Source organism: Podarcis raffonei, chromosome 7 (genome assembly GCF_027172205.1).
Source record: "Podarcis raffonei isolate rPodRaf1 chromosome 7, rPodRaf1.pri, whole genome shotgun sequence".
Taxonomy (NCBI): Eukaryota; Metazoa; Chordata; class Lepidosauria; order Squamata; family Lacertidae; genus Podarcis; species Podarcis raffonei.
In genome coordinates, this window is record NC_070608.1 from 49,501,434 (window position 1) to 49,789,791 (window position 288,358).

Consider the following 288,358-nt stretch of genomic DNA (forward strand, 5'->3'; position numbering starts at 1 on the left):
GTATTCCTTTTTTAAAATGAAATCATTCTCATGGCACTGCCAGCTGGTGAAGCTTTTGCATAAATTCACAGTTGGTCATTAAATTCTTGCACGATATCTAGATGACATTCATCCATGTTGGGGTGGGGGAATTGCAGTTTCCTAGCTTGCAAACTTTTAAATTTTCTTCTTGGGAGATAGATTATTCCTGTAGAATGGCATCTACTATAACTGACTTTCAAATGAAACAGATATTTCATTTAAGAATTAAAATGTTGTGGGCATCTATTGGCTGGTAACTGCAAAGTCACTGAAGCCAAAGGAGACAAACTCATTCCTTTCGTGTCCACTTACCATTCTTTTAAAAAAATACAACAAACATTGAAAATGGGCAAAGCTATCCCTATCTCAGTAATGTTTCAGTTAGCTCAGTTGCTAGAACATGAGAGTCTTAATCTCAAGATTGAGGGTTTGAGTCCCATGTTGGGCAGAAAGATTCCTGCATTGCAGGAGCTTGGACTAGAGGACCCTCATGGTCCCTTCCAACTCTACAATTCTAAGATTCTGCTGCCTTTTCTTTAGAGCTGTATATGCCCATTGAATCCCATCTTCCCAGCAGCAAAACTAGTCCGGGTTTGGGAGATAAAGGTCATTCTCTTTTTGTTTTTATAATAATTTTTATTAAGTTTTCCATTTTAACAATCTAATCAAATCACATTAAATATTCCAAATTATACAAATACACATCATAAAGTCCAAATATTTTGCCAAATTCGAAATTTTTGTTGGGGCTTCCCATGCTTCAAGTTCAGTGGGGTCCAATCATCTTATGTTTCTACTGCCTTGAGTTTCCAAAAGTTCCTTCTTTGAATCCTCCTGTTGTTACCCTTCTGGGAGATAAAGGTCATTCTCATTGTTACTGGCACTCAATTGGGGCTACCATCACTAAAACATACAGATCATAATCATTTCTTCCTGTACACTTGTAATGGTGTCAGCCATACATTCCATATCCCAGTGCTCATGTGGCTGTATTAGACAAAGTCATCCAGATGCATAGCAGGTAGTATAAATCTATCCTGGCTTTTCACCATTTCCTTACACTCCAGCATGTGTTTTGTAAGGAAGTGGTTCCTTCAGCTTTATGTTCACTATGGGCTCACTGTAACTGCACATGAGCTCATGTCTTGCTTGGGTGTTGAGCTGCCTTTTTGGAAAATGGACACTTAAGGAGTGATTTTCTCTCCTGATTCCTGCTGCTCCTTTCTTTAAATGTACCAATCCTTCTCATTGTCTTTCAGACTAGATGAGGCTGCAGTATCTATTCAGAAGGAAAAGAGTCTTTATAAAGATATTGAAAACTATCCAACTTGTTACAAGGTATAAAACCAGATGGTCTCTTTATCTATTTCTGAAAAAGTGCTCTCTTTTCTTTTGAATTACTCTAATTTGTAAGCTCACATCCAATTGAACAGCGTTAGATGTATTCCTCACTAGAAATCATACACGCACTAATCTCTTAAAACAGTTGGGAATGTTAAAATTGGTTCATGTTTTTGTTTTTTGTTTTAATGTACTTAAAAAAACAACGATCAAACCTGGAAGCTGTTTTTTAAAAAAATATTGGCCTGCTCCATATTTTATGCAGTGTTATAATTGTAAAATCTGACACAGCTTTGAAAATCCCGAATATCTAGGGATTGGGTGGAGTAAGTCTTATTTTACCCTGCATAACTTTAGTGCCATGCCTTGGTTATTTAATTCACTTGTTTGTGACTAGCAGAGTCTCTTGTTAGGTGCTATCAGGGTTTCAGGTTCAGCTTTCATGAGACCCTGTTTATTTTAAGCTACGAGCATCTTCCATGTACCGATGTGATCATTGTGTTCAATGCTTGCTGCTGAATGTATGAGGAGCATCTTCAAAAGATGAAGAAGAGGCAAAGTAGCCTAATGGCCAAAGTACATAATCTGTAATGATCCAAGTTCTCTTAAATAGCAAAAGGTGTATTTATTTTATGTCTTTTTATAATTGAAACAGTTATGGAGAGTTATTTAATGCTAAACTTGTAAATCTTGGCTCAGAAAATGGCAGGCCAAACATCTTTTGCCAAAGATCTGGTCATTTTTCTGAAAGAAAAAAAAAGCACCCTTAATTCTTTAAAGTACCTCTGTTTTTCTTTTATTGAGATGCTGACATTTATATTTTTTCTATTGAATCTGTTAAACTGAGAAATTAATACTGCTTTGTTATTAGAGAGTGAATCAGTCATTTTCCCCCCCTTTTAGAAAACTATTGCTCAGGTCTTAGTTCACCTTCACAGAAATGACTATGTTGCTGCAGAAAAATGTGTCAGGGAAAGTTGTAGGTAAGTCATCTGTTTGCCTGATTTGTTTTTATTTTTTAAAAGCATAGTTGTGTTCTTCATTATCTTATGCTCTGTATTTCTGTTACTGGCATAAGCGCTGAATGCAGGGTTCGTTGGCACACCATCTTTTTGAGAAACGCTCCTTGCTTATAAAAGAGTGACAATAAATTTGTTCCTCATCTTAATATCAAATTGTTACACCTATAAAACTCATTTGTTGGTTTAGAAAGTAAGTTGCTTATTCATTCATTCATTCATTCATTCATTCATTTGGTACTCTTAGGCATTTGGGTCCCAAACAATTTAAGACTTTATATGATAATACTAACACATTGAATTTGGCTGGTAGCTGCCTGGTAGCCAGAGCAGAGCTTTCAGAACCAGGTGACACAAGATTCCATTGGGCTTGCCCCACTTACTAAACTAGCAGCTTCATTCTGCATTAGCTGGACCACTTCAAGAGCATCCCTACATAGAACCCATTACGTTAGTCTAAGTGGGGCCAAGCTATTCTGTTCCAGGAACAGCCATCGCTGGCCTACACAAGGCCTAAGCACTCCTAGCCACAGGAACCACTTGAGATCAACTCCTGCCATTACAGGTGGAACACCTAGTTCTTAGATATGGGAACCTGCCCACCTACAGCATTTCCGTCTTACTAGAATTGAGCCTCAGTTTATTAGCCCCCATCCACGCCTTCTCTGCTTCAGTGTACCTCCATAGCCTCTCCTGATTCAGATGGGAATGGAGAGATAAAGCTGTGTGCACCATACAGATGACACTATACTCTAATTCCCAAGATCCCAGTGGTTTAATCATAATTAAAACTTGCGCAGAACGATCAGATAAAAGCAGTGTTAAAATCGGTCAATGCATGCTGGTATATCTGGGTCTACAAATGGTACAGTTGGCACTAAGCAAATCTCCTTAGGGAGAACATCTCCAAGATACGGTGCCACCACCTAAAAGGTTGTCTTCCTGGTCACTTCCCATCTAACTTCAGATGGTGCAGGAAACCAGGGTAGGGCTTCTGATTAAGAATGCAGAATCTAGGCAGGGTCATATTGTAGGAAGTGGTCGTTTAGGTACTTCTCAGGCCCTGATTCTCGCGTCTTCCATTTTCTTGTTTGTACCTTATATGGAAATTTAGTTTCTTTACTTTGAGTGGAGTAATTTAAATAATACTGCAATTGCTTCAGCATACCAGGCTTCAGTGAAAGTGAAGACTGTGCCGCATTGGAGCAGCTCCTAGAGGGGTATGATCAGCAAGACCAGGACCAAGTATCAGATGTTTGCAATTCACCACTGTTTAAATACATGGACAATGATGTAAGTTGGTGTCTCAGTTTATTTTCTTAAGCGGAATATATTAACTGATTATTTTGATCCACAGGGTGTTTTGTACTGAGAAATAGTAAGTTGCAATGCTATGCATGAATGTGGCATTTCCTGTGATACACGAGTATTCAAGTCACTTCCAAAGCTAAAGTCTGAATGGGCTGTGGGTAGTATCTTGTCACCTTGGTCGTACAACTTTTTTTTCAGAGGGCCTTTTCCTTCTAGAAAAAGATTGGCTGTAACATAGGTTTCTAAATACTGATTTCAGAATGCAGAGATGGGCCTTCCTATACATTGCTTGTGTTTTTAATGACTTAATGTCTTATGATTTTATTATTGCAATTGTTAATGGCTTTGTAGATTAAAAATTTGAGATAAAATAGTGAGAAATAATCACGCTGCCCTGGGACACAGTTGAATGTGTCCACTGCTTTGTATTCTGTTAATTTCCCTTAGAGTTGTATTAGTGGGGTGCTGGCATTTTCTAATTAACCATTCTGTTACTTTATGCAAATACTCATATTGATTGCAGCAGAGTAAGTTAAACAGGGCATGTGTGCTCAACATCTTGTTCTTGCCCTCTGCCAGTATGCCAAGCTTGGCCTCTCATTGGCTGTCCCAGGAGGAGGTGTGAAGAAGAAATCCCCAGTTACTCCACAGGGCAAAGTGGGTGAACCAGGTGAAGGAGGTTCCCGTGGAAATGAGGAAGATGATGATTATGCAAGTGGACTGCTGTAATTCCAGTACAACTCTACTCTTAAATATCAACCTAGCTGTTTCTGGCAATGAGCAATTCTGGAAGCTGCCGAATTACCATCACTTCATTGCAATCAGTAAATTGGAAATATAAATATTTGTCTGCTTCTGGGAAACTTGTACGGAAAGCATGGTTGTACATCTCAAAGTTTTCTTGAGTTACAGTCCTACATCTTTGCAGTGCATCTGCTTTAATAAAGAATTTTGAGTATTACAGTCTTCCCTTCAAAAGGGGAAGTGGGTTTGGATGATGGCATTTACCTTCCGATAATTCTTTCTAGATGTCTAGTTTCAGGGCCTATTGCTTCATGCTCCTGGGCAAGGTTGGAGTTCAGGCAAAGGAGTGTTAAGCAATTTTTTTGAACAATACTCACTAAACAGTGTGGAACACCTTAAACTATGTTGGCTATCCCTTTTCCCATATGACCATAATATTTTCTGAAACATAATATATGCATAATGTATATAGAAGATTTATGGGCCAGTGTCGGGAAGGCATAATCAGTTCTTTAGAAGCATAAATAGTGAAAACTAATTTTCTGAGTAACAAAACACCTCTATAGATAAACTGGAAAAGAAACCTTGTTTTCTTTTGAATATCACATACTTTAGCTATGGAATCTTCAGCATTTCTGGGCAAAAAAGGACCCCACACTCATTGGTATGCAAATGATATGCTTTTCATATTCAGAGAATATCTAACATTATGAACTTGCAGATTTTCCAGGGAGAAATAATATGCCACAGGAGAAGGATCTTGAAATGTGTTCAATAACATTCCTAGTAGCTTTCAGCTGTGTTGATTCAACACCATGAACACAATTCCCTGTTAATCGCATCCCTTGCCATAGGGTAATGTTTACTTTCATGGGTAATTCAATTTTTGTCAAGTATAGACTTGCACTATTATGTATTGTGCGAGGAAAGGAACATGACTGTAAAACACTGCTGTTTTTTGAGGTGTGTGTGTGGGGGAGAGAGAGTAAATTCTTAAATCACACATTCAGACGTTTATGGAGAGATGTTTGTAACCCAGTGAGTATAACAGTTTTGAACTAGGCCCACTTCCTATTTTCATGGTACATGGAAATCTTCAGGGATATAAAACTGAATTTGTGTGCAATGAAACAACATTTTTACAAAGGATTGCAATGACACTTTCAGAATTGAAATTTGTGAAGTTGAGTGTAACTTAAAATGCGTAATGTCTATATTTTTTGACCTAATGACCTTTATTTTAGCTGGCAAAAATGCAATGGAAACCCTAGCATCTTTATTAAATGTTAAACAGTAATCAGCACTTTCTGATAATATGTGTTTTAGTGTTTGTTTCCCAAAGCACTGTACACACTTCCTCTGACTAAGAGAAAAAATGCAGCAAGGAGGAAGGTTTTGAGGAATAATGCCAACTTTTCAAGAGCCAAAGCATGTGTTGGTTTGCATGAAGATGCTAAAATGTAGTCCAATACTATGAAAGTAAATAACTATAAATTATTGAATACTGCTCATTTGTACACCCGGATGTTGTGTAAACTGTGTTTTATGCAATGTGAAACCTGTACTTTAATTGTAATTCTGCCTGGCCTTTCTGTGGGATGCAGTAGAGTATTAAAAATGTTGTAATTCTCTACAAGATCCAGCCTCCCTGAGAAGAGGCTCTGTAATTCAGCTGTAAAAAAAATCTTAAAACAAGAAGTTTCTGTGTGTGCTTTTATGATGATTGCGATCAGTTTGATCCAATGGAACTGAAAATATCAAACCTCAGTAGTTGAGGTGAAAAACTAGTGTTACTCATTGAACAGAAGTTACTTACGCTGTTTACAGTATCTGTTAATCCTGTCACTAGAATTTCTCAAATGATTTTACGGTATAATCTTTAAATCTTCCAAGTGAGAAGTAATTTGAATATTGGCAGTCACTAGCTAGATCAGGCATTTCTCAACTGTTTCTCTTTTAAGGGGTCTTGTAAATAATGAGAAGTTTGTTGCTTCTGTATATGGAAGGTCACATACAAACTATAAAATGAATGACCTAGAATGAACACTTCGTAATAGGCTACACAAAATTGTGCTGGCTCTTGGGTATGACCAATTGACTTTAAGAATGCTTTGGTGTGCGTTTGTTTATTCTAATAACTGAGTTGACCTGTGGTGCTTTCAGAAGAAAATGTCCCATTTGGGGCTTCTGTTCGGCAGTTTATGGATTTAGATTTGCAGTATAGTATAATTATTGCCACAAGATGGTGCTGTGGTTTAGACAAAAGTGTGTTGTTTTTACTCTACCCTTCTCTGTGAATGCAGTGAACATGAAAAACTATCTTAAATCAAGATTTATACCTTGCCTTTGGATCAAAAGATCCTCAATATCTGCTTCTAACAGATTGCAGCAATGCAGAACTACCCTTTCACCTGCAACTTATCCTATATATGTTCATAGGTTACATGATGGCATGTATATAAACACATGTTGCCATGGAGATGTCCCACTGGGATGTTGCATTGCACTTCAATTAGCAGAAGATCAGTCTCCATTCAAACTCCAAATAAATGTGTGTATTATACAGCACCAACATCACATCAGAGAATAAAATAGCCATGCAGCTTGAATTGCCAAAATGGTTACAAAGAATGAAATGGTTAGTTGAGACAATCCCTAGGCATAGATCAAGTGTGTTTTTCCTGAGTTTCAAAGTGACCTGAGGCTGAGTCAGTATTGAGATTCTTGAAGTAGCTAGGTATGAGTTCCTCGATAAAAGTCATAGTCCACTTTCATAGAGTCATCTAAGTGCAACCCTCTACAGTGCAGGAATCTCGACTAAAGCATCCGTGACAGATGGCCATTCAACCTCTTCTTAAAAACCTCCAAGGAAGGAGAGTTCACTACCTTCCAAGGTTCTACTGTCAAAACAGTTCTTACCATCATAAAGTTCTTCCTGATGTTTAGTCAGAATCTCCTTGTATCTTGAAGCCATTGGTTCAGATCATACCCTCTGGAGCAGGAGAAAACAAGGACATTTGCAGCTTGGAGGCTCTTGAAAGTGGAGGTACATGAATTGCCTGTCAAAGTCTTCAAAGGAAAGCTCAGCATTGACGGTGGCGTCATCAGATGTGACATGAATAAGGTATTCAACACCTTGGCCAATGACTTGCACCTCACAGATTTGGGTATGTAGCATGAAGAAATATTGGGCACTGTGCACTACATGTTTTTTGAGAGACAAGGTTGACTTCTTTGCTCAGAGTTATGACAATTATGGGTGGCCAGAGGTAGGCACACTTTGAAATCGCCTTGAACCCCACACAGTATGAAACATGGAACAAAATAGTTATCCATGCGGATACTTTTAGTTTTTACTTTTGCTTGTGCAAACAGCTTAGGGGCAGCTTCAAACTGGGAAAATGTTGCAGGGGATCCTGGTCTTTCCTTATGGTGCCTGTTTAACTTTTCATTATTATTAAAGTGAAAGATCCCAATCACAGATCTTCCACATCACATGTATTTTAGCCATAAATGAAGTGGCAAAGCCATGAGTGCTTAAAACGTGCATTAAGCCTTAGGAGCCTGTATGAGAAAATTTGTCAGCTTAAAACACCTACTGAGCTTCACAGCTCATGGATATGCCAAGTGCCTTAACGGTTTACTGACTCACTCCAGTTTTTTCCCCTCTGGCCCTGGTCCTCTCCAAGCAACTGCTTCCAAATGGAACAGCTCCGAAGAAAGAATTATGGTGACTTGCTCTCTGTGCTGGAGCTCACGACACATTTTATTAGAGGTTGCGAGAGAGCGGTTAACCTCCACGTGCCCTTTGATTGTGAATTCCTCAAGCCTGTGTGCAAGAGCAGCACAGCATGTTTATAAGCTTTTGATAGTAAATATATTAACCCTCCCTGCTAGAGGGGGTTTCTCTGTGAAACCTTGGGAATGACCCCCTAGTCCAAATATCCTACTGTAATGTAAGTTCAAGTATGATTAACTGAAATAATTGCACATTCCACCCCTTCCTCCCTCTGCTTTCCCTGTCACATCTGTTTTGAAATTGCAAATTGGGTAGGAGCCCGTCTAACCTGTTCCTTGCAGAGCCCTGTGTGAGTGTTTGATGCCAAGCCTTTACCACAAGAACACTTACCTTCCTTCATTGAAAGAATCTCATCCTGCTGATTTGAAGTTTTTAAGTGGGACATTGAACACGCATGTCATCCTGTATTGGTATTACAAAGAGACTTGCACCATCACATAAAATATTAGTGGCTTGTCTATGTTTTGGCATAAGCAGATGGTGTTATAGCAAGGTATGTTCCCACCCTAAGTGCTAGGGGTGTGCATTTGAATGAGCCATATATAAGTCACAATCCTGTTTTGTTTCAGCATACATTTTGAAGTCTATCCTGCTACTGCTGCTGATTTGTTTTGCTTTATCTTTACTGTATTATTTTTATCATAGTCAGTTGCCTTCAGTATAGGCCAATATAGAAAGGAGAGGTATTAAATCAGAGACTAAATAAAAATAGATATGAAGAATTGTGTTGCCTCTGCTGGGGAGCAGAAGAGAAGCAGTAGTAACATGAACAATGTGTTTGTAGAGAACAGAGTGTAAGATGACTAATTGCATCCCCAAGCAATTTGTGATTGGGGATTGATGACTTCAGAATATGAAACTTGGAAACCTAAACTCTAATATGTAGCAAGATATATGTAGCCTGGTTTGTATTTCATGGTAAGCCCAAACTATGGCTTACCTAGAGAGGAATTCATGGCCATTTTGCCCCTCCCTTGTCTTTTTTATTGCCTCACTGCGCTGAGCTAAGCCAATCTTAGTGTGTCATCCTAACACAGGTTCATGCTTAAGCTCTCTCCATTCCTCACTAACCTTGGCCTGGCTTGGCTCTGCAGTAAAAAGGGCTGGTTAGGAGTCAAGCTGCTGTGAGAAATGTTGGCTTGTCAAAGACTAAAACATGAAAGTTTGATATCTGCAGCTATTAAAAGTTCTGCAATTTCAAACGGATAAGAAGGCCAAATTCAGTGCTTTCCAGTCTTGCAATTTGTGAGGGATTGGTTCATGAATTTATGGATAGCAGAGTCATGACCGCTTGTTAACTCTGCTCCTAGTAGTACTAGGTTGGCTCTTTGTAGGCTATTGTGGAAGCGAGACAGATAGATTAAATCTGGCCACGGCTCATCTGGAACTTGCTTCACCGTTGCAGATAAAACCTAGGCAAGAAGACTTTTGTATCCTGAGGAAATAGATACTGGTTTGAATGATTCTTCCTCCCTTATTGGTACCTTGGCAAGGTTTTTTGGTTTTATTTACTGTGTGGGCTCCAGGGATATGGAGCAGCAGGTTGGTGGAAGATTCATTTGTGGGCCAGCTGTAGGCTGAGTGCCTGTAGGCAGCAGTGCAGCTGCAGGACTACTAATTAATTATGCTGCCTCAGTAGATTGACCTAGCTTAGCAGGTGGGAGGGATTGACATAATAGGTCAGCCAGCAAGAGGCCAGCAGGGGGCTGGAGCGTATGCATCTCTCACATGGGGCCTGACCCCTGAGCTTCAGTGGGCGTCCTGACTGTACTGGCCAGCTGGAATCTTTCCGTTGATTCCCGACGCTCTCAAAAACAGAACGGGGAGGTACATTATCTTATTCTTACTATCTTCCTCATGCTGTGTGATTTTGCTTAAATGCTGTACAGTTTTCTATACTATTTAATAGAAGCACTAAACCTCCTTCCATTTGTGTTGTGATTGCCATTGAATCCAAAAAAAGCCCTTTTATTTGGTGAAACAACTGTCTCCCACGCTGGCTGACAAGTTTTAATGTATGTTGTTCAAGTGTTTTTTTATTGCTGAGATGTGTTTTTCCTAACACTCTTTTTATTGTGTTGTACACTGCTTTGGCTGCTGTCCTCATACTACAGAAAACATTTGTTTAACTTTAAAGTAAATAAAATTCATGGGGGTTTCCTGCAATACCATAGCTCCCCACCTTTGGGGAGTAGATAATTTGTTAGCAAACATTTGGGCTTTTAACTCTTATTGCCTTTCTGGCTTGGCCTTCAATACTGGAAAAGTGTGACTATGCTCCAGAAGGATGTATTTATATCCCTTTACTTTGTATCCCTTTATTTATATCCCTTTAGTTATATTGGATATTCATGGCCTGTGACCTCTAGGCACCCTTCTGACCTAAAGTCAATATTTTTTTGTCTTCTTTAATGAAAGACTCACAATACAGGTTTTGGTCAAGCAAAAAAAGTCTGGGCTAATCAAAATTAGTTTTAGTTTGGGATTTGCACCAAGTAAACAAGATTAGTTAGTGCCTGATTTATGCACAAGCTAGGTAAGCTTGCCCCCCCCGCCACCCCCCATGGTAGAATTTGTAGACGCTCTCTATGCCTCCAGGGGGAGGGAGTTCCATTGTATACTCCTCTCTTCCCTTACTTGTGCCCTGTGCATGATAAGTAGAAACTTATGATTCTGAGTTAGTGGCAAACCAAGATTACAAACTGTTATTTGAGCCTGGTTTGTGGACAAACTTTGGTTTGCACAAACTATAGTTTGTGGTTTTGGCTAGAAGGGTTTGCAGACTGTGGTTTGATGCTAAACCAGGATTAGGACTTGCTAATGGTATCTAAACCATGGTTTACCAGTTTGCCTGAATGGACGCACTTCATGGGATACACAATTACTACAAAATAGTTAGAAGATCTGAACCTGTGTTTGATTTTTGTGTCGCCTATTTATTGACTGTGCAGAAGGAAGCTTACCATTGGACTATACTTGTTTTTATGGTAGTCTGAGGCCTGTTCCTAAAAACTAGAAAGAGAGGGCTGTTGATAGAAAGCTACCTAGATCAAGAACAGTAGGAAAGCGGACACTTCCTTAGGGAGTTACAGGCATCATGGCAACACCCCTTTGTGGTTTGTATTGTGATTTTTATGAGAGACACATTGTGAATCTCTCTCCCAACTAAATATAGACAGTACATTTATCTTGAACTATTCAACTGACTTTAACATCTCCTGCAAAGAAGGATTGCTTTCTTTAAGCCAAGAGCTGAATTTACTGCCAGGCAATCTGGACAAACTTGCGTTCACTCACCTCCAATTCTGTAAGTACTCTAATCTCTGTTCAGGTTCACATGTAATGTACACACACAGAATCAGAGACAGATGCATTTTGAGCCAGAACAATACACCAAGTTTCATGTTGGATTCTCAGACTCATCAAATTGTATAGAGAAGTTTGTAAAAGCTGCCAAAACTTTAGTAAGATTTTGGCAAAAAAACCAAACAAACCAGGAGTAGATTACTAGATCCATTAGAACAAAGGTCTAGGAGTCAAAGCTCATGGGTTTAGCCTTTTGCTGGCTTTTGTTCTTTCACAAAGATTTTTAACTGCTCGGAATCGCTATTCATCCTTGGGTCAGGAGGAGCACCACAGTGGGTGTCTAACCATTTCCAATTTTTCTGTTTTGTTGCTATGCAATATACCTTAACTCATCAAGGTGCTGACTACTTATTCTCTATGGGCCTTCTAAATTTTGGCTGCTCAGGGATCGTAGATTCTTCCTCCTCCCCCCATGTACACATTCTTCTTTCTTGAAAATAAGACATAGTAGCTTTCCTATGCTGCTGTGCAGAGTGAAAAGATGTTGATTTTCATAGCAAGCAAATTTTAATTTTACCATTCAGCAATCCTGGCACTTGATATTTTCTCCAAGAGGCTATGTTAAGAACCAGTGGGAAAGGGCAGAATGGTATTGCAGAGTAAGAACCCAATCCTGTGAAGCTTTACTTGAAAGTAGGGCACACTGAATTCAAAGTAGCAGCCAATCCTATGCAAAATTAGTCTAAGTTAACCAATTTATTGTGGCATAAGCGTCCCGGGACTAGAGTTGGTTTCATTTATAGAACAAGTGAGCTCTTGTCCACAAAAGGTTAAGCTATAAACAAGTCTGTTAGTTGTTAAGGCCCCACAAGACACTCTTGTTGACAATAGTCTGGATGCTGTGATGCACAGTTAGTCACACTTCATTCTGTAAGGAATTAGGGGGCATGTGGGTATGATTGCTGATAAGATTATTGAAATCAGATATGAGGGAGACCCATAGCAGTGTACATTTAGGCATCAATGAGCCTAAAACTATTTCAGAACATTAAGAAATCATTGATCAGATTGGACCATAGTCACAAGCCCTGTTGCCATAATGTGTGAGGTTTTAACAATGGGAGAAGGCAAAGAGGAGGGGTTCCCCTATTTCAGGTGTGAAGTAGCTGTGGCTCTCCAGTTGTGGCTGGTCTACAAGTTCTCTCATCCCTGATGTCTGGTCATGCTGCCTGAGAGTTCAGTCAGCTGAGAGTTGGAAAGCTCTGAGAGTCACCAATTTGAGATATTTGGAGGGCCACAGAGTCACCATCCTTGCCTTAGACTCAGGATTAACTATTCCCTTAAATCAGGCCTAGGCAAACTCTGCCCCCCCCAGATGTTTGAGACTACGCTTCCCATCATCCCTAGCTAACAGGACCAGTGGTCAGGGATGATGGGAATTGTAGTCCCAAACATCTGGAGGGCTGGAGTTTATCTATGCCTGCCTTAAATGAAGTCCTCAATATAATGTAATCACAGTAGTATTTCTGGTTTTACATATGCTTTGTAATATAAAACTAGGGAAGTGACAATGTAACTTGAGATTCGCTGTTAAGCAGGGGCCTCCGTGGGGGCAGGAGTTGGGGCAGACAGACTGCTACGTGAATCAGGCTCTCCTGTCAACCCATCTTCCCTGGCATAGATTTATGGAACAGCAGCAGAAGATTAGTGACCTGCCATATGGTTGTTCCCATAATGCTCCAGTAAGTCATTGTAGGAATGTGAGAATGGCAGGTGGCTTGACTTAGATCATGGTGTTGCTGTTTACCACTGGTAGACTTGCAGGGGTGGTGCAGAGTATGCCAATGGTGGTTGCTTTGCCTGCCCCTCACTAGTCTGAAGCTGGTCCTGTTTCTGAGAGACATCTACTCCTTGAATCTGGTGTTGCCTTTTGACCAAGCACTGGTTACATTTTGCAACCGTATCTATGGTTATCTCACGCAGAACCACGCTTGCAACTCCTATATGATCTGGGAGCTATGGTTTGTTTATTTCCTCTAGAGTGATGATGGCAGTGGCAGCATCCTATCACAGATACAGTGGTACCTCGGGTTAAGTACTTAATTCGTTCCGGAGGTCCGTTCTTAACCTGAAACTGTTCTTAACCTGAAGCACCACTTTAGCTAATGGGGCCTCCTGCTGCTGCCGCGCCGCCAGAGCACGATTTCTGTTCTCATCCTGAAGCAAAGTTCTTAACCCGAGGTACTATTTCTGGGTTAGCGGAATCTGTAACCTGAAGCATATGTAACCTGAAGTGTATGTAACCCAAGGTACCACTGCATTTCCCTTTTCTGAAAGGAGACATGGTCCTGAAGACAGTGCAAGTCAAACGTGAGCTATGAACGTTGCGTTGAAAATATATAATGAAATAATTATGCATACCACACTCACTGATGAGTAAATTCATTTCATATGCCTAGCACCTGCAGTCTGTCTGGCTGCTGGCTACTTTACAATTGTGCCTCTAGCCAATTTATACTTAACATATGCTTTTCTATCTACTCCTTTTTATAGAGCAATGGAGATGGCAAATGCAGATGCTCAGAGTCATCTGCTGTTTTGGCTGATGTGTCTGCATACTGAAGCTCTGTTCTCAGAGCAGACATCATACTGTTGTTGGAGAACAAGTCCTGGCTGAAGTTTTTAAATAGCTCTGTAATCTCCAGAGGGCCCATTAATGCTGTCTGATATATTGATTTGGTTACGGTTATTAATAAGAGGCAATTAGGACCTGCAACAAAAAGTTTGTACTGTTCCAGCCAGCCATGGCCACCTCAGTGCTACTCCATCCAGTTTACCTCTCCTGACAAGTCATCCTGTGGTCACTGAGTGTGGTCATTGGGCTGATTTTTGGGGATCACTCATTCATTAGGGTGTTGTGTTGCTGTCTTTTGTATTTATGCAAGCATTGGGGTCCCAGAGTCTGGTGGCACGTCCCTCTTTTGCATGGCTATTGCTATTTTGGCTATATAAGCAAAGGGACGCGGGTGGCGCTGTGGGTTAAACCACAGAGCCTAGGGCTTGCTGATCAGAAGGTCAGCGGTTCGAATCCCCACGACGGGGTGAGCTCCCATTGCTTGGTCCTTGCTGCTGCCAACCTAGCAGTTCGAAACCACGTCAAAGTGCAAGCAGATAAACAGGTACCACTATGGCGGGAAGGTAAACAGCGTTTCCGTGCGCTGCTCTGGTTCCCCAGAAGCGGCTTAGTCATGCTGGCCACATGACCCAGAAGCTGTACGCTGGCTCCCTTGGCCAATAAAGCGAGATGAGCACCGCAACCCCAGAGTCAGCCACGACTGGACCTAATGGTCAGGGGTCCCTTTACCTTTAAGCAAAGGCTGAACATTAGAAAAGGAAGGGATGGTGAGAATCTCCCTTAAGGGACAAGATTTTTTCCTCATTTTCTTGTCCCCAACCTTTCAAGCATAAGTAGCTACTTTTTATTTAGGGAAAAATCAACAGCCCCTGCTTCACTCGGATCCACATCCACATATGCCAACAGCCATGTTAACGTTTCATCAGAGCAGTTAAGATTTCATGCAGTAAATGACAACAGTTGAGTAGTTTCCCATGATTTCAAATGTTGACAGAAGAAGGAAATACATCCACAACATTATAAATTGTCAGGAAGCAGGAGGAATTTGGGGTTCTGTTCTCACTTGAAGCAGTAAAGCTGGATTTTAACTGTAATGGACAAAATGTTAACAGCTTTCAGTCTTTCATTGGCGTCTGGAGGCTCACCAGATCCTTTGAGTGGTTTATAGCAGTGTCTAAATTAATTGAGCTGGGAGCAGAAAGCCCATTCTGGTCAGGACACAGGAAAACAGCACCCCAGGTGTTTCAATTCAATAGCTTTTCTATTTTAGCAGCAGCAAGCATTCCTAACATCACAGTTTGACACAGCCGACTTCTTAAAAATGCACGTTTTCCACTTGCCCTTGTTCTAAACTCCCAAAAAGTAAAGTACCATTGTTAATTATAACTAAGGTCACATTTGCACCAGACATTTAAAGCATTATTATACCATTTGTAGAATCATAGCTTTGATAAAAAACATTGGGAGCTGCTGTTTGTTAAGGATGCTGGGAGTTGTTAGGAGATCCCTATTCCCCTCCCAGACCTACAATTCCAGAGTGTGCTGGGGAAAGGGATTGACTGTTAAGTCACACTCAGGGAATTGTACCTTTGGGAAGGGAATCTCCTAACAACTCTCAACACCCTTAACAAACTACAGTTCCCAGGATTCTTTGGGGGAATAGGTCATTTTATCACATCTGGTGTGAATGTCACCAAGTAGAGAGGTTTTTCCCAGTGGCATAAAAGATATAGCAGGATGTGCTGCTCCTACAGCACAGATCATATTGCTTCAATTCCCATCCTGGTTTTCTGTGTAGTTATGTTACTTGCGTGCTTTGAGTGTAGGCGTTGGCTCAAGAGACCTTGATGAAGAAATGCAACGAAGAATAATAACATTTCTTATATTTCATTGCAGCAAAGTCCTGTGGGTGAATTAGGCAACTGATGGGGGATCTTAGTTCATATGAGCCAATTCTATAATCAGTGGCTAGCTTTTTATGGATAAACTAGGGCTGCTATCTCTGCTTGCTTTGCTTGCCAAACCCCCCTACCCCTGCCCAAAGTGGTTGCCACCAGCTAGAGCTCAGTTGGTTAGAGCATGGTGCTGAGAATGCCAAGGTTGCAGGTTTGATTCTCATGAGACAGCTGCATATTCTTGCATTCCAGGGGGTTGGATTAGATGATCTTCAGGGTCCCTTCCAACTCTACAATTCTATATTACCGGAGTTGCAACATGAGTTATTTAAAGGGTGAATAAAAAGGTCTTCATCTGGCACCAAAAAGATGGAGCCAGGCAAAGTTCTATGGGAAGTTTCCAGATGACCTCTCAGAAGCATTCCTTCATTATCTAATTCTGCAAGTGAGGTGGTAGATAACTTTCTCCTCTCCCTTTAACTATACACTAATGCTGCACAGTGCAGAAAGCAGCACTCATACCTCAGGGAGCCAGAAATTCAACAATCATTTGGCTGACGGGTGGGGCATTGACATAGTGTGTTCTCCAATAAATGAGAGCACGTGTTGCGGTGTGGGCCGCCGGGCCAGGCCTCTGGTTGCCAGGCAGGTTAATAGTTGTTGCCTGGCATTGCAATTGGATAACCGGGGTTGCTGGGGCAAATTGTATGTTGCAAATTGGGTGGGTGGGACCATAGTCTTTAAATATCAGTGCACTCTGGTTTCTCTTTCTCTTTGCAGAGTGCATCGGCGTTGACATAGCCCTTTTGCTGCCAACATGCCTCACATTTTAGTTTCTCATAAAAGGAAATCAAAAGCCCAACATTCCAGAAATATGTACTTTTCTTTATGAAAGAAAAGAAACCTGGGCTTCTCCAGTCTGAGGAATGAGCTGAATAGTACTCCCATAGTCTACAGTTCTTGCAACCATCACCAGTGGGCATACTGGCCATATTAGCATACAATGCATGTGGTATTCAATTCACTTCTAAGACACCCATAACCTGTGAATGTCTGACTTTTGCTGCATTGATTGCCTGCTGCCTTGAATATCTTACAGTGATCACTTTTACCCCAAAGAGCATATTCTTAATAGTCTGAAAGCCAATGAAGCAGGTCTTGCTTGTGTCCCACAATTGTGCACAGCAATGTCATCATTCTTTTCAGTCCATTAGGCCAACAGATAACTCCCTAGGTTTGGTTTAAGCGAGGTATGTCTAACTTTTTCTGCTGATAGGTTTGGCTTTCACTTCCTGAAATTTCCACAGATGCAGCACAGTAAACTGCTACTAGGGCATCTTTTTGGAACATCCTCCCCACTCCAGCAAGTATAATTTAGGCTTCCACATGTTTTGTGGGATAAATTAAACAAAAAAAATGAAAGGTCTGCATTTGTTGATAACCAAGCAGCAGTGACTGCAGGTGCTTCCACGCGAGCTACTTAAGTCACCGACAGCACATTCCTAACCATTTCTATGCTGCAACCATATACCCACTAACCTTGGAGTAAGCCCCATTGAACTCAGTGGAACTTACTTCTGAGTAGCCATGGTTTGATTGATCTGCTAGCCACTTTTGAATTGTCATTCTTTGTTCACTGTTTTTTTAAAAAAATGCAGAATAGGTGAATAGGCATGCTGCTTTCATATACTATGTATGAGAGCACCAAACCTATTCAAAGCTGCCTGGAGAGCAGCAAGCTGCTGCCCTGCCGCTGCTGATGTGTAAAGCAGCAGTGGGGCAATAGCTTCCTCTTCCACCTTGCCACCTCCTACTTCTTCCTTGGCCACCCATTCCCTCACTTGATCCCCACCTCCACTTGCCTATATGTTCTATAGTTGCAAAAGTGCTGTGAGCTTGGAAAATCTCTGGAGAGAGCAAGGACAAGGTGAATGAAGGTGGAGAGACAGGGACTACCTGGCTGAAAAGGAAGAAGGCAACAAATGAAGCATTATCCTGAATGGGGTAACTGTGCCCCTGAAGGACCAGGTGCGCAGCCTGGGAGTCATTTTGGACTCACAGCTGTCCATGGAGATACAGGTTAATTCTTTGGCCAGGGCAGCTGTTTACCAGCTCCATCTGGAACGCAGGCTGAGACCCTACCTGCCTGCAGACTGTCTTGCCAGAGTGGTGCATGCTCTAGTTAGCTCCCGCTTGGACTACTGCAATGCACTCTGCGTGGGGCTACCTTTGAAGGTGACTCAGAAACTGCAATTAATCCAGAATGTGGCAGCTAGACTGGTGACTGGGAGCAACCACCAAGACCATATAACACCGGTCCTGAAAGATCTTCATTGGCTCCCAGTACGTTTCCGAGCACAATTCAAAGTGTTGGTGCTGACCTTTAAAGCCCTGAACGGCTTCGGTCCTGTATACCTGGAGGAGCGTCTCCACCCCCATCATCCAGCCCTGACATTGAGGGCCAGCGCCGAGGGCCTTCTGGCAGTTTCCTCGCTGCGAGGTTACAGGGAACCAGGCAGAGGGCCTTCTCGGTAGTGGCGCCTGCCCTGTGGAACGCCCTCCCAGCAGATGTCAAGGCAATCAACAACTATTTTACTTTTTAAAGACAACTGTTTAGGGAAGTTTTTAATGTCTGATGCTGTATTGTTTTTAATATTCAGTGAAAGCAGCCCAGAGTGGCTGGGGAAACCCAGCCAGATGGGCGGGGTATAAATAATAAATTATGATGATGATGCCATACTTCACTTACCACAAAAAGTAAACCACTAGGAGGTTTGTTTCTTTTTTTACTACAGTTAAGCAATATATAAATTTAATGAAATAGATAAAAACTACAATCATTTGGGGAAGCGCACTTGTTGCCCAAGACCTCTAAATGATTTTTAATTGCATGTCCCGAATCTGCTAAGTATCTGATTGAATCCCACCCAAAACTATCAGCCATCCATAAGTGCCCTTAATGCATTGGGTATAAGTTCCTATTCCTTTTCTGAGCTTTTGAGGAGGGAAGGACCTCACTTAACACACCTATGTTGGAACTCAAGCTCAGCATAATTACAGAAGACACTGTCCCTTTCGCTCTGGACATAGTGGTGGGATCATGGAAAAAACTAATTTTGGTGCTCATAAATTTTGGTTGCTGCGCTGATGACATCAGTGATTGAAAAATGGCAACAGAGAAGTATTATTTTTAAAAGAAACTTTAATCAAGAAAAAGGCCTTTTCATATCATAATTACATTATACAAAGGGTATTAGTATTTTAACATTTTTTTTTTGCTAGTCACATTGCCACTGTTTTTTCACACTGCATTTCAGGCAACAAAATCAAACACTAAACCATAGCTTGATATAGTGCATTCATAGCTTTTTACATGTATTTACAGTTTTAGCTGCAAGAAAAAATGCTGAAAGTGGGATGGATCAATAACCACCAGAACTGAGACACCATGACATTCCTGCTTTCTTAAAAATCTATTCTGTGCAACATTCTCTTTTCCAATTAGGCTTATTGAGTGTGCCTACACAGCTCAAGTACAGGTACCACCTCACTTGCTTGTGTGCCATTTGCGTGCACCTTTTTCATCACCAAAAGGGGGTGGAACAGGGGAATCCCCACTTGTGCTCACCCTGTGTAAGTAGGGATTCCATTGTACATGATTTTTGTTTAAATGAGAGGCTGGGGCCTAGAGGTACATTAGATAGATAGCTATACTTCCACCCCAAGGTTCGTAGTATCAGATAGAAAGCACACTTCATCACTCTTGCTGACTGACTTGCAATGATCCCCACAGACATTCATGGTGTTTAACCTTGCCATGGAAATGAGCTTAAGCCATTCTTGGAGCCATCTTTCTAGAAGTTCTTGCTCTAACAGAAAAAAACACTTCCATTATTGGATAGTGCTTATCTTCAAGAAATAGTCACCAGGGCTCAGGCATACTTGGATGCCATGCCATTTGCCTGGTCATTAAAGTTTTAATCCTAATGTGATGGGAAAGACTGCAGTTGGTTACTCAGTGGCAAGAGAAAAGCACTCTGCACAAAGTTGGAGGTACTTTATTACTTCACATGTTCCAGGACATTGTCCTGGTACAAATCAAGGCCGATCCCTAGGTGTAATGTATCACAACGTTGTTCTAAAAAAACGAGAAGATACATATAATTAATTCTTTGAAAAAGTTATGCTTTATAAATAACATGCATGTACAGGAGAGATAATCAGACACACAGTTTTCATTCAGTAAGGATTTAAATGTGATTTAAGACTTTAATCTGCTTTGGTGGTTGTGTAGAGCTCAACCATGCTACTTAGAGCCCTATATAGCTTTGATCAGAAAAAGGCAGTAGAGTTTTGGAAGATTCAAATAATCTGCTGTTTCCTATGTCCAGTCCTGTACTGAAGTACACAGCACCTTGAGGACACAGGACATGTACAAAGGACTTTTATTTCCTAGCAGATAGCATTTGAGGACTGCACAAATCCTCATGTATTGTTACAATTTCAGTGGGAAGCATTTCCTTTAAAATGATGATTACTGGCCCAAAGTGACAAGTATGGCTTGAGAATGGAGGAGTAATAAATAACTAGCAGAGGTCAAGAAGGCAGAGACATATTAACAATTACAAAGTCAGCAGGAACTGCAGCACCTTCTGGGGCATTATACTTTAGAAAAAAGATGTCTAAAGTGGGAAAGTTTTGAGAGGCTTATAAAATCATGCATAGCGTGCAGAAAGTGGACAGAGAAGTTATCGTCTCTTTCCTAGTACTAGAACATAAAGCCGTTCAATGAAATTGAATGGAAATAGGATAGCCATACATAACACATAATTAGCTCATAGAATTTGCAGCCCCAATATGAGGTGATGGCCACTGATTCTGGATAACTTTAAAATGGAGTATTTAGACAAATTCTTGATAGCTAAACGCAACTACCCAATTCTGAAGCAAGGTGCTCCTGGATACTAGCTGCTGATGGGAAAACAACAGGGACAAACTCTTCCCTCCATGGCCTACTTGCGATATTCATGGAAACGTGAGGTAGGCTGCAATGGGGAAACGGGGTGCCTGACTTTTGCCTAAATCTAGCAGGGCCATTCTATACCAGTCAGCTTCTCTATTGGTTCTGTCTTACTAATTTGATTCAAATTCCATAGGGGAGCCATGTTAAATCTCTTGCAGTAAAACAGTAGCAGAGGAAAATGATATTTTTGTTAGCTTTCTGGCACAAGCTTTTGTGGACTGCAGCCGTTGTCAGATACATGAAGAGTTCTCCTTAAGAAGTAGGCGCATTTAGCTACATAGGTAAAGGGAGGAAAATGTGTAAAAAATGGGAACAAACGGCCCTGAAACATCTGATTTCTAAGTGAAGTCTAATGTATGCAAGTTTTCATCTTGTGTAAGTTTAGGGTCTGCATATACGGTATTTGTAAACACTTCATTTATGTCTTTAAAGGACGTTGTTTATGTTGCTTCTGTCAATGGTTTTTTTACAAGGAGAGCTAGACTAACTATGCTTTGTTAGAAAATTATAATAACATTTGAATATGTGTCGAGTCACCATGCGTTTTATTGGTGCAATATCCCAAAGTGGTTTATTTTGGTGTGCACTTCCTAGTGTCAATATGCTAATTTTCACAGTATTGAAATATACCAGCAATGTTTTGATGGAAACAGATCAACTGTGTGGGCATGTCATGTCACAATTTTCTTCTACCTAACATACACCCTAGACTAAAATGTGCAAGTAATTTTACAGTTTCCTGTTCAGTTCCCATCTACCTTCTAGTGACTTGTAACATTATCAAATACAATAAATAGTTATGATAGTTCAATGATTACTGACAATCTCACTACGTAGACACTTTCAGTTTATAAAAAAAATTCATTCAATGTAAACAAGCATATGAAAAAATACTTCTGAAATGACTTTGCAGCATGTGCTTTATTTGTCAGTATGGAGTGAAAACTGCACAGTAAAACCCCTTAACATACCTTATCCATTCAGTGATTTTTCTGTTGCTGAGAAATTGCATTTTCTAAACCATGTAATGCAAATTACATTGCAACACTTAAATGTTCATGCTACACTGTCCTCTGCTAAATAGCCGGTGTTCACCAATAGCAATAATTTAAGAAAAGCCCCTTTTTTTCAAGCTCATTATATATATGTTTTATCATAATTAGGAACTTTAAAAACACATCCTGGACATAAAAACGAGAATTTGCATATGTTAACATTTCTGTATACCTGAAACACTGGAAGGAAAATACTAGGTAGAAGTCAGATGGTTTACATTTAAACGTCCGTATAGGGTGATCGTTTTCTTTTGCTTCCTACAACATGCTTTCCCCTATTTTGTCTTTAAATGTTTCCAAGAAATCAAAGGCTGGGTTCAAATGAAATGCAAAACCATGATTAATGGTATTCACCGTTTAAAAAAAATCACACCATGGTTTTGACCTTTCCAATGTACAACAGTAATACAACAGTTTAAAGCTTCTTTTCCTTTCCCAGCTGCCCAAGACTCAAGCTTCTTAAATTCATTCTAATTTCCATGGTGCAGCAGCCTCTTAAAGCAGAGCAATGGCCCTAACTGTGGTTTGTCAATGGTCTGTGAATTCAGACATAACAGCAAACCACAGTCGGCGCGCACTGTGGTTTGTAAACCAGCTCTAAACTGTGGCTTCAGGTGCGAGTTCGTCAGCTCCCAGCCAATCATTGTTTTTGGAGAGGCTTGAGTTCAGATATTAAAACAAATGATAATTTGTTTTGCCAAACATACTATATTTGAACAAGCCAAAGGCATCATAAAGTTCAACTGGCTTATTTAAAAAAATACCTGGCTACTTGGGAGCAGTTGGCCCAGCAAAATATTACAACGCTTCACCATAATCATTATTCGCTAGTTAAACTTTTGACAGTTTTTATTTTCCTGAGTAAAGTCACTGATGTTTTCAATGCCTCCTGTTAATTGTTCAAATAAAATAAGGCAGTTAAAGATAATGTCAGTGAAGTTTTTTTCCTTCCAGAAGTACATCTGCAGATCTGGTTTTCTAGAAATGCACATAACAAAGTTGCCTTCAGCACCCTCTGTAATCCATTGTCTTGGATTTTCTAGAACAACTCCTCAGATCACTGCTGCCCCTTGAAAGTGATGCAAAACAGCATATTGCACACCACTCCAGAATAAGTGAGGATCTGATTAATTCAGCTGTGATATCCTTCTTTTTCCCTTGAGAATGAGAGCTGAAGCCCAAGTCAGACATGGATGCAGAATATTTTGTTCACTAAAATGAAAAGCAGATTTCTCTGATGTTAGAGGAGTTGTATTTGAAAACAAAGGCTAGCTTTCTTCATCTTTGATTTGAAAGGCAGCATATATTTCTAGGGAGCCAAATGGACTCCACAAACAGAAAATTCATTGCTACCTAATTATAAAAGGCTTCCCTCTTAAGAGAATGTTGTGCTTTGTTTTGTTTTTTAAAAAAACGACAACCAGTTGAAGTCATCTTGAATTACAATGCAAATCCCGAAAAGATCAATTTGTTTTTTCTCTAGTCCATTTGATCATAGTCTCTGGGGAGCGGTACAGGAATATTAATTTGGCATATAAATCTTCTTCCAATTCCAGTTCACCAGTCTCCCGCACTAAGAAGATGTCGGTGCACAATTTGAGGATGCGATCTACATTGGGCAGCTCTTCAAACATGATGGAGTGGGAAATCCCACTGAAGAACTCACGGACAAATTTTCCTATTACCAGGACGACTGAAGCATATAAGCCCATGATGCTGCAAAACAAGGGGGCGGGGAAAGGTAATAATATTTTAAAATGTGAAAAGATTTAAAATGTAATCACAGAATTATGAAATGTGGATACTGAGAAGAAAGGAAAACATAAAAATACAGCCAATTTATAATTCACTTTCATTTTAATAGATTAATTCATCCAAATTACTTTTCTTTCCTACCTCACCAAAAAGAAATGTCCCTGTCCTGAGGGAAGTATACAACATAAAGAAAGACTTAGGAAACAGATGGAAAGACAGAGGCACAAGTATCAGGGGAAGAATATGCAAGTACTATGACAGATGCTTGAATGTAGTTTCTGTAAAGGTAAGGATAGAAGACTTATGCCAATCTAGGATTGTGGTAGCCTGCCTATATCAACATGGTTTCATCAAATGAAGGCTTAGCAAGCTGAATGATTAGGAGTAGGGCTGGGCAATATTAGGATTTCAACATCACGATGTATCACCATCCAAACATTGCGGTTTGGCGATACACTGTGATGTTGAAACAAGTTGTTTTGGCCCCAGCTGGCAAGGCATGGGGTGAAACTGCCTCAGCTCTCACTGCAGGAGCTAAGGTGCTTTTACCCCAGTGCCTCGCAGGCCAGGGCCAAGGTGCCTGCTGCTCAGCTGGGAGGCAAAAAAGCTCCCACCCTCCAGCTGAGCAAGCCCCACTGTCTCCACTGAGGGACAGGCAGCTGCGTGCCCCTGAATGGAGAAGTTTAAAGGTGCCACCAGTTAACACAAGCCAGAGGCGAGGTGGGGGCTTCATTACATCTGAGGGAGTTGTCTTTGCTGCGTTGAGGCGGGCGAGCTACTTCTTTCTCCCAGGAAAGAGGCCGCTCGCCCTCCCCTCACTGTCCAAAGATGAAAGAGGCACTGCCGACTGAGCTGGACAGGCTCCATTTGCAGTGCTTTCTCTACCTTTGCCAGCGCAGGCAGTGGGCGAGAAAGAGGCAGCCTGCTTGCCCCCCACTCCATGAAGGTGGACCAGGTAGCTGCCTTTGCCTGTGTGGGTGCAGTGCCACTTTCCTTGTTCACCCCGGGAGGAAAGATGCAGCCCACCCTCCCAGGCAAAGGCACACAAGCGCATGGAGAGGCTGCCTCTTTCTCCAAGGAAAAGAGATGGCCTGACTCTGCTGGGAGAAGTCTAACAGAGGACCCACCCCCCATCTCCAGCTTGCACAAGCCAGAGGCAATGTTAGACTTCATCGGGGCAGTGTGAAGCCTCCTGCTCCCCAGCATACAAGCAGGGGAAGGATCAGGGCTCCCTCAGCTGGTGAGTGGGAGCACTTTAACAGAGCCCCCACCCTGCTGCTGGCTCAGGGGCTCCATAAAACTGCTTGGCTGAGGCAAGGACAGCCGCACGCTCCTCAGCCAGGCAGCTTAAAGAAGTGGAGGGAGGAACAAGCTGTACTGCAGTTTCACTCAGCTGCAGCTTGTTTTGTCCCTTGGTGTGCTGGAGGCAGAGGGACTCAGTGGCAGTTCCACCCACAATATACCGCCAAGTGAAGCCATCAGCATGGTCTGCCCCTCATTCTGGCAGATATATTGATACCCAGTGCTTTTTTTTCTCCACCAAAAAGTGCCGGAAAGCACCACCCTCAGAAGACCCACCCTAGAGCCCGTCTTTCGGCAGGAGGAGGGGGAGAGCTCCTCGCGAGGCAAGGGCAGCCCAAGACCCCTCTTCCTCCCAGGAGTTAGAGGTCACCATGTGCAAAGGTGGCTTCTTTAAACTGCTTCTCTGCAAAACCCCCTCACATGATATTTGTAGAAGATGGTTGCTTACCCATAGCCTGCCAAGAATCCCAGGCTCGGAGGGCTAACTTTGTCACTGAACACAATAAGTTCCAGGCTTGTATTTCCTGCTCCTAGAGTTTTTTTAGTCTGGTTTAGAACCCACCACTCAGTTTCATTATGCCTGGACAGTGAAACAGTGATGTCTTCATTTTTTCCATCTACAAAAACCAAACAAACCATTTTGTCAGTATCTCATGTGCAAATTATCTTAATTTCAGCTGTTATCTGAGGAATTTTGCTTCAGCTCCTGTACCCACCCTATACAGGCAGTAATGCAATCTAGACAATAAAGTGTCTGAATCAGGGTGCATTATGAAATAATATTCCTGTTAGAAATGAGCAGTGGATCACTCCATACCTGTCAAGAGCTGCTTTATGGGTTTTGCAACAGAATCACTAGGTGCCTTGATATAGCGTGGATACACTTCATGCAGTATTCTGCAAAAGAAAAATAAATTGAGGGAAATACCAATACAAGGTCATTTGAAATTTGCCTTGGATATAATTTTTACAACATGAAAGTCCTAAACAACGAGACCACAGTCAAACCTGGGAATTATTCTTCACGGCACTGGATTCTAATGCAGAGCTTTCCAAACTTTTCAAGTTGGTGTTTGTAGAAATGCATTATTTCACAACACAGTAATTCAGTTTTACTAGCAAACTGAAGGTTAAACTAACCCCTTTCCAGCCCCAGGAGAAGTGTTCACATGACACACCAACACACTAGTGTGTCGCAACACAGTTTGGAAAGCTTTGTTTTAATGGAATTTACAGTATTTTTCTGTCAGTAGCTACCCCTGCCTCCACTAAATATTCTCCACTTAGGGTAGAATGAAGGCCACATGAGAGCTTCAGGCTGCATCTTATTGTATGCATTTCTCAGCATCTCCCTTCCTACTTTTGCCTCTCTCCCCTTCAGCACCTCATCAGGTGCCTCTGGCCTGCAATAATTCAGCCTTTCTCCAATAGCTAATTGCCAAAGCTGACAACATCAACATCTTTGTTTGGTAGCGCATGTGCATGCACACAGCAGATGGTAGATAGGACTCCTCCCCACTTCATTATAAGAAAGTGCAGAAGGATAAATAAAAGTTAAATGAGGTTATCTTACTGAAAATCGAAATAACTACAAAATGCCACTTTGGAAATAAGGCAACAGTTTCAACACATTTTTACAGGAGTTGCAATATTGCAATTTTCTTTGCCCAAGTCAGTAATTTGTAGCTCTGCTTATAAGAAAAATCAACATATTAATAAGCATAGAAAATGACCTACACAGGTGCAGGTTGCATTTGGTTGTCCATCATTTTAGCAATAAGTTTTCTTGCTTGCTTTCGTAGGTTGTGACTCTGTTTATCAGATGCTATTTCTGCTTTTGCTCCAAGGGAGAGGTTTCTTTAAGAAAAGGTATGAACAAGAGTAAGGCGGTGCAACAGTTCATGAATGTACAATTGCTCTGACTTTGCTGTATTCAAAATGCCATTCTCACTGGGTGATAGACTATGTTATATTTCTTTGAGAACTAGGAATGAAGGCTAAGACCCAATTCTGGCAGACCCCCAGTTCTGCAACAGACAGGAATATGGAGGGCAGGATTCATTACTCCTAGGGAACTTTCTTTCTTTTCATTATAGGGAATTGCAGGAATTGCTGGCCAAATAGCCACAAGGCATCTGCACCTCCCTTTAAAAAACAAGGTAGACACAGAGGCAGTCTTAACACGTGAGATCTGTATGAGGTATGAATGGAGGATCTAGCAATGTGCAGATTCAAGAGCAGAATCAAATCCAATCCGTACATTGGTCAGGATAGTTCAGATTGGGTGAATCCGCATTAGATTTGCTTTTGGGCAAATTACCGCTCCATGACCATTGGCAACTCAATCCTATAATAATAATTTATTATTTATACTCCGCCCAGCTGGCTGGGTTTCCCTGTAACCTCACTTCTCATAGTGAGGGAACCGCCAGAAGGCCCTTGGCACTGGACCTCAGTGTCTGGGCTGGACAATGAGGGTAGAGATGCTCCTTCATGTACACTGGACCCGTAACTGCAATGGTTCAAAAATAATTGCCCTGCCCCCTGTTGAAGCAACATCTACATCCAAGTACTATCAGAAAACCCAACTGTCTTTTATTTGATGCTAATAATTTTGCTGCACCTAGAATGTCATGATGGGAGGCGTTTGTCCTTGCTTCTTTCCATTTTCTAAGAGATGACAAACAACTGATCCGGATTTACCACAATTGTACCAGAATGTATGTGTTCTGCAGGGAGCTCATGGATTTGGCAGGGGGGCTTTTAGCTGGCTCCTAGTGCCAGGGAACCTTAGACAAAGGGATCCCTAAACGATGATATGTAGGGATTGTGTCAGTCACTAGACAAACAACAATAACACTATATTCTAGCAATGAAGCCATACCTTTGAATACTCCATGAAATAACTACAGAAAATTCAGCATTCTCTGCATTGAGCTCATCAATCATTTTTTTCCTGCTGGGAGGGCTGATAGTCCATAAGGAATTTGAATTGCCTTCTAGCTGTGCAACTGTTATATCTTCATTACCATAGTTTTCTAGAAACTGTAGAGCAGCCTAAAAAAGAAAAGGAGGAAGATGAAGCTTTTATCCCTTTGCCTTCAGATTCTTTTTGGTACTTGTTGCTGGTATCATTCTTCAGTAGCCCACAAAAAGATGGAGATAGAGGCAGTTTGGAGAAAATATTATGTACTATGACTAGGGCAATAGCTGAATGCAAGGGGAAGTGCTGAATCAGCAAACTTCACCCAGGAAGAGCAAACAACTGCAACACATTTTTGTCAGTGCAGCATCCTAAAGCTTGACATGCTTTATGCCATGACAAAGATTCTGGTATTACAGGCAGATGGAAATAACTCTACAGTTAATGCCAGTGCTTTCCACCCAGTATTTTGCCATTACAAAGTATGAAAATTCTATTAATCATAAAATCAGTTGGAAATATGACATGGAGAATCTACCTCACAGAACGCTCATAAAGAATGTCTCAGTTCTTGTCGCTTTAAAACTACAACTACAGTTGCTGTGAACTACAGCCTTCACTGTGTTTATTTGTTTGTTTCAAAGCACTTCTAAATCACTTGATACCTTAAAAGTTCAGCAGGCACTTAAAAGAAATAAAATTACTTACTGTATTAGAGCGAAAACTCTTTAGGAAACTGCTATATTCCGCTGATGTCATATTTTTTAGTTGACTCTGCTGAGCACTCATAGTAAAAATAGGCTGGAGAGTAAGAACACAAAGTTTAATAACAGAATCAGGATTTTTTTAAAAAAAGAATCAAAATTCAAGGCATTTATCGAGGCAGCCAACCTTCTCTGAACCAGCTATGTCCTTAGGGCTGGTCCAGATTGTGGAGCTCACAGAACACTGATTTTACACACACTGCAGCAACTGGGAGAATTCCTCAGTGCCAGGAAAAATATACAAGGTGGGCATCCCACACTCACTCTTATTTCACAGAAATCACATATCTTGCCTTCTAGGAGGGCTAAGAGACTTGGGTGTTTGTTTTTTTAAATGAAAAAACCCAGGGGCAGCAGTAAGGGCCTTCACAGCCATGGGCACTGGGCTGGCAACTCCTGACATACATTTATATAAGGAACGTTTAGTATTTAAAGGAAACAGATGAAGGGAAAGATGACATTTTAGTTTCTTGTTCGTACCTGATAACCTCCTAAAGTTATTGTAATGGATACATCAAGAGGTTTATTTGTGACGCCTGCAACAGATTTAATTAGAGACATGAAGAGCAGAGGGAACCAAACGATGCAAATCAGCAAGACGATAATCATGCCACCCATTCCGTATTTCACAACCTTCTTCTTCTTCTGGCCCCTTGGCTGTGGATATCGCTGTAATTAGCAATATAAAACATTAGGAGACTATATTGCGCTTTTCTAGAATTTTTAAACATTATTTTACTTTTGGATTTTATGAGCAATCTTCTAAACTCAGAACCTTATTTCAGTATTTTTTAAATATATATATATGCTATATGTTACAAGCATCTCCCAAAATTTAGTGTATACTTATTTTAGCCATATATATACTTCATATTTCAAGGAGCCATAAGCCCCTGTCTTGCCATCCATAGTTAATCATTCAAATGTTATTAGAAGGCTGCAGCTTGCAGGATAGGTTGGTCACCCTTAAGAAAACCATTATCATCCAAGGATGGGGGTAGACAGTGAGCTGGAAACATCTTAAACCAAGTACCTAGTATAATAGCATAAGGCATCATAAACCACAACTTGTTTTGCATAGGATAGCAATGAGTTTGATGTAAAAAGCCCTTTGCAGTTCCTTGTCTTAATCTATCTGGGTAGATTTCTAGCCAGTTTTTTTGTGCTCTTCCTTCAGTGATTGCTTTGGCTCTTACTTTCAGAATCACTTCAGCATATGGCAGCCACAGGAAACAACCATTTGTGCATCCTGAATATATTCTGCCATGCAGTGAATTCAGCTTTTGGCATTCCACCCACATGTTGGAGTCTGCAGTGGCATACTAAAGTCTAAGGTAGTACAGGGCAATGGTAGTATATTTCTAGTTCAGCATGTACCAATATCTGCTAACATTCAACACAGGCTGTTTTTTGGGCATGAAGCCCAGAAGCAGTTGTGAGAAAAGGCCTTTAGACAGTCCCTGGGTCTATCAGTTGAGGAAGAGGAGTTATTAAATTAGACACCATAACTCATAAAAAGGTGATGGTGGGGTTACTGTAATCTTAAAAAAAAACACAGCGAAAAGGAAATAAACTGGACATACAGGAATTTACAGTATTGGCCTATACTGGCTCAAAAAAGCTAACAATGCATGCAAAATACTGATTGCATGCCAAAAATAATAAATTAGAGTTGCAAACTAATTCCTACTGAAGTCAGTGGCAACATTTCAAATGCTTTTAATGGATCTGGAGTGCACCCATAGTTGAAATGTTGCAGTGGTCCATTTAGAAGCTATTTCCTGCAGTTCACATGAATTTATGTTGAACAGTTCTGCTTTTGGTTAAGAGTTCCTGTTTCAGGTAAGTAAATAAGGAACTTTTTGGACCATTGCATTTGAGCCAGGTTCAGCTGTTATAACTTTTTATGCCCTGGTCCTAAATTCTTAGTTGTTTTTTTAAACTACTGTTAAATTTAAGACTTCTGAAAAGAAGAGCTGAAATAACGTTTTCTGGGACCCTTCAGTTTTAATTCTTGTCAGGCTTTTAAACCATCTCTGGAATATGTGTATACAATTCAAGGTTTACATTTGCAGACACAATTGTCTATTTATATGTGAAGGTACCTAAAAGAAAATTAGATGAGCACAAAACTACTTGAAACACCATCAGTGTAAGAACATAAGATCCCTATTGGATCGTACTGGTACGATCACGAGAAGAATGGCACCTTAAAATATTAGAATATATAGAATTTGTCAGCATGGCAAATAGATTGTATATAGATTATATGGAAAGATATTGCAATAAGAAAATAATCGTAACAGGCTGACAAAAAATACTCAGCAGTAGAGGTTACAACGTGAGATAGTGTAAGTAAGGTAATGAAAACAACTTAGTATACAGTGGTGCCCCGCAAGACGAACGCCTCGCAAGATGAAAAACCCGCTAGACGAAAGGGTTTTCCGTTTTGGAGGTGCTTCGCAAAACGAATTTCCCTATGGGCTTCCTTCGCAAGACGAAAGCCCATAGGGAAATCTCCGGGACAGCGGGGAAGCGCAGCGCGTCTTCCCCACTGTCCTCGGACCTCCTCCGAAGGCTGCTCCGAAGGCAGGCGGGGGGGCGGAGAGACCTCCTCCCGCCGCCAGCCTTCGGAAGGCTGCTCCGAAGGCTGCCGGTGGGGCGGAGAGACCTCCTCCCGCCGCCAGCCTTCGGAAGGCTGCTCCGAAGGCAGGCGGGGGGGCGGAGAGACCTCCTCCCGCCGCCAGCCTTCGGAAGGCTGCTCCGAAGGCTGGCGGCAGGGCGGAGAGACCTCCTCCCGCCTCCGGAACGCTGCTCCGAAGGCAGGCGGGGGGGCAGAGAGACCTCCTCCCGCCACCAGCCTTCGGAACGCTGCTCCGAAGGCAGGCGGGGGGCGGAGAGACCTCCTCCCGCCGCCAGCCTTCGGAAGGCTGCTCCGAAGGCTGGCGGCGGGAGGAGGTCTCTCCGCCCCACCGGCAGCCGTCGGATGGCTGCGATCTGAAAATGCTGGCGGGCGGCAGCGAACGCTGCGCTGCCGCCCGCCAGCATTTTAAAAGCCCCCGGGACAGCGGAGAAGTCTCCGCTGTCTTGGGGGCTTTTAAAATGCTGGCAGTCGGGAGGAAAGCCCTCCTGTCCCCGGAGCTTGCGGGGTGGGAGGTGGGGAGAAGGGCTTTTCTTCCCACCGCCAGCCTTCAGAACAGCCTTCTGAAGGCTGGCGGTGGGAAGAAAAGCCCTTGTCCTCCCCCCAGCCTTCAGAAGAGGTCGGGGGACAGACTGTCCCCGGACCTGGTCTGAAGGCGGTTTCCATAGGAACGCACTGATTGATTTTCAATGCATTCCTATGGGAAACCGTGCTTCGCAAGACGAAAAACTCGCAAGAAGAAAAAACTTGCGGAATGAATTAATTTTGTCTTGCGAGGCACCACTGTAGTAAGAAAACACAACTGAAACGATAGCAGATAGGAAACCAGGGGAAGAATGGGAGTAAAGGTTAAGGTTTATAACAGTGAAACAAATTGGAGAAATAAATTATGTTATCATTGATATTCATATATTATTTTTCTTTATTATCCTGTGTAATAAAGGACTGTAACACAGTATGCTTTGATATGATAAAACAAAAAAGCAAATAATTTTATTTTTCTTAAAGAAAATATCCCTATTGGATCAAACCCATCTAGTCCAACATCTAGTCCAACCCAAAATTTAGTTTCTTATTATAACTTTTCATAAGGGAGTTGCTCCAGTCCCGTAATCATTTTTGATTACCCTTTTCTGAATTTTTCCCACCTACACAATCTCTCTCATGAGATGTGGTGAATAGAACTGTGCAGAGCAATACTATCATAGATTTGCATAAAGGAATGATTTTCAGATATGAATTTTCTATCTTGTGCTTCTTCAAGATCTTACACTATGATCTATGCCCTCATAAAACATTTAATGAAAATAAATGATTGTTTTTTTAAAAAAAGTCTTACTTTTTCAGACTCTCGCCAGCACTTTAGGATGAATATATGAGCATAAATATCTTCAACACAGATCCAGCTAGAGAGACTTAATGTGGTATCTGTCCAAACCCAGTCCATTACTGCCCTCAGCTCAGTTAAGAATGGTACCAAGCGGAATCTAGACAAAGAGAAATAATCACAGGTGAAGGTTCTGTTTTAACTGAAGAATATTAAATCAAGTATGTTGTAGCATTTAAGATTTCAGGTGATTTGTGTGCTGATTTTTAATTGTTTTGGTTAACTTTTGGGAGTTCTAAAAGATTAGTTACATTTCTGATCATTCATGGGTTCTAACCCAACATGACTAGTTGCTTTGACTGCACAAAGGAGATTTAAATTTTCCTGTCATGCAGCAGCTCTGTGGTCACTGATGATGCACTGATGATTATCAAATCATACTGAATAACTCAAATATATATTAAAAGTTGTATGCCACTCCTGAAGATCCTATTTGGGGGTAAAGGCAGCTTATGAATGTCACTATAGCTAAATAAATGTGTGACTGAAAAGAAATATCCATACTCACCCCTGAAATAAGAAGAGGTTTACATAATTGTAACTTTTTGTGAGGAAATTGCCAAGTACACGAGTTGGGTAGCCACAACGTATCTGATATGCCGATAAGCCAAAATAAACACATTTCACAAAATACCAAAGTTGTGCAACAATATTTTGGCTAAATTTCCTGCAACATAAAATAGATGGGAGAAAATGAATATAGACACACATACTTTGATCACATTTTTAAGGCAGTAGACTAAATCATTGCTAAATTAAAAGCATAATATTTTTTTAGAAAAACAAAACAAAAACCTAAACACGTACCTTTCTGTTACTCCAGGCAAGATAAAGAACATCCAAAAGTGTATACCAAAAACAAGTATGACCTGGAAGATGACTTTTCCCATGACAGTCTTTCTTAGATACAGTGCCCGATCTACTACCATGGTTCCAAACTGAATTAGCACCATCACTAAGAATGCACTTGGCACTTGGTCCTCTGATAATGAAGAGGTGATATCTGCTGCTGCAGAGTGTTTCTGCAAAGAAAAACAGGAGCAATAAGGTACAGGGAGCATTTGTCATAAGAGATAGTCATTTATGACAAAAAAATTCCAAATACATCAAATTCTTTATAACATACCCCAAAAGCCCAGAATCCAAACACAATGATAATGAAGTCGACAGTATCAGCAAGGAACATCAGGACATAAACATCAGTCACAGCACTGTAATCTGGGTGGATAAGATTGTAGAAAAACTGTTTGATGGGCACATATACCTGAAGGGTCCTGAAATAACAGAAAATACAGTCTTACAAATAACTTTATGTAAAGAACTATGCAGTTTAATTTACTACTCCCAAGAACTTATACATTTGCTTAGAGATAACTACAAAATGCATGAAGTCAGACGTGGGGACCATGATGGCCCTTCGGTCCCATATGAGGGGGAAAACCAAGTGAGCCTGAAGGTCTGGCTTGCATTGCGCTCTTGCCCATTCCTAGGTGTAGAGAATGCAGATAATGACTCAGGCCTCTCACCGGTCCTTGGTAATCTCCCCCAGGCCACACCCCACAGCCATTGTACTTCACACCCTCATTGAGTGTTTTGGATTGACTTGGATATGTCCTTGAACTTTTATAATGCAGTTTGATTGTTCAGATGAAGAACAATGTGTATGTGTGTGTAGAAAGCCCATTGTTTTGCTCTGCTAAATATTGTTTCTGATCTTTCCCACCGCTGACATGTGGCCCTTGGAAGGTTGCTCAGAAGGGACTGTGGCCCTCAAGCTGAAAAAGGTTCCCCTCTCCTGCTCTAGAACATTTACGACAAGTGAAAAAGGACAAAGACACAATGTGGGAGAATATGAAGACAAACAAAGAGAGGTTCGGTGCACTGGTAAAACTGTTACTTGGAGCCTCAGGACTGAATAGTGCTTTGTTACTAAACCTTCAGATATTAGCCTTTTATGGAATTGCAATCTTCTAAAAATCCTACACAAAGCATTGCAGAATCAATTCCTGATTTCATTTAAACTGATACAAACTTTAATTGCTCACTTTTTAATGGTAAATGCCTTAGCTATGATAAGTTGTTCCCGCAGCTTGTCCATGAGAAGTTCTTTTCTTGATTTTTGTTTTATGCTCAGCACACTGCTTCCTTTTTGACTGCTGTTCCGTGTGCTGGTACTTCCTGAGAAAACAGTTGGAGGGAGAAATTACAAAGTGATACATCCATCTTAAACCTCCGTTTACCCTGAAAAGCAATTCACAGAGTTTTGGCATGATTCAGATGTAATCCATCTCCTCCTTTGTACCCGTAAGGAGGAGATCAAATTCTGATTTTAAATAAACCACAGTTCCTTGTGATGTCTTAACTTTGAAGACTGTGGCATGCTGAAACAATGGTGGGCAAGAACAAGCAGGATCTAAAAAGTTCCATTGATAGTTATCTGAAAGGTAGTTTCCCATTGCCTGTAGAAGTGATCAGGTTGGGTAACATCTCCATCTTAGCTCCCATAGTTCAGTTCACTCCATCCAAACAGTCACGTATTTCTTAAGCTCCCATTATTTCTCATCCTTGGTCCAGTTCATACATCTTTCCCTCCAATATTTGTGAGTTCTCTTTTCCTCTGTGAGTCTTCCAGCTGCCCCATTTTCCCCTCCCACTTGTGTAGCTTGGCAGTCCTTCCATTTTTCCTCCTGCACCTTCTGACCAACCTCCTCATCTCTCTCTGCTTGTCTCTTGCCTCAGTGTGCTTTTCCCCCACTTCAGCCTCTCTCACTTGTTCTAGCCTTTAATTTAAAGTATCCTTATTTGCCTTCTCTGCTTGCCTTGCCTTGCCCTGTCTCCTTCTCCCGTCTCCCCTGTGGCTGCTTCAGAGTAGAAGGTGTTTCCTGCCACTGGCAAGAAATCAATGACTAAGCAAGTACAACGTGTAATGCCACATTCTGTTTTAGAGTCTTGGTCGTGGACCAAATGCATACCTCTTTTTGAACGGTGTGAGGAGAAGCTGGATCTGTGAGAAAGCTGTGAGCCACTACTTGAACTTTTCCTACGGATGGCAGTCTGCTGCTCTGGGAAATGAACATGTATGGATTCAACAGATGCTGCCAAATTGACTGATGTCAAAGAGCCAGCAGAACCTCTCCTGTCCGACTCAACTGACTCATCATCAGAGTCGCCTTTACTGCTGCAGTTGTCTCCTCCATCATCTTCATCCCACAATCCATGACACTAAAAAAATAGATAAAGTTAAGCAATTATATTTAAAATTATATTTTAAAATTGGCTATTGTTGGGATTCCTTCTCTTTATAAAATACACATGCTAATGGAATACATTATCTTCAAGTCACCTAACCTCTTGTGCACCATATTTAAAGAATAAAGCTACTGAAATACATCATTTTAACTTTGTGTGCTGGTTCATTACTTAACTTCTAAAATGAGAGGAGCTTTAGTTCAAGCATTCTTCAATACCACAGCCCTCATCAAGATTTTTGGAGCTAGTTTTGGTTGAAAAGGCATGCAACAGCATTGTAAACAAGTTTTAGGGCCAAACCCTGGTTGACAAAGATCAGTTTTAAAGTCTTGGTTCTTTCAAGTTGGTTTAAGGGCACAAACAGATATTCCTATGGAGCTGTTTGCTCACAAAAGCTTATGAGCAATCCATGCTATAACTTTAAATCAGAAATTAAGACAGCTAACTAATCATATTCAGATCTGATTTTGCCATGAAAACATTTCATTTAGTATAATAAGTGTCTTCATGACTCTTAATATTTATAATTTGGAAACCACAATTCAGATATGATGGAAAGTCAGCATGCTGCCAGCCACATCATTCTATACAAAAATCTAAGGTTAAAAACAATAAAATACATTTTAAAATTCCAAAATACCTTTAAAATGGATCGATGAAAAAACAAAGCAAGTAGTTGAACGAGGTCATAGTGAACATAACCCTCTTTCTTCTCAACACCAATAATATTGGGAGGGTGGTAAGGCTTGTCCTTGTTTAGTTCTAGTTGCTTATTCCAAGGAAAGAAGCCAAACTGGAAAAAATATTTTATAACAATTGTTACCTGTGCAAAAAAGAAAGAAAAAAGAGAAAGATGAAAAATAGCTTCATGTTAATCACTGAAAATTTGGTAACATTCCATAAAAATGAGAAATAATCATTAGAATATTAACACACCTCAGTGTAGACTATAGCTGTCATCCAAAAACGTTTGCTAGGCCTCGGGACGGAAAGCATGGCCCAAAGGAATATAAGAATAGGAAGCACAAGGGTAATCATGGAGGCAGAGATCATGTGATTAAGAATGATTACAAAAAAACACACCATTTCTGAACGAGCCACAAGGGTATTATACAAAGCATAAATTAGCAGCAAAAAACGAGGCTGAGTAGAGTAGAATTTTTCTGACTCATCCAGTTCCTCATCTTGAAACATTCTGTGGGGACAAAGTTAGATCACATAACTTGATGTGCCAATATTTTAAATACTGCAGAATAATCTGTAAGTAACAACAAATAATATATTTCTACTTAACAAAGAACCATGCAAACAAGTTTCCAATACCCAGCTTTAGATGTGTTTCTTTACCAGCCACACTAGAGATGTGAGGAACCTCAGGGCTGGGAGGCTGAATGCAGCCCGCCAATGGAGCCCCTGTATTTGGCCCTCAGAAATCTCATAAGGCCAGACACCTCATGAGCCCTGCTTTGCACCTGAAGTGCAGGCTATCAAAAGTCAGGCATAGAGTTCCATTAACCACATATTTATTTCAAAAGAAGGTGTTCAAAGGAAACAAAATATCTCCTGGTACAGAAACCCATGGGCACATGTAAAGTAAGTTTCAGAATGTCACCCAAATATTTTGAGAGATCAGGTTCAGCATCCAGGCCTTTTCCAAAGTTAGAATATTTGCATATAAAGAGTTTCAAATCTGTTTTTTTTCTTTAAAATGCAATCTGTTTCTTGGGTCAGGTAAGTAGCCATGTTGGTCTGACGCAGTTGAAATAAATAGAAAATTGTCCAGTAGCACCTTAGAGACCAATTAAGTTTGTTCTGGGTATAAGCTTTCATGTGCATGCACACTTCTTCAGATATTATTTCGACTGTGTTTCTTGGGGTGTGTACTTGTCATAGAATGTCATAATTAGCCGCAGTTTCCCATCAGGTATACACCATGGTGAAATACATGTGTGGCTATCACTGTGCCTTTCATGTAACAATTTTACGATGTGCAAATGACCACCGCCCACTAAATAATTCTAATGAAGTTCTTGCTCAATGTTCATGGTATGCAAAATCATTGAACCCTGTTGCAAATCAGTCTAATTTTGTCTTACATTTGTGAAAAGTAAAGGAAATGTTATCAAAAGTTTCTTCATCTGAAAGCACATGACATAGTTCTATTTTTGAAGGTAAGCAGGTCTAGCCATGGCCAGTGCCCCGGTGAGAGACTACTGAATACCACATCCCTGCTACTGTAATCTCCTGAAAGGAAGGCCAGGGTACAAGTGCCATAAACTGAATTCATCACATGAAGCAGCAAAACTAATGTAATCAGAATGATCTGGTGATCAGTGAATTTACTACAATTCACTTAAATGACTTGAGCATCATTCAATATAATTTTTTGTAACATAATGAAGTCACATTATTTTACATGCCTGTGGGGAAATTATTTTATGATTCTTACTTGTTTAGAAGTAGTTCACTTGCAGTAAGCTCATGTGTCAAAGGAGGAAGTATAGAATCTTCTGGTTTGTCAGACTGATTTTCATCTGGGCTCACCATCATATGGTTTTTGACAGAGGAACCATCTTGGGAACTATCTAAGGGGAAAAGCTCCAAGCTCACAGCTTTGCTGTAGGAAGGAGGGGGTTCAGCAATGCCATCCAAACCAGAATAGGATGGTATGTCTGTATCAGAAGTATATGCAGCTCCTTCAGAATCTATGCAATAAACTTCCATGTCATGTTCCTGCCTCGATGCAGCATCTACCCCCTCTTCTTCTTCTTCTTCTCCTCCTCCTCCTTCTTCATGCTCCTCCCCTTCAACTTCTTCAATAGTTTCTGCTGTCCCCTGACGAGAATACAGCATGGTGATTTGGGTAGCCTCACTGTCAAGAACAGGGGGAACAATATTATTTCGTCAATTTCTTATTTCACAAATGAAACACTGATGTGTTCAAGGTATGTTCTATGCTAAATTTCAATGTTAAGCCAGTAAAGACAAACTCAACCACAGCTAAAAGACTGGGAACAGGCCATGGTGTTATGTGTCATATCCTCCCCATCTTTTCTCCTCTTAAGGATTAATTGCCTCTTTCTGCCTTACCTATGGTTTTTGACTTTTGTGTGTGTGGTATTTTTGGGCCAGCAATCATATTAGCTGCTGTGGCTGACGCTAACCAGGATTCTATCTGAACCAGGAGCTGAAGGCAGCATTCTAAGCTCTCAGCTAAAATGAATGGATCAATAAATAGATATCTAATTTAGAAGCTTGAGACCAAAAGTGTAAGGATCAAACGGGGGCTACTAAAAAGACAGACAGCCCCCCCATTAGAAATATTGGTATGAGCCTAAACAAGACAAATATGCTTCTATTAAGTACTCATGCACACCTACATACATACAAAACACACACAAAACACACCTGCGCTGGCAAAATCCACAGTGCCAAAATTTACAATGGTCAGGGTAAATGAATGAACAAAGCATGCATGGGTTAAGCACCTTGACACCATACTGCCACTGTCAGCAGAGGAGGAGGACATATCCATGCTGTACATTTTACGAAGCCTAGGACGCGCACGCTCACTTGTTTTAGGAATAGGGTCTGGTCCATCTAAATCATCAAGGGTTGACTGCCTTGACAACAACAGTGTGGTTGCTTCAGTGCAGCAGCTAGCAGTGCAAACAGTTACAAAAACAGTGTTATATACCAACAGCATCCTGAAGTGGTCCAATAGTAACCATGCAGGCTAGCCATGCAGTATACAGAGACACATAGACAAGGTTTTGAGTGGAGATTCTGAGCTACCAGTATGCACTGGTTTTTATTCAAAACAATGTTTTGATAGTCACACAGAATCAATAGTAGTTAAATGGGAAACCATGGTGTGAAGGCATAGGGCTTTCAGCCATTTTGTCACAGAGTTACAGGTTACAGCCTGCAAAATCACATAGTGTGGCTCAGGTTGCAATCCTAAGTTCATTTGCTAGGGAGTAACTCAGAGGAACAACTGAGTTTGAAACAGATTTATATCCAGAATTTTAGGGTCCCAACCCTACCAAGCTTTGCTGGAATTTCTTGCGTCTAACTGGCTTGTGTACTATTATTTTTAAAGAAGCTCGGCTAATTATATGAAAATTGGAATAAATATGTATATTATATGTATAATATGTATAATAGCCCAATGCAGTTCAGCATTTCTGCAACCTAATTGTATAAATATTTTTATGCAGTTATATGCATTGTTGTATATAACTGTTAATGTAATGGCCACTTCAGGAAACCTGGAGTATATATGCATATTATATGTTCCAGCACATATGAGGATTGTTCTTATCTTTAGCAGAACATGCTTCTTGTCAAGATTCAACGTGTGAGATGGGAATTAGAAAAAATCCATACGCATAAGCTCAATATCAATGTTTTCAGACAATCCGATCACTAACTCAAGAGAAATGTGCTCGTGAGTAAACTTGCTTAGGACTGCACTGTCAGACTCTCAAATGCTTCTTGGATACAACACGTATTGGGTGTTGTAACTTTAGGAAAGGTCTGCCTTTTGTCTGACAGACTAGACAGTTTCCATTTGGTTAAAGATGGCTGTTTTGGCACTGTTTTGTTAATATAACTAGGAGGCAAACTTCTTCCCACAAGATCTACAGTGGTGCCTCGCAAGACGAACGCCTCGCAAAACGAAAAACTCGCAAGACGAAAGAGTTTTCTGTTTTGGAGGTGCTTCGCAAAATGAATTTCCCTATGGGCTTGCTTCGCAAGAAGAAAGCCCATAGGGAAATCTCCGCCGGCCTTCAGAAGAGGTCCTGGACCTCTTCTGAAGGCCGGCGGGGGGCAAAAGTCTTTGCTCCCCCCCGCCTGCCTTCCCGGGATAGCGGAGAAGTGCAGCGCGTTTCTCCGCTATCCCGACGGCTTTTGAAGGCAGGCGGGGGGAGCAAAGACTTTGGCCCACCACCGGCCTTCAGAAGAGGTCCTGGACCTCTTCTGAAGACCGGCGGGGGGCAAAAGTCTTTGCTCCCCCCGCCTGCCTTCCCGGGACAGCGGAGACTTCTCCGCTGTCCCGGGGCGATCTGAAAATGCTTGCGGGCGGCAGCGAAGCCTTCGCTGCCGCCTGCCAGCATTTTCAGATCGCCCCGGGACAGCGGAGAAGTCTCCGCTGTCCTGGGGGCTTTTAAAATGCTGGCAGTCGGGAGGAAAGCCCTCCTGTCCCCGGAGCTTGTGGGGTGGGAGGTGGGGAGAAGGGCTTTTCTTCCCACCGCCAGCCTTCAGAACAGCCTTCTGAAGGCTGGCGGTGGGAAGAAAAGCCCTTGTCCCCCCCCAGCCTTCAGAAGAGGTCGGGGGACAGACTGTCCCCGGACCTGGTCTGAAGGCGGTTTCCATAGGAACGCATTGATTGATTTTCAATGCATTCCTATGGGAAACCGTGCTTCGCAAGACGAAAAACTCGCAAGAAGAAAAAACTTGCGGAACGAATTAATTTCGTCTTGCGAGGCACCACTGTACCTATTATTTATTAATCAATCAATCTGCTTTCAGAGATATCCAGACTGTATAGGTTAGTACACAAATGTTTATTTTATTCATTAAACAAAATGCAAGCCTTTTTACTTTTACTTAAAAGGTTTTCTTATTTTCAAAATATGTAAACCAATGTGCAGCTTCTTACTATATGTATGATATCTGGAAAACCCCTGGAGTGGCAGTCAACTATGTTTTACTCAGAGTAGACCCAGTGAAATTAATAAACATGACAAAGTTAGGTCCCTTAATTTCAATGGGTCTACTGTTAAAAAAATGTGGATGATGTGTAAGTTTTTCTGCTTTCATAAATCTTTAACATGAGGAAAACAAATAGCTCAAACAGAGGTGCTGCTTATACTACCCTTGTCACATATTATTACCCACAGAAGATAGTTACTTTGAGGCCACGACTTCTTTTAGAAAAACAGGACTTTTTCTTTCTCTCTTGTCTACCCACCAAGCCATCTCTGTGCACCTCCAAAATCTGGTCGGACCGTCTGGCGCAGACTTGGAAATGGGGTGGGAGGCACAGAAGAATAGGAAATCCATTGGCCCTCCATCTGAATAAGGTTGGATACCAACCTTTATGCATTGGTTGAATTACTGCTTATTTTAAACAAAATACCTGGATTCGCTGTCACGAGATACTGCCGATTCTAGACTTTCTGTCCTCTCAGCCTGTCCAGGTTCATAAATTTCATCCAATCCTGATTCCCTAGAAAGTTTCATTATATGGTTCTGATAATACATATGGATACTCTCTCGAGTTGGAACATTCCCCTAAAAAGGAAGGGATAGAATTTAGAAGTCTAAGTAGGGTCTGCCAACAATCTTTGAGATCTGGTGATGATCTGGTGCAAACTAGTGAGAATTGTGCAGCATATCAAAAATTGAGGAGTCTCAGAACTATACCATAGAAGTGTTTCATTCTTTCTCCCTTGCCAGGCTATTCATAAGGTTTCTTTCATCCTCAATTATAACAATAAGCTAAAATTAGCAGGTCTTTGTTAATATACATCATGCGTCCAAAACATTTAAAAATAAGGAAAAACCACGGTTGCTAAAATCTAAACCTGCTCCTACAAATATTGTCAAGGACTGGCTGGATGCAGAGGAATGGTGGGAGGCACCAGCTGGGGAACCCCCCAGGGAACCCCCAGGGGAAGGAGACTGAGCCAGGTGACTGGTGGTGGGATGATGATGAGAAGTGGTCAGAGGGAGAAGAGGGAGCAGACTAGGAGGAGGAGGTGTCAGAAGCTGAAGAGGCAACAGGGTTTAGGTGAGCAGGATGAGGCTGTGGCAGAGAGCAGTCCTGATTCAGAGGCTGGAGAACAGCGGGGCCAGGAGACAGATGAGGCAGGCTGCTGAAGAATCCAGGGAGTTTCCCTCTCCTTCTGCGACCTGCTCCCCTTCTTCTCCCCTCGCTCTCCCAGAACTCACAGAGAAATGAAAAGAGCAGAGGAGAGATGGGTTGTGTGCATATGTAGTATCTGATTGCTTGGAAAAAACATTGGAGAAGAGAGGACTTAGGCAGCTGTGGGGAGGTGGGAACCCTCAGTCCTCACCACTGCCTCATTGGGGCAAGACCTACTGGGAAGAGTGGCTGGGATCGCTAGTCCTGTGCTGTTTTGGTTTCTTGAATAAAGAGTTAACTTCACTGACACCAGTGGTTTTTTAATTGCTGATCTACACCTGACTCCGGCTCCTGACTAGTATCTAGAAACAATAGTTTTGGCCAAGGTGGGCCTGAATTCCAAGCCTTCCTAATGGCATCAACTACATGATATGAGCATGTCCTATTACCTTTTTGATTTCTCTAGTAAGCATGCACCTCTCGATTCTTAGCACAGTGGAAATATCAATGTGCTCTCTTGAAATCGAATTGAGCCAAGCTGTAAAACTGTCTATTGTTGCCAGAAACAGAACCCAGGTAAACTTCAAAATATTATATATTCTTTTGATAATGTTATCTGGGGGCAGGAAACAAGGAAAAAAAAAAGAGATTTAGTACATAAGCAACCATCACAGTAACAAATATTTTTGAATGAATGAAGAAAATCTAGCCCCTAAGGAATCATTGTTGCTCTCTGACTGCTACCTCTATTCAATTACCTGAAAGTTAGCTCCGTTGACCTTCCTACCACTTTCTTTTGAGTAGACTTATACAAGATAGCACTTTTCCTGGCATTTCTAGTTTAAGGAGCCAAATTACTGGCCAATCATTTGAACCAGAATTATTCTGTTTCATTACCAGTCAGTGTAATTGTTTGCTGACCTCTGAGTCTTTCCGACTTTAATAGTATCACTTGTGCTAGGAGAGTGGTGAATGTTGATATAGAATTGTAAAGAAATTATACAGCACACCAGACATAGGATTTGTTGGCTTGCCTTTATTTAGCACACTGTTGTACTGTCTAATCAGAAAATAAAAGAATACCTTTCTTGCATCTTTGCTTACCGGGTCCGTCTGAGGACTTCTTTTTGACAGGTTCCTCTCTTTCTTCACACTCCACATCTATACCAACTGACAAATCAATATTAAAGAAATGAGCTAAAGTTTTTCACAGATCTGAATTATTCAACCAAAAATGATGGAAATATATAGTGAGCTGCAGCTTAGTAACCTCAAATTATACAGTGCTCTTTAATAATTATATTCAAATTAACTGGAGATATAGCCCATGAGTGATTTTATTCTGCTTTAATTGAGACAATAATGTGGACTTCAGCACCTTAATATTGCTTGGCCAACTAGCATTTGGATTTATTCTTTACCACCTCTCTCCTTCCCAAATTAAAAATAACCCATTTTCCTGTCACCCTCCACTATATCTTTCCCTGCAACAGTAATTGTGTTTGAAGGAGAGAAAGTATTCAGTGATTTCTTTGTAACTGTCAAGGCTTGAAGCCTTGTCCTGTTACTATGTTACAAGCACATTTAGCAGTAGCTGTTTGGTGACTGTGAAGGAAAGAGACTGTAACTTCCAGAATTTATTAGGCGGGACCTGGATAAGGTTAATTCATCGTGATTTGAGTGGGACAGCAGACTCTGTGTGGAGATTCTTGTCATTGGGGAGTTAACTGTCAGGAAGAGAGTTGAAAATGGTCTGTTGTGAAGTTGAAGAGATAATGGGTGAAGTAAGTATGAGGACAAGACTGGGGGGAAATGAATGGAAAGCTGAGGTCTGAATATTAATACTTTGTTATTTGTGGGATAACCAAACTCATATAACCAACATGCTTAAGATTAATTAATGCATGAAGGGGTTGATGCCATAGAGTAAGCTTTCCTGCCAGGCGTAGCTATGTCACTCCCCCTTACTTTGGAAGAAAGGTAATTGTTGTACCTCAGTTTACCTAAGCTCAGTATGTGAAAAGGCTAAACTGGCTAAGCTAGTTGCTGCAGCTGAGCCCCATGTTTCTAACATGCTTTTCTTGTGTTCCTATATCAATAACTCAGGAACTTTCACCACTGTAACTAAGTCAAGTTTCACTGCCTGTGTTTTCTGATTGTTGTATGGAAAAGCATATGAATGTGACCTTTGGAGAGTTTGTAAGTAAACAATTGTTTGCTTACCAAATGTGTGGTCTTTTTCTATGCTAAGGGAAGATGGGAAGTTTGGAAGGCACCTAGAAAGGCATATTTTAAAGGTCTAACAGCCTATATTTCCATGCTTTACCTTGCTGAATATTTTGTGATTTTAAATATCTGCTGGGGCTCTCTCACAAAAGAGTACTTGCCCCAAATCTGGATATTGACATCCAGGGAATTTTCGTTTTATAGCCTTTATATGTCTGTGCCAAGTATGAATATACTTGCCTGGTGAAGAGCAGAGAAAGTAAGATGGTGATTGAGTTAGTAGGAGAGGCTGCCCTGTGTAACCAGAAGAAAGTTACACAAGCAAGTTTTTAAAGTTGACTAAACTGTCCAAGCAGCCAGAAGTGCAACCAGAGCAGCTTCGGAGTTCAGAGGGCAGATTGCCCATAGTAGCTGTTGTGGGAGTATTTGACTGGGGCTACCTAAGAGGCTGGCGTTAGCAACAGTCTCTGTGGTCTTTAGAAATGGTCATCAAGCATCTTTAAGACCCCATTGGTGCAGGGGGAGAAGCCCTTTCTGGATATGGGCACCCTCATGCAGGGCTTGCACTGAAGGGTCATGTGAGGTGCATCTCATTCCTAGTATCTCCAGTTTGATGTCCTGGTTTGTAGCAGTAACTCAAACAACAGATATTTCGTTTGGACTTCAGGTGAAATTATGGTTCAACAAATTAGGAGGTACTGAGTTAAGGGAAGAGAGAGTATGCAAGCAAACACCTTGTTCCTGGTCCAAGAAAGCATGGTTTGATGAACTGAAATGGTTGCGTCTGAATTGGACCAATGTTTTGCCTATTATATCTGCCTATAGTAGTAAGACAGCAAGGAGGAACTAGGTAAAAATAAATCTCTATCTCCTTTCTCCTGCCACACATAAAAGGGTAATTGTTGTGTTAATATGGCTACTCAGATAGAGGTCTTTTCCATTACCCACTATCTGTTTTTTTTGTGACTGCAGATGTTATGGAATTTACCTGGGACCTTCCCCATGCAAGGCATGTAGCTGAATCACTGAGCTGTGGTCCCTTCACCCAATGAACAGAGTAAAGATTTGTGTTTGCAAGAAATAACTGACAAAATTACAGACGCATACGTACCTTCCCCAGATCCTTTCCGTCTTTGTCTCCTTTCTTTCCCAAACTTTTTTTTCTCTTTGCGCCTCTGTCGGAGGGCAGTTTTAGGATCAGTAATCCAGGCCTGATAAACAAACTGGAGGGAAAAACCAATTTATTCCAAGCTCCTCGGTAAGTAAATAGGAATGCAATATATATTTGATGAAAAAATGTAGGTTTGTGAGTTTAAGCAAACATTCTTAATTGCTATCCAAACATTTCAATGAAAGTTTGAGATTTTTTGAGCTATTTTTTTTGCTAAACAAACTAAAACATTTGAACAGAACGATGGATTCATGTGAGTTTCATATGAATCCACAAAAGCTATGTTCTGAACTCTGGAAATGCCAATATGATTTACATATGAACTATTTCCTGCAACTAGCCTCAAATATTAATCAGTATTCCAATACAATAAGAACATTAGACTTTATCCATTGTTTGTAAAACGTTTCACTCTCTCTTAGCAAATTGGTTGATGGCATCTTTTAAAGTAGGAACACATGAGAATTCATAATGCTATAACGTCACATATTGTGCATTTTCCCCCAACACCCAAAGATATGGCTGAAAAGAACAAAAAAATGTACTGTATGATAGCAGTTTGAGACAAAAGATGTTGTGATTTTGTCTGTATGATTTTCATCACAAAATGAAAACCATGTTTTGCTGGCACTGCATCATTGATGCATTTCATTAATTAAAGAATAGCTACAGCCAAGGAACAAGCAAACATCCACATGCAAAGGGCAGGGGAGAGAGAAACAGATAGATTCAAAGCGTTACCACTACCAACACAAGCATGCACAGTCTCAGGGAAGCTGGAATGGGCCATTATTGGAAATAGTTTTATTTCATTCATTTCTCGCGTTTCTGATGTACAGAAATCACCTTGGTACTTTATTAAGATATTATCTGTAAAACATTAAGCCACCTGCTTTTTATCAGTGAATATGGGAGGTTACTAACAGATGCTGGGGAGAGTGCCTGTCTCCTTTCTGTTTGAGGCACTAACTTGGTTTATGGTAATAAGTAATGCATAATACAGCTGTTATTGCTGTACTAAAATATATTAATGCCTGGATCCAGAGATGTCTTTTGCAATCAGGAAAACCTGCTCATGTAAGTCAGATTCATGATGCAAGACGATTTCTTCCCCTATCTGCAGCCTTTGTGGCATCACCCACACCATTCCTGTCGGTTCCCTGATCTTCATAATTGACTTTTGGGGACTGGTAGGGGCTGTACTGAAGCAGATCAGGCAGGAAAACACCATTCAATGAACAGAAAGGGCTGCTTTGGTGCTCATGATTCTTTGGATCCAAACCAATAGCTAAAGTTTGAGATTCACGGAGTTCATGTGAGGGCAGAATAAAAAGCCAATAATAAATAAAATTCATAAATTTTGCCAAACATTGCTCTAGTGAAAACAAATATGGAGAAATATAATTCTGAATATCAATATTCATTGCATCTGGTGCAGTTCAGTTGCTACAGAAATCCCAAGCATTTCTTCAATTGATTCTGAGATTTTGTTACTGTAGATAGTTTTGAGGACTAGTTGCAACTAGTAATGAAAATGTTAAAAAAAATTATGCTACTTTTATCTTTCAACAGTTAAATTTAAACATTAAGGTACATTAACTTCTTCCTGCTCTGTATTTCAGCACTAAACCCTACAAGCAAGCTCATTGGATTTGAACTGTTATAGTGAATCCAAAATGTTTTAGTGCTTCTTGCACATAAGTGACATACTGTATACATTATGCATAGCATCACAAATACTACCAAAGGAAGTCCCAAGACAGGCTAATGGATTACTGATACCAGAATGATGATGCACATGGACAGGAAGTGTGAAGGGTAAGCATCCTCAGCTGTAATATTTTAAGGTTTTACCAGCTTTCTGAGAAAGATTACCATGCCAGAGGAAATCCTGCTCTTTTTTTTTACAATTCAGCAATTTAAACAGGGTCAGCATTTGACCCACTACCTATAAATGCATGCAACCCATGGAATCCTCTCAACACAGCTTAGGCAGAAATGCCAAGATTATGCCAAGATGTGTCTGCATTTTCTCTCTAGGATCACCGTTAAAATGAGTTATATTTCCTTGTATGATTTAGTTTTTTAAATCTTATACATACCACATGCTTGACTCTCATTAAGTCCTCACAAAGTTCATATAAAGAGGGAAAATGCAGAAAAGGGATACCCTATGCCATAATAGTATGGGGTGAGATCACATTCTACATGGTATGGAACATCAAATACCTTTGCAGCTCTGATTAAATACTGAAGAATAGTTTTGGGCAGTTTAATAATAGACTTTGGCAAGGCTAAAATGGCAGAAGCAAATTTCGCAATAGCTCTCTATAAAGAAGGACAAAGCAAGACAAATTAGTGAAAACATAACTGTTATTGTTATAAGAAATATATTGCATGACACTATTAGAAACATTAATTTACCATGGGCTCATGAATGTGAACTGTTAATAATCAACTTAATAGTGGACTAGTGATAAAATATTAGTATAACAGTTATTAACTATACATGTAAAAATACTAATTAGTTATGTTTATTAGAAGACACATTCTAAGTGAAAGTTAATTTTTAGTACATGACAGACAGTAGTAATTACAGATTCCCATCCCTACCCCTACTGCTGTTCTTATGAAAACATACTACATATGCCACCAAAAACATTTTTATAATAATTTTGCTGCTTGGATTATCAATTGATGTCGTTCACCACAAACGTATATGCTACAAAACACTGACGCAAGGACTAAAATCGACGATTCCCGAACAGAAGACATCAGGGAAGATCAACATAAATAGAAAATCTTGACACAATTTTTAGATTCCAAATACAGAACTTATTTGCAACAAATAAACCAGATTGACATCTATGGTAGAACAAAGAAGACACTGACCTTGTTCACAAATGACACTGGGCCAAACTAGGTCTCAGTGCAAACCTCTCGTGTCTTTTTAGTTTGGTGTAGCATGACAGCTAAGTTAAAAGTTTTTTTGGGCTACAGACCATGGTGAAGGAGAGAGCTTAAATACAATCCTGAGTTTGATGACACAGTAAGTCAAACATGAGCTAAAAGGACTGGGGAGGAGCAACGTGGGTGCCTCTCTGGGAGCCAGCATGTTCACATACGCCTGCTAAGCTACAGTTTGGCTTACCATGGCATATAAACCAGCCACTATCTAGTCTCTGAAGTTCATGTGGAAACCTATTTTTGCATCTAGATCTCGTGAATATAAACAAATGAATATGATTCAACATAAAACTTTGGTAAAACCTATACTTTCTGTATATGACAGCAATGCATGGGAGCTACTTGAGGTGGTATGCTTTTGAAAAGAATGTTTCTGCTTATTTATGCACAAGCCTCGTAAAGAATGAAGTTGCAATCTTGGATTGCGACACCATGCATGTAGACACCACATTGTATGGCAGAGTGATTCAGACAGCTTAATATACTATGTGAGTCTAGATGAAAAATCTGATATATAACTCATGGCTATTATTATTGATGGATAGTTGCATCATTGTGAAAGAACTTAATAATTGTGACATTGTTTTTCTACGTGTACATGTTTATAGCAGCACTCTGAAAAAAGGAAACCCACAAGAATATAACATTAAATCAGATTCACTTCTATTGTCTTAATCCAGAAGAACTAAAGGAACACCAAGATGCTTCACTCTGATTCAGGATATGCATGCATGAATCAAGTTGCCAGATGCTGGTGCAGCTAAATACTTACCTTTCTCTACCTATGATATAAATTTCTTTTGATTACCTCATGACCCCCCCATGTGACTATTACAATGAATAAAAAATTACTTGTTGGGACAACATCACTATATATAAAACACGGTTTTTATTACAATAAACAGATTGTTGATTTCCAAAACAGAAAAGCTTCTAAGCAATATCAAGCAATGCCTGTGGAAAGATGTTTTATTCACTTGTCTCCAATGCAACATCAGAAAAATAGAGTTCGATATGAAGCTTTATTTTTTTTAAAAAACATGCTACAGGTGCAAGTGAATGAAAATCCATCTCCAGTATCATTCTTACATTGCAGAAATGTGACAACAGTATAAGCAAGCAAGTTCAAGTTAGCATGTTATCATACCTTTGTAGGAGGCACAGCATACGCAAAAACACAGTACCTGGAATGCAGATCTTTTTGGAGCTTCTTCCTCCTCTTCTTTTTCTTCGTCTTCCTCTTCTTCACTGTCCGTCTCAAACAAATAATAATCTCCACTTCTGACCACTAAGCAAAATAAAATATTTGGGTTTTTTTTATTTCTTGCAGGAGGCTGGGAGATCCCTCATTAGCTCTATCCCGAGCCACCACAAAAATACATGGAAGCATTCTGTGATTGTGGGACTCAATGAAGGACAGGTAGAAGTGGAGAGAAAGAAAGAGATACAGAGAATTTGTGGCAGGAAAATCATTTGGTGTTTGCAGGCATGAAAAAAAAAGGAAAAAGTGTACATTTTCGCTGGGAAAATATAAAAAAAAAATCGTAAGAGGAAACTGGACAGATAGAATGCAAAAAGAGTTGGCAGGGTATTACTAAAAATGTGCAGTATTATTCTTAAAAAGAAAAAAAAAGTTTCCATTCTGCCACTTTGAGAAATCCTAATTCTATTGGGTATCCAGGGAGTAAGCTAAATTTAAAATTGTATCACTGGAGGAAAATCAAAATATAATGCTGTTAGAAGTGTTCAGGTATCCCATAGCATTTGCTTTTCTTTTACTACAGTATATTCTTCAAGTTTAAACAGAGAAAATAGAAACAGCACGGATGAATGATCATAACTACACATTGATTTTTCCCTGTGGATTTAAAACAGTTCAGAGGCCTCCATATGTTCAAGATGTGATGTGAATGAACTGGGCCTTATATCCTTGAACAGAAGCACAGTTTTTAAAAACTTCAAATAAGCTAACAGGCCTAACTTGATCAAACAAGAGAAACAAAGGACATGAAAAGAAAAATAATAAGCAAGATAAAATAAAAGCCAGCATTACATTTGCCAGAGAAGGCTATTAACATAATATCTGTAAATAAATTAAAAGCCCTTAGTATAGTTATAATACTAAACTTACCTAGCAATAGATAGAATTACATTCAGCAATTCATTTTACCCTCATTATATAACATTCTTGTTCAATCATACCTGACCCTCTGTTTTATCTCAATTATATACTGAAGCCATTTTCATATTAGCACTTTATCTTAAGGCAGGAGTAAAGTGAGAGTTACGAATTCTCCCCTATCTTACCTACACTGGAGAAAGTTACAGAATAGAAGGTCATATTACTTGCCACTATTTGAGATGAACCACAGGCACCAACTTTCCCCATTAGGGGAAAAGGTGGAGTATAAATAATGATGATAAAAAAATAAGTTTTAAAGCTAATAGTGACACTCTCCACTTGCTCTGGTATAAGCACTAATGGCAAAAAAACCATTAAAATACCTTCTTCGTAGTAGTAGTAGTAGTAGTAGTAGTAGTAGTAGTAGTAAACTGCCCTTCATCTGTAGATCTCAGGCCAGTTCACAACATACAAATTTATTATTTAATATAATCTCTCACAGAATAGTGTCTCCCAGGACAGAGTTACTTTATACTGGGGGAAAGCAATGCAGATCAATGCTTTTTCTTGGGTGTTTTCAAAACAGAAGGCCCTGGCATTACCACTAGTGAACCCTATATAACATTTAATTGCTGAGATATGAAGGGCATGAGGCATGATTAAACTGCAATAATGCACCCTTGCAGGTATGAATTAGAATGGTGGTGAAGTAATGAACCAATTGAAAATAGTAGCCGTTTTTTCAAGAGGATCAGACCTCTCCACCCACAGCCCACACTTCCTCCAGAAGAAAGTTAACAATTCTTCACATCAGTTTAATGGATTAATCAGAATGGTGGAAGCACAATGAGGAGGAAAGCACATTATTTTCTTCTCACCACACTGATTTTTGCTGTTATTTTAGAAACTATCAGGTAGAGACAACTGTGTGAGAAAGCATGTTTCTAGCCCCATGCCTTCCTTGGAAGAAGTGAAGCCCTGAGGTACAGAAGTAAAAGATAGAGATGCAGATAAAACACATTTTAGATGTCAATGTGACACTACAGGACACTTTGAATACTATATTACAACACTGAGCTATAAAAAGTACATGGCTCATTCAACTATACAAGCTACTGTCCTGAAACTGAACTATTGTTTTAGAAAGACAGAGCTGGTGGATAGCAATCATTTTCAGGGCTTGGCTGTATGGTGCTGTTCACAACACGTGTGTGCATTATTGCAATAGGTACTGTGCATCTATTTCCTAAAACATATAATGAGAGTAAAATGAAATACTGAATTAGAATTGGAATAATTTAACAAAAGTTGCATGGGTACAGGTCTGTCTCACACAGTGGATTATTACAGAAAACAGTGGAATTGTGCTATTCTCTGTTTTCTGCCTCAACCGATCCACTGCAAAAGATAACCTGGGTGCCTGCTAGTCTCCGAGTCATTCTCACCCCGTTAATTTCAACAATTATTCTGTAGCATCAAAACTAATTAGAATTAACAGAGACCATATCCAGGTCCATTCTGAACAGCTATACCCTCAAAACACATTATTTGCAATTTGTCTTCAGTAATAATTAATTTCCCTTCAGCAACTTTGAAAAAAGGATAGGTCTCTACATTTTCATCCTGCCCTTTGTAAACAGAAATATTTAACTGTATATCTATAGGCACAGTTTACTTGTGACTTGACAGAAATCAACATTCAAAATCTGGATAGCTGGATAGATACACATATGCATAGATACACAAATAGATACTACAGTTACACAGATGCATAGATATGGATGCATAGAAACTACATATATGGCTGGAAGGGCAAAATGTATTTTAAAGCTGGATTGAAAGACAGAAAACCATATATATGTTTTGGACATTTTAACTTTGCACTTCAACCAATTCCATTAAAATATATAGCATTTAGCGACACTTAAACTACTTATCTTGTGTGCCATTGCATTCATATAACTATCAAGTCACAATTTTAAAACCATGCATAAAACAAACAGGTCTTGGGAATGCCTTCATTCTGGTCAAGGATATAAGGGTTAAATTCATGTATTTTAAAAATTATTGAAAAACCTACTAGAAGCATGATCAACCCAAGGCCGCCACCACTGCTTTTTTTTGCCCTTGGCTTTCTCTTTGTCTGCTTCTCCTAAAATGAAATATGTCCAAAAATTAATTTTAGAAAGTGAGAAACACATTACTACTTATATTTTCTCTTTCTAGTAGCTCCACACTTTGTAAGAATTGATCCAATTCTAATAAACTCAAGAAAAACACCACCACAAATCAGGCATTTATTTATTGTTGTTAATTAGCTGATCAATAGCACATGGTCATTTTTATATGCTGTTAAACTAGAATTTTACTTCAAATTAGAAGAAATTCAGGGAATACTAACTCCCCCCCCCCGAGGCTTTTCCCATTTCCCATTCAGAAACATGGCTGCTTTTTTTGTTTTTAAAATAAGAGACACAGTACTTTGTTGTGAAGTAAACCCCCCTCTAAAAAAAATACTGATACAAGATACTTGAATAGATTTCACAGATTTAAGACTTTCGGCAGGGTGTGTGTGTGTGTGTATCCCATAAAGGCTTTGAGGAGACACTGTGCAGTATCACCATGTGAACTCTGGGCCAAGAGAAAAACACACACACTGGCAATGGATTATATCTAAGTAAGTTCTATTCAGAGTAGAGCTGTTTATAAATTAATGGACCTAAATTAGTCAGGCCCATTGATGTCATTGGTTGGACAATGAGTACAACTAAATTGGATGTAACCCAATTTATTGGAGGGAAATTGTGTCATCAGTGGGAGTGGGGAGAAAATATCGTTTTTTTAAAAAAACAATCAGTATTTGATAGCTACTTAACATGAAATATGAATTCAAATATAAATCTGCAATGAATTAAATTTTATTACATATAAACTGAAATATATGGGGGATTGAAAACAGTAGCAACCATTTTTTTCTGAATTCCAAAAATATAATTCATTCATTTTGAATTTGTTTGTATACTGTATTTTAGTACTCTAATCCAAAATCCTGGATTGCCTCGTATTTATTTCAGTGAAAGGGACAATCATGTGACTGCAGATCTCAGGTTGTTCTTCCACTAAAGTAAATGGGAAGGGTTAGTGAGCTGCATATGTGCCCTAAGACATCAATCCTATTTTTGGAATAAGTCCCATTGAACGCAGTGTGTACTTCTGCGTAAATATGCATAAGATCAGGCTGTGATCAGGCCCTTTCTTTGAATGGTTGGATTGCATATAATAGTTCCCTACACACATTCTTGTTGATATTGCCAAGGTCCAAGCAATTAATACCAACACTGGATATATTGAAGGAATAGTACCATCATCATCTTCTTCAGGAGCCTTTTCAATTGCTTGCCCATCTGAGGTTTCTTGGTTCATGCTCAACACCCTTTCTTTACCCTTTTTATATTTTTGTTGCCTGGCCTTGATACGATCCATTCTGAAAAAGCAAATTTTACATCGTCAGAGTCACAGAACAATCTTTGTGCATATGCTGTGCAAATGCTTTCAAAACCATCACAATGTATTATTACTGCATTATTGCCCACCCCAATCCTTGTCACAAAGGCTAGTTATATAGAGAGGCTATGTATCATTGTATACAATGGGGTTGTGTATGCCGGAACTGTTCTTTAAACCATGCCACCTCCCAGTTCTTTCTACTGATAATCTGCATATCAACACTAAATTTTATTATGAAAAGAAGAGTGGGGTTGGTCTCCCTAAAGTATAAGCAGAACAAAAATACTTTATGCTCATACGTTCCCTAGAGGCTGTATATTCATTGCAACAACACGCAATTAATTTTTCATTAACTAACTTGTTTGTTCTTGTTACTTATCTTAAACAATCCCCCTACACACTGTTTTCCTCTTCTGATCCATTTCTTTTTTCTTCTGTGCCATCCACATTTCCAGAGCAAGAGCAAAACCAAAACTAATCTTCCAAAACTCTTATCTTGTATAATTTTCTCAACTTGTGTAATTTACTCTGGACAGCAAAATGGATTTTTAATTGCAGCAAACACACATGTTTGCATCACATACGCAAAAGGCATAGTGCCTCTTGTTTATGCTCCTGAGAGATGGGTGATCTAGTTGCCCAGGCCCTTTGTCTTGTCATGGGGAACAAAGTGGAATCAATCCTGGAGAAGAGACCAATTCCATGGATCATGCAAGGCCTTCCCCTTCCACTCTTGCTGTCTCCCACCATGTACATCAGTTGGAAGGGGTGAAGTGTTGTGCATTAGTTGGGATAAGTAAACTAATGAGCACATAAAGACATCTTTAAGGCCTAAACTATAGCCATATTCAGGCTTTGGATACCAGCAAATGCTGAATCCAGTAAAGGGTTAGCAAGATGAAGTGGGTTAGTTATGCCCCCTAGACTTGGGTATGTGCACTGACCACACCCAACACAACTTCAACATCAGTCTATATGCAAGTATAGATGCAATTATGCAGGGCTCTCTCCACGAGGACTGGAATCATGACCAGGATTCTGCTACCACAGAGGGAACTCTATAAATATACATCTGTGCACCTATATGTGATGTAAAATCCAGTAGTTTCTTTCCTACAGTCAATAACAGTTTTAGGGGAAGGGGAAATCTTATCAGGACCAGGACATAAAGAACTACTGTGATCTGAATACTGATTGGGCTTCCCCCATTACTCCTACTTTTAAGAAAAAGAAAAGAGATGAAGTATGTTCTAAGCATGCATTTACACAACATAATTTGGCCCTAAAATGTTAAAGATACTGTCCCACGTCAGATGCAACATTCCCAGTTTCCAAATCATAGTTTAGCAAGCCAGGAATGAGCATTGAGCTTATCAACTTCCTTCCTTGCATTCTTCTTTTGTCTACCACCTAAATGTGCTTAGTTTCTTGTAATGGGGAGCTGTGAGTTAGTTTACCAACTAGCAGTTTAAACCACATTCTAAGGACATAAATGCCTACGGTGTAAATCTAAAGTACATTTTATAAGGTTAGTGAAGTGGTACTATAACCAACTAATCTAGTAGCAAATTCACTAGAGTTAATAGTTAATCCCTCATAAAAGCGAAATGGCATTGCAGGGGGTTGGACTAGATGACCCTTGGGTCCTTTCCAACTCTAAGATTCTAAGAAGAAAGAAAGGCGTACTGTCTCTTCAGCTGATCCATTGATTTTTTCTCTTCCTCAATTCTTGCCTTTACAGCTTTCACAATTGTGGCCTGGAAAAGTTCAGCACCTCTGTAAAAAAAAAAACAATCCATCAGTTCCCCAAATGTGGGTCAAAGCAATGCAACACAAAACATGTATATAGCAGCTGTGTTCACATGTCATAGTTCAGCATGTCGTGCATGAGCTGCAGGGAGCCTCACAGCCATCCCTTCCCCTATCCTCTTCCTTGCACGCAGCTGGGAGGAAGTGTTCAGAAGTTTTTTGCTTTTGGCTAACTTCAGTTTATCATGTGTCTGAAGTAGCAATCAGAGGTTAACCAACTACGGTATAGTTAACTTTTTTTTTTTAAAGCCAACTTCTTATATATAGCCAAATGAACTGTAGTTAATTCTGAAAAACCCGCGGTTTCTGAAAGTGTTTTTTTAATAAACAACAACAAAACTTATTCATAGTTATTGTTAACCACAATTCTGGATCCAGACAAGTTGACTTAAAATAGAAGCAAAAGCTTCTGAACTCCTTTTGGCTACAAGGGAGAAGAGCAAGAGGTAGTGAGGAGCACGCAAGTACAGCCGTACCTTGGAACTCAAACAGAATCCGTTCCAGAAGTCCATTAGACTTCCCAAACGTTCGAAAACCGAATCACGGCTTCTGGTTGGCTGCAGGAAGATCCTGCAGCCAACCAGAAGTCGTGGAAGCCCTCTTGGATGTTCGGGTTCCAAAAGAATGTTCGCAAACCGGAACAATCACTTCTGGGTTTGTGGCATTTGGGAGCCAAAACGTCCAAGTTCCAGTGATACATGCACAATGCTTTTCACTGCTTTCTAGTAAGATGCAGGCCAGACAGCTTGCCCTGGAATGTAGCTAGAGTTGCTATATTATATGGCTTTATATAAAGATTTAAACAAAATGCTTCAGTTTACCTGGATGCCAGAATCTGTGAAGCTTTAATATCTGCAACCACATGAAGGAAGTAGTAACTCATGAAGACTCTTCTTTGCAGCAAGAGAAAGGCAAAACAAATGCTATCCCAAATGATTCCTGCCTCCCCACTGGGTAGTTTGCAGTCTGGATTTTTATCTAAAGCTGATAAGAGTAAACAAAATTCCTGAATAGTAAGCAGTATTGTATTATATTCTGCAATATTTGTTCTTAAAAGGTTAAAGGGTGCAAAATGGTCAAAGAAAACTTGGGCTCGATTTCTTCCCTTCTCCAGGTTTCCCCAAGTGAGGTGGAGCAGATGGTTATTGGGTAAAAAGTCTTTGGGGCTATAGAGAGGCTAGCCTGGCACCCACTCAGTTTTCAGAACTAAGTAATCACTTTTTTAAAAAATGTCCCAAGCCTTTTAAACTCTTAGGGCTGCATCCAATGATAGTCCTAATCAGAGTAGACCCACTGAAGTTAATGAATATGACTAATTTAGCTTCATTAATTTCAGTGTATCTGGTACTCTGAGTAGAACATAGTTGGATATACAACGCTTAATATTTTCATTCTAAAATCTGTATAATTTATTTATTGGAGTCACTGAATAGCAGTTATAATGATGTTACCTGTATAATATTTTATTGTTTTATTAATATTGTAAACTACCTAGAAAACTATCATTTATTATGTGTTGCAAAATTTATATGCTACCCAATAAGTATATTACACAGAGGTGTGTAGGAAGAAGGGAATTTTATTATTAATGTGCTCCTACATTTTAAACGTGACCCGGAAGTGTCTGTGGACAGCGCTGGCTCCCGGCCTATAGAGTGAGATGAGCGCACAACCCTAGAGTCTGGCAAGACTGGCCCGAACGGGCAGGGGTACCTTTACCTTTACCTTTTACATTTTAAACCCTTTAGGTTTCAAGGCATTTGTGGCTAAAATACTTATTTTTCTGCTTTATTCCTCACCAGTTCATGTACACACTGATATTTATGAGACCAGCAGCCATGTATGGTGGCTGTAAGACTAGCAACTCTAGTTGTACTGAATTGATTGGTATTTTGTGAAAGGAACAACAACATGCAAAGCTAAAAGTGTTATGCAGCAATCAAAACAAGATGCAGAAAAAAAGAATGAAATGTAGGATGCCGCCTGAGATGCCACAGGAATAATGAGGAGTACAGACAGTTGGTAAAACAAGTAGGGAATCTAGCGATCTGACCCTAGCAAACATCACCACCACATATTGGCTTTGGTACAATCTTCTGCTTCATGAGTACTACTACCAAAAAATACAATGAACTATAGTCATCTTATTGTAAGTGGAGAAGATCACTGTTGTGATATATACTACCATTGTGCTATCTTTTAAGAAAAAAAGTCATTTCCCATCAAATGTTTCTCATTATACTTTTCAAAAAACTCTAATTCTATCCATTTTAATTTAAGAAGTTGAATTATATCTATGCTTAATTAATGTATTCAGATATTCATTTCCCAGCATCAAAGCAACAAAGGAAAAACAAAATAAATGGCAATTGCTTTTGAAATAATAGCTATTTAAAAGCTATTTAAATTTCAGTAAGTTTTTAAGATTATTGCAAAGGAATTTAGATGTCTATACTTACGAATTTTGTAACCCTTAACTGTACAGGCCAGGCTAAATGTCTGAATCACCCAACAACTGTTCTGAATTAATGACTCGATGTAGCCACATGCGCCTATCTGCAATACATAGATGGAAATATTAAATCTCAGGATGACAAAACAAAAACAATGTTGCAATTAAAGTGAAAGTCCATTAGTCTAGCCCCCTGCTAGATTGCTCAATGTAAAGCTAAAGAAAGCACCTCCCCCCCCCACCCCACCGAAAAGGAGATTGAATGATATTTCTCCAGGGATGGTCTTCCTTGGAAAGCAGCTCCTGTCCTCATAGCAGTTCAAAAGCACGTCAAGTGCAAGTAGATAAATAGGTACCACTCTGGTGGGAAGGTAAACGGCGTTTCTGTGCACTGCTCTGGTTTGCCAGAAGTGGCTTAGTCATGCCTGCCACATGACCCAGAAGCTGTCTATGGACAAATGCCAGCTCCCTCGGCCTATAGGGCGAGATGAGTGCGCAAGCCTAGTGTCAGCTGCAACTTGACCTAACGGTGAGGGGTGCCGGTACCTTTACCTATAACTGTTTTACTAGGGTTTTCCACTGCAATAGTTTACCACTTCTTTTTTCTCTGATATAAAAGTATGATAAAACAAGATTTTAAAAAAATTAATCAAACCTCACTCCATTCTACAAGCTTTCCCTTCTCTCTTTTGAATGAAATAGTGCCCATTGAAGGCACATACAATGCATAGCTGACCTCTACTATCTTGCATGGTAAGTATCTAGGAGCAAGTGGGATCCTTGCAACAAAATGCTGCAGTGCATCAACAGCCCCTAATAAGAGCTCTTCTGTTCTGGCTGTGGCAAATAAGAACAGTGTTTATAGCAGTATTTAAACAATATCTAAATACTGAATACATTTCTTTGATTTGATTTTTTAAATATATATTTCTTCTGCTGAAACCACAAAGGGCTAGAAAAACAGTGCCTCCAATCCAGAGGTAAATATTAATAGGCTTTGGACTTAATGAGACACTTACCGACAATATGTTTTTCATTGTAATCACAAAGACATTATATGCTATCAGCCAATCCCAATAGCGAAGAATGCTTCTGATAGGCTTGAGTAGCAAATCTCCTCCAAAGAGCAGGAAATAGAAACAAGCTACCAAGTAGCCCATGCAAAATATACTGATCCGAGTGGTTCCTGTTATGAAGATGATGGTTAGGACAAACCAGAAGAGGTAACTGAATGTTATCACTTTACCCATATCTAGGTAAGATCTGCAACAAGAGAATACAGGAGTGGAAAATGTTAAGCATCTATTTGTTCCATTCATAGGGTTTGTGTGTGTCTGAGTGTGCACGTGTGAGAGAGAGAGAGAGAGAGAGAGAGAGAGAGAGAGAGAGAGAGAGAGAACAAACGAGCTACTTGTTCTTGTCAGCTGTTTGACATGCCTTTCATTTTGCTGAAATGACTACCTGTGTGGGTAAAGAAATTCGGCCTCATACTATGGTGGCAAATCTTTACTGGTTTGGATCCTAACTGCCCATTGCCCAAAGTCTGCTCACAGGATGCTCCCACTGGAGGAAAGTGTGGGGGCGGGGAGAGTAATTTTTTGCCACTGCAGCCCCTGTCCTCCCTAAAAATCAGGAACAGCATGGGAGGTGGTGCTAAGCTGCAGAAGGAAGGGAAATCATTGAAAATTGCCTGCCTCACTTTCACCCGCTGAAGCCTCCCCTAGATCAGAGTCCTTTCTCCAAGCAAAAGGAGCCCTCCTATTTGTGGAAGGAAAACTAAGTATTTATTTCACAAGATCTATATACTGCTTGACTGCAATAAAACCTCAAAGCAGTGAAAAGTACTCAAGTCACTGTCTTCTTTACGGAAACACAGGAAGCTGCCTTATACTGAGTCAGATGAATTGCTTCACTTAACTCAGTATCGTCTACATTGACAGGCTGAAGCTCTCTAGGGTTGCAATTGGACGGTTTTCCCAGCCCTACTTAGAGATGCTTGGGAACAGAATCTGAGACCTTCTGCATACAAGGAAATACTGTACTATTGACTACAGCCCTTTTAAAACTTTCCATGGATAACACAACTCTTTTCCTTTTATCATAACTCATTAAAGCTTATTAGTAAAAAATGGTAAGTCTTTCCATGAGCATCATTATAATCAATGTGTTTCTGCACAGCTTTTGTTTTGGAGCCAAGTGGCAAAAGAACAGATGTTATACCTTATACGAGTTCCCAAATGGCACAGTATAATTTATCAATAAATTGATGATTCAGTGACACTAATGCAGGAACTCTGGCTCTTGTCATTTCCTCTGGTTTCTTCTTCTATGAAAATATCATGTGTACTATACACTATCTAGTTTTGTTTAGAAAGCAACAAAATCAAAATGCAACCAATCCCATACAATAGGCTTGTCATTCAGATGTAATGTGTTTGTGTGTGCTTCTCTCCAACGAGCTATAAACTGAATATATTCATTTCTCCTTCAAGATATAATGCAACACTGTGTGACCTGCTTCTATTCCTTGATTGCTTCAGCACCAGCTAATGTACAGTGCAAATTTTCCGCTATTCATGCTGATCTACATGGCTGTTGCAATGTACACCAACTTTTTATCTTGGGTAATAATGATATGAGAAAACATATTACGTGCCTGATTCCATCAGTATTGCTCTGCAATTTTGAACAGCATAATTCAGTAGCCATAAAAAGAAAAGAGCGCCTTTTTTCTGAATGTCTGGGAAGAGGACAAATGAACCAGATCTTTAGAAAGATGTATGACCTTTAGAAATATTCAAGATCCAGTTCTTACCGACAATGGATGAAATCAGGGACAGGGTTGTGTTGGCTAAACGATGCTGCCTCAAGGTTCATGCAAATCTCCACATTGTCTCCAGCCATGATACGTACAGCAGCCTTGTTCTCATCTTCAAATGTTTGCCTTTGTAAGGATGCACATAGCAGCAACATGAAATCATCTGGCAGGAATTAGACACTCAAATTAAAATGCAAGCCAATAACATTGGTTAGACATACCCTTATTAATTAAAAAACCTTAAAACTATGATAAGAAAGGTAAGGACTACAAACAACTAATTAAATAGGGCAGCAGCATACACATGCACATAAACACACACACACACAAGTAGGAAAACCATTAAAATACAAGCCATGTAGACCTATGTGGGGTGCATGCTCTCCAACTTTGACTACTGAATTCAGGTTTCACACAGGTGTTGTTAACTCAACTTATCCTCTTTAGCAGAGTTCCCAGGAAAGGGTTTATCCTAAGGGTTTAGGAAGTGGTGAGTGGTTGTGGGAGAGACCAGGCTATACTTGAGGGCCAATAAATATGCAGTGCCTGAATATTAGAGGTGGGTGAATACCTTAAGCCGTGGACTGATCTGGAAATGAGTAGGTGTGCTTCTCAAAGACTCAAAACTGGTTCAGATTTAAAGCCAATCTGAGAGACTTGGAAAATGCAGAGTGACCAAGTTTAGCAATAAGATACTGTTATCCATTTGTATGCACCAATGCGCTTCAGAACGTTAATTTCAACATGTGCTACAAAAAAATGAAACAAGAGGACAAGCTACTATTAGAATACTTACAGACAAGAAAGACTGGATTGGGTTCCTTAATAAAATCTGGAAAGTATAGCCATTTGATGATATTAGAGTTAAAGTTGGCATTAGGATGTCTCCATGGATAATCTATGAAGGTAGAAGGAAGAACAATTACAGGAAGTAATTCATATCACTCATTGCAGCTCTAATCTGAGCCATGGCTATTTTTCAGTGGTTACTGTGAAAATAAAAGATAATCGCAATCAGTGGAAAGCAAGAAGTCCCCTTACCTATACAAGGAGAAGGTGGGATGCCAATACAAATGAAGTACTGGAATGTAATGATGCATGATAGAAAACAGCAGTACTTTGGCCAGATCTCTGCAATGGCTTTTCTTCTGCGTCGGTATAACACAGCAATTAACGCAAAGGCATGAACCATAGCATAGAAATCCATTCGTTGACCAATTACATTTACTGACAAAAGGAAACAGCTCTGTGACAAGGAAAAGAAAATCAGAATTTACATCCTCTTGGATAGCCCATGACTAACAGATATATTGCTTCACTCTTAGAAAATTGAAATCTCTTACTTAGTGAACTTCTGCTCACTAGGGATCTTGGAGGGCAGTGCAGACTATTTGGTTGACACCTCCTACAGAAACAGTCAGAGCCCCATGAACATTCAACAGCAGGAGGAGCTGCTCCCTGACTCCCAGACCAGTTCAGTAGGAATATAAATCTGGATAAAAAAACAAGCCTCAACTCTGTGAGTCAGGGCACAGCTGCTCCTCCAGTTGAAAGTTCTAGGCTCTGCCTCAAGGTTTGTGTAAGAGGTGCCAACCCAGCTGTCTGCAACGTCCTCCATAGTTGAAAATCAATGTAACACTTTGCTTACTGGCATATAACAGGTTCTCTCTCAATCAATATTTCATACTTAGCTTACCAATAGTGAGTACTTCGGAGTAGCCAATGCGGTGCCGCTCAGATGTTGCTGGACTATAACTCATCATGCCTGACCATTGGCCAGGCTGGTTAGAACTAATGGGAGATGCAATCCAACAACATCAGAGAGCACCACGTTGGCCATCTCTGGATTACTTTGATAGCTCAGTTGGTTAGAGTGTGGTGCTGATGACGCCACAGTCGCAGTTTTGATCCCCGTAATGGACAGCTGCATATTCTTGCATTGAAGGGAGCTGGAGTAGATGATCCTCAGGGTCCCTTCTAACTCTATGATTCTAATACATAATTGGATAAAAGTTCCTCTTTTTGCAAAAAGAAGTACCGTATTTTTCGCTCTATAACACGCACCCGACCATAACACGCACATAGTTTTTAGAGGAGGAAAACAAGAAAAAAAAATTCTGAATGAAACAGTGGATGTATCATTTTTGTGCTTCATGCTGCGGCCACAGACATGTGATTTGACGGTGAGTTTGGGGTAGCCCAATGCAAAGATCCTGAGGATCCATGTGGATCCATGCTTTGTAACCACGTTTTTGCACCATTGCAGCCCCAGGCAACAGTGGGTGCGTGATTTTTTTGGTGCAGGCTGTAGCCATGGACATGCTATGTGATCTGATGGTGAATTTGGGGTGACCCAATGCAAAGATCCTGAGGATCCATGTGGATCCATGCTTTGTAACCACGTTTTTGTACCATTGCAGCCCCAGGCAACAGTGGGTGCGTGATTTTTTTGGTGCAGGCTGTAGCCATGGACATGCTATGTGATCTGATGGTGAATTTGGGGTGACCCAATGCAAAGATCCTGAGGATCCATGTGGATCCGTGCTTTGTAACCACGTTTTTGCACCATTGCAGCCCCAGGCAACAGTGGGTGCGTGATTTTTTTGGTGCAGGCTGTAGCCATGGACATGCTATGTGATCTGATGGTGAATTTGGGGTGACCCAATGCAAAGATCCTGAGGATCCATGTGGATCCGTGCTTTGTAACCATGTTTTTGCACCATTGCAGCCCCAGGCAACAGTGGGTGCGTGATTTTTTTGGTGCAGGCTGTAGCCATGGACATGCTATGTGATCTGATGGTGAATTTGGGGTGACCCAATGCAAAGATCCTGAGGATCCATGTGGATCCATGCTTTGTAACCACGTTTTTGTACCATTGCAGCCCCAGGCAACAGTGGGTGCGTGATTTTTTTGGTGCAGGCTGTAGCCATGGACATGCTATGTGATCTGATGGTGAATTTGGGGTGACCCAATGCAAAGATCCTGAGGATCCATGTGGATCCGTGCTTTGTAACCATGTTTTTGCACCATTGCAGCCCTGTTTTTGCATCAGATCATTGCTATGTGATCTGATGGTGAATTTGGGGTGACTCAATGCAAAGATCCTGAGGATCCATGTGGATCCGTGATTGGAACCACGTTTTAAGTAGGGAGGGAAGGAAAAACATAGAAGCGACAAGGAGAGGGGTGTGCAGAGAAGCAGCTGGCTAAGAATGCAGGAGAGGGGTTTTACCGGAGGGAGGAAAGGAAGGCAAAAGTCCCCCCCCCACAAGCCAGCCAGCTCTCTCTCTCTCTCTCCCCCCCCCCCAACCTGCATGTTGCCTTCGAGTCCCAGACGCACGGAGAGGAATTGGAAGGAAGCTCTGCTTGCCTGGAGGGGAGGGGTTTTCTCTGCTCTTTGTTCCGTTTGAGCAAACACAGTAAGGAAACAGAAGCGGGTGGGCAGTAAGACCCTGAGGCAGAATGCAGGAAAGCAGCAGCTTTCCTCCCTTCTCCGGACGATTTGATATTTGCCTGATTTTTGCCTTCACTCGCGCTTGTCAGCTCCAGGGACCACACATTCGCTCAATAACACGCACAGACATTTCCCCTTACTTTTTAGGAGAAAAAATCTGCGTGTAATAGAGGGAAAAATACGGTAATAGTGTCACTGATAAATGTTTGGAGTCTATGCTCTGTATCAGCCTTTCTCAGCCTTGGGTCCTCAGATGTTGTTGAACTACAGCTACCATCATTCCCAGCTACTAGGATCAGTGATCAAGGATAATGGGGGTTGTAGAATTGTATAGGCCTTTAATTGTTTAGACCTTTAAAATACAAAGATAATTATTTTGTAGAGTAGAGCATTAATACAGAAACAAGTAATCCTTAAATATATAATTCCCTAAAATAGATAAATAAGTAATAAATAATATCAAGCTGGAGTCACCATAGGAAATCTTGTTTTAAACATGCTGGCACTGAATTTACCTCTAAACCAAACTTATAGAAGAAGTAGTTGACAAAGTACTTAAGACAGCTAAGTACTCCATCATCTAAATGTAATCTGGTAACATCATGAAAAATTGTTTTTGTCTCAGGAGCTGTGAGATTGTTTCGACATCTGTAGTATTCCTGATGCCGGTAAATGGTTACTTCAAAGGCCAGAATTGCCAACATCAGCAGGTTATTCTGCAAGAGAAGGAAACCATATGAGCTACAAAGAATCAGCCAATATTCTTTTGAAAGCAAGCATACTGCAACTTGCAATATGCTCCCTAAAAACATTGACAACTCAGCGACTGTACTGTCTGAAAATAATTTATTGAGACTGAAAATAAATTCAACAGAGAACAAGTAATAATAATTACCCTCAGATATACAAGAAGTGGATAAGACTTTCTCAATCCAACCCACTCAGTTGGATCAATGGGCTTTCTGTAAAGTAGTGATTCATTTATGTCTTCTAGAGGCTTAGTTGTATTAGGCTAAAATGAAAAAAGAGAGATAAATTTTAGTTTGACTTCTTCAAGGAGGATGCTTTGATTGAACAGAGCCAGGGACAGATCTACTATGAAAATACCATGAAGCTTTAGCTTTAGGGCCCCTAATCCCAGAGGGGCTCCAGAAGCAACTTTAGCCCACATTGCTGAAAAAGTTCAGGTCTAGTAGACCCAACTTGAGTCACATGACACAAATCATTCTACGGTGCATCGTACATGTATATAACATTCCCATAATTTTCATCTCCCCCTCAATAACTTAAAAACTATAAGACATAGGAAATTTTTATTCAAACCAGTGATAATCCAGTGCAGCAATTTTATTCAAAATCTGAGATGTAGTAGTTAATTTATAAAAAATAAAAATGTAGTGATATGTCATGGAATGACTCCACTTAGGAAGGTAACGGTGGTTATCCAGACCTCTTTGCTGGTTGTGAAGGGCCCCCAAAATGTAAGTTTGCCACTGAACAGAGCTGAGCAACCCAGGCACCTGAAAAAGGTTTCATCATCGACTTTATAAAGCAACATTAAGGCACCTACCACTAGCAGCTGGGACTGAAAAGAAGCAGACAAGAAGTAGCTCCATCAGTGCTAGGAGAGGTTTAACTGGGGCCTCTCCATGCTACAGGAAGCATCAGTGTCATCAAATATACATACAGCGAACAAATTGAATACTTGGCAGGATGTGTGATTGATTCAGAAATTCACTGAGATATATCCTGATTTGGGGGGGAATAACTTGACTAACTTCTCACGTGAGAAAGAGCCTGTCTCCATTCTTGTTGATCCACACTATCCACAAATTGCTAAATTATTTATTTTTAACAACTCTATTTTACTTTTTAAATATTAGATAGCTACTACTTGCCATTGTACAGTTGACAGAAAACATTTCAGGGTTAATAGTTCCAAGCTGATACAACATTTTGCAGATGATAATTACACAGGTCCAAACAGTGCAGACACTGGATGCCAGTGGGCGGAACTGAGAATATGGCAAAGCAAAAGCCCAGGCAATCACAAACACATAGTTAAGGAGGGAAACCTGTAAGCACAAAATGAGAAAATATATTAATTACTTGACAACATTTTGAGAAGTTTTATTATGCTACCTTGTGCTAAAACATTCTGAAAAGGAATTCAAAGCATAAGGAAGCAGCAAAAGAGAGAGCATTGAAACGTTTAAGATAGCAGGAGAGTTGATCGGCTAAGGGTGGTAGTCTTGGAAGAATCAAGAATTATAGGCTGGGGTTTAATGTGAAACAGTAGCATAAAGATAAAGATGAGAAAGGTGTGGAGAGCTTTCCGAAGTAAGGACAAGCTACTCGTGCTGGATGTTGAAGGGAATGTTCTATGTGATCAGTGGCGTTTTGGGGGAAAAGCTCAACGTTGCTAAGATGCAAGAAAGGAAAGCAAGGGAAAAGGTGCAGTAGTCAAAGGGTGGCCATGGCAAGAGCACAAGACCAAGATTGGGCTAAGATTATTAGGGGAAGGGGTGGATTTTTGCAATAGTATATTATAGTAGTTAAGCAATTTGGGTAGCTTGGTTTACTGAATCGGATAGAGCTGGAACAAACTGAATTTCAATTTGCATGCAAAACTTCAAAATATCAAATATAGTTTTGAAGTTTACATTTTGAAGTTTGAATTATGTTTCATGTGCACTTTTTAAGGACAAGCCTAGTGTTTTACATCATTTAGTGGACAGGAGGAATACACATGTAATAAACCAACCAAACCAACATTTCAGAAATTCAAAAACATCATTGTTTTTGAATTCAGTTGATACTGAAAGAGAAACTGATGACACATCCATTATTTACTTGCCTCTTTGACTGTGACCCAGATAATATATGATGAGACAATTTTGATAATGTGCAGTTCCAAAAGCCACCACACAAAAACTTGCAGTTTATGAAAGCATTCGAGAAATTTCAAGAAAAGTACGGTGAGGCGATCAATCACCAAATGCCATTTGTTTCTTAAATCTGCAAAGACAAGTCAAACATAATGATGAAGCTTATTTTTGGCTTTGTGAACAGGGCTACTTTTATCTTCTCTTGGAAATATAAAGGGGGAGGCAATTTTTTCCTCTGAATATAACTTTTCTTCCTCAGAATAAAACACTATTAAAACCAGCTATAATTTTTAATTAAGGGAAAATGTGATTGAGATTCATTTGAAGTCATACATAGATCCCCAAAGTGTCAATTTTTCCTGCCAAATGTGTTTATTCCTAATTTTATGATGGAATGCAGTTGACATTCCTCAGAAACAGAATTCCAGAGCATAAGACAAGAAGTAGGTTTGAAGAGTTGCCATTCACTCCTGCAATGAAAAAGGCACTAGGAACCAAAGTATATTGAGCCAAGTTTCAACACAACTTAATCATGTTGGGATAACCTTTGAGTCCTTACAGGTCTCTAATGTTGTTTTGTCTCCCTCTCAAAGTTTTTTTTTAAAGACTTCTTGAGCACCTGCAAACGTCAGGGTGAACCCAAGTCTGCTTATTTTCCCCTCTCCCCATTTGTATAGTCTGTGAGCATCGGAACACTTAAATAAGAAATAGAGGGAATGAATTACATGTATCGCAGGTGAATCACCTTCAATCAAAAGTAAAAAAAAATAGACCAAGTTGAGACTCTCTCCACAGACTACCTGATATATCTTCTGTCTCCGATTCATCATCATCTTCTTCTTCTTCCTCCTCATCCACTTCCTCCTCTTCTTTTTCATGCCCTTCTTCCTTATCTCTTTTCTCCCTCCTTTCCATTATGCGTTGTTCTGGTTCTTGGAACATGTTTTCCTGCTCTTGGTACATTTTTTCTGGCCCTTGTAAAATGTTTTCTTGCTCTAAAACATTTTCCTGCTCATTTTTTTCCTGCTCTTGTAACACATTTTCCTGCTCTCGTAAAATGTTCTCCTGTTCCTTTCCAAAACTGGCATTTAAATTCATCATTGTGATATCAGGCAGGCTTCCATCTTGATGAACCAGCCTATTGGTAGATATGCAAGTAGGCATGTCAACAAACCAAGCAGTTGCAATACAAGAAACAATCTTCTGATTTCATACAGCAAAACAAACAAGGAGCACATGAATAAATGGGTCAAACACTGTTTAGGAAACTCCACATGGTATCAAACCATAGAAGCAATTATCTGTCACTTTGACGCTAATTATTTGCTTTAGTAATTAGTGATACTGCCACCTAAACTTGACATTTCCCCCGCAGAGGAAAAAATGGTCAAAGTTTAAGATGTAGAAGCATGAAATGACATGTTTTAACAGCAAGCATTTCATGACTTCACATGGGGACTTACTCATTTTGGCGGATTGGTAATTTTTTCTTGATGCTGCTCAAAGTAATTGAAACAGAAAGAAAAAAAGGAAATGAGAACAGAGGAGTTACAGAAGAAGGTCAGAGATAAAGACATCATGCCATATAACTCACTAGCATTCTCTTAATCCATCTGTGTCAGCCTTCAGATGCCAGGAGCATGCCATCCTGGCATTAAAAGAGTGCTTCTAACAAGATGGAAAGTGCTTACTACATTTTCAAAGAAACTTTTCATTCACCATTCTTACATTATGCAAGCAAATTCTTTCAAATAAGTTACACTAGTCCGACTCTGAATATATTTACATATTTGTAAAAAACAAAAGCTGATGTAAAAAACAAAAGATTCAAATGGCAAAATTTTCCATTTGCAAGTAAGCAAGTCTGTTTATTCAGTTTAAAATTCAGGTAGCATATAATATTGAACCAGCTCTTCACATCGTCTCAGCTACACTTTCAAGAATTCTATGGTTAAAAATCTATATAAAGAGTTGAAAACAGGAAACACCAATTGAAGGTGTTTCTACTGATGTAGAAAATGGAAATGTTACTAGTAAGCTATAAAGTATTTTGGAGGTACATTCTGGTAAACACTACTTATGATCAAATTTACCTTCTTCCCTAAGAAAATGGGATTGGCCTTCTAGTTTCAGCATTACATAAAGGTAAGGAAAACATTTTATTTTTATGTTAGTAATTATAGTAAACTTGCCATACAGATGACAGATGACCCTGACCCAACTTCAGTTTGAAGATATTTCAGTCAGGAAGGTGATGTTGTACTATTAGTTTCTGATTCTAAAAGAAAGCTTGGATGTCCTTTCAGCTCAACTACAGATTCCTTTAGAGTTAAAGATATCCCTTGATATTTTACTCTGCTGCCTACATACCTTATGAAAGACTCAGGACAACTCAATGCCATAAATAAGTAAATGGGCTAAGGCAGCCAGGATCAGACAAATCCTTGGATATGATATATATTGGGGCGTCCAACTTCCAAGAGTCTGCGATCTACTCACAATACTAAAAAAACTGTTAGTGATCTACCCATTGTCAGAGTTGTTGAGCTTTATTTAGGAAGCCAAAGTTGTCTTTCATTTTTGCAAAATTAGCATGTGTTGTATTTTTTTTACTTATTTCAAAAATACCTAATCATTTAACCATTATATTTAAATGCTAATACTAAAACATGAACAGTATATTTTAAATTTGCAACATATCTATAAATGAACACAAGATCCCTTTCAAATAATGAACTAGTGTAAGACTTGAAACAAGACATTAAATTTATCTCTATTTATGAACTTTATTCAGCCTGTCAAGGTACGTAAGATCATACAATGTATTCAGAATTTTAGTAATCATTCTCATAAAAGTAATTTTCTATGACAACTATTTTCAAGAGAGATAAAAAATACCTGCTAAATATTATTCAGTGTGCCCCAGAGACCTTGGGAAGGATTCCTAAGGGCTCCTAGCTCAAAGGATGGGTCAGAAAGGTACTGAAAACACCATTGCTCAGGTTTCCCATAAGCAAAACTGTGCATGAGTCTTAAGTTCTTAATGTTGAGCCATTTGTTGCTGCTGCCTGCCTTTCCTCCAACTGGACCTCCCTTCTCTGTAAGAATGGTAGGGCCAGTAACAAAAAGACTGTCTGAAGGCAGAGAATGGGGTGCCATAGAAAGCCTATTATGAGCTGGGCCAGAATGTCATGGGTACCTCATAATGGCTTGGTGACTTCTTTTCCCAATTCTCCTAATTCCAAAAGTTGGCACTGTCAATATTCTAAAGGACACACTTTGATGTTACACAAAAGCAATTGACTGATTTCTGTGCCACTTACTATCACATGTGCTCAGGATCCTAGAGAACAGCATGCTAACCACACTGCCTACTTAAGTAAATATTATGTAAATATCTTAATTTCAGAGCAACATGAACACGAACACACACACAAACAAACAAACAAACAAACAAACCAGAAAGGGTTGTAATTACTAAGCAAAAGCTGTTGCACTGATCTAGCAAGATGTAAAATACAAGTGCTAGTGACCTGGATTTATCGAGAGCACTGTTGTCCAGACTACCAACAGTGGCTTGGACACTGACCCAGGAGGATAAGGGGTCGGCTGAGTCAGTAGGACCACTCACAGAATCGCCAGATCTGGGCCACAACACTGAGCTAGAGCCCAGCAACCAAGGAGCAACAGAATCAGAGACACACCAAATCTCCTGAGCTAGGAACTTCAGAGATTGCAGCACACTGATGAAGCAACATCCTTGCCCCTAAAGACCTCATATGTCCCATCTACCACGACCACCGGCAGTTTGCTTTGTATGAAATGATTGAGAAACAACAGAGTGCTAGGCTCCAAGGCAAAATCTCCGTCACATTAACAGTATCCAACAAGGAGGTAGACCTAAGTAAATTTAGTGAAATACAAATAATTTAAGGGACTGTTTTATGTAGCTTGCTTACTGTCTAAAGTGTGGAATGCACTATTTTCTGTTTGAGCTAGTTAGGAGAGACTAGACTAATCTCCACCTTCTCAAAACCTTTCTTACCCTGTTTATTCTCAGAGTCCTTTAAAATGTCTTTATAATTTTGTTGGCTGTGGGATTGAGCTTACCTTATCCTTGTGAGGTATCCGAGAGTGGTGTGAGTAATTTCCTTTCCATTAAACACTTCTCCAGTGCTCTGGAGCATCCCTGGCTGCCTGCGTTTCCTGATCTGAAAAAGCACCATGGGAGGAGTTACCTTACAACGCCTTCCCCTGAGCTTTAATTAAAGTGCGGGAAGCCGGGAAGGCTGGCTACCAAGTGCCCCTGGATTGGTGCGCTCACTGCCTTTGTTTTTAAGAGATGTCGTTTTGACCATTAAAACAAAAACAAAAAACTACACCAAGCAAACACACATGCCATTTAAAAATCAACAATAAACAACTGTTAGGAGCACTGTCAACAGCCCGCTCAGCTTCCCACACTTACAGGAAAGCCCAGTTGAGGACATCATGGTGTTTTTAAAGGAAACACAGGCACTTGGAAAAGCTGCAACCTGCCAGGGAGATGCACTGTAGAAAGAAAGGACACTCACATAATCCATTGGCCATTTCAAAATTAAGGTAAGCAAAAACCCAGACCCAACCCGTGAGCATTTCACTGAACCTCTCTCCTCTCTTGCCGCAGCTACATAATTTCTGAATGCAACTTATTTTCTCATTAATTGATGATGGACAGTTTTAAAAAATAACAACACCTGGAAATTTTCAGCACTGCATCAGGTGAAGTCCACCTATCTCAATTCAAAACCAGGTCTTTCCAAACCTTTCTCAAGAATTCTCAATAAAATTCTGAATTTCCCCCTCCAAATCCCCCCAAAGACTGGAAAACCCAACCTGGGAGATCTCCCTCACTGTCACTCATTTACTAGTTTCCCTCCTACCACTTTTCCTAAAGTCAAAAGTTTTGTGGTGGTGTGGTGATGTGGCAGAGAAGAGACAGCAGCTGCGTTTCCAAAAACCAAACCAAAACATGGAATCTTCCCTCCTACAATAAATGATTCTGGAAATCCTTGACCCCTCCACTGTCGACAGGAGGTCTGTCAACTGCAGTTTCTTAATCACAAAAACTAAGCCAGGAGGCTTATAAAGTATTACATTCCCCAGAGTCAGCAAAGCAGACTCAAGCAATGCTTAGAAGTACTCACCATGCAGAGTGAGGAACTGCTTAGAAGATGCTACCTTTGGCTCAGTTTGTGTGTGCTTATATATGTGTGTGTGTGAACATACACTTCCAAGATCTGACATCTGCAGGAACGACTAACAGACAGCCTAAACCCTTACCATCATTTTTTCCTCAGCAACTTAGTGAGCATGTGAAAGTGTAGGAATGGGGGAGAGGAGAAACTGGCATATGAAAATGCTGGTACCAAGTACAAATTCAGAGGAAGTCAGGTTCAGTTCATAAGAGATTTTACACTTGATATTTCATTATAACTGTCCCCTTCCTGCCTTCCACAATTCTTCAATATTGCTAGGGTAAGCTTATCATAATGATGTTGCTTTGATGCACTCTTGTAGCCAAGATATAACATCATTTTCTCTTGAATGCAACACATAAAATATTTGATGGAGTAAAGATGGTTTAAGAAAGCAGATGTTTAAAGAACTCCTCTTGGAATGGTTTTCTATCCTTGCATTTGTAATTTTATATATATGAGTTGTAACAGAGTTCTGAAGTATTAATAATTCATAATTATATGAATAATTTCCCTTAGAAGTACAAGCTTCTCTTTCTTCTATCTCTGACCAATTATCATGATGAGAGATATTAAGAATACAGGCTGATATCCAAAGAGTAAAAAATGCCCCCAAAATGCTTCTCCTCTAAAGGGGAGGGGGTTTGCTAATTTTCCTTTTCAACAACAGTCTTTTCAGTCACGTTGAATTCCACTTTGGAGGGTCCCTAACATTCAGGACAGTGGGAGGGGGTCATGGGTTAGAGGTATTGCAATGGGAAGGAGGCATATAACTAAGCAAGGTAATTGGCAGACAAAGAAGTTTCAGCAAATCTGTACAATTACTATGCAAATTATAGAAGCGAAAAAGCCTCCATCTGTTCTATATATGAGCCAAAACCATTAGCAATAAAAATGCTGTCCTAAAGTAGCTGTCAACATATGTTCAACTATTTTCAAGTTTTTCAATTCATGTCCGATTATGACATGGATATTAAAAGTATTTTATTCAGCTATGAGCATCAGCCCATCATATTGTGCTCTATTGTTATACTGATATACATGCCAACATCAGAATCAATGTCACTTTTATTTAGAAGAGACTTGTGTCCATAACCAGCAGGTTTTTTTCAGGTTCCTGAGATGCCATTGTATAAAAAGGAACACCACTTCCTAATTCTCATACCCACACAGCCCTGCTGCGACAAATTTACAAGACACTTTGAAGATAGTCACTCGCTTTTGCTCCAATCTTTACACCTCAGTTGTCTGATGAGGTGTCTAGCACACCATCATGTCATATTGTTTGGGATCCATTATTATCATTGGGGCTTCGAGATGTGGACAAGGCACATGCAGGAGTGCAACCAACTATCTGTTTTCTAGAACCTTGCCTACTGTTGCTTCCAAACACTAGCTAGAGGGGGATGACTGGAGATTACAGCTAGTGCATAATACACCTGCTGGATCACTGGCCAATAGACATGGGCAGTCATACAACACCTCAAGGTCCATTTCCCAAATTACCCCAAACAGGAACCATTCAGCATTAAACAAATTCCTAGACGCCCATACCAAACCTGATACTTCTCATTGCTTCTTTGCATTGTATTAGGACAACTTAAAGCACTATGCTATTACTTTTAATAGTTATGGATTCCCCAAAGAATTCTAAGAGCTGTAGTTTGTTAAGGGTGCTGAGAGTTATTAGGCTGTCTCTATTCTTCTCCTAGAGGTACAATTTCCAGAGCTGTCTGGGAAGAAGGATTGTTAAACTACTCTGGAAATTGTAGTCTTTGATAAAAGAGGAGTGTCTCATTTAATGTCTTGCTATCATTTACTGCTGCTGTAGTTTTCAAATCTACTTGCCCACCTGTCTTGTGTGTGGACAAGTGGAGGTGAATGGTGGGTGGCAGTAGCACCTGCTGCAACAATGCTGGGGCTGGGGGATGCAGGGATAGAAACATGGGTAGCCAGGTTTACGTTGGCCAGGAGCCCATCAACAGCACTGTTCTAAGGGCTCACCTAAGTCTGGTGCCAACTGAGATGAGCAAAAGTGTGCACAGACATTACTGTGCGCTGATGAACTAGTTTACTCAGACAATTGTGTTTTACATGTCTAGATGCAAATAAAATTGAGCTTTTTTCAACTTGGATAACATTTAAAGTGAATCATTGTACTCACAGCTTTTAAAAACGGGAGAATTCTCAGAGTTAGAACTCCACTGTGTTGACCAATAAGCTCTTTGTTCATTGGAAAAATTGAGCACTAGGATTGTTTTATTTGAGGTTAATATATAGCCTGATAGTCCTCTCAGCCCCCGCCCTCGCTTCTGAGTGAAAATGTAAGCAAGCAAGTAAAAGAAACATTTTGTTAGGAAAGGAAAGATTGGAATACCCACCTATTTATTATTAGATAAACACGACCATTGACTTTGGCATGGCTTTGGTGGGAGAGATGAAAGCACAAGAATGCATGGGATGGCAGCAGGAAAATTAGTTAGAGAAAGAGAGAGAAAAGAATAGTGTTAAACAGGAATGAAGGAACATAGCTGTCTTACCAGAGGAAGAACATATTGTCAACAGTCCCAATGAAATAGTAAGATTATTGAAGGATTATTACAAAACATTCAGTATCAAACACTTGTCAGCATATAGGTTCCCATTGTACCACTAGACTTCCAGCTATGTGGATTAAAAGGGCCAACCTCCTTAACAATCCTGTTCGATGTCTCCCCACTCAATACCAAACGATAAAACATTATCTACGTAGCATAACCAAACAGAAAGGATCTAGAAAAAAGTATGTGAGTTGTGCCAACGGAAGTCTATAGAACACAAGATTTCTAAGCCGTCTATTACCCAATTTCTTGGTGACTGCAAGCCAGCTTAGATTTCAACAGAAGGTTCATGCTTAGACATCAGAGCTATATAACCATATGGTAGTTGGGGAAGTAGAAGCTGAGAACCTGGTGACACTGAAAGAAATAACATTTCTCTGCTTGCTTTACCTGTAAATGGCACTATCCTGTTTGCTGATTATGGCTTTCAAATCCGTGAGTTCAAGGAAACGGTCATGGAAATAATGTAGGTGTAAGATACACACTAACAAAAAGGAGGTTGGAATAAAGATGCGGGTAAACAACTCTGCTACAGAAAACTGCTTTAAGCCAAGATCTTCTAGTCTGAAATATAAAGCAGTACAAGATACAGCTAAGTTAATGGTCAGGATGAATTTGACAATGTTTAATATTTGGCAGAAAGCACATTCTTAGCTGGTTGTAAAACAGAGCAGCCATAAAGACTAGTTTTGGGAATCATACTAGTTCCACATACAACAGAAAACTAATAATATACATATCCACTGTATTGGTCTATGGCCAGAATAATTCATTCATTCGTTCATATCTATTATAGCGACAAGAGGCTTGCAAAAAGAACTTTTATAAGTAGTCTTTATGGTTCTTAAAATGCATTATGCCAGTGGTTTTCAACCAGTGTGCCGTGGCACCCTGGGGTGCCTTGAATGATGGCCAGGGTGCTGCAGGCAACACTGGCCTCTGTCCCTCTTTCCTTCCATCCCTCCTCTGATGCACTCTCGCATCTTTGCCTCCCCTTTAGAGGCTTGCATAGCTGTTTGTTGCAGCAGCCCTAGCTATGAACTCTGCAGTTGAATTATGCCTCTGGGGCTGGCCAGGAGGTGCTAGGTGCCAGGAGCTGAGGTGGCCTTGGAGTAAGCAGGCAAGCGCATGAGAGGGCCCAGCCAGTCAGCCCACCAGCCCTTGCTGTTTGGAATAGACAAGTGGTAGGCAGGGCAGGCAGGCAGGCACCACACTGGCCTTTCCTGTGCTTACTGTATGCAAGGCCTGCCTGAGAGCTGAGTGCCCGGCACTGAAGGGGAGCCTTTCCACCATGCAGTTCTGGCAGTGCCTGTTGCTGCCACCCAAGGTAAGATGGTGGCCTCATGTTCACCTTCAGCCAGCCTCCTTTGGGCCACTAACACTGGGGGCATCCTCTTCCCAGGCCCCTGTGGCGCAGTGTGAGGAGGCACCTCTCTTTGGACCAGAGGGGTAGACCAGGAGCAGTGGCGGTGGCTGCCCAGAGGACTCCCAAGGAGTGGGAAGAGGAGGCTGAGGAAACACTCCACAAGGGAGTATGTTCAAAAAGGGGTGAGGGGCTGCTGGCTCTGCAGGGAAGGGGTGACATAACTGGGCTCCTGCGCCCCACGGGGTACCGCAGAAAGAATGTCGTTGGTCAAGGGAGCCATGGACTCAAAAAGGTTGAAAACCTCTGCATTATGCAATCATGCATTCTAACTTTTTTTAAAAAAAAAAGAGAAAGTAAGTTGTAATTCTGGAACATCTAACTAATTTATCCAGACAACTATATGAATCTGCTAGAGCAGCCGATAAGTTTAAATAAATACTATTCATAGGTCAAACAACAAGAGAAGCCATCTGGGCAGCTTACAACATCAAACATGACATTTGGAATCACAGTGGCTACCTTTGAAGATCATGATAAGATTAAAACCATGGCTTACAGTGTCTGAGTGAAGTGCACCCACCCAGCCAGGATGTGAGGTTTGCTTAACCAAACCACAACTGGCAAGCTAATAACCTTGGCTTATCACTATCCCTATGTTAAGCCAGGGATCATGGTTTGTTTCCTCCCAGTGCTAGCAGATATTAAGTCTACTGTGAATGGTAAGCTATTGTTTGTGTGTTACCATCATGTGGAAAGAAAGCTTGTCTTGAAATGCAATACAGTGTAATGAATAAAATACAATCAGCCAGGAAGTTTAGCCCCACAACTGCAGCAATTTTAAAATGATCATCCATGAGCCACTCAAAATTAGGTAACAGTGAAACAGCATTGTTTTTATGATGCAGAAAAATGAACAAAACTGTAGCCAATGGATGGTGAGAAAAAGAAAGAAAAGGGAGATAAAGCTAAGGAAAAATTAAATAAATATGGCTGAGAGGAAAACAAGCAGCCAACTTCACAAAGGAAACACTGTTCTTCCCAACTTTGACTCACGTGCATAACATGGGACTTCCCCACTTTTGGGCAAGGAATAGAATGATAGCCATATTTTTGTTTTCACATTGTACATAGTGGACACTGCTTAAGAGATCTTTAAAATATTAAGCAGTTAAGAAATGTTTTAAATTGAAATAAAATATAAAACAAATATTGGTCTGCAGACATCTCATATGTGTGGTTGAACAGATAGCATGAATAAGAAAAATCTATCACCATCCAGTTTAACCCGCATTCATATCAGTGGGACTTCTGTGCAGGACTGGCAACACCCAAATCCATAATGTATTTGTTAATAGAAGGTGAGACTATGTTAACAGAAAATACTCACTGTTTCTCATTCATCCCTGTCATGTTTTTCCACAACCCAGGAAATGATTTAAACTGATATGTGTAGATAAAAACAAGTACTAGCATCGTGTAAACCACCACTGACATCCAAAAATATTTCAAAATTCGCCGCCACCATTCATAGTGCACCTGGGAACCAGAAATTCATGTTGTAAAACAAATTGTTAGCTTTTTATAAATATAATTGCTTATATTCAACTCAATTTAGACATGGCGATTTCAATGGATTGTGGTTGGATTTCTTGTTTACTGAGGAGGTCGATAATACTGTTTGAAGGGCTGTGGTCTGCCTCTTGTTTGCCAGGCATATGAAGGCCTGTTAAGGCAATTGTGAACTGCAGTGATAAATATGACACTAAACTAGGGATAGGGAATACACTACAATTCTCATCAGCCCTAGTCAACATGGCCAGTGCTCAAAGGTAATGGAAGCTGTAGCCCAAATTCTGAAGGGTCATAATTAACTTTTCCTGCACTAAATGAAAACTGCCAAGACTGTGAAACAAGTTGCAATTTGTCTGGTCTTTAAAGTGGCATAGTTAATGCTCCCTGCATGCAGTAACCCTCCTGAACTCCACTATGCACCATTTTAATTGCTGTATAGGTGAGTAGAAAGAGGGGGGGGGAGAGGAAGAGAAGAAAAACTTCTTGATTAGAGTTCCCTTTTGCTTGACATGAAATTGGTTAGCATTTGAAGAAGATTATTTCCATGGGAGCACTCAGAATTATATGCCCAGGAAGGCCCATCAAACCACTTCCTGTTCTTTCTAACCACCAGTGTAAGAGCTTCTTTTGGCTATGGTTGGTGTTGCAGTCATCAATTTTATTTTATATATATATTCACAGAATTTTAAATTTTTATCTTTTAAGTTACTCTGATCTATTACCTTCTTTTAGTAGATAAGGAACTAGCAAGTTTATTAATTTTTTATATCCAGAAAAAAGAGATCTGAAGAACCATGACTATTTTTCAGTTACAACACTATGAGGTAGTGAAAAACTACAGCAGTAATCTAAGAAATCTGTCTCTATCCCATTGAAGGCTAAGCCTATACTAGAATATGTGAATGAGTGCATAGCTACAGTCTGCCAAAAGTTCTTTATAAAGAGTTTGTTAACAAACTTCATTGACTTTGTCAATAGGCTAGTTCTTCAGACATCACCTTCAGTAGGTGATGTCCCCCAGTTTATGTTAACTGCCAAGGACACTGTAAAGTAGACCCGGTCTAGGCAATAAGGGGCATGGAGAACATAGTTCATAAAAGAGGAACTGGAGCTAAGCATTGCTAATAGGGGAGATTTGGCATAAGACAATGTCTGAGAGCTAAACAGATTGTATGCAAAGGGCATGTTGCTGAACCTTTATAAACCCCCTTGATTAGGACTCACATGTTTTTCTACTGAATTCTGTATTGTTTTGCTGACATTGCTACATAACCTCACTATTGCAGGAAAGCACAGAGAGTGGCATCACTCTGTAAAAACTGAATTTGATGTAAAATAATTAAGAGGGGCAGCTAATAAAGGGTCACATCTGTGTGTGGGGAGGGGGAGTATAAGAAGAAGTCTCTCATTGCCATCATGCCCAGGGAAATGTACAGGGGTCAGGAGAATGTATGAGGCAGCTTTCACCCTAATGGCCAGCAAACTGCAGAGCTGAAAGGCTCTTGGTGGTTAGGAAATGTGTGCTTGCCATTGTCTTGTGCCTTACTCTTAGAATCACAAAAACACTGAACAGATGGTTAAATCCACAATAAAGAGTAATCCACACTATAGGACTTAAATTATTTCTAATCCAACCCTATTGCTTAGGACAAACAGTTGCTGTTTTAAAAATATAGTAAGGGTAATTAAACATATACCCTGATTACATTAATTAAAAAGTAACAAGCTGAAAAAACCCTACATTTTGTTTAACTTACCTGATATAGGACTACACAGAACAAGAAGAGCATCATATAGATGATTTTGTACATGACAATTTTCCCTTCAAAGCTGACAAAAAAGAACATTCCTCCACAGACATAAATCCAGTATTTAATGAACATAGCCATCACCAGGTTTCCCAGGACCTTCATTACATCTTCTTCCTCCTCCTCTTCCTCCTCCACCTCCTCCTCCCCTCTTTCCTCCTCTCCCTCCAATTGCTCCACTTCATCCTTTTGGGATTCTTCTTCATCTTTTTGGGATTCCCCTTCTGTAAATACAAAATGTCATGAACTTTACTTTTGCTTAGTTCATATTACATGGTCTTGCATTGTTGGTAAAAACAAGACTACTGTGGGCAGAGTGCAACTACACTGGGCAGGACACAGAGCACAGGAAAAGCTAAAGCAGGTGAGGGAGCAGAGAGAAACTACTCATGTGAGGTGAGCTAATGCTAGGCCACTACCTGCCAGCCTCCTTCTCATCCCATGGTAAAGGAGAGGATGAGTAGCAGCTGGGAAGTTACCAGGGGTAGTTTAGGGGAGCGCAACTGGTTCACCCAGAATGAGCACTGCAGGGGGCTCCGCAACAATGATATAGAATGGAAGGCTTGCATTACTGGGATCTGATTCACATGATGTTTGAATTCCCTTTATTTGCATTTTATGCCATGGAACCATTCACCGACCTTGTCTTAGCTTCAGTGCTAATCAACTGAAATTGAGTCATTGTTTTCTAGATACTGATGACTTTTACTATAAGATGCATATAGAGATTTGACCTCTATAACTTGCCTCACTTGAATCATCTGATCTACATATGAGTTGGGTACTTCAATGAAAACACGAACCTGTGGACTCATTTTTAATTTTCATATACAGCTAATATGTTCTATATAATTTTAAATATCATTTGGTAAAATTTCATTATCTGGCAAAAGATCTTCAAAATAGCATTTTACACTTCAGAAAATAAACAGAAGCACAACATGCAAAATGACCCAGAATTTCCCTAATTCTCCCTGCTAAATTTCAGTTAAATTCCTCACTTAGTAAGGCAACGACCGTTTTATGCTTGTCCAATATGTGTGCAACCACACACGTGTGCATCACCACAACTTGGAAGTGGCCAGGAAAGGGGTGGGGGGAAGGGACATAACAGGGCAGAGCAGACTCATTTTCCACGTAGTCTAGTCCTTCCCCTGCCCACCCCCCAAATATTCTTAACAGGGTCTCTTCTCCAGTCTTCAGAGAGTAGCTGGAAGTGGGGAGCCAGAAAAAGCTCTTCCTTTCCTTCCACTCTGCAGTTTTAATCTGAAATCTTAGGCACAGTACTGCACCCAGAGCTTAGAAACTGTTCGTGCTAATGAAATTCCGTCACAAAATGCACCTAGAACAATGGGAGTTTCGAACACTAAATGTAAACCCCGCACAAAACAGTTGTTGCCTGTATGTCCCACCTCGTTACTTCACACTGTCTTTTCCTCATTTGCCCTGTTTCACTTTCCTATCAGCCGAACTCCCCACACAATGTCATTTCCATCAAAGTCACTTTCTTTGCCCTTTGCACCTTCTACTACCACTTCACTTTCCTCTTTGTCTCACTTTCCTCTTTGTCACACTTTCTCACGTTCGTCCCTTTTGGGCTCACAGATTGCGTTCAGAATGCACAGAATGCATTAAGCACTCATATATCTTTTAAATATAATCTGTATTTACCTTTTTCTTCACTCTCTTCTTCTTCAACTTTTACCTCTGATAAAACAGCTTCTTTTAATTGAAAAGCTTTCCGCTCCGTGAGATGTTGTCTGAGCAGTAGCCAAAATGTAACTGCAAAAAGAATCTGCAAGGAGAAATGGGGAGGAGGAGGACAGAGGGGGGAAGTTAGAACACCTAATATGTTGTTTAATATTCATTATCTAATAGAATTGCCTACGACATTGTACTTATGAGATGGACACACTCTGGTTGACATTGTAATTTAAGGATGGGGCAACAGTGCCTCTATAGATGTTTGATTACAGCTTCCATCATGCTATTCCATCATGTCTCTAGAGCCATCTTGATGCTAAGACTGTGCTTTTATTTGGGGATGAATGGTAAAATGAGACAACTATATACCTTTCTTTCCATTTTTCATCTGTCACAAATATAACTGTACACAAATTCCCTCCAAGAACTCTCCACCTGATTTGTGGGCAAAGAATTTGCGAGAACCATTAGCTTCTTTGTCATTTTATAAGGATTTGCTTTGTTGTTGTTTTGATGTTACAACAACTATGTTGGTGGCCTGGCCACCATTGCACTCAAAGCTCTAGATCTAGTTTCATTTTACAGAATATTCTCTAAGTATTCCCCACCATTTTTTGTGCGATGGTCACTAAATTTAGAGAAAATTCTGCAAAATTACCCTTTTTTCCATAAGAAATTTCAGCTCTACTCCAGTGACAAGACATGACCCATGGACACAAATGACTTTCAGTGAACAACTCCTTATTCAGTGCTGTTTGTGCCTTTTGGTTTCAGTTTGCCAGCCAACTGGGCATGGCTTCCTCTGGTGGAAGAAGAGAAACGTAGATGACTCTCCAGTCCTCTACTTTGCTTCGATTTTAGTTTCCTTTTCCTTATGAGAGGCAGAGAGACAGAGACAAAGAGGGCAGAATTGTGCTTGCTGATGGGTGCAAAACAGGTCCTCATCTTCTTCCAGTTATGTTGAGATACTTTTATATCCTTGATGTACTTCATATGATAACACAATCTTTATTTTCAGTGATTTGCAAGTTCTACTTATGGTTTTGATAACAGACTACTACTACTACTACTACTACTACTACTACTAATTTATTATTTATACCCCGCCCATCTGGCTGGACTTCCCCAGCCACTCTGGGCGGCTTCCAAAAATATATATATTAAAATACTGTAATACATCAAACATTAAAAGCTTCCCTAAACAAGGCTGCCTTCAGATGTCTTCTAAAAGTCTGTTAGTTGTTGTTCTCTTTGACATCTGTCCTGTGCCAGGATAGACACATCTATCCTGTGCCTGCACTCTCCCTCATGTTATGTTATATTGTGTCCTGTCCTTTGAGAATTGATTTGTAGTCAGTTTCTCTTAATACCCTGGATTGTTGAGCCAGCAGCACTCTCACCTACTTAGGGAAAAGGTAGTGTTTTTAAAATATTGTCATTCCCTGAGTGTTTTGTGCCTTGCATAGTCAGTGAGAACCATACCACCCATGCCAAATTTCTACCCAACTTTGTCATTAGAATGCATTATCTTAATTCTTCACTGATTGTCAAAGGATTTTTTAAAAACATGTAGGATTATGTACTTTTAAGGTGGTTACAACATTCAGAGATTAATGTAGTTAAGCAGTATATAAACGTTAATGAAATAAAATAAAATAAATAAAAGAAAAATAGAATAGAATAGAGCATTGTGCAACCTCATCTTCAGAGGCTTAGGTGGTGCCTTCATGTATAAACAATAAGTGAAACAGCACTTTATTCTCCCTTCCCAAAGACAGCGATAAGCACATTTACTCTGTGACTGACTAGGTTCTGTATCTCATGGTTCTTCCTTTTTCTCTTTTGCATTTTCTAACACGTACAAATGCCTACACAGAATATTCACTGTGCTTCCATTTTCAAAATCTCTCTGGAGAGCAGTCTCTTCTACAAAGCAACTCATTTTCTATTTAAGAGCACATACTTTAAAAAACGAAACGGAGAGCATTATGGTCTATTTATCTGTCATTTTCTATTGAAAGCAAAATTAAATTTATGTCTAAACCCACAGAGTGTCTTTTATTCAGTGAAATATATCTAGGGTTTGTCACTCACTTACTATGGTGTATACGTTTATCTTTTTTGCTGATACCATAATTTCATTTTTCTGATAGCCACTACTTTTAGATAAGACATTTTACAAAGCAGCCAATCAAAGTTTATGGCAAAGTTGCTGGCAACATATTAAAGCAGTTAAATCTCTTGAGAGAAATTTATAGCATCAATGAGAGAAAGTGTACAACAGATCCAACAGAACCTCTGGACCATTTAATCTGTTTTAAGAGCACTAATGCTGCCTTTGAGAGAAGATAATATAGTGTTTGCTCATTTTCACATTCATTATAAATTAAGGAGTAGCCAGCAGGGAATAAGTAGTAGAGAATTCACTTTGAGAGAGAATCTAGTGCATCATAATGAAGGTGCTTAGTGAGACAAAGGAATAATGAAATGCAATAGTGGGATTCATGAAACATTTTGTATCTACTTTGCTTCAGAAAAAAAGACTACTGTGATATTATATTTGAGCTTTCACACAACATAAAAGCCACTTCTTGAAATCTAGTATAACATAGTGAAAGTTTAGCATTCGTTCCCATGTTAATTAGTGGCAGAAATAATCTGTTTGCAACCCTGGTTAAGCCAAAAAATTGTAGGAGTAAAGTTATGAAACTTGGGCAGTATACTAGTATAAATTTATTTCCTGCTGTTTTCATAGATCAATAATGGGAGAACAGAAGCATGTATGTGTGGAAAGAGTGGAGCTATAGTGACATTGTCCAAGGATGGTGCCATTGTTCTGCTATTCCACTTCCATTAGTGTAAATGAAATTCAGTGTGACATGCCGTTATATTGGTCAAGAAGTCACAGTTCCTTAACGCAATGGGTACTATAATGTGAAAGGAATTTTAGAAGATGGGACAGAAACAGCAGCATTAAAATCAAGGAAACTAATGCAATATTCCCCACATCTGAATGCACCCCAGGTATACTCATACAGAGGTGCTTTAGGTATACACATACAGGACTTTTTAGATCCTGCTCATAGCTTGCACACATTGTATTTTTTCAACAACAATCCTTTCACTTCTTTTACTTCTAATGTAAAATCCTGTATGAACTGAGGATCTCATTGGCTTCAGATTGATTCCATTTTAAAACATTATTTACCTTTGATGCTAATTCTGTAGGAGCTTTCCGTTCTAGAAATCCTGAAACCGTTGGAAGTTCATTCTCATTCAGATCAATACTCCAAATGTACTGAAATGTTAATAACAAGTTTCCATATACCACCATAAAAGGTGAACTGATCATAGCGTATTTTCTTCGGTCACGCAGCATCCAAAGTATGCAGGACCATATCAGCATCACAAATGTCAACCAGCTATGGTAAGTAATACTCCAGGCCTTAAGAGAAAAGAAAAAGAAATGGAAGTATTATGTCCAATAAAAGGAAAACATGAAAGCATATGGTTTTCTTAACAGTGCTAAGTTTCTAAGTCAGAGGTGTATCCTATTCCCATTAGCTATTGAGAACTGGGAAGCTGCTGTTTGTAAAGCTGACATAAACTTTCACAACTGAGAAGTTTTTCTAGGAGAATTACAGTTAACACTGAGGCACTTTTCTCCTTTATTTTATGTCTTTATATTGCAACAGCAGAAACACTCCAGTCATCTGAAAATCCAGCAAAGATTAGCAATGCATATGTGTTTTCATATTAATATAGACAATGGCATAAATAGCTAATAACTGGAATTTAATATGGGGTTTTTTAAAACCACCATGATTTATTGTTAGCTTAAAATTGATTGATTGTTAAAAAAAGATGACCTAGTTTGAGTTCAGAGTTTTACATAATCGGGAAGCCTCAGGTTCGCGAGCTCCCCACCATCCTTCTTCCACATGGTCAGGAGAACTTCTGCATCATTTAGTTTCATTTTTATAAGAAGAGCCCTGTTTGATCAAAGGCCAGCATCCTGTTACTTCAGCATCTTATTCTTACAGAATCACAGCTTGCTGTGCCATACTATCTAGAGATCAAGGTTTAACAATTTCAAAATAAGCTAACTTAAAACCATGAATTATAAAGCTGGCTTAATCAGTGTTTGCTTCAAACCATGTTTCTTGGTTTGTACAAAGACATAATTGAGCACAAAGCTAAGCATGAATCAGGGTAACTTTTATTTGGATTGTTTAGGACTACAACATATTTAACAACAAATTTAAACTCCTGCTCTTTACTACCTCAGGACCAAACGGAAGTTGTAATGAAAGTAATATTTCTACATTACAGCAGATAAAGGATTCCAAGGGACAATACACAAATGGTTGAAGAATAAGAGCATTAACATGAGGGAAATATTTCATTAGATTAAGCATGTTTGTTTCTAATGCTGAGTGAAAAATTACAAATTTAAAAGGAGTAACAATTATAATGAACAGTTGTAGGACTTTGACCACAAAATAGTCTTGTTACCAAAATGGACATTTGTTATCAGAGCTATAACAAAGATGTTATATAACCTACCATCATGGCAATCAGAGCACAAACATAACTTTGCTTCATGATAAAATGGAAAACTGTGACCATTGCATGAACTTTGGGATTCACTTCTTCCTCAACATTTTCTTCCTCATCCTCTTCCTCATCCTCTTCTTCCTCTTTCTTTTCTGAGGGGACAAAAAGAACTGCATGAGTTGCAAAACTCAACATGAATTGTATTCAAAGGCTCCCTTTTGGGGATTGTCTCGTTCATGGAAGATTTCTATTTATGTTAGATTTCTGTTAACTGAACTTTTGGATCTATTCATGGTACGACCATGAGGCTCCAAATCCTCTTTTTCTCATAAGGATAATGGTAGAAGTGGCTATCATAGTATAGAATATTCAGATGCTTGGTAATTAAAATTGGATGTGTAAATTTGTAGTACTGTGTATATCTATATATCTATACCTATACCTATACCTATACCTATACCTATATCTATATCTGTGCACAATGGGAATCCCTCTCTTTAACAAGACTCAGGAAGTGGTGGGCTGGCCAATAAGGTGGCAGCTCAGCCAAAGTCACTAAATTGTTCAAAAACAGAAAAGCCTTGTCCTTTAGAAAGTTATTAGCTGCTGTCTCTCTGCAAAGGGTTCCTGACTAGTCTTGAAACAAAATAAAGAACATGGCTTGGAGTTAGGAAAGCACAGGGAGAGGTGAGAAAGGAAGTTCTACTAAAGGCTTAGCTGAGGAAAGAAAGACTCATGCTCTTATAGTCTGTATTTGGGGTGGTATGATTTGAGAAAGTGTGTTGTGTATCAGTCTCCTGGAAGCATCTCAAAAATCTCAACTTGTGGAGCAATCTTCTGTGCAGAGGACTGAACTACAGAGAAGTGTGGAGCACTCTGGGTGGGGAAGATTAAGCCAGAATACAACAAAATATATTTCTTCACAGGTTGAAGAAAGTGGGGGTGCCTTCTGCTCCAACTCATGGGAAAAACTTATCTTATTGTCTCACTCTAAATGTGAAAGAGGCTTTTTCACAAGGACATGAGGGACAATTCACAACAAAAGACATGGGTGGAGAGTTCCTAGGACATCCTGAGTTAATGAACTGTCATGTCACATGGTGAAGGAACAGCCATTGGGGTGTTTCTGCTTTCAGCAAGGCACTCTTGCCAATCCTAAAGTGAGTGAGCTTGGAAGTTATCAGGAAATGCCCAAAAGGAACATTCTTGATATTCTCTACATCAGTGTTTCCCAACCTTGTGTCTCCAGCTGTTTTTGGACTACAATTCCCATCATCCCTTGCCACTGGTCTTGCTAGTCAGGGATGATGGGAGTTGTAGTTCAAAAACAGCTGGAGGCACAAGGTTGGGAAACACTGCTCTACATAATCTATTAGCAATGTGTTCTTCCCCTTGCTGAAAAGGGGAGGGGCTTGGATTTCTCAGGAAATGCAGAAAGGGCACTTTAGTGTAAGTGGGGTATGCTTGCTGGTGGGTGCTCATTTATTCCCAGTAGATCCCAGAATTAATTCAAGCAGGTGCTAATTGGCATGTGTTTGGATCATCACTGAGTCACACAACAGGACTTTTTTCTGCCCACCACAATCATGTATTCATTGCTCATAGCCAAGCCAACCACACTTCTTATAACAATGTATTCCTATCAGGCATGTGGGACAGAACAAAATGGTCATAAAAAGAACAAGTGTTTATTCCCAAACAATTTTCACTACTACCTAAGTCATCAACTGTTGGGTCCCATTTGTAGTGCGGTCTTGAATACATATCTACCCTCGCAGGCCCATTCTCCATGGGACACAATGGGTGTATGCTCTGATAGTCTACAGGTGTACCATTCACTGTTACTAGAAGAACCTGTTTAATTAAAGTTAGAGAAAATGAATCCTTTTAAAATAAACACAATAAATTTTTATCACTTTTATTGTCAAAAATATCAATGATGCATAGTAATCTATCCACAGTTGCCATACACATTAAATATCGACTATTACATGATAAACAGGCAATCAGAAGTCCAAACAATTCTCACACATTACAAAATGCAACATCCAAATTGGTCTAACACTACTGTCCTAAAGGTAAAGGTAAACGACCCCCTCTTGTCCCCAGGCTCTACCTATATCTTTTCCAGAGGGTTGCAGTAACCCCCAGAATAAATTTAGGGGGTATACAGAAAGAGGCAGTTCCGTTGCATAGTCAAAAGCCTTTGCACTTGCAGAACTGTTTATTTGGATGCTGCCCATGATCTGTAAATAATAGAAAGAGTGGTTGTGGGCACCCAGCTATTTCAAAATATCTCAAAGTCTGGCAGGAAGTCACACATCTACTTCTGCTTCTAAGCTGTTTGCAGGCAGATAACTTGAAAGGCTAGGATCTTCTATTGAGCCAGATGGTGCTGTTGTGCGCCTGTTATTATTCATTATGGGCTGTATCCAACACTGCAGCTCTGCTAGTACAACATACTTCAATGCACACAATGAAACTTCCTGTTTCCTCTAACCCCTGTACTGTTGGGAGACCATTAGGACCAGATTTGGGGATGTGCAGGGGGAGGAAAGGAAACTGAACTTCTGTTGTGCTAGTGAAACTCTGCTGGAGCAGCATTGGATACAACCCAGAACTTGTAGGCTTCCCATTAACAAAACGTCTCAACAGCAAACCATGTTATTAAGCCTCATAAGCCAAATGGAAGATATTTTTTTCAGCAGGTGTTTAGAAGATGTGCTGGGGGGCTAAAAGGATATAAAGGTCTCCTTGCTTTAGATGTTGCTGCTCAACACATGAGGGCTGGGAGGAGCATAGCCTTGGGGATGGGGTGAACCACATGTCCCCACAGTCCCTTTGGACTGTACCTCTGTCCCTTTGTGTGAGTAATGTGTGAACAAGGCTTATCTCTCAACAATATAATAAAAATTCACAGTGCAAATTAACTCCAAAAATGAGACAATGGTACTAACATCAGATGGCTTGTGATCATCTTGAGTCATTGACAGAAGCTGCAAAAGCAAGGCAAGAATAGCTTATTAGTTAAGAATTATAGCTGAAGAGTAAATATTCTTAATAGCTTTAGGCTTTGGTTCCGAATGGACCATTTGCTTTGAGGAATGTGTTAATCACTGCATGCATATCTTCTACTACTATTCTGCCGCCACTGCCACTGCCACTTTATTATTATTATTATTATTATTAACATATATTTTCCAGGCTACAACATTGTTTCTAGTCAAAGGTTCAAATGAGCTGAAACACAATAACGATGCTAACTACTTTTGAGAAATCCTGCAAAGCTACATAGAAGGCTATTGTTAAAAGAAAAGCAGTCAAAATTCCCACTAGATGCACACAAGCCCACCTAAAACAACTCTTATGCAGCTTTTATGTCAAATGTTTGAAAACCAAAAGACTAGGTAAAATCAGGAGACGCTAAGTGGTACATTTATACTGCAATATTTGTATTTTTTAAGTGCTTGTAGCAACATTCGCTCCTATGTTGTGCTTAAAATTGTACAAACTGTATCATCATACAAAGTCAGAAACATGAAACATGGCACTCCTGATCATTAACTGGATAATTATAATCCAACTACTTTACATTTGACCTTACTTTTCTTTCATCAGTTGTGTAGCGGCTTGTATACCACAAACTGCGCCTTCTTTCTGCAGTCATTTGGACATGAGTGCAGTCTGTTTCCTCTTCCCTGTTACCAGATTTATCATCATCATCAGGTATATGCTAAAGAACAAATGGCTATGTTAACTCCAGAATAACCAGTTATTTAGCTGCTAAGTTTCGCTTTAAAAATGGGGGAGGGGGATTTTCTTGCCAAGATAAATAGGATTAAATTTATATACCACCTTTCATCCAAGGCAGGCTTCCTCAACCTTGGCCCGCCATATGTTTTTGGCCTACAATCCCTAGCTAGCAGGACCAGTGGTCAGGGATGATGGGAACTGTAGTCTCAAAACATCAGGAAGGCCAAGGTTGAGGAAGCCTGATCCAAGGATTACAGGGCAGCTTACAATCTAGGCAGTGTTTAGCTTAATATATTTCTTTCCTAGAAATACTTCAGACAAGTATGAAGACTAATCAATCTCAACACATTTTTGGGTAGACAGGTTTAAGCAACACTGCAAACATCAACAGGTAATGGTAACCTCATCTTGCCAACATTACTCATGGGCAGCATGGCAATTCTTCTTACTCTCCTGCCCCTTGCAGCTCCCCATCTCCTCCAAGGTTTCACCCCAACCCTCTAAAGCAGAATTTGGATGTTTGCAGGAGGCTGCAGGGAGAAGGGGAATCTGTTCCACCAATGGATATATATATACACAGTATCAGGGCCGGCAGTGGTGGACAATGAGTTCCTTGGAGTCTGGACCTGCCGCCCCTGTGGATCCTGCTGCCTGAGGCTGTTGTTTCACCTTGCCTCATGGGCAGACCAGCTCAGCACAATATACTACATGTTTACTTCCCCTTCACCCCTGGGCATGGAGAAGATATGGAGGTTACAAGGGTCAGGCAAATGACACATGAGTGTGTAAGAGTATTCATCCAGAGCACACATCACCACAATTAATAAGTAGAGCATGCACTCATAAAGGCCATGTTATGTCACACCACATATAAGGTATCTGATGAAGTGTGCATGCACACGAAAGCTTATACCCAGAACAAACTTAGTTGGTCTCTAAGGTGCTACTGGACAATTTTTTAATTTTTTCACATATAAGCTATTACTGAGCTAGTGAGCATCTGAACAAACCCTCCATTGTGCAAAGCACTCTCTCTAGCTTACTCTGTCTTCCCTGAAGCACCCATCCCTGGCATTTACATCATAAGGAAAGTACTGGGTTAATAATTTTTCTACTAACATGTAGTTCTGCCCTGAATTACATACAACAGGTCATCTCTTTTTAGTAATTCACAATGCACATTTGTTAAATTTTATGCACAAATATTGCTGCATCCTGAAATGATGTCTACACTCTTTTCCTGAAGATATTCTCATTACTATATAGGAAGAAGAGGGTTGTTTTACCTGTACAATAGGTTCATGGAGCCAAAGTCGAATGAGAGTTGCTAGGGTATAGTATAACAGCAGCACCAAGATGGGGCTAGTATGGTGATACCAAAACAACTTTTGGTTAGTTATAATTTTCCAAGTGCTTGAACAGTTGGTCTGAATAACTGAAGTGACACCAAATAATCTGTTGAAATGATAAAACAGGAGGCATTACATAAACAATACAGATTATCATTATCAAGACATTCTGACTGTCTGAATTCATGGCTTCTTATTCAGTCAGCACAAAGTCCCTACAATTGTATCAGGAATTTGGATTAGCAAATCATTCTGGCTATTGCCTTTGATAACTGAGACTTCATTCAGCTTCTACATTTTTGTGTGTGAATATAATTAAGCATGAAGATATTACCTGCTTTGTCTTCTTTTCTTGGGAAACATTTCTCTTTAGTTTCATTGTTTAAAACTTTGCTTTATTTGGTGTACTAAAGAAACTAGAGTTTGCCAACCTACAAAGAGATGCCTCTGAGTAATTTTACCAATTCTAGTCTCAATTAGATTTAAATCACTGGTGCCTATGTGCAAGCTGTTTTGATGGGTATGTAGTGATGCAAAGCTGTTGCATATAACAGCTCGTGCACACCTTTCATTTAAAGCACATCCAATCCAGATTTAAAACCCATGACTTCCTACAAAGAACCCTCTAAACCAGACTTCCTCAACCTTGGCCCTCCAGATGTTTTTGGCCTACAACTCCCGTGATCCCTAGCTAGCAGGGCCAGTGATCAGGGATGATGGGAATTGTAGTCTCAAAACATCTGGAGGGCTGAGGTTGAGGAAGCCTGCTCTAAACAGTAGTCTTGCCTCTCACAGAGCTATTCCCAGTACTATTAACAAGCTGTAATTGCCAGGATTCTTTGGAGAAGTCATGTGCTTTAAACGTGTGTTGGATATGCTTTAACTGTATGGTGAGCCTCTGCCCTCAGTCGTGGGCATAAGTTCTTACCAGCTGCACTCTGATCCAGTAGGTTCATGCCTATGAGAGATTCAATGACGATGCAAAGCCACCATATAACCAGCTGGCTTCTGCAGTCACTTCAGTGTTGGCGTGCCCTATGTATGTTCATGCAGCTGCATTAAACTTTTGAAAGAGTTTCTCAATAAGATGGCTGCTTGCAGGACCCAATTAAGGGAGCTGGCTGAGCAAAGACCTCCTGCTCTTCCCCAATTAGTTTGTGTGTGTGATTATCTCTGTAAGTTTGCAGAAAAGAAAAAGTTTTGTGTTTTCCAAGGGTAAATGAATATTCATAACCAATCTACAGAACAGCCATAACATGAGCAGTATTTCAGGTTATACAAGCCACGAATAACTTTATTACTGTTCTGAGGAACATTAAACAAACATCAAACTGGAAAATAGTAAAAAACACACCCAAAAAACAGGTGGCTGACACATTGTTGCTCTGTCAAATCATTTCCCCAGCAAAAGCTTACTGAATTAATGCAATGATGTCTCTGGTGTATATGTGCTGTGATCTGCTCTTCCTGACACATTCACAGCCTATGACCTTGATAAATGCAAGATACTGATTTAGCATTAAAGTGAATAATGATGTAAGAGTGGAAATATTGCTGTTCTCTAAAAAAACAGGAAAACGTTTTTCTTCTATTTCCACCTACATCAGAGTAGCCAACTGTGGATATAGCTATCATCACAAAGACCAGACTACTTTAAGATGGGTTCATCTGAAAATGGAGGCATGCACCCTACTTTTGCTAATATTCATGTCTCCTTGCAGGTTCCATCCCCCAAAAAGGCTTAAACTGGGGAGAGAAGAGGTGTTGGGGGGTAACAGGAAGAAAAGAAGGCTTACTCCCACACATGATATGCATTTGTGGGTCTCACCTTAGCTGTGGCTTATTGGCAGAGGGCCCTCTACAGGAATGTGGATTTCAGCAGGTGCCCACCTGTACCAACCCCACACACCAATTTTTATTTATTTATTTATTATTGCTGCTTCTGCTGTCTTATTCTTGTAGTGTATAATTACAGCCCAGAATTTTAATATTAATTAAAGGTTCACATAGAAATCTTATTTAAAAGCTACAGACAACAACTATCATTTGCAGATTGGGGGGAACCAGCTTTGGGATCACGTGTATCAATGCTAACCATACTTTCTATCTTAACCAAGAGGTTGAAGATTTGCAAATCCTGGTCAAGAATAATCTTGTTAGTACTGCCACATTTCTTCCCATATACGGTAACACCTGCTATGTATCCTCTATGTCAAATACTCAAATGCAATAATTATAAACAATTTAATAAGAAATGGTGACACTGAAGAAAGAAATTATTAACAGTTCTAATACATGAAAAGCAGCACAGCTTTACTTCAAGAAGATGCATTCAATTTTCAGTTTTCTAAATTTGTGCAAGCACTTCTGACACATGGACTGTATGCTTTCTAAATGACATCGTATGTTTCAGGTACTGTATATAAATATATCTGTAATGTAAGTATGCAAAAGATTTTACACACATACATAGGTTATTACGTCAATATGTACAGAGCAATCCTGTAAGGCAATGTCAGTATAATTCTCTTATTAACTACTGATACATTTCTTTCATCAGAATTTATCTTCACAAAACAGAATGACTGTCTCCATACGCAAACATCCATCACAAGTCACTTGAGTACGTTATTACTTAATGACTGAGGTCATCCAATGTTGTTAACCATTATACTCTGACAAGTATCACCACGTTCCACAAATAAAAAGCCACAAACTCTAAATCCCCATGACATTGTATGGATACAATGTTTATCTATGATAAAAAATGCGTTTTGTTATAAAACATATGCAACGTCATGACTGCATTTGTCCACAATGCTGGAATCCAGTTAACCATAATTAAACAGCAGCAATCTAGAAACCTCTATTGACTTTCTTCTACATTACATACTAAGAAACGCATACCCACAGGTTACAAAAACCCCTATGTTAGGGTCTGTATAAGGTTTTCTTCAATCACTTGTGAAATCACTGCCATAACTAAAGAGTTCTTGCTCGCTGTGACAGTGCTTGTACTTTAAAAATCAAAAGTGCTATCCCTCTTGTAACTATAGTGCAGGCATCCCCAAACTCGGCCCACCAGATGTTTTGGGGCTATAATTCCCATCATCCCTGACCACTGGTCCTGTTAGCTAGGGATGATGGGAGTTGTAGTACCAAATCTGGAGGGCCAAGTTTGGGGATGCCTGCTATAGTGTATATAGTAACACTATACAAATACACTGTTACAGTCAAGAAAATACTGCGCGCGCGTCCACACACAAACGTGCGCGCGCGCACACACACACACACACTGTTACTTTTGTTTTAATATCATGTTTTTTATTGCTCATTCCCAGATTTCTCTATACCTCTTTTCTACTGAGTCCTAGTTTCCATTGCTTTAACCGAATCAAAGCTTTGCTGGCAATGGTAAAACCAGCATTATTATAACATTCCTTCTGGCAACACTTTTTCTATTAAACAGAACTAATCTGAAATGCAGAGGGGCTGAACATAAAACTCTGAATAATTTTAAGCCAGTGGGTAAATGTCAATCGTGTAATCAGGGCGAATGCTATCATTAGGCCAACTAGGCAGCAGCCTAGGCTGCAGACCCCAGAGGGGCACAGTAGTAAGGGTAAAGGTAAAGGAGCCCTGTATGGTTAAGACCAGTCAAAGGCGATTATGGGGTGCAGCGCTCATCTTGCTTTCAGGCCGAGGGAGCTGGTGTTTGTCCACAGACAGCTTTCTGGGTCATGTGGCCAGCATGACTAAACTGCTACTGGCGTACAGAGGACCGTCACGAGTGCCAGACCGCATGGAAATATTGTTTACCTTCCCGCCACAGCCGTATCTACTTATCTACTCACACTGGCATGCTTTCAAACTGCTAAGTTGGCAGAAGCTGGGACAGAACAACGGGATATCAACTCGTCACGGGGATTCAAATCACCAACCTTCTGATCAGCAAGCCCAAGAGGGTTAAGTGGTTTAAACCACAGCGCCAACCATGCTCCTTGTACTAACCTTTGACAGGCACAGCTTTATTCATTTGTTTTTGAAAATTGAAAGCAGGGTTGGGGGGGCGTTGCAAGTAGTTAGTTATATAGTTGTGTCATGTTTTGAAGTGGAAAAAAATATGAACCATTATTTGAGAGGTAACTGCAAAAGAAAAGCTGTTACATCCTGAAAATGCTGCAAAACATAAACATTAACCAAACCAAGTGTTGCTCACTCACAAACTTATCTAGTGTTAATTATCAGTTTGTTTTCCTTGTGTGTTTTCTATAGAGGCTGGTGTTGCTTTAGGCATTTATTCATTGTTAACTTTTTATGACTCTTGTTTTAACAAACTTGGTGGCAGGCAACAATAACACACAAGACTTATTTATTTAACATGAACTAGAATCAACCATGGACTTTTATTTGCCGTCGAACCTGCTATGCTTACAGCAAGATTTCAATATTCAACTTTTAAAAAAGATAATAGATTGTTTTGGCTGTGTAGATCCAGGATATCAAGACAGCATATTTCTTGAATTAACTTTCTGGCTGTTGCATTTCATTCAAGCAGTATTAATCTGCCAACAACGAAAAATGTCCTCTTCTTAGATTCTGACACCTGCAAAAGACCTATACTGTCAAATAACCCTAAGTAGTTCTGTTGCGATGCAAGCACATTGCATACCCTATTTCCTTCCTGCTTAGCCAAACCAGGTTGTGTCACCACCTTCTTCTGACCCAGAAGCACAGCAAGTGATCTCCTGCAGCTATGCACACTGACCTCCAGTTCTGGCTCTGAGTAGACATTGTGATGGGAGGTGCTCCCTCTATTGCTATACCCTACAGGAAATATTAAGCACAAGGAACAATATTCCCTGCTATCATCTAGAGAGAAGACCACCCAGATTAAAACATGCAAGCACAGGGATCCATATAGATTGCAAAGGGCTATCTCAAGCCATTACTAGCATTTTATTGCTACCTAGATGTATAGGCACTAACAACACAAAATATATTTTATATCAAATCATGCAATTAGGGAAGTGCCATCTTATGTTCCCTGAGGCTCTTAAGTAAAGCTCTGAAGAGTGGTAATAAGAACCAATCCAGATTTTTTTATACTTTGAAAATTTGTTCTACAAAGCTATTTTAACTTAGTGAGGAAGTGATAAATAAAGTGATCTACAAGGGGCTACACCATTACAATGACTTGAGAGCACCTTCCAGATGTTCTATAAAAATAATAAAAATGGAAATCTGGCTATCAAGCTTCAACAGATTTTAGGATAATGGGTATATGTTTTCATCCACTTTCTTTTTGATCAAAAATGTGTTGATGATTTTTGTAGGCAGTGGGCTCCACATTTTTATTTTTTAAAAAGCCTACACAAAGAGAAAGAAAAAGAAAGAGAGTGCATCTTGCTAACAGAACTATGTCCAAGCTGGTCCTAATCTTTCAGCTTCTATAAATATACTCATCATAATGGGTTGGATGAGATATGATTTTTACAATTAAGAGGAAAGTCAGCAAGAGATGTCACCTGAGGAGGAGATGCGGCTTGGCCTCAGGTCTCAGGTGCCAGATAGAGAAAACTAGAAGGCTGTATTTAGTTTCTCACTCCTGGTTTAGAAGCACCCAACACACGTCAGAAAAAATCTTGCTTAACAAGACTTCAAGGGTACTGCTGCAGGAGACATGGTTTAATCATACAGTGGTAGCCCAATTTGCTTTTCCAAAGTAACTGACAGGCGGCAGTCTTAGGTGTCTTATACATGCCTCATGCCAGCCTAATTTATGCTATGTAAGTGTTGTATAGAGACATTGTGGTTGGGATGCCTTTTCCTTCCTCCTCCTCCCTGCTGTTGTCTCACTACTGCTACACCCCTTTGTCACCAGCACCAATGCAGTACCATTCTCACCCATCAATGTTGCATACTGAGGAAGGAAGGCAATGTGGCTCAGCTGGCTGTGTCTGCACCATTTTGTTGCAATTGTAGCAAACAAACAGTCCAGCAGGAGGTGAGACGAAAAGGCAGTGGAGGGGCAGAGGTGGCAACTGTGAGCTGCCTCAGTATAATGGCTGCTTCAATACCGCTTAACATTCACGTCAATCTTTTAAAAAACAGATTAGATCTAGTTCAGGTTCATGGAAAATATACCTCCCATCAGCAATTATGCCACAGCATTCTGTACTAACTGCAGTTCATGGATCAATTACAAGAAAAGCCCCAGATACAATGTACTGCCGTAATCCAGTCTTGAAGTGACCAATGCATGGACTATTGTGAGCAAGCTATCCCCACCTGGTAATGGCTGCTGTTGTACCAACAGAAGCTGATTAAAGGCACATATTATTTTAAGAGCCAAAAGGTTGCTACAAAAAAGTGGTGAGTTGAAAGAGCTTTTTTATCTTCTTTGAATTACTTCCAAGTATGACTCGATAAATTTCTAGAAACCTGTCTGAGACATCAGGTTGTGGGAAAATTAAAAAACGGTGCAAATTATGTGCCTTTAGGAAAAGTAGTTCAGAGCCTTACATGGTTAACTCAAAAAGCCCACCAAGCTGGTGTAAAATACTACTTTGAGATGTTTGAGAAGTGTCAAAGAGCATTATTTCTACTCTACAAAATGATGAACAGGCAGTTCCTACAATAAACCTCAAACACAGGAGACACTATGAGAAAGAACACAAATGAAGCGTGCAGGAAAGCTATATTAGGAGGTGTATTTTGGAATTAAGAGGTACATCCTGGAGTGTCCTAGCATAATGAATCAAAATCAACTGAAGAGCCTAGCAACTGTCATCCAAAAGAAACTGGAGGCATCAAATTTCAAGGCTGCATAGCAAATTAAACTCTTCAGCTACAGACATTAATCTCATTGGGTCAGTGTTCTTTGAACATTGCAAAATAATGCCCATGATCTATAGCCAATTTGTTTTAGAAGAAAAGGTACACCAGTACATGGCACATGGGAGGGTTTGTCTGCTTTGCTATTAATTGTACAAACACGTCAAATAGGTTGAAGCTTTGAAGCATCTGCAAATGTGAGTGGTATTTTTCCTTTATTAGGGCTGGTGGCTACATACCACAGAACATTTATCTAATTTCGATCTATTTCAGAGCAAAATATCCCTATTTCTGGTACATCTCAGGGAAGTGCCTTAAAACGTTTCTACAACGGTTAAGAGAAATATGTGTTTAGTTCAAATACTTTAGCATCACAAATTGAGGTTCAACTAGATAGGGTCAACTTTGGATCTTCATAATGTAGGACCAGTCTGAGACTGTGTGGGACTATTCCAGTTCTGAAATAGTCCTGGGAAACATGAGCAAGAGACTGGGGGTGAGGAAAGCCTTTCAGCCATTAGCTGGTATTACCCAATTTGGCTTTTACTGATTCCACACCTATTGCATCATTTACAATTAATTTCCAGTTTTTTTAATATAAGAATTCCCACTTGCTTTCTTTACTTTTGCTCACTGCCTTCAACAAGTGCCAGAGATAAACAACTGAACAGGGTTCTTTTTTTCTCATCTACAATGCTCAGTTTAAGTGTTGAGGATTTTGGGACTGGTCAGATGAGGATAGAGCCATCAAAAAGGTGAAGAAATTGAATAATTGCAGTTATTGAGCAGTTGCCAGGGAGCTGAGTGCTGACAATGTATTGAAGGCATCCTCAGTCTCTTTCCAAACCTGCAGTTTTCAGCTAACTCTGAAGTACTTTTCTAATGAAAAAACCTATAACAGCTAGACTGATCCTTTCTCCCCTGGCAGTAGCTACTGATCTGAGTAACTGTGGTGACTTTTGTTCCCCACCTTGTATTTTCAAAATTTTAATATAGTAATATATTTTTATATTATTCTAATTTAATGTTTATATTGCTGTTGGCAGATTTGAGAGGAACCTATCTGCAAAAGCAGCTTATTTTTTAATTTTTTTAAAAAACGTAAATAAAATTGTGGGTATGATTGTCAATAGCCAATGATATTCTGTTTCTGATCTGATTTCATTCTGATGTAAAATCATCTCTCCATATTTATTTCTTAATATTGAAGATGATGTAAAGAACCTCTGTACTTCACTCACAGGTTTTTTATTTTATCTTCATTTATTTGAACATCTTTCTGACCTTTTACATCTATATTCTCAAAAATCAAGAAACATCTTTTTTTAAAAAAAACAACAAAGTTAGTATAGGTGAACAAGATCATCTTACTCTTGCAATCGCATTTTTATAATGAAATTTCATTCAGTGCTTCAGCCAAAGAAGTGTTGGTCTTCATACAAGACATCTAGTTATACAAATAATTAAATGCATATTGTTTTCCTCTCTTTTCATTATAGTTTGACAAAATGAAGAGGATTGCTTTCCATCAGTCAAGTTTAAATGTTTCTGCATCAGTTCCAAATTTCCAACAACCTTTCTTTCCTTGCATACTTTCCACTAGCTTCTCATTAGGTTGGCAGTGCTGCTTCTGCTCTGTCAATAGTTAAACAAATATTCCATAACATCGAAAGCCAAATTCTGCAAGTTCATCAAATATAAAATAAATTATGCAAATATAATTTGGTCCAATAACTTAAGTAATTTGTATTAAACTCAGACACTAGTATTTAAAGTACAAGTCAGAACAGTAGAAAATCTTGCAGGCATAATGATGGAAACCTATTCTGCAGCTTGTGGAATATGTATTCAGAGCCAAGCAGTAAAATACTGTGTCTTCTCAGAAGTGTGCCAGTCATTTGCTGGATTTAATGGCAGTATATTTCATGTTTGCTGAACTAATCTGTAAGAATACTAGGATTTTGAAAATCTGCTTGAAACTCACTTATATCATTATATTAAAAAACGGTGACCAGCATTTCTAAATATATGTTAAGGGTGCCTGGGAGGTTTGTAGCAGCTAAATTTTTGGAAACTGGTTAGGACCAGTGGCGTAGCGTGGGGGGTGCAGGGGGGCCGGCTGCACCGGGCGCAACATCTGGGGGGGCGCTCGCATTTGCAGCTCTCTGCCCCTACCTGGCTCTCTCACTCTCTCTCACTGCAGTGCTGGCTGTGCGAATCCGATCCGAGCTGCCGGGTCGCCGCCCACTGTGGAGGGGGGGTACCAGGCATGCGGTGCGGTACGGAGAGAGAGCGAGGGTTAGGGAGCGCGAATTACTTGCCTTGCCCCAGGTGCTGACAACCCACGCTACGCCACTGGTTAGGACAGTGTAGTTGGAAATGTAAGTTTATCCCTTTGTTAACAAAAGAAAGCAATTATCCTCACTATTATGTTAATCTCTTGCCTTTACTTTTTGCCTTTATTTTCAAAAAAATATTCAATAGCCTCAGGCATGTGCTGTTCTGAAAGGTAGGATTCTTTCAAGATGTTTTGTTACAGGTTCTCAGTAGCTGAGCCAATTAAAAAGACAGCAGTCTTACTCTACACAGCAAACTAGGATTATTGTAAGTAGTTTCATACTCTGGAGTGCATTACTTTTAAAAAACTATTTTTTTCAGCAACTCCACAAAGCACAGGGATTGACAAATTTCTTCAGGTAAGCAAGGTAAACTAATTTCACTTTGTACAGATTCAAAGCTTTATTATTTATTCCAAACATAATTTCAAAAGTCATGTCCCAGATGGATTACACTATTTAAAAAGAGAGATGGAAAAGTCACCAACAACTTATTAGGGAATTACAGTATCTTGTTGACTTTAAGGGAGACTAAGCCATTTGCATCCACAAAGCAGAATCCTAATCCCATGGTTTTGGCATATTCAGATAGATTAAACCAGTGGTGAACTCACAAGCTACATAGATCTGGCCTGTGACACCACTTGGAGCAGCTGGCCTGCCCTCTGCCAAAATCAGGGACTTCTAATCTTCTTTGAGCCATCAGCTCACCTTGCAAAGGTGCCTCTTCTCCCTCTTGTGAGACACCATTGCTGGTGCCTTCATGCTTCCTGGATACTATGATCTTCTAGCAACACTGTTGCACAATTTTTCATCAAATGTTAAATGAAATACGTTTTGTTAAATAAAATATATAAATTTCAATAGTACTATCAGAACAAAAATGACTTCTATATTTTCATTATACTATAATGTAGTTATGACATTGGTTTGTGGATTGAAGTTGGCAAATTTCTTTGTCTTTACCTTGTTATTAAAGTAAAACTTAAGAAAATTATTTGGGGAAAACCTACCAAAGAAGACAGAAGGTATGTGTGGTGTTTATCCAATGTTGATCACCTTCCCTGGTTGAAATGCTTTATGAAATTGGGTCCCAATTTTAAACGTGTACTTTTGGATACAATGTTTGGGTATTACAAAATAGATATTATCCTTGGAGCATGGCTAGTTATAATTACCTTACTTTTTCCTAAAAAATACTAGCTAAAGCACACACATAGGCAGACTATCAGCATTACTGTTGCTTTAAATGACATTTATGCTAGATGTAGAAGATTATTGAAAAACTGCACCACGCATTCTTATATAAACAAATTAAGTACTTTTTTAAAACCTCATTGAAAGAGTAACAAAAATAATTTCTGGCCTGTAGATGGCAGAAAAGCACTTATATCATCACACACCTTCTTGAATTCACAGATGAAAACACTTTCTTGCTGCTGAGAAGGCCAACTTCCACAGTACAGAAACAGCAAATTTGACAGATAAGTGTCAACAAATGTAAAACATGAAAAATCAAAGAAACTAAGGAAGAATTTAACAGTAGCTGAACACAGAGAATCTGCTCAGGTGACACCATCCTTTCCTATGAGAGACATATTTTCTAATTCCTGTAAGAAATTTGCTTAGGCCCCACCTTGCTCCTCACTTTCAGGCAATTTCCCCCTCCCACTGCAGTCCTGTAAAGCACAGCCCACAATGCTTCATAGGCAGCCCTGACCCTCTGAAGATGCTTTTCAGGAGGGTCCAGGCAGCTGCAGGGAAAGAAGGGGAAGATGAGTTGCAGGAGCTGCCTCCCGTTCCCACAACCACTGGATACAACCAAGTATGTCTCTTTAACCCAGCATTTAACATATAAATTTCAAATACTTCACTGCATACTACTTCATTTATACATTTTGCATATCTCACACAACGTGACTCAATCTTTTTGCTGTTTTTTCTTGTCACAGTCCCATTTACTGAAAGATGCAAATGAAGAATAAGAATAAGAATATCCTACCTGGCATAAAAGTCATCGGGTGGAATAATTTCCTGGAAAAACTGTAACTGGTACAGGTAAAGTCCAATTAAGTGGCCTGCACTGAATATAGCCATTAACACACAGAGACAGCTGAATATCAGCGGATCAAACACTCGGCAACAGGACCACCATGTACACAAACCCAAGAATAAAAAGAAATACACAGCTGAAGTCAGCGATGGCAACATCATTCCTACATAAAAAAATGAATGGAGGACAATTATTCTCTTTTGTACTCATGATATGTCTACAATGTGAAAGCTAAACAAGATGACTAAAAATCATCTTCTTTGAAAATTTAGTTGTTTAAAAAAATCCCTAAGGTGACTTTAACTAAAATCAAATACATTTTTTCTACTTTTATTGAAGTTTATGGGAGACCTGCAAGTAGCTGGATAAAATTATTCATGGTAAGTACATTTCATTCCATCTCAAAATGTGAACTGATTATCTAATTAAAATACAGTGGTACCTCGGGTTAAGTACTTAATTCGTTCCAGAGATCCGTCCTTAACCTGAAACTGTTCTTAACTTGAAGCACCACTTTAGCTAATGGGGCCTCCCGCTGCCGCCGCCCTGCCAGAGCACAATTTCTGTTCTTATCCTGAAGCAAAGTTCTTAACCCGAGGTACTATTTCTGGGTTAGCGGAGTCTGTAACCTGAAGCGTCTGTAACCTGAAGCGTATGTAACCCGAGGTACCACTGTAGGTGAAAACATGATTGTGGACTGATATCAATAGGTTCCCTCCATCACCACAAAATCCCCAAGGCATTTATATGAATGATTTATATGTGTCAACTGAAAAGGCTACCAGAGATAATTTAAGTTAATCATACCTATATTGCATTTCGGGGGGGGGGAGGAGGTTTGAATATCTGAACATATGCGTTCAGTTCTGTCACTACCACTTGAGTTTAAATATTAAATATTCTATTGGGTATCATTCACTTTTAAAGACATACACTCTATGTGGTGAACACCAAGGTAAATTAAAAAACCACAGCATCTAATGACATTTCACTTCTTAAATAGACTTAATTTGTCTATAATTGGTTCTTTAAAAATTGCTAGAAGTAATGGCTCTACAACTGTATCTAATGTAACAAATTAAGCAACAAAAATTATTTTTTCATGTAAATAAAATCAGCAATATATTTACTTTAACTATGGAAGGGCTAAAATCCCTGTGGGATTTGAGGAATTGTTCAAAAGAGGAGAACCCACCTGTTGTACCAAGTAAAATCGTAACAACAACTTTTCCAGCTGTGGTTATAATATTGCCAATAATCTCCTTCACTTTTGAAGCTATTGAGGCAATTCTACGCAGCAGTTTTAATTTTGTGGTTTCTTCAGATTCTTCTTCCCCATGTTCTGCATCATCTAAGTCTTCATATATTAATGCATCATCTGCCTCTAGTCTCTCCCCTTCATTCTGAAAATAAGAGAAAATTACAAATGAGGAATGATTTTTTTTTGCTATACTTCCTGCTTTCAAATCTCGGCACTGGCTTGCAGCTTTAGTCCTTTCTATGTACTACCCAGACAGCTAAAGTCACCAACATGCCAGGAGCACTCCAGTGGTGCAAGGTAATTTTAGACCCTGGACTTAATGGTTTAATGCTACACACACACACACACACACACACACACACACACAGAGAGAGAGAGAGAGAGAGAGAGAGAGAGATCAGACAGATATATAGACGGAATATTATTATAAATAAAGTTGTTTTGTTTCCTTGTTCCCATCCTGTAACTCCCACATGATGTTTCATAAATGCTTCTACATTTGATATATTAGAGGAAAAGACAAACAAAATACAGTTTACCAACCCAGATTAAAAAATGAAAGCTCTGAGCATGTGCAAGATTGTATTTTAAAGTCACTTAAATCATAGCAAATTAAGACATTGCACTACTGCTGTCAGACTCCAAGGACTGAAGCTTCAGCAGGTTTGTATAAGGATTCAGTTCAAATTCAACTGAATCAAGGAGATATCCTCACTCCTAAAAATCCATTCTGTTTCATTTCATCATTCTGTCTCATTCTCCTAGTCTGCTGCTGGAGTTCCCGACTAGCCTCCCAAATTTCATGTCTGTCTACAACCCCAACTTTGTTGCAATTCCAACATCCAAGTATCATGACATCATCACTACTGGTACTTGCTAGTATGTTCTGCTGCTGAGATGTTCTGATAGTGTAGTTAGTTTTTTCCTTGAGGCGCCTCTGGAACACAACAGCCTTCCTCTGTCCATGCTTTGACCCCTGCAACACCTTATTAATCATTCTCCATATCACTCCTCAAAATTGTACAAAGACATGTAAATTGGAAATGTATACTCACAAAAACACAAAATATAAATGTGAAATTGATTCAATGTGCATGTATGCATATGTGTAACAGGCATCTATTTCCCACTTCTGTTTGGGGCACTTTCCAAAGCCATCTTACATGTCTGTCTCCTACCCAAATCCTTCCTCTCTTTGCCTCTCCTTTCACCTATTAGACGTCCCACACTTTCTCTTACAGTAGGAAGAGCCTCTTAATTCTGAGCCTAATATACTGAGCTGTTATCTAGTCCATGCCATACTACTACCTTAGGCCACATTATCTAGAGCGCATACAAATAAAAAAGAGGGGGGAAAGGCAAGTGCATCTGGCTGAGAACGCCCCAAGGAAGGATCTTTTTGGGTGACTCCAAATTCTATCGTGCAGCTAAGTCCCAAGCCTCCCATGAAGTAGATCAGAAACATTGTTTGATATTAACAAAACCCTTCCCTTGTTTTATAGAGTTATTAAGTGATATTATAACATGGATTCATTTCGCCTATATGTAGAAGTCTTGCTCTTTGAATTACAATGGCCAAAATATGTCTTTCTACACAGCACTGGGGTACAAGATGGCAAAAAGAACATTACATGTATTATTTGGTTCTTCAATCACTGGGGTAAGCCTGGAAACTCAACATTAAAAAAATAAAAAAAAACCCTGTCAAATGCAGATAAAGTACAGACAGGAAGCATCACTACTTCTATAGCAGCTGTGACTGCTACTACTGTGCTCAGAGCCAGAATGTCCATTAGTTATGTTTGAGGCTGCTTTATTAACATCCAGCTTTTAATGTTTCCTCTGATACTGTATAAACATTGATGTGCTGAGATAGCCTCTCAGATCTCATTGACACATGCACCAGCAAGCTGCCCTGGTGAGAATTAAAATCCATTCATGCAATCCATTCTTGTGTTGTACTGAGTGCTTTGAGTAGGGCATCCATAAACATACCATACAATAAAACTTGGATTGCCTGGAAGAAATAGAAATATGTTGTTATCATCATTAACATTTTAATGATTCAACAATGTTATTGTTGGAATCAGTTGAACCACTACAGTCTGCAATGAATCAATCAAACAAAAAAGTCTAGCATAGTATACTAATTGTTTTAACTCCATGAGCTTTCACAGCTGGACTGTTAAGCTTACACAACAGGCTCTTTCAGGGATACAGGTGCTTCCTTAAGATATCTGCTTTATTCATGTTAGACAAATTGCCTTCTTTGAAGATATTGCATTTCCTTCCAGATACAAGTTGAGCATTGAATCTTTGCAAATTATTCTCAACCCTTGATAATGGGTTTTAGGTTTCTGTTTTTCTGTTTATAAATTTTTAAAAAATAGCCACAAGACCAAAGAATAATTCAGGCACAGCTTGTACTTACTGTCCACCTATTTACAGTTTACACAGTGTTGACAGCTGAACTGGCAATTTTAAAATGCATTTAAGAATTATATGTAAAAATGCCTTTGAAACAAATTGCTTTAAACAAATCACCAGACTGATACACTGTTTTAATAGAAAGCAATGTTTTCTATTAAATTGTTATATAATAACAATGTTTTACAAAGCGGCAGATTTCAACAGAAAATTGTACGCATGGCGTAGAATTCTGCAGGACGGTGATGGCTGACATGGAAGTGTTTCAACAGAATGCCCGGTGCCTTGAACAGCAGACAGTTTAACAGCTCTGGGCATCAAGACGAATGGCTCACATTTTCAGAAAAGTCAGTAAATGAAAATGCTTTAAAAAGCAGTGTGCTATTGTCTTTGGTTAACCATCTATTTAAATAAAAAGAGATTAAGATTGCTCTTTATCCATCCACAGCAGTTTTTTTTTTAATTCTAAACTGTCAGAGTCAGACGAGCACTGCCCTTCGGGTGCAGGAGAATAATCAGCTCCCTCTTGAAAGAGGAAGAATATTTAAAGAATCTTTGGCTCTCTCCAAATAACTCCCAAAGAAGCTTGACACAAGTATGGCAGTGTTTCCCCCCACATCACTTTTTGACTGCACTGAAATAATAAGGAATGGAAGTGAATATGATATTTCTAAACCAGCATAAAGGCCCTTTTATACTAGCTCCATGTGCAGCTTTGTTTGCTGATTCCCGCCTCTCCTCCCAAATTTAGCAGCAATGTTGTAAATCACAAATGAAGGAGCAGTCTCCCAAACAGCATGCTGCATTAGGAGCCTCTAATGCATGTTCATTTCAGAACCCAAATCAATTAAGGGCAACCATAGGATGCTGGGCATACATCAATGCCAAACCTAAATGCAATATTTATCAGTTCCACATCCTTACTCAGTGGAACAGCTTCTGAAGGGCAAAGTGAAAACAAAAAACAAAACAAAAGCTACACTCTTTTGAAACTCATTAATATGTTGGGGGTGGTGGGAATAGAATTTCAATATTAAACCATTTCAGTATTTTACTTCTTTCCTTGCAGCAAAGCTTGATTGGTGCCTATCTACAATTTTTAAATCTTTGTTTTTTGAAGTATTATTGACTTAAATTATTGTGCGTGGTGAAGAGCATTCTATGAACTTCCTCACTGTCTTCTCTGCACAAGAGTATGTATAGCTGAGTTGAAACTTCTTGGAATATACTTTGGGGGGGGGGGGAATTTCTGAGATTTTTCAGTTAGTCAGCTTCCTGGGAGAAGGTAGCCACTTTGTAGAATCTTAACACATTTGTGTGTGTGTGTGAGGCCTTTGTTATTCCATTCCCAATCAGCCACCACGCTACAATTACACTACAGCCCAGGCATTGTGAAGGATGCAAAATGGCAGCTGGTCTGCCAGCACGGTTGCTGCTGTTGCCATTTGCAACAGGAGAAAAAACCTTAGGGGGGAAAAGAAACTGCTGGTGGTGAATTCCTTTCCCAACAAACCATTAAGAGAAATTCTTTTCCCTCTGATGAAATTCAGGACATGGCTCCACCATAAATAAGAGGGAGAAACTAGAGTCCATCAGTGCACAGCCCTAGACACACATATACTGGCAAAATGTAATGGATAATTCCCTGTGCATATTTTGGAATGTTACCTGCAATAAAATAGGAGTAATTTCAAAAAGCCTCATAACCTTATATGGTAATATGGAATCAACTTTCACACTTACTTGTGAACACAAACACATTTACTGGAGAACATGATGATTTGATCCAGACTACTTGGGTTAAACAGAAAGCAGTATGTGTTGCGTTGTTGTTGCTGCTGCTACTATTATAATTCATGTAATCATCAACTGTTGCCATTTTTATAGGAAAACTGGTCACAATACACTTCTATCATATGCTGATAAAAAACCCAAGAACCTTGAGATGGCTAATTCAGCATCTACAAACACTACCCAATCAATGGATTTGGAATATTGTATGTGACAATTATACCAAGATGTGAAACTGAGGTGACATCTGGACCTGTTCACAGACGGCTCTCTTTCTAAGAAGCAGTCTAGACATGATGAGAACACAACTGTGTCTTTCAGAATTGGGTAACTGCCCACTCTACTGCATTCAAGTTGTAATGGTATGTATGGAATTCAGTGGAGCTATATTGATGGTTTCAATACCAAAGAGGAGTACGTAGCCCTCTCCCAAATGAAATAAACAGTATACAAAACAAGAGAGAACCAGGAACCTGTGAGGCCACTACGCTAATTACAATGAGAACAGCAAGGATTCAGGAAGGCAGCCCAAATAAAAAAATTAAAAAATGCAGAATAAAAAAATCTAGGAGCATAAGGAAAGAACACACCTATATACATGACCTGCTATAGTCCGGGGTCACTTTACAGTTCATAGTAAGACCAGCTGAGATGGAAATAGTTTGGACTGCTTGATAGATTTGCTGCTGCTAGGGGACTGTTGAGGAAGAGTTGAAGATGTTTCTCTCAGCACAGCTAATGAATAAGTCTGCTCCCCTAGTCTCCCTTGACAAGAATGAAACTCTCAACAGAAAAAGAAGTAATTTTGGGATGAAGCATGCAAGAAAAGGAAAGATTCACTGCCTTCTCCCACCTATCTATGCTGTGCTTTAACTTTATAGGAAATATGCAACTCATATCCTGACAATGTGTTGTGCTGCCAAAATATCTACTCTGCCCTGAGCAGAACTTTTAAGGAATAAGCTTAAAAAGTAAGACTAAACAATAATGAACAAAACTGCAATACAAAACAAAGCACATATTACTGGTTAAGATCAACAGAAAGTTAAAGATATGAAATCTTATCCGATTAATTGTCTTCCTTTCAAGGTTCTTACTAATTTGGGCTATTTATCCATATGGCTGTAAAAGAAAGCTAATTTTGTTCCAAAAACCCCTTTAACAGTTAATACTACATCTGCACCAAATCAGTATCTTAATTCTTGCTTGCAGCTGTGAAGTTAAATGTTCTCTCTCTTGCTTTTTTCACCTTTTACACCTTTTGAATCGCATTGTACTTCACAGAGCCTGCAGTCTGGGCATTTCTCCAGCTGAATTCACCTGCTTTAAATTGTCTAAGCCCTAATAAAAAGGGCCTGCAGACAAGCTTGCTCTAAATGTGCAACCATTTAAGAGTGGTAATGAACTGGATAGCAGCCTAGGATCATGTAGAATTTTAAAACTTTATAATTCAATACTAATTAAAAACACACCCTTGGCTCATTGCAGGACTGCATTTCTCCTGTCCACTAATTTCCCCGCTCCCTCTAGTCTAGCTCATATGTGTTCTGGATAAATGTATGCTTTCCTTGTGGTTAAAATGAAGCACCAGGGATGAAAACCTACATATTCCCACTGAACATTCACCAGAGAGCTTGGGACTAGCACCATTATGTTATGAGATCTACTAAGGGGTTATTGATAGCTGTCTATAAGTGAAGGGCGTTTTCACCCAAAGCCTTGCCAAAACCCAAATCTCTTTCTTGAAGAATCCAATGAAGGACAACAGAGACGCAGTGCCTTCCTTTGGCACCACCCCTCACCCCTCTAACAACACACCTCTTTGTTTCCTTCCCGCCACTCCAGTCTCACTCTTTCCTCTTATCCATACTCTCCTCCCTCCTTAAAGCTAAAACAAATATTATAATGTGGGAATTGTAGTGATATTATATGTATACTGGACAGTTGCTTTAAAACAAAGTGTAAATGTGCCTAATTACTTCACTGATTATACTGTGTTTGTGTTGATAGTTTTATACCTTTCAAGCTGTGCTAAATCAGTCACGGGGGCTGCAATTACAAACATACACAAAAGTAAAAACGCTGGGATTTTTAAAATTAAATTTTTAATATAGCATACATAGGTTTTCATAAAATTGAATGAAAGGGCTTTGTTAAAGTAGGCTTGGTGGATACAAAGCACGAGGCCTACTTTAGCACTATGCTTCCTCTTCCTTCTTGACCTCCCTATTGTCTTTCCCCAGCTCTCCTTTCTGCTACCTGTGACAATCTTGTGGGCCCTTTCTTCCCTGTCCCCCTGTCCCCCTTCACCTATGATGATTCTCCTTCCTATGATACTCTCTTCTCACAGAGATATAAAGTGTTAAGCATACTACATTCCACCTTAAATTCAGCTTGTGGGGCAGGTGGATGTTGTGGAGAAAAACACAGACCTCTAGCAGAGCTAATTGGGCCATGGCTGGAAGGTTTTCTGTGCCTGCATTATAACTGCATATGTTTTAAGAGTCCAGCTGAGTTTCTGCCATGAGATAACAGGTTGTTGGACCAGGCATAAGGCAGCTAACCTGCATGCCACATGACCAGCTCATGCCATTTCCTCAACTGCGTAAGAGCTTCTCATAGCGAGCACAGCTGCAGCACACACAGAAGGGATGAGGCTAGCGACTGCCCCCTTAAGCTCCATTTTATGGGCTATTTGTTTGCACAGGAGCCAGGAAACATGCTTATGTAATCCCGTTTAAAAATACTTACAGTGAGGAGTTTTATGGAAGAATGTGAAGATCTTTTTATTTACACAACTGCTTTCCCCACATTCACTGAAATGCCACACTATAGTAGAACAGAGTTCCATAAATTGAAATATTGCCTAAATTACCTATTAAAAATGGATATGTGAAACTGAATTAAACTCCACTGTGACACAAAAAAGTATTTTAAAGGTAAACTTTATTCTAAGTCAAAATGCAATGATTCCATTAAACAATATCCTGCCATTTTAATAAATGCTTAAGGCATTTATATATGAACAATCTCATGTAAAACCACATGAATCCTGGTACAGCCAGCTGCACTGCAGATTGCTTTGAGCTACTTTAGAAATAAAAGATCCTACTTAAAACCACAATCTTTCCTATTTTAGGCAGTATTTTCCAATTAATTATACTTAACGCACATTGCCACACCACAACTTATGCTTCCTATAACGTAATTTTTGACCTTTCAAACTTTAAAGGCTCCCAATGATTAGGTTGCAAGCTGGTCTCATCATCCATCTCTCAAAAACCTTAGGGGTAAAATGTTATGTCCTCAACTAAGAGTGTCATTGACTACATAGCATACTCTCCTGCTCTTCATATGTTCCTTCTCCACCCTTGCACCAGGTGGAGAAGTATGAATGCCAGGCAATGTGGACCAATGGAATATGAGAAGCTGCCTGATACAGAGTCAGATCACGGGACTATCTAGCTGAGTAAGTCTAAATTGACCAAAGCAACTCTTTAGGTTAGATATTTCACATTATGGCAACCTGATCCTTTGGTGCTGCTAGGAAGTCATCTACCAATACACTATATACTTTGTTCCTTGGGTTTTCTTGGGGAATCAGTGTTTTGAAAAACTTTTCTTTTATTGTAATTTAATTGCACTCCAAGAAAAAGAGGTATTTTAAAATATAGGATAGAGAATATACAAACATACCATGTCTTCATTTTCAAACTGTGTGTTATACTGTCCTGCATCCTCTTGCGCTGCTTTTTGAACAATGTTTCTGCAGACAAGCCATATGGTAAGGCTGGCAATGAACATACCAATATCAGGAACAAAAATTCGGATCCCATTGCCAGCATCTGCCCCTTTGACACTGTATAGAATTAAAAGAGGGGGGAAATGCATGTTAGTTCTTATTCCATTACTCAAACCTAGCTTAACATTTCAATATAAGGAAAATCTTGATACGTTTTTGCATTATTCTTCATGATTTTGTACCTGAACTAGCAGGGCTTTGTTTCTTCCCTTGGAATATGTAGTGGAGAAGGCTGTGGTGCAGATACTACCTTGCTTACTCTCACAGGTACACCCCACCACTTCTGAGTTCACAGTAATGTAATCAAAGTGTAACACAAGTGATATTGGCTTGCAGCAATGTCTAACTTCAGAGATAATTTCCAGCCTCTGAAGTCCTACAAATGCTGTCACAATACCTATGGACACCTGTTTCACTAGTGCAGATGTCACATTTCATTTTTCCAAACTATAATTGAAACCACAGTTTGAAGAGAGTCTGAAAACCATGATTTGGCCATTAGTCCTAACCATGATTTCCCAATTTAGAAGTCACATAAAAAAGAAACCAGAAATGGTACCAAGAATCCCAAGAATCTAAAATGAGCCACCATTGTTTGCACTAATCTTCACTTAGAGATGAAATAAAATGTGTTCCAAACAAACTTGCAAACCATTGTCCACTCTCCTCACCCTTCCCCCTCCACGAATCCTGGATAATATTCCCAAACCACTTTGCCATGTTTTTATTTGATCAGGCACAGAACCAGTATCTGTAGGGCAAATATAAAGTTCCAAATACCTGAGACAGCCAACCATAGCTGACCCTGGTATTTCTTCAATTTATTTATTTTTAACGTGCCACATTGAAGGAAATAAGAGGAGTCACCATCATCTTAACTCCCCCAGAATGCCTCTGGGCTGGGCACTGACATGGCATTGTAGGGTGATTTTATGTCAGGGTCAGGCAGTATTGTTGGGAAATTTATATGGTGGCAACTCTGGTCACCTGGTTTACCCTCTCATTGCTGGGTAAAGCTGAGAAAAGAGCCAGGTGGTTGGAGCCAACACTATTTTCAGTGCCGCCACTGATGTCTGATGCTACCTGCCCTCACTACCTCATAAGGGGGCAGCAGAGTTCTTAACAATCACCAGGAACCTTTCTTTCAAAAAGTTTTTTTGCTGCTATGCAATGGCAGCAACGGCAGAAGCAGAACTTTCATTATACAGGCTTCCAACTGCCCACCTTGTTTTCCTCTCCACAGAGACTGGCACATTGTGAAGAAACCAGCATGGCAGCTGGAAACCAGTGGAATTAGAGGTGTGCTGCTGATGCTACAAGTAAGATTGGCCCATGGTTTCTTCACAATGGAGGTTATCCACCACTATGCTGCAAGAGCTGCAACAAAAAAACAAACAAAAGCCCCACACCTTCTAAAGAGAAGGAAAACCACCTAAAGGGAGATTAGAGCTCTGCCTGCACAACAGAAACATGTTGTGGAGGGAGTGGGGGGGGGACAGGCTGGGGAGAAAGGATGAACATGGAGATTTATGTAGGAAAGGGCCGTACTGTCAAGCACTGTGCGAATACCCTCTCCAACTTCCCTCTAAGTTGTTATTTGCCTTGCATTGGGAAATAGATACCACTGTTTGTCAGCTCAGATGTCACACCAAGCCATGGTTTACAGAAACCACAAGGGTGATGAAGAGCAAGTTAGCTACACTTTTGTCCCCACTGATTTAAATGGGATCAAGCGTGACTAGCTTAGTCTTCATATAACCTTAAGTGTGAAAACCAGTTTTATACCAAGGCTCCATGTTCTTATTTGCCAAACAATTAAAAATCATAGTGGGTCAATTCAGTACACGCTTCGTAAAATGGGGGTGGGGGGAGATAAATATGGGAAGGTACAATGTAAAGTTATGCGGTACATAAGATTTCACTTTCTTTACCTATTAAATTTCTCTTCAAAGAGAACATATGCATTTCAGATATGGCCTCAGAATGTTGTTTTAATCTTCAGAAGCATTTTATTTGGCCAGGCCACTGAACCTTCTGTGTATAACTTCTGTTGCAATGAATAGTTAAAAACTGACTAGGTGCAAATCTCATCCCAAACTACCTGGAGGGCTTAGGAAATTTATTGGAAGATACTGTGGTATTCTTTGCAATTCAGTACTTGAATTAAATGAGACTGTTATCTTTATGATCTTGGGTGATGCCTCACACGTACTTTAATAAGTAACAGAGCATAAATTTTGCTCTTGCAGCAGCTGACATACTGTATGTGGTTTGATTTACTGTCAATGACTACAGTTAGACAGAATAGAACCTTTAAGGTAAGGGTCAGTTCACACAATCTGTAAAAGGAAATTCTTTTTTAAAAAGTTTAAATTAAATCAGATTTATGCATGTGCATCTAAGTTCTCTTGTGTGTGTATGTGTCTGCGCGCGCACACACACACACACGCACACACACGCGCACGCGCACACACACACACTACATCTGTTCTATGGCCTTTTCCGATTAGCTCTTAGTTTCAAATCATTTATTACAAAGTGGATTTCAGAGCAAGGGTGGGGAATCTTTTCTGGATGGCAGGCTAGACCCTTATTTCCCCTCCCCCAGGAGCCTAATTTGTCAAGGGGATGTATGAAAACTGCACATAAGGGAGAAGTCCAGCATGCAGGCAGTGCTTTTGAAGGGCAGCTTTTCCATCCCATCCAATCCCTCCACCCCCCAATTGGAATGGGAGAAGGGGGAAAAAGTTGTATTTTGAAAACATTGCCTGCATGCAAGTAGCCAATATTTGCAATGGGCACCTTCTTGAAATGGCTTTCAAGCATCCCCCAATGCTCCTTTTTGATGCTCAAACAGAAGAGGTGGAATGTATGAAAGTTCCTTGAACCCTGTGCTTCTGTCCATTGGCTGATGTCATATGGGATATCAGCTGATTGACAAGTGGGCCTCATGGGACACCTGGAGGGGGAGATTGGCCCACAGGTTGTTTTAGCATGATTTAGGCAAAAATCCATACATCACACAGACACACCCCTGTCCCTTTGAGCTACAAATCAGAATCAGTTCATTTTCTATTGATACCTAATTTATCTTTGGAAATTTCTAAATTCTTTGCCTCAGAGTTCTCTTAAAGTTCCCTACGTCTTTTATACTTGTACTTTATCTCCCGCCCCCAACCACCAGTTTCTTTCATCTCTCTTCCATTTACATTCTCTTCTTCATCCTATACCTTTCCTCAGTGCTTTTTTCTAGGGGAAAATGGTGGCGAACTCAGTCGCCAACCCAGACACCAATGCCATCTTGAAACTAAAATCACATGACAAGTAATCTTCTATCTTATGTTCTCATTTCCTTCCAACATCTCCTTCCCCAAATGAGAGAGACCCACTTTCCTTCTCTCCCCCATTCATAAAGTATTCTGTCTCTCAGCCACCTTCACTCAGCATGCAAGGCGCTGCTGTTGCTGGTAACTGGTCTGACTAAAGTGCTGTGGCCTGGCTAGAGTAGAGAGGGGCAGGCAAGTAAGGAAGCACTGGGCAGGCTGTGACACTGAAAATGGTCCAAGGTCCACTAGCAGATCCCAATACAGTGGTACCTCGAGTTACATACGCTTCAGGTTACATACGCTTCAGGTTACAGACTCTGCTAACCCAGAAATAGTACCTTGGCTTAAGAACTTTGCTTCAGGATAAGAACAGAAATCATGGTCCGGTGGCGCGGCAGCAGCGGGAGGCCCCATTAGCTAAAGTGGTGCTTCAGGTTAAGAACAGTTTCAGGTTAAGAACAGACCTCCAGAACGAATTAGTACCACTGTACACTGTTTAAGAAACACTGCTCTAGGCAATGTGGATATTTTAATAATTGTATTAAGAACTGGATACTATAACTGTTCATCATACAGTATAAAGCTGTTTGTTCACTTGGGTTCAATTAACATCATTAACATATTCCTAAGATTGTTGAGCTAGACATATTCATATCTACAAAAGAGGAGATATAGAGAGAGAAAGACTCCTTTGTCTTCAGCTGTAATTACTCTTCTTCTAATTCATTTGCAATTCCAGTGCGTGCACACAGGGTAGAATTGTACATGTAGCTGGAGATGCGTCTGGACTTCATGTTACAGTCACTCACGCTGCTGAATTGGCAGGCTGCATTCCCCTCCAGCTATATGAATGGCTTCAGAAGAATCTTCAAAGATGCCTCAAGCTGCACTCAGGGTTCATGCACGTATCTTTCCAGAGGTACAGCCATTTGCAATCTTATGCTCAAGTTACATTCCCTGTGCCAATGAAGCACAGTGCTTCATCAGCAGAAAAAAAAATGTGTTGCCAGTGCGACGACACTCTGGCATCAGTGGATGCGATTGCAGAGTGATGTGCGGGGGAAGCAGAAGGTAGATGTAGGAGAACAGGAATCTTGGGTGCTATTCTGGTTGGGCTAGCACAAGGATTAACACCAACACAAAAGGATTTGGCCCATCCTCTCCCCATGCATACCCCACACCTTGTTGTTGTTGTGTTACATTCTGAACACAATTCATTGGGTGAAATAAGAAAGTAAGGATCCGCCACCTAACTACATTGTGCTCTGCATTTGTCTGCAAGACAGTCCCAAAACACGGGCACAAGAACAAACAAATGCTCCCCCCTCTCCCTTGCAAAAAAAGCCATACCACCACCACCACACAGAATATAGTACTGGGGCGGTGATGAAAACTTTTTAATGCATCATAACAATATATTTAAATTCCCCATATTTTAATGTAGAAAAAGTTTTGTTTTCTGAAGTAAAGTACAGGGAGAAATCAGAGAAGTATAAAATGCATAACATTAAAAAAAAAACTTGGCGCAGACTTTAGCAAGCATAAAACTTCCAAGTTTCTTGAAAAATATGCAAAGCCTTAATAATTACTCATATATTTTCAAACCAAATGCACATCTCACTCTCTCTAGACAGCTATATTGTGAAATGGGGGGGGGGTCTGTTTGGCAAAAGTGTTCACCCACATATCAACCAAACATTTGCCAAATGTTTGCTTTCCAAACATCATTATGCTATTTAACAACTTGAATGCACGTGCCAAGGTTGGCAGCCTCATTACTGACATAAAGCATGCAACATTTATAGGACTGTGCTGCATACAAAAAGCAGACTTGTGCCAAATGTAAATTCGGACACTCCCCTCCATGCTATTTCTTATGCCTCATCTGTTTTCCCATACAAGCCAAATTAGGTGTTCATTGCACTACCCAGATTATTTTTTTAATGGTAGACCTCATGCTGAGCATTGATTTCCTGACCATCACAATCCTGGATAATTCAATGCCAATCCTATATTCTGTGCAACACCTGAAGCTGTGCATTTGTTTCCATACCTATTTATTCTTCATGTACCAGCAGGGCACCTGGAGGGGTAAAAATGAAAAATTGCAAATAAAACCTGCCCAAAAAGTGGGGGGATCCACGACATACAAAGGAGAGGGTAGACAGAGAAACTGAAACTGGCAGAGTCCGATGAACACATTCATCATTACAGTAAAAGTTCCTGGGTAACCTTGGGGGCAAAGGAGCTATGGAAAAGAAGGAGGAATAGCTTTAACAATAAATTTGGAAACTTATATCGAGGAGGACTGCTGTAACCTGAAAAGCAGTTCCAAGATGAAGGAACAGAAAGGAGATAAAAATGACAAGCACTAACACTTGGTATGAACAAGCCACCATTGCCACCATCACCCTAAGAAGAGCCCAAGCCTCCAGTTGGAAAGGGCAAAGGGTATGGTCATGTCAGAGGAAAGAACATTCAAATCTTGGAGAGCACTAACAAATACGAGTGAGAAGAGCATTCCTACTGAGATTTATAGTCTACTGTATGCCAGTTTTTACAAATTTATGGCAGCAGCAAGCCAACATGGGAAGCTATTTATGACAGAAGCGGTTAAAGAGTTGGACTTGGTTGACAAGGAGATATTTGTTCAGATTCTACTAATGTGGAATCTAACTCTTTTATCTGCTGATAAGCATGCTTGGTCTTTGAGATATTGGCAGCACTTTTTAATTTGTGAATTCAAGGACCTAGGCTGGACCATGTGGTAGTTGCTGGTGGTTTCTGGGAAGTCCTGAGGCAAAGTCTACCACAAAAGTATCTCTTCACCGAAAGTGTACATTGCATGGAGTTGTATTCAACTAACTTTTACTCAGAGTAGACCCAGTGAAATTAATGGGGCAGATGAAGGCGTTTAGTTGTGCTGCTGCAGATGCACCATGACATTTCTTCTCTCTCTCTACACTCCTGCCAGCAGTCAGTCCTCCTCTGATCATTCTATGGATACACAACCTGACTGTCTCCAGGCACTGCAGTCATCTGTAGGAGACTGCCACATGGTGGGGTTGTTGTGCTAGGTTGAACAGTCATGGTCATAGAAATTTCATTCCAGCAACCAGTGCATTCAATCCACATATTAGGTCAACCTAACACTACTCAAACTATGGATGAATATTACTATTTTTCCCAACAGCCTATTGCATATCAGCATGTGATGTATGATAAAATCCTCCTTAACATTTGGATACAAAGGACGCTGATCTTGGGGTTTCATGGTACTCTATGTAGGGCTCTGAAGCTGCGCCACAAGCAGAAAGCAATAACTAAAAAAATACATGCAGAGGAAATAATTCAAGAACATGAGCCTAGTCATAGTCTGCAGATCACTACATGTAATCATGCCAATATATACACAGCACATCAAGGAATTTAAGCAAGAAAAGTCAGACTAGAAACCATTTATACAGTTTTACAGTTGTTTACAGATCTTGTTTTACATTGAAGCCAAGATATGACTAGTCTATGGCGATTCAGCAAAATCAAAACCATCACCATTAAGACAATTGAAACAAAAGATATGAGGTCAGTGACTACACAACAAGTAATTCTATGCTGAGTTTTGAACAAGTCCACCATATATGAATGAAACTGACATAGTTCTCTCAAATTTCCGACAAATATTCCTGGCTTCAGACTATATTTTTGTAGTCATTTTCTTTTGGAAGAAAACATGGAGAGATGTTTGAACCATCAACAAAAAATGCATTTCCACTGATCATCCAAAATTTTTATACCTGGCATTTTCCTCCATTTTCAATTGGTTCACTTTACTTTCCTCTCCTGTAATTAATAACGAATCCTTGGCTAATTAACCTACACACCACAAAATCAATATTTCATCAGCATTTCCATGCTTTGAATTTTTAGACCAGAAACTATTTAACCAGCAATAGTGAGATCACAAATGGCTTCTTTCTCCCATTTTACCAAGCAATTCAGCCACTGGTATTAATTTACATTCATTTATTATGCCAGCAAAGCTTCTGGATCACTCTGCTCTTATAACCAATAAACATAAATTTATGGTTATGCAAAAAGGTTGCATAAAAGGCTGCATAACAGACATTTTATAATATATTTTGATATCTGTCCCATGTTTGCTGAAAATACTGTATTTCACCACATAATGGTTGTATTTTTGTGCCCATTTTTTCCTTTCCAAAAAGGGGGAGTGCGACTATTACGCAGGTAAATATGAACGTGCAACCATTATGCAAGGGGGAAAAGTGGGGACAACAGCAGGTGGATCAGAGGAGCTGGGAGAGCGCAAGCCAGAGACAAGTAACTGTTGTTATTGGGACCATAGGGAGATAAAATGGAAAGACACTAGCATACCTTTCTGTAAAAATGAAGCCTCCCTTGTAAATATGTTCTCTTGTCCAACCTACTTACATGCAGTGGCGCCACTCATCTACCAGAATCTCTATGGTGAATGAAACCAATCTACAGTGGTACCTCTCGTTGCGAACGGGATCCGTTCCAGAGGCCCGTTCGCAACATGAGCAGAATGCAACCAGCGTCTGCGTGTGCACGGGTCGTGATTCGCCGCTTCTGCGCATATGCGTGACGTCATTTTGCGCGTTTGCGCATGCACAAGCAGTGAAACCTGGAAGTAACCCTTTCCGGTACTTCCGGGTCGCCGCGGGACGCAACCTGAACCAAACATAACAAGAGGTATGACTGTATACTTTGCATTGCAAGAGCAGAACAGCCATTCAAATTTGGATAGGAAGTTCCGGTAAGGAATGCCGTGGGAACAGCAAACGAGCGGCGACGGCAGCACCTGCAGCCAGGCCTGCCAATGCCTGCTGCATCTCCCTTTAGCCCACGTGGCCCAACCGTCCCTGGCATCAGTTCCCGCTGAAACAGTGATAAAAAAGCAGCAGCTGGAGGATGGGGAGAAACGTTCCCCCCCATTGTGCTCAGCCTAGGAGCTCATGGCCAAGATGGCGAGGAATGAGGGGAGCAGGGGCGGCAGGGGCTGGAGGAGGAAAGGAATGGGCCTGGGGCCTAGCGAAGCCTCAGAAGTTATCCTACGACTATCATACAGGGAATGCTCTAGGACCACGTTTGCGGTCTGAGAAAGGGGGGATGCAAGTATTGCGCACTGGTGACAGGATGCAGTGAAATACGGGTATGCATTTTAGTGCATTTTTTTGTTTTGTTTTAGCTGAGAACTCTATTGGAACATTCTGGAGCTGCAAAAGCTAGCTTGTAATTAAGTTATAATTTACACATTACTCTGGGAGATGCAGATGAGATAAGTTCATATAATAATAATTCATAAACATCAACTTCCTCAGGCATCACTGATCTATGTTGCTGGACCACTAATCTCTGACTGGGACCTCCAGCTGCTAGAGAAATTAACAGCAGGCATGGGTGTGCTAAAAGCAACTTTTCTGGGGAAGCAAGCATAGGAGTTTGGGAGACTGATGGGTTGCTGGAGAGGGCCAAGTGAGTTTATATTGTTGAGGCATAAATGAAATATGAATCATTTGCAATAATAACTTACACCACAGACGTATATAAATACATGGAGCAGTGTCATTTTTCAGAAACCCTGGACATATTATGTAACCACAGTATACCAATAGACATGATCATCCTTGCTCGTTTGTGCTCCAGTTTTTCTTTGAAGTCTCTTTATTATTTATTCATGAACAAAAGATAAAGAACAAAATTTAAAAGACAAATGCAAATTATTATAGCATGCAAGCTGTAGCTCTTTGGACAAACTGCAACGCCAAATTGCTCTCCAGATTCAAACAAAGACCAGTTCATATGCTGCTGCTGGTTAATCACTATACATTCCCTAGCTACTGGTGTCCGCAGGAGGTTAGGTGATGCCAAGAAAAACATTGGCAACAGTCAAACAATTCACTGCTCAAAACAACACCAGCAATAAAATAGCATGTATCAGATACTTGATTCTGTCCATGACCTGAATTAAACGGCAGAAAAAATATTCCTGAAATTAATTTAGCTGAAAGGAAAATAAGCACAAGGATCAGCAGGACCAGTATCACTTAAGAAATCATATGCAAATATTTGCCAAATGCTTTACAGGCAAATGAAGACGGGCAAATGTTTCGTAGTAATAATAAATAATAATAATAATAAATTTTATTTATATCCCGCCCTCCCCAGCCGAAGCTGGGCTCAGGGCGGCTAACAACAATAAAACAATACAAAAGTACAACACAAACAACACTCTAAAATCATTCATTATAAAATTAATTAAATTCAAGCCACTGGCCACTATTGGGCCAGAGCTCCGCGAAGATTGCCGAGGGAGGGAGTCAGGCTGTGCCCTGGCCAAAGGCCTGGCGGAACAGCTCTGTCTTGCAGGCCCTGCGGAAAGATGTCAAGTCCCGCAGGGCCCTAGTCTCTTGTGACAGAGTGTTCCACCAGGTCGGAGCCACAGCCGAAAAAGCCCTGGCTCTAGTTGAGGCCAGCCTAACTTCTCTGTGGCCTGGGACCTTCAAGATATTTTTATTTGAAGACCGTAAGTTTCTCTGTGGGGCATACCAGGAGAGGCGGTCCCGTAGGTACGAGGGTCCAAGGCCGTATAGGGCTTTAAAGGTTAAAACCAGCACCTTAAACCTGATCCTGTACTCCACCGGGAGCCAGTGCAGTTGATATAGCACCGGATGAATGTGATCTCGCAGCGAAGACCCCGTAAGGAGTCTCGCTGCAGCATTCTGCACCCGCTGGAGTTTCTGGGTCAGTCTTAAGGGCAGCCCCACGTAGAGCGAGTTACAATAATCCAGTCTGGAGGTGACCGTCGCGTGGATCACAGTGGCTAGGTCAGGGCGAGAAAGGTAAGGAGCCAACTGCTTAGCTTGGCGGAGATGGAAAAATGCCGCCTTTGTTATAGCTGCAATCTGCGCCTCCATGGAAAGGGAGGTGTCGAAGATTACACCCAAACTCTTAACGGACGGTGCTGGCACTAACTGCGCCCCCGCAAGAGATGGGAGTTGCCCCCCCAATCCCATATCGTCCCGTCCCAGCCACAGGACCTCTGTCTTCGAAGGATTTAGCTTCAACCGGCTCCCACGTAACCATCCAGCCACAGCTTCCAGACATCTGGTCAGTGTGTCTGGGGCCGAGTCAGGATGGCCATCCATCAACAGATAGAGTTGGGTGTCATCGGCATACTGATGGCAACCCAGCCCAAAACTCCGGACAAGCTGGGCGAGGGGGCGCATAAAGATGTTGAAAAGCATTGGGGAGAGTATCGCACCCTGAGGTACTCCACACACCAAGGAGTGTGTAGTGTGTAGTAGAACTTCTTTGTACCAAGGTATCTGGCAGAAACAATCATCTAATGGTTTTTAAGTTCCTTAGAAACTTCATAGTAAGGTTAGGAAATATGTAGGTCATGAAAGCATTTAACTTTTGTACTTAAAATGATTTTTGTTACTAGCAAAGCTTGCATAATTGACTTCTAAAATAATTTTGATTGAATATTTATGTTGTGAACCGCCCTGAGATCTATGAATGAAGCATGGCATATATACACCTCAGTGGATGACAAGCAAGAGCCTCAGATGATGTAGCATTTTTGTTGCTGCCATTTAGTGAAGGGCTGTGTTATACAGCTGTATCTCTCTGTGGTAAATTCTACACACACACACACACACACAGAGAGAGAGAGAGAGAGAGAGAGAGAGAGAGAGAGAGAGAAACTGTTTGTAAAGCATCAAACAACACTTCAGACACATTCACTCTGGATTCTGGTAGGATGAAGTCAATCATTAAAGCTGTATGTTTATTTATGTGACTAAGAAAACCTAAGACAACGAATTCTTACAACAAAATGTTTCAGCATCCACATTGTTTGGCTGCTTTGATGTGATATATATACACACAATCACACACACTGCTTAAAGTAGAAGTTTAGCATCAGAGAAAACGGTAAATGTTGGTAAATACGTAACTGAGAAGATGTTTCGCCAAAATCTCAGGACTGAAAAGTATCTCTAATAACCTTACTTTAATGGATTTGGACAGAGCCATGAGTGACCGAGATGGTGGCAGAAAAGGGCATTTTTTAAAAAGTGGTGGAGGTATAAATTAGCTTAAAAATAAATGTAGCTACAGCGGATGCAGAGTGTCAGCTGTAAACCTGTTAAGTTAGGTCAGCAATTAAAAAGCAATGTAAAAGCCTTCCCCACCAAATCCTATCATCTGCCACAATGCTTCTGAGGGGGGTGACTTGCCCTTACCAGAGCCAGCCCTGGTGCGAGAAGGCAGTAAGTGATAGACTTAGTAAAATAGCAAGACCATAATGTGACCAGCATTAGTGAAGCAAAAGTGAATCGGTATTTACACCACAGACATTTAGTGCATATATCATAAGATGCAGCTGACAGATTTAAGTAATTAAAGACAGTGTATTATTAACCCAGTTTAGCAAAAACCAATGGCAAACAAGTGAATGGTTTCCTCTGGGACACTGACTGTTATATTCAACTCCACTGCTGCGCCTCTACAAATATGAGCTTCATGCACAAACCATAGCAAGTCTAGCATGAGCTGTTACAGCTATATTTCAATAAAGGGTAAGCTCCCACTATTAAAGAGCTGAGTTTTTCCCCGTCAGTGGGTAAAAAATGGTCTTCATGGATCTGATCCCACAAAATAAAAGAGTATTGTAACAAGAGTTTGGCTGTCAGAGAAACAAGTTATGAGCTGTTTTGCAACATCTACAACCACAGTGACATGCACAACACAAGTGACACATGTTAAATGCCAAGAATTTTTTTTGGTATTAGACATGCTGCAGCTCTCTTGGCAAAAATGTTTCTTTATGTCATCTAAAATGATGCATCGTGAATCTGGGCTGTTAAATCAGTTTCTCAAGAGCTATTATTTATGTTTCACTTGGCAACTTATCAGTTGTGTTTAAACTGCTAATAACAAAAAAAATTACTTTAGTGGAAGAACACAGAAAATTCACTGAATTGTCCAGAATGATATTCTTATTGTGCAAATGTAAAATTTCCAGACGCGTCTTTTTGTTGCCTAGTTGCTTCTCTCCCCGCTCCCCTGGGCCACAGATATAACAAGCATGCCTTCACACATACACTACTGTTAAACTATTGGGTTTATGAGAATGAAATGCAGTATTGTGGTGTTTTTTTATATTTATTTATTTACTTATTTATTAAATGTATTTTTATTAAAGATTTCTTGGTTTACAAAAGTATATGCAATGTCTCTTTTTTCAAGTTACATTTTCTACAGATCAGTTTCATTTGTTGAGACATGAGTGTTACATTAGGAAGAAAAGTGGGAAAGAGGTGGGCGGGAATCATGAGTGGGGGTGGGGTCGGGTGACAATGTCTCTATTTTACTTAATGTATGTATGGGGTTTTCTGTCAGCGTCGCTTGTGCAGGTTCTCTTTGCTATTCACTTGTGTTCCTTTGGTGATGAGAGAGGTTGGGGTTGGCCAAGGGTATGGTTGCTTGTTTGTGATTTGCTGTGGTGAGCTTTGTTTTCATGTGTGAGTGGGGTGGGTGGATGTTTTGGATCAGGTTAACCATATTGATTTGTATGCTGTTGGTGGATTCTTGTCATTGTCTTGTTGGGCTGTGTATGTGATAAAGGGGAGCCATACTGGGGTGAAAGCGTCTTCTTCTATTTGTCCCCATGTCAGTTTCAGTTTATTGGTTAAATTTTCTAGTAAGGCTGTTTCCCATACTATTTGGTACCATTGGTCCATGCTTACTCCAGACAGGTCTCTCCAGTGTCTGGTTATGATGTTTCTGGTTGCTGAGAGCAGGTGGGTTATGAGTTCTTTGTGATGTGAGTGGGCATTATTGTCTTGGAATATGTTTAGTAGGGCCAGTTCTGAGGTGATTTCTAATACTTGCTTAGTTATTTTGCATATTTCTTTTATGGCTGTTATCCAGAATAGTTGGGTTTTGAGGCATTCCCACCACATGTGGAAGTATGTGCCTATGGAGGCGCACCCTCTCCAGCATTTTGGTGAGGTTCCTGGGCATATTAGTGCTAATTTCCTTGGTGTTATGTACCACCTGTAGGTGAGTTTTAAAGTGAGTTCTTTTCTTTTCGTTGATATGGATTTAAAGAGGGGTTTAGAACACATTCTGGTCCACTGAGTAGGGTTAATCTCATAGCCTATGTCATCCACCCATTGTTTTTTGATTACGTCTAGGGGGTTTGTGGGGTTTTGGAGTAGTATTTTGTATATTGCAGATACCATCCCTTTGCCGTGTCCCTTTGTTGTAGGAGGAGGTTTTTGAAGGCTGTCAGGGGCCTAGTTGCTGCTGGTTCTACTACTTAATTGTTTAAAAGAGCATGTAATTGGTGATGAGTTAACCAGGGCATTTGGGTGTCTTCTAGTTTGTCTTGTATTTCTTGTGTTGATAAGGGTTTGTTATTTTTATATAAATCTGTTAGGCGATATAGGCCTTTGGTTTGCCAGGTTTTTATCTGGATGTTTTGTGCTGAGTGGTGGCATAATGGGTGGTATGCCAGGGGAATTAGTGGGGATAGGGTTGGGGATACTTTGCCTATTTCTGCTTTCCATGCTTTAAACATGGTCTGTGTGTACCTGTTAAGTGTTGTGGGAATTTTCCTTAGTTTGTTTGGGAGGAATGGGTATGCTGTGGTGCAGGTATTTTCAATTGTGTCCCTCTCTAGGTGTATCCATTGTTTTGTCTCATCTTCTAGTATATATGGGATTATGTGGCATACTTGGTTGGCAATGTAATATGCTTCTATGTTGGGGATTCCCCATCCCCCCTCTGAGGAACGGAGGTGCAGGTATTTGGGGCTTATTCTTGGTTTTTTGTGTGAGAAGATATATATATAAGTGTAATTTTTTTCTGCCATTTATGGAGTTGGGTTGGGGGAATCAAGATTGGGAGGGTTTGGAATAGGTAGGTTAGTTTTGGGAGCGTGATCATTTTGATCATGGCTATTTTGTCTGAGAGAGTGAAGTTCATGTTGTTCCATCTCTTTAGGTCTTTGTTAATTTGTTGTCACAAGGGGTTGTAGTTTTGGAAGTATAATTTATTGAGGTTTCTGGTTAGTTGTACCCCTAGGTATCTGAACTTGGTGTGGCAAAGTTTTATCTTGGTGACATTTGTGCGTTCTTTTTGAGTGTGATTTATATTTATTTTTATTGAAAATATTTAAACAAAATAAAGTGAAAAAATAAAAAGGAAACAAAAAGTGCATAAAAACACAAAAGAAGAAAGAAAAAGCACTACAGCATATTTGTCTAATACAAAGGTATATAAGTGCAATATTCTAATCATATATATTTATTTATAAGCTGCTATATTTTTTATAAATGCATTCCAAATGCCATTATATTTGTCCATGCACAATATATGTCTATAAACTATCCATTCGCATGTTGCAAAAGTTGTAACATATTTTAGCCATAGTTATCAAATTCCACTTAGTAGGTACATAATTTGAAAGAATACTATCCCCTCCCCCCAGTTATCCTTTGTGAAAACACCTGACTATTGAAAAAAAATATTTTTTAAAAAAAACACCTGACTATTGAAGTGGGTGTGGGCACTATAGCTACCATGGGAATCATGTGGAAGGGAACACGCACTTGTAGTATCATGACAATGCATTACTTTTCAGAAGGAAAGATTAATTGCAGCCTGCTGAGACAGCCAAATGCACACACACACACAAAACAGAAATATATCCTCTCTGTGTGAATTTAATCTATTCCCCCAATGGGAGTGCCCTGTAAAAAAAAAGAGGGCAATTGTGGAAGCAGGTTTGCCCTCACAGTAAAAGTAATTGCTTGGAGGACTAATTCACAGCAAATTGCTTTCCTACCGTCAACAAGTGCATAGGAGTCTCAAAGAAGGAATGTGTGTACAAACAAGTTGCACCTTTACTTGCTGTCAGTGTGAACTAGTTCACAAATCACAGGTGTGCAAACCAACCCCTGTGCTTCACTCTGTCCTTGCACAGAAACAATATTGCAATATTTTGCAGCATTTTTGCGGGAGTGTAGAGAAAAGAGAGGCCTGTAGGCCGAGCAGCACATTCTGCAAAATCAAAGTTGGGGAAAGAGACTTTTCTAGATGAGAACTGTAGAGGACTTCTGATGACCTTCCTGTTTATATTCCTATAATCCCACTTGTTATAAACATTATATTGCATGCAGAAGTTGTTGATTGCCTCCAAATATATATATGTATATATTTGTCTGTATGAGTGCTTCACATGTCCCTTTTAATTATCCTATGATTATGCAGCATCTCTAACAGTGAGTAGTCTTATGACTCATCTGTGTATAAACTTGCCAGAACATCACTAAATCAGTTTAGAAACATCTTAATTTAAACAGGGGAAGCCAGTTGTACATGTCACCAGCTATGATCCTAAATAAACAAGTGTGAAGATGCACTGAGGTCTGTGTACTACTTTCAGCAACCCATACACTCTAAATATGTGATGTCCTGTGACGCTGTTGTGCTTTACTTGCTATACAAAAATAACCAGATCCACTATTTTATTATGCTAAAAGTCACAGGCGTTTTAGCTTGATTGTATATGTTTCATACAAAATATAGAGAAAATATGGTGAAATATAATACTATAAGCTTTCAAGTTCTCCAGAGCTCTTCATCAGACTAGATGCTAAATTTGGACTAGATGTAGCAATCCAGCATCAGTTAACATACATTACATAAATTTATTTGTATGCCGCCTTTCAACAGTTCAAGCCATGCTCAAGGCAGCTTACATAATGAAAAAATACATAACTACAAAATAACAAAAGTAGCCATCAGTAGTAAATACAAAATACAAAACCAAACTGAACAATTTCCACATAGATCACAGCAAAAGATACAAAAAAAGAGAAAAACTCCAGCAGCAACAAGAGCAACAACTCCCTCCCCAACACCACCTCAGCAGCCTCAGGCCCCACCACCCCATGATCAGGTGTAAAAAGGCCAGAACTTCATGGGATGCTCAATTCCCATTTCCAATAGAAGAGCCAGTCTGCCCAGGTTAAGCACCACCTTAAGTCAGGGCCAGCATCAAGGAACTGGGCTCACACCCATGCTATACATTGACCAGAGCCCCCAGACCTGCTATTCCTCTTTCACCATTACAACCTACTAGTTTGCTGCCTTTCATTCTGGTCCTGACAATGGTGAAGAAATAAACAAAAAGTATTGGCAGATGCCGCTTACTGCTTGTTCATTGGCTTGCTTCCTGGCAATCAAACAAAAGGTAGCACTGTGGTAAAGGGGCCCTCCAAAGCCTAGACTCGCACAAAATCTAGAAATGTTGTGCTTCCAGAGATGGGAGACAAGCAATTGATTATTCCACCTTCCCAATAGGTCTTGGGGCAACCAGAAACTTGCAGAGCATCTGGCAGAGTCTAATTTGAATACCTGCTAACTCCTCCCACATCCCATCTTCAAACTCTTCGCAGATACAGACCAACAGTCTGCGTGTCATTTTCACACATACATTTTTAATTTTAGGTCATACAGTGACATAAGTTTGGGTCTCTTAAAATTTATATCTGACTTCAGGAGCGGGAGAAAGAGAAGTCAAACATTTACAATTTTAGGTACATACTTGCATGCCATAAACTAGTCTGAAGCAATATTTGTGTTGAATTGGATTATCACTGCATTTCAGGAGTGCACTCAGGGCCAACGAGATGTAAATTTAAAAGAGTGATTAGCAAATTCTGTTTTTTATTTTAAAATTAAATGCCAGGCATAGGGGGCAGATGTGGGGAAGGGAAGTTTAAGCTCTACTGGCACCAAGAAAATTCATGTAAGAGATTCTGTTAAGAGTGATTACTATTACAGTACATTGTGTTACAGTCATCTTTTACTGTCTCATAAATCAATACATATACAACCTTTATTTAAATCTATGAAACCTAGGTACCTTCCATTTAACTGAAATGCTCTTTACCCAAGACATTTCCTGAATATTAAGCTACCGTATTTTTCGCTCTATAACACGCACCTGACCATAACACGCACATCGTTTTTAGAGGAGGAAAACAAGGGAAAAAACATTCTGAATGAAACAGTGGATGTATCATTTTTGTGCTTCATGCTGTGGCCACAGACATGTGATCTGATGGTGAATTTAGGGTGACCCAATGCAAAAATCCTGAGAATCCCTGTGGATCCATGTTTTGTAACCACGTTTTTGCACCATTGCAGCCCCAGGCAACAGTGGGTGTGTGATTTTTGGGGGGCAGGCTGTAGCCATGGACATGCTATGTGCTCTGATGGTGAATTTGGGCTGACCCAATGCAAAGATCCTGAGGATCCATGTGGATCCATGTTTTGTAACCACGTTTTTGCACCACTGCAGCCCCAGGCAACAGTGGGTGCGGGATTTTTGGGGGGCAGGCTGTAGCCATGGACATGCTATGTGATCTAATGGTGAATTTGGGCTGACCCAATGCAAAGATCCTGAGGATCCATGTGGATCCAGGCTTTTTAACCACATTTTAAGTGGGGAGGGAAGGAAAAACACAGAAGGGACAAGGAGCAGGAGAGGGGTGTGCAGAGAAGCAGCTGGTTAAGAATGCAGGAGAGGGGTATAACGGGAGGGAGGAAAGGAAGGCAAAAGTTTTCCCTCACCTACCCACCCAAGCCAGCCAGCTCTCTCTCTCTCTCTCTCTCTCTCTCTCTCTCTCTCTCCCTCCCTCCCTCCCTCCCTCCCTCCCTCCCTCCCTCCTGCATGTTTTCAGCAGCACCGGAGCACAGAGACGACACTCTGCTTTCCCCTCTGCTTGCCTGGAGGGGAGGGGCTTTCCCTGCTCTTTGTTCCGTTTGAGCAAACATAGCAAGGAAACAGAGGAGGGTGGGCAGTAAGACCCTGAGGCAGAATGCAGGAAAGCAGCCACTTCCTCTTTTCAGGTTTGCTTTTTGCCTGATTTTTTTTTGCCTCCCCTCGCGCCATTTGGCTCCAGGGACCACACATTCGCTCAATAACACGCACAGACATTTCCCCTTCCTTTTTAGGAGAAAAAATCTGCGTGTTATAGAGGGAAAAATACGGTACTTTGCTCAAGCTACAACATTTTGAAAGATTATCTCATGTGAAATAGAAAATCTAAATGGCCAGTGTTACTATTCTTCAAGGTTAGAAATAACAACAATAGTGTCCAAAATAAGAATGTATTATCTAATTACAAAATGTTAAGCCTCACAACAACTCTGTGATGTAGGTTAGGCTGAGATGCAGAGACTGGCCCAAGATCACCCAGTGAGCTCCATGGCTGAGCGGGGATTTATACCTTGGTTTACAAAGTCCAAGCCTGACATGCTAATCACTACACCACACTGGTTCCAAATGTGTGTGAATATAATGAAATATTCAAATATTACAAATAGTATCAAGAGTAAATCTCAGTTGCTGAACATGAGCATTTGCTAACTTTTCTGTTTATTCTCTCTCTCCATTTCAAAATTCGGTTTTGTATACAATAGAACATCAACACCCAATGCTTACCTTTCAAATCCAATTTGCCGGAGTGTTTTTTCCCAGGTCAAGCCTATAGAAAAACATAAAGGAAGGGGATTCATTAACATCCTTTTTCATTTTTCATTTAACACCCCTGGCTTCCACTTGTTTTCCTAATAGGAGCTCTCTTACATTCATACCAACTTACTAGTAACCTTTTACAGTGAAATTTTATGCAATGCAGGTTTACTGGGAAGTTAAATTCTACTGTGTTCAATAGGGATTATTTCCTAGTACAGGAGTGGCTAAGCCCCCGCCCCCCAAATTTGGAAGCCTGATCTAGCTAAGAAGAAGAAGAAGAAGAAGAAGAAGAAGAAGAAGAAGAAGAAGAAGAAGGAGAAGGAGAAGAAAAAATAAGGCAGACACGTAGCCCAGCACACTGATGGGGATGCAAATCACCCCTTCTCTAAATTATTGGACCAAACATTTAACAAGCCAGAAGTGGGTGATAACGTCTACTTCAGCAGATATGCACAGAGATGCTGCGGACAGGAATGTGGCTGTGTGCAAGAGCGTGGAATGGCCACACTCACCACTGGCTGGCAGGTTAGCTATACTCCTGCTCCATAAGGATTATAGCCTTATACACCCTTGGAGCTGGGTATATGGATAGATGTGGTTCATTTTGCTTTGGTAATATTATAACAAATGAGTTAAGTCCAATGTTAGGATAACTGTGGAACAAGTCCCGAGACAACAAAACTGAAAAAACCCATATGTTTTACAAGTAGTCTAATAAGAAAAGATATAACTTTCCTGCCCTCCATGTTTAATTTGAATATATATTTTAGGTTATAGGTTATTTTTCTGATTGGGAAAATAGAAATTTTACATTCACAGATTTTCCCACCCATGAAGAAATAAGAGCATGAGCAGATGACTGCTTCTCCTGCCTCTCACCCCCAGATTCAAAAGATTTCAGGTAAAACATTTTGTACTAACTACAACTGGAAATAACATCAAGTTAAAGAAACTTTGCATAGGAGTCTAAAAATAATAATAGGAAAATGAGCACTCTTTTAACGTTACACAAACTAAAATATAAGGGGGGATAAGGGTTTTTTAGGAATTACCATTTTACTGCATTTGGTCCATTACAATGTTCTCAATTGGTTATAGCATACAGGAAGTCCTTTACAAAATGATGTATCACAGGTATGTTACTCAAGCCAATTTTTTAAAAAAGCAAGATGTTTGTCAGAGATAGAATCAAGTTCTAGAATTGCTAAGCAGAATATTGCCGTTTCAGTGAGTATAAAATCCTGCTCAAAGTATGCTGGCTGTTGGGCCGTAATAATAAACATTCATTCAATCCTGCTCAAATTTACTGTTTCAAACTGTTGTTTATCAAGCAACTGGGGTTAACTTTAGAATGGTTCCTCTGACTGTCTTAATTAATTATGTGGAGGATAATTGCTGGCCTTCTACTTGACTGCAAAAGATTGCACATGCAAGACTTTGTAAATCTGCAGTCTTGCTTAAGGGATATCTAATTTAAATATTAGATACAGTCAACGGATAAGATCTATTGCAGCGACAAAATTAGATAGCTGACATCGATGGTTGAGAAATGGAATACAACATTGGAATAGAACCTATAATGCTATTATGACTAATAGACATATTTGTCTATATTAATGACATATTAATAAGAAAATATTTTAAATAATCAGTAATCAAAAGAGAGTGCAGCAAGGATAATCATATCACAAGCAGATAACCTGGTTTCAGTTAATGCTAGAAAATAAACATGCCTCATATATAATGAGAATGTTGGTGCTCGTAGTTTTCTGCAGTATGTGCAAATTGGTGTTCATAATATTCTACAGCATGCGCAATTATAAATGAAAAAATACGAACCCTCAAATGAAAATGATTAGACCCAACATAGTTTCTCTGAAGAGTAGGGTGCTTTAGTTTAAACATGTTCCCTCAATTTATCATTTTACAGTGGATCTTCAGGGTCTCATTTTTCTTCATTTTTACCCTGGTGCCCTCCATTCTTTCTTTTTCTCAATTACATTTAATCTAAAACTCTGCATGCATGCATCTGCCCAACTGATGACTAATCTGAGGTTGATCCAAAACAGTGGGTTGCATGAGGTGAAGGTTAAGATGCCATGCCCTCCACCCCGCCCCCAATTCCATATACTGGACTGTACTAGCAACTGAATCTTAATTTGATAGTGGGACAGCATCATCCACCACACCTGGGAGCAGCAGGCAAGCTTAAACGGCCACATAGCACAGGGCATGTGGCACCCATAGCTCTGTTGCCCAATACCTCCTTGCTGCTCACCACCATTTACTGCCTAATGCAGCTGCCCCACTCTGCTTAATGGCTAGGTCAGCCCTGACCAATGACGTTGGATGTGACAACAGCATCACCTATTGGGGGGGTGGACACATGGAGTCGATACCCCAGCCAGGCTGTCAATCAACCTGGGAAAAGTGTCAAGGTTTGTACCACTGCATTTGCACAACCTGATTTAGCAGGCATGCATTCAGGGGATTGATGCACATAACACTGCATGCGTATGTCCAATGCAGACATTGGTATCTGTTTGCAGAAATCTGCATCCACGTGTACCAATGGTCAGGGTTGATGGAAGCTGGAAGTCCAGCACCATCTGGATGGCCAAAAGTTCCCTACCCTCAAGGAGTATATCTCCCTCTGCTCCATTCCCAGCTCCAAATTAAAGGAATAACCTTGGGAGAATGTTGCTAACAAGCTGCAGAACATTGATTTTTAAAAATCCTGAAGAAAGCTAAACTTTAGTTAAACTTTCCTGTATACTTTTCAAATAACAAATCATTTTGGGCCTCCTCCAGTCAACATCTCTGCTTTAACTCTTGCCATTTTCTCTATAGACGTTTAGAGTCTGTATTTTGATGGTCATTGGTTTAACTTTTCACTTCAAGCTGCTCATATAGTAGCATGATATCATCAATTGTTAGGTTGCTGTACTTAAAATATAAGGTTCCTATGATTAAAATTTTGTTTCAGGAACTTGCTGCAGACTGTTTAGCTGCTAAATAATTCCCATCTGTTTTCCATGTTTCTGTTTTGCATTAAGTTGGGCACATATATTGAAATCACATAAGATTTCAGGAGTTACTAGATATACTAAGTATATACTATCTCAGTATATACTTAGTATATATAGCAACAATTGAGTAATAGCACTTGATATTATGCCTACTTTCCAAAATATATCCGGCGCAGCACTTTTTTGCTAATATGTATTTACCACATTGGCAGCCAAAACAGACCATATAACTCCAGACCACGCACATGACAGTCTTCCATTGTAGTAGCCACAGTGAAAATTTTAAAAACACCCAGAAAAAACAGTTGTTAATGATACCACAAAACCTTAAACAACAAAGACAGGAGCAGCTGATGATAAGTAAAATAGCAAGGGATCTGCGTATTTAAAGTATTTTAGCCAACAAGCTAAATGTCTGCCAGAACAAAAATGTCTTGATAAAATGATGAAATATTAAGATCAGAATGGATCATAACTTCTATTAGTATACAACAAACAACATTAACCACAGCCAAGCACATTAAACTGCCTAGGAATCTCATCCTGTATGCGCTTGTCAAGGGGGGAAAGTTTTATTGCTGTTATATCAGTAGAATATCTGGAGACTGCACAAGTGAATAGATAAATTAACAGACATATCTAAAATTATCTAGGAATTCCATCTTGCATGCACCTTAACAGCCAGGAAAAAAAATAATTTCGAGTGTCTTCCACATTTCATGAGTCTTGAAGAAGAAATTAAATGGCAAAAGCCAAACCTTTAAACAGATCCATCTCCTAACAATTACCCAACCTTCTAGCATGGTACTAATCCTTTCTGGGGATAAGGAACCTCTAACCTTTCAGATGTTGTTGGACTTCCAAATCCCATCAGCCACCGCCAGCAAAGCCAATAGTTCAGCAACATCTGGAAGATAACAGGTTCTCCACTCCTGATTTTGAAAAGATCACGTCTGCCTATGCATCTGGGAATGGTGAATACCTCAGTACATTTTGAAATGCTACACAGAACTCAACTGGTACAGAGGAAAAATACTGCTGGTGTGGGTAACAGATGAAATCCGGAAGTGCAATCCTGACATATTATTAGTGAATACATTTAAATTGAGCATTTCAATGGAAACACAGGAAATGCATCCAATCTCTTACACAGAGCCTGTTAAATCATCAGACTTCTGCATGAAAAGATGCAAGAAAGATAAAGATACCACTAGCTTGAAATAAAGAGGGGAGGTCTTGTATAAAAGCAAAGAAAGGGAAAAAAAGCATAGCCTTATTTGAACTAGTATAGGAACTAGATTGCCAGAAGAAGACATATAAGAAGTTTTAAAACTAACTTCTGGAACATAAGAAAACAGATACCAATAAGAATTGTAATACCAATGAGAAACTGTAAACACTTAAATTTGCACTATAGAAAGAAACTGAAATTAGTGGAGAGGCTAGCCAAAATGAAGAGGGAATGACACCATTTTCTGTAACTAAAATTAATTCCCTGTTCAGGGAAGTTTTTAATATGTGACATTTTAGTATATTTTTCATCTTTGTTGGAAGCCGCCCAGAGTGGCTGGGGAAACCCAGACAGATGGGTGGGGTACAAATAATAAATTATTATTATTATTATTATTATTATTATTATTATTTGCCAACTTAATAAAATGTCAGCTGATGTAGAACAAGTATAACTATTCCATTTTCAAAACAGTCAATGTAATACAGGGTTAATATACCATTGCCTACATGGCTGTGCGAAGGGACACAGGTGGCGCTGTGGGTTAAACCACAGAGCCTAGGACTTGCCGATCGGAAGGTCGGCGGTTAGAATCCCCGTGATGGGGTGAGCTCCCATTGCTCGGTCCCTGCTCCTGCCAACCTAGCAGTTCGAAAGCACGTCAAAGTGCGAGTAGATAAATAGGTACCACTCTGGCGGGAAGGTAAACAGTGTTTCTGTGTGCTGTTCTGGTTCGCCAGAAGCGGCTTAGTCATACGGCCACATGACCCTCGGCCAATAAAGCGAGATGAGCGCTACAACCCCATAGTCGGCCACGACTGGACCTAATGGTCAGGGGTCCCTTTACCTTTTACATGGCTGTGAATAACCATAGTGGGATGACTTCCTTTTCTTATAAACCTGTGGGTCATCAGGTTGGCTACTTTAAGAATAGGCAGCTCTCTTGACTACGAGCATGAAGATCATGAGGACTGTCATGGTAACAATTAGAACAATGAATAATGAATGCATTCAGTAGTGAAGAAAAGCATGGATAATGAATAGTTAACTACTGGTACATACTGTCAGGAGTTCAGCCTACACTCAAGTAGGACTCTGGCAGAGACACATGCCCGACTGGCATGTTCCCTCCCTCCTGGTCGATCATTCGGGAGTTTCATAAGCTTTCTTCAGCCCGAACATCACAGCAACCGATGCCAACCGATACCAGCACACTTAGGGATCCGCAGAGTTTGCGCAACTTGTGTGACAGACCTCAGCAACTCAGCATTTTGGCTAATCTACTTTATTTACATATAAACACACACGGAGCACTGCAACATGGCTCCCTCTCTCTCTAGCATCAGGCATCAAAGAGAAAAAGAACGAAGGACAATAGTCCCACATCACGAAACACAGTAACACAAACATCCTGTTTCCGTCACTTCCCATTCTGTGGTGTCAAAACACATACCGTCATGCGATAGACAAAAATCCCATGACTGCAATCATAGATCAGAAATTCTAACACATACATGATCCAAGTCCTGAAAGCATTTGTGGTTTATTTTAAATTAGAAACACTAAACAAAAGCAATTTACAAAAGGCAAGAGAAAGGAACCCCAAATTCTTTGGTTCCACAAGATTTGTGTGAAGAAAGTATGCAGAGCTTATGGGGAATGGTTTGGATATCAAATATTCTCTCTTCATATTAGGGTTTTGAACACTATTTCCATTGTACTCTCTGGTTAAAATTTGGCAACACCTCCTGAAATGAATACAACTTCTCAGGTTTTAGCTAATGCCAGCTACAACCCATTAAAATGTATTTCATATTGTTTAAAATATTGACTATATATCTCTAAATGATAGTGTTTCAGCATGCACTGGGAAAATCAGAGGCATAAACTTTTAAGAGTATATATTTTAAGCAAATCGGTCTCTATAAAACAATGGGTCATACAACCCTTTTCCTGCCTTATTTGCTGCACGACTAGTGTAGACATACACTAACAGGTAAAGCAGCAAGCTGACTCAGATAAGTGAAGCAGAACTGTCCTGTCTTAGTCACCCCTAAAACCTCATTGTAAAAGTATTTCCTGTTGCAATGGTATTCCACCTGAGTCCTGGCCTACACTGATGTGACAGTCTTTAATCAGCCTTAACTCCCACAAACCCCAGCCAGCACAGAGTCAATCCATTGGTCAGATGTAGCCCAATAATTTATCCATATTTAGTCATTCCCAGGTGGGTGCTCCCTTAAAGTTACTGGACTACAACTCCCATCATCACTGAAGATTTGCCATGCTGGCTGCTGCTGATGGGAGTTTTAGTCCAAAGCACCTGGGGGGCATCAGGTTAGGGGGTGGCTAGTGTGTACTGTCCATATGTTTGTGAAATATCCCTGAAATAACACAAACAACTCATGCACTGGATATACAATCCTATGCCCCTTTTCTAATTTAGGCAACACTTGCACATTTCTCCAAATGAACATTAGCAACAGAGAAACATTAACTTTTCTCTAAAGTCCCTCAAAACGTCTATAAAAACACTAACAAATGCCACCCACCCTCATGCTTCAAGTACACTGCCATTCTTCCCATTTAGCAAAGAGAATACATAGCAAGGCTCAAAACAGGAAGACTTAAAGGCAGCGTGACCTTTATAATCATCAAAACTTCAGTAAGCTGTGCATTGCCATGCCTCTTCACAAGCATTCAAGAGAAAGTGGCGGTACACTGCTTGAAATCATAAAGTTATTCTTCCATGGAAACTTGTCAGGAGGTTGTCAGTTTTTATTTATTAAGTTTATATCCTGCCCTTCCTCCCAAAAGAGCACACGGCAAAGATAAGACATCTGCCCATTTGACTACTCACCTCAGCCCCTCTACTCCCATTCTTACAAGATATAATAATAATAATAATAATAATAATAATAATAATAATAATATCTTTATTGTCATTGCCCCCTCTCGGGGACAACGAAATTACTTGACTGCTCCATAAAAACACTAATTAAAACAATACAGTATAGTACGGCAAGGAAGATTAGATGACTTTCAAAGTCCAGGCTTCCCATTCAGGGCCGAGATCGCTCTGGAGAAGAAGCTGTTCTTAAGACGGCTCGTTCTTGTCTTCATCGTCCTGTATCTCCGTCCCGACGGCAGAAGCTCGAAGAGACAGTGACCAGGATGCGATGGATCTTTTACTATGTCCAGTGCCTTCCTATGGCACCTTGTGGCATAAATCTGCTCTAAGGTGGAGAGTGGGCAGCCAACAATGCTCTCTGCTGCCTTAACAACTCTGCACAACCCCATCCTGTCCTGGGTAGTACAGCTTCCGTACCACACACATAAGCCATAAGTGAGCACGCTCTCAATGGCACAGTGATAGAAGGCAAGCAGCAGTTTCTGCGGAAGATGGATGTTAATGGCTGCATTGGGTCAAAGAGATACATAACTCTAGACCAAATTTTCTTTAAAAAATGACATACCTCTGTGACATTCCTCTCACTGGGGTCAGAAACAAACCAAATAAACTTTCCCACCCCCATGCGCTGGTGGCTGCTCAGGCATCACCCCAGATGACATTTATATAGCACAATTAATGTCACATCTAGTCAGACCCCATGGCTTGCAAATACTGAATTCGGATGCGCTGGCAAAGCCTGGAATACATGCGGATTAAACATTTATAATTCAGAAGTTACTAGGACCATGGTCATCATAAGGGAGAAGAAGAAAGCAAGGGAGGAGGCAGCTATCAGGGTAAAAGAAAAAGAGAACTTTCAAATTGCTGGACCATTTATTAAAACACTTGGGGAACTGCTGTTTTATAGGCTGAAGTGCTTTTGGCAGGTTTATTTCTTTACATATAGATGGATTTTGCATCAGGAGTTGGAAATTGCAAGAGCACCAATTCCCTTTTCATAATGCAAACTTTACAGCTCATAAACTATTGGTAGATTTATAACAGACGGGCTCTCTTTGGAATGTCTACTGCATCCTGTTCTCCTGGGATGATTTTAGTAATATTTTTAATGGAAAGAAAAAGTCCTATGAACCTACAGAAGCCAGTCTCATATGAAAGACAGTACATTTGAGACCCAATACAGACATTATCAATCGGGGATCAACAAAAAGCACAAGGGTGGCCCAGTTTTTCCAAGGAAATATTTAATATACGTGTGAAAAACACTCTTGTGGGAGCAGAAAATGAGTCACATTTCTGCTGCAGACCCTCTAGCATTTTGTAAGCTACTGCAGTCCAGTGAAAGAGAATCTTTACCACAGTGGCTGATTTTTGGATCATATAAGCAAGCTGAGTAATTGGGCAAATAATAACCAATGTTGAATACAGTCACTTCTGTATAAGCCATCACTGCAAAATGCAACAAAACCAATACAATACAGGAAACTACACTGAAGGATAAAAATAGTAATTTTTTCTCAGTTTCCATTGTTTTAGGTTATAACTACACTTAAATTGTGGTAATCTGCAAGCAGAACTACAGTTGTTTCATATCCCCTCTCTGTGATCCAGATAACAGATACTTGCAAATAACCTCCACTGAAATAATCAAGACTCACTTCCAAGAGTCTTCCACTGATGCTTTCACACAATGTCTCTCTTCCTGCTGTCTGATGACAGGTCCCTTTCCCCACAATCTTATTGAAAAATTCTAACTTCTCAGCTCAGCTGCCCAGTGGCTTTTGATGCTATTGTCGCTTGTGAGATGAGCACTGGGGCCAATGTTTTACAGTGATTCTGGTTCTGTCTCTAGGGGTGGTTTCAGAGATTCACACTGAGTGTTAATCAGTGTTAATCTCTTGGTCCTCTGGCAGTTGTGCTGTGGAGTGCCACAAAGACCATCTTGTCTCCAATGTTATTTAACATCTACATGAAGCTGCAAAATGCAGCAGCTTGACTGCTCACTGATGGCAGAAGGAAGAAAAGTGGGGGGCCCTATCCAACCCATGTACGAAGCATGCATCAGCCTGAATATTAAGTCACTGTTAAAAGAGTTTTACTGGCTGCCAATTAGCTACTGGGCTAAATTCAAGGTACTAGCACTGGTGTACAATCCCAATAGAGTTTGGGATTAGGATACCTTAAATATTATCTCATCCTTTATATAGTTGACCAATCCCTGCAATGTGCAGCAGAGGGCAGCCTACAGGAGGTCCATTCTGCATGGTATTGGAACCAGGTCTTTAGTGTGGTGGCATCTAGCCTTTGGAACCCCCGCCCATTAAATATTAGGTAAGTTCTATCCTTATTGTCTTTCCAGTGCCTGTTAAATAAATTTGTCTTTCAACAAGCCTTCTAAGTAGAGATTTTTATCCCAGTCAATATCTGAATGTGTTTGAAATTTGACGTGGTGCAGAATGCTGCAGCCAGATTGTCAAGAGGGGTATCTGGACACACACACACACACACACACACACACACACACACACCAGTTGTGATGATGGAACTGCGCTGACTGGAGATGAACTGCTGGGTCATGTTCAATTATCTTGTTACTAAGACAGTAACTCAGGACTAAGGTACTTGAAAGCCTGCTTTTCCCCGTATAGACCTGTAAGAATTAAGATCATTGGGGTAAATTTACTTGTGGTACCACACCCTACAGAATATCAGAGCAGTGATCCCCAAATCCCTACTTTGTTTTTGTGATATTGTTCTACTGGTTTTTATGTTGTATCTCTGTTTTTAAATTGATATTGGGCATTTTATGCTCTACTTTTGTATCCCACTTGCAACTATTTAAATAAATATGAACTTTAACTGCACTGTGCACCGTAGTTCCTTATATTTTATTGCTAATAGTGAAAAGATTATCATTATCTATGTAATAATAACTACAGAGGTAAATCAAGTCAGCTAGGAAGGAAGGTGGTTTTCTATTGGGTTCAAACGAATTTTTTCCAGGAAATGTATTGCGCACTTAAGAACTTGGCTTCCAATTGAGAAAAATAACCAAAAAGAAAAAAACCAAGTTTTTTTAGTTCCTGCCAGATGTTTAAAAGTCTAAATCAATACTAAAGCAGGATATGAGCTTTTTAACTTATGCTTGCCCCTTTAACATAAACAATGCAGCAAATTTCAATTTCAATATTAATACTCCAGAATGTAGCATCATGAACTTCAGGAAAAGAAGAAGAAACCGTACTGATATTTTTTAAAAAATGTTTTTATAAACAAGCTTTAGCATTTGTCTTTAAATACAGTATCTTTAGAAGCAAAGAGAAAAAGGCAGAGGCTCTAAAATCTGTCACACAAGCTATCTTTTCAGGGCTTGATTACACAGGGTATGTGGGTGTGGAAACACCCACTCTTAAGAGTTCATTTTTCTAGCTCAAATCTGCATCATAATGCTCTCACCATGTTATTCTCTGCAGTTCAGAGCACAGCTGATGACACAAGTTCATTAATATCTATACTGCACACATGGTATTTATATGTTCAGAGGGAATATACACTTATTATAGCAAACCAACAAACAGCACCAACCACCACTATTCGCACTGCTTGTGAATTTATCAGGTGCATTTATTGGAAACAATATGCTGCACTGGAAAAGTCTTTGACTAAAGCAGCAAAACAATTCTGAACTTTATATCCTAAGCATAAGTGGTAGATTCAAGGACATGCAATATCTGACTGTGTTTTCAAGTTAAAAGGACGTTTAGAACATTCAGGTCTGGACTATGAAAATGAAGCAATATAATCTTTGCAATTCCTCAGTAGAGTTCTCGAATGAGAATTTTATGACTTGCTGTTTGGGGCTGAAGCTTTAAGACAGGGGTAGCCAAGATAGTGCTTTCCTGAAGTTGCTGGACTACAATTCCCATCAGCCCCAGCCAGCATGACTAATGGTAAGGGATGGTGGTAGCTGGAGTCCAACAACACATGGGTGACACCACATTGGCTGCCTTTGCTATTAAGATATTGTGTCAACATAGCGGCTTCTATATCTTTAATCTGGCCTTTTGCACTAATATAATTATATGTTGTTGTTTTTAAATGCTTATTCAAAGGAACTGCAGTCATCTAAAACAAAACGAAGTTTTCAACACCACCAAATCAAATGCTGTTTTAAACAGGACTATACTGAAGTGTGTTTCATCAATTCAATACTCTGAAAACAAAAGAAATAAAATACCCTGCATGTTGAATGTGACCAGTGGCTGAACTTCATTTTCAGTTGCCAAAGGTTTCTGAAAAACTGCTACCAGCAATATATTTTTTCAAAGTGAAAGCAATGAGTAATAGTGAGCAGCTGCATCATAGTTCCAGCCAGTGGTTCAGACAATGAATAACTGAGCATTAGCTGTTCAGGTTGTAATACTTTACATGCAGAGCATTTCACTGGCTGAAGCCCATTTCAACTCCTCAAAAATGAATGAGTGAAGCAGTTGACTATGAGGGGTAATTAAAATAATTCCCCTGGAAATTCAGAAGTGTACCCCCCCTCCAGCATTTAGGATAAGATTCCAGGCAGTGTGGTGTAGTGGTTAAGAGTGGTAGTCACGTAATCTGGTGAACTGGTTCACGTCTCCACTCCTCCACATACAGCTGCTAGGTAACCTTGGGCTAGTCACACTTCTTTGAAGTCTCTCAGCCTCACTCACCTCACAGCATGTTTGTTGTGGGGAAGGAAGGGAAAGGAGAATATTAGCTGCTTTGAGACTCCTTCGGGTAGTGATAAAGCGGGATATCAAATCCAAAATCTTTTTTTTTCAATGTGACAATGGTTGCAAGGTACAAAGGCAAACAGCAGCTCTTCCTGACTGCTTGTGTGCAAGTTCCTATACACACAGATGTTATAACTAACCCCAACGGGGCATAAAAATGTAAAGTTTTGTCCCCTTGCCCTGTACCACTTCATAGTATATTAACTGCGGTGTTTCAACCCAAGAGGGCTGATGAGACTATGCTCAATGCACTTTTTAACATAGGTAAGGTAAAGGTAGCAGACTCCTGGACAGTCGAATCTGACTATGGGGTGTGGCGCTTTCAGGCCGAGGGAGCAGTGTTTGTCTGCAGACAGCTTTTATGGGTCATGTGGCCAGCATGACTAAACCGCTTCTGGCGCATGGAACACTCTGATGAGTGCCAGAACACATGGAAAGGCCATTTACCTTCCCGCCACAGCAGTACCTATTACTCAGTACTCACGCTGGTATGCTTTTGAACTGCTGGGTTGGCAGGAGCTGGGACAGAGCAACAGGAGCTCAACCCATCACATGGATTCAAACTGCCAACCTTACGATTGGCAAGCCCAAGAGGCTCAGTGGTTTAGACCAGGTGCTTAGCAACCTACTATAAATGAGAAAATGTGAGACCCCATAAGAATCAACACAAAAATTATTATAGACCCCATCAATTATTAATACAAGTTAATATTTTTATAGTTCATTGCTGATTTGGGCGGTCCAAATGACCCATTATAGGTTCAGGAAAGTTCTCCGTTACGAACACAGATGTGTTAACCTGAATCATCATTTTATTCTTTATAACAGGTTATTAAACGCCATAAAACATGGACACACCTTTCTAGTTTCTTTTATTTTGCACTAACGATCAATCACTTAATCATGCTAGAGTGGAAAATGCCTGCTCAAGTATGCAGCAAGTAACATATGGATATAAAATCATTATATTTTCTTCATGCACTCACATGGTCATGTTACCATGGAATGCATATTTGGGGTTTGTTGGGCAAAGCTACTGTTAGAAAAAGACAGACACAGGTTACAGAACTCCCGGATTAATATTCCTGCTTTTCAAGACCCCACAGGTTGGTGGTGGTTTAAGACAAATCTAAAGTTTCATAACACACAACCATGATCCTTTCACTAGTGCAGAGACTCAAATTTCACGAAGAACAGATTCAGTCAAAGAGTAAAGTGACCTGCCATCATTCTTTAAAACATAGACTACAGTTAAGGAGTCAAAGTTGGTTTTTAATGGCCCCTCAATTTCTTATTTCCACCTGTAGGGTGTGGTGGTCTAGTGTTTAACTACACACAGCTGTGACATAAAACTTACGTTTCCACAAGACATACTATTATACATTTTATTTCCATGTCTGGGCTTCTTTGCCTCAGTGTTTATATAAAGGAGTTTTTTTAAAAAAAATATATGTGTCAAAGTCGATTTTATACAACCCAATGTGGAAAAAAGGGCTCTCCAATGTTGCAATGGTATCCCTATGTGTGTACAAGTAAGAGAACAGGAGCAAATATTTGTACTTGGAGGTGCCCTGATAGAGTTTGCTTTAATCTACTGTGTTTTTTTAAGAAGAATCATTTGGGTGATTTATATTTATTTTGCAATTACTCATGTAGTTGCATAAGGCATGAATATGAGCATTTTGTGCTCATCAACATCTGAAATAATTCAGTTTAATAATCAACTTCAAGGTGACATACTGAGAGTGGCCAAGAATATCTTCTAAAGGTGTATCAAAAATATGCCTCAGCAGTTGATGAATGCCTTCATTCATTACAAAATGAACTTTTTCACATTATTTCACTGCTTCTTTGAACACCAGCCTACACCCCATTTCCAGTTTGAAGCAGATCCGATTACCCAATTAGTACTATTAACTAAGGCAGGGGCCTTCACTTGTTGTATCAAGTTGAGAAAATTGCAACCCTCCAGATATAATTCTGTTGCAACCCTCCAGATATAAATACGGGACACATTTTGTTAAAGTAAATGTGTACAAAGCAGATGGTAGTTTTTTAAAAAAAAATCATGACCACAAACCAATAGTAATATAAACACAATGCTTAAGCAGCCAAGAAAGTTCCAAATGCATGTGAAATTCTTGTACATGAAACTTCAGACTAAAACTTTCTTTACAAGAGACCTTTCTGAGAGATTTATCGAAAAGTGATAATATTTTGATGGTAAGTTAAGCCCTGTGTGACCTTGCCTAGATTAAGAATGGTGTATAAATATTTTAGTAAGTAAAATAAAATCTCTGTTAAAAAAAGGATGTCACTTCCCACTGTCTCTAAATATTTCTAATAAAAAAGCATTTGGCATTCAAAGGTTTCTTCTACCAGAACAAAACTTCTCAATCACTTTTCAATAGTAAAAGAAATCTATCTTCCTGTTACCATATTGCCTAGTGCCACACCTGCCCATTCCGCTATCTCATATCATCTTCCTAAAAAGCACTATGATGAGAGCTTTCAAACATGTTTTTATTAATCATGGTGTGTTGTCTGAAACGTTGGCTGAAATCTCTCATCTGTGAAAAATACCTAAGAAAGGAAGTTAATCAGATATACAGCTGCATAAAACAAAGCTAGAATGCCAAATGAGTTCCCCCGCCTTCTGGCAAATGTCAAAGATGTGTCGGCACATGTATTTTGTGTCATTCCAGATAACAATATGAATGACATCATACATCCTTTTCACAACTTCCTTCTACTCCTGTCATACTAATGTTTGTACAACTTTCTGAGAGGCAAAAAATAAGTGGGGTGGGGAAGAGAATTTAAGCAAGTCTTAAAAATGCAAAGAAATATACACTGCATAGCAGAAACATGTATTTTCTGTATAAAGCTTACGTATTGTTAATGAACTAAAACCAGATCTGGGTCACAGTTTCCATGCTTTGCATTACTTTTATGCTATAAACAATTTAACATTTAGCTGAGTGGGAATGTTCAGAGAAACATGTGGAAATGAAACACTCAAGTGCTGGTGATCAGTGTCACTTAAGGGAAACATGGCCCCTAGCTCCCATACCAGCCTAGGTACACTGATAGACTTCTGTCGACATGGTTTAGCTTTCCAGTATATTTACAAGCATGCAAGCTACGGATGACCTAAATGTGCTGAGTCTCAATCCAAGGCAGACCTTTTCACATCACAGTAATCCAAGTTTATGCACCAACCACTGGTGCTGAAGAAACTGAAATTGACCAATTCTATGAAGACTTACAACACCTTATAGAAATGGCATCAAAGAAGGATGTTCTTCTCATTATAGGGGATTGGAATGCTAAAGTAGGGAGTCAAGAGATAAAAGGAACAACTGGCAAGTTTGGCCTTGGAATTCAAAACGAAGCAGGGCAAAGGCTAATAGAGTTCTGCCAAGAGAACAAGCTGGTCATCACAAACACTCTTTTCCAACAACACAAGAGACGACTCTACACATGGACATCACCAGATGGGCAGCATCGAAATCAGATTGATTATATTCTCTGCAGCCAAAGATGGAGAAGCTCTATACAGTCAGCAAAAACAAGACCTGGAGCTGACTGTGGCTCAGATCATCAGCTTCTTATAGCAAAATTCAAGCTTAAACTGAAGAAAGTAGGAAAAACCACTGGGCCGGTAAGATACAATCTAAGTCAAATCCCTTATGAATACACAGTGGAAGTGAGGAACAGGTTTAAGGATTTAGATTTGGTGGACAGAGTGCCTGAAGAACTATGGATGGAGGCTCGTAACATCATACAGGAGGCAGCAACTAAAACCATCCCAGTGAAAAGGAAATGCAAGAAAGCAAAGTGGCTGTCCAATGAGGCCTTACAAATAGCGGGGGAGAGAAGGCAAGCAAAATGTGAGGGAGATAGTGAAAGATACAGGAAATTGAATACAGAATTCTAAAAAATAGCAAGAAGAGACAAGAAGGCTTTCTTAAACGAGCAATGCAAAGAAATAGAGGAAAACAATAGAATGGGAAAAACCAGAGATCCGTTCAAGAAAATTGGAGATATGAAAGGAACATTTCGTACAAAGATTACCATAATAAAAGACAAAAGTGGAAAGGACCTAACAGAAGCAGAAGACATCAAGAAGAGGTGGCAAGAATACACAGAGGAGTTATACCAGAAAGAAATGGATGTCTCGTACACCCCAGGTAGTGTGGTTGCTGACCTTGAGCCAGACATCCTGGAGAGTGAAGTCAAATGGGCCTTAGAAAGTACTGCTAATAACAAGGCCAGTGGAAGTGATGGTGTTCCAGCTGAACTATTTAAAATTTTAAACGATGATGCTGTCAAGGTGCTACTCTCAATATGCCAGCAAATTTGGAAAACGCAGCAGTGGCCAGAGGATTGGAGAAGATCAGTCTACATCCCAATCCCTAAGAAGGGCAGTGCCAAAGAATGCTCCAACTACCGCACAATTGCACTTATTTCACACGCTAGCAAGGTTATGCTTAAAATTCTACAAGGCAGGCTTAAGCAGTATGTGGACCGAGAACTCCCCAGAAGTGCAAGCTGGATTTCGAAGGGGCAGAGGAACCAGAGACCAAATTGCAAACATGCGCTGGATTATGGAGAAAGCTAGAGAGTTCCAGAAAGACATCTACTTCTGCTTCATTGACTATGCAAAAGCCTTTGACTGTGTCGACCACAGCAAACTATGGCAAGTTCTTAAAGAAATGGGAGTGCCTGATCACCTCATCTGTCTCCTGAGAAATCTCTATGTGGGACAAGAAGCTACAGTTAGAACTGGATATGGAACAACTGATTGGTTCAAAATTGGGAAAGGAGTACGGCAAGGCTGTATATTGTCTCCCTGGTTATTTAACTTATATGCAGAATTCATCATGCGAAAGGCTGGGCTGGATGAATCCCAAGCCGGAATTAAGATCGCCGGAAGAAATATCAACAACCTCAGATATGCAGATGACACAACCTTGATGGCAGAAAGTGAGGAGGAATTAAAGAACCTTTTATTGAGGGTGAAAGAGGAGAGCGCAAAATATGGTCTGAAGCTCAACATCAAAAAAACGAAGATCATGGCCACTGGTCCCATCACCTCCTGGCAAATAGAAGGGGAAGAAATGGAGGCAATGAGAGATTTTACTTTTTTGGGCTCCATTATAACTGCAGATGGAGACAGCAGTCACGAAATTAAAAGACGCCTGCTCCTTGGCAGAAAGGCGATGGCAAACCTAGACAGCATCTTAAAAAGCAGAGACATCACCTTGCCAAAAAAGGTCCGTATAGTTAAAGCCATGGTTTTCCCAGTAGTAATGTATGGAAGTGAGAGCTGGACCATCAAGAAGGCTGATCGCCGAAGAATTGATGCTTTTGAATTATGGTGCTGGAGGAGACTCTTGAGAGTCCCATGGACTGCAAGAAGATCAAACGTATCCATTCTTAAGGAAATCAGCCCTGAGTGCTCACTGGAAGGACAGATCGTGAAGTTGAGGCTCCAATACTTTGGCCACCTCATGAGAAGAGAAGACTCCCTGGAAAAGACCCTGATGTTGGGAAAGATGGAGGGCACAAGGAGAAGGGGACGACAGAGGACGAGATGGTTGGACAGTGTTCTCGAAGCTACCAGCATGAGTTTGACCAAACTGCGGGAGACAATGGAAGACAGGAGTGCCTGGCGTGCTCTGGTCCATGGGGTCACGAAGAGTCGGACACGACTAAACGACTAAACAACAACAACAACACAGAGAAGGAATCCAGCCATATTGGCAGACATATTTAGCCATACCCGAACTACTATGATTGAGCAAGTACAAGGGAAATGGCAACTCTGAAAGGTTTGTTCAAGGAGATTCTTAGGCAGTGATCCAAGTAAACTATATGTGCTCAGGGTTCTCTTATAAAGCTTCCCTCGCTCTTCCACAATTCTGATGGAGTGTCCCACCACCACCATGCTGCTATTAAGCTTAGGAAATAGCTGGAGAAAGGTTGCCTTGAAGGAAAAAGAAGGCTGGGAGAGAAAGAATGTGAAGTACCTCTGAAGACTGAATTTCTTAGCATTAAATGGAATCTGAAGGATGCATAGGTAGTCCTAGTAGTAAAATGACTTTTTAAAAGCATTCACTCTCTTCTTGAAAAACCTTGTGTATTTGGTTAACGAAAGGCATACAAATAGCACCCAAAACAACAACAGCTAGTCAGTGGCCAGGCACAACAACATGTTCTGAAACATCTGCTGTTTACATCTTCCACAAGGTAAACATGATAAACAAGATGAGAGACTTAGCCGAGTTTTCAAGCATTTAGGGGATGTGTTTAGATATTCTTTCCACCACCCTCACCTCTTACATTTGTCATGTTTACATATCTTACAGCACATCCCAGTCATGGTCTGAACACCTGCTACCATCCCCTGCAAATCCAAGCAATCTCACTGTGACCTCCTAAACCCTAACCCACTCTGCTTTTCTTCCTCCAAGCTTTCCTGGCAGTGGGTCAGCTCTGGCATGACATTTTCTCTCTTTTTTTTTTTTTGATTAATTTTTATTCAAATTTCCAATAACCATTCCAATTACAATTTAACATCCAATTTAACTTATACATCTTTTAGACTTCCATCAGCCTATCTGACAATTTCCATATTTATCACAACTTTTCACATTCCTTAAATTTATGTTGCACTTTAACAATCCTTATTTTATCTTCTCCTTTAAGCGACATTCCTATCTATTCTTTTCACAGAGCTTCCTGAAATCCAACAAGCGTTATTTCCTGATCACACACAGTTTTGATATACTCTGTAAATTTGTTCCAGTCCTCGGTGAATCTCTGATCGCGTTGGTTTCGAATTTTACCCGTTAATTTGTCCATTTCTGCATATTCCATCAATTTCATTCTCCATTCTTCCCTCGTTGGCATTTCTTCCTGTTTCCATTTTTGGGCCATCAAGATTCTGGCTGCTGTAACTGCATATCTAAATAACTTCACATCTTTCTTTTCAACATCATTACCTAATATGCCTAGTAACAATGCTTCTGGTTTCTTAACAAAAGTATATCTCAACATTTTTTTCATCTCGTTATAAATCATTTCCCAAAAGCTTTTCACTTTCTTGCATTCCCACCACATGTGATAAAATGTTCCTTCTTTCTCTTGACATTTCCAACATTTATTACTAACTTTAAACATCTTTCCAAGTTTCACTGGAGTTATATACAATCTATATAACATTTTCATAACATTTTCTCTAGAGGTTTCAAAGTGAGGCCTCTCTCTATGGTACAATCAGCATTGTTGTAGCATGCATGCCTAAGGAGTCCTGGGATATGCAGCATATTTATCAGGATGCCTGGGATGCTAAGGATTGGCTTTCTTCATACAAGCCCAGTGGAGTGCTAAGGTAATTAGATGAGGCCTAGCTGATAGTACCACAACCAGTTGTCGCCTGGCAGCAGTGTTTTCCCTGGATGCGACTGCAACTGCATAAGTGGAATGCCCGCAATGGGCTTAGTTAAGTTTATTATCTGCACTGAGTACAAACAGCCTCATCTGCTAGACTATTAGCATTGATTCAGAAGTCTTACATCACATTCCCAAGCCCATATTCCCAGCATGTTCATACTTCTGGCTCAGTGACATCTACAATGGCTTGGTCATGTACACAGAATGGAAGAAGGTAGGATCCCCAAGGACATGCTCTATGGGGAGCTGGTTTCAGGCACTAGGCCTCTTGGCAATCAACTCTATATTACAAAGATGTCTGCAAATGTGACATGAAGGCTAGCAACATATGGGATGATCGCAGTGCCTGGAGAAGGTCAGGTTGTGTATCCACAGCAGAGACCAGAGGAGGAATGACCTCTGGGAGGACTGCAGAGAGAAGAAATGCCATGATGCAAAATTAGATACCTTCGTCTGCCCCAAACATGTATCTCCGGCATCAGTCTTTACAGCCATAGCAGGCACTGTAACTCTCCAACAGTTTGACTTTACCCCTGAAGGCACATTCTTCCATAGTCTCCTGAGACAGATGCATACCAACACCACAGTTGTTTTGTACCATCAAAATTAGTATTGTTGCTACTGAACAAGCAGAAGCAAACACAGTCTGCAAATAGTGAGCCATTCATTACACGTCAAAATGACAGCCCTTGAGTTTTGTTAGTATTAATTTCTTTCCTTAAACCCTAATGACACACTTTTTCTGCCTCCAGATGATACATTATTCTTCTGGCAACTCCTACAGCCAAGCTGGTGCCAAACGTATTGCTCTGCTTTCCTTTGGACCACATCAGTGAGGCCGAGGGGGGCGAGGTCTTGTCATCTGGGCGGCCCAGGACCTCCATACACACTGTCTAGGTTTCCACCCCAGGGAGGTCAATTAGTTGCTGCTAACACAGCGGTTTGACTAACAACAAATGCACTTGTTTCTGGGCAAGTCACTAAGCCAGCAGAAATCAATTAAATAATAATAATTGCTGCCTATGAGGCAGTAAGTGTTTACAATTTCTCTGAGTTGTCTTCTGAGAAGAGAGTCAATAATGCTGTTGTAGTTGCAGAATTTGACGAGGACTCTCTGCCAAAGACTAATGAGACAGTAAGTAAAAGTATTTTGAGCTCTGTATTAGAGACCTCTAGATTGGACTACTACCATAATGTACGTGAGGCCACCCTTGAAATAAATGTTTGAAAAGTCCAGCTATAAATTCTTATATGGAACTCTTCCCACCCAGCCAGGAATTTCGAATATTGTTTTTTAAATGTTTGAACTTTTGGAGTTTGTTTCCCTTTAATTAAAATTCATGAAATTTGGTTAATCTACAAATATCCCAAAGTATAAAATTTCCATATGGTTTAATATTCTATAACAGTGTGGCAAGGATAAATATATGTGCTTGTTTCCCAGTACAAGACATATCACTCCTTTATAGAAGAGATCATATTGTTTCAGTAATGGTTTCTTATACTAAAGCAGGGTGTGGAAGCTCACATTATTTATCTCTAAACAGGAGGTTTTGGGGGAAACACACTTCGATGAAATTAGTCCTTACCAGCAACCACGGAACACACAAATATAGGATCAAGAGCAGGTAAAACCACACTTCCTGTTAACAATTGTAATACAACACTTTCATAAAAACAGTCTGCAAGAAATCCCCCAAAGGGAATAAACATTTCTATAAGCAACAGAGCAGACCTTATGGTATCTGGTTACATTCCAGTGGCAATAGAAAAGCGTTAAAAGAAGATACTCCCTCCTTCCTTTTATGCAGAGAACATGGAAACATCCACTGCTCCAAGTTTTAGACAGCTGGAAGTTTAAAGCAGCTTTCTTTCATATAGTTTTGTGTGTGTTCTGATTCTTGGTTCTGAGCAAAGTGTAAGAATGGAAAAGAAATTTCTTCTCTCTTTTTTTTTTTTTTTTGCATCAGACCAACCTAATTAGGCATTCCTCAATTTGCTTTGAGGATCTATCAGCCGGATTATGTACTTCCTGATTTTGCAATAGCATCTCAGTCCTAAAATATTATTTTACACTTTAAAATGAATACTAAAAATAGATTTTAGGACCGAATAAGCCTCATAGTAATCTGGTGAACCGGGTTCGCGTCTCCGCTCCTCCACATGCAGCTGCTGGGTGACCTTGGGCTAGTCACACTTCCTTGAAGTCTCTCAGCCTCATTCACCTCACAGAGTGTTTGTTGGGGAGGAAGGGAAAGGAGAATGTTAGCTGCTTTGAGACTCCTTAGGGTAGTGATAAAGCAGGATATCAAATCCAAACCCTTCTTCTTCTCACTTCTGGGGATTCTCCTAACCCTCCAGAGAAGATTTACAGTGCACATGGAGGGAGGAGAAGGTGAGGAAGTTCTATTGCACAGCAAAAACACCTTGCACTAGCAGAACTGTTCAGCCAGGTACCGCCCAGTATCTCTTTTTCCGATTATCTCTTTCCACACAACTTTCATGCTTTTGTTCACCACTCATTTTATCCATTTCCCTGATTTGTCATTCAACATGTAGCCCTTTAATTTTTTTATGCTTTCAATTCACTCTCCTTTCTGTAGTTCACACACTATCCTTAAAAGTATATATTAACCAAGGAATCTAAGTGTTGCAATTATTATTCATTCCTTTGCAAGACTGACATGCAAATGGAATATACTGGCAAATGTACGTACACCCCCACACACCCCCACACCCATGCATCTTACCCCCAAATAAACTTTGACTGACATTTATATTGGGTGATATTTAATGTTTGTCAGAGGAGATCAACTAAAAGAAATGGACCTGTCCATTGATTTCAAGGGTCTACTCAGAGTATCACTTAGTTGGACACATCACCCATTATATTTATACCTGACAAAAGGAAAAGCTTATCTCCAAATTATTTCTTATGTGATTGAAATGATATCCCTATAACGGCAATAATGTAAAAAAAGGGAAATTATTTATAAGATAAATAAGTATACATAGAAGCCATTCATAGTACATATTGAAAATATTTGTTTGCATCAAAAAAAAATATAGTGACGGGTAGTAAACACATTCCATTTATTTAGGAATTTGCTGGTTGGAAAAAATCATTCATGAAAATTTCTTTTCACTATTAATCACTAGGACCAATATTCTTATCTCATTATACATGACAAAGCCATTTTTCACCTTCTCACCCCTTGCTTTTTCCTGTAAGACCTATTGCAGTCGTTAAGAGTCGTCAACAGGCTCATCACAGCTATCTGCCAATCACCTATTCCCACCACCCTTCTGAGTAATACCCCTCCCCACCTTCTCACTATATAGAGGGATCTGGCAACTTCTGTTTCAAGTGTATCTGAAGAAGTGTGCATGCACACGAAAGCTCATACCAAGAACTAACTTAGTTGGTCTTTAAGGTGCTACTGGAAGGAAAAAAAATTTTTGTTTTGACTATGGCAGACCAACACGGCTACCTTTCTGTAACTAGGACCAATATTGTTCAACTTTTGCTATTTCACTGTTTATAAACTGAAAAACAATTTTAATGGTTACATACTTGTAGTGTATTTTTAAAAGTAATAGCAAGACAATTTTTATACACTGTATAAGCCAAGGCACCTAATTTTAGAACAAAAAAATGGGAAAACTTATTGACTCGAGTATAAGCCGGTTCACCACACCACAAACCTGGTGGTGGCGGCAGCGGAGGAGGAAGAACAAGCAGCCCAAAATGGCTGCTTTCGGGCCACTTGTCCCTCCACCACCGCCTCTTCCGCTCGCAAGAGCAGGCATAGGAGCCACAGTTGGGAGAGGCATAGCGCAGTGCAGCACCTTCCCAACCATGGCTCCTGTGCCTGCCCTTGCGAGAGGCGGGTGGCGACGGAGGGACCAGCGGCGAGAAAGGGCTCCTTTCGGACCGCTCCTCCCACCACTGCTGCCTCACTCAAGTATAAGCCGAGGGCAGCTTTTTCAGCATAAAAAATGTGCTGAAAAAGTTGGCTTATACTCAAGTATATATGGTAGGTCTATTTAACTGTCAAAACAAAATCAGGCTAATATTAGATTGGACAGCTTTCTTTTCTTCTAAGAAAACTTCTGAAATAGACTGCAGCTTTGGAAAGATTTCGTATGCTTCATTACTCCTTGCTTACCTATAAAGTTTTCATTCCACTTAGTTTATAAGAATGATGCTTAATATTAAATCCAAACAATAAATCCAAATTTAGAAAGCTAGAAATGTGTTACAAATCTAAGCATTTTAAGACACATTACTTTTTCTTTCTTTCTTTCTTTCTTTTTACTGTTGATGGATAATCCTTAATGGTTTAAAAGAAAGCAAGATTTCCTTCAAAGGAATCTATATTTCTAAATAGCTGGACTGAGTTTACTTAACTGTCAGCAGAGTAGGGCACCAATAGTTCATGTTTTCCTTGCTAGTTAACCAAATGTTAAAAATGAATGCAGTCGAGCTCTATTTATGTTTACATTTACCTTTTTAAAAACAGATTTAAAATTTCTGTGGTAACTAGAGAGCATGTTTCCCATTCTTTCTGCACTTCCCTCTTCCATTCTATTAGCTAAGAGACCATGCACTCTTACAATGTACCTTAATATCAAAAAGGTTACAAAACAACTTTTTGAGGGTCAATGTCAACAGGAGCTGGGAAACATCTGTTTCAGAATGAATCATTCCTCTAGAACAAGAGTGAAACTGTATCTGATCATGGGGTAACACTCAGTCAGCCTTCCCCAGCATGACACCTTCCATATGTTTTGGACTACAGTTCTCATCATGTTTTAACACTGGAGTGAATTTAAAAAAAACCGGAGGGCACCAAGCAGCAAAGACTGAACTAGGCAACAAATCTAAAATATGGCATGGCAACTTGTAAAAGAGGCCAAAGGGCACCATGCATAACCTAGAGGCTTTCGGAAAGAAATACCATGTGCTGGTGTTTATCTGACAATGGTAGAAAACTGCAAGCTTTATCTGACAATGGTAGAAAACTGTAAATTCTACAGAAAGGGCAGGGATGAGCGTACAGTGAAGGCATGAAGTCAAACAAACTGGAAATCTCAAATTAATTGTTGTAAGTGGCAACAACCAACCCTAAAATTTCATACTGAGAATACACTATCAGGTGATCTTTCGATGGAGAAAGGAATCAGAGGAATATCCAAAGGTAACTGTGCTTTAATAGCCGATAACCATACACTGGATAAATGCATATTCTGGTTATGACAAAGAGGCAAACATTACAGGCACCCTAAATGACTGTTCCCCTAGAACATGTTGTCATGGAACTTACTGCAGAAGTGTGGCCCCTGTCTACCAAAAGGGTAGCAGTTATGCTCAGTTTCAACAGGTTCCATAGAAGAAATCTGGAACTACACATAGCTGTTTTTTACACATAGTAGAAAACTAAATAAGGAAGTGAAAGAAATGCATCTTGAGAAGTTTGAAAAACTTAATTTTGCTTACAAATTACATAGCCATAATCCTAAATAAAGCACTTTCCTGAAGCAGAATTACGGCAAATCCTAGAAACCATGACAACAAAACCAGTATTGGTGATAGTCACAATATCCTTCCTACATAAAGAGCTGTGAAGAACATTAGAAAAATAAAAAGGATACTCACAGTTATAATCAGGTTTAATACTTTTACCAGCTTCAAGGCTGTTTATTGTGATTTGAAATACGATGTGCAGAAGCAGAAATGTTAGACTCATGAAGCACAAGGATTTTAGTAACCGGCCTGTATGCCCTAAAAGACACAAAACACAAATCAGAGCTAGTTAATGTGACAAAAAACATTGGCACAGATAAAACTGCAAGAAGTGCTAAAATACTTATGCATATAAAATATATTGTAAAGGCGGATGAAGTTAAAAAAAAAACACAAATAAGAAATACTTCCAACAATGTTCCAATCAGTGTTATCTTCACAGTTGTAGCACCCTGCTCCACCAAAGTCAAACACACACACACACACACACACACACACACGCACACACACACACACATATATTCATATTCTACATTATGCATATGGGATAAATTAGGCTAAATGGGTATCAAGCCTTCTTCAAATTCAGTTAAATATTGGATAAAACATTTGTTTTGATGATAGACAAACCACACATTTGTTTCTATATGTTAATAATAATAATAATAATAATAATAATAATAATAATAATAATTTATTTATACCCTGCCCATCTGGCTGGGCTTCCCCAGCCCCTCTGGGTGGCTTCCAAAAAATATATATTAAAATACTGTACTACATCAAACATTAAAAGCCTCCCTAAACAGGGCCGCCTTCAGATGTCATAAAAGTGTGATTACACATACATTTCTTTTTCCTTGCTGCAGATAATATATGATAACAAATCTTTAAGCCTGCCTTTTTTCCATTCCTTATGATAATGTACTGATTCAAAAAAGAATAATTAATATGAATCTAAGGTATCTTCTTTCTTTCTTTCTTGAGAAGGAAGCTCGGATAAAATTTGTAGTAAAAAACACGATTAAAAAAACAACTAGATTCAGAAATCCAAACAGAACAGGAGCTAAATAAGAGGAAAAATCCTATTCACTCTAAACCTTTTGCAGGACTTCCTGTTTTTTTGAGAGCTTTTCGTGCCCAGAATAGTATTAGAAGCTGCATCCTCTGCATCAATAGACAATTCCACCCTTCAAGCCAGTTACACTCTCTAACTCATAAGTTGGCCTAAGCAAGTTGCCCATTTTGTTAACAAAATATTATGTCAGACAGGACTTGCACCATTCTCATTATTTCCAGAGGACTGTTTTCAAAATTCAAAACATAAAAACAGCAAACTTGTCATGTATCTACTTCTAACCAAGTAAGGCACATGAATGAAATAAAATCTAGGGGTAATATAATGCATGTTTATCACTGGATGGCATCATAGCATGAACCCATTAGTATGTGAACTGCGAAATTGGTTTTCCTGCAAACCACACAGCCCTATGTCTCAATCATTTAGGGCCCCCAAAGCCTTTCTACCTCCACCAGAGTAGGTGGAGGCAGGCAGGCACAGGCCAGAAACAAAATATGGTGGATAGCACAGCTCTTTAGAACTTTACTCAAGGTCCATGCTCTGTGGCTTGGTCATGCAAATGCAGGACTGTGTGGCTGACAGTCATTGTTTTCTTGTGGCGGTGGCACTCTCTGGTGGCAATAGCAACTATGGCAGGAAGGTACATGTGCAGTACAGGAATAAAAGCAGGAGTAGATTGGTCTGGTGGGCAGACTGGGTACAGGCAGGCATACTGCTGCCACTGGAATATAAGCCATGCTAAAAATAAATGGGAAAGATGGAGGGCACAAGGAGAAGGGAACGACAGAGGATGGGATGGTTGGATAGTGTTCTCGAAACTACCAGCATGAGTTTGACTAAACTGCGGAAGGGAGTGGAAGACAGAAGTGCCTGGCGTGCTCTGGTCCATGGGGTCACAAAGAGTCGGACACAACTAAACGACTAAACAATAACAACAAAAATAAATACTGATATAGGTTTGTGGGGAGACCCCCCTAAACCCAGGAAATTAATGAATGTCAGAATGTAGCTAATATTTGGGATAGGAAGGGAAAATGCAAACTGTAGACCTGTGACAGACAAGGAATCCTTGGGTGGGCTCATGCAAACCAGCCTGGCTGGGCTAGTTAAATGCAGAGCCATCAAGAAACAATACTGGGCCATTGAGGGCTATTGGCAATGCAAAAGAACTGTCCTTCCCCACCCCAGCTCTGAGGAGTGGACAGAGACAGGAGAATTGACAGGTTACCAAGGTGATGGGCTGGGAGTGAGGTAACAGGAAAAGTGTGTGTGTTTTTTTTGCAAAGAACAGAAGGCGCTGCTGACTGTAGAGGCTGCAACCCAGAGACTGGGCAGCATGGCTGACTGCTCTTGACTCAAGTTGGCTGAAGCTGTGAGAGAAGCAAAAAGAGACACCCTGGAGATGTAATTCTGTGAAATCTAGTCCTCTCCATGTAATTCCAAGTGTATAGAGATGTACAATAAATCATATATTTTAAAAAGCTACAGCCTCTGCTGTGCCCTGAATTCACAATGGAAACACGACCCTGGGTGAGTTCCTGGAGCCCCTGGAATCTTGCTACCACCCGCCAAAGACTGGCAAGGAAATTTTAGAATAAAGAAGCATTGCTGTTAGAGCCAATATGGTATTCTTAAACCTAACCCTTGAAGAAGTCTGATATAGTCGCTGGGTGTGTAGTGTCATTATATCGCTTAGTCACAAAGTAACACTGGGCTAAATTGCATCTTTGCAGAATCAGGGGTATCCAGTTACTGTTCTGTTTTTGTTGTAGAGAGACAATAGTTGTTTAGCTTCCTCACAGATTATTCTCTATGCCTTCAATGATAGCAGATTTGCCTCTCTTCTTCAGGCCGAACCAAGCAGACAAACTCCAGAAATGTGTGGAAAGAGTGTAAAGTCAACATGGAAGTACATGACATTGCTACAGATTACAACCAACGTTTTCAGTTCAAATATTAGTCAGCATTATAAACAGGAAGCAGAAGTTCAACAGACGGTGCCATATTCTTCACTGAAGCTATGTTTCAAACGACAGTAGACAGACTCTTACAGGCACTCACATAGGATATCATACTTTATTCTACATAATGTAAGAGGGGAAATGATGTATATATATACTTGCATATTGTGGCTTGCAATCCTATGAACTCTTGCCTGAGATAAAGCCCCTTACCTGGGATAAAGCAATTATGATCATGATTGTAGCAGCTGGAGAAACTGCAGATATGATCATATGAATAGATGCCAACTGCCTCTGTAAATTCTGTGATTTTTACTGTGCCATTATTTACATGCATAGATGATCATTTGAAGAAAATAAGTGGGGCCTACATATAAGCAGAATAGTGTCAACATAAAGCTCCCACCCTTGCTAATTATGTCTTTATTCAGTATAGTCATTCATTCATCAGACTGTTGAGGAGCTGCTACACTGGCATTCTATATTCACAAAGTATTCATACTTTCAACACTTAAAGATAAACATTAACAGCATTTGACAGAATAAAAGCTTGGGGAAATTCTAAACTCATGTGTCAGAACCTTGACACATGAAACCAAACGCACTGCTAGAATTGTTGGCATCCGTCTGTCCTGAGAGACAATTGAGTGTGCCTCCAGGCATGAAGTCAAATCACTACTTTTGCAGCAGCAAAGTGACTTCTCTGGGATAAAGGGAAGTTCTCTTTCTGCACATAACTGTGGCATTATGGGGGAAGTATTGCTTCTTTTCTCTGGCATTCTGGGAAGTCTCGCTTATAATCTTTTCTCTGCTTCTGCACACACTGTACAAACCTGTTCCAAATACCAAGACATTCCCTCATTGCTCAGTTCATCTTAAGTTCATGATGACCTGTTCTCAATGCATAGCTGACCACATCTACGGAACTCGATTATTATATTCTTTCATGTTATGATCAATCATTAGTAATTGTTTTAGTCATGCTATATCAATCTTTAGTTATAATTTAATTAGGAGGTTTCATGCCTGTCTAGTTCTAGCTCCGTTTCCCAGCCTTTAATCTATTGGAGATTAATGTTTATATGTAATTCCCGCCTTGTACTTATGTTAACCAATCAGCAACAAGTTGCTTTGTGTTTGTATCAACCAATCAGCCACAAGCACACCTGTGGCAATGTTTGTAATATTCAATAAAAGAGAGTTCCCGGGGCTTGCCCCAGCAGACGCCTCTCATATGACACCTGCTACTCGTCTGTCGTGGTTTCATTCCAACACTGGGACACAAGCCTGAGCAGTGTCTATGGAGGTCCTGGGATAATAAGATCCCTCTCTTGGAAACAACGCCTCCCCCACCAACATTTTGGTGCAGATACCACGTTCCCTCTAGCAGCAAACTCAGGAGGTTGAGTGCTGACAGGATTCAATCAAAACAGGGTCACTAAGAAACAAAAGGTGCATATCAACATATTCAGGAAAACTATTGTGTTACACAGAAGTACAAAATATTTTGTTTTAAAAACTCACAGAAGACAACAAATCAAAATCTCAGGAAAGAAGGTCAATGGACTTCTGGATCCTTAGTTTTCAGATGGAAAAGAAAAACTGATGTACTGTATGGCAAAAAGGAGAAGAATGAATGACTTACATGTGTGAATTTAGAATTTGAATTATATAGAGTAGGCTTCATGGGATAAATCAGGGGTAGGCAACCTAAGGCCTGGGGGCTGGATGCGGCCCAATCGCCTTCTCAATCCGGCCCACGGACGGTCCGGGAATCAGCGTGTTTTTACATGAGTAGAATGTGTGCTTTTATTTAAAATGCATCTCTGGGTTATTTGTGGGGCCTGCCTGGTGTTTTTACATGAGTAGAATGTGTGCTTTTATTTAAAATGCATCTCTGGGTTATAGGAATTCGTTCTTTTTTTTTTCTTTTTCCAAAATATAGTCCGGCCCACCACATGGTCTGAGGGACGGTGGACCGGCCCATGGCTGAAAAAGGTTGCTGATCTCTGGGATAGATGCACAAAGACATACATCTCTTGGAAGTTACTGGACTTGATGACCCTGTTGCCTCCAGCTTTAATTATAAAATGACCAGTTACCACAGTATGGTCAGACTATTGTTTGGCATTCAACTCTGAACATAGACATTAAATGCTAAATTAAGGAAAGCAGTGAGATGGCTGGAGGTAAGAAGAGCAAACAAGACTTGCATTATGCTTTCTATTTCAAAGGAATAGATGAAGCAGAAGAACTCAATGTGGTAAAAGCACTATTAAGTACTCTTGCTGGTTGCCTCCGCAGACACAAATGAATTGGCAAGAAAACTTTTTCTGCTAATAAAAAGTATCCCATGGGCATTCTGGGAAATCCTGGCACTGCCACATTTCTATCTCGATGGCCTGCTTCACTGGGTTTTACTACAATGATTAAAGAATCAATGCCTTGTAGACAGCTTGCTTCCCAGCAGACGCACAAGTGGGTGGTGCCATATCCTGTCCCCAGGGGATCTTCAGATTCTAATGGAGATAGCTGTATAGCCAAACTGAATTTCTGGACATAATGCTTAGAGAACAGCAGTGATTAAGCACGTACACTACTCCCACCCAACAACACAACACACACAAAAGGATATGACCAAGACAGCAAACTTAATAATTGCATATGCCAGAACATAGACTATGGGATCTGGATCAAATGCCATCAGATTTCAGGATATTTGGCATCTCCAAGGTGGGTCTGTATCAGGAAGCAAGGGACCCAGAATCTTTTAAATGGGTCAAAGAGAGAACATATTCAATACACAATGCACATTTACTTATTTGAACTCATAATTAGGAGAAGGTTTCTAATAGAGCAAGAAACACCGGTCCATGAAAGGCCCAGCAGGGCAGCACATGCAAAATATGCAGACATGTTTTCCCAACAATAATTAATTATACCTAGTCAGGCCCTGTGCATGCTAAGCATGGTGTGGTGTGTTGAGACAATGCAGAATATTCTCTCAACCTACCAATGCAAGGAAACAAAGACCACAAATTAACCTGAATGCTTTGATCAATAACTTCCCATCTGTGTGTGATCAGTTCCCCCAGAATGACTTAATCTATGGCATCTTACCATATGAAGCCAGACACAACAGGTTACAATCTGGCTCATGCGCTAGTCAATCACACAAGATTTTGGTGATGAACTACAACCTTCACTTGAGTCAGTGCTGGTCATTTGTTTAGTACTTTATGACTCTATAGTCTTAGATTTTACCATTTAACAATGCTTGAATTGTTTTAGTGTACACAGACTAGATATTTTTTACAAATTGGTGGCTTAACGGTATTCTTATAAATAAATGAATGAATACTGGGAGACCAGGGTTCAAATCCCCATTCAATCACAAAGTTCACTTGGTGACCTTGGGCCAGTAGCTGCCTTTCATCCTAACTTACCACACAAGGTTCTTATGGGGATTATATGGAGATGCCGAGAGACAGTGTGAGCTCCTTGGAGAAAATGCTCACACTCATATAGAAAATGTAGAGGGGGTGGTGGCAGAGGAAATATTTGGTATTACTTAATAGCCACCCATCAGAATCTCCTTACAATCTTACTCGGCTATGAGTGATCACCAAAGAAGAAGAAGAAGAAAACAAGGTACTACATCAGTATCTGGGCTAGAACAAGGTATACTGGTGCCCAAGGGAAACAACACGAAATGCACACAGTCAACCACATATTTTATTATGTGGAAGGTTAACAGCAGTTGTGATAAAAAGATAAAACCAACTGCATATCATTTAAAGATTTCTTTCAATTGCGGTAACATTACAATTAAATCAGGAACATAATTAAATTAAATCAGGAAATCATAATTATTCAAATGCTTATTACAGCAGTAGAAAACTTGTAGACAACTTGTAAGTATAATGTAGACAATTTAATAACACACAGCATAGAGCAGTATTGATAGACTTAATCAGGGGTTTCCAAACTTTCTTTCCCCCCATGGACCACCTGAAGAATGCTAAGGGTCATGGTAGTTGTGGCAATTGTAATGAGATGTGCTGGATGCTGAATGATTTTTATTTATATTTTAATGAACATGCCACCTGAAAGAATTGAATCACAGTTTGGGAACCCCTGGAATAAACTATTAAATATCAATCCATGTATCACAGCCAATAGACAAAAAATAAAAAGCATATTCCTCACAAGAATCTAAGAGCAGAACAGATTCAAAAGTATAACAATACTCACAAGAGCCTCCATGAGCAAGGCAAGGAGCACACATAAAGTTATAAATAAGACAGTAAAATCTGGAAATAAAAGGTTTGTACTAGTAAAGTATAGATTTTAAATTTATGTTTATGCTGCAATGAGGATGTTTTGTTGTTTGGGGTCATGCAAAAGCATCACCGTTTAGATGGAAGCTGCCTGCCAGATAATTCATTTTTCATATTGATAGTTCAAAAGCCAAGAGCAATTGTGAGTGTGATACAAAAAAGAGAAGGCAATTTTATCCTATCATGAAAATGTTTATATGTAGGTAGATCCTATTAAAAAGGTAGAAACTGAATATTGGTCTTTCCTTTACATTAACGTGAAGGACCAGAAGAACAATGACATGGGCAACCTACAGAAGAGTTTCAGACATGAAATAAGTTTTCAGGAGCTCTCTGCATTTTAACAAGCAGAATCACTGAGGCAATACAGTAGTTGATGGGTAGTCAAGAAACAGAGGATGGACATACCCAATAAGAAAAAATATTTGCCTTCCAGGATGTTAAACATTAGCCATATTTTGTTTGAGAAGAGGATTTGAAAATAGAGTAAAATAAATAAAAATGCTTCATTTGCTCATGCTTTCTCCAACCATTTATTTTCTACTTAGTATTTTAAATTAATAATATAGGATGTTATCCAATTAACTTATTACAGCTGCACAAGATTTCTCCTTTCCCCCTCCCTCTTTTCTCCCCATGTATTTCTCACGCCCTCCCCAAATCTTCTCCAGAGGGTTAGAACTTGGGAGAACCCACAGAGCTAGTCATTAGTACTTCTGTCCTTTCTGAATAACGTCTTAGTTTATTACCTCCAATCCATCACTGCACCCAGACACTGATTTAGGACAAATTTATTGGCATTAGTTGGAAAAAAGAAACAGAGTTGGGTGTCATCCGTATATTAGTGACATAGCATTCCAGAACACTAGATGACCCAGAAGTTTCATGTACAGTGGATGCTCGGGTTGCGAACATGATCCGTGCAGGAAGCACGTCCGCAACCCGCAGCGCCGCATCTGCGCACACGCGGGTCGTGATTCAGCGCTTCTGCGCATGCGCCGAAACCCAGAAGTAATCCGTTCTGGTACTTCCGGGTTCAGAATGGTGTGCAACCCGAAATCTCGCAACCCGAGGTATGACTGTAGATGTTAAATGTCATGAGGGAAAGGGCAGAACCCTGCAGAACCCCATAAGCTGGTGGGAAGGGTTTAAACTATAGTCTCCCAGTGCCACCTTCTGGAATGTCCTACCATACAAGATAAAAGTACTGCAGCAGAATATTCCTACTCTCATATTTGCCAAATATTCCAAAGCAGCATGGATAAGAGCATAAAATGCTGATGAAAGTTTCAGCAGAAATACACTTTTTAAAAAAACAACAACCACCATTTGTGGCCAATAGGAAGCGCCTCCATTTTCTCCCAACCATGCAGCCACAGACAATAAAGATGGTGTTTCTTGGGCAGAAACAGCAGCATCTAATCTGTCTTTCCATATGCTACATACCAATCCATTCATATTTTCCATATCTCCATTTTAAAATTGTTGTTGTTGTTGTTTAGTCGTTTAGTCGTGTCCGACTCTTCGTGACCCCATGGGCCAGAGAACGCCAGGCACCTCTGTCCTCCACTGCCTCCCGCAGTTTGGTCAAACTCATGCTGGTAACCTCGAAAACACTATCCAAGCATCTCGTCCTCTGTCGCCCCCTTCTCCTTGTGCCCTCCATCTTTCCCAACATCAGGGTCTTCTCCAGGGAGTCTTCTCTTCTCATGAGGTGGCCAAAGTACTGGAGCCTCAGCTTCACAATCTGTCCTTCCAGTGAGCACTCAGGGCTGATTTCCTTCAGAATGGAGAGGTTTGATCTTCTTGCAGTCCATGGGACTCTCAAGAGTCTCCTCCAGCACCATAATTCAAAAGCATCAATTCTTCAGCGATCAGCCTTCTTTATGGTCCAGCTCTCACTTCCATACATCACTACTGGGAAAACCATAGCTTTAACTATACGAAGCTTTGTTGGCAAGGTGATGTCTCTACTTCTCAAGATGCTGTCTAGGCCTGTCATTGCCCTTCTCCCAAGAAGCAGGCGTCTTTTAATTTCGTGGCGAAGGGGCTTGAAGAACTCAGAGAAGCTATGAACTATGCCGAGCAGGGCACCCAAGATGAACAGGTCATAGTGGAGAGTTTTGACCAAACGTGATCCACCTGGAGGAGGAACCGGCAAGCTACTCCAGTATCCCTGCCAAGAAAACTCCATGGACGAAGACAACAGGCATATAAAAGTTATGACGCTGGAAGATGAGCCCCTCAGGTCGGAAGGCGTCCAACATGCTACTGGGGAAGAGCGGAGGGCAAGTACAAGTAGACACAGAGCTGATGAAGCGGCTGGGCCAAAGCCGAAAGGACGCTCAGTTGCGGATATGCCTGGAAGCGAAAGGAAAGTCCAATGCTGTAAAGAAAAATATTGCATAGGAACCTGGAATGTAAGAACCATGAACCTGGGTAAGTTGGAGGTGGTCAAAAATGAGATGGCAAGAATTAATATTGACATCCTGGGCATCAGTGAACTAAAATGGACGGGAATGGGTGAATTTAGTTCGGATGACCATCATATCTACTACTGTGGGCAAGAAACCCGTAAAAGAAATGGAGTGGCCCTCATAGTCAACAAAAGAGTGGCGAAAGCTGTACTGGGATGCAATCTCAAAAATGATAGAATGATCTCGATACGAATCCAAGGCAGACCTTTTAACATCACAGTAATCCAAGTTTATGCACCAACTACTGGTGCTGAAGAAACTGAAATTGACCAATTCTATGAAGACTTACAACACCTTATAGAAGTGACACCAAAGAAGGATGTTCTTCTCATTATAGGGGATTGGAATGCTAAAGTAGGGAGTCAAGAGATAAAAGGAACAACTGGCAAGTTTGGCCTTGGAGATCAAAACGAAGCAGGGCAAAGGCTAATAGAGTTCTGCCAAGAGAACAAGCTGGTCATCACAAACACGCTTTTCCAACAACACAAGAGACGACTCTACACATGGACATCACCAGATGGGCAGCATCGAAATCAGATTGATTATATTCTCTGCAGCCAAAGATGGAGAAGCTCTATACAGTCAGCAAAAACAAGACCTGGAGCTGACTGTGGCTCAGATCATCAGCTTCTTATAGCAAAATTCAAGCTTAAACTGAAGAAAGTAGGAAAAACCACTGGGCCGGTAAGATACAATCTAAGTCAAATCCCTTATGAATACACAGTGGAAGTGAGGAACAGGTTTAAGGATTTAGATTTGGTGGACAGAGTGCCTGAAGAACTATGGATGGAGGCTCGTAACATTATACAGGAGGCAGCAACGAAAACCATCCCAATGAAAAGGAAATGCAAGAAAGCAAAGTGGCTGTCCAATGAGGCCTTACAAATAGCGGGGGAGAGAAGGCAAGCAAAATGCGAGGGAGATAGTGATAGATACAGGAAATTGAATGCAGATTTCCAAAGAATAGCAAGGAGAGACAAGAAGACCTTCTTAAATGAGCAATGCAAAGAAATAGAGGAAAGCAATAGAATGGGAAGAACCAGAGATCTGTTCAAGAAAATTGGAGATATGAAAGGAACATTTCGTACAAAGATTTCCATAATAAAGGACAAAAGTGGAAAGGACCTAACAGAAGCAGAAGACATCAAGAAGAGGTGGCAAGAATACACAGAGGAATTATACCAGAAAGAAATGGATGTCTCGTATACCCCAGGTAGTGTAGTTGCTGACCTTGAGCCAGACATCCTGGAGAGTGAAGTCAAATGGGCCTTAGAAAGCACTGCAAATAACAAGGCCAGTGGAAGTGATGGTATTCCAGCGGAACTATTTAAAATTTTAAAAGATGATGCTGTTAAGGTGCTACACTCAATATGCCAGCAAGTTTGGCAAACTCAGCAGTGGCCAGAAGATTGGAGAAGATCAGTCTACATCCCAATCCCAAAGAAGGGCAGTGCCAAAGAGTGCTCCAACTACCGCACAATTGCACTCATTTCACACGCTAGCAAGGTTATGCTTAAAATTCTACAAGGAAGGCTCAAGCAGTATGTGGACCGAGAACTCCCAGAAGTGCAAGCTGGATTTGGAAGAGGCAGAGGAACCAGAGACCAAATTGCAAACATGCGCTGGATTATGGAGAAAGCTAGAGAGTTCCAGAAAGACATCTACTTCTGCTTCATTGACTATGCAAAAGCCTTTGACTGTGTCAACCACGGCAAACTATGGCAAGTTCTTAAAGAAATGGGAGTGTCTGATCACCTCATCTGTCTCCTGAGAAATCTCTATGTGGGACAAGAAGCTACAGTTAGAACTGGATATGGAACAACTGATTGGTTCAAAATTGGAAAAGGAGTACGACAAGGCTGTATTTTGTCTCCCTGCTTATTTAACTTATATGCAGAATTCATCATGCGAAAGGCTGGGCTGGATGAATTCCTTGCCGGAATTAAGATTGCCAGAAGAAATATCAACAACCTCAGATATGCAGATAACACAACCTTGATGGCAGAAAGTGAGGAGGAATTAAAGAACCTTTTAATGAGGGTGAAAGAGGAGAGCACAAAATATGGTCTGAAGCTCATCATCAAAAAAACGAAGATCATGGCCACTGGTCCCATCACCTCCTGGCAAATAGAAGGGGAAGAAATGGAGGCAGTGAGAGATTTTACTTTCTTGGGCTCCATGATCACTGCAGATGGTGACAGCAGTCACGAAATTAATTTTTTTTTAAATTAAATCATTCTAAATAATATTTATTATCTATAAAGCACCTCCAAAGAACAGGTGTCGTAAAAAAATTGTGCTGAAAGGAACAGCTTTAACAATCTGAAAAAGGGTTTAACAATCTAAAAAGAGAAGACTCTAAAGAAAAAGAAAGGGATTTTTTCCCAAGGGAGAGCAATTTTCAAATTTCAAAATGCTTCTTCAAGAAAGGTCTAAAAGTAACTGCTACTGCTTTCATCTACAGTTAAGTAAATATATGTTGTTAGAAAAGAGGGCTTTTTAATCTTTGCTATCCACATACACTTCTAAAATGACAGTTTGCTAAATACCAGTCATACAAACTGTACTCAGTTTTTCAAACCACCAAGACAGAATTTGGAGTAAAATTCTAACTATGAAGCCAAAAAGCAATAATAATTACACTAACAGTGCAGTTACTGTACCTTGTCTGATAGTTTTACCATATACAAAGCCTGACCATAAAATGGGTTATCAAGTTCTTTATGATATGCCGATTTGCTTGTGATATACTGCCAATTTATAATATTAATCAAACTGTGTAACAGGAGAAGCATGATGCCAAATGCACAGAGCATCTTGATATGCAAATACAATGTTCATGGTGCTTTAGAGTCCTTTCCTCATTGATTCTAACCACGGCGACACACATTACTTGACTTGTACAAGAGTGCACAGGTTATGCAATATTTGAAGTAGGTTTCCCATGGCTAAGTGTTTTTAAAAAGAAATCAGTTCTCTGGACCATAATTAACTGCTTCAGTATTACTCAAATTCAAAGCAAAAAAAAAAAAAAGACAACAGGAAAAATATCCTCAAGCACATATATAAAAACTGAAAGAGAAAGTAATTTAACTTTAAGAGATCTGTGGAAAGGATGACAAAAATAAAAGGAATTTTTACTGTGGTTCCCATTTTCCAACTTCCAAGAATTGCTGAAAAGATTTAAGCTTCCCTGTCACATACACCAATAAAATCCCAGACTCTTTCCATAACAAGTAAAACCCATTCCTATGAACATCTGAGAACACCTGACTGATCAATTATGGAATGAGGAGGTAATCCACATATTTAGATATTTTCTCAAAGGTGTATAATCACAATTAATACAATACATATCATTGTGCATCTATTAATTGGGTTTTGGCCCAGGAAAGCTTGTGCAACAGTATGTGTGCAACAGTATGTGTGTTAGGTCTTTAAATGCCACAGTGCAAGGCTCTGCTGTTTTATCTCATTTTATCATGTTCTCCAATGACTGAAGTTGTAAGACAACTACAGTATAGCAATGATAAGTCATTCAGATTTCAAATGAAGTCTATTGCAACTTCAGATCCATGAAGGTTCTTGGTGTGCAATATAGAGTGGAAACAAAAAGCCTGTTCACATATCACAGGTGGTCAGACTTGAAGTGTGAGCACAGTATCCACCACCAGCCAACTATTCTCCAGTCATTGGTAAAGGGCCAGTAATGTATTTGGCCACCTGAAAACAATTAGGAGGGTTCTATAATAAAACTGACACTCTGTTTCCGACGCAACTCTAGACACAGCTGCAAACAGATCACAAGCTTTATATTAACCTAAGTTTAGGTTTATATGTAACTATGACCTAGGAAAACAATAATGATAATGATAAACTGATTAATCAAAAATTGAAACAAAACCTATTTTCTTATGGCAACATCACAAGAGAGGATAGGAGGGGGCCACATAAACCCAATGAATGTTAATGTTTAATGAGACTACTGACTTCATGGCTACAACATAGCTAGAATACCACACGGAAAAATTCAAAGAGAGATTGTCTTGTCTAGACAGAAACTTCTTATCTACCTTACAAGCAAAGCTATTGAAAATTTGGATTAAAACTACAAGATCCAATGGTTCCCAGTAAGATTCCTGTGGAGGCAATAGGTCATAATTGGCATTCCTATTGAATCAGAGATTATAGAAGGCATCAGATTGGAGAAGACCACCTCAGACCATTTCTGGTTGCTGACTGTACTCTGCAGAGAGCAGAGTTCTCCTGAAACACAAGATAATCTGACTTCTCTGACTGGCCTCTGACAAATGCAGATTAACTTCACTGCTACCTCTGTTATGATGTTGCTGCTTCTACTGCAAATTGAATGTGGCTTACGTTTTCCTTTCAGATTGCAGCTGGTTTGAGAGAAAATGCACCAAACACCAGTATTTCTCAAGAAATCACAGGATAGCTCTGCATTCATGGGCAACATAATGTGTACAAGGATTCAAAATCCAGCAGTGGGAGTGCACTGCAGCCAGGGTAAACAGTAATGTGTACACAGCCTAAGTCTTAGCTGAGAGAAAGGAGCTGAAAATGTATAATGGTGTGTTTGTGGGAGGGCATCTTGGCATCAAGGGCTATGCTGGGAACTCGACAAAAAGCCTTCGTGAAATATATATTTATTTAAAAGCACTTATAAAGGACTTAATATTTTTTAAAAATCTAATCAATGTACAGCATAAGAGCAATGAACAATATAATAAAAACAAAAATACAACAAACCCAGTAAAACAGAATAAAAGCAAATACAAGCCAAAACAGGAATTCAAGACATTCAAATAAATAAATAAATAAATAAATTTGACCCTAGGCTTCTTGCTATCTCTCAAATGGAGTACATCGGCTACAAATGAATACTTTTGAATTCTATTCTGATGCTACACCAGTTTTCCTTCTCACAGAAACTCGGATATCTGCTTCATTCACTGTAGTTTGAATGTGTCTGAATTATCCAATTTTGGCCTGGTGAATTTCCTCTGGAGGTAACATACTTTATTAGGAATATTTAATATGAAATATGTTAGTGAAAGTTTGGTTTAAAGCCCTGATCTTCTTTATTGTACTATGACACTATTATCAAACCTACAAGCACCAAGGCCTCAAGTCATGGCACCTGATCTTTTGACTCTAACAAAAATGGCTGCAAGTTAGGAGTGGGTCCAGGCAGCTACTGAAAAAGACAAAAATCTAAATATTGAATTGCGCTGTGCCATAATTTTTTTTGGAAGAAGTAAGCATGTCAAAGCAGTTTGGGAAGCCAAGCTAATATTCTGTGGTTTCTATACATTTGTTCTTTATTCTGGTATGAAGAATTACAATACCACTGCTTCTACCATGCCAGCAACACATGTTCCAATATTTACTCAAGTTTTAGATTACATATCCAGTGTTGTACTGATTTCTATTTTGGTCCTACACTTAATACTGTTGAGAGTGGATTGATCTGACATCCGGGTGATTTAAATAAATGTGTTAAATTACCCAAGAAAAATAGGCTAATTTGAAACCATTGATTCAAAATCAACCCCTCTCATTTTATTTCCTGATCTAGCATGCATACTGACTATTGACTGGAAAATGCATGTCAGTGAGTCAGCAGTGGCTTGGTGGATTTAGAGGTTACATCAAGAGCCACTGTTGGTTTGAATACTCTTTCTGTCTACATATCATATTGTGTTGCTTTATAGCATATAAAGTAAGCAACATATTGTCATCTTATTGTATATTAGGAACACAGAAAGCTGCCCTGTATTACATTGGCCCATATATAGCTTAGTCTTGCCTCCCCGGAGTTTCAGACTGGAGTTATTCCCTGTCCTACTTGGATATGTTTACACCAAAAAATGGTTTTCCTGCCTACTGCTCCCCCACCCACCCTGCCTGCCTGTCCACATCATGAAAATCTGTATTTGAAAGAATGCAGAGACTGTGGGACCCAGCCAAAGGCCCATCCAGTCCAGCACCCTGTCCTCACAGTGCCCACCCAGATGCCTGTGGGAGGCCTCCAAGCAGGCCTCAAGCACAAGAGTACTTCTTCCAGCAACTGGTATTCAGAAGCCATTGACTGTGGAGACAGACCAATAGCCATCATGGTTAGTAACCATCAGTCTCTTCCATGAATTTGCCTAATCCTCTTTTTATCTTAGTTGGTGGCCAAATATTTTACTCTTGATTTTGTTGTATACCAGTTCAAGAGGCATTTGAGCTGGAAAGTGGTTTAAAAGATTTATATAAATAGACATTCTAAAATTCCTCCCTATTGTTACAATCCCAAACCTTGGTTAGAAAAGATTTTTGATTACTTTGTTTTAGTCCTTTAACTAACCCAGCACCATAGAATAATATTTGAATGATATTATTATTTGATTAAATTTCAAGCGTATGGGCAAGCCTTCTTTCACTTTTATTTTTAAGACAATGCCTAGTATTTTAAAAAACAATATTTTCAAATTAGTACATATTTTTACAAAGTGGCAGAGTTCCTGATCAGTCAAGGGATAAATTAACTGACAGCCATGTTTTAGAAAGGTTAGTGGGCTCCTCCCCACTGCCCGCAATTACTTTCACTACCTGCTTTTTCTCCAGAAAAATATTTGTTTAGCATTTCTATACTGATTCTCTGCCATCAAAAGAGCACTCAAGTGATGCACAGCACAGCACATAACACAATAAAAGCCACATCAACAAACATTAATATCATTTCTAAAAATCAATAAAATAAATGCACTTAAAACCAGCCCTAAAAAAGTTGAAGATAAAATTAAATTTAAAAATAAAAACCTTCAATCAACTTTAAAGTTGTTCCTCAAGAGCCACATTTTGATAAGCTGCTGAAACAATAAAAAAAAATGTCCAGTAGCACCTTAGAGACCAGCTAAGTTTGTTATTGGTATGAGCTTTCGTGTACATGCACACTTCTTCAGTGTATATATGGTGGGAGGCTGGGGTGGGGTTTTTCTCAGAAGGGTAGTGGGAGATGGGTGATTGACTCAATGGGTATGGTAAACCTGTTGATGACTGTTAATGACCGCAATTAGTCCTACAGGAAAAGCAAGGGATAGTACGCAGATGACCAAAAATAATCTCCCACTACCCTTCTGAGAAAAACCCCACCCCACCCTCCCACTATATATAAGGGTCTGGTGACTTCTGTTTCAGTGTATCTGAAGAAGTGTGTATGCACACACAGCTTATACCCAGAACAAACTTAGTTGGTCTCAAAGGTGCTACTGGACTATCTATCATCTATCTATCATCTATCTATCTATCTATCTATCTATCTATCTATCTATCTATCTAGACTGCGTCAGACCAACACGGCTACCTACCAGAATGCTGAAACAATAAGAAATATATGACGAAATGCACTTCTTATGGAGTTTACCTATGTATGACCAATACCACAGAAGAAGAGTAACCCAATGCCCTCATGGGCATATGCTCTACTATGCAAAGAGTTCCAGGTTCAATCCATGCCATTTTCAGGCAGAACTGGGAAAGAACCCTGTCCAAAATGCCAAAGACTCTTTGCCAATCAGTGTAGACAATATGTAGCTTGATGGAGTTCATTTAAAGCAGCTTCCTATGTCCTTATCATCTTATGTCTAGATCTCATGGGAAAGCAAAGACCCAGATCAGTGCCTCTCCCTGCACATCTAAGGGAGAAGGCAAACATAAAGGAGGAGACATTCCCAAAGTTTTTCAGGACACAGACTACGGTATACTTTAAAAATAATTAATGTTTACACTTTGAAATGGTCCTGAACAAACAGCAGCCAAGTGAAGTTGGGCCAGAATAGAATTATGTGTCCATTGTGGCTTATACAGTGCCAAGAGACAGGCTGTGGCTTTCTTAACTCAATACAGCTTCCCAATCATCATGGAAACATGATGTTGGTTGCCATGAAGATAAGGCACTGTGTGGGCATAGGAGTCTCAGGAGCAAGCACTGGTGAAGAACCAGAGAAGCAAGAGTTTCAGAGACTGTAACCAGGAACTCCTCTAACTTAACAGTTTTGGGCAACTGATGTAACATTGACATGAATCATGCAGGTTCTACGGAGATTAGCAATCCCAGACAAACAAAGAATGATGGATTAAGCTCTTAAAGAGCAGCAAATTTCAAAGGGATTACTGAAGTATACAATACAAAGAGAAGACTGGTATACAGAGGAAAGATCATACCATCTGTAGAGAATATTTGAAATTAGTTTATGTTCCGAAAACATGCAACTACCTGGGAATTTGTCTAGGTCAAAGGTAAAGGGACCCCTAACCATTAGGTCCAGTCATGACTGACTCTGGGGTTGCGGTGCTCAACTTGCTTTATTGGCCGAGGGAGCTGGCGTACAGTTTCCGGGTCATGTGGCCAGCATGACCAGAGCAGCGCACAGAAACACCATTTACCTTCCTGCCGGAGCAGTACCTATTTATCTACTTGCACTTTGATTTGCTTTCGAACTGCTAGGTTGGCAGGAGCAGGGACCAAGCAATGGGAGCTCACCCCATCGCGGGGATTCGAACTGCCAACCTTCTGATCAACAAGTCCAAGGCTCTGTGGTTTAATCCACAGCGCCACCCGCGTCCCTTTTGTCTAGGTTAGGTGCATGCTTTCCTGCTTCTTGGAAGCTATGCTTTTGGTCCATCTTAGATCGTATGGCCAGGCTATAATAGCTTGGACTGAAGAAGTACCAGTGAACATATTCATATAAGCACATGACAATTGGTAAATAGATTTCCAAAAGTTTAGGCATCTTACACCTAAAACAAGTATGGCAACTCATGATAAGGAGAGGAATGCAGTATTATTACACACACACATTCACCACAAATCCAAAATTCAATGTAAAAGAAAGCCCTATATGATGTAGGCGTAATAAAGCAATTAATGTCCCCCTTTAAGGCAGCCATCATTCTCTTATGTGTCCCCTGGATGAAGGAATCCTGAGAAGACAGAAGGTAAAAAAAATCCATGGATTTGCTAGACAGCAGAATAAGCACAACACAATGCCAGCCCATTGATTTACTGATCCACAATAGTGCTTTAAGCTTGGTGACCTTTTAAGGAAGCAACTAAAGATTGCCTTAAGTGAGGTCATAGTCTTATGACTGACAGCTTGGTTGTCTCAGTCACTGAACAACAAGGGTGGTTAGCACAAGCTCACCTTTGAAATAACATCCATTTCCCATTTAACAGGATATGAGGAACAGGTCATAAAATATGCAAGTCCCACAGCTCAATAGGAAAGAGAATTTTTGGGATGCAGCATTACTTTGGTCCTAAAGCAGCATCCCCTGTTAACAATATTGTTAATAAAGTAAGGCTTACTTCACTATTAATCCAAATACAAATATCCAGTAGAAGAAAAATACTGCAATGGCACAGGCCTGAACAAACACATGAGATCAAGTGTAGCAAAAATAAATAGCTGACCACAATTTTTATTTCAGTGTTTTATCTGTAGCTACATAAAAATAAGAGATTTTTTAAAGTTTACATCTTGTCTATTTATCTTTGTATTTACTTATCATTGTATTTACTTAGTGTTTTATTAAATATCTGCAGGAAAAGTAGATTAAGGTTGCAATCCTATACCTACCTACTTAGGAGGATGCCCCAGAGGGCTCAGTGAAATTTAATTATGAGGAGACATGCAAAGGATTGTGCTGCAAATTGCATTCATTTGGGCATTACATATTGATTTGTTTCATACAGATATTTATTAGCTATCTTTCCAGAATTAACAAATTTAAAAGCCATCTGATACTAATACAGTACCTACAAACATGCGAGCACACACACAATGAAGTTCCATGATTCTGAGCACACTTTCATAATGTCATGACACACACAAAACCTGTTTTCATTTCAAATTAAAAAGGTAAAGGTAAAGGTCCCCTGACAGTTAAGTCCAGTCACAAACGACTCTGCGATTGCAGCGCTCATCTCGCTTTATTGGCCGAGGGAGCCGGCGTACAGCTTCCGGGTCATGTGGCCAGCATGACTAAGCGCTTCTAGTGAAACCAGAGCAGCGCACGGAAACTCCGTTTACCTTCCCGCTGGAGCGGTACCTATTTATCTACTTGCACTTTGACGTGCTTTCGAACTGCTAGGTGGGCAGGAGCTGGGACCAAGCAAAGGGAGCTCACCTGGTCGCGGGGATTCGCACCGCCAACCTTCCAGTGGCAAGCCCTAGGCTCAGTGGTTTAGACCACACTTTGCCGTTATTTCTTATGTACCTGATGCCTGGGGGAAGCACGACATAGCTGGGGTGAAATGAATCTCTAGACTTTCAAACTGTGATTTCCTAAAATGTAAGTCCATGTTCCACTAAGGATGCCAGCACAGCAGTGCTTTACATAATTACAATGTTTTATAAATTCTTTGTGCACCTGTCAAATTATAATTGAATAATATCAACAGAAAGACTTCTCCCTTACTGCTAACTCGGTGCTTGTTATTAGGTAAGAAACCAGGGGTAGCATAGGAGTAAGAAATGAGATATTGCTATTCATTTTGAAACGGTACCTTTTCTGGCTTGATTTCCTGAACCATGAGCCATTTCTGGGTGCTACCTTGGGAAGGCACTGGATGTTTTAGTCACAGAAAAAAGAGGTTCTTTAATGGGTGGTGGGGCACTTCTAGCAAGGGCCCTTGGGAAAGTAGTAAGGGCACTCTCTTTGTTGTATTACTATAGATCTTCGCTGAATAAGAGCCGGGAAAGGGAGAGTTGTTTGTTGGGTCCTCCCTGTGTGAAAGGCATGCTGGTTTCATATATATATATACTGAACGTTTGTGGTTACCTGGAATTGCAAAATAAAACCACCAATATCATAATGGCATTCTATAAACCTATGGTGTGGAATACTGTTTACGGTTCTGGTGGCCTCATCACAAAAAAGCTAAGATTAAGGGCAAAAAAATTATCAAGGAGATAATTTACAAGCCTGTAATATACCTTCCTTGTTCAATATGTACTAGGCTAATATGCAGTACAATTTTAAACAAACTGTGAAACAGTATTTTGAACTGTAACAGCTGCAAATTTACCAGCAGAAGTCTGCAGCAAGACACTGAGTCATAATCACTACCTTTGGTGTTTGTATTACTTTGTTTCTATCAATCCAAATGTCAAAATAAATATAGTTCACTGGAACTAAGCTGCCATTTTCAAATTATACACTGAAGAACAGAACAAGGTACACAGAATATTTGTAAAAGACTACATCCCCACCTACCTGCTAGTGAGTAATTCCTGTAGGAGTCAATGGATTTTATTCATAAGGGTACTTAGAACTGAAAGCAGTGGTTTCAGATTGAGTCCAAGTAATGTTGCTAAAGGAGTTCAAAGGTGTAGCGCAGAATGTGTCCAAGTCAATTATCTCTATCGGGGTCACTTAACATAGTAGGCAATGGTCTCCAGTACTGGTATCCAATTAGTGAGAGGCAATTCAGATGCAGTAATATTTCATCTAGCTGACTTCCACTACAGAGGTTTAAACCCCAGTTGGAAACATAGCATGTGAAAAGGCACTCCAAAAATAAAGATTATAGCAGGTTGCAATGCTATCACCTGAAAAGCCTTTGGACAGCACATAATCAGAAGAAAGAATGACCTACCACAGGGGGGCCTGATTTGAGAAAATAGTGCTAAGGACATGGGTTACTATTATCTTCATTATTTGTGAACCATTGGCAGATAGCATAATCCAAAGGCAGCATTCTACAGTATCCACAGTAGCTTCAGTTTGACAATTTTCAATCCAAAGCATTCTTCTTTGGATTACTGTTTTACTATTTTTGTGACAGCTGTATCGTCCATTAAATGTTTCATTCTCAAGTCTCAAATCATGTCCTCCTCTTCAGCTCCTTCTTCATGGTTTCCTTTATTCCAACTGCCTTTACCATCAATTCAAGATCATCCCTCACTAGAAGGGAAACAAATAATATTGATAGACTTAAGACCTCTTCAGGCATTTAGAATTTGTTGTAATGCCAGCATGTGCATTGACTCACTCCACTCCCAGCCTTGCTGAACACAACAAGGGCTGAAGGGGGCTGCAGTATAGAAGATCAAGAATATGCCAATATAACAACATTGTTCCTAATGTATGTCAGAAGTAAGAATGGAACGTTTTACATCTTGTGTTTGATAGTTTGAAAGAAAGATTTATGCACAAACATAAAGTGGCCTGAAAATCTTTTTGGATTTTGTCCATTCTGTTCATGACCTCAGAAGGTGGTGGACTCTCCGTCATTGGAGGTGTTAAAATGGAGTTTGGATGGCCATCAGTCAGGAATTTTTAGCTGTGATTCCTGCACTGTGGGGGAGGGGGTTGGACTAGATGACCCTGGGACCCTTCCAACCCTCTGATTCCATGACCCCTCCTCCCTACTTGCTGCTCCATTAACAGCGGCTGCAATACATATGACATGGGCATAGTGGGTGATATGATATCTAAATAGGTAAAATAAAGAGTAAGAGAAGATACTGCTGTATAAGAAACTCCGATAGAGTCTAAGAAATATGCAGGTTGCTTTTCAAATCACAATTCTCTGTTGAAATAATTGAGTAGATATGATCAGTGTTGGATCCAGAAAGTCAAGCATCAGTACACTAATGAACCTCAAATATTGCACCGCTCAGATTAGTATCTGTCTTCCAGTGTTGAAAGACTAGGAATACAGGCACAATCTTCTAGGAATGCTCCTCCCAGGGAGGCCCGCCTGGCACTGTCTTTGTGTATATTTAGGCCCCAGGCAAAAACATTAATCTTCTACCAGGCCTTTGCCTAATTGAACAATCAATGGACTTTTAAACTGTATAGGGAGGTGCTGTTTTTGTTTGTTACTATGATATGTATTTTTATATTGTAAACTGCCCGGTGGTCCTCAGATGAAGGGCAGTATAGAAATTTAATTAATCAATAATAACAATCATTATAATAGGCTGCCTCCAACAAGCAGGAAGGGAAAGACCCATTCCCCACCATCTGTCCATTTCGTGGAACCACACATTTATAATTAAATACATAAGCAACAAGTACCTTAACAATAGACTTATAAAAAAAAGGTTCCCTAGCAAACTACTGCTTTCAGTACAGAACTAAAACCAAAAACACAATGCTTAAGAGCCGATTCAGGCATTTTCTGGTATAGGAAGCTAGTGTAGCCAATATACTATCATTATCATCTGTTTTTGTTATAAGGTGGTCTAAATTAACTTTATTTTAAAAAGTAGAGACATCACCTTGCCAACAAAGGTCTGTATAGTTAAAGCTATGGTTTTCCCAGTAGTGATGTATGGAAGTGAAAGCTGGATCATAAAGAAGGCTGATCGCCGAAGAACTGATGCTTTTGAATTATGGTGCTGGAGGAGACTCTTGAGAGTCCCATGGACTGCAAGAAGATCAAGCCTATCAATTCCTTAAGGAAATCAGCCCTGAGTACTCACTGGAAGGACAGATCGTGAAGCTGAGGCTCCAGTACTTTGGCCACCTCATGAGAAGAGAAGACTCCCTGGAAAAGACCCTGGTGTTGGGGAAGATGGAGGGCGCAAGGAGAAGGGGACGACAGAGGACAAGATGGTTGAATAGTGTTCTCGAAGCTACCAGCATGAGTTTGACCAAACTGCGGGAGGCAGTGGAAGACAGAAGTGCCTGGCGTGCTCTGGTCCATGGGGTCACGAAGAGTCGGACACGAGTAAACAACTAAACAACAACAACAAATTAACTTTGAAAAGAGTACAAAAATCCCCATTCTAATATTCTCATTAACAAGTGTCACAGTGCTGGCAGTGTCCAGCCAGCCCTGGCATACATATACATATACATATTTTGTCCTTCCCCCATGCGCTTTCACATATAAAATATATGTGAGAGGTACAAGTAAAAGTGCAGGTGGCTCACTCCTCTGCTTTTCATTACAGTTGCACCTTGGTTCTTGAACAGAATGCATTCCGGGAGTCCGTTCGACCCTCGGAACTGTTCAAAAACCAAAGTGTGGCTTTTGATTGGCTGCAGGAGCGTCCGGAAGCCGTGGAAGCCATGCCGGACATTCAGTTTCTGAAAATCGTTTGAAAACCGGAATACTCACTTCTGGGTTTCAATCATTCAGGAGCCGATTTGTTCGAGAGCCAAGGCATTTGGCTTCCAAGGTATCACTGTACTTCATCTCATTCAAATAGGTATCTTAGACATAATCTCCACACAGGGGCACCGACTTGGCCCCAGATTGTGGGTGCCCAGTGGTGCACGTGACGTAAGTAATATGACATCTGACGGCACATTACATCACACGCACTCTAGCAGCTCCTTGGGAGTCTCGGAAGTTGCATAGAAGGTCTTGTGAGGTCTCAGATGCAATGTCCAAAGCACCATTGGGCTTCAGATGTGACTTCCCTGTGAGGCCTTCAGTATTACCTCTGAAGCCCTGTGAGGCCTCCGATGCAACTTCTGGGGCCTCGTGAGGCACCGGAAGTTGCGTCAGAGGCCCAGCACAGAAAATTGTGGGTGCCCGGGCTCCCAACAGTTGGTGCAAGTGTCTCCACACAATTTGGGGAGGCTTCAGATTGGGAAGATGTGTATCTATAAGGTGATAGTGGGATATGAGCCATGCTTCTCGCTACAGCATATTCTCTTCCCAGGCAATACAGAATAATAAAAAATGAAGGAACACACATCTACTTTTCTGAGGCCCATTATAACTTGTAGTTCTCACCAACAGCCACACTAAAAACAAAGTCAAAGTGATGAGATATTGGGTACATAAACTTTAAGTACTTGCCCAAATATGATGGAGAAACACCCCCAAACATTATTGTGTACTTTGTTCACCCAAAGAGGTTGGGGGAACATACCCGAGTATGACTGTCTATACTTTAGCCATGAAAAATGGGAACATGTAACTGTGTCCCCTGGCAAAATCAGCCTCTCAGGCTATACAATATCTGCTTTGGCAATTCATGACTGAATGCCCCTCCCCACACACAATTTTATGAATCTTTATAATAGCAAAGGGTATTTAACTGTAACTGCTTTTAGATGTTTTTAATTGTATTTGTTTATAAAATGTTTTAACTGTTTTAGAATGTGTTTGCTTTGTTTTATTTTTAAATTGTGTATCTGTTTGCTGCCCTGGGTTCTTTGGGGGCTAACATATTTAACAACAGTTCATTTTTAAGACACATTTATTTATTTATTTATTTGTTACAGAAAACCTTTTCACCCCAACACTTAAATATGCACTTGAACCCATAAAACGAAGCCAAAAGTGACAAAACCAAAGCATGCTTTGCTAAAACAAAAATGCCTTAGTTATAGCAGTGTCCAAAGTAAACTTTTGACTATGTGTAACATTCTTTTACAAAATAAACTCAAGACTTTTGCCAGCAATAACCTATATACTGATGTGGTATTAAAAGAAACTTGGACGCTTGAACTGGGAGACAAACTGTCAACCAACCACTAATTGGATTTTATGATGTGAGTCACAGCTTAGCAATTTCCTAGAATTTAATCACAGTGCACCCAAAAAGATCAATTAAAGAACAGCCTCAGAATTTGTTAAAGCCCTGTGTAGCATGGGGCAAAACAATGATCTCAGTAAGTTCACCAGAGAATTTTATGAATGAACAAAGAAAGGATTTTTATTGATAAAGGCAAGATTCATTTCATTCCCTTTCATTATTTTTTGAGTAGCAACTAAGCTTTTTAAGTGAGCTATTGGACTTTGAGAATATAGTGTTTGCTGCTGTTTACTGATTTTATACATGGATGTGAGTACTTTCTGCAGTGAGTTAGCACAAGGTATAACAATTTGGGCTACTGCTAGCTGGGAGATGGAGTACAATTTTGTATGCCAGACCTGTATTTATATACTGCACTTATACCTTCCCTTCCTCAAAGAGTCAAAAGTGGCTTACATACAAAGCCCATGTTGTCTCCCACCCACAAAACTTTCAGGATCAGAGTGACTTCACCTTAGCAACTCAAGATCATCCTGTGGGGCAAACACAGCCCACGGTTCCTAAGACTTCCCAGTGAAGTACAAGACAAGAGACGTTTATCACAAATTATGAACTTACAATTAAGCACAGTAACATCAGAATTTTACCCCTCGCCATAAAAAACACCAACATCCGAATAATGTTTATACTCTTCTGGCACAAAATATTGTCTAGGTTTTAAAAATTTGTCTTTCAGTCATACAATCTGTTTCAGGACTTGCTACACCAATTCACAGTGGTTTCAGACAGGCTCCTAAAGACTGAGCAGATGAAACCAATAGTGCGTACAAAAGTCAAGAAGGTGGTTTCTACACGTGCTGTAGAGGAAAATGAGGGGTAGATGGGTTCATCAACTTTGGAAAATAACCCATCTAAGAGAAGGAAAACTCTGATCCTAAATTTCTGGTGTCTTGTGGGACATCTTGTGGGAGGAGGCTAAGGAGTAAACCCTACACAAATCCAGAGTAGAGTCCCTAAGACGGTTGGGTGGCATCTTATACACTTCCTTCCTGCAGTCAAACTGATGCCAAACGTATTGCTTTGCTTCCCTTTGGATTCTCTTCTCAAGAACTGCTAGTACTTTGCTATAAAATTGCATAACCGCCAGAGTTACACACACACACTAAATAATTTGATTCTAGACTCAGATCTCTTTTAATCAACTGGATTTCTAACTATAGATTCCATTCCCAACTATAAAGTCACCCCCCTGCTGTGACTTAAAGGAAACACTATTCCATCTCACCCAAGACTAATTAGGTGTTTGGGACACCTGATCAAGAGACTTTCAGTGTTTTCATCCCAAAATACGTTGATGGAAATGAGGAAAGTTGGGCTGTCAGTAGCTCAATTTTGGCACACATGCACACATGTACTAACACAATACCTGTGCCAGTTGAGCTCCTTACCACTACTATTACCAGTGCTCTCCAGTTGCTTCTCTTCTGGATGAGGAACAGGCACTACTAGCATTTGCTCATTTGCCCACTCACTCTCTTGAGCCCAATAGGATGGCAATGGAAGGCAGGCAGAGAGGAGGATCACTAGCAAGTGCTGCTGCCAATCCACTGCACCCAGGGGAGAGTGCAATTGCCAGATTGGTCTGAAAAGGAAGTAAGTGGAAAGGAATCTGGTAACAGCAATGATAGAAGGATCAGTCTCAGCCATCCAGCAGAAATTCTGTGAGGCTTCAGTAGGCTGTGTATTAAGATCAGACTGGATAAGTTTGAACGAAGTTTAATCTAAAAAATACAGTGATTGGTGCAGAGGGGGTTTAATAAAACAGTCAGTTGCTCTTCGGTATGGACACATTCACCCTGAAGGGTCAGGTTTGCAGTATGGGACTATTCATGGCTCCAGCAATGCTACAAGGCAGCTGTGACCTAGAATGCCTTTAATCAATTTCTGCTGGGTTGCCAGCTGCACTCAGTGCTGTAAGACAGACAGGGCTACTCTCATCTATGCTCTGACGACTTCTAGATTAGACAATTATTGGTTTTGCTAAAAGTTCAAGAAACTCTCACCAAAATCAGAAAAGCTAGTCATCCAAAAATGTACCATTTAACAATCAGTTTAGCAATGAAGGCAAGGACAATTAATTCAAACATTTCTGGAAGATCCAGATTGTGAAGAACAATTACTGTTTTAGTAACTATTACCCAGAATTGACTAATGGACCTGCACCATTACAGAAACTCTTAATAACAAGCTCTGGTTTTATTTATTTTTTGCTTTGTTTTTATACTTTAACAGTGCAAAACACAAGCACTCTGATTGATTGATTGATTGATTGATTGATTATATTTAGCTCTTTCTCATAAAGGAGCCTTGTTGAAGAGTCTTATGTCAGAAAATTGCACACATACTGTGTGTATGTACTGAGATTTGGTCCAACATAGGTCTGACTCTAAATAGATATATTTGAAATCAAGACAGCCCACACAAGAAGTCTCTGTCCTCTGGGGCTTCAGGGCACAACAACCGTCTCTGTGATCAATGCAATTTCCGCATAGCATCGAAGGAAGCAGAAGTCATGCTAGGCTGAAAAAGAAAGGACCACAGCCTTAAATGCCATTCTCCCCTACTGCCTTGGAACTGGACAGCTACCACCTCTGAGGAAGCCAATCTCAACCTTCAAAAGTATTTTGCAGCATGTAAGCAACTTCTGTTCTCAGATGATTTTCAAGAGAACTCTTATTTGAGCTTCAAAGATCACCAGATTTCCCCAAACTCATTGCAAGTTATGCAACTTCAACAGAAACTAAACGGCTGAAAATTGTTACACGTGTATTCAGGATTCCAAACATTCTGGAGAGTTTCTATGAGACAGGAATAATAGTGATCTATCTCACAGACCTGGCAGGTGGATGAACATGACAATTTAAAAAGCATCTTCATAATTAGAAGTGGAATATAAATGGTGAATTCCAGAGCAGATCCATGGAAATTAATCAAACCTTTCTGATGCAATACAGCATGTGACTCTTGTATCAAATATGCCTGTGAAATGCACATACACACCATTTATATGAGCAGTGCTACTTCAAAGTGCACTTACGCTTGTAGCCTACATTTTTTGGTTTTATATATCTATATCTTAAAAAGGGGGAAATTGTTCCGCATCAAGTCAAGCCTGTACAACCTGCAACTCACCAAGCAGAATGCAGCCCACCAGCTGTGTATGGCAGCCAACCAAAAGGTCTCACTAAAACTCTCAATTTTCTTGCTTCCCTGGTACACTTAAGAACAGGGTGATCACTAAGCACATGGCAGAACACAATACATGGCTGGTGGGCCTAGTTCACAAAATGCAAGCATGCACTTCAACATCCAAACTTTACGCTGCATTAAACAAAAGTTTACTCAGAGTAGACCCATTGATATTAATAGCCATCACTCACTTTGAACCATTAATTTCAGTGGGTCTGCTCTGAGTGAAATTTAGTTGAATACAACAAAACCTATTATTTAATTTAGCCTTGAGCATGTAACAATTTGTGGTATTAATTAGGGTTAGGGGGCATTCTATTCTGCAGACAACTTTCAATCCAGCCTTAGTTTTCCTCCTCAATGTGATTTAAAAGAAGCAAATTAACTAGAACATCCAAATTTCATCTGAATGCTGTATCTCCCTAAATACCTGGGGGAAATGAAGGGGAGTGCTTAAAATCAAATGCCTAGTGTTGCACCATGGTCAAATAAATACAGTACAGCTTTCATTCATTAGTGTTCCCTTCTGAACTAACTAGGAGAGGTTCACGGCAAAAACTAAATAGGCTGGGAATTTTCACTAGGGTATAATGTCTGAACCATTTCAGAGAGTGAGAGGAGCAGTTTCTCATCTGAGAAATATAAAGATGTGACCACAGCCATTTTCTTCATTGCCCACTTCAGATGTAGAACAAGATCAATGTTGTTTGCAACAAAGTATGGGAGAGGTGAGCCTTCAAGCAAGAGAAATAAGCTGTGAATAAATATAGTCTATTTATTTATTTAAGAGGAAGGAAGTTTACCACAGCAGACAAATTTCAACTAGCACCAACTAGACAGTCTTCTAACAGTGAAGAGATTTATGGCACTGAAAGCAGTGCGACAACAAATGGCGGCATTGTCACAGTTCAGCTTGCTTGCCAATAGTGTACTGAGCCCTTTTAAAGAGCTCCTTCAGACATGTTCCTGGCTAGCTACAGTACTGTCTACATGGTCAATCCAGACACTCTTGCATATTCTTCAGCAAGGCCATATCAACAGCCAGATAATGGGAAACGGCTGCAACTACTTTTTTGAAAGAACTAAAAACCTGGCAAAGTTTACAGTGGAATGCATCTTGCCTTTATGTTGAGTGTAATAACAAAAATATATACCTAATGATGTAGTGGATCACCCTCCCCGCTTTTTATGATGACATAATAAAACACAATTGTTTAAACTATAGTACTATTTAAAGGGGAGGCCCAACAAAGTGTTCTAATGAAAAACAGATGTACGTAGTTCTGCGTCTGCTACCATTTTATTTTTCAATATATAAAAATGCCAACAAGCCCCATTAACTTCCCCCTTTGCTCCCCCTTGAGTATGCTACCATCCCCTGCACACAATCCAGACTCCTTCCAACACAGCACAATTAACTGAAATGCAAATGATAGTCTTCCTTTTCTTTGCTTTTTTAGATAAATGAAATACAAAGAGCCCTTCATGTGTTATCAGTACGATCTAAGCTGCTGCACAGCTACTGGGGACATAACTAGTTGCTGTGTACTATGAATCTTTCCCTGTAAAAATAAAACAGAAAATGCTTCTCATCATACACATAGAGATGGCCTTATTGGTTAGCATCTGTAGTGATATCACACACAATCTACTGTGTATTGGCAGTGGCAGCCCCTGCCAAAGCCTAGCTTACTGGGGTTGCGTGGCAGGGGAGGATAAGGTGCCCATGGGCTGCTGTTCCATAGGATTCCAAAGCCCAAGGCAGCTGCTTCAGTCTACCTCATTGAGCATGTCAGCTCTGTGTAATGGACCCATATGATGACACATTGCATCTTGTAAAATCACTGGGAAAAGATGGACGGAAAGCTTAAACCTTCCCTGAAAACTGTTCACAGTTTCCTAAAAAGGTCCACATCCATTTTTAAGAATCACTGCTATAAAAGCATACATTCATTTAAAGTATTTTTTCATACCCATTTTTGAAAAGTGTTGTCTTTCAAAACTACCATACTGCTACCACTCAGGTATGGAACACCTCAATTGTGAAGAACACACACCTCTGAACACACCACTGAGTAACAACTCTACACAAACATACACAGAATGGACTGAGGCTTATCTGAGAGGCTTTCAGGCAGACTTGAGCTTTGCCAACTCTTATTTAAATAATAATAATTACCCAAATATTTGAGGTACTACTATGAAAGCAATTAAGAAGGCCGGGGTGACTTCACTGCCTCATCTCCATCTTGTTTTTCTGTAAGATATAAACTTACAGGGGAAACTGACTTTTGTGCTGCCTAAAAGCAGAACCCGTGATAAAAAAATGGGCTGAATGTGAAGTGAATTGCCCCTGGTGGTAATTTTTATTCCACTGTTGGTTTGCAATTTGAGAGTATGTGAATTAAAGATTCAGGGTGAAGCAAACTTTTGAAGATCTGCCCTTAAATCAATTACTTCAGCAACTGGGATTTATCTGGAAGAAAATTATATTCTGCAGTCTTTGCTCACCATTCCACTCTATTCCACATCACCGCCATAAAGATAGATAGATATTTAATTTGACAGAATGTTTGAAGAGGAATGGCTTTATTTTGTGGGTGGAAACAACATAGTTTGACAACAGATTGATTTCTTCCTCTCTCACCATGTTCATAGATATTATTTGTTCTACTGGGTGGCTAGATCTATTTTTGTGACTTTTCTTCTTTGATCACTGAAAGGTGAAACAGGCAACACTGTAAATGTGAGCTCACTAGGGTAGGGAAAGCCAGTGTGGTGCCCTCCAGGAGTTGTGTACTACAACTCTCATCATCCCTGGTTGTTGGTCATAACAGCTGGAGGTGATGAAATTTGTAGTCCAACACATCTGGAGATTGCCACATTGGCTACTCCTGCACTAGAACATATTCACAAACACTCAGCCTAGAGGACTTTTAGGAACAACGTTTTACAGGAAGGGATACTTTCCTTTGATCATATTGAGATGAATAACAGTATGTTTTACTGCTTATTACCTTTATAATATTAGTGAAATAGCAGTTTCAAATACTAATATTAAAATACAGAACTCAGAGTATTTAAACTCTTTAAATCAGCCAGATCTGTAGTTTTCATATGTGAGAAGTGTTGCAAGTAAATAGGAAGACAGGGAAATTCATGCACGCAAATGAGAAATCCAGGTGCAATGGAAAATAAGAGGAGAAACAGCTGTTTGTAGAAGAACAAAATGGCACAGGAAGGAAGAGAAAAAGTGAAGATCAACGAAGTACAGTTTTAACATTAAGTAGCCCAGGGAAATCATCACCTTCCAAAATCTACATCAGACTGGAGGAAAAAGAAATAACTTAAGGAAGAATTAAATTAAGTGAACTGTATAAAGCCTAGTTACCCGAATAAACTAGTGAGTGATGGGAATAAAAATAGTGCAAAGGCTAAACAGAAGCATGCAGAAAAGCACAGGAAGTCAGGAAGGTAGAAAGCAGTGTTTCCTCCCTCATTTATTTTATAGCAAGTTTGCTTTGTGAACCTTTGACTGTGATTCACCACTGAGGTATGGCAACTTCAGAAATAACAATAACAAATAACCCCACTTCCTGTTCCCTTTGAGACAGACAGAATGTGTGTGCTCATGTGTTTATAAAAGCACACACATGTATGGGAAGACTTCACAATAACTGTTTTCACACGAGTATCTCTGACACAGTCTGCAGCATAAAACCAGGACCAAATCACAGTTCGTCACACAAGCAGTGAGATAATAGTGACTGTAATATTAATTTGGATGCAATAAACGCAGGTTCAAACCTTAGCTAAAAAGTTTACTAGGTTACCCTAGGCAAGTCACTAACTTCCAGTGTAATCCTATCCACAGGATTAAAGGTAAAGGGACCCCTGACCATTACGTCCAGTTGTGACCGACTCTGGGATTGCGGTGCTTATCTCGCTTTATCGGCCGAGGGAGCCAGCGTACAGCTTCCAGGTCATGTGGCCAGCAAGAATGAGCTGCTTCTGGCGAACTACAGCAGCGCATGGAAACACCGTTTACCTTCCCACCGGAGCAGTACCTATTTATCTACTTGCACTTTGACGTGCTTTCGAACTGCTAGGTTGGCAGAAGCAGGGACCGAGCAATGGGAGCTTACCCCATCGCGGGGATTTGAACCGCCAACCTTCTGATCGGCAAGTCCTAGGCTCTGTGATTTAACCCACAGCACCACCCACATCCCTATCCACAGGATTGTTATTAGGTTAAAATAGCTTTGAGCTTCTGCAAAGAAAGTACAGTGGTACCTCGCAAGACGAATGCCTCGCAAGAAGGAAAACTCGCAAGAAGAAAGAGTTTTCTGTTTTTCGAGGTGCTTCGCCAGACGAATTTCCCTATGGGCTTGCTTCGCAAGAAGAAAGCCCATAGGGAAATCTCCGGGGACCTCTTTTAAAATGCTGGCGGTCGGGAGCAAAGACTTTTGTCCCCCGCCGGCCTTCAGAAGAGGTCCTGGACCTCTTCTGAAGGCCGGCGGGGGGCAAAAGTCTTTGCTCCCGACCGCCTGCCTTCCCGGGACAGCGGAGACTTCTCCACTGTCCCGGGCAATCTTAAAATGCTGGCGGGCGGCAGCGAAACCTTCGCTGCCGTCCCCCAGCATTTTAAAAGCCCCCGGGACAGCGGAGAAGTCTCCACTGTCCCGGGGGCTTTTAAAATGCTGGCGGTCGGCAGCAAAGCCCTCCTGTCCCCGGAGCTTGCGGGGCGGGAGGTGGGGAGAAGGGCTTTTCTTCCCACCGCCAGCCTTCAGAACAGCCTTCTGAAGGCTGGCGGTGGGAAGAAAAGCCCTTGTCCCCCCCCCAGCCTTCAGAAGAGGTCGGGGGACAGACTGTCCCCGGACCTGGTCTGAAGGCGGTTTCCATAGGAACGCATTGATTGATTTTCAATGCATTCCTATGGGAAACCGTGCTTCGCAAGACAAAAAACTCGCAAGAAGAAAAAACTCGTGGAACGAATTAATTTCGTCTTGCGAGGTACCACTGTATGTAAAAACACTGGCAGTGTATCTAGGAACAGGCATGTGCAGGGGGTGGAGAGTAGGGTATTCTTGCCTTGGAGGGTTAAGGTGGCTGGGGCCCCCTGCCAGGAACCAGCTGTTTTTTTTGTTTCAGTTTATAACTTAATTCCAACTAGACTCCCACCCTGTACCTCAGACAAGCTCTGCAAGGGCTTGCCTAGGATTGGGCAGGTAATTGGGTACAATTCACCTTTGGCTAGAGAGCTACTTTGAATATACAGTGGTACCTCAGGTTACAAACACCTCGGGTTACAAACGCTTTGGGTTACAGACTCCGCTAACCCGAAAGTAGTACCTCAGGTTAAGAACTTTACCTCAGGATAAGAACAGAAATCGTGCACAGGTGGCGTGGCGGCAGCGGGAGGCCCTATTAGCTAAAGTGGTACCTCAGAATGGTTTCAGGTTAAGAACAGACCTCCAGAACGAATTAGGTACCACTGTAGTAAGAATGCTCATTTTCCACCCAAAATGTGGCACTACAGAAGACATTGAAAATACCAAGTCAGATGCACAAAAGTCCAGATCTAGTAGTATTCACTAGACAATCTGGTACAATGGGCTGGAACTGGATTTTGAATCCCTTCCCCTTGAAGGGATATTAGGAACCAGAAAGCTTGGGTGGCGCATATTCCTTCTATGAAAAAACTAAAATTGCTGCTGCCTGCGACTTCCTGTTAAGTGTGGATGCCAAGTTACTACGGTAACTAATGAGTGATATCTGGCCCACAGCTTTCTAGAGAAATGAAAGCTGTCCCTCAACACTGATGAGCATTGCCCAGATGGATTATCTGAAAGTAAAGTTAGCCAGTATAAAACATTAAAAGAAAATAGTACTGTATTAAAATTCTGAGCTAGAAGATTAAGGATGGCTGTCAAACATTAGTAGTGTTTTGCTTACAGAGAATTGCGGTGTTTAGGATGTCAATCATCCTTCCTGCACAGAAAGGGCCAGAAAAGAAATCACATAAAATGAAGATCATAAAAAGATTTTGAATCAGAAAACTGCACCCATATTCCCCTTAAGGTGCTCAATCTAGCCACTCATCTGTCATATTTACCATTTTAAGAGACACTTTAGCCCACATCTAGACATTTACTGTTGGATTTTTGTTTTGTTTTTTGCTCCGTTCTTATAATTTTTCTGTAATAAAAAGTGTCTGACAGATTTAGCAACATTGTGAATTTCTAACACATAGAAGCTTTCATTTTTCACTTCTGTATTTTACTTGCAAAAGCTCACCAGGAACTAAGTCCACACATTTATTATAGGAACTTTTCAAAGCACACAAAGAATAATACACTGTTTCCTCCTTCACATCGGTCTTCTTAAATATATTGTCAAAAAAGGAGAAGTATAGGTTTCCCCCATGATGGACTGCATGATCCTACTCTATATCTCTCAAGGCTGAATTTTCTTGCTGCTGTTTCCGAGTTTGGCAGTGTGGGGAGTGCTCTAGGACAGGGCCTGTCCCACAAAGGTTATTAAAAGAAATTGAGCAAATCTTCACTACTATAGTAGACTGTGTGCAAACACATACAGTGTTCTACAGTGTGTCAGCTTCCAATACTTTCTCAAAGAGTGCATGTGAGTTGAACAAAGACTTTAATAAGTTTGTTTAATCCAGTGTTATGCTGGCAGACAATTACAGTGGTACTTCGGGTTACATACGCTTCAGGTTACAGATTCCGCTAACCCAGAAATAGTGCTTCAGGTTAAGAACTTTGCTTCAGGATGAGAACAGAAATTGTGCTCCGGTGGCACAGCAGCAGCAGGAGGCCCCATTAGCTAAGGTGGTGCTTCAGGTTAAGAACAGTTTCAGGTTAAGAACGGACCTCCAGAACGAATTATGTACTTAACCTGAGGTACTACTGTATTATTTTCTACCTTAGACATGAACATGCAGAGTTAAGCCAATGGGGGGGTTTAAAAAGTACAAGAACTAAAGTAATTAAGTTTTAGAAACAGCATTTGTACCTTGATTCTTAGTGAAAGGCAGCGCACACAACATAAAGTGTGGAAAAGGAAACGGGGGGTATAATTCAATGTCATGTATTTCAGCCTGCCAGATGGAACTGTCCCCCGCTCCCTGCACAGTTCTGAGGGTTCTCTCAGCCTCCCACCTACAACCCAATTTCAGAGGTGTGGAAGGAGGAGAAGGGAAAACTTCATTGCACGAACAGAAGTCATTTACTCAGGGCTTCTGCTGATGAGTCTTGTCCAGTGAATCCTGCCCTTTAGTTCAAAAATACATGAATATTTTTCTTATTCAGTAGAAATTAAAGGCAAAAAGTGCCATTTAAATAAGTCTTGTTCATTCATTTCAATGGATATACTATGAGTAAAACTTAATTGAATACCATCCAAAGAAACTGGATTAATCAAACTGTAATTACTTACTGAAGTGTTTGGTTTGTACATAGTTTCATTTCACTCTCAGATATATAGCCCACTATTTTTAAAAAAGGGTTTCTGTAGCAACTTAATTTTTCACATCAGTTGCATCTATCTGTACCTTTTTTAAAAGCCAGAAACAGGCTTACCTTGCATTGTTGTTTTTGTAGGTTCCGAAAAAAGAGGAATGAGTAGCAGGTAGATGAGGTAGACAAATGAGAGCCCATTGTAGCGGAACGCACATGCTGTAGAGAGAAAGAGAGAAATGCAGGGGGGAAAGCGGATTAATGCTAATATTTCAGGGAAATGATTGCACATTCAGCTGACCAGTGTATTGACATACATTGCATTTCCATTACATTAATTTGACCTACATTGAAATGCATTTTTCTTTTATTGTATTTTATGCTTGAGCTCTTACATTTTGTAAATTTATTAGACAGTCTTAATACAGAAGTGATTAATAAACTAACTTATTATCATTACCATCCACAGTGTAGGGTTATCAAGGTGACTGCAGCAAAAGGAAAAGGAAAAGACAATATATCTGCACACAGATTATGCCTTTTAAAATGAGAATATAACAAAATCCGCAAACAACCAATTAAAAACACAGGTAATTTTGACTTGGAACTCATCTCTCATTTAATAACTAATGGCTAGAGCACGGGTAGGCAAACTAAGGCCCGGGGGCCAGATCTGGCCCAATCGCCTTCTAAATCCGGCCCACAGACAGTCCGGGAATCAGCGTGCTTTTACATGAGTAGAATGTGTCCTTTTATTTAAAATGCATCTCTGGGTTATTTGTGCAGCATAGGAATTTGTTCATTCTTTTTTCTTCAAAATATAGTCCAGCCCCCCACAAGGTCTGAGGGACAGTGGACCGGCCCCCTGCTGAAAAAGTTTGCTGACCCCTGGGCTAGAGCAAGAAGCTGACTGTATTTTCTGTGATCGTAGGGTTGGAATTTGCTATTAATATTTGCTATAAGAAAATTCATCTGAGTTCCCCATGTGTAGACAAAATACTGGGAAGATAACATTTTGATTAAGCTGTTTTTGCAAGGACAAACTTTCAAGTGCCAGAGCAGCCCTGTTAATTGACCTTCCATAATTTCTAATGACGAAACATTTACACTAACCATTGAAGATACTCTTCTGTGTCTAGGAACATTCAATTATGCTCAATACCTAGCAGGTCAATAATTAATGCTAGGTTGTAGTCCAAAGAACAGAAGTGACCAAACCATAAGCAAGGATGGCATTATGATTTGGAGAAAATATATAACTTCACATTGAGCTTCTATCATGAATTTATTGTATGAATTCAGAAGAGTTGTTATTAAGCCCTGTGGCTTATTAGAGAAATTGGAAAACTGAATCACCCACCAAGATAATTAAATAAAGCTTTCTCCTAAAGTGATTTGTGCCTCAAAATGCATTTAACACATTATTAGTACTCAAAGCTTTTAATCTAAAGGCCGTATGCACAACAGGATCATCCTTTTATCTCTCTACTGACTGCAGTGCTCAGTACTGCTACTGTAGAAACTTTTCATCAAGCGGGCGTGATGGGGTTACAACTGGAAAGGAGAAATCCAAAACAAGTTTCTTTCATGTGCAAACAACCTCTGCACATGCAAGGAGGTCTTGGGATTGAAGCCAAAGTGTTAGCTGTAGTCAAAAGTTGTGCAAATACTCACACACAAAAATCATGCAAACATATGAACACAAATCAGGCTTTATCAATTTTCATTTTCTTTTTCTACATGTTGGAAAGCAACATTCATTTAATCAAAACACACACACAGCTTAACCCACATAGAATTATGTAAGTAGATCCCAGTATACTAGTGCTTCTCCTGTAGCAGCAATTCTAAGTCAACCTTTTCTTCTCAAACAAGAAATAAGTTAATTGTACAGTGGGGCAAAACAGCAGACAGTTCAAAGTTTTAATTTTTTATGGTCGGTATTGCGCAAAAATAATATACATATATAATAATAATATACAAAAATAATATACATAAAATAATATACATGAAGCTCCCTTCAAGTGAGCAACACTTTACAGAATAATGCGCTGCATTGTTTTTCAACAAATATAAAAATAATATACATTGTCATTATTGTATTTTCCCTTTAAGAATATTGGTCAGTGAGACACTGAATCAAGCAGAAGTTTCAGTATATCAATAAATATGTGTCTCTGGGCTGTTCTGTATGGCAAAAATATGAAAAAAAAATTAAGAGAAGGAAAAAAGCCAGCTTCAATCTAACGACATGGCAGATGTTGATATGTTATGAGGCCTACCACATTCAGCCTTTTCTCGTCAGATAAGCCAAATGCAGAAGTGTCAGTGCAGGAATAGATATTTTTATTTATTTTCACAAAAAACGTAGCTCTCCTCACTTAAATCAATAATATATCTCATAACTGAAAATCTCAAAAATCATTCCTTGCAGAAATTAAGAGGTGGTAAACTAAAGTTGACATCTTCTGTTAATGTTTAGTAACAGTAGATCAGTGTTGCCACTTCACTACTCTCATTCTTGCAATTAACCTATTTTGATCATCACAGAAACAGCTTCAAAAGCATCTGAGGCAACATTTAAATTATAAATTGAGCGGACATAATTCTGCAAGTCCAGACAACAAAACTGAACATCCCACAGTAACATCCTAGTGTTAATTCCATGGGAAAGACCTATACATTCTGATTGCACTAATGTGGTTGGGTTATTTAAGTATTGACCCAGCTACGTAGGAGAAATCAGACTTCGTCAGGCTGCGGATGATGATGATGATAATAAAGGCCCCTTTCTTAATGAGTAAAGACAGTTAACTTGTCCCCTCACCCCGCTACCTATTTTAGCCTAGCAGCCAACAAAGGCATTTGCAAGTGGACACAGGTTTCCAAATATACTTTGTCTTCTTATCACATAAGAATACTTATAGGATTTGGAAACAAATGAGAAACTGCACATAGGGGCAGATTTTTTTTTTGAAAAAACAAACCCTCATGGGGATCCCTGGAAGAAGCAAGAAATCATAAGCTGCATAACTTGCCGTTTAGCACAAATGAAGCTCCCTTCAAGTGAGCAACACTTTACAGAATAATGCGCTGCATTGTTTTTCAACAAATATTACAAGAAGGAAACAGGCTCAAACTGTATGTCAAGCAGGAATGGTGAATTTTGATTCCTTTCTGCAAAAGACGCCAGACACTTTAAATGACCTGACTGGAGATTGTAAGGAGAGATGTGGAATGGGGGGGGGGGAGGATAAAGGAAGAGCAGGGAAAGTATTCTTATTATGGCTCTGTTGTATTATTGCCCATATGCAATAATGGTGTGTGAGAGGATATATGAAGTACCGTAACCAGGATAGGGGAGTTATAGGTCCTAGCAGAGTAAAGTCATTAATAGTGAAGGAAGAAAGAAGTCAGGATCCTCCCCCCCCCCCACCGTCATTTGACAATCCTATGAAAACCACTGCCACAATAAAGTAAGGATCATAGCTTTGTAACTGGTCACCAGAATGCATGCCCCAATTCAGCTTAATGTTAAGGCCGATATAAAGTCACTTTAAGCAATTGTTTAAAAAATGGAAAAACTGGGTAAAAATACCTGGAAACAAACAAAGATAAATTCCGTCTTGCCAGTATGGGCAGAATTGTGCATGGCAATATATTTCCAAAGCATGTTAAGATGGAGAGAATTATTCTTGCAGAATTTGTTATTCTAATCCAGAGCTTTCTGAACTTTTCATGTTGGTGGCACACTTTTTAGACATTATTTCGCGACACACTAATTCAGTTTTACTAGCAAAAAGGAGATTAGACTTACCCCTTTCCAGCCCCAGGAGTATCGTGGGGAGCATTCGCACAACACACCCACACACTGCAGTCAACACACAGTTTGGAATGCTCTGTTCTAATTTGTTTAAATTTACATGTAGCAAAAGGCTTGATTACATATTCCTCTGGAGCAAAGCCATTATAATCTAACTCAGGGGTAGTCAACCTTTTTATACCTACCACCCATGAATGCATCTTTCTTGATGGGAAAATTTATTTACCGCTCACCAATGCTTGATGGAAGGAGGATTCAGCTTGTGCCATAGAACCCCCTACCACCCACCTAGAATGCTGAAACATCCACTAGTGGGCGGTAGGGACCAGGTTGACAACCCCTGATCCATTATATATCCATTAAGACGGCTGGGATTTAATTCAGGGAAATAGTGGAAGGGTTTAGTACACCAATAACGGAATTCCACCTTTGGGAGAAACAATAAAAAGAAAAGATTAATATTCATCACTTGCTGTTTTAGGAAATTTCCCTTCTTCACATAGCACAGAGTTAAATTATGGAATTCTTCCACAATATATGGTGGTGGCCATCAATTCATATAACTTTAAAGAAAGGGTTGGGCAAATTCATGGAGAATAATGCTATCAATGGCTACTAGTTCCAATAACTATGTGCTATTTTCAGGATCAGTAGCCCACCCACCAAATATATAAGCATGTATTTACAGGTAGCAGAAAGGAGAGTGCTGCTTCTATCTCCCCAACTGAAGCTCCCATCAAAAAGTGGGGCAAAATTACACACAGCCCACCCACAGAGCTTGCAGCTCTCACAAGGGAGCACCCATGATCATTTTTTTTAATTAAAAAAAACCCCATACCCTTAAAAACAAAACAAAAAATCACGGCAAATATTTCATCATCTCCTTGCAAAAAATGTCCTTTAATATTAAAGCAATATATTATTCTATGTGGTAACATATTTAACACTTTTGAAAAATGAGATTAGTGAAAAAAATGCCACCGAGTAATCTCTGTGGGGGCAAATATACCTTTACACAGATTTTGTCCATGCATAAATTCTGACCTTTTTACTGAAATAGCCATTACTCGTTTTGAGTTCAGAATGCTGGATAACCAGCTGGTATAAATTAAAAGTAGCCTCATGGCACTGGCAGCAACTGTAAATCAGACTCCACAGCTGCCAAGACAAACATGCTCATGTATACCAGCTGACCCTGTAGATCTTTAACTAAACCCACTTACTGGGCTTCAGAGAGTACCACCACAATGAAGAGCTTCAGTGACTTGCTATCATCACAATCCCAATATCTGCATTTAACAAGAAACAGGGAGGATGAGACTGCTTTCTTCAAGATGTCATACTTTGCTAATTATTTAATTCAGTATGAAAGGTTCACTCAGAAATGTTCCATAGAGTTTAAGTTCTGATGCACTCAGTTCAGCCCTTGCACGATTCAGAAATGAAGCAATAATTTTTATGGCTGTTTTTTAAGTAATTGGCAATAAGCTGAAAATGAATAGAATATTATTTATATCCAAAGACACTTATTCCACCTCCTTAGCGTCACCCTATATTGCCTCTACTCAAAAATTTTGCCATTGTTTAAAATTGTCACTTGTTCCCTCTCAGTTTTACTCCATCCCTGATTGACTCAAACCTCTGCTGGTGTTTAAAACTGCCATTATCCTCTGTGTCCCTCCTCCCTGATTTACTAAAACTTTTGCTGTTTAAACCACGACTTTCCCCATCAATATTCATCTCTTCTCACGCCCATGCCATGGTCACTGGTGTTGTGCAACCTGCCTTCTTTGTTTGCTAACCGATACCTGACACCACTCTGACTTCATGTAAATCCATGATTGTTATGAGGCACTATGAATCTTCCAACAGGGGTTGCACAATGACAGTCTTACATGAAGGTTTCATCAAATGTTTGTGAGTGCTAGGTTTTGTGGTATATAGTTTATCAAAAAATAATAAAACCAAATTACTTTTTCACAATGATCTGCCAAGGTATCCCTTATATAAACTCAAATGTAGGTTTGCATTTATCATTAAAATGGTGTACTCCTTTCTAAGCAGCATAAATCATAACATGGGTTCATCAGTTCAGGAAACAGGTGGTCATGACTTGAGCAAAGATGATAACTCAACATGCAATCAGCCTACTAATTAGTAAGATAAGCTAGTAGATGTTTGGACTTTAAAGTGAACTATACACAAACCAGAAGAGCTCTTGATTAATTAATCCCTCACGCAACAGTCATTTCCACTTTCTCTCTCGTTGAACTTGCTATTTCAGTTAAGTCAGAAAAGGAGAAAGACATCAAAGAATTTTCTTGCCAAATACTTGTGCAGCTCCCCTAAAATGCATAAGAACAACTCTGTTATGATTCCAAAACCACTAGAGATAAATTGATATGGGCATACATTTTTAAACTCATGACCCTTTCCTGCTCAGTGTATAGAAATGGCAGTGTTAGAAACTGAGATATTAAAACTAGGAGCTAAATGGCACCTTAAACAACAGAATGTCTAGGCGCACATTTTTATACATAGAATACAATTAACTACAGCTAAAATATTATGTTCATTTTTCACATGGTCTAGTCCTTCCCCTGCCCACCCCCTAATATTCTTAAGAGGGTCTCTTCTCCAGTCTTCAGAGGGTAGCTGGAAGTGGGGAGCCAGAAAAAGGTCCTCCTTTCCTTCCACTCTGCAGTTTTACTCTGAAATCAGTACTGCGCCCAGAGCTCAAAAACTGCTCGCCCTAATGAAATTCCCTGTCGCAAAATGTGCCTAGAACAGTGGGAGTTTCAAACACTGAGAAAGGGATGGGTTGTAACAGGAATACAACCTACAGAAGGAGTGCATTACACCAAATAATACCTGACTTTTTTTTTTAAAAAAAGGTTGTGGACATCTAATCAGCGGCAAACCTGAAAAACGCTGGAGATTTATACGCTGAACAAGAACACAGCAATGCCTTCTTGCTTTTAACTGACTAGCAAGTTTGAGGTTGAATACAAAGGTTTATTTGGAAAGTAACATGTGCATCATTTCCCAACACAGAAATGCAGAGATGGGAAAAGAGGCATCTGATGCACTTCTGCCAGTCATACAGCTTTTAATGATATGGAGGGCACTACAGGGAGGGGGAGGAGGGGAAGCAGTGAATCAGCAATTAATGGTTGTAAAGTAATAAATTTATAACAACAACACATTTTTATTTGTACCCCACCCTCATAGCAACAATAATAAATTATTATTTGTACCCCACCCTCCCCAGCCTCAGAGCGGCTAACATCATATAAATAATACAATATGCTCGAGTACTTGAACTTTTCATTGCACTTGAACCAGCAAGAGAACAAACTAAGCCACTACTCAGCAACGTCAAAAACAAACAAACAAATAGGGACCCTATTCTGAACAGAAGGAACACTTGAGGGCCAACAACATAGGCTGTCCATGTCCACTCATGGGGGAGCCAAGATAAAAAATGGCTCTGAGGCAGTGACTCCAACTGGACTTGAGTTTGGGGCCCAAACCCAGAGCCCCTTGTTCAGATGTCCACAAACTACCTAGAAACCAGCAGATGATGGATATAGAGAAGAGTGATGAGTCTTTTTAAGAAGCTTTTGAAAGCAAGCCATCAGCTCATCTGCCACTGCCAGCCTGCTACCACATCATCCTCTAAGTTGACACGTCAAATGCCCCTGGAAATTCGTCATTGCCGTTGCCAGGGGGACTGCATGTGAAAAAATGGCTGCCCCCCCCCGGGCTCATAGGCAATGCCTTTTTGTTTTCTGTATGATAGCCCTGGAAGCAGACACTAATTTCCCAGGAGCACTTGAGGTTTTAAATTTCACTGTGCACGGTGTGACAGCCACAAGCAATAGCAGCCAAGCTGCCAGACCCATGGCTCTCCTGGCTGCTTCCCAGCAGGAGCACGTAGGCAATGACACACATCTGTTTTGCTAGAAAACAAAAATTGTGGAAGTAAGGCCTCCAGTTCCAATGGCTTTGAGGAAACATTCAAAGGGAAAACATTCCAGACTAATATAAGCAAAGTCATAGTTTGGACATGATACTGCTGTGAAACCCATGAAAAATAACTTTTTATCCCATTATTTTAGAAAATGCATAGGCATTAAAGACTTTAACCCAATACTGCTAATTGAAATGCTGTGGTTTTTATACAGCAGATGTGTTTTGCTTAGTGGTTTCTAGGATCACCTTGTAGAATTCACTAGTGTTCGCTATTTCGTGGCTGAGTGATGTTGATACAATGCACCCAAATCTCCACATCAATAGCACTATACTGTATAGTGGTTGTTCTCCTAGGCCTAATAGCAAAAAATGCTGTATTTTATATAATTAGTGAATACACACTTCAGTTTGTTGGCTCAATATAAACTGCTAATCCACTCGCAAAGGGTGACAAAATGAGGACCTGATTATTTTGAACAAGGCCTGTGACACTATGCCCCAACACATTTTGCAAAGATTTCAATGAACAAAGAAAAATGTCAGCAAAGTATCATTGACTTAAAGTAGCCATTAAGTGTGGCCAATTGCTGATGTGAGGGCGTCAGTTGCAAACATTTGCAGATGCAATTGGGTCTCATTGACCCCAAAAGCAGGATTAGCAAACTCTCCACAGTGTAGGTATGATGAAAAAACACAGTCTTGCTTAGTAACAAGGAAGGTTTCAACAGGGACAAAATGTTCACCCAATACAGATCCATACAGGGTTTTCTTTTTTCTTTGTTGTAAATCTGGGGAATACTATTGATCCTTGATGCTGCTTGTGGTATTGTTGAGGGAGGTATATGATAAGGTATTAGAATAATACACAAAACATTAGTTTTTCACCCTCTATATGCCTTTCTCACAGGAAGGGGACATAACAAACAGACAAATAAACAACTTTAAACAGAATCTTGCAAGGTCAATTTATGGTTTTTCAGTTCTCTCAGTCATTCCAACTGGGGATAGAATTGAGTCCAAAAACCGTAAGAGCAAAAATAATAATTTGTCACAAAATTAAGGAACTGGGGGTGGGGGTGGGAGTTACCGCACTGCAATTCACACCTCATCATGGAGGTGCTGTGGAACATGGGAGGAAGACTGACACACACACAAATTCCCCTGTTTAAAAAGATACCAAGAGCATGCTCCTGAGATCCAACCATCTCTCACTTCCAACAGTTAGGGCAAAGAATATTTACATGAAGGTCAGAAAACAGCAGCTTCTAGAGCTCTATTTTTATCCTGTCATTTATATCCAAGTGCCTACTGCACATCTACTCAAAAGGATTCATGCATGAAAAGAAACACAACCAAAGGCTCCATCCAGATTATGGCTTCATGAAACACATACCTAATCCCTGGCAAGTCAGCTGTGATGCTTACATGAATATATAATGGTGACTATGTAGATATGGGGGTCAATAGACAGAGAGCACTGTTTTTTCACGCAGACAATTTTCTGAACCTTCACACAAGTATATATCTTGTTTATGCAGGAGAATGAAAACAAAACCATGTGCTCTTTTTTAAGTGGTGGTTTTTTTAAAAATGTGAAAAAGGCACATCATCAAGTTTATAAATAGGCAAAATCAATCTCAGCACTTAAATTATTCCTGGAATGTGCTGGAAGAACTATCCTTATTTCTAAAGTCAAGGTAAATTATGGATTAGTATTTTGAAAACAATAGTAAATGAGACTAAGGCAAATCAGTCCCTTTGAATTTACTTCCGAGTGCATATATCTAAGATAATGTTGTAAATAATAGATCCAATTTTAATTTTGTGAATGTGTATGTAAGCATTCCAATACTGTATCATGTTTGCTTTCTAGCTGAATAATGTGCTAAAGCACAACAAGAAAGCAAGTGCAGTCGTAACACTGAAGAGCAAACTGTCCTAATTGGTTTCATCAAGGCCAGTATCAGCACTAGGCATCCTTAAACAGATGTCAGAGTCCCAGCACTGCTCATCAGTAAGACCGGATGGCCTGCCACACCAAGCAGTACTGGATGGATAGGTCTAGCCACCATTTTAATTTTCACAATGCTCTCAATGTAGCATTGTCAAAGGTACTGTTGCAAGCTGAAATGATCCCAAGATTCAGCACCACCCCCAGGAAAGCTTGCATGCATCCAACAGCAGAAGAGATGGGCCACCACTTTATTCACAGCCCCCTAAACATTTGGAGCGGCACTAAATCTCAACAATATAACACAAGGAAAGGAATATTGAACTTCTGTTAAGTAGAAATAAAAAAAATGTTATGCAAAAACATGTGAAACATCTTTGTGCTGTGGAAGGAAGGCTGTCTAATGAAGTGTTGCTAACTTTGCAATATCACAATGAAAATTGCAGCAGGTACAGGCATACAAACACACTATACTTTATTGACTAAGCCTGCATGCTTCTTCTGGACCATAAAGAAGGCTGATCTCAGAAGAATTGATGCTTTTGAATTATGGTGCTGGAGGAGACTCTTGAGAGTCCCATGGACTGCAAGAAGATCAAACCTATCCATTCTTAAGGAAATCAGCCCTGAGTGCTCACTGGAAGGACAAATCGTGAAGCTGAGGCTCCAATACTCTGGCCATCTCATGAGAAGAGAAGACTCCCTGGAAAAGACCCTGATGTTGGGAAAGATGGAGGGCAAAAGGAGAAGGGGACGACAGAGGATGAGATGGTTGGATAGTGTTCTCGAAGCTACCAGCATGAGTTTGACCAAACTGCGGGAGGCAGTGGAAGACAGGAGTGCCTGGTGTGCTCTGGTCCATGGGGTCACGAAGAGTCGGACACGACTAAACGAATAAACAACAACAACATGCTTCTTCAAAGTGCTAAACAATGAAAAAAAAACATGCAATAGTTTAATCTATTTCAATACTAACTAAACCACCACTGTTCACTGTCCACCATTGTTCACTGTAATAATCCACTGTGACTGCTATGTATTTTCCATTGTTTGTCCCCATGAAATTTTAAGCTGGATAAACAGTGGCAGTTTAATTTCCATGTGGACAACCGGATACTTCTGCTTAGTACAACATACCACCTTCAATACTTTTTGAAAAAAACATGTCTAAGCTTAGTGGACTAAAACCAAAAGTAGCAGCTCATCTGTTGGTTAATAAAGAGGGGCAGAACTGATTCCAAAATAAGTATATTCAGCAAGAGTCCAAAAGACACATACACACACACATATATATGAGAGTGGAGGTATGGCCTGAGGTATAAAAAGGAGAGACACAAAATTGAGATTGATTATTACTAACAACATCCTGGCAGCTAGATGGAAGTCATATTCCCTGAGGCTTTTATAACTAGACAAGACACAGCACCAGAAAATGTACTGTAGGGGAAATCAAAAGTCTTGCATCAGCAGCAAAGACATATTGGATTATCGGATTGGTTTTGCCTATTTTTTGACTGCTTTAAATCTACAATAAGCTCTAAAAGGAAAATTATGGTATTTCATGGATTCCTAGACAGAAACATCAGTATGTCAGGATGATTGATGTGGTAGATTCTGTCAGTCAATAAAGTCTCAGTGGCAAACTAGTAAACATCTAGAAATCATACGCTCTAAATAATTTAACATTGGTTTAGTAGATCTGCCCTAATCTACATCAAAAGGAAAAGCCTACTTCTAATGGAATTTAAACAGGTTGCAGCATATAGATGAACTGTGAAAGCAACACATTTCAGGCATATGCGAGTGGGATTTCAAAGATAGGCATGACAAAGAAGAAAGACATAAGGACAACACAGCCTGGTGCAGTTACAAAAATAGGAGATTATATCCAATTGGTACATTGTCTCAGTTCACACATGATGCCAACCTAAACTGTGGTCTAACATAAATTAGCAAGTGTACTGGTGCACATTTATAATAATAAGCATACATAAATCATATGTTACAAACCGATAATAAAGACACCTGTGAGAGAGCCCATCAATTACAAAAATTAAAATTTATAGACTTTATGTAAAATATGGTTTTCACTACAAAAGGTAATTGCCTCAGCTACATATTGTAGCTACATTATCAGCTACATATTGAATACATGTTATGTTTAGTGCTCCGGCAAATCTATATTGGTGTGTAGCCTCTTCAGGTCTCCCAACTAATATCTTTATCAATCCATTTTGTACAAATGACAAAGACGGACAGAAAAGCTTATGGCAGTTTCTCAAAGAATGTTACACCATAGTTTAATTACAAACACGGGGAACTCTGGCTAGTATAAACTATGTATTGTGCCAACATGCTACACTTGTTTGCTCAAACCATAGCCAGGGTTTTCCCAGTTCAGATAGAAGCAGATGCTTCTTATCTTACCTTGTTACCATGAAAGTCTGCAGATCACTGCTGCTCATGTATATATGTCAATAAATCATAGTGTATCAATGTACCAAATGATACATCAAGGTTCCACAGCACTTTTTATGCAAAAAAATAAGCTTTCTGCATATGTTATTTAGATTTTGAATTAACGACGCCACCTAGCCTATAAAATCAGAAAACTAATATTGAATCAGATAAGCATGCAAGTCATCACAATCACATCTCTATGTAAAAATATATTGAGAAGCTTTGAGTATTTAACTTAGATATTCAACTGAAGCTTGAAGAATATTACATCTGTAACTTAATTTGCTGAACAAGCCAACTGACAGAAAGCATTTTTTAAAAAACCTAAGCTATAGGGTAAACCTTGATAAAAAAAACATTACTTTGTCATCACTTTCTGATTTAGGCCCATAATATAGCTTGTTACATCAAAATTAACAAGCCAGGAAAACGTGTGACTCATGTTCAGAAGTATATGTAATATCTCAGCCTTGTAGAATGACATGTAAACAAGTGTGAAGGTTCTGTCCGATAAGCCTGCATGCTGCTTCAAGAGACAATACGGATTAATAAAAGTCCTTGCTATTAATGCGACATGGACTAAACAAGGAACCTTTAGGGCTGCAGCAACTATCCTCTGTTAATGCTGTATGGAGTTTTACTCTATTTTCACTTCACACCATATTTGTTTGTCCCACAACCAAGAGTAAACTGGGTCATATAATTCATGTACACTAGAGGATGAGAGAGAGAGATTTTTAAAGAATTGTAGAAAGCCACTTAACTACTCAATAACAGTTTTAAAATAAAAAAGAATTCATACAAGATTAAATGCATGCAAAAGACTTTTAACATGAAATTAAGAGCAATCGTTACACATCCCCTCTAAAAAAAAACATCATTATTACTGAAAACTGGATAGAGCATTGATTTGGATGTGGAACTTTAAGTATAAACCTCTACTTACATTAAGCAGGTGAGGTTCAAGGCAATCTCAATAAACAACTAGTCTTTCTTAATGCTTTAAAGAAAAGTGGATTTCACCAGACTTTTGAAGTCTATGTGCCTTTTTAAGTACATATTTGAGACCTATTTCAATCTCATACAGCTCATGCCACCCCCCCCACCCCAAACCACATGCAGCTCAACAACCAGGTATTATTGCTTAGAAAGTACACTGGTCTGTTTGTTTATCAAGCACACAACAGGCCACAATACAATACAGGAACACAGGAATACCATGCTGTGCAAGACTTCCCTAGCTCCTAATAGAAGCAACAATGGCAATCAAAAAGACTTGATCATACAAGTCTTGCCAACATGCCAACTTCACCATGGCATGTTTCACTAAGTCAAACACACACCTGATGTTGTTGTTGTTGTTGTTTTAACTTAAACAAAGCCAAGACAGGGAGTTCCCCTTGCCTTTGGGCAGGCAAAAAGGAAAGAAAGGAAAGTTTCTTCCAAGGGAAGGAAGGAAAGCAGGCTCTGGCTGCAGTACATGTTAGCCTACAGGCACGAAATATTTGCAAGGAGTGCCGGGGCATAGGAAGGGGGTGCGGGGTGCCCCGGGTGTAATCCTGAAGGGGGGTGACATTCAGCGCGCGCCCCCCACCTGCAACTCCCCCAAGCCCAGCAAGCGGGCAAAGTGGTGAAGCAGCTGCTGTGGCTCTCCCCCTTCCCCCAGCTCACTGTGGGCTTGGGAGTCACAGGGGGGCATGCCGAATGTCAACCCCCTTCAGCCTTAAGAGGGGTGACATTCAGCGCCCCCCACACCGAGATCGACCCCCGGGGAGGTTCGCCCCGCCCCGGGTGTACAGCATGTGTGCCGTTCCGGGTGCTGGAGCACCCAGCTCCGCCACTGAGGAGTGCATGTCTCCTTTCTCATACAACCACACACACAGTTCAGGTTATGTGCTATCTGAGTAAGGAGGAACAGGCAGCACATTTTCAGCACTCTGTCTCCTAGTCCGTTCACTATACACAATCTGGAGATAAAATACACTTTTCTTTCGACAATTATGAAGGCCTACTTGACTCTGAAATTTCTTGGAGAACTAGACAATATTAAGAAACTAGGGTTGACAAAGTTGAGATGTTTTAAGGAAATTCGCCAAAATCTACACTTCCAACATGGGCTGCCATACATATAGATTTTCACGGACATTTCAGCGATTTTTGCTCGGACACTGTTTCTGATGGCCAAATCCCAGCTGTGTCCAGGAAAGTCCAGGCGTTTGGCAACCCTATTAAAAATTATTACAACCACACAAAGCTGTCCTACATGCTCTATTCACACTTAGACAGAAGTGTCAAAATGCAGTTTGTCAACACATTTTTTCTAAGCAAACATTTGTTAATGTCATACAGTAGAAATAACATTCTTATAGCCTTAGAGAGCTATGCAACCATGTGTGAACATGTTCAGAAAGGTGATTAGGTTACCTACAAATGCAGCACCCCTATAAACCAAACAGAAAAATATTTAAGAGAGAACAATTTCCAGTAGCTTGCTGAGACAATACATCAGAAGGAAAAATATCCCATACACCTTGGGGGAAATTCCACATCTAAAACCTAACAGTGGTTGACTGACTCTCCATTGGCATGCTTATGGCAGCTAATAAATCACCAGTGGATAAACTAATCACAACAAACAAATAAATAAGAAATTATAGCAGTTGGTCTTGCCGGATCAGTACATGCAATTTCTAACATTCTCCTGAGCTTCTTATTTCTTACTGCATTTGCATAATATGACTTGGGTAAGAGGATTGTCTATTTAATTGTACTATCATTAATAAACTTATTGATTTATGTACCACTTAATGCCAAAATAGGCTCCTAAGCAGTACACAAAATATAAAAACCAGTTACACAAACATTATAAATATGTTGACTGAAGAGCCGAGTCCTCTTTTCTAAATAAATCCAAAAACCCTGTAACATTTGGATATTTAAAATAAATACACATATGTGTATGTACTGTATACTTTGGGTCTGGTTACACAAAGAATGCTGTTCATTTTTGATAATACACTTCTGAAAGTTATTGGATGTGACAAAATTCCTTCATAAAGCAGTACATATGACTTAACACTTTGTAAAACTTTTATAAAATGGCTGATTTGAAGTAATGGGAGGCAGATATTTTCTACCATTCCATTTTATCAACGACACATTTAAAAGAAAACATGGCATCCCTTGAAAAACATTATGTTCAAAAATAGTTAAAATCTCCAAGTTCCATAATTGTTTGAATTTTCCATGCAACACTCAATGCCCACTGCATAGCAGACAATTGGATATTTCTTTTATGCAAAAATTGCCATGATTTATTGTTGTCATTCATACTGTATTTATAAATATATGTTGCATATGTGCACATGTGTGCACATGCACACAGGGGCACCCACCCAGTTTATGTCGTAGGTGGGAACCTGTGGTTCTCCATATGTTGTTGGGTACCAATTCCCATCAGTCTCATCCCCAGCCAGCGTAACCAATGACAACCATAGAAGTTGGGAGTCCAATGACATCTGAAGAACCAGTTTCCTACCTATAGTATATGCAGTGTAACCATTCTTAGTGACCATAACATGTGCAATTAACAATAGGGCAATTCTTCTTCTTCTTCTTCAGCAATCACTCGTAGCCGAGTAAAATTGTCTTCCATAAACACGGTTTTAACAATGAGTCCGTAAGTAACTGTGGAGGCCAACAGAAGCAGCTTATTGTGTAATCTTTAAATTTTCTTTATAACAACATCATGAATAACTTTATTTTCCTTACTTGTGATGGACAGATTTTCAAAATATATTTGAAATAAAACAGGAGATACTGAGGAAGCTTGCCGGCTCCTCTGTATAATACTATGTGTTCCAGTATTTCACCATTAATTTGTGTCCCAGCTGAAGGAGCTTTATAGCTGCTTATACTTCTAGTATTTTCAGCAAACTGTTGGCACACCAGTTTGTACAAGTGCGTTACTGTTTGCTTTTTTACAAAGAAGCTGGTACCCAAGCAATGTTGTCAATTAACCATGACAGCAAAATACATATGCTACATAATGAAAAAAATGACAGCTCTACTGATAACTGTTACTCAGCAGATATGCAGCAATGAACTGTATTAGTCTTTATACTGCCAACACAATAATTTAAGCATAGTAAAAAAAAAAGGTTTATCTGCCTAAAAAGATGAGACAGGACTGAATTAGCCACGGCATAGCAAGCAACTATGGGAAAAAATCACTTGGATGCACTTTAATGCACTCACTTTTTTACTCCATCAATACAACAATCTCTCAGCTTTCAAAACAAAAACAGAATCAACCTAAAAAGGTAATACACAGACAGATATGAAATCATAGCTGTTGCTGAGCTTGCCCATTTTGTCCTTGTCCTTAAAAGAAAGTGCATTGCAGGGACAACTAATATGTGAAAAGGTTCCCGGTAGGTAGGAAATAAATCCCTGCCCTGGCATGGCTGATCAAGGCTTACATTTACACTAGGGCTCATCCCCACTCAGCCTGCAGCAACTGGTTTCAATACCCAGATTCAGTCAGGGAACAGCTGAAGAAAGAAAGAGCACAAGATGCTTCTGATTGTGTTCATCATACAGCTTGCATTCAACATACAGTAACAACATGGTAGGTGAGTACAATGTAAGGTTAGAAAGCATCCTCACACACTGAATGTACATGTGGAGGGGAGTTGCTTGAATATCCTGAAAGATGTATGCCACTGGAAGATTTAAAAAATAGGAAACTTCTTTCTGACCAATCTTTCTTCCTATGTTTACAAGATGTTTGTGTGTAGACATTCAGTTACAACTGCCACTCAGATGTGCAAAGAAAAAGCCTCTTTTTAGTGAATAAAAGAAATTATAAGACTCTAAAAGACAATCTAAATCCTTGTTCTTATTGCAGAACGTTATCACATACTCTGTTTGCAGTGGTTCCTGGCACTTCATTCATTTTTCATGGCTGCTTGTTAATATATATTTGTTCCTTTGAGAGCTTGCAAAAAGTGATGCACTTAGTTGTAAACACTAAACAACATTTGGATTATTTAATTTTAAATACAACTAAATGGTATTATTTAGCCTTCTACCTTACCTGGGTGTGTTACTATAGCTGAAATACAAAAATCATGATAGTCATGTCAACTTTTGGGGGGTGGGGGTGGGGGGAGAATCAGACAATCTGTCTGAAATGAAGTAATAAAGCTTTTATGTAACTGCTGCCCCAGAAATCAAAGTGTTTCTGTGATAAATAGAGGCACCTCTAAAAAGCAGGGACGTATCAAGAAAAAGTATAAAGTGATGCATCTTGGGGCAAAAAAATATCAATTTCACATATCCAGTTATGGGGTCTGTATGGACTAGGAAGGAGAGCTTGGGCCAGAGGTCAGGAACCTAAGGCCCATGGGCCGGAAGCAGCCCGCAGAGGTTGTTTGACTGGTCCACGAGCTGCCCCTGAACTGAGCAGCCTGCTTGCGTGCTGCGCTAAACCAGCATGGTGCGGGGACTTGCTTCTGCAGCGCCGAAAATCGCACCTGCGCAGACACAGACGCCGAAAATTGCACACGCGATCCAGCCCACAGAGGGATCTCTGCGGGACCAATCCGGCCCATGCTAGATAAACCTTGCTGACCCCTAGCTTGGACAGCTCAATGGAGATGTTGACTCAGTGTGCAGCAGCTGTGAAAAAGGCAAATTCCATGCCAGGGATCATTAGGAAAGGCATTAAAAGTAAAGCTGCTGATATAAGACTGTTATACAAATCTGTGGTACAACCACATTTGGAACACTGTGTATGGTTCTAGTCTCCTCACCTCAAAAAGGAGGTGATTTAAGCAAACTAAATTTTAATCAGGGTAGACCCACTGAAATTAATGGACCTAAATTAGCAATGTCCAGTAATTTCAGTCTGCTCTGAGTATGACTAAGTTTTGATACAAAGCTTGGATATGAATCATACAGTTTTTATTTATCTAGATTTATTAAACAATAAAAAGATCACTTGGTTTCCATATTCAAACACTCTAAAATAAAATTAGATATCAAATTTCTGTGTTATAGAACTGTTTTTTTTATATCCATATCCGACTTTTATACAATATGAAACACAATGTTTGCTAAAGGAATATAAAGTTACATAAAGAAGATTATTTTCCACTCCTAAGTTGGTTATAGGAAAATAACTTCTGCATTAACATAAAAATGTCATTACTACAGAAAAACTAGACTAGTTAAATAAAATGTTGTCAAAAACAAGCAAACTTCCTGAAAAATATAGAAAGCTTATTAATGCATAAACATGTCTCTGTTTAGCTCACAACACAAATAGCTGTTAACACCCTATTAAGAAGTGAAAAAAATGTCTTCAGCCTTTGCCAACTAAGGGCAAAATCCAAAAGGACTTTGGGGGAAACTTCCACAGACATCCAGGTCCCTCTGAGGCTATCACAGGCTTCTTAGGCCACCAAAAATGATTCTCCTGTAATTTGGAGGCCCTCTGGGGCAGATCAGAAGCAACTGCAGGTGGAAGACATCAGGAAGAGGAAGCTTCTTGGGATCACAGACTACATAGGGTACTTGTCAGATATTGCCATGAACTGGACTCCAACATTCTGTTCACTACAACACCAGAATGCCAGGTTTGGGTCAACACTCATGACCAGCAAGTCAACAAACTGTGACATTTAGGAAATGAGATGGTTTGAAAATTAATGAGCCCAAGGTATCAAAATTGCTGCAACTTTATAATATTGAGTGTAATGGCATGAATGTAATGGTGTTACCAAAACACCCTCCCCAAAAGTACCCTGTGGTTTTGAATAAAAGAGAAGTTATTTCAAATCTCACCAGCATTATACCATTCATATGTGAATGGGCAAAGGCAATGTCTCTCTATATATATTCTATTACCAAAATGTCTCTGAAAGCTAGCAAACTGACCAAATAATGTTACAGAAGACTTAACACAAGCTCTAACTAATCACTAGCAAAACTAAGGATGCGAGTCTATACACACTTACATCAGAGTAAATCCCTCTGAACTCAGTAGAATCTACTTCTTCATAAAACATGCATGGGATCAGCCAGCAATGAAAGCAATTCCCCCCCCCCCTGAAGTGCAATACAACAAACTAAGCAGATATATTTAACTACAGCCCAAACTGGAGTTTACTTTTGTACTCCCCTGATACTCTAAACACATACCTACACTAAGAGGCATCCTGTGGAACTCTGCCTAGACAATCATAACCAAGTGTGGCTTCCCTGAATGCTCTCCTGAAATATGTGTGGAAGCTGCAGTTACAAAGATACCTACGTTACAAAAGTTCTCTTCAGTTTGGTCTTAAAAATCAGTATTTCACACAAACCCAATAACATTATACTGCTAATGTTAAGTTGTGGGTGAACATATCAGACGACACAGCGATTCTTCAAACAGCTCTTGTTTATTCACAGGCCAGAACAGAACTGGGCTGAAGGGTTCAGCCAGCCTGCTTATATAGAGCTCCACTACAACGCAACAGTAACAACTTTCTGTAACTATTCAATCACTGAACGTCACTTTCAATCCCCTATTTGCATATGTGGACCTGAGTGAAAACTATCTAGAGTATCCCCCTGCTGACCCTGGGTGAGAACTTCAATACATAACAGCTAATGAAACAAATCAATGCAAGCCTTCCTTGGAAGTGTGCAGCTCAGAGACTGGCAATGGCTCTCCAATGTTTCAGGCAGGGGTCCCTCTCCCTGTCTTTCCTGGTGATGTTGGAAATTGAACCTGGGACCTTCTGCATGTAAAGCAGAAGCTCTACTGCTGTACAGTATAGGACTGCTCTCTTAGAAGTTCTTGGGAGAACCGTATGTTCCCTGCATTATTTTTCACCGTTTTCTTCAAACACAGCATTGCAAATGGCCTTTGAGTTGCAGTGCTCTTTGTAGGACATAGAAGCTTTACTTTTTAAAAAAACAAAAAACTTCAACACTTCAATAAGTGCCGGAAATTGGTTTTACTTATTTAAAGTAAGTCTAAAGGTAATGCAGATATGAACAAAACAAAAAGAATTTCCCTCCCTAGGCTCCTCTCTCGATAACTTATGACTTTCCAATAACTTTTGTACAATCTTTTTTCACAATCTTCCTGCATTCCTAATCAGCGATACTTCCAGAGGAATCTGACAGGACATGTATATGCTGCTGTATCTCTGGGAGACTATTTTAAGAGACCAATAGCCAAATCAGTTGGGTTATTTATTTTACTCTTGGAAGCTATTCCCAAGCACAAAATATGAACAGTGTGAACATAAATGGTGCATGCATCTACACCGAAGCTTTCTCTGGGAAAATGAACATGTAGGAGGCCACCACATGTTGCACTTTTCTGGAAAACCCTGTAATTTATAAACTTCTCCTCCACTTCTGAACTATGCTGTTTGCATGTATTTGGTACTTAACCATTAGTTCCTGCAAATGCAGAGGAAACCTTTCAGTTATGCTCGTCATGATTTTTGCAGGAAAGTACTCTGTAGAACTAGGAGGGTGGGGAGAAACTATACATGGGAGTCACATTTCAAAGCCATCTCTATCTTTTTTTGGTCTTTAATTAAGGCAAATTGTTTCAGCAGCCTGCCATCTCAGTCATCTGTTTTGTGAATCCTACCATCTAATTAAATGTTTGCTGAAATTGAGCTTTTTTCCCTTTTTTCTTTTGAAAAAGAATTTAGTGGCCAGCTAGCTCATGGGGGGGGGGGAGGGCGTGTTTCATAAACACCTTGACTTCCACACACATTGTTTATTTTGTATCAATGTCAATAGTAGATGTCTATGCCAACTATTCAGAAAATCATCAGTTTCATTTATTTATTTAAGCTCAGACTATCCATAATGGTAGTGTAAGACTGCCAAGATGGTAGAGAGAGATATTAAGTTGTGTTGATGAGATTTCTTTGTCATCAATGTTTTGCTTTTGTTCTGTTTATTTTATTTAGCAAAATTTACATACCACTTAATCAAAATAAATCTCCAAGTGGTTTACATAAAATTCATCTTTTTTAAAAAAAGCAGACTTTTTAAAAAGCAGACATAATAAAATGGATCAAAATAGAGATAAAATCAACAGTTTTAAGAACAAATATACATGACAAAATTACATGTCTGGGTAGGCTTGCCTAAAGAAAAAAGCTTTTACTGACATCAAAAACAGTTAAATGAAGGTGCCTGCCTAATATTAAGATGTTCATGTCTAGGTTAAGCCTATCCAGAAGAAAACTTAGTCATTGGTTTCTACTTGCCCAAGAGTGGAAAATCTAATTTCATGAAAGTTGAATGAACTGCCCCTGAACTTCCAAACTGGTAACTTTATTTAGAGATTGGTCTCTGAAAGCTCCTGTCAGAATAAACCAGCCAGTTTCTACAATGTCATAGCACTCATGTATTTTCCCTAGCAAACCCTGCAGTAAGTGAAACAATTGCTAAAAGGGGCCCTTTCCCCTGATTTTCTCTCTCAGAGGTGCTTTATACACTAATAATTTCAATGACCAATAGAGGCTTTTTATTTTATTTTTGTGACCATCTTAATAAGCCATGATAGTATTATCATCCAATTATATCTTGGGTTTTTTAAAAAAACCAAATATGCACTCAACTTTTTGATAAGCCCCAATCCAATGCAATCATTATATATCCAGGACAGATTTACTACATGCATTTGTTTCTTCCTAGATGCTAAGCAAACAGATTAGCCATCCATCCAAAATGCAGTTGCAGTGACAGTTAATGTGATAAATGCGGTGACACAAGCAAGGTTACAAAACAGTTATATTATGTTAACTCCCACCCATAAGCATTTACTTACTACTTAAACAAAGGACATGACCCACACAAAGGTCACATAAATTAAACCTTTAAAACCTGTTTATTTTGTGCTGACTGTCACAGTCAGTTGAAGCCTCCCCGAAAGGCTCTCCTGCGCTATCATGCTATGCTTCCCACCCCAAAAAGTTTGCTGAGACTGTCATTTTATGCCATTGTGAAACTGGGAACTGTGTCTTCTGATCAAGTAGTAAATAGAGAGAGAGGCTCGCCTGGAAGCATCATTACATATCTTTAGGCACCAGGTGAAAACATTCCTCTTTATCCAGGCTTTTGGCCGTTAAATAACCCATGGCTTGTTAAATGTGGGGGAATATGATTGTTTTATTATTTTATATTTATGGTGTATTGTTATGCTGTGCGTTACGGGTTTTTTAATTTAATTTTTTTATTTTAAACAAAGATAAAACTATATACAGTCAGAGAATCACCTCCAAATACTCCGCATAGCTTTGTCAAAGTGTATATGCTAAAATCAGCACAATCTTAACAAACACAAAATGGTACATAATAACCTCTATCATTTGGATTGTTGTCCACAACTAAAGTATCAGCAGCACTTCTGGTCTGCAGGATTTATAAACTGAATGAGGAAGGGAAGGGAAGGGAAGGGAAGGGAAGGGAAGGGAAGGGAAGGAAGGAAGGAAGGAAGGAAGGAAGGAAGGAAGGAAGGAAGGAAGGTAGGTCTCATTGCTCAAGAAGATTTTGTGCTTGCACTTACTCCACTTAGCACAATGTTTAATTCAACCCAATGTAATTGTTGCACTGATATGCGATTAACATCGGTTAGCATCATAGTCATGCCAAATAATCAGTGAGATGGAGAAAGTGGGCAGCATCCTGTATGAGTGCTGAACAGAAAAAGGGGAAAGGGAAGCCAGCTAGAGAATCTCTTCCTATGAGGACCACAACCAGTGGCAAGAAGTTTAACAGCTCCTACTGTCCTGCTAAATATTGAGCTATTTCAGTTTTTTACTTTGCCAGCTGGGCCATTTTATGACACATGCAATATGATAAAAAATTGGATCATGCTAGGAACAGTGAGTAGTAGGTGATTAAGTTGTTTCCCTCCAACAATGAGGACTAACTGCAACTTTGCTGACTCAAGCAAAGCTCAATTCGTAGTTTCCTGGCACAGTGAGACAGTTGCTTTTAAAAGAGTGGAACCCATACTGTCTTTGTAACAATTCTCCAAAGGAATCATGTGGGATGGGCAGATCATAGGAAGAATGTCTTGTGACCCAAAGAAGGATGTTGTGATGTGGTTGCTTCCCAGTGATGATCTGTCTGATCCACATAATTTTGTTCAAGTGAGATTTTTATTGCTTTTCTTAAGATAACTTTGGGTGTTTTAATTACCTTCAAGATGATTTCTTTTCTTTAGTTTCCAATTTTCTTAATTGTTTAAATATTAATAATAACTTTTTTAAAGTTATAGTGATCAAGAATAGAGATCAGAATAGTGATCAAGTTATCCAACTTGATGTAGAAAGGCAGAATATAAATTATTCTAATGCATAAATGCATTTATAAATAAATAAATAAATCCAGCACCTTCTAAACTCCCAAACTAAGGACTGGTAGTTTAGTTAGGTCCATGCCTTTTGGGAAAAAGTTTTTAATCTGACCTCCAAAATCACTAAACAATCTATCCCTCCTAATTTGGCACTTGCCTTATTATTAGATCGGACCCCAAATTCTGCCCTTAAATCTAAAAAATTAATTTCCTTCCTGTTCACAGCAGCTAGATTAGTTATTGCCTAATGATGGAAGGAAAGTTCTAAAATACCAATAGAGGCTCGGGTTAATAACATCTGGAGTGTTGTTCTATCAGAATGCCTTACATACCACTGGCGACTAATCAAAGGCATCTCCAAAAAAGATACCTTTGACACGATCTGGACTCCCTTTTTCTCTTTTATTGAAGAACAGGGTATTTTAATGCCACCATCATCACAGAGGTGTCTATGGAGAGGATAAAAGGTAAAGGGACCCCTGACCATTAGGTCCAGTTGTGGCCGACTCTGGGGTTGCGACGTTCATCTCGCTTTATTGGTCGAGGGAGCTGGCGTAGAGCTTCCGGGTCATGTAGCCAGCATGACTAAGCCGCCTCTGGCAAACCAGAGCAGCGCATGGAAACGCCGTTTACCTTCCCGCCGGAGTGGTACCTATTTATCTACTTGCACATTTACATGCTTTCGAACTGCTAGGTTGGCAGGAGCAGGGACCAAGCAATGGGAGCTCACCCCGTCACGGGGATTTGAACTGCCAACCTTCTGATCGGCAAGTCCTAGGCTCTGTGGTTTAACCCACAGCGCCACCCGCGTCCTAGATGGAGAGGATATATTGATTGAAAATACATTATATTGTAACCTGAATAAATGATTTGTAGTTGTTTTTGTTTTTTTTAAAAAAGCAACAGCAGAGACCCTATACCTGATTTTTATTTCAATCCAGGATACTGCATTGTTCTCCAATAGTTTGTGCAGCACTGACTCATTGGAATGCATATCCAAATCAGGCCTGCAATTCCTGCAGGTTTGTGTAACACCTTTTCTCCACATAAATCCCCTTTGTTGGACTGAGTTATAAAGTGTGAGGACTGAAAAGGATTTCCTCCTCTTTGCCTAACCCTAACAATTTGTGAAGACTTTGGAACAACCTACATGAACACTTTTTGCAGTATTGCTGTTCCTTGCTTTTATACTAGGCTCGCACTGCATGCCCCAATCTTTCTCTGTCAATTTCTATGTGAAACACACACATGCTGGTAGTAGTGATAGTAGTGGTAGTAGTAGTAATGATGGATCCTTCAGTACTTGTTCAGTAGCCTTTTACCCACCTTCCTCCCCCACTTCATTTTTAACTTCAGAGGTAGGATAGTATCAGTCTCCACAAACACCCCACCCCCTCAGCAAAGTAATTGCATGGCAAGGGGAGGAGCTGCCATCCATGTATCTGCGGATCCAACCTCTCCCTATGCAGGACGATGCAGAGTTCACTGTCTCTATTACCGGTAATTAGAATTAACTGTCTATGCATTCATGTATGTGATTTTTAAAAAGTGACCTTTCAAGTGCCACCTACTTCCCACATTGTGAGATAAAGAAAAATGTCACAGTATCCTTCACAGCAGTATGTAGAAGGGAATCGCATTATGAACTAAGGCAATATAGCACTGTATTCCTTACAGGGTGGTCCCATGGAGCAGCAACTACATTGTGAAAATATTAGTACAGTGATGCCTTGCAGACAAAAACGGGCTTCAATGTGGATAGCACCCTCACATATCAGCTACTAATTATTAATTTTATCAAATAGCAAAGTACACCAGGACTGCCATTAACAACAACAAAAAAGAAGCCCCAAAACCTTGCCATTTCAATTTCTCAGGAACTTCAAATAAAATATTTGAAAGAAATTGGGAAGAAGAGGACGGGAGAAACTACCTTCAGATTATTCAAAAGCTTTAGTCAGTGATAGACTTATTAGGTAGTCTGCATGCCGCCTACCTTGTTTCTCTAACAGCAGCTTCAAAATCATGCAACTGTCTGAAAGTGCTTCAACTTTTAAACAAACACACATTGTTCTATCTATTATACAAAAGCAAACTTTTATTTATATTTATAAAATAGAAGAGGCCTTGAAAGTGCCTTATGTGCTATATAAGCAGTTTACAAACAGTATTGTAAGTCGCCTGCTATGGCTAAAAGTGTATTGCTCTCTAGAGACGGATTGCTTATGCACTTTAATCCACAGACCAGACTACACCTCACATGTGGTCTCCGAGAAAGCAGGCAGGATGGGTTTAAGTCATGAATTATTCATCTGCTCTCATCAGGACAAAAGGTACATTGAACTACACATCAGTGTGGGAGGTGTAAGAAATTCTAGTTGTAAATGTCAAAGAGAAGGATACGGAAGGCATAAAAGAGGATGTCAAAAGTGAGCATGTCAGCAGATGCACTTACATGCATCTAGAAAATCAATTGGCAACATTGCACAAAGGCAGAAGGCTGACAGAAGAGCAGTGTAAAACAGCAAAAGCTCACAGACCTTCATAATTGGCTTCCGCATATCATCAATACATCATGGCCCTAAAAACCAAACACTCAAGGGCTAAAAGCCACAAGAGGTGTAATCCATCCTACTCTTTTGCTAGCACCTCTTTCACATACAACACAGCCTGCTCCTTTTCTTTTCAGAACTCACACTTTCCTTCCCACACCTCCACCTCAGCTAAGCAGGTTGGGGCTAGAAATACTGTTTTACAACTGTAGAAGGTAAAACTACAGCTCAGCCCCATGAGATCTGGTCTCTGGGGATCTGCAGGATTCCATCTTGTGCCCTGCATTATTCAGCAACTACACGGAACTGTTCCATAGGGGTTTTGGTCTACTGTTGAAGCATTGCCCTAAACTGTGTGTTCCTGCTTGTTGGCCGAATACATGTTTTTAGCAAATTATGATTGTTTTAAGCCTTCGTGTTAAACACACAAAAGTTGAGGTGGAGTAGGTACCCTCAGAGATACTCCAGGTTAGACCGATATGAGCAGCCCCTCCCTTTACACCAGAAGTGGAGTACCTCAGGCCTGGAGAAATAATGTGGCCTCCAGGCTTCTCTGGCCAGCACTCCGGGCTTCTCTGCACCCTCCCCAAGTGCTTTCACCCAGATGGATTGTGCCCTTGAACTGTAGTAATGCTTCTTTCTTGTCTGGATAGAGGATGAAGAGGGTGTGTGTGTCTGTGACTAGAAACCTCTGACTTTTGTATTGCTGGAATGCAGCCTACTGTACAAAGACCAGATTACTTTGCCGACTTTTGCTTCTGACCTTGTCCACAACATGGATGCAGCTGGCAGATGGATGCAGCTGCCCATGCAAAAATATGGCCTTTGGGCTGAAAAATGTCCCTACCTCTGGCATATCCAGACATAATGCCTGAAGAGAGCTACAGAAAGTAGTAACAAGCCCCTGAGATCATCATCTGGGGCCCTTCTTCATGTCCCCTCCCCCACAAGAGGTCCAGAGGGAGGCAACAGGACAATGGGCTTTTTCTGCAGTGGCTTGTGAAATGCTCTCCCCAGGGAGGTTCAGGTGGCACCTTCATTATTCATCTTTAAGTGTCAGGTGAAAATGTTCAACCAGGCCTTTGGCTGATTAACACCCAATATCCTTTTTAAAATGTGTCTGTGGGGGGGGGTTGTGTTTTTTGTTCGTGTTTTTATCATGTATTTTATGTTGTGAACCACCAAGATCTACAGATAAAGGTCGGTATAAACATATAATAAATAAATAAAAGTAAATCAAATGGGTATAAGAAACGGCACATGGTAGTTTTAAATTCTACCATACCTACCTTTCACTTTTCCATAGAAGCTGGCTACTTAAGTAATTATCAGGTTTTCCACTCATTTATACCAAGCGAAAGAAAAGCAGAAGAAAAAGCAGCAACAGAAGTATCAATTGTCCGACTGCATCTCTGCTCATTTAGTTTTAACCAAAACATGTGGAGAGATTGCTTCCACTTAACATGATAGCATTTCTGGCATTAAGCCTGAATACAAACACAATAGCTTTATCACCTTCCAATTTGCTTGCCATTGTTAGGTAATTGGACAGTATGGTAAGAGACAGCAACTGATGACTGATCTATGAGGCTGGTTTCACACATGCAAATTATTGATATATGACACCAAACATCTGCACTCAGGTGTACAAATGCAAGCCACTTCAGTTAAAAATTGGTAACATTATTGCTGCTTCAATGCAGGGGTGCCAACTTGAATAAAATATTGTGGGAGCCTATGTAAGCCCCACCCCACCCCACATAGTTGATCAGATGATTCTGTACACATAAACACCATTTGAATGGCAATGCTCTTCAACTTTGGGGGTACCAGCCCCCTCAAATATTTTATTGGGGAGGGCAAAGCCCCCTTGGCCCTAGGAGCTGGCTCCTATGCTTCAATGGAACATGTCTTCTAAAGATTATGACAATATTTTTAAAAATAACTTTTTTATAATCAAGCATCAGAGGAATAATAAATGATACAAATAAATAGACCAAGTCTTCTCATGTCATTTGTTGCTATGAGCTGTGTTAATCCTCTCATGAAGATAAGATGGAAGGGGAAGCCCCAACAATATTTAATTCCTGCTACTTGCAGTTTAATTGTACAAGCACATAGATTGGGTGTGGGGGGGTGTTTGTTTCAAAACCCAGATCACCATAACAGGGCTGTTTTTATATGTTATGGATATTAGGTTCCTCAGTTTGTTCCACATTTCCTCCTTCCCCCAATGGGCAAAGCAGACAATTACAGTGGTACCTCGGGTTACATACGCTTCAGGTTACATACGCTTCAGGTTACAGACTCCACTAACCCAGAAATAGTGTTTCAGGTTAAGAACTTTGCTTCAGGATGAGAACAGAAATCGTGCTCTGGTGGCACGGCGGCAGCAGGAGGCCCCATTAGCTAAAGTGGTGCTTCAGGTTAAGAACAGTTTCAGGTTAAGTACGGACCTCCGGAACGAATTAAGTACTTAACCTGAGGTACCACTGTATATTACTGGGGCTGAGGGGAAAAGATCCCTCCCTCAGTTTGGGTCCAAGTACTCTGTATGCCCATTCAAAATCACCAGCAGAGATTATCAGGTCTGGAAGCAGTGATTTAAGCCATGAGCCAATAAATTGCACAGGAACATTCTATTCCACTCCCTCCAAAAAAAGAAAAGAAAACGTAAATTATTTCTCCTATTTCGATTTTCTGCATCTTGAAACTTGTTGTGTATATCTAAATTTTCTTTTTTGTAATTTTTGCTCTTTTTGTCATAGATACGGCATACTTCTTTTGTTGCTATAGTTGTTTATGTTAAAGTCAAGCCTCATGTTTCATTGGCAGCATTAGTTATTCCCAAAGTGTTTTTTTACCAAGCTCCTTTATGGATTCTTGTGCTACAAATTCATTTCTTAAGATATTGTTACCATTTTCTTTCTCCAACAAGAAAGGACCTTTTTTGAGAGCGGTGCCATATAGGCTGTGGCCTGCATTAGTGTCCATGTTGAAGTGAGCCTTCTATTACCAGGCAGGAAGAACTGAGTGAAGTCTTTTATTTCCAACTTTTCTGAATCCTTTTGTGTTCCCGTCTCCTTTCTTCAAGGTTTTGGGGTTGTTTATTTAGACATTTAGGGCTTTTGCTCCAAGATGTTTTTCTGGGTGTTGGAGAAGAGCTTAGAATTTAAGTGGCCACCTTCTTTCCTTCATGACCACTCTAATAATTGTGGCAATTAAATATTTTCACTAAATGAATAATACACAAGTGTGAGCAATAAGCTTTGAAGTCTTGTGTATCACTCCAACAGATGCAACATTGGCTTATGTGCCCAATCAGTTATCTATCCATCGAAGAAATGATACATACAGTAACCTCTTCTAATAAGTCTGATAACAGATTTCCTGCTTCACTACAGTATTTGGAACAGTTATTCAAATTCAAGAGAATGGGCAAGTAAACAGAGCAGGAAAACTCAGGTAGTGACCAGAGCTTCATTTCCATGAACACAAATGAGAACAAATAGCTTCATCTCATTTCAATGGCATTTATACTATTACGGACATCTAAAACACAAAGCTTACTTCTAGTTCGGACTTGCTATCTCACATTCTGGAGTTTATATTTTGTCAATAATGTGGCAATGTTGTGTTTTAATTGTTATCACCTGTCCTGGGACCTTAGGGTGAAGGGTGGTAAATAAATAATCATAATAATGATATCAAGAATAATGCACGCCTTCAGCCTCTTATCAAAAGGGGAGTTCGGCTAGGTAAACATTTTTAAATAGCAGATGAGTTTCATGTCTATTTCCTCTTAAAAATGGCTTGGAACAAAATACAGTAATGCCTTTTATAGCTATTAGAAGAAAAGCCCAAGAGTGAGGTTTAGAGTATTAATGAAAAAGCTACTTCTCTGAACATCTGGGGGCATTTAACCTTCCTCTCTCTGCTCTCACCTGCCATTTTTTCCCTTCCTAATATAACTCGCCCTACGTAATGATAGTTGAGTTAATGTTTCTCAGCCTATTCTCCATATAGAATTACCTTCCCATGGTCCTTAAAGAACATGTATCCTCCCCTTGCAGATCATCCCACAACCCTTATTAGCCCCCATCATTTCCTCCCAAAGCACAGATCAAATTAACAACTTCTTCCATTCCTTGGCTCTCACCCAAAACATATTCTACATTGTGCCTTCTTAACTATTACACAAAATATGATTTATTGCCTCACAAAGCCTGGGAAGTTCCCACGTTCAATTAAATGCAGGATCTCCCAGTTCTGTCACTGAGTCCTCTCCATGGTCATAAGGACAGCACAAACCCACTCCACATCCCCATATGCCATTACATCCAGGGAGAAAATGGTCTCTGAACAGTACTCAATTCAACAGCTCCACAATCCATCTTCAGAATACACACTCCAGCAGCTCAATGAGCTTCCTCAAGCATAGTATTCTCCAGGGCTCACCTGGGATGACTGTCATCCCTGCTCTTTTTAATATCTCACTTGGTGGTATGTTTTACAATTCTGACGGGCAGCAGCTTTCCAGAGTTTCACAGAGGGCTCCCTCCAAGCCCAACCTGCAGATGTGAGGGTGTAAGTTACCCAGAACCTTCGAAATGGCTGAGATTTGGTTTATACTCACCCCTGGGTTTTATGCTTTCAGAAAAGCCATCTTGGCTGCCAGTCCGAGACTGTGAGACTTTTGGGAAAGTCTCACAGTAGTTTCCCTGCTACCTCTCCCTTTCCTGCCTGTGTCAGATCCGCAGGGATAAACAGGGAAAAGAAATGTGGTGGGAAAACTTGAGAGTCTCAACAGCAACAACCAAAAGCAATATTAATGGGGTTTTTTAAGTGTAAAAAAATGGATGTGTCTGGAAGAAGAACCAAGCCATGCCCACTTCATCTTAAAGGAAAGTGAAACTCAAGCTCAAAATTCACAGAAATTTCATTTCCCTGAAACTTATTGAAGAATGGCCCTTTACAGAGGGGACAAACGGCCTCGTGAAAACAGCAGAAAAGTTCTGTTTACCATTAGTTTTAGCTGTTATATAGCAACTAATTAGTATGCATTCCTTGTTTGGGAAGTATATGCATTAAACCAAGAAAATTTAATTTAGATTGTTCTCTCATTGGGGGGCAGCTTCAAATTAATTTATCCTGGATAAGAATAGACATGACAGGTCAATAGTCAAGTAAAGCATATTAAAACACTGATTTAAATCCCATACTAAGTGCAGGATTCAATGCTAATTGCTAGTCAATGATGAACAGTCTCACTGTCTAGTCCACATTCAAAGAAAATGACACCTAACCAAATTGGCTAATATCCTAGATCAGGCTTCCTCAAACTCGGCCCTCCAGATGTTTTGAGACTACAATTCCCATCATCCCTGACCTCTGGTCCTGCTAGCTAGGGATCATGGGAGTTGTAGGCCAAAAACATCTGGAGGGCAGAGGTTGTGGAAGCCTGTCCTAGATGTACATTCAGACCCATCTTATGAAACAGCTCTTACAGCAAGACATCACTGCTGTGGAATGCAGATAGGTGGGTTACATATTAGAACAAAAAGACTAAGATGTCAGAAAGAAGACTAATTAAGACTTTCCCAAAAGGATGAACTGAATGTAAAAAGAAGGGATTAAAAAGAAATCTTCACCTCCATGATGAGAAGTGTTGCTGGTCTTATCAAATTGTTTTACTTCCCTCAAAATTCCTTGGATACTTCTCTGATGCAGAAACTTTAATAGTCACTCCAAACTTTAGGTAAAACTTAGTTCCGATGTCTTAATAACTACCACTGCATACTGGAATTTATTAATGAGATCCAAATGTGTAGAGGCAATCCAGTGCTAATGAAAGGCAGATAATGATACCAACAAAACAGCCTGAGCAGGTGCAGACAATGTCATCAGGTCAACCCAGCCCCAAAGAGGAACTGGAAAGAGAGCACACCTGTGCATACCACCCACTCAATGCACCCCTCCCACCTCCAACATTCCTGTATGTCCACATAGGGAAGACACACCCAAAAATGGCCTTTATCCACAACATTTAAAACACATAGCCTGGAAATCAGTGGCTCAGCTGAGGGCTATCTTCAGCACTATAGTAAGATCAGGTGTGCAGTAATCCCATGATATTTTTTTCTCTTTTCAGCAACACCCCTTTTGCTTCTAAATTTCTCAAGTGTTTTGACTGAGCAGGAACCTCCAAAATTGCCACAAAATTTGACAGCAACTCTAATATTAAATACATTTAATGAAAGACCAAATGTTCATCAAATCAAGTACCTGTTTTACTAAGCTGTACTCCCTCCTAAAACAACCAAAGAAAATTCAAACCCTCTATCCCGGAAGAAAAAAACCAACAAGCTATTTTATAAGGCAACTGTTAATTAAATAAACCATTAACAAAAACTTGAACTAATAAATCCACAGCATATCTTCAGCATCTAGGACCCAGGGCCGAGGCTTTTGTCCATAAATCAGTCTCTACTTTTATGTTTGTCCATGCCTCCTGCAGCTTCCTTTCAGGCTCTCGGTAAAACAAAGAGCTTCATTTTCTAGGGGTGGGAGAGTATGGCAGCACCCAAAACATGGGACCAGGCAGTGCGCACACTTTAGAAGGCCAATTCCAAATCATATGCCACATGTTACCTGCTTTTATTCTTGTACAGCAAGTCTTAAAGCCTATCAGTCTCCATTATAACAGTGGGACTAAACTGGCGCCAATCCAAAGAGTTTGGCTTTAACTGGGTTGTACATTGGACTGCCATCAACTTGGAGTTTGCCTTCACAAGCTGAGAATTGTTTACAGGCCCACTGCATAAACAAAAATTGCAGTTTAAATCTCTTGGATACATACATTATTCCGCAGAGTAGCCAGCTGCCTCTCATTACCAAATTCTATATAGAAATGGGGCCCATCCCCATCGCATTCGGATAAAATCCAAATGTGCAATATCACGTGAAAAGGAATTACACACACAAAGAAAGGGCAATTAGGATCAGAAGGGTCCTTAAGAGAACTTATTTACAGCCTCACAAGGAGCCAGTTTATGCAGAACAGCTTTGCCACTGTACATCTCTAGAGAAGCTGATCTGAACTTGCTTTCTTGCATTCATTCCAATGAGACATAAGCATCTCCAACTTCTATGCCCTCTAGAGCAACTAACAAAGGCTCTAGTTAATGTTACCTACTATTGTGATCAGATAATCACAAGTAAATTAGCCCTCAAGAAAATGCACAAATGTATCACAACATAGCTCAAATGATGGACCTGGCAAGCTACTTACCTGGAAGCAGTTGTTGCTCATGTCCAGATAAATGGGCTACTGCAAGACTGAGATAACTGCAAGGAAACAGAGCTAGGAAAGAATACAGAGCTAGGAAATAATGCTTTAAACGTATTGTGTGAATGTGGTCTCTTTCACTGGGAGATAACTGTCAGAAGGCTGTGGAACCACATCAGCTACCCTAACTTCAAAAGTGGTCATGTGTGTTTACATAAAGTTCACATTTCATACCTGAAAGGTAGATGGGGGAAATTGAAGTTTTGGAGCATTTTGGAGTTGACAGAGCTGAGATGTAAAAGATTGCCTGGCTCAGAAATCAGAACAGACGTGAAAACAATTGGTGCGTCTCATACAGAAATGGAAAAGGCAAAAGGGATCAAATGGAGGAATGTGTCTGTGTAGATGTTACAAATCATTTTACTATAAAGGAAGCACATGCAAGACAAAGTGCCTTTTGAAGATGAATGATTTCTTCAGGAGTACTTCAGGCAATGGCATTTCCCAGATAACAAATGAATAAAACAACAATTACAATTAAGTCCAAGCCTAATAGCAAGCAGCTTTGGGCAGCCTCCAAGGTTTATGTATGAGTTATGGGGAATCCTGGAGACTTGATTTGGAAGGTACTTGGGGAGAATAAAAGCTCTGAAACCTGGGCAACAGCCTTGACAACCTCATCCAGCTGCTTCAGCTGCTGAAAGCCTGTAATATTTGGGATGGTTTCCACAAGTGAACAGAAATAATTAGAAAGGTGTTTTAATGAGATCCAGATCATCAGGATTTGCAATCCCTGGTCAGAGGAAGGCACGGTTGTACTTCCTACTTCAGGCACAGGAAACATGGCTCTTGTGGCAGGAGCTCCACCTCAAGGGTGCATTTCGCCAAGTCATTCCCGAGAAGTGGTTGGCTCAAATAAAATGACTCTCCATGCTTGCGCCATGAAACTATGCTGCCAAACTAGAGTCAGAACCACCCTCCTTAATATTATAATCACCTTGTACAGGGTTCTAAACTATGCAATATTCAGATGCTAAACTCTCCAGATGGCAATTCACACAATCTGTAAGAAAAAGATGATGATTGGCAGTTCAGGACACTGGTGTTAAGTTGCAAGTGAGTCCAGATGATAATAACAGCAGGCATATCACAGTAGTTTTTAGCCTGTTAATGAATACAGTTGATTATTTAACTAGAAAACCAAATTCCTGTGTTAATAGTATCTTCATCTACACTTGTACTGAAGACACTGGGAGCACTATTTTCTAAAGGAAAGGATTGAGAGCTTATCAGCACAGCACATACACTCTGGCCCCCACCCCTCTGCGCCACAGAGATACAAAAGCAAATGTTTAAAAGCAGCAAAAAACAACAACAAACACCACCCCAAAACTTTCATGATTCTAATCATGCCTTGACCAAGCTACACGGTTATGGAATGCTACGGTTTTGCAGGCAGCTTGACCTCAAGTTTGTGATCCTGCTCATGGAAACCACAAGATTTTGGGGCACTGGGATGAGGGATAAAATGTTTGTTTCTTCCTTCTATTAAAGATGCGGCATTTAGCCGGTGTTAGTATCATCCACTGAAGAATATTTGCCCATTCACTGAACTACTGTGAAATTTAGTGAGGGCACAGAATTTTTCATGCTCTCTTCCTATGTGTCAAAACAAAATCTTTTAGAAAGGTGAAGAAGCATCTGATGACTGGGTGTGAGGAGGCAGCTTCTACATGCCTCAAAGGACGTTCCCTTCCTCAACTCTTAGAGGAGGTTATCCAGAAAGTTAGAAGAAGTTACTCAGCATAGATGCATCACTATGCAGATTTCCCAACCAACAGGGAAATCAGTGGCACCACCTAATTATGTGGGCAAAGTGTTTGAGACACCAATACTTCGAAACAGAACGTAGTATCTAAACTGGATTTATAATTACAGAGTGCCAAGTGAATGGAATGTGCTCCCACAGACTTTAAGTCACAGGCATTACCAAGTCCATGAATGCCTTGACCCATAAATGGTAAATAAGGAACCAAGAATGAGCTACCAAATTAAACTTAATCTGTAACATATCAGTGCTCCATGTGTTAATCTCCATCTGAATATTTAGACTCAGCATGATCTTAAATCCTGGACACCATTCTTAATGCTTTTTCTGCATTGTACTAACAGGCCACAATAATCCTGGTAGTATTTCAATTTTAGTCAAAGTTCATTCACCAGCTGTTATTTGATTCATTCTCTTGCATGCAGTATATCTGTCCTGTAATATATGAAGTGTGATCCTAAACTCAACTCACTGAGTACAATGGGTCTTACTCCACAGTAAGCGTGCTAAGGACTTCAACCTAAAAGATGAACATTTATTCATTCCGATTCCTGTTTTGTCAATAAGGTGGACGTAGATTAATATTAATTTCTGGTGGCACTCTAGAAATATTTTCCCCTTGGTCATACAAGGGAACTAGAACCAACTTTTCCTCTGCTTGAAACATAACGAACTTGCTTTTTTGTTTTTGTTTAAACTAGATTTTGTTTTCAGGTAAGAAAAACCCAAACATATGTAAAATATGCTTTTCATGTAAAGGCCATTTTTTAAGGTGTGGCCTTAAAACAGAACTATGATCTTTGGGAATCAATGGTGCATGCATACTTCCCAGTAAATGCAAAAATGTATTTTTTCACTTCTTAATATGCAACTGTGCTTTAGGCTGTAGGAGAGTATGCCAGCAAATCAGATTAATTCTGTACAGGTTTAGGCTGCAGCCTTATACACCTGGGAATGTCCCATTATACTGAATGGGACTTACTCCTGAGTAGACGTGTGTAGGATTGTATTAAGCTGAACAGATCTTTTCACCCAGTGCTGCCCTGCAAACTATTTAAATACTAATGCTACAATTCTTTACACACTAACCTGGGAGTAAATCCAACTTAACTCAAGGGGACTTACTTCTGAGTAGACATGGAAAGGGTTACACTACAAATCAGTTTTGAAAGTGCGTAAATTTCTATTTAATTTGACATACGTGGGGTGCAATGGTTCTTTCAGATCAGGTGGAGTAAAATTGAAAACTTTGAAGAGAAGAGGCAAAGGCCACAGCATTAAAATAAGGCTATTCTTAAATAATCTGTATGGGGTAAGTGATACAGTATTCATCCCTGTAGAACAAAAGGTGCCTCAGTTTTAGAGAAAAAATATCCAAGATGTGCATTACATTCAAGAAAGAGACCTTAAGACTACCTACTTCCAGAATAACGGTCTTACATTGCCCGCACCCCACTATCACCCCCTCTGTCCCAGCAAGAAAAACTCCGCATACCAGTGACTAGACAGATGGGAAGTAGTAGTCTGAAGATCAATCCACACACCACTTCTGTTGCCATCGCTGGGAGATGGGACCACTTCGAGTCTTGGCGAAACAAAGGAGACCAGGATCACTTGCAATGTCACCAGGCGCCAGCTCCTGTCTTTGAGGTCCACCCTTGTCCGGGGCTGGAGCAAACGAGCATTCTCTCTGCCTGTCCTGCGGGCTTCTTCTCAAGAGCCCTTCGACATCTCCAGAGCAGCCCGTCCAAAAAGCAACAAAAAGCCCAACAACTCCGAAGCGCGGCTAGCAAGATCCGCTTCTTAAGGCTTCCAACTCAAGGCGCACCGTTTCTCTTGCAGAGGAAAGTCTTTAGTTTGTTCACTTGAGAACCATTTTGCTCCAGCCCTCATCAGGGCGGGCGTGGGGTGGGGGTGGGGAGGGGGGTTATCGCCTTGAGCGCTGCCTTAGATGAGCTCAAACCGAGCCGTCTCTGTCGCGCATGGCTGCGCCTGTCCCGGATCCCTCACAGTTCACGCGCGAGATTCCCAGACATAACAAGAGCCGCCCCGTCGGGGACCAGCCGAACTTCGGGCGCTCCGAGCGAGGCGCCACCAAACTGTCCCGAGCGTCTAGGCAGGAGGCATCGCGGGAGCGTCGGAAGCTGCCCAGCGGCCAGCTCTCCCTTGCGCGCGCGCTCGGTCTCAGGCGAGAAAAGCGCGTCTTCCAAGCCGCGAAGCTCCCGTCCAGCCGCCACAGCCCGGGGCTTTGCCTACATATCTCCACCTCAATGAAACTTGGCGTGACCCAGCCCCCTCGGCGGGGCGGGCCAGACGGGGCGGGATGGAGCGGCCCCGAACCAATCGCGGAAAAGACGGCGAGGGAGGCCGGAGTTTCAGGCGGCTGAGGAGGCGGCAAGCCCGCCTTCTCCAGCAGCTCCGCCTTCGCCCAGAAGGCTCGCAGGAGGTTCCCTGACGGGACTAATCACGAGCCAGGTGTTGTCCGGAGAGAGCGGCTTGCTGCCGGTCAGGAGAGCGGGCGTTTTGTCGCCTCGTCTTCGCCCGCGCATTCCTCCGCGAAGAGACAGGAGCCCGCGAGTGGGCTGCGAATTGCGCACGCTTTCTCTCCTCGTGGAGTGTAGCTGGCGTCCTGCCGCGTTGCCTCTGGCCCGCGCTTCCGTCCTCGCAGCTGGAGAGGGCAGGTGCGCAAGTGGCCAGGCGTCAGCCCCTCCTGCGGGGCACGGCCGGCTCATTTTGTGCCCGGCTGGTTCAGCAATGTGGATTGGGCGCAGAGAGCCCAGGCTTCCCCATTGCGCCGCCTGCAGGGCAACCAAATGCACAGAGGTGAAGGCTGTTTCTGCCTGCACTTTCTCTTGTGGGGGTGGCGGTTAGGTCCACATCTCCCTCTTCTGCTTGCACTCAGGGAGAATGCAGGAGCCCCCGGCGCTTACCCTGTTGGATGGATAGCCCCCGTTCTAGTATGGTAGGAAGGGTTAAGCAAGTGACAGTTGCTGTTTTGTTTATAAAAGTGTGTGTTTTATTGGTTAAAGTACCATCAAAACTTTACATTAAAGAGTGAACAACAACACATCAACAACCCCAGGCATCTTGTGGTTCATTGGACACAGAACAGGGCGTTTAGAGAGAGCACAGGGCAAGTTTTAAGAGCGGCCACATCTACTTCTGATCACTCACTACAGGGACACTGGGGATTGAACCTGCAACATTTTACAGTGGTATCTCAGGTTACATACGCTTCAGGTTACAGACTCCGCTAACCCAGAAATAGTACCTCGGGTTAAAAACTTTGCTTCAGAATGAGAACAGAAATTGTGCTCCGGCAGCGTGGTGGCAGCAGGAGGCCCCATTAGCTAAAGTGGTGCTTCAGGTTAAGAACAGTTTCAGGTTAAAAACGGACCTCCGGAACGAATTAAGTACTTAATCCGAGGTACCACTGTACATGGAAAGCATGTGCGCTACCACTGAACTGCTCACTCACCCTGTTCTGACGCGAAATAGGGAGGACTGGGCCCAGCAGGGCAGTCCAGACTGAGTACACAATAATTTATGTCAGCTCTAATACTAACATCCTCCTCCTTTCTTTGAGTGGCACAGTTGAAGGGGTTGGGCTCAGTCTCTACTGCTGCACCACCCACAAAAAGGAAGTACAGACACACAAGAGACATTAAGGCAGCCGTTCCTTGGATGAGCAACAGACTCTGCTCCAACTAGGCAGCTTGCTTACCTTGCTGCAGCACAATCCTTAGCACTGCACCTACCAAAGTGAGATAGCAGCAGGTAAATAAATGCAAGCAACAACTTTTGTTTCTTGCCTACTTCTGTGAGATGGTGAGCCTTGTACCACTGAGCGGGGGACAGCATTGTCATTGCTGAGCATGATACAGGGGGCATGATAAACAGGTCTCCACTCACCCAAAAGAACCCAGACCTCTCAGAGCCTGCTGTATCTCAGTAGTCTGTCAAAGAGACTTTCCTGAGACACCAGAACAGTGGTAGTCAACGTGGTAACCTGTTCCCAATGCTGGACTACAACTCCCATCACTGACTGTTGGCCATGACTGGGTCTGACGAGAGTTGGGGTCCAACAAGACTACATGGGCCTGGCAGAGATGACGAGCAGAATCCGAAACCAGGGAAGAGAAGCAGCGGAAGAAGAATGGAAAAAATTTAAGGACTATTTAAAGAAACATTACAATATTAATGAAAGTTAAAATGATGTTGGATTAGAAAGTAAACGGTTACTATTAGTAACGGTTAAGACAAGGAGAATAAGGAGGATTAAATTAAAATAAAATAAGAGAAGATTTGCTGATTAATTGATTAGAATCTGGAATACAGAAAAGGGAGGCATGAGGAAGTCGGGGAAGTAAGGTAAAAGAAATTAAGAAATGAAATTGTACTTGTGTTTTTTGTGTGTGTTTTTGTTTGTTTATGTATTTGTTGTGTTTATTGTATTGTTATGTTATGTTTTTGTGATTATAAAAAAATTCCTTAATAAAAATATTATTAAAAAAAAAAAAGAGTTGGGGTCCAACAAGATCTGAAAGACACCACATTGGTACTAGACCATCAGCAGTTGTGATCTCTAGGTACAAGAAATCCAATTTAGAATTGATAAAAGGGCTGGTAGAAGAAAGATGAGAGAAAGGAGGTCGTATATATCAATATATCACCCAGCCCTACCTACTAGCTTTCTTTCTTTAAAAAAGTAATTTGAAAAAGTATGATGCATTTTGTTTAGGTGTGTGTGAGCATGAAGTCAATCCCTTATTTTAACGATAAAATGTAAAGACCGAACAGGATAAATTCACTTTCACTTTTCCTTATCCATGATTTTACGTGGTGTGACTTTGTAGTTAACACTTATTCTGGTTGATTTTACAGCAAGCCACCCTTAAAGAATAGTTTATGCAACTGATTTGTTGAAGCAAACCATAATGTTAACCATAGCTTAACTGGTTTGGACAGTTCAGGAAGCTGCAGTTAATTAAAAGCAGAAGTACCGGTAAATATCACTTGACCAGGGAAGGGAGGAGAAGCATACAAGCCCATGAGAAGGCTAGACCTGTTCACACAAAGCAGGGATGTGGCCCTCCAGATCATGTGGATTCCAACTTCCATCATTCTGAGTCAGCATTTGGTCAGGGCTGATGTGAGTTATAGTTCAGCAACACCTAGAGGGCTACAGGTTTTTCCAGCCCTAACACAGAGCTAGACCATGGTTTTGCAGAATGCCTGAACATGCCAAATGCATTTCATGGGTCGATTCTGTCACATTCCTCAGAAAACACAAACTAAGGCTAACATGTTCACTAGTGTTCTTCAAGGCTAACATGTTGATCAAGAAAAATGTGTGTGCGCGCGCTAATTTCACATCCACTTATATACCATCTAGCTAAAACCCCAATTGCAGCACCTGGGGAGCTTGAGCAAGCAGAGAGGATGGAAGTCAAGGAGGAAATTGTAGGACTGAAAAGACCAGAAGATAAAAAATACAGCTCAAGGTACAGGCTGTCCAGTAGCTAGCTTTTTCTCACTTTTATATTGCAGTCCTTTGTGCACATACCTGGGAGTAAGCTTAATTTAATACAGTGGGATTTACTCCCAAGTAAATGTACTAGGATTGCACATTTGAATAGTGGTCTTTAGAAATGCATTGTAAAACAGATTTTTAAAGTGAGTGTTGGTATTATATGTAATAATGTGCTTAGTTTTTAAAACTATTTAGATATTATTTTTCTATTTCTTTTCTTAAAAAGTATGAAGAATTCACATGCCTGGCTGGCTAAAACTGGTAGCTGAAATATACATTGGCAGTAGACTTCACTTAAGCTATCCTCTGTAACTAGACAAAGTTTGGCAGTTGTTTGTGCTCAATGAAAAAGGTGCTTGCTGTAGGTTTTTTATTCCTAAAAATAAGCTGATAGGAACTAAAAGCACAGAATAGAATTTGTGATTTTGAGAAACTCTGTTGGGATCCAGCATTTTGAGTACACTGAAAAACTCTGCTTTACTCTGGTTAAGTGTAGCATCAGTACATGGAACTGTACACTGAGTACACCATGTACATGGGACTTGGTGGCCCTGTGGTCTAAACCACTGAGCCTCTTGGGCTTGCTGATCGGAAGGTTGGCAGTTCAAATCCATGTGACGGGGTGAGCGCCCATTCTCTGTCCCAGTTTCTGCGAACCTAGCAGCTCAAAAGCATACCAGTGCAAGTATATAAATAGGTACCACGGCAGTGGGAAGGTAAACAGCATTTCTGTGCATTTTGGCTTCTGTCACTGTGCTCTGTTGCACCAGAGGCAGTTTAGTCAAGCTGGCCACATGACCCAGAAAGCTGTCTGTGGACAAATGCTGGCTCCCTTGGCCTGAAAGGGAGATGAGCACTGCACCCCATAGTCACCTCTGACTGGACTTAACCGTGCAGGGGTCCTTTACCTTTACCTAGCATCAGGTATCCCCATGCTGTGGACACATGTTGTAAGCCAATCCCTACTGGGAAGGACAGGAAATAATTGAGTTATTCTGTCCTACCTGGAACCAAAAAAACTGCTCCTAGGGAAAGGTGGTTGGGTTATCTAGGCTAGCCTTCATGAACCTGCCACCCTTCAGATGTTGTTGAACTCCAACTCCCATCAGCTCCAGCCAGCATGGCCGGTGGTGAGGAATTATGGGAACTGTAGTCTAGCACCATCTGGAGGCTACCACTGACCCAGGGCTGTGTGTACACTTATTTTTATATCAGTAACTGCAAGGGAAAGGTTGGCATGCTAGAGCTAGGTCTAGACATATGCCAAAACTGAATCAAGGAATACTTTGTGTTTCCCATTCGCTTATACTTTAAGGAAACTCACTATCTACCTTGAGAAACCATAGCAAGGGACTCATGCTAACAGATACTCAATCACTTACCATGCTACTTTTTGTGCATAGCTAACACGAGTACAAAGTGTAGCAAATATGAATGGTGCACATTTATATTATTCACCATTTCTTTTCAAATGCTTGCTTGTGAGCACAATCATCCCCCCCCCCGACAAACCTCCTGCCATTCAGATGGACTTGGGAGAGGAAAGCTGAAAATAATATGTTCAGGCACCATTCATATTTTTTAAACAGTTATTTGCTTATTACATTTTATCCCACCCTTTCCCACCAAGGGCTAAGTACATTTTGTACTTGGACATGTGCACCCTAGTAAACAAAATACTACAAGGTGGACTTCACCAACCTGGTGCCCTCCAGATGGTTTGTACTACAACTCCCTATGGTGGGGATTGTAGTCCAACATATCAGGAGGGCACCTGGTTGGTGAAGGCTGGTATAAGAAGTACTATTAATTTACCTAAAAACCAGATTCTTGGTTTTAGGTGCAGGGAAGTGAAGTTAAAATCCTGATTGAGCTATGTGAGTGTAGCCTTGGTGTCATCTACTTCACAGGGGTGACATTCTGATATACTTGGGTGAAGTGAGTTAGAAATGTAGTACAGTGGTACCTCGGATTAACAACTTAATTCGTTCTGGAGGTCCGTTCTTAACCTGAAACTGTTCTTAACCCGAAGCACTACTTTAGCTAATGGGGCCTCCTGCTGCCGCTGCGCCGCCGGAGCATGATTTCTGTTCTCATCCTGAAGCAAAGTTGTTAACCCGAGGTAATATTTCTGGGTTAGCGGAGTCTGTAACCTGAAGCGTATGTAACCTGAGGTACCACTGTGCCTAAGGCTGCAATCCAATACACACACCAGGGGGTAAGTCCTAACTAACTCAGTGGGATTTTCTTGTTAGTAGCCTTGTATAGCATTGTCATGCAAATGTAGGAAACAAAAAAATAGCTCCTTCCATTGTAATTTGTTGAGGAATATGCAGTCTATAGATCAGGGGTGGGAAACATGGGGTCCTTCAGATGTTGTTAACTCCAGTTCCCATCAGCCCCAGCCAGCATGACTAATGATCAGGGATGGTGGGAGTTGGAGTCCAGCAATATCTGGAAGGCTTGGTATTTCCCACTATAATGGAGGACTGATTCATCTCTGTGGTCACATCCCAGTAAAAATGTAGCCTTCTAGGACATGCAATTAGGAAGCACTCTACATCTGTGGGGATTAATCCCCTGCCGGCTATATAAAAGCTAGTTGGGTAGATTAATAATAATAATAATAATAATAATAATAATAATAATAATAATAATTATTATTTGTACCCCGCCCATCTGGCTGGGCTTCCCCAGCCACTCTGGGCGGCTTCCAAAAAAATATTAAAATCCTCTAATACATCAAACATTAAAAGCTTCCCTAAATAGGGCTGCCTTCAGATGTCTTCTAAAAGTCTGATAGTTGTTGTTCTCTTTGACATCTGGTGGGAGGGCGTTCCACAGGGAGGGCGCCACTACCGAGAAGGCCCTCTGCCTGGTTCCCTGTAACTTGGCTTCTTGCAGTGAGGGAACCGCCAGAAGGCCCTCGGCACTGGATCTCAGTGTCCGGGCAGAACGATGGGGGTGGAGACGCTCCTTCAGGTATACATGGTATAGATGTACATGGGGGGGGGGAGATGAGTGGTGGAAGAACATGATAGCGCACTTTGTAAAAGAGAATCTGTGGATCTGTGTGTGACTCACATGAATGTGGAAGATACTTGTGGAAGACATAGATCACTGACATAGATTATGATACTAGCAATCTATTCTCTATTGCATAGTGATCAATAGATATTTTATACTAAAAGACACTTTGTGCAACTGCAAATTTTCTAATTAGAAGTGAATTACTAGTAACTCCATCTGGTAGGGTATTTTAGTAAAAATTGATCAAATGTGTCATTTTGATTTGGAAGGTTTGCTTTTCGCTAGCACAGATAAAGAAGGAAATTATCAAACCTCTTCCATAATGGTTTAGAAGCAATTCCATTACGTAAGGTTATTGAAGTAGCTAAGCCTCAATCCAGCTTCCACTGAAATCAATATCAAAAACTGCTATGATTTGAGATTTTCAGAGGTTTTGAACATCTGAGACTTCCATTAACTTCTCTAGTAGCTGCTTATGCTAAGCACTTTTGAAAGTCAGATCATTTATTCTTTCAATGTTGCAAGGCCAGACCCTACAGTACCTCCCCCCACATCAAGGAAAATCAGTTTTGAGATTGCTTTAAACAAACCATTCAGGAGCAAAAAAATGTTGTCAGCATCTCCTATTAACATATGCACATTTTGGCAGGCAGACAATACCACTTATTTGCTTTGATGACCCCTCTCTCCATTTCTGAAATGTTTTTTTTGAAGTGTTTATGCCTGCATAGTTACTTTTACAATGTTTTAGAAATTATAAACTACTTTAATTTCCAGTTACAAGACTTCATACACTATGAATTAAGGTTGTGTGCTGTGCATATAAGCATGCATACAGAACCACATTTAATGAAGCACACACACACAATTTTACTGTAAAAATATGTTGGAAACTGCAGCCAAACATGGATCCCTATCACGCAGTGGAACAGATGTGTGCAGCTGCTTCAGACATGAAAGTTTACATGCAGTGCATATGATCCTTACTTACAACTAACTGAAAGAGTAGGAAAAGAATGGGAATGCAAGAACAGAATCAGCTCACTTACACCTAAAGCAGAAGGAATGTTGTTGCAGTGCCATCTTTTGGCCAAATCATCTTTTTAACTAAGGTAACGTTTTTATAGCAGAATTTAAAGAAGACCTGTTTATCTTAACATTTCATGGGCTAATGGAACACCTGTAGGACAGTGTTTTGGGTTAGAGGCCGTAAGAGCATTTTTCCCAAACACAACTTCAATAAATACTCTGTTCCCAGAGTTCCCTTTCAGATCTACTGCCAGAAATAATGATATGTTTCAAACTTAAAGAAAGCCAAAAATGAACACTATAAACCAACAGGAAGTGCAGAGGCCAAAAAGGACCATACAAATCCAAAAAAACCAAAACAGGACATTTAGCTTCCTCCTCTAAACAAACAGAACATCCTATCCTGGAATTATACCAGGGCTGGAGATACAGTACATCAGCGCTATGGAGATGGAATGGAGAAGTGGGATAGTACTCCAGCACATGGGAAGAAAATTTCAGAGCAAGAGTGGGAAAGGAAGCTAGACCCAATTATGTTCATGTGAAAAGAAGAGGGGTGGATAGATCTATCTGCAAAGCTGTGGGATTACATCTTCTGGAACACTCATACATAAGGATCTGACAGTGTTGGATTCTCCGCTCCCCCTTAATTTATTCTGCTAGGCTCTCAGAACTTCTGAAATACTGAAAGGTATAATGGCTATCTCAGATAAGGAAGCAAAGCAAGATGGATTTGAAAAGCAAAGTGAATAATAATTCACTATTAAAATGCATAAGCCTGTGAGCTTGAAATGGCCTAGGAAAGGCTTTAACCTTTGACTCTGTCATGTTGCAGTACTGTATACAATTCTATACACTGTTACGCACATGCAACACTCTCAATATTGGCAAACATTTTCCCCAGCAGATAGACCCAAGACCAGTGGATGGCCAATTAAACTAACCATGCAGAAATTTTTTTAAAAGAAAAAGAAAATACAAAAGCACAGATCCACCTTTGGAACATACTGCTACAAGAAATTCTGATGACCAACAAAGCTAAGTATAAACAATAAAAGAAAGAAGGAGACAAATCTGTGAAATATGTTGCTGGGAAGATCTCCAGGTCAAAGTTTTGTTATGTACAGTGGTACCTCTAGATACGAACGGGGTCCGTTCCGGAGCCCCGTTCGCATCTAGAATTAAACGTAACTAGTGACGGCGCATCTGCGCACACGTGCGTCGCTTTTCACGGCTTCTGCGCATGCGCGTAACATCATTTCGAGCATCTGCGCATGTGCAAGCAGCGAAACCCGGAAGTAACACGCTCCATTACTTCTGGGTTGCCGAGGAGCACAACTCAAACGTGCTCAACTCGAAGTATATTCAACCCGAGGTATGACCATATAAGAAATCCACACATCTTTTTAAATCAAAGCTTGAGAAGAGCTACATAGAATCATTCCTGTACTATACTTACTTCCTGTAGCACTTAGCTCTTGCTGCTGTCAGATACATGTCACTGCCTTTGCTCTGACTCACTCAGGTTATTCTATTGTTCTAAGGAAAGAGGAGGGAGGGAAACACCAAAAGGTGGTTTAGAAATCAGCCTGACCATCTTCTTCCCACCCACACAATATTCTGCTCACACTCAACTGCCTAAACAATGATGCCATCCTAAACTGACCAAACCAGTCAGTAAACATGTTGTTGCCCTTGCCTAACCTTGGTAATTTTGACAAGACTCCTTAAAACAAAGCAATATATTTACTATACAATATGGGCCCTTAATGATTTCATTGTACACACATGTATATGTTTACTGGCTCAGAAGCTGACCTGGGGCTTGTGTAAAAAATTTCCCAGCCTTCTCATTTTAATAAAAGCCTAACAAGAAGCTAATAAGGGCTGAGCATTCTTAGTCTCTAATCTGCATTCACCTCATTCAAGGATTACAATACTTTATAAAAAGGCACCTCCCTAAACAGGCCATCTGTGCAACTATGTTTGGAAGGTGCTAGCATTTATACATTAATATGCTTTAGCTATACATTTAAAAAAACAACAACAATCAAACGATCGTGCATTTTTAAAAATAGCAGCTGTTTTCTTTTCTGGTTCTAGCCTAAGTTTAATTTCTATGAGCAGATGAACTTTGCCATTTTAAATGTTGAGATCTTTGAGCCTCAACATTCTATAGACTCTTACGCCAAACTCCCTACTGGAAACAACAGAGAGATCTGCTTTGAAATGAGATGGTTTCATTTAATTCTGTGGAGAACTGCCAATCATATGGACTTGATATGCACTGTTTCTTAAATTATAACCAAAATGAGTTATTAGAAAAGTCTGGTACCTACCAGAGTTTTCTTCTAATTAAATTACCTAATTGCATTTTTTAGTTTAAATTAACTTTTCAAGCCCTATTTATGACAAGAAAGATACTCCATTATTCATATCCAAAGGAGAGAGCATGATGTATTATAAGTGAATTCATGTAGATTAAAAACTATGATACATGTTGGAATCAGTAGTGCTACCTACCTATAAAATAGAAATGAGGAATGTATCTAAATATGGGTTGCATTCAACTACATTTTACTCTGAGTAGACCCACTGAAATCAGTGGATCTGTCATGTCCATTAATTTCAGTGGCCTGCTCTGAGTAGAACTAGCGTTAGATACCTTTTTTTTTTAAAAAAATCAACATTGCACTCTTCTAATTGTTCCATCTGCACAAGGATTCCAGCTTGCAGGTGGAACAATACTCCTTTCTCCTCCCTTTGTGCACTGTTCTGGAGGTTCTCCTAACACTCCCCAGCCAATTTCAGGGAGATAGGGAGAAGTCCCATTGGGCAAGCAGAAGTCCTTACACAGGTCTTATGCAAGCAGGGCTGGTTAGGTGATCCCTACCCTCAAAAGTGCAGCAGGAGAAACAAGTCATTTAATTATTATGTTGCAACCTTATTATCTAATTCCATGTTTCACAATCAGATGAATTTCTTAATTTTAAAATTGAGAAACACATAATTTCATATTCAGATATAGGCTATGTTTACACTGCAGGCTATTGTTTTCCATTCTGGTTTTGTTGGTTCCAGAGTGATCACCTTTGATGAACTGTGTTTTCCTTGCTGTTGAATCTGACAAGCTTTTCTTTCCCCTGCTGTAGAATGGTGCCTTGATCTCATACATTCACAGGCAGGAGGTTTTATTTAATCTCTGCCCAACAGCAGATTAAGAGATACACTTAATCAAATTCCTACTGGTTGTTTTTTAAAAAAAAGCCACCTGTAATGTGACAGCATTGTAAGATTAAGGATTTTAACCTAATTTCAAAACGTCAGAGACCTATGAACTTATGACTATGGCTTCTTGAGGTTTATCTTCCAAGAACAGGTAACAAACATACTAATTTTAATTTAAATTAATTGTGTTGGAATGTAAACTACATCATTGCAGGTCAGCCTCTTAGGCAATAATCCTACACCCATTTAAATTGCAGTCTTCAAACTACTTTCTTGGGTTGAGTCAGAATACATAAGGAAGTGGATAAATATGGCTGCCTTTAGGGGGTGCTATGTCTAGCTCCTTCCTGATCATTTGCATGTGACAGCAGAAATGCTTATATTAAACCTGCAGTATGGAAGCCACAGCCCTCCAAATGTTACATGAGGACTCCAAATGTCACTCCCATCAGCCCCAGCTAAAATGAACAGTGGTTGGGGATGATGGGAGTTGTAGTGGGCCACAGGTCCCCTGCATTCAACCTGACTTTTTGAAAAAAAGCATACCAACACTTAGTTTGTGTGGTGTGCAACTTCACTAGAAAATAGTCACGACAAATTATGGGGCAAGAGATGCTTCAGTTCAATCTGGAAGAATCCTTTTTTTAAAAATACAAAACAAATGAAATTACCCATGCTGAACGAGCACATGGCTAAATTTCTCTTATGAAGAACTATGGCCAATGTCAGAATGAAGATTTAGGATTTTGAATTTTAGTTTTAGTCCAATCTTTTCACCTTTTTGGGAGAAAGAGGTAGTATAACATTTCCACATTTTGGATTTCAAATTTCCACAGGAACCTTGGAAGGTCTTTGTGCCAGAAATGGTGATAAGTTGTCCCTTTCAGAAACAAGACTAAATTTTTGGCATAGAAATCAATTTATGTTTAAAAAGGCAATAAGCATGAATTATTGTGACATTATCAGCATTTCATTGGTTGAATAGTACCCATGTAAATAATCATATTCTGAAACAGCAACGAAAATATGATATATCATTACTGCTGCAATATGTTTTAAGTGGGATTATTGGCATGGTGCTAGCTAATCACATGATACCATAGCTACAATGTGAAAAATAAAGTTGCTCCAAAATGTTTCTATTGCCATGAAAATCAAGCACAAATGGAGTTCATAAACCAAGCTATGATGAACAAAGGCAGAGTGCTTCTGTTGTGACTTTGAAGACTCTGAAGAGCCATATAAGGATTGCCCTTTCATGTTAAAGGAGAAAAGAATATCATCAGAAGAGACACATATTCACATTTGTTGACAATGGCAGCCAAAAACAAAATGGGCATGCAGGACACATCCAAAAAAAGACCTAAAAGAACTGTAGCATAATGGATTACCACCCAAGTGACACACAACACTATACACAACCTTGTTTTTGCAAAATCATCATCATCATCATCATCATCATCATCAAGTAATTCTAGGCAACCAAAGAAGTTACAGATTTTTCTAGGAATCCAGCCCGAGATCTATGAAATCTGAAAGGAGTTGGTTGAATGATCCACTTTTTGTTTCTGCAGATGAGTCACAATGCTCATTCAAAACCACTGGGAAGAGCACCATTTCCCACAGACTACATTGTGGGAATTGTAAGAAGGAATAGGAAGTCATCATTTTGTATGCATGGTCAAAGCACATGCATTCCAGATCTATTCAGAATAATGATTGGTAGCATCACTGTATATGGTCATCCTCATGTTAAGTGATTCTTGGAAGGAAATATAATTTTAAAAACAAAATGGACATTCTCTTCCTTCTCCTGCCTCCATCCCATGGCTCAGAGGAGTTTCATCTCAGCCAGTACCAAAGCTCTGATATGAGAAATGTCCCCAGCTGGGGGAAAGGAGGGGTGGTTTGGGGAGTGAGTGACATATCTTTTGACTATAAACATACAGAGCAGTTCAGAGTGCTACTCTCCAGATGCAGCTAAATACACTGGGAATTTGTGGTCCTCCAAATGTTACTGGGCTACAACTTGCATCATCCCTGACCATTGGCCATCCTGCCAGGGGCTGATGGGAGTTGGAGTCCACCAACATCTAGGCTAAAACGATAGCATGCTTCAGCTTTCAGGCAAGCCAATGAATGTAGACAAAAAAACTAAAATAATTTTTTCTAAGTCACATAAGCAGCAAATGCAATATTTGCTGTCCAGTCATGTTCATTCCATAGTGAAAAAACTGAAAGACATTGTTTATGTGACTGGATTATTCCTTACACTTAAGAAACATGAGTAAGAATGGAACAATGTAGCCTTGACTCCAGTGCTCATTGTAAGCTAGAAAACATTTTTCTTCCATAAAAAATATAGAGAACAATTCTCTAGAGACCTACTGCCTCCTTTCTGCTTTCAGGTTTTTGGCATTTCTATTTTATGTCTCATTTACTCAGTCAAATTGCTTTTTGTTCACATTTTCTCCTGATGGCCAGCTTGGAACCAGAGTTTCTTTTCGTCTCCTGTAAGGAAACATGTTAGAATTCTGCATATATATCCAAGGGTGCATGGGAGACCAATCCCTTGGCAGAGAACCAGAAAAACCAATCCGGTTTGCTCTGTGTAGAATGGTATGCAGTCCATGGCATGCATCATCTGGCAATTACAAGGCTGCTTCATCTGATGTCAGCCAAAAGCATTGATAGCAGCAAGCCAGGAATATTGTATTATTTGGTTAAATGTTGTGCCACCAGCAGTAGGTGCCCTTAACAATCTAATGGTACAGTCAGCATGGGTGAAAATAATCTTCTTTTTTAGATTCTTCCTAGTGCTAAAGCTACCCTGCACCCACCACCCTGCAGTCCAACAAAAAATAAAGAAATAATTCTCTTCAGGCTCATTCACACTTCCACGTGTCCCATGCTTAGAATGCATGGGTCCAAGCAGTTTTGGCTTTGTCCCACTGCTGTCCCCCATAAAACCCACTCTTTCAATTCCTATTGCAGCTTATCATCCATCTCAGCCCTGCCCCAGAAGCTGCAAACCTCTGTGTTCAGCAAACTCTGTCTTTATCCTCTCTCCCTCTTTTTCTGGGGGCAGCCTTCACAATTAAACTACTACTAAATTGCCATTTTGTTATTATTTCTTATGAAAACTATTTCGACAGACAGAGGCCAAGTGATAAGACTTGATAAGCACAAGCATATAAAAAGAGCCAACCTATACTATCAAAACAAGAATCAATGGAGAGAAGATTCTACTTGGAATATCACACAAAAACACATGTCAAAAAAAATCTGCACATAGAAAGTCAGCATGTCAAGAAGAAAGGCAAGCTAGATTTTCACCCTGACATTTTTATTTTCAGGGACTGGGTGTTTGAACACCTGGGAGCATTCAGATCTGTGATTGCCCCAAAGGTGACTGATCTTTATAACTTGCAAAATGTTGCATAAGGGAGCACTGTATAAATACAAATGCATCCAACTTAGTGCCATCATCTGGACGTATCCTTTGTTGTTTTTAGTTAGGGTCTGTCTGAACACATACTTGACATGATCTACTGCAGACATCATATTTCACCAGTTTGTTTCTGAAACAAAGGGGTTAAATAAGAGGCTGACTATAACAGTTATTAAAGTTATGAGAAAAAGCACACACACAAAATTCTCATCTGACTCAGTTAATTAAACATTTTGTATATTGGGACCAACCACCCATGACATCAGAATACAAAAAACACAAAGGCTTACACAGAAAACGTCTTAGTTCTGTAGATTTGGAACAGCTTATATATTATTTGACTTCAGACTTGGCCTAGGATAAAAACACCAAAGGCACATTGTTCAAACTGGGAATTTGGTGGTGTTCAGAAACCAAGCATGCAAAATGATTAATAGTGATGACAACTTCTCACCAGAATATGAGTTCAGGTAGAAAAATGTGACAGTATTACAGAACTACTTTTAATAAACACACACACACAGCCTAACAGCAGACTTTAATATTTCCTCTGTCCTCTTTCAGAGACACTTTCTTTGTCCAGTCTGTGTTATCATTTTACATTCCTATCCTCCTCCTTTGGGCATACTTTAGCAGAAGAGGAGGTCAATAAAAGGTTTTAATTACAGTACATAGCTTCATATCAATTTTTATAAAATGACCACATAGTTCAAAAGGGGTGGAGGACTTCTGCTTCTAATTTTTACAGCTTGTATGCAAAGGTACTGATGACTAACACAGCCCTAGTAAAGCCAAGAAATCTATGCAAACACTGTACACTGCCTCCTTAACTTCATTTACTTTCTTCATTGAGAATAGATCATTAGTGTATTTACACTGATTTTTTAATACAATATTTATTTACTGACTTTTGGCAGGAATACTTTCATGTAGGTTCACAGATCCTCACTCTGTCTAGCAGCGAACTTGAGCAGTTAAGTGCTGCCGATCCATTTGGAAGTGAGGAGTCTGCACCAAAAAACAAGGGAATGGTTTCTACATACTTGGGAACATTGAATATGTCGAAATATAAAGAATGTATGGGGAACCTTTGTCCCTCTGGATGTTTCTGAACAATTCCCGTCATCCCTGACCATTGGACTTGCACGCTTGAGCTGGAGAGAGTTGGAGATCAGCAACATCTGGAGGGCTAAAGATTTCCTATCCGTGGTACAAAGTGTGTAATTTAAAAGAAAATGTGTGGGGGGTTTTTAATGGCAAGAACTGCTTTACAAGAACCTGTAAATTTACAGAAGGTTGATGGCTGTTGAATGCACAGACTGGTGACACAGGGCAAAGCTGCCAACTGTCCCTTATTTGGCGGGAAAGTCCCTTATCCCAGCGCTGTGTCCCACTGCTGTCCCTTATTGATGATGTCCCTTAAATTTCCTGGGTTTCAAAGGAAACAGCTCCTCTCCCTCCCTCCCTCCCTGCCGGCCAGGGAGGAGGGAGGCTCCAACTGTGTTGCTTGGCTGCGTTGCTCACCCAATAAGGAATCTAAGAACGACTGGGGGGTGGAGCTTGCATGCCTTGTGCTGATCAAATCGGCCGCGTTGCCTGGGGACTCACCTTTGCTCAGTGCTTCCCAGCGGAGAGGTGACGGTGGTTTTCCTTGCTGCATCCCCTTTGCTGGGTTGCTACGCTGTGCGAACCACCACTTGAGGCTTCGTTTGGCTGCTGGCTGGGCTTTCTGCCTTTGGCTCGGAGGGGCTCAGAAGCTGAACATACCTGTGCAGGAAAATCCCTTATTTTGGCTGCTGATCCCTTATTTTCGAGGCAGCTGGTCCCTTATTTTCAAATCTGTAAGTTGACAGCTATGACACAAGGAGAGGAGGTTTCCTAAAAGCAATGGTGTCATTATTCCTAACTTTGGTCATGATGGCTGGGGACTTATGGAAGCTGGAGCCCAACAACATCTATAGGGACAGACTGTTAAATAAACAGTTGGGAGAGTAGGAGACACAGAATATTCATGTGTCAGCCGAAAACAGCTGCCCCTCTTCTGTCTCTGAAAAAGGAAAACTGGAGGGCAGGAAAAGAGGGGGAAGTGACCTGTTCAAGTCTCTGGTGACTTAAAGTAAGAATCCAGGAGTGAGGATTAGGGATGGGCAGTGTGGTTGGAAGCTATTATCAATAAATGAATAAATGAATAGATTTTTTTTCCATAAGCAAGTCCCAATGTATTCCAGGGAGTTTACAGCCCAGTGTGTTTCAGTTTACAATGTAGCACTGCAATCCTGGAAGTGTCTACTCCAAAGTAAGTCCCACTGAGTTCAGCAGGACTTACTCCCAGTTAAGGATGTGTAGGATTGCAGCTGCAACCCACAAAACATATCTGGTTTTATGAATCAGAAAGAAACTCTGATGCAAACAAGACATTGGTTCTTTGACATAGTACAACGCAAACATATTTTCATCATATGAAACCATAATAAAGTGAATTAAGTTCACATACATCAAATTCTGAGTGGAGACAGAAATGGCATTTCCTCCCCAAATTCAGCAAAGCTGAAGTACCTCCAATACATGTGGTACTTGTACAGCTATGGCTATTTTCAATTAATCACTCATGCCTCGAGGCACTCTAGATGTAGGGTATTAATTCAAATAAACAACGATAGAATAAGTCTCTGTGCTATAAGAAATCTCTGTGCTACTAAATATCTGTACAAGGTACATAAATGTAATAGGTCTTACCTACAGAAGAGGAGTAGCTTTTCTCCTCTTATTATTATTCTGTGTATGATTACATCTGGGCATTTATCTTCAACCTCAGACCCAGAGACTGAATATAGCCTCCCAGACCTCTCCGTCAGGCTGTAAGAGTTCTCCCCAGGCCACACCATTCACTGGTCCTGCTTCATGCCCCCAAAGATTTAGCCTGGGTAGAACTCCAGTAATGCCCTTGCTTGCCTAGATGGACAGAAAGCAGTGTGTGTAATAATAATCTATTTATACACACACACAAACACCCTGCCCATCTGGCTGGGTTTTCCCAGCCACTCTGGGCGGCTTCCAACAAAATATTAAAATACAATAGGCTGGTGTAGAAACCAGCCTATTGTAGCAAGGTGGGTTTTAAATGTTGCTCCACCCACTTTTGCCTCTGGCCCCGCCCACCACTGACATGTGGGAATATAACCTTTGGGCTGAAAAGGGTTCCTCAACCCTGACCTACAGCATATCACACAATCACAATGATAACAACTTCCTGCTCTTTCCACACATACCCAGCACCCACAGTTTTCATCCTTGTGACTTTACCAGCACCTCTTGAATTGCAAACCTCACCATCTTATTTTCAAATGCTATACAAAAAGACTTGCACAGATTACATTGATTGGACCTTTTCCCACCAAAGGAAGTGAAAAACGACTTTTCAGATGGAGCTGTTAATTTGACTTTTATCCATAGTTGTGTGTCTTACTCATTCTGGATCTATTTGGCCCCAAAATGTATCAAGGATCTAATGTATTATGCATTGGGAAGCCATAAGCACATTACATGTGAGATGTAATTTGTATGATATGTAGCAGGCCAATGGACTATGGCAGATAGGGATGCTATATTTCTTTACTGTCATTCTGGTGCTTTTCTTCTAGAATGCTATAAATGATGTGCCCTGCCCTGCCCACCCCCAAAACACCCTGTTTGAGAGTTTTCTGTTGGCTGCAGCTGCTGGCAGCTTCCACTTGTCATTTGGATGAGCATATTGGATTGGTTCTTGTCAGTGAGATCGCCTACCAATGACAAAGTTTTTCCATCAACAGTGGAGCTCGCCTGACAGTAGAGGCCTGCAGAGGCCAGCAAGACTAGGTAGAGGGACACCTGCAACATAGCAGTTCTGGGGTTTGCGTATGTATTTGACCAGAATGAGACTACTGTAATGTATTTAACTAATCTGATAAGTTTTGTATCAACAGTGATAAAGGCAAGAAAATAAACAGTGCTGGTGCTGCAACTTCAGAATTCATTCTCAAATCACAAATTAGGGGAAAGAGACCCAGGGAAGGTCCTGTGTCCTGCATGTAGTTTTCTATTTCTAATAAGTGAAGGAGCAAATGCTCATATATTGTAGTTACTTACAGGATGTCGTGAGGATAAGCCTCCTCCTCTTTCCCACAGCTCTGATCCTCATGTCATCCTTGCCCTTGCAAAGCACAACAAAGAGGAGAAAAATATAATTAGTGCAGAGGCCCTGATCATGCTCCCGAGTCCAGTGCAAAGACCTTTTCCTCCCACATGAAATAAAAGCCAGCTGTTTTCATGGTAGAGAAGTAATCTTCTCACAGACTGCTGTGGCATGTACTCCACAAATCTGTATAGGAATGGAAGAGAATTCAGGGCAGAAGCAATCTACAGCCAGAAGCACATCTACAAGCTGCCCTAATAATATAGCTTTTAAATGCTCCCATCATTCCAGTTATACAATGAAATAAATAGCATTGAAATCCATAGTCAAACAAGCGTTATTAAAAACTCTGTGGGAAAGAGGACAAAAAGCTAAAGGAAACTAATAGAAGAACAGCAAAGCACTTGAAAGAAAAAAGGGTATTCCAACCAAGGAGGGGGTAACATAGAGAGGAGTGGGAGAAGGAGAGATATTTCCTTAGACAGTAGACATATTGAGGTTTTCAGTGTTAAGGAAAGGTACTCTTGGCAATAAATTTCCAGCTGAACCACTTTCCTGAGATGCAAAGACATTGTTGCATATGTAATGATTTCCCACTAATCCCATAGTTCAATGTATGCATTGCCAACCTGGTTCCCTCCAAATGTTTTGGACAACAACTCCCACCAGCCCCCAGGCAGTTGTGCTGGCTATCAATTGATGGGAGTTGTAGTCCAAAACAGCTGGAGGGCACTAGGTTGGCGAAATCTGATCTGATTTGTTCCAGCGTCTGGGAGAATGTATAGATTCCTGAGGGAATTGGAGTTGTGATTCTGTTCCACAAACTTGTTAAACTGATCAGCATCAGTCACAGTTTCTATCTCAGTTCTTACCATCTCAGAAAACCATCTGCCAGATGCCCCACATTTCCAGTTTCATTATTGAGTGACATCTGGAATCCATTTAGGGGTTTTTGTTGTTGTTGTTGTTTTCATTTCTAGTTATCTTCACAGGGCATGAATGAAAAAAAGTCACTATAGGTTGAAAATAAGCCTTAAAAATACACGTGAAATACTGAAGAAATAAATGAGCTCAAAATGCTACCTGCCTACTCAATTGAAAGCAATGTCCGTTTTGATTTGAACCAGAGTCCTGGTTTGTGAGATGAGGCCAGAGCCTGCCCAATACGTTTTCAGGTTGAAGAGCAAATGGTGCCTCCCCAAAATCAATGTATTTAGTACTCAAGGCTGCCAAATTATATTGGTATCTAGGGCTAGAAAATGGCTAGAAAATGTTGCAGCAACTGGACATGGGGTAGGGGTTAATTTCGCTCATGGGGATAAATCATCCCATGGATGATTCTAAGCCAATAGGCACGTGGTCAGCCAAACCAGTTGCTATGGCAACAGCCCAGTACTGACTATATAAGTGATTAAGCCATGTCAGTCTGTCCTGGAGTTACTGAATCTGTCTGGAAGTGTCCGGGGTCTGTGAATCGGAGTCTGTGTTGCATCATGAATTGCTGGAGCAACTGAGATACTTTGTACTTGTAAATATCTGTATCTACAAAGGCCAATATGTATGCATCTCCATCTGGAACTGTTTTACTGAAGCCTTCTCTTCTGCAACAGTTAACTATTTGGACCTTAAGGTGCCTCTGTGTGGTGATTGGAACTGGGGGCAACTTCCACTGAATGGGTATCTCACCTCAGATTCCCAGCAGAAAACCCCCACAGCATTAAAACATTTTAAAATTAACAATTTGCTGCCCTTTCATAACCCAAAGCACATGTTTTAAAATCATGAAGGAGCAGCAGAATCCCAAATCAAATAACAGGCAGCCAAAATGGCCGCTGAAATGGTCAAATCTGCTCACCAAAAACAAATAGTGATGAGGCTGGATGGGCCTCTCATGTAAGAAATTTCACAATTTAGATGTCATGACTGAAAAGCCTTTGTCAGAGTGTTGGACCTGAGAGACCTGTTTTCAAATTCCCACTCAGCGATAAAGTTCACCGGGTGACCATGGGTCAGTCTCTGTCTCTCAGGCTAACATACCTCACAGGGTTGTTGTGAGGATAAAGTGAGAAAGAGGAGAGCCATGTCTGGCCCCTTGAGTTCCTTGAAAGAGAGGTGGGATTTAAATGTAATTTTTTTAAGTGCTTATAAATGATCTTTTCCTCTCCCTTTAACAAACCCATCTTCAGTTCATTTTCTGATGGACCATGTTTAAGCAACTTTTTGTTTCTCTTTCCTTTTAAAAATACATTTCAGATCTGAGGGCTGCTTCCCAAGAAATAGCATACATAATATATTTAACACCCACTGACTTCAGTGTGAGTTTGTTTTTCAGATTCTTAGGAAATAAAGTAAATGAAGTAAATATTATTCTATCCAATATTGCATGAAATTACATAATCCTCGGAGCAAGAAGTGGTTCCCAGACTTATCTGAACTATAACACTGAAAAAGAAAAGCATGGATATTTCCCAAAATAAACTCTCTTACGTAGCTAGTTTGCTGTAACAGAACTTTGGCATTGTCTGCAATTGCATGTACTGAGCACCAATGCTGAACTAAAACATGAGCAGTGCACATTTAATCTGTGTTACTTGCTAAAAAATCAGGACATAGATGCTGATACCATGTTACCAGCTTTGAATGAGTGCTGATGATAGTTCTCCACAAGACTTTTTTCTACTCCAACGTTAATTAAGGGTCAAACTACACACAAAACACATACATTCTGAGGTTGGAGCCCCACACATCTTTTTATACAACAACTAACAGACACAAGGTGTTAGTGGGATCAGAACACAGCATTAGGGAATGTGACACTAACTTCTTGCCCCCAGTGCTGTGACCTAGTACACACCCCAACACTAAGCTGCTATGAGTCAGGAGGGAATTATTATGCCCTCTGAGAGGACATGCCAGGGGGCTTGGCATACATCAGAACCCTTTTGCAGACATTAGGAGGGGAGATCTGTTGTCATATTCCCACTTCTCCACTATCATGGTAGCAAACCTATGGTCCCTGGGAGGGTGTCTCAGAAGCTCTCAGATCAGGTATATCTGATCTCCCACTCCAGCACTGGAGGAGGCGGATCCAATGATGGCTTCTCCTTTCTACCACTGTGGCAATGCCTGTGGTCCTGCTGACGTCAGAGCTCCAATATAAGGCCAAAAAGGAGGTCTGCCAGGGACCATTTGGGGGAATGCTGGGATTGGACTGGAAAAGATCCATAGCCTTCTCTGCTACCCCCCCCCCGCACCTCCATACACAAAAATACACACACATTTGCAAACTGGGAAGAACTGCCATAACTCTCAGGAGCTCACACACACACACACACACACACACACACACACACATGTTAAAGGACAGAGGAGTGCAAGAAGGCTCCTCTGACCTTATTTCTGACCTCATGCTGCAACTGTTGGGTGGCAGCAGTTAACTACTTGTGGTCCCCCCCCCCACTTTAGGACCACAGCCTCAAGATTTCAGTATCCCCACCTCAGCTAATAGTAGGATGGAAGGGACATGGACCAGTGTCACTGTATAGGTGCAGAGCATTAGACCTTCTCTCCATTATGTACAGTTATTTCTTTGTTTTGTTCATATTAACCAGCCTTCATCGAAAAATTCTAGGATTGTGTACAAAAGTGTGAATAAAAACTAATTCATACACAACCCAGAAATACAATTTAAGCCCAAATATAAATGTAACAAAATACAAAAAGACAAAAATTGATTAAACCGAAGCAACCAAAGAGCAAATTAGAACAAACAAAAGAAAAATCTATAGAGCTAAAATGACCCAATTATCCCTCTCTGCGGCCAGCTGTTTTTGGAATAGAAAGAAGTCTTTTCCATTATGGGAGAACTGCACTGGGAGGGCAGGATTGCCAAAGATCAAGTGGAGGTGCATTTTGTCAGTGCAACTCAAGCTGACGTGACCGTCCTCCTCCAACGCTTCCATTCCATTGCACCACCCCTCTCCTCTGCCACTTGCCTCTATACCAGGCCTTTCTTGAAGATTCCTTGGATCCCAGGAGACACTTTCAGAGAAACTATAGTGAGGAATGGCAGGCCAAAATTCCCAATTGTGTGAGACTTTCTGTTTGCATTACCTTGGGAAACAAGCCCATACCATTTCATCCCAATTTCTAGCAGTTGAATGTGCATATTGCACATGATGTGCTACTGGGCAATTGGAGTATCCTAACTGTGGTATTTGATCTGTGATAGTTCTTTCATACGTATACAGCTCATGAGATGATGAACATGCATTTGTGAACAATTCCACAGACACTTGACTAACCAAAGACAAGCCTGTATGCTCAGTGCTCACGATGAGCTGCAATTTCAGATCTGGTTTTATGAATTGTCTTATGAAATATGAATATCACATGGACAACCATATTTTAAGCTGGGACATTTCTGTCATGAAATAATTTAATTCTTGTATTTCTCTGGAATTATGCACATTTAATAAAATCATATAACATCCTTCAAACATTTCATTTTTTAAATGTGTTTCTTGTGTGCTGCTGTTAAATGTGACCCTTTAAAATTTAAAATGTCATAAATACTTGGAGCTAGGTAAAAGCTGTATTTCTCAGCAGCCAAATATACTGGTTTGTAAAGCAATTACTGTTGTAATGCCATGTGCACATTAATTGCCTGGAATAAATCGTTGAACACTACTGTAGAAAAGTTTTAGTTTATTATTATACACACAAAGCTGTTTTCTACTTTTAGCCACATCTTGGAGAGGCAACAAATTTACAGAATGCAGCCTACTAAAAACTGCTTTTAAGAGGAAGGGAAATGAAATTTATATTAGGAAGAGGAGGAGGAGAAATGAGTGGTGGCATTGTAATAAAAATTAAACGCAGTTCAATTTGCTTTTAATTTAGCAGATGCCTTAAGAATGCCATGCTCAAACTTAGGAAAAATAATAACTGGCATTTGTACAATACAGGAGTATACAAAACAAACTATTCTCATACTCATTATAGTTTAGTAAGATATAAGTGCATACTGATGAGAAATATTCAAACACACATACACACACACCAAACCAAGGATTCCTCTTAGGTATGTTCAATTTGCATAAAATTAATATTTATAACTACACATATTTTATTTGCATGATTTTACAACTGCAGTTCTATACACACCTCAAATTAACTCCTATTGAAATCAGTGATGCTACTTATTAATAGTGGTTACATACAAATGACGTTTTATCCTTGAATCAATGGAAACTGAGTACTTGTTTTTCTAGATTGTAGTACATACACAATCTAGATCTATTACATATTTTTTGACCCTGAAAAGCACTTCTTGAGAAACTGATTTTAGTCTGAAAATAAAAGCTAATTGCAGATTGATCCTGCATCACCTCACAGTGTATTCATTGAATAACAGATTTAAGTGGTCACAGTAATGGGGGTTGTATCCACACCTGCCCAGTGACATTGTGGGTGGGTATATACCAGGCAGGTCCAAAGTCCAGCCCGGGGGCCATTTGCAGCCCCTGGGATGGTTTCAAATGGCCCCCAGGCAATTTGGAAAAGCAATCTCTTGTGGCCCCCAAGCGCCTGCCCACCAAAGCCATTTCCTTTTTGCAGGCTCGTCACAAACTCTCCCCTCTGCGCGGGGTGTGTGGCTAGCCCACACCCCATTAGGGAGTCCCTGGCTGTGTCACTCCTTGGGTCAACCAATCTGGCCGGCTGGGGGGGGGGTGGCAGCTAAATAAATAAATAAATACTACAGTACATGTTTGGGACATTGATGCTGCAATGATGGCGGTGGCAGAGAGGTGGCCGCCACCTTGACCCAGTGCTGGGTTTATGTATAGGCTAAGTAGGCTGAAACCGAGGGCCTCTAAATCTAGGGGGCCTCACTAGCCCATCTGCTCCCCAGTGGGCAGTCTTCCCTCTCTCAAAATTGCAAACCCAAGACTTCATGCAAGGGCAGGGCAACTCAGGCCGAGCAACTATGAGACTCAGGGCTGGCCAGTGGGGCCCAATTTGAAGCACTGGGGCGCAACTTAAATTTTTCTTTTGTAGGGCCCCAGGTCACAGCCAAAGTCTGCAAAATCTTATAGATATAAATAAAATCCATCTAGATTGCCCTGGTGCGGGGCCCCCGTTAGGAGCGGCACATGGGGCCCAATTCGGCCAAATTGCTCCAATTGCCTTAAGGTCAGCCCTGATGAGACTGTGGAGGGGTTGGACTGACAAGCCCCGCACCTTCTAGGTCCCTGGTGTCACTATTCAGAGTACAGACTCAAGGACTTGTTATAGAAATAAGGGGGGGCACTTATTGGAAATCAGTTTTGTCACCTCTTCCCCCCCCCAAACCACAAGACAATGAGCCCAGCCACCTTTTATTCTCAGTCACATAAGCACTATACTACAGCATGGCCACAAACCTTTACGTTCAACCGCTGAAATATACACCCAATATGGAGCAATGGAGATTTATGTTACTGCTTTATGAATGAACACTGTGTTTTATGAATGGACTCTGTATTTTGTGAATTACCTAAGAGCCACCAATAGGGAGCTCTAGAATCTGACAGCTAACCAATTGGGTACTAGCAAAGAGTGACCCCTATTGCTGAAAGCAGGTAACCAGCAGGCCTTTGCACTGTTGACTGAACACCCCCTGCTGTGCAGATACAGTGGTGCCCCGCAAGACGAATGCCTCGCAAGACGGAAAACCCGCTAGACGAAAGGGTTTTCCGTCGCGGAGGCGCTTTGCAAGACGAAGTTCCCTATGGGCTTGCTTCGCAAGACGAAAACGTCTTGCGAGTCTCGCCATTTTTTCCCTGGTTTCCCCCCCCTTTTTCAAAGCCTTTTAACAGCTTAGCCGCTAAGCCCGCTAAGCCGCTAATAGCGCTAAATTGCTAATAGCGCTAATCCGCTTAGCCGCCAATGGGGTTGCTTCACAAGACGAAAAAACCGCTAGAAGAAAAGAATCGCGGAACGGATTCTTTTCGTCTTGCGAGGCACCACTGTAATGGAGAGAGCTCGTAAATTGTATCCCTTCTGGCATCCTGGCCAACTCTATTACGCTGGTGTAAACCCTGGTGCACCTGAAGCCCAGAATAGCAGCAAATAAAATCCACTCATACGTCAGCGACTGATAAGACTTGTCAACCAGTTCTTCCAAAGTCTTCCTAAATTATAAAGCTCCAAAATACGGGCCGAAAGAGAGCAGGTCTGGGAAGAGCGAAGCATACAATGGGCACCACCTGTGGCCTGCCCAATTTGAATTGAAATGTTGACGAAGGGCATGAATAATTCCAGATTGAGCAAAACTGCATTTTTGTACTACAAACTGGCAAGTGGGTGTACAACCTGCATTGTATGTGTCATCCTTTCACAATCTTTGACCCAGAAATAGCCCAACTTTTAATTCTGAAAGTTGTTTGTGATCTTTATCATGTTTGCTTTTTTACTGTATAAAAATAGAACAATCTGTCCACAGAGCTCATGGCAAAGAAGCACTTGAGATATATTACATAATAATCATTTTAAATCTGCAAGTTGCATGGAAGAAGAAGAAGAAGAAGAGTTTGGATTTGATATCCCGCTTTATCACTACCCGAAGGAGTCTCAAAGCGGCTAACATTCTCCTTTCCCTTCCTCCCCCACAACAAACACTCTGTGAGGTGAGTGGGGCTGAGAGACTTCAAAGAAGTGTGACTGGCCCAAGGTCACCCAGCAGCTGCATGTGGAGGAGCGGAGACACGAACCCGGTTCCCCAGATTACGAGTCTATCGCTCTTAACCACTACACCACACTGGCTCTGCAGCAAGTGCAGCAGTTATATCACAAATTTCTCTCAATGCGAGAACTAACACAGTATCTATAGTGGCATGTCCTGTGCTATCAAATTTGGTTCATACCTCACTTCAGTCAGAAGCAAATTTAAGGGAGCAAAACTGGTTCAGTCACACTTGGTGTGTAGCCTCAGGGGCACTTCAGGAGTGCTGCAACTATGATGTAAAATGGAAGGCGAGAGGTGGGGGTGACAAATTTTGGCCTTGCACAGGGAGCTGCTAAAATTTGAGACTCCAAGGTCTGCCACTGCTTCAGTAGTCTCCACTGAGCCAATGGATCATCCCTGGTACTGGCCTGGTGACAAATCACACAGTCAGGACCATAATGCTCGAAGCCAGTTCCACAGCACTTGTGGGCTTAATATACAAACAGTTAATGCAGCATTTAGGAAGTGATGCATAGACAAAATCATTTGCAGAATTAGGAGCCAAGAGAAAACATTGCAAAGAACTCAGATAACATGGTGATGAATGCAGCACATGGAAGTAAATCAATAGATATACAGCAGTAGAAATAAGCCCATTACCTTCAATATAATGGTAACTACTGCAAAATGTTCAAAGCTGCAGTGCTAGTCATTTTCAGATGGAGAGAAAGGACCCATCAGCAGGTTATGGAAACAGAGTGCATGTGTCAATAGGCTGCTCCTAAGACACCATACCAGTTCTGTCAGGGACTTAGGGAGAAACTATACATCATCTATATTTTTATCTATACCTACCTATCTGTGTGATGTGTTTTGTGTGTGTGTGTGTGTGTGTGTGCGTGTGTGTGTGTGTGTGTGTGTGCGTGCGTGCATGCATGTATGGATGTGTGAAACTGTATGTGGGACCAGAGCATTTAGCATACATGGAGGGTGGATTTATCCCTTTGCTGTCTCACTGCAGTCCTGAGAAAAGCTCCTCTTCTGACACTGGAGAGGAAGCACTCTCTCTCCCACATTGTTGCCCCACAATGCACCTGCTGTTATGACTGAGTGGTTAGGAAACAGCTATGTTGATTTTAATTCTGGAAACAGCCTCTCTCCTGCCCTGTACAAAACATTTTTTGAGGCATGCTAATGGTGAGTCGACATCTTCACTGCTTCCACTGATGGGAATCAAACCCCCATCTCCTGCTTCTCAACCCTATGCAGTAAGTCACTAGAGATTGTTGCTATATGTGTGGCTGGCCCTGTTTCATGTTCTGTCCTCTCCTCTTGGCCATTCTGCAAAAGAGTTTTTCCCCTACCCAGGTGGATCTTGAACCCACTTTCCAGGAAGGTTGTGTGTGCTCTCTTCAGGCACCCCGTATGGGTACCATGCAGTGTGCCTTCTCCATCCTCTCCTTTTTATGTTGCACTTCAAAAACAGTTGAGTTATGAAGGTATTTAGACCCCTGTTAGCAGGTATGGTTGGGGACTGCCAGTAGCAGGACCACTGCTAGCTGTGCCGCTGAGCCTGATGGCCTGGGAAGTGTTATGGTACTGTCTTGCATATTGAATTTGGAGGCATGTCCCATCATTATGAGTACACTGGATCCCTCATGTTTCCAGCACAGGCTCTAATAGGTGAGTGATGAAAGTGTTTCAAAGAACCAAGGCTGACTCCAGGTTTTTGAGGGCCCTTGGGTAAGACAGCCTCCACATACCCCCTCAATAAGTCTACCTCCTCACTACCATTACCTTCTCCCACTGCCCCTCATCTCCCTCATCATTGCTGGTACCTGCTAGCTTGCCAGGCAGAGAACCAAGAAGGAAGCAGGCAATGCAATCTACTGCTACTCCTTCTCACCACCACTATTGTTTGGGCTGACAACAAGAGGTAGCTGACCAAGGAGGTTGCACTGATAGAAAGAGGAGAAGCAGGTCACTCTTGGAAGTGAGACGTTATTGGGATGTAGTCTCTCAGCAAATACTCCACCAAGTTGACCCCGCCAGAGATGCTAAGGTTATGTCTGTGTAAAGGGCACTTCCCAGCCAAGGAATGCACATGGCAGACCCTTGGGTATTTATTGTCAAAGATAACACTTACAGTTGCTTTTACAGCTCTAAGTATCTCTGCACCCCAGTCTAATGGCTAGGCGCTATTCCCAGGTCTGTGCTCTATGGAGCAGCTGCAGCAACAGGGGACCGCTCCCCCTCTACCAGCTTCTGTACCTTCCTCCAATGGACTGTGTGCACACAGTCAAAGACTGCATCTGCCTCAAACGTCCTCTGCTCCTTCCTTTTCAATTTCCACCCTGGTTCTGGGAGACAGTGGTGCAGGAAAGGATATGAAGCACATGGCCCTTCCCTTGCCTGACCTGCCTCTTCATCTTCTTCTGACACATCCTGTGCTCCACCTGCCAGCTCTGAAGCTTCCCCTGCCTCTGATTATTGCCTCCTGGCTGGTACAGGTCTCCACAAACTACTGCCCCCCTCTCCCGAGTCAGACTCCAGTCCCCCTGCCCCCGGCGCACACTTGTCAGTGCACCTGCCTGTCCCTGACAGTCTGTTAGTTGGTTCAAATACCTACTCACCCCCAAAGCTCACTGGGTGTCCTTGGGCCTGTCATTTCCTCTCAGCCTAACATACATCACAGGGTTTTTACAGGGATTAAATGAGAAGAACCATGTACACCAGCTTGAGCTCCTTGGAGAAAAAGGTGGGAAATAAATGCAGTAAATAAATAATTTTTATGTATCAATTTTCACGAGTTGGAATATATACTGTGTATTTTTGTATTTTCTGTTTTGTGCATTCCCCCTCCCTCTCCTAGACTGAGCATGGATTGAATACAGTGGCCGTTCCACCAGCACAGCAGCAGCATATCTCTGTACCCAACATAAAGGGAGTATAGAATTGCTTTCCTGAAGTCTTATTAGAAAGCAAAAGATAACCACAAAGTGCAAACCCAGTTTTATGTTCATGTTGCAGTTGTAAAGGTCATTGTGATACACAGTATAGATTACAGTTCACAAAAAGCCAATACATAAAAATATATTGCTTTTGCTCAGTAAAAGAAGCTTGCCATTTAAAATAAAATAAAATGCTAGGACTCTGCAAAGTCTGCAAACAAATGTTTTGAGAATGTATAACATCTTTATCTGAATAATGTTACAGTCTAATAGCTCTATTATCTAAGGAAGATTTTGTTTATGTGGCAGAAATTAAGTGAAAATAGAGAGATTTTCATCAGCCAGCATGTTTTGGGTTTACAGTAAGCACGTACAACATAACAATGCCACTGATGTAGTCATTAAAATGTTCAGAGTTCTTGGATGCCAAAGAAGAGCTCTTAATAAGCAGAATATGCAATATTGATACTGCTTTATGGATAATTTCAGTCTAGACATAGGAACTAGAAAGTGAAGGGGCATTACTAAAAGTGTTGCCTCTATGCAGAAAGCAGTAAGGCAGTGCAGAAACAAAAACAAGCAAAAAACAATTAGATGTTGTCATGTCCATTTTGCGATGAAGCAATGGACCTGTTCATTCTTTATCTGGCCTCTGAACCTGGAGGGTACACAGAATAATGGAATTATAGCCACTTAAAAAACAACAACTATCCACCATGGGTTTATCCAGTTACCTTCTCAAGTTGGTGGACATCGCCACATCTGGTGTTTATGGGTAGTGAATTAGTGGTTCACAGTTGTGACCCTATGTCTGGTGAAACACATTCTGTCAATTAACAAGGTGAGAGAATAGGCTTTAAGGCTTGTAAAATAGCTCAACAGCTTGATTTACTGCTCAGTAAACTTTGCCACGCGGATGGCGCTGTGGTCTAAACCACAGAGTCTAGGACTTGCCGATCAGAAGGTTGATCAGAAGGTCGGTGGTTCGAAACCCCATGACGGGGTGAGCTCCCGTTGCTCGGTCCCTGCTCCTGCCAACCTAGCACTTCAAAAGCACGTCAAAGTGCAAGTAGATGAATAGGTACCGCTCAGGCGGGAAGGTAAACGGCGTTTCCGTGCGCTGCTCTGGTTCACCAGAAGCAGCTTAGTCATGCTGGCCACATGACCCGGAAACTGTCTGTGGACGAACGTCAGCTCCCTTGGCCAGTAAAGATAGATGAGCACCGCAACCCAGAGTCGTCCGCAACTAGACTTAACGGTCGGGTTCCCTTTACCTTTAAACTTGGCAGTGTAGGAGAGAATGGTCCAGGTTGAATCTGGGGTAGAATAGATTTTTTAAAATGGCTTATCTTGAATGAGTTAAACTTTTTACAAGTGAGTTCAGCATTTTGACGGCTTTCCCCTCTCCTTACAATTTGTTGAGGTTGAAGTTTCCAAGAAGATTTCTCTACATGTAATGCATATTTGGGGAAATGGTTTGTCGTGAGAGGCAGGAGCAGCCTGCAGGGCAGCAGCATGGAGCCAACCTCCCAGCATTAGCATTGCTGCTGCTTACTTGGGCAAGGGAGGGTGACAGCTTGGTCTGGGTAGCACAGGTATATTCTGACAGAGCCAATCTGACACTCCCACTGGGGTACCTGCATCACCATGTCCTTGCTGCCAGCACTCTATCCCTCATTCTATCCCAGTAACCAGCTGCCTGGTGATACGTCAAGGGGAATGTCTAGTAAATGAGGACTTGTAATAATGCGGAATCACTTACATAGAATCATAGAAGTTTAGAGTTGGAACAAAACCCAAGGGTCATTGAGTTCAAGCCCCTGCAATGCAGGAATCACAGCTAAAGAAAGCCTGACAGATAGCTGCCCAACCTATTTCAAAGCATCCAATGAAGGAGTCTACCACCTTCTGAGGCAGTCTGTTCCACCACTGAACAGCTCTTACTGTCTGAAAATCCTTCCTAATGTTTAGTTGGAATCTCCTTTATCGTAATTTGAATCCATTGGTTTGATGGATACCCTTTGGAACAGCAGAAAATAAGCCTGCTTCATGTTCCATGTTGCAGCCCTTCAGATATTTGAAGATGGCATTCATATCACCTCTCAGACTTCTCTTCTCCAGGCGGAGCATACCTAACTCCCTCAACTGTTCCACAGGCTTGGTTTCCAGACCCTTGATCATCTTGGTCACCCTCCGCTGCACATGTTCCACATGATAGCTTTAGTTGCCTAGAGTGGTCTTCATGAAGTTTATTTCAAATTAGACCTACTGAAATTAATTAACATGACTAAGTTGGGCCACTATTTTAAATGGAACTACTCTAAGTAAAACTTAGTTGAATACTCTGTGCATCTATGGTCGTAAACAGACCAATTTGGAACTTAGGTCTACCCTTCTCCCACTGACAGCCACCCAGCTCCAAGATACTGGTGACGCTTGAACTAACCACAGCACTGGATGCCATACCATATCCATATTGCCTAAATAACTCATCTGTTAAGGGCATGGCCCTTATTCCCAGCATTTTGGAGGTTGGGTGAAAACCATTAACACAAGACATTAAACTGAAACAATTTTTTGTTAACTGAATTTAATTATGCACTGTGTGAGGTAGTATTTTTATACCCCGCCCATCTGGCTGGGTTTCCCCAACCACTCTGGGTGGCTTACAGCTGATATTCAGTGCCATTGGATTACCCTAGTATTAGGAAAGAGGGGGGCGGGGACTCATTCCATGTAATGCTTAATTCAATAAACATTTATCATGTCCCCCCATTATTTACCTTTCCCCCCTAAAGAGTTCCTCACTTTGAAACCTTGCTTCCTGTGGAATTATTCCACCTCCCAGTCATTTTGGTTACCCCTTACTACATATTTTTCAGATCCACAATATCTTTTTTTTTAATGTGCCAAACATGGCATTCCAAGTGCAACCACACCATAGATCTACTATAAAGGCATTAACAATATTAGCAGTTTTATCTTCTATCTTTTCTCTCTCTAAATATGCCCTTATCAGTGACTAAAACCAAGCTACACAATACATAAGTTACATTCTTTTTAAAGTATGTTTAAATTGGTCACTTATAACCACCCACTATTTGTCCCTGAAGGTACCATTTGCACATTTTTGGAAGGAAATCAGCATGAGCCTCTGATCTAGAACACATTCTGGAATATGAAGCCTGTGACCACTTTAATGTCAAGTTATCAGTTTAAGCATGAAAAGGAAGGAAGGAAGGAAGGAAGGAAGGAAGGAAGGAAGGAAGGAAGATCTAAGACATAATTTGGCCTTCAGTGGACATTAGATGGTGGGTTTTGCAAACCCAACTCTCTAGTCACTACACTACTCTGGCTCCAACGAATGATGAGTTGAGGAGCCAGCATCTTTCATAGCTCATGAATTTTATGTCTAGTGTAGTAACCAAGCTGAGTGTGTTGCTCTTGTGCCAACAGATGACAATCTGTCTTCTTTAGCCACGCTGACTTTTTGTGGGTTTATTCTCTCTTCATTAGACCAAACAACAGCATAAACAAAAATGGACCAAAACACTGACTGAAGCATAGATTTACATTGTTCATCTGAAAATAGGCTGCTCCCCCACAGTTATTGTTAAGTGACGAAGTGGGTTGCAATGTTGAATATACTTACAAAGGAATAATGAAATGTGAAAGCTGTTCCTTTTTACCCTGGGAAATCATAAAAATTTAATGAGAAGGAACTGAATTCCTATATCTGTGCAAAATAAATCTAGTGTTGTTATAATAACAGTTGCCCATTGTGTGTTAAACAGTGCATGCCTTATATTCTTTATGCCACACCACTTTTGATTCTGGTATCTGGCAATGCCTATCATGTTTCACATAAGCTTATGATGTTCTGGGGAGCAGGCGGGAAGAGGGGGAAGTATATAGGCAATACAAGAGTCCTAAAACTTTAAAGGTACAGTCCTGCACAACTACCTAGACATGGGTATATCTATCTATTCTGACTTCTATGTTTATCATGTTTCTTATATTAAAATCAGTTCACCACATTTACACAGCAGTTTGCATTTTTTTAAAAAAAGTCCTCACTAAAACTCACCATTATTTCCATGTGTTTCTCCTAATATATACATTTCAAAAGTATTGCTCCCTAATGTTGTTCCTGTTTTATGCTATTTTCACAAATATGTGATTTTTAAAGGCACAATTTTTTGTGTTACAAAATTCAGAGGACTGCAAATTTCAAAAAATAGCTCTGTTTTAGTTCATCTATTATTTCAGGAACTGCAAATTTGGTAGGAACATTCAATACAAACCAAACCAGATTTCTCCCTCATCCATGTGTTTACCTGGGAGCAAGCCTCCCTGATCTCAGGGAGGCTTACTTCTATGCAGACATGCACAGGATTGTGTTATAACATTTCCCCCCCAGAATACACTGAACTGCCACAAAGCATGAATAGATGAGGCTGTAAAGTAACAGCTATGCTTTGCATGACAGCCCCCTGAGCAGCAGCTTAAGTGATTGACTCATATATTCCATGTTCCACACTGATCCATAAGCAGGGCCACCTTAACAAAATGAGAGTTTTGCAACCTTATAAATTATGAAAATCCAACAAATTTGCATGGGGCTTTCTAGTTTGAATTATTAATTTCGCTCATGCTGGTCATGGGTAGCAGTAAAGAGCTATTTAGGGCAATGAAGCTATACTCATACTCACTAAGTGCTGGAAAGCCTACTAAGTGCTTCGTCATCCCCCAGCCCGCAGCCTCTTAGGTTTCACCAGGCAATAGCCACATTCACCAGGTATTGCTTATGTGCTCCCAAACTTAACTTTTCATTTTTTGAGGTGCATTTTATTTTTTAAATGAAAGCGGAGATTCTTAAAAGTGTTCAGACAAGTGCCTCTGATCCTGGAGGCACAAAAAAAGCCATCATGACAGGGAGATGTTGATAGTTTTTTCTCCCCACCAAAGTCTGATCACTTTCTAAAGCTGTCTAATTTGGTGGCCACCACCACATCTATGCACTTATTCTTCTCTGTCCTGAATCTCCCAACATTCAGGTTCACTAGTACAGTGGGAGTGGGACAGAAACTCTCTCTTGGCTCCATGTGCAATTATACTTCTCTATCATACTCCCCCTTACATCCCTTTCTTATAAACTAGAAAGCTCCAAACATTGTAATATTCCCTCTTAGGAAGTTTGTCCTTTATTTTGGTTCCCTTTCTGCTGCTTTTCTAGTTCTAAAAAATCCTTTTCAAAATACAGTGTTACCTCAGGTTACGTACGCTTCAGGTTACAGATGCTTCAGGTTACAGACTCCGCTAACCCAGAAATAGTACCTCGGGTTAAGAACTTTGCTTCAGGATGAGAACAGAAATTGTGGTCCGGTGGCACAGCAGCAGCAGGAGGCCCCATTAGCTAAAGTGGTGCTTCAGGTTAAGAACAGTTTCAGGTTAAGAACAGACCTCCGGAACGAATTAAGTACTTAACCCGAGGTACCACTGTATGGCAACTAGAACTGGCCACACTGTTAAAAGGCATTATGATATTGGAAGTTTCTTTTTTTATCTCCCCCAAAAGTCAGTCATTTCCACACAGATATTCACATTCACAAGCATACTTGTTTACACACACACACACACACACACACACACACACACACACACACACACTGAACCAACACAATCATGTCCCCTCCTCCAGCCTGCAAACATCAGTTTGGCAGACTATAGATAATGTGATTTTACATGTGCAGGAAGATACTCAGGGATGACCCTCCCAGTTTGCCATCTTTCCCAAATACAATTCAGCAGCAGGAGTGGTTTGGGCATCTGCCGGAGGCCTTCAATGGAAGGCTTCCAAGGGCCACATGCAGCTTGTAGCCATGCACTGCCCACTTTTATCATTGTGGATGCCTCAAAAGCATGCATTACAAAAAACACACATTTGGGGTTGAGAATATTCTCTTTCCCCAAAAAGGTTGCTAAGGTGCATTGATGTGCATCAATTCATGCAAATGTTTCTTGAAACATCAATGTCATTTACATGATACCATCCCATGTGCCAATAAAAAGAAATAAAACACACATTTACCTGTTATTCGTTCAGAGGTCCTTGGCTCAGCCTAACCCGATCTACATCTTTAGAATAAACAAACAGCCATGCAATGGATTGTAGAGTGTTGCCAATATCCTTGAACTCCTTGATGTCTCCCTTTGAACAGAAGGATTCTGTTGTAAATATTTAGTGGGCAAGAACGATCAAAAGTGTTGTCATTATGTATTTTGTTGATATTGTTGCATTGTTAGGGCAAGCTTAATGCCAAGTTCATTTGATTCAACTTCTGCTCGGTGCAGTAGAGTAATGCATTCAAGATGATTTGTTGTTGTTGGGTTCTTGTTCTAATCTGTGGTTGAGTTTAGCATAAAGAAATGCAGGAGTACACCAGAGTCTAACCCTTTTTCGCAGACATAAGTAATCTGTGTACAGTGTGTAACCTTCCCTCTGATCAGTTAAGCCTGGACGCTTTGCTCCAGACTCTTTCATAACTAGACACCGTAATCTTTTGCCAAACCCTTTGATTCTGTGATGTGGTAAAATGTCCAAGAGGACACTGAAAGCATATTACTTCTTGCTCTATTTCCAATATTCTAATGCAGTAGTCTTCAGCATTTTCAAATCTGGGACCCGCCTTCAACTCAAACAAACTTTAAGGGAACCATGTCTTGATTTTTCTACCACATACTTGTCTGCTGACAGGGCTGATGTTGCATTGTGCTGCAACTCAAGTGAAGTCAAGAAATAAATGTAAACACTAATCACTTTTGCATCATGATGCCTGATCAACATGTGACAAACAAAAATCTATACCCCAGAACAAACATGTTTCAGCCACAATGGTATCTATAAATATATTAGCAATATTGAAATACCAGTGACTCACTGCTAAGCCTTTCCCAGTTGCAAATGGCAATAAAATATTGGCTTGCCACACCTCGGCCTACACAGTGACTCAGCAGAAAGCAATTCCTGCACATAGGCCACTTTGGGATCAGTTCCTACGCCAGCTGGCACCATATACAAAGGTGCCAGTATACAAAACCAAAACAATTTTTCAATCTCATTTCTAGGGCTTGCAGAAGAACCTTCCTTTTGCTTCTATGCTCTCTGGGTGGGTTTAGTTATAACTCAAATGAGCTCAAAGTCAAAATCAGAACCAACATTTCTTGCCTAGACTGTCCAGATCTCAATATAATATATATATTCTTTGAATTACTTTTAGCTACTTTCCTTTTGAAATCAAGTTATGTTTTCAGTGAAAACAGGTACATTTTTCATACACAGTTGAACTACCAGTATTTGTAGTTTTAACCAAGGGATTAACAATAATCATGTATTTTGTTCTCAACTTCACTAGGTTTATTATTATTTTTATTTCTATTTATTGTAATTAATTGCCTTTTTATACTAAAAGTGCAAAAATGACTTACTACACCAGAAAACAGCTAAAATCAGTTAAAAGCTGGAAAACAAGAAGAAATATTCCCCCAAATGCTCATCCATTAATACTATCAAAAGGACAAATGTTACCCCACACCATTAGAGGAGTACTACTACAACAGAGGATAGAATCCTACGAAGGTATGATCCAGGATTAAATGCTGAAAAACTCGCACCTAAAAACTGGTGATGACTAGGTGTGTTTTCCTGCAGAGAGAATTCCACCACTGGAAATGGCCATTCTCAGGTTGCCATCCTCTATACCCTCCCTTGGAGAAGGCACATGGAGAAGGAGTTCTGGTGATGACTGCAGGATCAGGGCAAGTTCAAGTGGGGAGAGGCAGACCCTGGGATATTGGGGTCCTGAGCTGCATAATTCATTGCTCAAAACCAGTCTTGCATCCTTCATTTGTGGTTATAATTTCACGCAGTGATACAATCTTCTTCCATAAATAACATATTACAGTGGTTACAAATCACAGACCAGGATAATTTGTCACAGTTTTAAATGGTCTGCTTGTCTCAGTTATGTTTTTAGTTTAGTCTATAGAAGAAGTAATCTGGAACTTCTCTCCCTCTTTGTTTTTAACTATGCAATCAAACTATTGACATTTCAAGTACAGAGCACACATGGTTCATATTTATTAGTTTTGCATTAACAATAACTTGATTGTTTGGTGTGGCAGCGCCTCCACTTTGGAACTCCCTGCCTATTGAGATCAAGCAGGCACCTTCACTGTACTCTTTTCGGGGCCTGCTAAAAACATTCCTGTTTTGTCAAGCCTACTCAGATGCTTAGAAAGGGAAGAAAATTTTAATCTGTTATAGTATTTAACTTTTGCAGGTTTAAAAGCACAATTGTATCCTTCCCCCCCCCTTGATTTTACAGTTTTATCTTTTGTAAACTAGTTTGAGGGTTTTTTTACAATCAAGCTGTGTATAAATTTTATGGAAAAAATGAAATAAATAATCTTCACGTTTTGTAAGGTATTTGGGTGTGATCAGAAACCTTTGTATTGTGCAGAGTGACTCTTTGGGCACTAATCTTTCTCTCATTAGACACTGCCCAGAGGTGCCTTTTACACAGCAATCAGATAACCATATCTACCAGTTTCACTGTTCACAAGCATAAATGATATTTTTTAACACAGATCAAACAGACTGACTCATGTGTAGGCCTAGTATAGAGCTTTTAAAGCACATAAGCCCTTGAAGAGTCAATATGAAGATTTATAGTCTAGGTGTCCACACTTTGCCTAATGGAACAGAAATCCTATAGGGCGCTATAAGCATATAATCTGTCTCCCACAATGAAAAACATAATATACGTAAATGTGTGTGTTTGTAGATATCCCTATGCGTACATATATACATAACAAACTTTGTAAAGTTTATATAGTACAAATTCTTCAAGTACACACATTTCTTCATCCTTAATTAAATCCATATTGAGTACAACATTAATCATTAAAGCCAAGTGTGTTTCACTGGTATTCGTATGCATTATTATACAGCAGATCAATGAGTAAATTTAGGCCTAAAGTTAAGAGTTCTTTCTTATCTAATCAATGAATCTTGTAAAACAGGACTGATGTACAAACTTAGCTAGCATAATATGTTGTTACTAAATTCTAAGCTGTTTCTGTTTAGATACTGTATGGTACAGGATGGCACTCCTGAAATTATGCACAACACACACAGGCATACACTTCCTATTATGATCACTGCTGAGGGTTCCCTTTCCCAAACTTATACATTCTTGATGGCACAAGGAGAAGGGGACGACAGAGGACGAGATGGTTGGACAGTGTTCTCAAAGCTACAAACATGAGTTTGACCAAACTGCGGGAGGCAGTGGAAGACAGGAGTGCCTGGCATGCTCTGGTCCATGGGGTCACGAAGAGTCAGACATGACTAAACGACTAAACAACAACAATACATTCTTATTAATGGCCGTGCAAATTGTTGCTATGGGTTTAGACTCAGAGCCAGTTAAAACCTAAATCCATATTTCCAGACTTTGGTAACTTCCAGACAACCTGTTTATTGAGCATCCATCCTGATTGGTTTTCACAACGCTTGTGGGGCAGTTAGATGACTTCCACTGTTTTTTGATTCTGATTTGTTTGTAGCAAGGTTGTAAGATATTGTGTCAAGCAACAATTATCCTACACTTTTCAGGCCATTTTCCCATCCCATCACTTTCCTTACTACAAAAAAGTCTTATTTTTAAGGGTGGCAAAGCCGGTTTGTTGTGCAAGAGTGCCAAATCCACGTTGACTGTGCAACCTGAATCTGCCATTGAATTCCACCCAGAAAATAGTCTTAGTCTGGAAGCAGCCCTAATCTAGGTTTAAACATTGGCAGAAAGCTGACCAATAAGCCTCCCCATCCCACTCTTTCATTCACACACACAGTGAGACTTAAAGCCTCTTGTATAAATTATTCACATTGCTCTTATTGCATGGGTTCCAGCTATTCAAAGGTTTAAAATAAACTGTGAAAATGTTTTATTAGAAACCACTTGGGAGCACTGTCTAAAGCAGCATTTAACATACAGACAAATGCCTAGGCTTAAAAAAAACCACATTCTGTATTTTCTTCTTCTTCTTTAAACAAATAATCAACAAGATTATGTGTAACATTGGAATCCTTAAATCTGAATTTGTGACGGTGGATAAAGGCTGTTTCGCATGGGCAAACTATTGGCAACTAGTTGGTTTGTTTTCCAGCCCGGATTATATCATGCATGTAGAAGACCACTGGCTCATCTGAATGATTAATCATGAACAGAAATCAGAGTTTGGCACTCCACACTCAAATGTCTTAAGTAAGTTTTGGATTTATGATCTTAACAGTTCAGGCAGCCTATTCAGCTTGTGCTTAGTGCAATCCAACTTGCTAAGTCTGCTTTGCCTCTTCCAGAGAACTGAGCCATCCTCCTACACTTTCCATGGTGAATCTGCTACCTATTTTGCTCAGGGAGAGGGGGCATTGCCATAACCTTCCCTATTAATCTGCCTTGGGTTGTGCAATCTCAGAGCTTCCTGGCTATGATGTAGGGCTCAGCCCACACAAGACTGAAGTAATAATAATCTGCAGAGGCAGACAGAAGAAAAGGACATCAATGACGCAGTTCACCTAATATAGTCACAGAGCTTTTGCCGTTCAAGATGGTCTTGGAGCCACCAGTTTATCCGGAACTTACCTAGGTTAGAAAATGGCAGACACTACTGTCACTTCCACCTGGTGAAAATGCTGTGAAGAGCTGGCCACTGTATTTATTTGTGAAATTTATATCCAGTCTTTCATTGCCAAGAGATCCAAGAGTGGGTAATAACAATTTTAAAAAGCATACCATAAAACACACCATAAACACAGCAGCAGTGTTCCTGATGAAACTAGATGGCGCTAAACAGCCTTGAACTTACTCCACCAGCTGTTCCAGAGTCTTTACTGACACTTCCAGGCATAACTCAAGGTTGCTGGTGTAGGCTTAGGTAAGTAATGTGTGTTTGGAGTTCCTGCATAATTGAGAGACAGCCACCTTGCTTGTGTTTCATCATTGTCTACACCAGTCCAAACTTTTTTCAAAGAGGGCCAGATTTGATTCAAGGCCCAGATTTGATGCAGCCAGAGACTCCCTAATGGCACGGGGGCTAACCACGCCCCCGCACAGAGGGGAGACAAGCCCACAAAAAGGAAATGGTTTTGGTGGGCAGGAGCTTGGGGGCCGCAAGAGATTGCTTTTTCAAAATTGCCATGGGGGGGATTTGAAACCAGCCCGGGGCCCACAAGTGGCCCCCTGGTCAGACTTTGGACATGCCTGTGTTAGTTCAGAAGCACCTCACACAGATGAAATATCTGTGTGACCAATTGGTGCAGCAGGATTTTGAGCTTCTGGAGTCTTCGTTTTGTTTTATGATAATCAACAGCATCATCATATGCGGTCGTGTGTTAGGGCAGGCTGCAGGCCAGACTTTGGACATGTATGGTCTAGACTCCTGAATGCCTTGCTTCTCATTCCATATTCATATAGTCATAGTACATAGAACTGATATACTGGTGATTGCTTCACAGTTATAGAATTCCACCCTGTTAGGTGAAGCTTCAGCTATTTCAGGTACTGTCAGATAAAACCCATTTGAGAAACAAAACCACTTGGAGAAGCCGCTCCACAAATGGAGGAAATATGATGCTGTGTTCTTTTAACTGCTATATAAATTCCCTGAATATTTTCTTTTAGGTGCATTGGAATCATCCACTATATTGTCAACTAATTGTCTATCATATTTCTCTGCACTGCCTGGGTGGTCCTTCATTTTCTGTTGCTAGAAACCCATAGAAGCCATGGAGGCAGGTGCAAATGTGGACTGACCATATCTCACTATAAAGGATGGAATTGGACTGGGCAGCCTTCACACCATCTTGTGCCCTCCTAATGATTTGAATGACACCTCCCAACAGCTAGTTGGGACATAACCCAACTGTTCTGTTATCTCCTTGATCCAGCACACACAATTTGCAAGCAATACTAGCTCCAGCAATAACTTTCATACTTGTCCCATTCAAGAAGGTCTGAAAATGTGTACGCTAAGTTATGGGGTTTTTCAAAATTATAAATGCCAGCTTAAAAAATCCTCTCTTATATATTGCACCCTAAAGAAGGAACTCATTCCCTCTCCATGCCCTCCCCCCATATTATCTGAGATGCATTTACTGGTTCTGGAGAGCTGTGAGTCAAAGCCAAATGAAATACTACATGGCCGCCAACTAAAACGTTACGACAGCCAAGCATTTCAAACATATCCTGGCATTTTTAAAAACATTGACTTGCATTCAGCTGTGAGGAAGAAATTACATACATGTGAAAGGTTTGAACGTCTTCCTCACAGTTTAGAAATGTGGGTTGTAGTCTTGTTTATAAGAGATGTGCACAGACAGCAAGTTGGGGAACAGCTCCTCATGGGAGCCAAACGTAAGCCTCCGTTCCCCTTCTGTGTCACCGCAGCAGTAAGCAAACTGTTGCAATGACTGTGCACCATGGCTAGGCAATTTACATCCTGCAGAGACCTTTCTACTTCTAACATAGGACTCTTCCAACAGCTTGCTCCTGCCTAAGCCCCTAGTACCTAGGCTATGCTCACTGGAAGCACAAACTGAGCTGATTACAACAATCTTCATTGCTGCTCCTTGTTTTTAATAGTCAGAAACACTTCGTCCCGATGCCCAAATGCAAATAGACTGAACCAGGGCGACATGTCATTGAAAGTGATCTGCAGTGGGGATTAAGTGCTCCTCCAGGATCTTTCACTCCCCCAGTATGGGTATTGTTTTTTATATGATAACAAGAATAGGTACGTCCTTTCACCATCATTGTTAGGTACATTCAGCACTAAAAAAAATCAAGCATTTTAAAAATCCCTGCTCTTCAGAGCCAGCTTTCATGTCATGGTCCAGACCTAAGGTAGAGTCCACAGGGCAGCAGAGCAAGGATGAGAGAACCTAGTGGGCAACTTGCTCCAGCAGCATCTGGGCCTAGAATGAAACTTTTATGCCTTGACACCCAGAACCCTTTCTTAGGCTCTTCAACTTCCTTCCGAAGTGAAATGCCCAAAGGGGCAGACTTTACATGTATTACTTTGCTTATTTCATAAATGTTGGAAACAAACCCAGTTGTATTTGGGAAGCCTCCTGCTCATTCCACTGTGTGGTCCCCTGGACTTCTGCCTGAAAGTCCTGCCCTAACAGAACCACTGAGCCATTGCTCTGTGCCCATGACTCCTGCATCCAAACAGAGCAATGTGGGAAGAAGCCACAGGGAAGGAAGGTGGCCAGACTGTGGTCAGACTGTGACTGACCAGGAGACTTGTGTTCCAACTCAGTCTGCTTTCTAGTGCTGTTCAAGGCTCCCACTCTACCTTCTTTAAGGTCACCTCGCTTCTTTCTTATCTTTAAAATAGACTTGGACTGGACAGCCCTCCAAACAGAGAACACCTTTCAATAGAGGGCTGACCTCTGACAGCCCTCTGAGTTAGAGGACTGGCTCTTTAAAGTAGGACACAGGGCCACCTTTTTGACCAGTCCACTTCAAATGTTGGTCTAAGGCTCTAAGCTTTCCTCTCTTCACCACAGTGGTACCCCAGGGTGGTGACGAATATGCTCTTGCTATGTTCTTCCATTCCATTCCATTCTTAAGGAAATCAGCCCTGAGTGCTCACTGGAAGCACAGATCATGAAGCTGAGGCTCCAATACTTTGGCCACCTCATGAGAAGAGAAGACTCCTTGGAAAAGACCCTGATGTTGGGAAAGATTGAGGGCACAAGAAGAAGGGGACGACAGAGGACGAGATGGTTGGACAGTGTTCTCGAAGCTACAAACATGAGTCTGACCAAACTGCAGGAGGCAGTGGAAGACAGGAGTGCCTGGCGTGCTCTGGTCCATGGGCTCACAAAGAGTCGGACACGACTAAATGACTAAACAAATGTTCTTCTATCTCTGCACTGCACCTGCCACAAAGCAGAGGCAGCCTTGCTTAGCATCCCGCATTCCATCTGCCTAAAACAAAGCCACGCGAGCTCCACTGCAGATCTTCCAAAAACACATTCAAACCAGTTGACCACAAATTCTTGCTAAGATGTTAACCAGGAATTATTTCATTCACTTGGCATTAAGATCAGTGCTTGCAATTACAAGCAAAGGTCAACCCAATGGCTTAGAATTACTGAAAGGAAGAATAAACAGGATACAACTCAAGCACTTTTAGTAATGCAAGCATTGATGGACTGTCATATTTTCTTTCTTTTCCTTTTTTTTTAAACCTCATTCCTTTAACACAACCTTGCAGTGAGCCTTGGGAAAGAGGAAATCAATAGCTTGAAAAAAATTCATTTTTTTCCTGGCTGAAATCATGTTGTTGTTTATATACAATTATCAATACACATGGTACATATGCTGTGTAAGTGTATTAATGTTTAGAATTCAAGCATTAAGGATAACCCTTTGCCTATCACATATACACACAGATTGTTTTAAGTGGTTTGGCTATGATGACCTATGAGATTTGGCCTTGTCTTGAAAACTCACAAGCAGCCCATTCAGCACCTCTATGAGGCACTTTCTTTTAAATCCGTTGATCCCAATGAAGCCAGTGGACTAAAGCCAAGTATTTGGGATTAACTAAGCTTTTTAGACCAGTCTGTTCATGTCTGAGTGGATGCATGAAAGTGGTCATGGTCTGAAGTCTTTGTCATCCAGTCATCCAAGTACATTTCTAAAAAACTCTGCTGTAGTGAACATCAAGATCTTACCAAATTTGCTTTAAGTACAGTGACACCAACCATAATGCCATGTACTGTTAGATACTTGTGCCATATGCTACCAAGGAATGTAGATTATGTTATCACTATTCACATATAAATAAGTTAAAACAATATGTTGAAAACTCATCATTTTAAAAAAGAGCTGGAGGTTGGAGTTATAGGAGGTTGGCGGTTTGGGCCACATGTAGCTAGGGTGCTTCATTACTGGCTATGGGAATAAGGCACCATTTCCAATTTCAGAATGGAACAAAAAGACCTGAGGGGGTGGGGACAGTAATGTCCAAAGAGACAACTATATTTATTTGTTAAATTTGTATACTATCATTCTACCAATGGCTCTCAAATGGTGCTCAGTGCTGCCTACATGGTCAGAAGCAGCAATGCTTCTGAATACCAGTTGCTGGAAACCATGGAGGGAGGTGCTCATGCGTTCAGGTTCTGCTTGTATGTTTCCCATCTTTCAGTCTTTTGATCCCAGCTGGTCACTAAAAAAATTATGTCACTAAGAAGTAACTCCAGAGTTTCCTTTTGTGTCATGAGTCATGACTTTGGATTTTAAGCCTGAGGGCAGGGATTGTTTCATCACTGACATTTGTAAACTGCTCTGTAAGCCTTGTTTTTTGTTTTTAGAAGAACAGGATGAGAGAGAGAGAGAGAGAGAGAGAGAGAGAGAGAGAGAGAGAAATAATTCCTGCAGTTAAACCAAGTATTACTAATACAGTGGTACCTCAGTTTAAGAACAGTCCAGGTTAAGAACGGTTCAGTTTACAAACTCTGCAAAATCGGAATTAGAGTCCTGGTTTGAGAACTGCACCTTGGTCTAAGAATGGAATCCGAATGGTGGAAGGGCACCAGTGGCGGGAGCCTCATTAGGGAAAGCATGCCTCGGTTTAAGAATGGTTTTGGTTTAAGAATAGACTTCCAGAACGGATTAAGTTCGTAAACCAAGGTACCACTGTATTCTGCTTTCCTGGATTTCCAAATGGCTCCATAGGGATGGTACTAATACTGGGGTTAACTGAGAAGTGAGAGGTTAAAACGGAGCCGGGGGGGGGGCGATACAAAAGTGATAACATGGTTCCAGCTTGCCTTAGTCTTCACAGAGACATGGGGTTGTATGGGTCTCCTGCACTCTCCCCAGGAGACACTCACCTGTTTGTGTGGGGCTTTATGCATGTGCCTCCATCCTCCCATGCCCTCCAACATTTATCCAATGAAAACAGGGATGTCCCATTCCATAATGATAATTTTACTATTTATACCCCACACATCCTACTGGGTTGCCCCAGCCACTCTGGACAGCTTCCAACATATATAAAAACACAGTAGTAGTAGTAGTAGTAGTAGTAGTAGTAGTAGTAGTAGTAGTAGTAATAAACTATTTGTATCCCCCCCTCCCTGGCCAAAGCTGGGCTCAGAGTGGCTAACAACAGGTACAACATAAGAAAACATTAAACATTAAGAAAACTTCCTATACAGGATTGCCTTCAGACGGCTTGGGTGTTGGGTAGCTCCATACCCTCCAACATTTCTCCAATGAAAATAGGGACATCCTAAGGAAAAGTGGGACATTCCGGGATCTAATGAGAAACTGGGACGGCTTCTCTAAATTAGGGATGTCCCTGTAAAATAGGGACACTTGGAGGGTCTGTCCTCCTATTTCCCTCTTTCAACCAAACACTGGCTCATACACACGACAACATGAAAACCTTGGACTCTCCCCTTCTATGTATCATAGATCTAGCAGATCATTTTGAGGTTTCACTGAGAAACTATTGAAGTTGAACTGCTGATGTGCACAATTTATTATGCCTCTAATCCTTTTAGGAAAGAAATGGTAGCTGTGTTTGTGGTAAGATTGTGAATTATAAAGACTTCATTATATTTACAAAATATGCCACAGAACATTTCAGTAAATGAAGTGTCATGAATAATTAAAATGGAGCTTCAGTTGTCAGTCTAACTCAACTAAGTGCCCTTTGGATTGTGTAAACGTTGTGTTTATTGTATTTCTCCATATTCTCAGCATATCAGTGGGTGCTTCCAGACTGTTGCTATGTGCTGGGAGGGGTTGGGGGGGCAAGATTCAATAATATACTGGTAAATTCAGGTTGCACAATTAAAGCTGACTTAGAGCTCTTGCGCAACAAACCTACTTACCCCAAAGAGTGGGCTTTTTGCAATAAGGAAAGCATTGGGGAAACACAGTAGAAAGTGTGGGAGAAGATGTGCTTCGACACAATGTCATATAACTTCCCTGCAAACAAATCAGGATGAATTATCATTAAGAAGCCAATGTTCTTGATTACACAGTCCTATTATACACACTCCCTTATCCATGTACCCTCTTTAGCTAATTTTAGTATCTTGATAACAAGGTGGGCTACAATTGCTATTTAAGCAAACAAAGAGACCCATGTGTAAACTGGCTCAGCATCTGCAGCACCTAGGTCAGGTGAAAAGCAAGAGGTACAATTGTCTGCATGGCTTTGCTCAATGCCTTCATGTGTAGGCTGAACTGGAGGTGGCAGAATGAACCTCTGTAGGAAGCCTTGATGACTTCAGAAATCTCTCAGAGTTTTCCTTTCAGGAGTGAGCTCTTGCAAGCACCCAGAGTTATATCACATACACTTTATGATCAATTATATCAAAGGCTATCAGAATGGCCTAAGAGCGTACAAGTGCTTTTATTGATCATCAACCAGTGCTGCAGGGAGTGAGTACCATTCCCAATTCCTGATTTAAGTGTTTCTTGCAAAAATGATTTACGCTGCTAGAATCCCAAAAGGTATGACTTGGATTATTCATAATTTCCAGCCCAAATATTCCTCTACCAAAGCTTTCTACTTCTCCTCATTGCCCTGGTGATTTGCTACCAATCTTGCCTAGCCAGTTTTCAATCCCATTTGTATAAATAAAATACCTTCCCATCGGGATTCAGGCCTCACCATGGGACTGAAACTGCCTTGGTCGTGCTGGTTGAGCTAGGCGGGCTAGGGACAAAGGTGAGAGCTGTTTCCTAGCTCTGCTGGATCTCTCAGAGGCCTTTGACACCATCTACCATAACATCCTTCTGGACCGTCCAGAGGGGCTGGCAGCTGGGGGCACTGTTATACGGTGGTTCTGCTCCTTTCTCCTGGGCCGTGTCCAGAAAGTGTTGATGGGGGATGAGTGTTCAGACCCCTGGGCTCTCACTTGTGGGGTGCCTCAGGGTTCCGTCCTCTCCCCCATGCTTTTTAATACAGTGGTACCTCGGGTTAAGTACTTAATTCATTCCAGAGGGCCGTTCTTAACCTGAAACTGTTCTTAACCTGAAGCACCACTTTAGCTAATGGGGCCTCCCACTGCCGCCGCACCACCGGAGCACGATTTCTGTTTTTATCCTGAAGCAAAATTCTTAACCTGAAGCACAATTTCTGGGTTAGCGGAGTCTGTAACCTGAAGTGTATGTAACCCAAGGTACCACTGTATCTATATGAAGCCTCTGGGAGAGATAATCAGGGGGTTTGGGCTGGGTGTTCATCAGTATGTGGATGACACCCAGCTCTACCTCTCTTCTAAATCAGAACCAGTGAAGGCAGTGAAGGTCCTATGTGAGTGCCTGGAGGCGGTTGGAGGATGGATGGCGGCTAACAGATTGAGGTTGAATCCTGACATGACAGAAGTACTGTTTTGGGGGTACAGGGGGTGGGAGGGGTGGGGGATTCCTGGTCTTGAATGGGGTAACTGTGCCCCTGAAGGACCAGGTGTGCAGCCTGGGAGTCATTTTGGACTCACAGCTGTTCATGGAGGCGCAGGTCAATTCTGTGTCCAGGACGGCTGTCTACCAGCTCCACCTAGTACACAGGCTAAGACCCTACCTGCCCGCAGACTGTCTCGCCAGAGTGGTGCATGCTCTAGTTATCTCCCGCTTGGACTACTGTAATGCGCTCTACGTGGGGCTACCTTTGAAGGTGACCCGGAAACTGCAATTAATCCAGAATGCCGCAGCTAGACTGGTGACTGGGAGTGACCGCCAGGACCACATAACACCGGTCCTGAGAGATCTGAATTGGCTCCCAGTTTGTTTCCGAGCACAATTCAAAGTGTTGGTGCTGACCTTTAAAGCCCTAAACGGCCTCGGTCCTGTATACCTGAAGGAGCGTCTCCACCCCCATCGTTCAGCCCGGACACTGAGATCCAGCGCCGAGGGCCTTCTGGCGGTTCCCTCATTGCAAGAAGTGAGGTTACAGGGAACCAGACAGAGGGCCTTCTTGGTAGTGGCACAACCCTGTGGAATACCATCCCTTCAGATGTGAAGGAAATAAGCAGCTATCCTATCTCTAAAAGACATCTGAAGGCAGCCCTGTTTAGGGAAGTTCTTAATATTTAATGCTGTATTGTTTTTAACACTCGATTGGAAGCCACCCAGAGTGGCTGGGGAAACTCAGCCAGATGGGTGGGGTATAAATAATAAATTATTATTATATTATTATTATTTTCAAACCATAAGAACAGTTTAGTTTTATTTTTGTAAAAGAACATTCAGCCAGTGATTTTAGAGTTGCTAGGAACAATGTCTTTCAACTATCAAAGCCTAGTTAAACAGTAACGTTTCTTCCTTCTTCCTCCAAAAAGTCAGTGATGAGGGAAACTGAAATACCTTACTAGGGAAGACATTTCACAAACAGGGAACCACCACTGAAAATACCTGGCTATGAATATGAAGGAACTTTGGTGTCATGTGTGGAAGAGCCAATGAGAAAGCTAATTCAGTTAAATTTCATTGTCCTCCACAGTGCATTTAAGCAGAAATACATACAATTTATCTGATATATTTAGAAATATATATAAAAAATAAGGAATGCAAAGATTGTCTTCTGAAACACACCAGTTCTTAACTTTTTTTAAGCACCATAAAAAAGCTCTCTATTATGGGGCTGGGGCTGGAGAGAGATGTCTCTGTCTGTACCCATATTTCCTGAACCTCTCATCTTTCTTTTACGTTAGAGGAGATTTATGTTCAAAAGCCTTTGGCTAACTGGAACCTGAATAACAGACAATCTCCATTATTACAGTAGCACTTCCTTTAGGCCAAAGCCAAAAATAGAAGGCTGATGAGTACCAAGTGAGGAATGCGCAACTCATCCTGGGTACATCAATAATAAGAACACAACATTAAATAGTATTGTTTGGACATTCTCAGAATCCTCATTAATATTAATCCACTGAAAATGCATTGTGTACTCTCTACTTGTTGCTCAGTTACGCACTATCATCTGAAAACATGTGTCTGAAGCACAAGCTGCCTGTTAAGGGATAACTCGACTATCTTTTCATCCTTTGGCCTAGAAATAACTGGAGATGAGGACTGCCACTGCGCTACACTTAAGCCAAACTTCTTTCTTTGAAAATGGCTTTGAAAGTGATTTGCTGCTAACAAAGTTGTAAGTTTTAATACCCCTTTGCTGGGGTTCTGTGTCTGACACTTGCACTGTCCTTAAGAAAATTTTATGTAAACATTTTTCATTTGGTTGAAATAATAGAAGCCACGTGGCTATGTTTAGGTGCCATAATATTCTCCCACAAATCCTGGGAATTTGATGGTGAGAACAACTTTTTGTTCAAGATTCTCAGCCCCAGAAATACTCTAGGCTAGGGTCCATGCCACTTGAACAGGTTTAAGACTAAAAGACACATCTTCTACACAGTACAGTGGTACCTCGGGTTAAGTACTTAATTTGTTCCGGAGGTCCATTCTTAACCTGAAACTGTTCTTAACCTGAGGTACCACTTTAGCTAATGGGACCTCCTGCTGCCGCCACGCAATTTCTGTTCTCATCATGAAGTAAAGTTCTTAACCCGAGGAACTATTTCTGGGTTAGCAGAGTCTGTAACCTGAAGCGTATATAACCTGAAGCGTATGTAACCCGAGGTACCACTGTAGTATTTAAGAGGTCCTGCAATACTGAAGAAGCATCTTAAGAATGAAGACCATGACAACATCCTCCCACCTACCACCTACACGCTTGTTGTCACAAGGTGCAGCCAGTTACCATATTACAAGAAACACCGAGTGTAGCAGCAGAACACAGACCTCAGAGGCTCAGAGCAGAGTTTGTTATTCTACTGTTTTCAGAGGAACCAGTCTTAACACAGTTTTCTAGTTAGTGATTTCAAACAGCACTGATCAAAAGGCATTCCTCTTTTGTCTGCACAGCTAGCATAGTGCTGCTGCTTAATACTAATGGTTTATTTTTAGTAGCCTGGGAAAACTGTTGTCTAATTTTGTTTGTAAAAGAGGGAAGTGAGCTCTAGTTTTATTACTCTGGCATTAAAGTAGAGTGAGTTATTACTCATCAAGAATACAGCTTCTGGAAAGTATGGGCTGAAAAAGTATCAGCACTCGATCTATAAAGCTGAGACCCATCAGCTGAGAAATAATAATATCCTTTAAATCATGAATAAAGAATTATCTGGATGATCTTTCTGGCAAATTCATGATTCACACAAAAGTAACTGATCCCATGCCTGTTTACTTGAAAATAAACTCAACTGCATTTAATGGACTTGACTCACAGGTAAGTGTGCATAAGAGCTTTAATCTATAGAGCTTTGTTTGAGTGTTATAAATTGGCCTGGTTCACACAGAAACCCTAAACCATGGTTTGTTTAACCAAAAGTGGTTTTCTGAATATTGGTACCCAGCCCAGGAGACTAACCATGGTTTGCTTTCTGTTAAAATACCACAATGTGAAGCCATGGTTTGTTTTTGCTGTATGAACTATGGCTTTTTAAAACCATGGTTTGATGTTATATCCAAACTCAACAGTCTCTCTTAACTACTCCATTCTACCCCACATGCTCCCCAAACTACTGAGACATGAGGCAAGGAAAGCTGAAAAACAAACCTGGTTTTAGAGGGGGAAAGCCATGGTTTGTTGTACAAACCATGGTTTCTCATTAAGTGTGAATGCAGCCATTGTGTGATTATTAGAAGAAAATGCAATACTTTGGGATGCAATGTATTTCCCTTCCCTTTTGATCATGTAATTGGTTGATAGGTAGTTCATATTAGAACAGGCCTTTTGCATAGCCTAGACATATTTCAGACTGCTCCCCTCACAAACCTTCTTCTACTTTTTTTGTTTTTGGTGGCTCTCAGATGTTGTACTCCATCAACTCCAACATGCCTTGCCAGTGACATGAAAATGGTAGTCTATCAAAATCTAGAAGGCCCCAGGATCACAACACTTGTTCTAGGTAGACCAAAGACTAAAATACATGCTTGGGGTGCATGGATGTTGCATATTTAGCAGATTAATTGTGCTGCAGAAAGTGTGCTGGGGAGACCACATGTTCAGGAAACAATGAAGAAACCCAAAAATATATTTTACTTGGCTTTAATTACAAAAACAGAAACTCCTCTTACATTAATTCTAGAAGTATGGCCCATTCACCAGGGTACTGAGAGAGGTACACGCTGCCTTTATATACTATACCCAATTGCTGACGCGGCTTAATTAACACAACTTAATAGCACCTGGTATACTGCTTCACAGCTGTAAAACTAGGTCATGATATTTACTCTGGCCTTTAAAGAGATACACATCTTGTGAAACAATAATGAACCTTAATATTTAAATAAACCATTCAACAATTACCAGCATTTTTTCCCCAGCCAGAACTCATTGAAGCTCAGTTCTGGCACCTCTCAGGTAGGCACCACTGCCATTATAAGAGAATAAGAGAGGTGTTCGTAGTGAGTTATGGCACCTCTTTTCCTAGAAAAACAGCACCGCCCACTACTAGATCTTGTTCACCTTTTATTTACAAATACACAAAATGTTTTTACTATTGTTTTCTTATTTGTGTTATATTTTATATTTTATTTCTGTATATCATGTAAATGTAGAGCAGTTTATAAATTCTGGAACAAACAAACACATAAATAAACTATCAGGACCAGATCTTAAATGCCTTTTAAAGAAAATGCTTAGGTTGAATTAAAAAATCATGTTAGGCTCCTGGCAACAGATGACATAAGGAAATAAGAGGAGTGCCAGTCGGGATCAGAAAGCTGGTGGACATGCTTTGTCTGACTGCATAATTAAAACCTCTGTGGTGTAACGAAAAGATCTTGTAGTCATTGCTGAGAACCAAGGGAGGTTAGAATGACATGCCAAGAAAGGTTATCCTCCATGAGAATATGAGTATCTTTACCCCTCGTTGGCTTGTGTCCTGGGGGATAGCAGAAGAAGCATTTCTGCAATAATGAGATTGCACAAGCAAGATCCACCATGTGCTTTCAGAACAGACAGCCTGGATTAATTGACAAAATAGCAAACAGTCCTGTTAACAATTTATTCACATATTACCCTTTAAGGAGAAGGAAAAGAAGTTTGCTAAAACTCTTAGGACATGCAGTGCTTTATATATCAAATGCACTATCTCTCAGTAAGGGCACATAACCGCTTGTAAATAAAGTCAACAACCGGAAGAAATGTGTGAGACACAGGATCATGGGTGGCGGTGGAGAGAAAATGGAAATTGCTTCCCACATCCACAATTGGATAAAATACAGCCACAAGAAAGCAGGAAGCCGTGGGCTTCAGATGCATCTGATACGAACGAACAGAATTGCAAGAAAAGGCATTCCCCTACCCCCAAAATAGAACTTGTTTATGGTTTGGTTTGATTTTATGGAAAAGAGGGGTATAATACAACAATGAGTAATGAGTTGTGAAAGAACTGGAGAGCAGAATGGAAGTACACTCTGGCCTCTGCCGCTGGATCAAAGGGGCCACACCCCCTCCCTCCCAGGAAGGACATCATGGCAAGAAGAAGATCAGCCCAGTTCAGCCCATCATCCAGAGAAGGCGTTTGCTTTCCCCGCTCTCTACCAGAAATAACACTTCAGTCCAACTACTAGTTGCCCTAGGACTGCAGATCTGAAGGGAAGCATGCTTCCCTTCATCAGCCAGAGTGCTAAGGGGTGGTGGCTTATGCATGTATGCCTATGTGTGACTTTGGTTTGCTGAGTTTTTTTGTTATATGTCCTGATTCCTATAAGCAACCTTGAGAATCATTTGACTGAAATTCTGAGTATGAACCTTTCAAACAAACAAATTCTTAACACGTTCGCCCCATGCAAGATTAGATACTCATGATTTTCATTTCCATTCTCACTTTTGTAAGGAAATTATTGAGAAGCTTCACTTGCAGAAGCTGTTGTAGAAAAACAAAGTAATGTTTGGGTACCCCCCGGTTTCCTTCAGCATACTACACTATATGTTGGGACTGGATGGCATTTCTCCTTTGAAAGGCTTTTGGTGGAATAATATCAGCATCATGCCCAATGCTCCCATGTAGAAATTACTTTCCTGTGTTGGCATAAGTAGAAGTAAAAACATAAACCATCCCCCTGTCTGTTTTTTTCTACCTGCAAGAAATGCTTATATGAAATGTAGGTTCAGTGCAGGCCAAATGAAGTTACGGAATCCTTTACTTTGATGTACTTTGAATCTGGTCCCTGGGGTGCTTTGAATACTAAATGCTTAAAAGATGTAAATTACTTATGTGATCAAAATCTTTCAGAGTGTTGTTTGTGTTGCCTGTTTCTATGAAGTTCGGATCATTTAAAGATTTAAAGATTTTTGCTGTCTCTTTCAGGGCATGACTATAAATTCTGAAGGCGAAATATGGTATGCAGATGGAAAAACACTGGCGGTTGGGCAGTACTGCAAAGTATGCAAACATTAATAGCAACGAAAAAAGAAAGAAACACCAATGAAAACCCAACAACTTGTCGCTGCTGGGAAAGATGAAGGGAATGAACTCTCCACCTTTGTGAGCAATTTGATGTCCCTGTGACAGATTTCATTACAAGACTGAGATTGTGGAGTCATCATAGTCTCTACACAAACCATAGATGAGATACGTTTTGGGGGGGGGACTTTTTCCACACATGGATGACTCCACCACCAGATTGGAGCAATAATGCATTTTGACATAAAGCAGGTATGAGAAACCCTTGACCCTCCAGATGTTGCTGAACTACAACTCCCATCAGGCCCAATAAGCATGGCCAATGGCCAGGGATTATGGGAATTGTAGTTCAGCAACATCTGGTGGGACAAAGTTTCCGTACACATGATGATCTCAAGTATTTTTGTCTCTGTTTTAAGGTGCAAAACGCATAGAAACATAACAGTGCAATTCTACATGTCTACTCAGACATAAAGTGAATGGGACCTACTCCTTTATATAAGATGGCAATCTAAGATAACTGGAGGCCTAGAACTGGGTTTTTCTTCCCCTGAGCCCATTTCCTAGGTTTCCTCCATCCCCTTGTTGATACATTGCATAGTTGTATTTTTTCTCCCTACAAACACCTGGGCCACATATTTTTAGTTATGTGGGTGTAAAGGAATCTTAAGAAGGGATGCACATGTTTTTATCTGGTAGAAGTATATATCAACCTTTTGTTGATATATATCAAAAAGTATATATCAACCTTTTCAAGTCTTGGTTTAAACAAATCCTCTCTGCTGCTTCTTCCAAAAGCAAGTACTCCCACTGATTTCAAACAGATGTTAGGCAGGATACTATGCTGAGAATGCACTGCATGAACACTGGACCAAATGCTTTTCAAAACCTCTCCCAATGTTCAGAGGAATGTGAATGTCACTAACACTTTAACCAGCAGTTAATGTAAATTTAACTTACATTCTGTAAAAAGAGAGTTGGGGCAAGAGATCAGAAAGCAATAGGGCATGTTAGGCCATGTGGCATTTACCTCTGCAAAGATGCTTACTTTTTGGGAGCAGATATGGATCAAATGTCTCCTGAGTTGATATAATGGATATAAGTGCCGCTATGAGCCAAGGCCACATGATTATGAACAGCCATCACTGCACCATTGACAAGTGTGTGGCTGTAGAATGAAGGGATACTGGATACACAGTAAGTCTTTTCCCTGTGCCACCCACTTCCTCAGTGCTTTGCTTCTGCTGTTCCAGTGCCATATCTTTGCCAGTGCAATGGTGCCACCAGCAGCAAATTCTGCCAGTGTTTCTGAGGTGTTCTGCCACTGTATTTGCCATGGTGGCATATCTGACATTCTGCTAGTGCAGCAAGTAGGGATGGTTTGGGTTTTAATGCAAACCAAGCTGATTTACACTTTGTGAAGCAATAAGCAAACCAAAACTCAGCTACTCTTCACAACTTGCACATCTCCAAATGTTGTGATGCAGTACTCCCACAAAGAAATGTGTACATTAGGGTAAAGTGTGCATAAAAATGTGATTATTAGTGAAAATAACTTACAAAAATGCATTTTTGGGGGCGAAATGCCTATAAAAAGTGTGCATTAGGCACCATGGCATTTCAAAATGTGTCTGTTATTAGAAAGGCACACTAAAATTCTGGCAAATATTTGTAGAGACTTTTTTTTTCTAATTGTATAATGATGCAGAAATGCAGTGCACTGAACTTAAGATTGAAACAATGAGAAGTTGAAGTTGATAGGTTCCTCCATAGTGAAGTTTCCACCACTTCTACAGCCTGTCAGCTCACATAAATGAAAGACAGGCTTTCATCCTTATCCAGTTTTTTAGAAGCAGACAGGTAGTGAGCCTGTAAACAGACTGTATGCTTTCTCTGTTACTACAGAACCAGATCCTCATCGACATAGGTTTTTGTTGTTGCTGCTCATGTATAAAATGGAAAATTTTAGGCAAGCAAAACAAGACTAACAAAACTAGTTACCTAACTAGAAAATTACCAGTGCAGCAAAGTAACATGCACATTCTTGAGAAAAGGACAGTGGAATCTACGTTTCACGAAATCGTAATGTTATATCTTATCAGAAATAGGAGGATGTGGGCTTTGGGGTTAATTAACATTGGCTATAATGTACATTTAAATGAATGTATAAATAGATTTAGTTATATACTGGTGTGTTTTTCAACATCATTAGGCTACAAAGGACCCTCTGTATGGTGATGAAAAAACTGGCAGAGGTTGGAGACAAGAGGCAATAAAAATTAAAAGCGTTGAGTCTCTGCTTTTTAAAAGATTTTACACACTTTATAAATAAAAGCTGAATAAAACCATCCAGGTTTTGCCACTTCAGATTCAACAGCCATTGAATCCCTTAAATTTCTGATGCTGAAAAGGAGAACATTCAGGCAATAATGACTTGATAAAATGACCCAGTTATAGGGAAGGAAGGTAAACAGCACACAGGGATGCAAAGGAAGGACTAAGCCAAGTTGTGTGCATGCAGAGAAGGCAGCTGATGATTAAATGTATTTGCAAAGAAGTATTTCATTACAGTTATCATAAGACAGGTTGCCTTCTGCCCAATGGAACATAGTGTACAAAGCTTGTAAAAAATACGCTGTGTGTAAAATTGCTATCTCTCTGTTTTGATGGGGAGCACTTAGGAACCAATGATGCTCTAAGACTCATTAGTACTGAATCATTGGGTCACCAAGTAAGTTCCTTTGTCATTAGCTTAATACTGTCCCTCATTAAGCACCTACAATTGCCACTGTTGTGTGTCCTACTGTGAAATAATTGATTTTAGCTCAAATATTATTTTCTCCAAACAGATTAATTTAGGTGACTCTTGCATGCAATTAGTAATCCTTGCCAAGAGAAGGACACCTCAACACAGAACAGTAATATCTGAAATATATTTATGATGCAAGATTGAACTTGTATTAAATAAACTGAAATATAGTGAACACATGAAAGTTATCTTTACTGCTGTTGATACCAAAAGTATACCTGCTGCTCCACCAGACAGACAGTCCTTAAAACAAAAGTCAAGGGTGAGAAAGCTTTGGCTGTCCATATGTTGTTGGGAGTCCAATTTCATCAATGCCAGCCAGCATAGCCATTGGTCAAAGATAGGCGGAGTTGTAATCTAGTCTAGAGGTTTCCCCATCCCTGATCGAGCGTTCAAAGAATTCCCTTCTTTGTGTTTTATTGAAGTGAGAATTGAGTGGATGGCATGATGTTGTGGGTTTATGGAGAGTGATTGTTGAGTGATTTGGTATGTTGGAATTGTGTGTTTAGACTGGTTTTTTATAGTATAAATGTGAATGTGAATGATTTTGGTGTTTATATTATGTGTTTCTTTTTGTAACATTAACCAGATTTTTATGCTATTTCAATATGTTGCATTTTTCTGTTGTATCTTGGTGTGAACTGTACACATTTGCTTTTGTGGTTCCAAGTTGTTTTACTTATAGAAATTGTTTAAATATGTCCATTGTTAAACCACATTACCATAAAATGTGGGGTAATGATGGTGATAAGTAGTATTGGTACTAGCAGTATTGTTTGATTTTGAATGTGGATCACTCTGACAGAGAAGAGGGCAAATTTCCCATTCAAGATCAAAGCTAGCCAAAGGCCAGTTTGTCCAGAATAATTTGGGGCTGATTGTAGAAGTTGGAATGGCTCTCCTCTGAAGATCCTGTTTCATGTTCACAGCTCTAAGAAGTGCATGCATTTGGGGGAGCAAGGAGAGAAATGGATGCTGCTCCTGATTTTGATTCATTGCCTTTGCTCAAGTGTTGGCAGAGAAAGAAAAAATAAATTGTACTGTAAAAATCTTCACAGCAACTTTATCAAAAAGACTGAAAAGAACATTATCAGCTCCTGAACTAAGAGAGAGATCCTTTGAGGAAGATGTGGAAGTGATTCTATTTGCCAACAACTCAATTTAAGTGCCACATGGATAGTGGATAAATTCAGCAGTTGCTCTTTCAGAAATCCAAAAAAATATATGCAAAAGGGTGTGGGATGGTGGTCTTATTATGGTTTTAGGTAAAATAATTTTACATGTAACCATATTTGAATAACTTTTTTCATCTATCTATGAGTGGCCACAAATGCGGAGTGTATGTAATGCTAGTCATTATAATCCAAAATTGTGGACTGGGATGTGAGAAGATACAAGCATATAGTTTTTAGTAGACAGTCTGGTAGGTGACCTATTATCCACTTTTACAAATGGAAAGAGATATATGAAGTATTGTTATGTGGTTACAACTTAATGGTATGGATGTTTCCAGAATTTAAACCTGAGTCTAATGGATATCTGGTCAGCTTAGAGGAAAGATTATGAACTGCAAATAATATAGAAAAATAAAAATACCACGAAGTCCAAAGAGAAGGTGTAATTGGCAGTTTAAGTTACCTAGAAGAACATTATATCATATTAGACAGAGGAAATAAAGCTGATTGTGTTTCTGCCTGGTTTCATGATTGCTTTATAATTCAATATGTGAACCACCAACAAAAATAAAAG

General features: G+C 40.3%; 2 protein-coding genes across 10 annotated transcripts in view; one reads left to right on the forward strand and one right to left on the reverse strand.

Annotated features, from left to right (window-relative positions):
• NAPG (NSF attachment protein gamma) overlaps positions 1 to 4,650 on the forward strand; it is a 10,473-nt gene extending 5,823 nt beyond the window's left edge. Inside the window, exons 9-12 of the mRNA XM_053396550.1 lie at positions 1,281 to 1,359; positions 2,266 to 2,345; positions 3,545 to 3,674; positions 4,272 to 4,650. Of these exons, the coding sequence (XP_053252525.1) occupies positions 1,281 to 1,359; positions 2,266 to 2,345; positions 3,545 to 3,674; positions 4,272 to 4,421 (439 nt within the window). The 3' untranslated portion in view covers positions 4,422 to 4,650. The remainder of the gene's footprint in view (positions 1 to 1,280; positions 1,360 to 2,265; positions 2,346 to 3,544; positions 3,675 to 4,271) is intronic.
• Positions 4,651 to 19,255: 14,605 nt separating this feature from the next.
• PIEZO2 (piezo type mechanosensitive ion channel component 2) lies at positions 19,256 to 230,412 on the reverse strand. Of its 9 annotated transcripts, none has more exons than XM_053396553.1 (54): positions 229,627 to 230,411; positions 192,992 to 193,087; positions 156,906 to 157,031; positions 131,810 to 131,852; positions 112,807 to 112,969; positions 104,827 to 105,034; positions 103,581 to 103,794; positions 92,343 to 92,511; positions 90,908 to 91,036; positions 90,261 to 90,299; positions 89,019 to 89,157; positions 87,313 to 87,455; positions 85,955 to 86,191; positions 82,714 to 82,837; positions 80,992 to 81,266; positions 79,050 to 79,198; positions 76,687 to 76,860; positions 69,260 to 69,597; positions 68,429 to 68,589; positions 67,470 to 67,646; positions 66,467 to 66,583; positions 66,087 to 66,287; positions 63,158 to 63,362; positions 62,913 to 63,014; positions 62,114 to 62,279; positions 60,318 to 60,561; positions 59,306 to 59,402; positions 57,668 to 57,830; positions 56,724 to 56,813; positions 54,893 to 55,014; positions 53,611 to 53,682; positions 50,593 to 50,696; positions 48,671 to 48,769; positions 46,382 to 46,493; positions 44,128 to 44,214; positions 43,494 to 43,660; positions 42,316 to 42,470; positions 39,659 to 39,829; positions 38,620 to 39,042; positions 37,107 to 37,365; positions 36,811 to 36,963; positions 35,894 to 36,143; positions 34,967 to 35,099; positions 34,048 to 34,195; positions 33,729 to 33,943; positions 33,430 to 33,588; positions 32,874 to 33,021; positions 29,374 to 29,562; positions 28,838 to 28,930; positions 28,091 to 28,263; positions 26,944 to 27,063; positions 26,024 to 26,103; positions 25,655 to 25,823; positions 19,256 to 23,865 (listed from the first exon to the last, which is right to left on the reverse strand). In XM_053396553.1, the coding sequence occupies exons 1-54, from the start codon at positions 229,688 to 229,690 to the stop codon at positions 23,613 to 23,615; spliced, it is 8,607 nt and encodes a 2,868-aa protein (XP_053252528.1). In that variant the 5' UTR covers positions 229,691 to 230,411; the 3' UTR covers positions 19,256 to 23,612. The 9 variants fall into 9 exon arrangements, 8 of the variants coding, with proteins under 8 accessions (XP_053252528.1, XP_053252526.1, XP_053252527.1 ...); XM_053396551.1 differs by having other exon boundaries at positions 36,811 to 36,993; XM_053396552.1 differs by having other exon boundaries at positions 36,811 to 36,993; positions 44,149 to 44,214; positions 229,627 to 230,410.
• Between the last annotated feature and the right edge of the window lie 57,946 nt (positions 230,413 to 288,358).

Bases quoted from the DNA above. Each gene is read 5' to 3' on its own strand.
- PIEZO2 (XM_053396551.1), bottom strand. From the start codon at position 229,690: ATGGCAACAGAAGTGGTGTGTGGATTGATCTTCAGACTACTACTTCCC. The intron at 39,043-39,658 runs GTGCTTAACCCA...TGTTCTTGACAG, and splicing joins AGTGGCAGTATGGTGTCAAG to TGAGGCTACCCAAATCACCA. The intron at 37,366-38,619 runs GTAAGAATCATA...TTGTCCCCACAG, and splicing joins AGTGAACTACTTCTAAACAA to AATGTTTCAAGATGAGGAAC.